Source organism: Mobula hypostoma, chromosome 3 (genome assembly GCF_963921235.1).
Source record: "Mobula hypostoma chromosome 3, sMobHyp1.1, whole genome shotgun sequence".
Classification (NCBI taxonomy): domain Eukaryota; kingdom Metazoa; phylum Chordata; class Chondrichthyes; order Myliobatiformes; family Myliobatidae; genus Mobula; species Mobula hypostoma.
Genome location: NC_086099.1, coordinates 229,674,964 through 229,942,546, shown reverse-complemented (window position 1 = coordinate 229,942,546; position 267,583 = coordinate 229,674,964). Strand labels below are relative to the sequence as shown.

At 44.7% G+C, this 267,583-nt stretch overlaps 3 protein-coding genes across 11 annotated transcripts; 2 read left to right on the top strand and 1 right to left on the bottom strand.

The window, feature by feature from the left end:
• Positions 1-28,521: 28,521 nt before the first annotated feature.
• LOC134344607 (protein rapunzel-like) lies at positions 28,522-40,802 on the bottom strand. 6 transcript variants are annotated; one of them, XM_063044716.1, is made up of 2 exons: positions 40,431-40,802; positions 28,522-30,246 (listed from the first exon to the last, which is right to left on the bottom strand). In XM_063044716.1, exon 2 carries the CDS (start codon positions 30,187-30,189, stop codon positions 29,017-29,019), a length of 1,173 nt encoding a protein of 390 aa, XP_062900786.1. In that variant the 5' UTR covers positions 30,190-30,246; positions 40,431-40,802; the 3' UTR covers positions 28,522-29,016. The 6 variants fall into 6 exon arrangements, with proteins under 6 accessions (XP_062900786.1, XP_062900782.1, XP_062900781.1 ...); XM_063044712.1 differs by having other exon boundaries at positions 28,522-30,243; positions 40,459-40,614; XM_063044711.1 differs by having other exon boundaries at positions 40,459-40,599.
• LOC134344609 (fucolectin-4-like) lies at positions 30,253-154,183 on the top strand. 3 transcript variants are annotated; one of them, XM_063044719.1, is made up of 5 exons: positions 30,253-30,916; positions 66,638-66,989; positions 137,422-137,539; positions 149,058-149,334; positions 154,022-154,183. In XM_063044719.1, exons 3-5 carry the CDS (start codon positions 137,479-137,481, stop codon positions 154,167-154,169), a joined length of 486 nt encoding a protein of 161 aa, XP_062900789.1. In that variant the 5' UTR covers positions 30,253-30,916; positions 66,638-66,989; positions 137,422-137,478; the 3' UTR covers positions 154,170-154,183. The 3 variants fall into 3 exon arrangements, with proteins under 3 accessions (XP_062900789.1, XP_062900792.1, XP_062900790.1); XM_063044722.1 differs by lacking the exons at positions 30,253-30,916; positions 66,638-66,989 and adding an exon at positions 134,384-134,416; XM_063044720.1 differs by lacking the exons at positions 30,253-30,916; positions 66,638-66,989 and adding an exon at positions 134,473-134,510.
• A 77,256-nt stretch (positions 154,184-231,439) lies between these two features.
• Positions 231,440-245,483, top strand: LOC134344608 (protein rapunzel-like). 2 transcript variants are annotated; one of them, XM_063044718.1, is made up of 3 exons: positions 231,483-231,568; positions 242,215-242,381; positions 243,317-245,483. In XM_063044718.1, the coding sequence occupies exon 3, from the start codon at positions 243,363-243,365 to the stop codon at positions 244,527-244,529; it is 1,167 nt and encodes a 388-aa protein (XP_062900788.1). In that variant the 5' UTR covers positions 231,483-231,568; positions 242,215-242,381; positions 243,317-243,362; the 3' UTR covers positions 244,530-245,483. The 2 variants fall into 2 exon arrangements, with proteins under 2 accessions (XP_062900787.1, XP_062900788.1); XM_063044717.1 differs by lacking the exon at positions 242,215-242,381 and having other exon boundaries at positions 231,440-231,568.
• Positions 245,484-267,583: the final 22,100 nt, after the last annotated feature.

The window sequence follows — 267,583 nt, the reverse complement described above, 5'->3', positions numbered from 1 at the left end:
TAATAATGGATCAGTCACCATATAATTTGTCAGGCTCTGACTCTAAAACTGAATCAGGCTTGTATTGATAGCATGGTATGGTGTATTTTACCAGTTTATATTTTAAAGCAAGATTTTGGTGGATGATGCTTGCCACTTGATTGTATCTGAGTAAGTAATCAGATTGAGTTAAACTGCTGCAGGATCCTGCGATGTGCTGGATTGTTTCTGTTTTCTATTGGCATTTTCTACATTTATCCTGTAGAATTTGTTGGTCTTTTATGAAGTATTTTTGATACTTATTGTGTTAACTACCTGGTCCTGTATTGCCACAAGGATCAAGTAGTTTCTGAAAAGAGGTCTCCAACTCTGAGCCAGGCATTCGACATTGTCTTGTTGACATCCGGTCTGCTCAGATCATGGGGATATTTTCCATGGAGGGGGCATACCCTTGCATTGGTTAACTTTTACTTTGATCATGATAATTTCTTCATTTTATTCTGGGTTGTGCATATTTAAGACCATGAGTCATAAGCTATTTGTCCCATTGAGTCTGCTCCACCATTCCATCATGACTTTTCCATTTCCCTCTCAACTTCAAACACCTGCCTTCTCCCTGTAACCTTGCACACCCTGACTAATCGAGAACCCTTCAACCTCTTCTCCCTGTAACCTTGCACACCCTGACTAATCGAGAACCCGTCAACCTCTTCTCCCTGTAACCTTGCACATCCTGACTAATCGAGAACCCTTCAACCTCTTCTCCCTGTAACCTTGCACACCCTGACTAATTGAGAACCCGTCAACCTCTGCCTGAAATGCACCCAGTCAGCTGGCCTTTCAATCTTTCTTTTTCTCAAGGTTTTAGATTTGATCAGAAAGTCTTTCTTTCTCTTTTTTTTTTGGTCATATCCTCAAAATGCCCAGTCCCTTTTCTTTTGTTTTTTTTTTTCTGTTTTTTTTATATAGTGTAGTGTTTTTTTTTCTCTTCATTTAAAACTCAATGTTTTTTCTTTTCTCTTCATAAACTAATAAGAGGAGAATTGCTATTTTCATTTTTATTATATATTTTATACTAGTTTAATAATATCTATGATTTTGACAATGTCTATCTTAATCTCGGTTTATATTATTACTGATACAAATACTTGAGATAATTCTCCTCTTGATTGTATTTATGATCCTTTTAAATCAGTAAAAAGATTAATAAAGAAATTCTTCCTAATCACTGTTATAAAGGGACTCTATTCTGGGGCTGTACCCTCTGGTCATAGACTCCCCAACTATACGAAACATCACCTCCATGTCCACTCGATCTTGGCCTTTCAATATTCAGTAGTTTTCAATGAGATCCCATCCCTCATTCTTCTGAACAAAAGCGAGTACAGGCCCACCCAGATTATGGTGAGGTAGCGCCCACACTCCCTGTATGTCAGTGCCAGTGAGAGACATAGAAACATAGAAAATAGGTGCAGGAGTAGGCCATTCGGCCCTTCGAGCCTGCACCGCCATTTATTATGATCATGGCTGATCATCCAACTCAGAACCCCGCCCCAGCCTTCCCTCCATACCCCCTGACCCCCGTCGCCACAAGGGCCATATCTAACTCCCTCTTAAATATAGCCAATGAACTGGCCTCAACTGTTTCCTGTGGCAGAGAATTCCACAGATTCACCACTCTCTGTGTGAAGAAGTTTTTCCTAATCTCGGTCCTAAAAGGCTTCCCCTCTATCCTCAAACTGTGGCCCCTCGTTCTGGACTTCCCCAACATCGGGAACAATCTTCCTGCATCTAGCCTGTCCAATCCATTTAGGATCTTATACGTTTCAATCAGATCCCCCCTCAATCTTCTAAATTCCAACGAGTACAAGCCCAGTTCATCCAGTCTTTCTTCATATGAAAGTCCTGCCATCCCAGGAATCAATCTGGTGAACCTTCTTTGTACTCCCTCTATGGCAAGGATGTCTTTCCTCAGATTAGGGGACCAAAACTGCACACAATACTCCAGGTGTGGTCTCACCAAGGCCTTGTACAACTGCAGTAGTACCTCCCTGCTCCTGTACTCGAATCCTTTCACTATAAATGCCAGCATACCATTCGCCTTTTTCACCGCCTGCTGTACCTGCATGCCCACTTTCAATGACTGGTGTATAATGACACCCAGGTCTCATTGCACCTCTCCTTTTCCTAATCGGCCACCATTCAGATAATAATCTGTTTTCCTATTTTTGCCACCAAAGTGGATAACTTCACATTTATCCACATTAAATTGCATCTGCCATGAATTTGCCCACTCACCCAACCTATCCCAGTCACTCTGCATCCTCTTAGCATCCTCCTCACAGCTAACACTGCAGGAAGAGAGGGTGAGTGGTGTCTGCAGCATGGAGACTGTGACAGAAGGTCTCTTGTCTTATCGTCCAGCTGAGGCTGTGATGACTCACCGTGATCAGCAGGGCAGGTGAGGGAGGGTGGAGGCGGCAATGAGGTGCTGACACAGCAAGAAGGAAGATGGGTGGAGGCACTGTGAATCAGACTCATAAACAGATCAGAGTGCGGGTCACAGCAGTGTACGTGTCTGTGTATAGCTTTTAAGTAGCCTCATGTGTGGCACCCTGTCAAAGGAGTTTGGAAAATCCAAGTACACAACTTCTACTGATTCTCCTATGTCTGTGTTGCCTGTTATCTCTGCAAAGAATTCCAATAGATCTTTCCGGCAAGATTGTCCCTGAAGGAAACTATGCTGACTTTGGCCTATTTTGTCATGCGTCTCCAGTGCCCCGAAACCACTTCCTTAACAATTGATTCCGAACTCTTCCCAACCACTGAGGTCAGGCTAACTGATCTACAATTTCCTTCCTTCCATCAAAGGTCATTTGATTCCAAACAATTGATTTATTGATCATTACAGAATGTCTTTCTGGTTCCTCTCGCTCTGCCACTCTGCTTTTCCTTTCTCCCAACGATGACTCCCCTCTCCCTGCCCCCTTCCCTCTCACAGTTCACAATCGAGACCCATATCAGAAACAGGGTTAACGTCACTCATATATCTCATGATTTTTATTTTTGCAGCAGCAGTAGACTGCATTAAGTAAAAATACTACAGTACTGTGCAAAGGTCTTTGGCCCCCTAGCTATATATATGCATCCAAGGTTTTGCACAGTCCTGTATATATTTAGCAGGCTGGGTTGCCAGGATGGGCACCGAGATGGTTTCGGGTGGGATTTCGGACGACTGGGGGCTGCTCTCCATGGTTAGGGGCCGACACCCTAATTGTACCACAGGCCGAGAGGCCACCTCTCTGTCGGGCCGCGGTCCTCATACGATTTGCTCCCAGGCGACAGGCTGTTCTGCCAGGCCAGTGGTCAGCTATTGTCCATGCCCGCCTCGTTGAAAATATGCAAGCAGGAATTTAAAATTGGGTTGGGAATCCCTGAGGCTACCTACCTTGAGGGTGGGTATCACTGGAGCCCCCAAGCCTTAGGGTGGGAATTCCCGACGAGCTATACCGCGATAGTAGAGAATTGTTGAGACCCCCTGAACCTGGGGTGGAAAACACCAGTAAACCCCAATCCTAGGGCAGGAAATTCCCATGAACCCCTACCCCAGGGCTGGGGAATCCCTGGGATCTCCTGTCACTGGGATGACGGAGAATGAATAATGGAGGCAGATTGATGTTTGAATGAGGCCAGTGGGGAACTGGGGCAGAGGAGTAAGTGAGACCTGGAGTGGGTCATCCATGAATAACGGTGTACGGTGTGTCAGTTCTGTCGTGCCGGGTGGCCTACCCTGCTCGTGTTTCCGATTTTTCCATTCCAGGCTGGAGAGAACAAATCCCAATCTGCAACTTAAAAAAATGACTGGGAGCCCCGCATGGGGGGTCAGCAGGAAGAATGTGGCAGCAATGTGGGAGATTCAGTGGATGTCTCCTGGAAAGGTGCTCTGAGTTTAGCAGGAGGGAGTGGAGAGACCGTGCTTTTTTGCCTCTCTTTGGAAGGGAGGAGACTGAGACCTTATAAAAATTTATAAAATTTTCAGGGTCTTTTATTGCACGCTAGGTGAGTCTAGAACTAGAGAGGATGACATTAAAGTAAGAGGGGAGAAATCTGGGAGATCTAAGGGTTGTGTTTGTTCACAGATAGTGGTGGGTATTCGGAATGAGCTGCCAGAGAAAGTGATAGACGCAGACACAATTACAAAGATTGACCACATTTGAATTGGGTTCTCGGACATGAAAAGGGCAGAGAGATACTAGCCCACTGCAAGAGAGTAGGATTAGAGGAGATGGACATCACCATCCAGTATGGACGAGATGGGCCGAAAGGCCCGTGTCCGCCGTGTATTCCACCTGGTTTGCAGGATGTTTATGGTGCAACACTGGCACTCGCTGGAAGGAAGAAGTACAGTATAACTCACCTGAGTCCTTCGTGCCACGGCTGTTCTCAGTGAGTGACACATGCAGTGCCTCCCCTCAGTTGCACAAGTCTGTGGAGAGTTACCTGTCTGCCCTACTCAGTCACCCCCTCCGGACTGATGGCGGTTCACCGCTTCTTGGTTTTGAGGAGACAGCTGAGATAAATGTGGAAACCACTGACTCTAGTCGGGCTGGTAAATTGTGAATCTGGAGGGCAGAGCTTAGTCACGATGGCACTAAACGGCGACTCCTTTGCTCGCATCTTCAGAAACAGCTCTATTTCCATCTTTAATGTCTCTATTTCCCCCTATCAGGGATCTTTTGAAGACCCTGACCTGGAGTTACACGCTGACTTCGGTTCTTTGCAGGAGTGGGACCCGCTGTTGGGGTTTCACGACTGGCCACTATTCAATATGCTAAGGACGCAGCCTAAGAGTTTAGCTCGCCTTCGGAGGTCCGAGATCTCGTGGCTCTGGAGAGGGTGGATCGAAGGTCGGTGTCCCAGCAGAAGATCGGCGTGTCATGGGAATCGGAAGATCTGTGGCTGTGTCCCCAGAGACCTGAGATCTTTGGGCACAGAGCTCGGAAAAGGTGACGCAACAGACGTTTAACATTGTAAACCAGCGAGTTGTTTGTTATATCTGCCCTCTCGCTGTGAAACAGAGACACCTCCTTCTCCTTTATTAGGGAGAGAGTGAGAGCCTGTGGTATGTTGAACGAGTTATATACCGGGTGAACGAGTTGTCTTTTGGGGTACAGCAAGTCTGTGTCTTTGCTGTTGCTTTGCTCACGCTTGAGTGCTCGGTGGTGGGTGCTGATGCTTTTATTTTGCTGGTGGCGGGGGAGACTGTTGCTTGCTGCCGCTTACACGCGGGAGGGGGAGCTGAGGGGGGACCTTGGATTTCTAACATTTAACTGTCATTCATTCTTTGGGGGCACACCTCTGTTTTCATTGATGGTTGCGAAGAAAAAGCATTTCAGGATGTGTATTGTATACATTTCTGACATTAAATGTAAACACAAAATAATCTGCAGATGCTGTTGTCAAAGGAACACTCACAATGCGCTGGAGGAACTCAGCAGGTCAGTCAGCATCAGTTGAAAAGATTAGTCGACGTTTTGGGCTGAAACCCTTCGTCAGGACTGAAGGAAGAACTTTGGGGAGGGTTTGAAGAATGCTGGTAGTTGAAAAAAGCAGTAATTTGAAAGACAAAGGGGTGGGGGAGGGGAAGCAGGGAGGTGATTGGCAGGAGAACAATGCGCAGTAGTAGAACGAGCCGGAACTATGAGGGAGGTGATGTGAAATAGGGATAGAGGAAGGGAGGGGGAGGGAATTACCGGAAGTTGGAGAATTCTATATTCATACCAAGGGGCTGGAGATTACCTAGACGGTATATGAGGTGTTGCTCCTCCGACCTGAGTTTAGCCTCATCATGGCAGTAGAGGAGGCCATGTATGGACATATCCGAATGGGAGTGGGAAGCAGAGTTGAAGTGGGTGGCTACCGGGAGATCCTGTCTGTTGTGGCGGACGGAGCGGAGGTGCTCGACGAAACGGTCCCTCAATCTGCGTCGGGTTTCACCGATGTAGAGGAGGCCGCACCGGGAGCACCGGATGCAATAGATGACCCCTACAGACTCACAAGTGAAGTGTTGCCTCACCTGGATGGACTGTTTGGGGCCCTGAATGGTGGCAAGAGAGGAGGTGTAGGGACAGGTGTAGCACTTATGCTTACAGGGTCCTTCTGCCCCTGAGACATCCAAATCTCTGTAATATCCACAGTATCATAGTTCCACATATTGATCCACGCTTAAAAGTTCACCTGTCTTGTTTATGATGCTCCTTGCAATAAAATGGACCTCGGCACAGGCTCAAAGGTGGCGCATCTCGATGCTCCTGGTGCAGATGTGGCTATCGTAAAGGCTGGAAATCCGGAAATCCCACATCTGACACCCAGAACAGAACATTGGCTCTGTAGACGTATCTCCTATTCTCTCAAGAGTTAAATAAGAAAAATCAAATAAGAAATAAGGAATGAACTTACCTAATTACCTTGCCTCCACCTGATCTTGGTGAAGCCCTGTTGAGCCAAAGCCTTACCACGCCGACTCAGACCTCTCCCATGATGACAGCTCCACTGGACAGTACCCCTCTTTTGGAGACGGGTCTTTAAAGTTCTTTAACAGACTTGGGTGGGAATGCTTCTACTGTGCCTGCACTGTACTCTAATCACGGACTGGAGCATTTAGCAGCTTTGGGCCAGTACTCACTGGAATTTAGAAGAATGCAGGAGATATTATTGAAAACTTGAAAAGACTAGATAAGGTGGATGTGGAGAGGATGTTCCCTATGGCAGGCGTATCCAGAACTAGAAGGCACGGATTCAAAATTGAGGAGTGACCTTTCAGAACAGTGGTAAGGAGGAATTTTTTTAGCCAGAGAGTGGTGAATCTGTGGAATGCTCTGCCACAGACTGCGCTGGAGGCCAAGTCCATGTGTATATTTAAAGCGGAAGTTGATTTTTTTCCTGATTGGTCAGGGCATCAAAGAATATAGCAAGAAGGCAGTTTTATGGGGTTGAATGGAATCAGGGATCACCCATGACTTGATGGGCTGAATGGCCTAATTCTGCTCCTATGGCCTTATGGTAATTGATTTACTTACTTATTTTTCTTCTATTTTATCATGTGTTGCATTGAACTGCTGCTAAGTTAACAAATTTCACGACACATGCCAGTGATAATAAACCTGATTCTAAGGTTGTTGTAGCAGGTGATTTTAACTTTCCTCATATTGACTGGGGATCCAATACCAGATGGGATAGAGTTTCCCAAATGTACTCAGGAAAGTTTCCTTCATCAGTATGTAGAAGTCCTAATGAGAGAGCACACGATACTGGATCTGCTTTGAGGAAATGAGTCAGGGCAGGTGACAGAAGTTTGCGTCCAGTGACCACATTGCCATTCGATCAAAGTAAACATGCAAAAAAGATAGGTCTGGTCCACGGGTTGAGGTTCTAAAGTAGAGAAAAGACCAATTTTGATGGTATCAGAAATGATCTGGTAACTTTAAATTGGGACAGGCTGTTTTCTGGCAAAAGTGCAGTTGGAAAGTGGGAGGCCTTCAACAGCGAACGTTTGGGAGTGACAAGCTTATATGTGCTTGTCAGAATAAAAGGTAAAGCTAACAAGAGTAGGTATTCTTGGTTTTCAAGAGATATTGAGGTCCTGCTTAACAGAAAAAGGAGGTGCATAGTGGGTAAAGGTAAGTAGAAACAAATGAGGAACTTATGAAGTACAAGAAATGCAAGAGAACACTTAAGAAAGAAATCAGGAAGGCTGAAAGAAGGCTTGAAGTTGCTCTGGCAGACAAGGTGAAGGAGAATCCTAAGGGGGTCTACAGGTATATTAAGAGCAAAAGGATTGCAAGTCATAAAATTGGTCTCTGGAAGACCAGGATGGTAATCTATGTGTGGAGCCAAAACAGATGGGGAAGATCTTAAATGCATTCTTTGCATCTGTATTTATTCCGGAGACTGATACAGAGCCTATAGAAGTGAGGCAAAGTGGCATCAACTTCATGGACTCTGTACATTTTACAGAGGAGGTCTTTGCTACCCTGAGGTAAATCAGGGTGGATAAATCTCCAGGGCCTGACATGGTGTTCCGTCAGACCCTACGGGAGGCAAGTGCAGAAATTGTTGGGGTCCTAGCAGAGATATTTAAATCATCCTTAGCGACAGGAGAAGTATCAGAGGATTGGAGGATAGCCAATATTGTTGACTGGTTTGAAAAAGGCTCCAGACATAAACGAGTCAAGAAGGTTCTGTCACTCGGTATTCAGGACGAGGTAGAAAATTGGATGGACATTGGCTTTGTGGAAGAAGCCAGAAATGGTCGTTGGGGATTGTCGCACTGACTGGAGGCCTGTGACTAGTACTGTGCTGCAGGGATCGGTGCTGGGTCCTTTGTTGACTGTCATCTATATCAATGATTTGGATGATAATGTGCTTAGCTGGATCAGCAAATTTGTGGATGACACCAAGATTGGGGGTGTAGTGGACAGTGAAGATAGCTAGCACGGCTTGAAGAGGAATCTATGTCAGCTGGAAAAATAGGCTTGGAGGGGAGGAGAAGATGGCGGCGTGACGCAGCGCGCGCAGCCACTCCGAAATGATATTGGATTTGTAAGTAGGTACCGTGCACAATCCTGATTTGATGAAGACAGATGTGAGAAGCACGGAGGAACATCTAGAGAAACTTCTGAAATGCCCGCTTCGCGGCCGCTGCTACTGTGCAATCGAGAATCTCCGGAGGGGAAGGCCCCAAATCCTCGGCTTTGCCTATTCCCTGTTGCTGGGGCCGGGGTCAAAGCGCTCGGCAGAGATGGTGCTTGGTGCTCGGTGCTTGGTGTCGGAGAGCTGGTCGGAGGCTCGAAGTTTTCAGACGGACTCGAGAGTCGTCTGTGGTTGGGTGCTTCCAGGGTGCTGCATCGGCAAGTTTGCAGCGCTGAAAGCTCATGGCAGCAAGAGAGTTTCTCTTCCTTCTACTGTCTGCGTGAGATGATAGGACTTTCGAGAGACTTTGAGACTTTTTTTTACTGTGCCCATGGTTTGTTCTTTATCAAATTATGGTATTGCTTTGCACTGTTGTAACTATATGTTATAATTACGTGGTTTTTTGTCAGTTTTTTTAGTCTTGATTTGTCTTGTGTTTCTGTGATATCATTCTGGAGGAACATTGTATCATTTCTTAATGCATGCATTACTAAATGACAATAAAAGAGGACTGTGTGTCCTCATAATCTGAATGCAGACAAGATTGAGGTTTTGCACTTCAGTAGTTCTTACACAGGGCACTGAGGGGTATGGTAGAACAAAGGGATCTGGGAATACAGATACATAATTAATTGAAAGTAGTGTCACATGTAGATAGAGTCATAAAGAAAGCTTTGAGCATATTGGCCTTCATAAGTCAAAGTACTGAGGAAAGCAGATGGGATGTTATGTTAAAGTTGTATAAGACATCGGTGAGGCCTGATTTGGAGAATTGTGTGCTGTTTTGGACAGCCACCTAAAAGAAAGATGCAAACAAGGTTGAAAGAGTGCAGAGAAAATTTACAAGGATATTGCCGGGTCAGGAAGACTTGAGTTATAAGTGAAAGATTGAATAGGTTGGAACTATATTCTTTAGAACTTGGCAGATTGAGAGGATATTTGACAGGTATACAAAATTATGAAGGGTATAGATAGGATAAATGCAAGCAACTTGTTCCACTGAGGTTGGGTAGGGCTACAACCAGAGATTATGACTTGAGGGTGAAAAGTGAAAAGTTTAAGGGGAACATGAGGGGAAGCTTCTTCAGTCAGAGGATTATGAGAGTGTGGAATGAGCTGCTAGCACAACAGGGCCTGGCGACTTGATTTTGATGTTTAAGAGAAGTTTTGGATAGGTACATAGATTACAGGGATATGAAGACCTATGGTCCAGGTGCAGGTCTTAGTAACTAGGAAGTAGGCATGAACTAGATGGGCCAAATGGCCTCTTTTTGTTTCTAGGCTCATATGACTCCCTGGCTTTTAGCTCTAGTCTCACGCAACCTCAGTGGGGAAAAAATCCTGCTTGCAGTAACCCTATCTATATGCCTCATAATTTTCTTGCTTTTCTTTTCAGATCTTTTTATTGTTATATTATACAGAAAAAATAACAAGTACATTGAAGTAACAACACTTACAATGTCTCAAAAAAGACATTATCTTAAAGACTGAAAAAAAATTTTGTGATAACAAAAAAAACCTACTAAGCAGAAAAGTGAGGGAAAAAAGGAACCCATTAGGTGTACAACCCCGGAGCCATGTGTCATACAAAAAGCTTCTAAAAATAAACATCAAACCACCAGCAAGAAAAGAAAATATACTAAAAAATTTGCAATTAGATCATGGAAAAATTATATCAATTAACTCAAATGGTATTAACGAGCAAATGAGTCCCATCTTTTCTCAAAATCAAATAAAGATTCAAAGGTTCGACTTCTAATTTTCTCCAAACTAAGACATAGCATCACTTGAGAGAGCCATTGTGACAAAGTGGGAGCTGATGTATCCTTCCACTTCAACAAAATGGCCCTCCTAGCTATCAATGTAACAAATGCAATAACAACAGGAATTTTGCAGATGCTGGAAATTCCTTACTCACTCTTCCTTCAGTTAGTCCTGACGAAGGGTCTCGGCCCGAAACGTCGACTGCATCTCTTCCTAGAGATGCTGCCTGGCCTGCTGCGTTCACCAGCAACTTTAATGTGTGTTGCTTAAATGCAATAACATGTTGGTCAGACACAGAAATACGATGAATATTTTGAGGAATTATTCCAAAAAGCACAGTTAATTTATTAGGTTGTAGATTAATTTTAAGTGCTTTAGAAATTGTTGAAAAAACCAACTTCCAGAACTGTTCCATATAGAACAAGACCAAAACATATGTGTCAGTGTAGCTATTTCAATTTTACATTTATCACAATGACTATCAACATCAGAAAAGATTTTAGAAAGTTTCTCCTTCGTCAAATGATAACGATGTACAATTTTAAATTGAATCAATGAATGGCTAGCACAAATTGAAGAAGAGTTAACCAACTTCAAAATTCGCATCCAATCCTCCGTCATAAAAGTCACTTTAAGTTCTTTTTCCCAATCCTGTTTAATCTTAGATAAAGGACGCTTATCCCATTGTAATAATAAATTATAAATTTTTCCAATAGAACCATTGATCAAAGGATTCATACTCATAATAGTATCTAACAGGTCAGCCTCCAATATGTAAGGAAAATTACTTAAATAATTTTGTAAAAAATGTCTAACTTGAAGGTATTACAGAAAGTGTGAGTATGAAGGAGAATATTTATCAATTAATTGTTCAAAAGACATCAATCTATCTTCTTTAAATAAATCCAAACAAGAATTAATACTTTTATTTTTCCAAAGTAAAAAAAATTGGATCACTCAAAGAAGGCTTAAAAAAGTAATTTCGATAAATTAAGCTACAAAGTTTAAATTTTTTAAGATTAAAAAATTGCAGAACTGGAGCCAAATTTGTAAAGAATACTTAATCACAGGATATAGGTTTAAATTAACAACTTTAACTAATTGTATAGGTAAAGCAGCTCCCAATAATGAGGTTAAATAAAACTTTTACAACTTTCAGTTCCATGTCTACCCAAATTGGCCGATCACTCTTATCAACCCAGTATAACCAAAAAGACATGTATCGCACATTAACAGCCCAATAATATATTCTTAGATTAGGCAAAGCAAGACCTCCATCCATTTTCAATTTTTGTAAGTGATATTTACTAATTCTTGGTCTTTTATTATTCCAAATAAAAGATAAAATAGTATAATCAATCCGATCAAAAAACTTCCTAGTGCCTCATAATTTTCTATACCAGTTTCATATCTATTAGATGTGTTCTTCAGAGGAGTCTGAACTGGTCTGGTGCTGAACCTTGCCTCACTTTCTTGCCTTTTCCCACAATTCCCAGCTTATCTATTCCCTGAAAATCCATCAATCTCCTTCTTGAATGTGTTCAGCCAACGAGTACCCTCGGATCCCCATGGAGATGATTTCAAAAATCACCAGTCTTAGAGAACACAGTCGATTTGGAGAGAGTGCAGAAAAGATGCAACAGCTTGCTGTCTGTACTGTGCACATCAGTAATGAGGAGCGATTGGATGGGTTGTGTTTGCTCTCACAGGTCCATAACGACTGAGTGTCAGAGACAACGATTATGTATACATAGGGTTGGAAGAATACAGTGCAGAAAAGGCCTTTCAGTCCATCTAGTCTGTGCTGAACTATTCTGCCTAGACCCATCAACCAACACCCAGACCGTAGCCCTCCCAACCATGTACCTATCCAAATTCATCTTAAATGTTGATATCGAACTGCTTCCACACTCACACCACCCTCTGATTCCCATTAAGTGTTTCACATTTCACCCTTAATCCATCACCTCTAGTTCTAGTCTCACCAAACCTCAGCATTAACTGTATATGTACCACTGATAATTTTGTATACCTAATCTGTACCACTCATAATTTTGGGTACCTTTATCGAGGCTCATACAATCTGAGGGTGCCACAATGTGCAATGGCAATATCGGAACCCAAGTGTAAAGAAAGACAGACTCCAATGTAGAGACGGCAACCGGAGTTTATTCATAAAAATTCCAACAGAACATTGGTGGCCAGATGAGGGAAACCACGCAACTTAGCATTCTCAAAACTCAGACCCCACAATTAGTGCTACTCAGCATCTGCTTAAATAATCCTCAAGCTCATTAAAATAAACAGCATCTTTAAACAGAAAACATCAGTAGGCTACATCACAAAAAGCGAGTCGCTTGAGAGAAAAAAATACACGAGGAACTCTAAACAACTAATATGTTCTGTGCCTGCTTTGAAAGGGAGAACTCAACTACAGCTGTGAAGATCCCTGCTGCACCTGATGACCCTGTGATCTCTGTCTCAGAGGCCGATGTTAGGCTGTCTTTAAAGAGGGTGAACCCTCGCAAGCTGGAAGGTCCAGATGGAGTATCTGGTAAGGCTCTGAAAACTTGTGCCAACCAACTAGCGGGAGTATTCAAGGACATTTTCAACCTTTCACAACCACGGATGAAAAAAGTAGACAGTAGATAATAGGTGCAGGAGTAGGCCATTCAGCCCTTCGAGCCAGCACCGCCATTCACTGTGATTATGGTTGATCATCAAAAAGGCAACAATTATACCAGTGCCTAAGAAGAATAATATGCCTTAATGGCAATCGCCCGGTAGCACTCACAGCTACAGTAATGAAATGCTTTGAGATGTTGGCCATGACTAGGCTGCACTCCTCGCTCAGCAAGAAGATGGACCCACTGCAGTTTGCCTATCGCCACAATAGTCAACAGCAGACACAATCTCAATGGCTCCCCACACAGCTTTAGACCACCTGTACAACACAAACACCTACGTCAGGATGCTGTTCATTGACTATAGCTCAGCATTTGATACCAGCATTCCCACAATCCTGATTGAGAAGTTGCAGAACCTGGGCCTCTGTACCTCCCTCTGCAATTGAATCCTTGACTTCCTAACCAGAAGACCACAATCTGTGCGGATTGGTGATAACATATCCTCCTCGCTGACGATCAACACTGGTGCGCCTCAGGGGTGTGTGCTTAGCCCACTGCTCTACTCTCTATATACACATGACTGTGTGGCTAGGCACAGCTCAAATACCATCTATAAATTTGCTGACATTACAGCCATTGTTGGTAGAATCTCAGGTGGTGACAGGAGGGCGTACAGGAGTGAGATATGACAACTAGTGGAGTGGTGTCGCAGCAACAACCTGGCACTCAACGTCAGTAAGACGAAAGAGCTGATTGTGGACTTCAGGAAGGGTAAGATGAAGGAACACATACCAATCCTCGTAGAGGGATCAGAAGTGGAGAGAGTGAGCAGCTTCAAGTTCTTGAGTGTCAAAATCTCTGAGGACCTAACCTGGTCCCAAAATATCGATGTAGTTATAAAGAAGGCAAGACGGTGGCTATACTTTATTTGGAGTTTGAAGAGATTTGGCATGTCAACAAATACACTCAAAAACTTCTATAGTTGTGTCATGGAGAGCATTCTGACAGGCTGCGTCACTGTCTGGTATGGAGGGGCTATTGCACAGGACTGAAAGAAGCTGCAGATGGTTGTAAATCTAGTCAGCTCCACCTTGGGTACTAGCCTACAAACTACCCAGCACATCTTTAGGGAGTGGTGTCTCAGAAAGGCAGTGTCCATTATTAAGGACCTCCAGCACCCAGGGCATGCCCTTTCCTCACTGTTACAGTCAGGAAGGAGGTACAGAAGCCTCAGTGATTCAGGAACAGCTTCTTCCCCTCTGCCATCTGATTCCTAAATCTTTGGACACTACCTCACTTATTTTTTAATATACAGTATTTCTGTTTTTGCACATTTAAAAAAAATCTATTCAATATATGTAACTAATTTACTTGTTTATTTATTATTACTATTATTATTAATTCTCTCTGCTAGATTACGTATTGCATTTAACTGCTGCTATGTTAACAAATTTCACGTCACATACTGGTGATAAGCCTGATTCTGATTCTCTCATGAAACAACAGTAAATCAATTCAGGTGCTCTAAAAACTTCAGAGTGCAACACACTCCATCTCCCCACACGTTTGAAGAGCTCATTACAGAGGGGTGCAGCTTGGATAGAGAGACTTTTCCCCCTCAGGGTTAGGTGAGTCAAAAGCTGTAGGGTATAGGTTTCAGGTGAGAGGTGAGATGTTTGAAAGACAAAGATGTTTGAGGGACAACATTCACACAGGGGGTGGTGGGTGTGAAGAATGACTTGCCTGAGGAAGTGGTAGCAACGGGTAGAATTACAACATTTGGAGGGGGTTCAGACAGTTCTCTTCGACAGGAAAGCGGTGGACCAGGTGTTCCCAACCTGAGGTCCATGGACCCCTTGGTTAATAGTCATGGTCCAAGACTTCCAAAAGGCTGGGACCTCCTGCTGTAGAGGGATACGGGCCTAATACTGGCAAACAGAATTTGGTTACTTTGGTATTATTGTCTGTATGATCAGAATGGACTGAAAGGCTGAGTCACTGAATTCTTTTCTTATGGCTTATTGTCCCATGTTCTCACAGCTGTGCTGTAAAATGAGAAAGTTGTTCGAGCATTAGTAGGTATAAGGAAAGAGATATCAAACAGGTGCCGGAGAATATAGAACATAGAAATCTACAGCACATTACAGGCCCTTTGGATCACAATGTTGTGCCGACATGTAAAACACTCTAGAAACTGCCTAGAATTTCCCTACTACATGGCCCTCTATTTTTCAAGCTCCATGTACCTATCTAAGAGTCTCTTAAAATACCCTATTGTAACCACCTCTACCACTATCGCTGGCAGTCCATTCAATGCACCCACCGCTCTCTGTGTAAAAAACTTACACCTGACACCCTCTCTGTACCTGCTTCCAAGCACCTTAAAATTATGCCTCCTCATGTTAACCATTTCAGCACCAGGAAAAAGCCTTTGGCCATCCACATGATCAATGCATCTCATCATCTTATACACCTCTATCAAGTCACCTCTCATCCTCCGCTGCTCCAAGGAGAAAAGGCCAAGTTCACTCAACCTAGTTTCATAAGGCACACTCTCCAATCCAGGCAACATCCTTGTAAATCTCCTCTGCACCCTTTCTATAGTTTCCACATCCTTCCTGTAGTGAGGTTCCCAGAAATGAACACAATGTTCCTAGTGAGGTCTAACCAAGGTCTTATAAACCGTAGCATTACCTCACGGATCTTGAAATCAATCCCATGAAGCCCAACACACCATATGCCTTCTGAACAGCACTGTTAACCTGTGCAGAAGTTTGAGTGTCCTAGGGTCATGGACCCAGAGATCTCTCTGATCCTCCACACTGCCAACAGTTTTGCTATTAATATTATATTCTGTCTTCAAATTTGACCATCCAAAATGAACCACTTCATGCTTATCTGAGTTGAAATCCATCTGGCACTTCTCAGCCCAGTTCTGCATCCTACCAATATCCTACTGACAAACTTCGAGAATATCCACAACACCCCCAACTTCTGTGTCATCAGCAAACTTACTAACCCACTCTTCAACTTCTTCATCCAGGTCATTTATAAAAATCACAAAGAGTAGAGGTCCCAGAACAGATCCTTGTGGAACACCACTGGTCACCGAACTCCATGCAGAATATGACCCATCTACGACCACCCTTTGCCTTTTGTGGGCAAGCCAATTCTGAATCCACAAAGCAAGGTCTCCTTAAATCCCATGCCTTCCTACTCTCTGAAGGAACCTTGCATTGGGAACCTTATCAAATGCCTTACTGAATTCCATATACACTACATCTACTGCTCTATCTTCAATGTGTTTTGTAACATCCTCAAAGAATTCAATCAGGCTCGTAAGGCATGAGCTGCTCTTGACAAATCCATGCTGACTATCCCTAATCAGATTATGTCTCTCCAAATGCTCATAAATCTTGTCTCTCAGCATCTTCTCCAACAACTTGCCCACTACTGAAGTAAGACTCACTGGTCTATAATTTCCTGGGTTATCTCTACTTCCTTTCCTGAACAAAGGAACAACATTTGCAACCCTCCAATCCTCTGGTACTTCTCCCAAACCTATTGCTGATGCAAAGATTGTCGCTAGAGGCTCCATAATCTCCTGATTCACTTCCCACATTAGCCTTGGGTATGTCTCATCTGGTCCCTGTGACTCACCTAACTTAATGCTTTTCAAAAGCTCCAGCACATCCACTTTATTAATGTTTCTATATTCAAACATTTCAGTCCACTGTAAGTCATCCCCACAATTGCCAATGTCTTTTTCCCTGGTGAATACTGAAGCAAAGTATTTATTAAGTACCTCCACTACCTCATCCGACTTCATGAACACACTTCCGCTATTGCCCTGATTGGTCCTATTCTCACATGGCTCATCCTCTTGCTTTTCATGTACATGTAGAGTGTCTTAGGGGTGTCCTTAATCCTGTTTGCCAAGGCCTTCTCATGGCCCTTTTAGCTCTACCAATTTCATTCTTAAGCTCCTTCCTGGCAATCCTGTAATTTTCTAGATTTCTATCAGTACATAATGTAAGTGAAGGGTATAACCATATAACAGTTACAGCACGGAAGCAGACCATCTCAGCCCTTCTAGTCCATGCCAAACTCTTACTCTCACCTAGTTCCACCGACCTACACTCAGCCCATAACCGTCCATTCCTTTCCTGTCCATATATCTATCCAATTTAACTTTAAACAATAATATCGAACCTGCCTCAACCACTTCTGCTGGAAGCTCGTTCCACACAGCTACCACTCTCTGAGTAAGGAAGTTCCCCCTCATGTTACCCCTAAACTTTTGCCCTTTAACTCTCAACCATGTCCTCTTGTTTGAATCTCTCCCACTCTCAATGGAAAAAGCCTATCCATGTCAACTGTATCAATCCCCCTCATAATTTTAAACACCTCTATCAAGTCCCCCCTCAAACTTCTACGCTCCAAAGAATAAAGACCTAACTTGTTCAACCTTTCTCTGTAACTTAGGAGATGAAACCCAGGCAATATTTAAGTAAACCTCCTCTGTACTGTCTCAATTTTATTGACATCTCTCCTATAATTCAGTGACCAGAACTGTACACAATACTCCAAAATTGGCCTTACCAATGCCTTATACAATTTCAACATTACATCCCAACTCCTATACTCAATGCACTGATTAATAAAGGCCAGCATACCAAAAGCTTTCTTCACCAGCCTATCCACATGAGATTCCACCTTCAGCGAACTATGCACCTTCATTCCTAGATCCCTCTGTTCTACTGCATTCTTCAATGCCCTACCATTTACCATGTATGTCCTATTTTGATTAGTCCTACCAAAATGTAACACCTCACATTTTTCAGCATTAAACTCCATCTACCATCTTTCAGTCCACTCTTCTAACTGGCCTAAATCTATCTGCAAGCTTTGAAAACCTACTTCATTATCCACAACGCCACCTATCTTAGTATCATCTGCATACTTACTAATCCAATTTACCATCCCATCATCCAGATCATTAATATATATGACAAACAACATTGGACCCAGTACAGATCCCTAAGGCACACCGCTACACGCCGTCCTCCAATCTGACACACAGTTATCCACCACCACTCTCTGGCATCTCCCATCTAGCCACTGCCGAATCTAAAAGGGGTAGGCCATTTAGAACAGAGTTGAGGAAAAACTTTTTCACCCAGAGTGTGGTGGTTATATGGAATGCTTTGCCTCAGAAGGCTGAGGAGGCCAAGTCTCTGGATGCTTCCAAGAAAGAGATGGACAGAGCTCTTAAAGATAGCGGAATCAAAGGTTATGGGGATAATGCAGGAACTGGATACTGATTGTGGATGATCAGCCATGATCACAGTGAATGGCGGTGCTGACTCGGAGGGCCGAATGGCCTACTCCTGCACCTATTGTCTATTGTCATTTTAATACTTCAATATTAATGCCTAACGACTGAACCTTCCTAACTAACCTTCCATGTGGAACCTTATCAAAGGTCCATATGGACTTACTGAAGTCCATATAGACAACATCCACCGCTTTACCCTCGTCAAATTTCTTAGTAACCTCATCAAAAAATTCAATAAGATTGGTCAAACATGACCTTCCACGCACAAATCCATGTTGACTGTTCCGAATCAGGCCCTGTCTATCCAGATAATTATATATACCATCTCTCAGAATACTTTTCATAAATCAAGGAAGGCAGGAGATGAAGGTGACCATTCAGCCTATTGCCTCCACTTTGTATTGGTGGTGCTTGACAGCCTGGGGCTGATAATAAGAGAGAGGAGGAGCAGGTGATAGAGAAGGGATACGCTCAGACTGATGGTTTCAGATGTGTCTATTTTAATTCAAGAAGCATCATGAGCAAAGTTGATGAGTTTAGAGCGTGGGTAACTACTTGGAACTATGATGTTGCAGCCATTACAGAGACTTGGATGGTTCAGGGGAAGGAATGGTTATTTAAAACGGCAGGCTATAGATGTTTAAGAAAGGACAGGGAGGGAGGCAAAAGAGGTGGGGGCACGGCACTGCTGATCAGAGACAGAGACATGGAGGGATTGTCTATGGAGACTTTGTGGGTGGAAATTAGGAACAGGAAGAGGTCAATAACTCTACTGGGTGTTTTTTATAGACCACCCAATAGTAACAGGGACATTGAGGAGCAGATAGGGAGACAGGTTCCGGAAAGATGTAATAATAACAGGGTTGTCGTGGTGGGAGATTTTAATTTCCCAAATATTGATTGGCGTCTCCCTAGAGCAAGGGGTTTAGATGGAGTGGAGTTTGTTAAGTGTTTTCAGGAAGGTTTCTTGACACAATGTGTAGATAAGCCTACAAGAAGAGAGGCTGTACTTGATCTGGTATTGGAAAATGAACCTGGTCAGGTGTTAGATCTCTCAGTGGGAGGACATTTTTGGAGATAGTGATCACAATTCTATCTCCTTTACCATAGCATTGGTGAAGAATAGGAACAGACAAATTAGGAAAGCGTTTAATTGGAGTAAGGGGAAATATGAAGCTATCAGGCAGGAACTTGGAAGCATAAGTTGGGAACAAATGTTCTCAGTGTCATAAGGCGGTGGCTGAGATCGGACCCAAGTGCAAGACACAGACACTGAAGTACTAGGGACAGGACTAGCATACAGGATGAGGGCAAGGACATGGACACGAAAACCAGGAACCCGGAACAGGACTGGACAAGAGAGCTAAGAGCCTGGGTTTGGACTCTGAGCCAGAGACTGGACAAGGACCCAGTACCTGGGTCTTGCCTCTGGCTCAGACCCCAGAACTAGGCAAGAACGACGCTTGGCTGGCAGGCAGGACGAGGCTGGAGTCTTAGAGACTTGAGGCGAGGCTTGGCAGGAGGCAGGAGACTTGAGGTGAGGCTTGGCAGGAGGCAGGAGACCTGAGACGAGGCTAGGCAGGAGGCTGGAGTCCTCAGGCTTCAGGCTAGAGACCAGAGGTGAGGCTTGGCAGGAGGCAGGAGGCTGGAGTCTTCAGACTTGAGGTTAGAGACCAGAGGCGAGGCTTGGCAGGAGGCTAGAGGCTTGGCTGGAGGCCGGAGGCTAGAGGCTCCTCCTGGGCAGGGCGCGGTACTCCTGGGCAGGGCACGGATCACCACCTGACAGAGGCAAGGGACAGGAAGGGACAGAACCAACCCCAGGTAACGGCAAGACAGCCTGGCTTACCCGACGGAGGCAAGGGTTAGGAAGGGACAGAACCAACCGTAGGTGATGGCAATATGGCCTGGCTTACCCGATGGAGGCAAGGGACAGGAAGGGACAGAACCAACCGCAGGTAACAGCAAGATGGCCTGGCTTACCTGGGCGGAGGCAAGGGACAGGAAGGGAGCTAGGTACAGGGTGGCTCCAGGACCAGACTACAGGCGAGACGAGGCCAGAGTTACCGGCAAGACAAGGCAAGGCTTCTGGCAAAGCAAGGCGAGAGGAGAACTTCAGGTGAGGCGAGAGTTACTGGCAAGACAAGGCAGGGTTTCAGGTGAGGAAACAGAAGGCAGAGGAAGGGATACAAGGAGTAAGGACAAAAACAATTCAGCAGCCACACCCTGGTCTCTGAAGGTATTTATGCAGCCAGCTCCAACGAGCATCAGCTGCCTCAATTAGATCTCAACAAGAACAGAAACAGGGTAGACAGGAAAAGCTGGAGCAAGGCTCAATGGACCAGACCGTGAACCAGAATATTGACTTCACGGACCGGACCATGACACTCAGGGAAATGTGCAACAGGAATGTGTCAAATGTTGAGGGGATATTTGCGTGGCATTCTGCATAGATACATTCCAAAGAGTCAGAGAAAGGATGGTAGGGTACAGGAACCATGGTTACAATGGTTGTTGAATATCTAGTCAAGAATAAAAGAAAAGCTTATGAAAGATTCAAAAAACTAGGTAAAGATAGAGATTCAGAAGATTATAAGGCAAGCAGGAAGAGCGTAAGAATGAAATTAGGAGAGCCAGAAGGGGCCATGAGGAGGCCTTGGTGGGCAGGATTAAGGAAAATCCCAAGGCATTCAACAAGTATGTGAAGAGCAAGTGGGTAAGATGTGAGAGAATAGGACCACTCAAGTGTGACAGTGGAAAAGTGTGTTTGGAACCGGAGGAGAAAACAGAGGTATTTAATGAGTACTTTGCTTCAGTATTCACTGAATAAATGGATCTTGGCAATTATAAGGATGACTTACAGTGGACTGAAAAGCTTGAGCATATAGACATTAAGAAAGAGGATGTGCTGGAGCTCTTGGAAAGCATCAAGTTGGATAAGTCTCTGGGACTGGAAGGGATGTAACCCAGGCTGCTGTGGGAGATGAGGGAAGAGATTACTAAGCCTCTGGCCATGATCTTTGCATCATCAATGGGGACGGGAGAGGTTCCAGAGGATTGGAGGGTTGCAGACATGATGTTTTCCCTTATTCAAGAAAGGGAGTAGAGATAGCTCAGGAAATTATAGACCAGTGAGTCTTACTTCAGTGGTTGGTAAGTTGTTGGAGAAGATCCTGAGAGGCAGGATTTATGAACATATGGAGAGGCATAATATGATTAGGAATAGTCAGCATGGCTTTGTCAAAGGCAGGTCATGCCTCACCAGCCTGACTGAATTTTTTGAGTATGTGACTAAACATATTGATGAAGGTAGAGTTGTAGATGTAGTATAGCTGGATTTTAGCAAGGCATTTGATAAAGTACCCCATGCAAGGCTTATTCAGAAAGTAAGGAGGCATAGGATCCAAGGGGACCATCCTTTGTGGATCCAGAATTGGCTTGCTCACTGAGGCAAAGAGTGGATGCAGATGGGTCATATTCTGCATGGAGGTCAGTGACAAATGTGCCTCAGGAATCTGTTCAAACGACCCCTTCTCTTCATGATTTTTATAAATAACCTGGAATGGGGAAGTGAAGGGATGGGTTTGTAAATATACCAAAGACACAAAGGTTGGGGCTGTTGTTGATAGTGTGGAGGGCTGTCCGAGGTCACAGCAGGACATTGATAGGATACAAAACTGGGCTGAAAATTGACAGATGGAGTTCAACCCAGATAAGTGTGAGGTGGTTCAATCTGGCAGGACAAATTTGATGACAGAATACAGTATTAATAGAACATAGAATAGTATACCACAGTACAGGCCCTTCGGCCCACAATGTTGTGCCGACCCTTAAACTCTGCCTCCCATATAAGCCCCCACCTTAAATTCCTCCATATACCTGTCTCTTAAACTTCACTAGTGTATCTGCCTCCACCACTGACTCAGGCAGTGTATTCCACACACCAACCACTCTCTGAGTAAAAAACCTTCCTCTAATATCCCCCGTGAACTTCCCACCCCTTACCTTAAAGCCATGTCCCCTTGTATTGAGCAGTGGTGCCCTGGGGAAGAGGCACTGGCTAACCACTCTATCTATTCCTCTTATTATCTTGTACAGCTCTATCATGTCTCCTCTCATCCTCCTCCTCTCCAAAGAGTAAAGCCCTAGCTCCCTTAATCTCTGATCATAATGCATACTCTCTAAACCAGGCAGCATCCTGGTAAATCTCCTCTGTACGCTTTCCAATGCTTCCACGTCCTTCCTATAGTGAGGCAACCAGAACTAGACACAGTACTCCAAGTGTGGCCTGCCTAGGTTTTTATAGAGCTGCATCATTACCTCGTGACTCTTAAACTCTATCCCTCAACTTATCAAAGCTAATATCCCATAAGCTTTCTTAACTACTCTATCTACCTGTGAGGCAACTTTCAGGGATATGTGGATATGTACTCCCAGATCTCTCTGCTCCTTCACACTACCAAGTATCCTGATATTTACTTTGTACTCTGCCTTGGAGTTTGTCCTTTCAAAGTGTACCACCTCACACTTCTCCGGGTTGAACTCCATCTGCCACTTTTCAGCCCACTTCTGCATCCTATCAATGTCTCTCTGCAATCTTTGACAACCCTCTACACTATCTACAACACCACCAACCTTTGTGTCATCTGCAGACTTGCCAACCTACCTTTTTACCCCCACATCCAAGGTCGTTTATAAAAATCATGAAAAGCAGAGATCCCAGAAGCGATCTTTGTAGGACAACACTAGTCACAACCCTCCAATCCGAATGTACTCCCTCCACCATGACCCTCTGCTTTCCGCAGCCAAGCCAATTCTGAATCCACTTGGCCAATCCCATGCCTTCTGACTTTCTGAATAAGCCTACCATGTGGAACCTTGTCAAATGCCTTACTAAAATCCATATAGATCACATCCACTGCACTACCCTCACCAATATGCCTGGTCACCTCCTCAAAGAACTCTATCAGGCTTGTCAGACATGATCTGCCCTTCACAAAGCCATGCTGACTGTCCCTGATTGGACCATAATTCTCTAAATGTCCATAGATCCCATCTCTAATAATCTTTTCCAACAGCTTTCCCGCCACTGTACGGCTCACTGGTCTATAATTACCCGGACCAACCCTACTACCTTTTTTGAAGAAGGGGACAATATTCGCCTCCCTCCAATCCTCCGGTACCATTCCCGTGGACAACGAGGACATGAAGATCCTAGCCAGAGGTTCAGCAGTCTCTTCCCTCGACTCGTGGAGCAGCCTGGGGAATATTCCATCCGGCCCCGGGGACTTATCCGTCCTAATGCATTTTAACAACTCCAACACCTCCTCTCCCTTAAAATCAACATGCTCCAGAACATCAACCTCACTCATATTGTCCTCACCATCATCAAGTTCCCTCTCATTGGTGAATACCGAAGAGAAGTATTCATTGAGGACCTCGCTCACTTCCACAGCCTCCAGGCACATCTTCCCACCTTTATCTCTAATCGGTCCTACCTTCACTCCTGTCATCCTTTTTTTCTTCACATAATTGAAGAATACCTCGGGGTTTTCCTTTACCCTGCTCATCAAGGCCTTCTCATACCCCCTTCTTGCTCTCCTCAGCCCCTTCTTAAGCTCCTTTCTTGCTTCCCTATATTCCTCAATAGACCCATCTGATCCTTGCTTCCTAAACCTCATGTCTGCTGCCTTCTTCCACCTGACTAGATTTTCCACCTCACTTGTCACCCATGGTTCCTTCACCCTACCATTCTTTATCTTCCTCACCGGGACAAAATTATCCCTAACATCCTGCAGGGCATCCCTAAACATCGACCACAAGTCCATAGTATATTTCCCTGCAAAAACTTCATCCCAATTCACACCCGCAAGTTCTAGCCTTATAGCCTCATAATTTGCTCTTCCCCAGTTAAAATTTTTCTTGTCCTCTCGGATTCTATCCTTTTCCATGATAATGCTAAAGGCCAGGGAGCGGAGGTCACTGTCCCCCAGATGCTCACTCACAGAGAGATCTGTGACCTGACCCGGTTCGTTACCTAATACTAGATCTTGTATGGCATTCCCCCGGTTGGCCTGTCCACATACTGTGACAGGAATCCGTCCTGGACACACTTAACAAACTCTGCCCCATCTAAACCATTGAAACTAATCAGGTGCCAATCAATATTAGGGAAGTTAAAGTCACCCATGATAACAACCCTGTTATTAAAATCTGCCTCCCAATCTGCTCCTCTGTATCTCTGTTGCTGCTGGTGGCTATAGTATACTCCCAAATGAGTAACTGCTACCTTCCTGTTCCTGACTTCCACCCATATTGACTCAAAAGAGGATCCTGCTACATTACCCACCCATTCTGTAGCTGTAATAGTATCCCTGACCAGTAATGCCACCCCTCCTCCCCTTCCCGCCACCCCCCCATCCCTTTTCAAGCACCGAAAACCAGGAATATTGAGAATCCATTCCTGCCCTAGTGCCAGCCAAGTCTATGTAATGGCCACCACATCATAATTCCATGTATGTATCCAAGCTCTCAGTTCATCACCTTTGTTCCTGATGCTCCTTCAATGCAATTTAGCCCTTCTACCTTACTACTTTTACACCCTTTATTCTGCTTTTCTTTCCTCAAAGCCTCTCTGTATGTTAGATCTGGCTTTACTCCATGCACTTCTTTCACTGCTCTGTCACTCTGGGTCCCATCCTCCTTGCAAATTAGTTTAAACCCTCCCGAACCATGCTAGCAAACCTACCTGCAAGGATATTGCTCCCCCTCGAGTTCAGGTGCAACCCATCCAATCTGTACAGGTCCCACCTTCCTCAGAAGAGATCCCAATGATCCAAAAGTCTAAACAATGCTCCCTGCACCAACTCCTCAGCCATGCATTCAACTGCCATCTCCTCCAATTCTTACCATCTCTGTCACGTAGCACTGGCAGCAATCCTGAGAACGCTACCCTTGAGGTCCTGTTCTTCAGCCTTCTGCCTAGGTCCCGAAACTCACACTTCAGGACCTCATCCCTCTTCCTGCCTATGTCGTTGGTACCAACATGTATCACGACTTCTGGTTGCTTTCCCTCTCGTACCAGGATGTCGTGCACCCAGTCAGAGACATGCCAGACCCTGGCATCAGGGAGGCAACAAACCATGCGGGTGTCCTTCTCACGTCCACAAAATCTCCTGTCTGCTCCCCTGACTATAGAGTCTCCAATGACGACAGCTCTCCTCTTCTCCGTCCCACCCTTCTGCACCACAGGGTCAGACTCAGTGCCAGAGGCCCTGTCACTGTGGTTCACACCTGGTCGGTCGTCCCCACCAACAGTATCCAGGATGGTAAACTTATTATTCAGGGGAATGTCTACAGGGGTGCTCTGCACTACCTGTCTGCTCACCTTCGCTTTCCCCCCTCTGACCGTCACCCAATGACCTGCTTCTGACAGCCTAGGTTTAACCACCTCCCTGTAGCTCTCATCTATGACTGCCTTATTCTCCCTTATGAGTCGAAGGTCATCCAGCTGCTGCTCCAGATTCCTTACACGGTCTTCCAGATCGCCCAGCCATGTGCAATTCTGGCAGATGTGACTCTGTGGGAGAGAGGTGTTCACCCAAGACTGTCACATCTCACATGAGAGGCACATCACCGTCTCAGGAGACATTGTAAAAACTAACTGGGACCAAGTTTGTCCTCCGCCTCTTCTCTTCGAAGCCTCTCGAGTTAAAGCCTCAAAGCTCCACTCCTTCACTGGCCCACTCACTCACTGGCCGCTTGTTTAATGGTAAGACTCTTGGCAGTGTGGAGGATCAGAGGGATCTTGGTGTCTGAGTTCATAGGGCACTCACAGCTGCTGCACAAGTTGACTCTGTGGTTAAGAAGGCATATGGTGCATTGGCCTTCACCAACCGTGGGACTGAGTTTATGAGCCAAGAGGTAATGTTACAGATATATAGGACCCTGGTCAGACCCCACTTGGAGTACTGTGCTCAGTTCTGGTCCCCTCACTACAGGAAGGATGTGGAAACTATAGAAAGTGCAGAGGAGATTTACAAGGATGTTGCCTGGATTGGGAAGAATGCCTTATGAGAATAGGTTGAGTGAACTCGGCCTTTTCTCCTTGGAGCGATGGAGGATGAGAGGTGACCTGATAGAGGTGTATAAGATGATGAGAGGCATTGATTATGTGGATAGCCAGAGGCTTTTACCCAGGGCTGAAATGGCTAACATGAAAGGGCACAGTTTTAAGGTGTTTGCAAGTAAGTACAGAGGGGATGTCAGGGGTAAATTTTTATACACAGAGAGTGGTGAATGCATGGAATTGGCTCCCAGCAACTGTGGTGGAGGCGGTTACGATAGGGTCTTTTTAGAGACTTTTGGATAGTAACCTGGAGCTTAGAAAAATAGAGGGCTATGGGTAACCCCAGTAATTTCTAAGGTAGGGACATGTTCTGCACAGCTTTGAGGGCCGAAGGGCTTGTATTGTGCTGTAGGTTATCTGTGTTTCTATGTTTCTAAGTACATGTTATGCACAGCATTGTGGGCCGAAGAGCCAGTATTGTGTTGTAGGTTTTCTATGTGTGACGAGATCTGAAGGACTTTCCTTTAAAAAGGGAGAGAGAGAGCGGAGAGCGTGTGTGAGTGAGCGAGCAATAGAAAGCCCGTGCGTTGCCCTGGAAACAGCAAGGCGGAGCTATATGATGGACAGCTGGTGTTCAGCAGTTGTGCAATATGTACAAGGTCAGCTGGCTTTGTAATCAGACACGCCGGAGACACGGAAGACGCTGACACTGGTTGAGCTTTGCCCACAACAAAGGTGAGGTTTTTGCTCACAGTGTGGCCAAAGGGGTGACCGGTGGAAAGCGATCGCTGTGTTAAACCCTCGTCTGGGTTGATAGCTTTACTACGTGAAAACGGCATTCTCCTTTGTGTGTCAGAGTCGGTGACTTTAATAAGTTTCGGGAGCAGGAGGACGATGTGGAAGATTCGACGGCATCGGTACTGGGAAGACAAAACATCTCTCTCTCTTCACTCTACTCAATTCGATATCCAGAACTGAACTGACTATACCTATACATCGTCAGACTGTGTCATTTATCAACTGGGCTGGGTGAAGTTTGGGAACTTTATTTACTCACTTATATATGCATATATTCAGCTAACCTGTTTCCTTATCTAGTTTTATATTACCTCATCACGTAGTTATTAATAAAATAGTGTTTATAACGGAAGACTCAGACTCCAGGTGTGTCCATTTCTGCTGGTCCTTTCTAACCCGTTACGGGGTACGTAACAGATGTTTCTATGTTTCCGTGCAGCAGGCATTATTTGTCTATTGGAGCGTTAGTAATAGCTATAGACCTGCTGAGCCGGGCAGTGTATGCAGTGAAGTATGTAGTGTACGCAATTTACATCGGCGGTGCGCAAGTGGAACAGGTCAAAAGCTTTAAGTTCCTCGGGGTCAATATCACAAATGACCTGACTTGGTCCAACCAAGCAGAGTTCACTGCCAAGAAGGCCCACCAGCGCCTTTACTTCCTGAGAAAACTAAAGAAATTTGGCCTGTCCCCTAAAACCCTCACTAATTTTTATAGATGCACCGTAGAAAGCATTCTTCTAGAGTGCACCACAACCTGGTACGGAAATTGTTCTGTCCAAGACCGGAAGAAGCTGCAGAAGATCGTGAACACGGCCCAGGACATCACACAAACCAATCTTCCGTCCTTGGACTCACTTTACACCGCACGCCGTCGGAGCAGTGCTGCCAGGATAATCAAGGACACGACCCACCCAGCCAACACACTTTTCATCCCTCTTCCCTCCGGGAGAAGGCTTGAAGACTCGTACGGCCAGATTTGGGAACAGCTTCTTTCCAACTGTGATAAGACTGCTGAACGGATCCTGACCCGGATCTGGGCCGTACCCTCCAAATATCCGGACCTGCCTCTCAGTTTTTTTGCACTACCTTACTTTGCATTTTTCTATTTTCTATTTATGATTTATAATTTAAATTTTTAATATTTACTATCCAGAGAGCATGAAGCGCAGAATAAAATATCGCTGTGATGATTGTACGTTCTAGTATCAATTGTTTGGCGACAATAACGTATAAAGTATTGGCAGCAGCGACACAAACACTGAGCTTTACATCTACGTTTATTCAACAGATTACCGTCTACATCTTGAATTGGTTTTATTTCTGGTTGAATCATAGCCCCGGCAATAACAGCGATTAATATGCAAAAGTAGAATTACTATGCATGTCCATTGCATCCTGTGATATGAAAAGGAGAAACTGCCAACCGCGGCTGTTTGCAGAACCGTTCATCGGAGCATACGTATCAATGCATGATCAGTCAAACCTGCCCGAGGGGGTTAGGGATCTCATGGTTTGATTGGTTGAATTCGATGATATCACAACCTTATTGCGACCTCTGATTGGAATTTGTAATCGGCGAGTTTCTGCGTCAATATATCTGGTTTCATGCTCATTTGATGGGATCTCCATCAGTATGACCCTGTATTCATTGAATTACCCACTCGGTCCTAATTCTACTTCTAAAGATTAATAGATCCCTGCCATTAAACGGTGGCGCCTGCTAAATCCGAAGCCCGGATTGGGGAGCAGGTCCTTTAGGTGGAATGGACGCAGAGGGTGACCCCGCTGTACAGCTCCCAGAAGTGGCAGTTGTTGGGAAAATTCCTGTGGTTCCACAGGTCTTTGTAGCGCCTGACTGCGTGGACCACGAAGGTGGGAGGCAGGTTGCTGGAGATGAATTCGACCACTTCTTTCGCATCACTCCAGCTGTCTTTTCCTTGCATCAGCTGCCCGATGTGGGCCTCATCAATGGGCTTTGGGTCGGTGCTGTAGGAGACAACAACGTTAACATTATTAAGCCTAAAGAAGTGAAAGCGGTTCGGGCCAGTAACGCAATGATTGTCAAACCCCGAGACCGGGTCATAGACTCGCACCGACCAACGGACCCAGTCATACTTGTCCGTTAACGCCTCAATGATAAACGTTGCACACGCTTTGTTATCTCTCTCGCCTTTCTCTTTCACCAGCTTCTCAACATCTATCTCCGCCTGCTGCGCGAACTCATTGATGCAGCTATCTATCATGGCTTTCATCTTGCCCTCGACCTTGACCAATCTCTCGTCCCATTCCCTTTTCAGCGCTTCGACGTCGTTCCCAGTGACGGCGGCGTGTCCCAGCAGGGCGATCAGGCCGATACAGAAGAGCTCCTTCAGGCGGGCGCAGAGACCCTCCATCACACGCCGGTTCCGCTGGTCATAGTTGATGGCGGTGTCCAGGATGGGTTTGCCGAAGACGGCGGAGAAACCCATCACCGCATCATAAAGAGTGTGGAGGTTCTGGTCTCCCTTGGTTACGTTGAAATGCGTCAGGAACTCTTCCTTCTCCTTCTGCTGGTACTCTGGCGCTGAACGGAGGATGTCCATGTACTTCCTGAACTGGTTCTTGAGGTTCTCCTCAATGGGGAAATACTGGTTGTTGATGGTGCTTCTCTCAATCTCCCAGAGCACCTGCTTGACCTGCTCGGAGATGATGTCCAGGTCGTTCCTGACCACCTGGAATTGTTCCTTCATGTAGATCAATTCATCGCTCTCCCGATTGCCTAACACCAGTTTCAGGATGGCTCCGGCTACCTGGAAGATGGGCTTCAGCACGCCAACTACACTTGCGAGTCGGGCCCTGTCCTGGAATACTTTCATCGCAGCCTTTGCATCCTGCATGTTAGCCCTGACCTCCGCAGCAGCGCGCTCCAATTCCTCGCTGGTTCCCATGTTCCGCCTGGATTCCTGGAATAAAGATCTCGGAGTTTGATGTTCACCGCACCACTGCTGAAAATAAACACGACACAAGGACAAATATATTAATCTGTGTCCGAAAATCAGTGGGACATTTCATTGCCAGGGAATGTTTAAGTATAAAATCGGAGCAACAAATAAGGTTCTGGGGGAACTCCAAGGGTCGAAGAGAATTTGTGCGGGAAATGGAACTGTCGAAGCTTCGTTTCGAGAACATGCAGCTGGACTGAGAGATGGACAGTTAAGATCCAATATAAAGGAGGAAAGGGGAGGCGTAAGGAGCTGGCAAGCGGGGGAGTAGTGGTAGTCCTGTGTAGGAGAACAGAGTGGAAATGGCGACAGCAGCAGTGTAAATCAAAGCCAAAGCGAGCGACGAGGAGTAGAACTATACCACAATGAATAGCCAGGTCAGTGAGGGGAGAGGGCTGTTATGGATTTAGGGTCACAGAGCGAGTGACAGGACCGAGAAAGGCCATTTGCTATGGAGTCAGCGCCGACCGCCAACACCCTGTTCAGACAGATACAGCCCGAAATCGTTTTATTAGGCGGCGCAGTGAGTGAAGCCGCCTTCTCACAGCTCCGGAGAGCCAGGCTCAATCTTACTTCCTGATGGTGTCTGTGTAGAATGTTCACGTTCCCCCTGTGACCACCTGCTTTTCCCGAGAGTATCGCGGACCCTTCCTACGTCCTAAAGGCTTGCGGGGTGAGTGGACCGATTGCCCGCCATAATTTGTCCTCGGTGTGTAGAATATTGTACAGAAGACGATAACAGGCATAGGGCGGAAATGATCGCAATATGATTGAGTTCAACTTGAAATTTGACAGGGTGAAAGTAAAGTCGGACGTAGCGGTATTTCAGTGGAGTAAGGGAGATTACAGAGGTGTGACAGAGGAATGGACCAAAATAAATTGGAAGGAGCTGCTGGCAGGGATGTCAGCAGAGCAGCAATGGCGTGCTTTTCTGGGAAAAATGAGGAAGGTGCAGAACATACGTATTCTAAAAATGAAGAAATGCTCAAATGGTAAAATAGTACAAAAATGGCTGACAAGGTTAGTCATAGAAACATACAGGACAAACAGCATAATACATGCCCTTCGGCCCACAATGCTGTACTGAACATGTACTTACTATATAAATTACTCAGGGTTACCCATAGTCCTCTACTTTTCTAAGCTCCCTGTACCTATCCAGGAGTCTCTGAAAGACCCTATCGTATCCGCCTCCACCACCATCGTCGGCAGCTCATTCCACCCACTCACCACTCTCTGTGTAAAAAACGTACCCCTGACATCTCCTCTGTACGTACTTCCAAGCACCTTAAAACTGTATCCTCTCGAGTTAGCCATTTCAGCTCAGAGAAAAAGCCTCTGACTATCCTCACGATCAGTGCCTCTCATTATCTTATACACCTCTATCAGTTCACCTCTCATCCTCCGTTGCTCTAAAGAGAAAAGGCCACGTTCACTCAACCTATTCTCATACGGCATGTTCCCCAGTCCAGGCAATATCCTTGTAAATCTCCTCTGCACCTTTTCTATAGTTTCCACATCATTCCTGTAGTGAGTTGACCAGAACTGAGCACAGTACTCCAAGTGGGAACTGAACAGGGTTCTATAGAGCTGTAACATCACCTCTCGGCTCTTGAACTCAATCCCACGGTTGATGAAGGCCAACATATCATATGCCTTCTTAACCACAGAGTCAACCTGCGCAAAAGCTTTGCGTGTCCTATGGACACGGACCACAAGATCCCTCTGACCCTCCACATTGCCAAGAGTCTTACCATTAATACTATATTTTGCAATCATATTTGACCTACCAAAATGAGCCACCTCACAGTTATCTGGGCTGAACTCCATCTGCCACATCTCAGCCCAGGTTTGCATCTTATCGATGACCCGCTGTAACCTCTGACAGGCCTCCACACTATCCACAATACCCTCAACCTTTGTGTCATCAGCAAATTTACTAACCCATCCCTCCACTTCCTCGTCCAGGTCATTTATAAAAATACCAAAGAGAGGTGGTCCTTGAGGCACACCACTGGTCAACAAACCTTATCTAGAGTATGACCCATCTACAACCACTCTTTACCTTCTGTGAACAAGACAATTCTGGATCCACAAAGCAAAGTCTGCTTGGATTCTATGCCATCCTTACTTTCTCAATAAGCCTTGAATGGGGTACCTTATCAAATGGTGTACCTTGCTGAAATCCATATACACTACACCTACGGCTCTACCTTCATCAATGTGTTTAGTTACATCCTCAAAAAAATCAATCAGGCTCATAAGGCACGACCTGCCTTTGACAAAGCCATGCTGACTATTCCTAATCATACCATGGCTCTCCAAATGTTCATAAATCCTGCCTCTCAGGATCTCCTCCATCTGCTTACCAAACACTGTAGTAAGATTCACAAGTCTATAATTTCCTGGGCTATCTCTACTCCCTTTCTTGAATAAGGGAATAACATCTGCAATCCTCCAATCTTCTGGAACTTCTCCCGTCCCCAGTTAGATCAGTTAGCCTGACCTCTATGGTTGGGAAGATGCTAGGGTCAATTGTTAAGGATGAGATGGAGTACTTGGTGACACAGGAGAAGAAGTAGGATAGATAAAGGGGATGCAGTGGATGTTGTATATTTGGATTTTCAGAAGGTCTTTGACAAGGTACCACACATGAGGCTGCTTACCACGTTAAGAGCCCATGGTATTACAGGAAAGTTACTAACATGGTTGGAGCATTGGCTGATTGGTAGGAGGAAGCGAGTTGGAATAAAATGACCCTTTTGTGGTTGGCTTCCAATAACTAGTGGTGTTCCGTAGGGGTCAGGTGTTGGGACCGCTTCTTTTTATGCTGTATATAAATGATTTCGATGATGGAATAGATGGCTTTGTTTCCAGGTTTACAGATGATACAAAGATTGATGGAGGGGCAGGTAGTGTTGAGGAAGCAGGTTGGATGCAGAAGGACTTAGTCAGATTAGGAAAATTGGCAAGAAAATGGCAAATTAAATACAATGTTGGAAAATGCATGGTCATGCACGTTGGTAGTAGAAATAAATGTGTGGACTATTTTCCAAATGGTTAGAAATACCAGGAATCTGAGATGCAGAGTGAATTGGGAGTCCTTGTGCAGAACACCCTGAAGGTTAACTTGCAGGTTGAGTCGGTAGTGAGGAAGGCAAATGTCATGTTAGCATTCATTTCAAGATGTCTAGAATCTCATTGAAACCTTTGGAATGTTGGAGTACTGTGCTCAGTTCTGGTCGCCTCACTACAGGAAGGATGTGGAAACCACAGAAAGGGTGCAGAGGAGATTTGCAAGAATGCTGCCTGGATTGGGGAGTATGCCTTATGAAAACAAACTAGGTGAAGTCGGCCTTTTCTCCTTGGAGTGACGGAGGATGAGAGGTGACCTGATAGAGGTGTGTAAGATGATGAGAGGCATTGATCGTGTGGATAGTCAGAGGCTTTTTCCCAGGGCTGAAATGGTTGCCACAAGAGGACACAGGTTTAAGGTGCTTGGGAGTAGGTGCAGAGGAGATGTCAGGGGTAAGTTTTTTTACGTAGAGAGTGGTGAGTGTGTGAAATGGGGTGAGGCAATGGTAGTGGAGCGGATACCATAAGACCATAAGACAAAGGAGCAGAAGTCGGCCATTCGGCCCATCGAGTCTGCTCCACCATTTTATCATTCATTCTCCCATTTAGTCCCACTCCCCCGCTTTCTCACCATAACCTTTGATGCCCTGGCTACTCAGATACCTATCAATCTCTGCCTTAAACACACCCAATGACTTGGTCTCCACTGCCGCCCGTGGCAACAAATTCCAAAGATTCACCACCCTCTGGCTAAAAAAAATTCTTCGCATCTCTGTTCTGAATGGGTCCCTTCAATCCTTAAGTCATGCCCTCTTGTACTAGACTTCCCCATCATGGGAAACAACTTTGCCACATCCACTCTGTCCATGCCTTTCAACATTCGAAATGTTTCTATGAGGTCCCCCGTCATTCTTCTAAACTCCAAGGAATACAGTCCAAGAGCGGACAAACGTTCCTCATATGTTAACCCTCTCATTCCCGGAATCATTCTAGTGAATCTTCTCTGTACCCTCTCCAACGTCAGCACATCCTTTCTTAAATAAGGAGACCAAAACTGCCCACGGTACTCCAAGTGAGGTCTCACCAGCGCCTTATAGAGCTTCAACATCACATTCCTGCTCCTATACTCTATTCCTCTAGAAATGAATGCCAACATTGCATTCGCCTTCTTTACTACCGACTCAAACTGGAGGTTAACTTTAAGGGTATCCTGTACAAGGACTCCCAAGTCTCGTTTCATCTCAGAACTTTGAATTCTCTCCCCATTTAAATTATAGTCTGCCAGTTTATTTCTTCTGCCAAAGTGCATAACCATAACTTTCCAACATTGTATTTCATTTGCCACTTCTTTGCCCATTCTTCCAATCTATCCAAGTCTCTCTGCAGACTCTCTGTTTCCTCAGCACTACCAGCCCCACTACCTATCTTCGTATCATCAGCAAACCTAGACACAATGCCATCTATTCCATAATCCAAATCGTTGATGTACAATGTAAAAAGAAGCGGCCCCAACATGGACCCCTGTGGAACACCACTGGTAACCGGCAGCCAACCAGGATAGGATCCCTTTATTCCCTCTCTCTGTTTCCTGCCAATCAGCCAACGCTCTATCCACGTATGTAACTTTCCCGTAATTCCATGGGCTCTTATCTTGTTAAGTAGCCTCATGTGTGGCACCTTGTCAAAGGCCTTCTGAAAATCCAAATGTACAACATCCACTGCATCTCCCTTGTCTAGCCTACTTGTAATTTCCTCAAAAAATTGTAATAGGTTTGTCAGGCAGGATTTTCCTTTAAGGAATCCATGCTGAGTTCTGCTCATCTTGTCATATGCTTTCGAGTACTCCATAACCTCATCCTTGACAATCGACTCCAACAACTTCCCAACCACCGATGTCAGGCTAACAGGTCTATAATTTCCTAATTTCTTAAATAGCGGAGTACATTTGCAATCTTCCAGTCCTCCGGAACCATGCCAGAATCTATCAACTTTTGAAAGATCATCGCTAATGCCTCCGCAATCTCCACAGCTACTTCCTTCAGAACACGAGGGTGCATTCCATCTGGTCCGGGAGATTTATCTACCTTTAGACTATTCAGCTTCCTGAGTACTTTCTCTGTCGTAATTGTGACTGCGCACACTTCTCTTCCCTGCCACCCTTGAGTGTCCGGTATACTGCTGATGTCTTCCTTAGTGAAGACTGATGCAAAATACTCATTCAGTTCCTCCGCCATCTCCTTATCTCCCATTACAATTTCTCCAGCATCATTTTCTATCGGTCCTATATCTACTCTCACCTGTCTTTTACTCTTCATATACTTGAAATAACTATTATTATCCTCTTTGATATTATTTGCCAGCTTCCTTTCATAGTTAATCTTTTCCCTCTTAATGACCTTCTTAGTTTCCTTTTGTAAGCTTTTAAGAACTTCCCAATCCTCTGCCTTCCCACTAATTTTGTTTCCTTGTATGCCCTCTCCTTTGCTTTAACTTTGGCCTTGACTTCTCTTGTCAACCACAGATGCATCCTTTTTCCATTCGAAAATTTCTTTGTTTTTGGAATATACCTGTCTTGCACCTTCCTCACTTCTCGCATAAACTCCAACCACTGCTGCTCTGCCGTCCTTCCCGCCAGTGTCCCTTTCCAGTCAACTTTGGTCAGTTCCTCTCCTCATGCCACTATAATTTCCTTTAGTCCACTGAAATACTGACACATCAAATTTCGGCTTCTCTTTTTCAAATGTCACAGTGAACTCAATCATGTTATGATCACTGCCTCCTAAGGGCTCCTTCACCTCAATCACTCTAATCACCTCCGGTTCATTACACAATACCCAATCCAGTACAGCCGATCCCCTAGTAGGCACAACAACAAGCTGTTCTAAAAAGCCATCTCGCAGACATTCTACAAATTCTCTCTCTTGAGATCCAGTGCTGACCTGATTTTCCCAATCTACTCGCATGTTAATTTGCAGTCCAAATCACTGCAGCTGTTTGGAAGCCTGTATATAACTGCCATCAGGGTCCTTTTACCCCTGCGATTTCTTAGCTCAACGCATAAAGACTCTGCACCTTCCGAACCTATGTCACCTCTTCCTAATGATTTGATATCATTTCTTACCAATATAGCCAATAAAGCTGGGAGGATGTGGAATCGATATGAGTGGAGCTGCATAACACTAAGGGGCAGAAAACGCTGGTGGGAGTTGTGTTCAGGCCACCTAACAGTGGTAGTGAGGTTGGGGATGGTATTAAACAGGAAATTAGAAATGTGTGCAATAAAAGAACAGCAGTTATAATGGGTGACTTCAATCTACATATAGATTGGGTGAACCAAATTGGTAAGGGTGATGAGTAAGAGGATTTCTTGGAATGTATGCGGGATGGTTTTTTGAACCAACATGTCGAGGAACCAACTAGAGAGCAGGCTATTCTAGACTGGGTATTGAGCAATGAGGAAGGGTTAATTAGCAATCTTGTCGTAAGAGGCGCCTTTGGTAACAGTGACCATAATATGGTGGAATTCTTCATTAAGATGGAGAGTGACATAGTTAATTCAGAAACAAAGGTTCTGAACTTAAAGAAGGGTACCTTTGAAGGTATGAGATGTGAATTTGCTAAGATATACTGGCAAATAACACTTAAAGGGTTGACGGTGGATATGCAATGGCAAACATTTAAAGATCGCATGGATGAACTACAACAATTGTTCATCCCAGTCTGGCAAAAGAAAAAATCAAGGAAGGTAGTGCACCCGTGGCTGACAAGGGAAATTAGGGATAGAATCAATTCCAAAGAAGAAGCATATAAATTAGCCAGAAAAAAATGGCTCACCTGAGGACTGGAAGAAATTCAGAATTCAGCAGAGGAGGACAAAGGGCTTAATTAGGAAGGGGAAAAAAGATTATGAGAGAAAACTGGCAGGGAACATAAAAACTGACTGTAAAAGCTTTTATAGATATGTGAAAAGAAAAAGATTGGTTAAGACAAATGTAGGTCTCTTACAGTCAGAAGCAGGTGAATTGATCATGGGGAGCAAGGACATGGCAGATGAATTGAATAATTACTTTGGTTCTGTCTTCACTAAGGAGGACATAAATAATCTTCTGGAAATAGTAGGGGACAGAGGGCCCAGTGAGATGGAGGAACTGAGGGAAATACATGTTAGTAGGGAAATGGTGTTAGGTAAATTGAAGGGATTAAAGGCAGATAAATCCCCAGGGCCAGATGGTCTGCATCCCAGAGTGCTTAAGGAAGTAGCCCAAGAAATAGTGGATGCATTCGTGATAATTTTGCAAAACTCTTTAGATTCTGGACTAGTTCCTGAGGATTGGAGGGTGGCTAATGTAACCCCACTTTTTAGAAAAGGAGGGAGAGAGAAACCGGGGAATTATAGACCGGTTAGCCTAACATCGGTGGTGGGGAAAATGCTAGAGTCAGTTATCAAAGATGTGATAACAGCACATTTGGAAAGCGGTGAAATCATCGGACAAAGTCAGCATGGATTTGTGAAAGGAAAATCATGTCTGACAAATCTCATAGAATTTTTTGAGGATGTAACTAGTGGAGTGGATAGGGGAGAACCAGTGGATGTGGTATATTTGGATTTTCAAAAAGCTTTTGAAAAGGTCCCACACAGGAGATTAGTGTGCAAACTTAAAGCACACGGTATTGGGGATAAGGTATTGATGTGGATAGAGAATTGGTTGGCAGACAGGAAGCAAAGAGTGGAAATAAACGGGACCTTTTCAGAATGGCAGGCAGTGACTAGTGGGGTACCGCAAGGCACAGTGCTGGGACCCCAGTTGTTTACAATATATATTACTGACTTGGATGAGGAAATTAAATGCAGCATCTCCAAGTTTGTGGATGACACGAAGCTGGGCGGCAGTGTTAGCTGTGAGGAGGATGCTAAGAGGATGCAGGGTGACTTGGATAGGTTAGGCGAGTGGGCAAATTCATGGCAGATGCAATTTAATGTGAATAAATGTGAGGTTATCCACTTTGGTGGCAAAAACAGGAAAACAGATTATTATCTGAATGGTGGCCGATTAGGAAAAGGGGAGGTGCAACGAGACCTGGGTGTCATTATACACCAGTCATTGAAAGTGGGCATGCAGGTACAGCAGGCGGTGAAAAAGTCGAATGGTATGCTGGCATTCATAGCAAGAGGATTCGAGTACAGGAGCAGGGAGGTACTACTGCAGTTGTACAAGGCCTAGGTGAGACCACACTTGGAGTATTGCGTGCAGTTTTGGTCCCCTAATCTGAGGAAAGACAACCTTGCCATAGAGGGAGTACAAAGAAGGTTCACCAGATTGATTCCTGGGATCGCAGGACTTTCATATGATGAAAAACTGGATGAACTAGGCTTATACTCATTGGAATTTAGAAGATTGAGGGGGGATCTTATTGAAACGTATAAAATCCTAAAGGGATTGGATAGGCTAGATGCAGGAAGATTGTTCCCGATGTTGGGGAAGTCCAGAACGAGGGGTCACAGTTTGAGGATAAAGGGGAAGCCTTTTAGGACCGAGATTAGGAAAAACTTCTTCACACAGAGAGTGGTGAATCTGTGGAATTCTCTGCCACAGGAAACAGTTGAGGCCAGTTCATTGGTTATATTTAAGAGAGAGTTAGATATGGCCCTTGTGGCTAAAGGGATCGGGGTTATGGAGGGAAGGCTGGTACAGGGTTCGGAGTTTGATGATCAGCCATGATCATACTGAATGGCGGTGCAGGCTCGAAGGGCCGAATGGCCTACTCCTGCACCTATTTTCTATGTTTTTCTATGTTTTGTAAGCCACGGCACCCCCTCTGCCTACCTTCCTATCCTTCCGATACACCGTGTATCCTTGGACGTTCAGCTCCCAGAGACAGGCATCCTTTAGCCAGGTCTCTGTGATGGCCACAATATCATACCTGCCAATCTGTGGCTGTACGACAAGATCATCCACCTTATTCCTTATGCTGCGTGAATTTAAGTATAACACCTTAAGACCAGTATTTGGTACTTTTCGCTTTGATTGCACTGCAACTCATCCCAATGGCTATGATAGGGTCTTTTAAGAGCTACGATAGGGTCTTTTAATGGCTACGATATGATAGAGTCTTTTAAGAGAGTTTTGGATAGGTACATGGAGCTTTAAAAAATAGAGGGCTATGGGTAACCCCAATAATTTCTAAGGTAGGGACACTTTCAGCACAACTTTGTGGGATGAAGGGCCTGTATTGTGCTGTAGGTTTTCTATGTTTCTATGTTGAAAGGCCTGGACAGAGTAGATGTGGAAAGGATGTTCCCCATGGTGCGTAAGTCTTGGGTAAGAGGGCACAGCCTCAGGGGAGAGGGGCACCCTTTCAAAACAGAGTTACGGAGATATTTCTTTATCCAAAGGGTGGTAAATTTGTGGAATTTGTTGTCACATGCAGCTGTGGAGGCCAGGTCATTGGGTGTTTTTAAGGCAGAGATTTATAGGTTCTTGATTGTTCATGGCATCAAAGACTACAGGCAGAAGGCCGTGAACTGACGTTGAGGAGGAGATAGAAAAAAATAGAATCAGCCATGATTGACTGGTGGAGCAGACTCCATTGTCCAGATGGCCTAATTCTACTCCTACGGCTTATGGTCTTATGTCGTATAACTTTAAGTTGATTGGAGGAATGTATAGGGCGGGGGGACGTCAGAGGAATGGTGGATGTGTTTAACGCCCTGTCAGGGATGATGATACAGACAGATACATTAGAGACATTCAAGAAACACTTGGATAGGTTGATAGACACAGTAAATGGAAGAGGCTGAGTGATAGATAACTGCAGAAGGGGCTGAGTGAGTTGTGAGTAGCGAGTGGTGAAACCGTGATACCTTTGCCTCAGCTACCATCCCCACCCATCTGCCTTTCCCAAACCAGGAGGCAGCAAAACTATACTGGTACACTGATAGAATCGTCACGGGACACCGGTCTTGCCTAGGCTTGCCACTCTAGATCCAATAGCTTACTCCCATCCAGCAGTCCTTCTCCTCTCCTCTCAATTAAACCCCCTCCAGTGCCGATCCGAACCGCAGCAAAAGCCCCAAGTGTCACCAGAAGCTCAGCGCTCTTGTTATCACACACCTCATCCACGGTAACCCACCGTACGTACGTTGCGTTGTCTTGGTGGATCCTGAATGTCAGCTCTAGGCTGCTCCTTCTGCCGCCCCTTTCCTGATCCTTCAAGAACTCTGCCCTCCCCAGTTCCTCCGAAAGCTTAAGTACGCTTGCTCCACCCTGTTGGTGCGATACAGATGAGACAGTGACCTTTACTCCTGATTCCTCCAGCCCGGCCACGTCCTGTCCCAGGCCCGGCAGTACAAACTGGGCGGAGTGTTTATGGCAGCGCTGTAAACAATTGCAACGAAATGCGCGTTGACACGGAGACCTGGCGATACTGCCCAAACCGTTCTCATCTCCTGCTCCCTCTCTTCCAGGAACTTGTGACTGGATTGTAGTAGCTCAGCAAACCTTAGAGGGCACCTCCTTAGAGCGTATCTTCCGAACCGCTGATGTCTACAAGTCACCACAAAGTGCAGGATGAACCTAACGGATCAGGCATTAGGGTTAGTGAGGGGGAATAAACAGTGGGCGTTTCGGGCCGAGACCCTTCATCGAGACTGGAAAGGAAGGGGAAGATGTCAGAATAAGAAGGTGTGGGGTGAGAGGGTCGGGAAGAAGTACAAGTTGGCAGCTGATAGGCGAGACCTGCGAGGGGGAGTTTGGGTAGGTGGGAGAGCAGGATAAAATGAGAAACTGGCAGGTGATAGCTGGGAAAGGTAAAGGACAGGAGAAAGAATTTGATGGGAGAGGAAAGTAGACCATGTAGGAATGGGAAGGAGACCATCAGGGTGAGGTGATGGGCAATAAGCAATAGGGAAAGGGTGAGAGGAGAGCCAGAATTGAAAAATTGAAGTGGGAGGGGGAAAAGTTACTGCAAGTTAGAGAATTCAATGTTCATATCGTCAAGGTGAAGGCTATCTCTATGGAATATCAGATGCTGTTCCTCTTTGGTGTGTACTCATTCCACACCCTCACGTTCTCATTCTGGCTCTTGTGTTGTTCTGGGCTTCCAGCATTTCTAGAATCTCATGTATTGACGCATACCAGCAAGAGGGACATGGAAACACGAGCAAGGGTCCACCACCAAGCCACACGCCATCCTGACCTGAAAATGTATCGCTGTTTCTTCACGGTTCTAGGTCATCCGCCCCATCGATATTATAGGACCACACCACAACAACTGTAACAATTGAATAAGTTAGCACACCAACAATCTCTCAAGGGCAAGTAGAGTTGTGTAATTAAGTACAATCTTTGCTTGTGAAGACCGCATCCCCTGAATAAATACTACAGAATATATATATATATCTCAAGAGTGGTTGGCAAGTGTTAATAAGGAAGGCGCTTGGAGACTGGGTGAAGGAGAAGTGAACACGAGGGGGGAGGAGTGAATCTGTCCCACCAGATGTTAACCTTTGGCATCACTGGTGGTGAAGGATACCAGCAAAACAGATGAGCTTCCGAGGATGTGTGACAACCTCGAGATGCGGGAAGAAGAACAGTGTAATGGAGTGTTTCAGCTGCAGTGCAAATATGAATTGTTGATGTAGAGTGGGATTTGAGAGCGTGTTACTGAAGGTGCTTGTGCGGACAGGCGGTTAGAGAGTTAATGGCCTGTTGATCTTTTTGTTGTCGGAAAAAAGTGAGAAGTCCTGTCAGCTAGCAAGCTTATACACAAGCTCTCACCCGCATCTCTCTCTGTAACATGTCTATTCGTGTTCTATGGGCTATAAAGTCATAAAGTCAGAGAACAATAAATCACGAGTACAAGCTCTTCAGCCCAACCAACACATGCCGATCACGGTGCACACACAATTATTTCCAATTTCCTGTGTTAGACCCATATATATCAAATCCCCGTCCCTCAAAGACCTTCTGAAATTATACTATTGTATTATTGTACCTGCCCCGAACACTTCCTCAGGCACTCTTTCCATTTATTCACCAACCTCTATGTGAAAAGTTGCCCTTCAGATCCCTGTTAGATCTTCTACCCTTCATCTTAAATCCATGTCTCCAAATTTTGGATGCCCCTTCCCAGAGGAAGAGACTATTACCATCACCTTATCGATGCCTCTCATGGATATAAACACTTCGGGTAAGGTCTTCTTAATTCTTTACTTTTCAAGGAATAAATACTTCCCCGGTTAACATCTTCTCTGCACAATGTCATGTTCAAGTATATCCGTTCTCAAAGACGGTGACCAAACCAGCCCACAGTACTCCCAGTGTAGCTTTGGCGATAGCTCATACAAATATTTCTAATGATTACAGGGCCATAAGACCATAAGATATAGAGCAGAATTAGGTTATTTGGCCCATCGAGTCTGCTCCGCCATTTCATCATGTCTGATTTAACTTTCCTCTCAGCCCCAATCTCCTGCCATGCCCTGACCAGTCAAGAATCTATCAGCCTCTGGCTTAAAAATACATAAAGACTTGGTCTCCACAACTGCATATGGTAAAGAATTCTATAGAATCACCACCCACTGGCTGAAGAAATTTCACCTCATCTCCATTCTGAAAAGACACGCCACTATTCTGAAGCTGTGCCCTCTGGTCCTAGACTCTCCCACTGTAGGAAACATGCTCTCCACATCTACTCTATCAAGGCCTTTTAACATTTGATAGGTTTCAATGAAGTCACCCTCGTTCTTCTGAATTCGAGTGAATACAGGTCCACAGACGCTCTTCATATGACAAATCATTCAACCCTGGAATTATTTCCGTGAAACTCCTTTGAACCCTCTCCAGTTTCAGCACATCCTTTCCTAGATAACGGACCCAAACCTGCTCAGAATACTCCAGGTGAGGCCTCACCGGTGCTTTATAAAGTTTAAAGATTACACCCTTGCTTTTATATTCTAGTCCTCTTGAAACGAATGCTAACATTGTACTTGCGTTCCTTCCCGTTGACTGATCACACATATTAACCTTTAGAACAAGGACTCCCATGTACATCTCAGGTTTTTGTATTTTCTCTCCATTTAGAAAATAATCAACCCTTTTACTTCTTTGACCGAAGCGCATGACCATATGCTTCCTGACAGTGTATTCCATCTGCCATTTCTTTGCACATTCTCCTCATCTGTCTAAGTCCTTCTGTAGCCTCTCTTATTTCTCAAAACTACCTGCCCTTCCACCTGTCTTCATATTGTCTGCAAACTTTGCAACAATGTCATCAATTTCATCATCCAAATCATTGACATACAATGTAAAAAGAATCGGTCCCAACACAGACCCCTGTGGAAGACCACTAGCCACAGGCAGTCAGTCAGAAGGGCCCCTTTTATTCCCACTCTTTGCCTCCTGCCAATCAGCCACTGCTTTATCCATGCTAGAACCTTCCCTGTAATACCATGGGCTCCTAGCTTGTTAAGCAGCCTCATGTGTGGCACCTTGTGAAAGGCCTTCTGAACATCCAAGTACAGAACATTAGTAGATTCTCCTTTGTTATATCCTGCTTGTTGCCTATTCAACGAATTCAAACAGATTTTTCTGGCAAGATTTTCCCTTGAGGAAAGCAAGTTGACTACGTCCTATTTTGTGTTGTGCCTCCAAGTACCCTGAGAACTGATCCTTAATAGTCGACTCCAAGAACTTCTCAACCACTGAGGTCGGACTAACTGTCCTATAGTTTCCTTTCTTTTGCCTCTCACTCTTCTTGAAGGGCGGAGTGACATTTACAATTTTCTGAAACCATTCTGGAATCAAGTGATTCTTGAAATATCATTCTAATACCTCCAAGATCTCTTCAGCCACCTCTTTGAGAACTATGGATGCACATTATCTGGTTCAGGTGACTTATCTACCTCCAGACCTTTCATTTTCCCTATAACCTTCTCTTTAGTTATGGTAACTTAACACACTTCATGCCCACTGACACCTGGAACTTCCACCATATTGCTAGTGTTTTCCTCAGTGAAGACTGATGCAAAATACTTGTTCAGTTCACTCGCTATTTCACTGTCCCCGATTAGTCCCTCTCCAGTATCATTTTCCAGCTGTCCAATATCCCTTCTCACCTTTCTTTTACACTATGTATCTGAAGAAACTTTTGGCACCCTCTTCAATATTATGGCTAGCTTCCTTTCCTATTCCCTCTTTATCTTCTTGATGACTTCTCACTTGCCTTTTGGTTTTTAAAAACTTCCCAATCCTCTGACTTCCCACTATTTTTTGCTTTATTATTTGCCTCTCTTCGGCTTTTATTTTTGCTTTGACTTCACTTGTGAGCCATGGTTGTGTCATTTTTCCTTTAGAATTCGTCCTCCTCTTTGGGATGTATATATCCTGCACCTTGCTAATTGCTTCCAGAAATTCCAGCTATTGCTGATCTGTCGTCATTCCTGCCAGTGTTCCTTTCCATTCAATTCTGGCTACTAACTCTCATGCCTCTGTAATTTCATTTGCTCCACTGTAATACTGATATATCTGACCTTAGCTTCTTTTACTTAACTTTCAGCGTGAATTCAATCACATTATGATCACTTGCTCTTGAGGTTTCTTTAATGTTAAGTTCGCTAATCAATTCCGGTTCATTGCCCAATGCCCATCACAGAATAGCTGATCAGTTGGGCTCAAACTTGAGCTGATCTAAAGAGCCATCTTGTAGGCACTCTAGAAATTCCCCCTCTTCTAATCCAGCAGCAACCTGATTTTCCTAAACTACCTGCATATTGAAGTTCGTCATGATAATTGTAGCATTGCCTTTTGGCATGCAAATTCTATCTCCTGTTGTAATTTGAGGCAGCATCCTTACTACTGTTTGGTGGTCTGTCTACAACTCCCATTATTACTCCCATTTTTACCCTTGCAGTTCCCTAGCTTAATCCCCAATGATTCAACACCTTCTGACTCTATATCACCTCTTTCTATTGATTTGATTTCATATTTTACCAACAGAGCAATGCCATCTCCTTGTCTTCTTGCCTGTCCTTTCGATACAGCGTGTATCCTGGGACATTATCGTCTCAGTTATACTCTTTCAGCCATGATTCTGTGATGCCTATAACATAATACCTGCTAATCTGTAACAGTACTGCAAGTTCATCTATGTTAGGATCTTTTAAGAGACTGCAGGATAGGTACATGGAGCTTCAAAAAATAGAGGGCTATGGGTATACCTAGGTAATTTCTAAGCTAAGGACATGTTCAGCAGAGCTTTGTGGGCCGAAGGGCCTGTATTGTGCTGTAGGTTTTCTATGTTTCTATCTTATTCCGTATACTGTGCACATTCAGATACAACTCCTTCAGTCCTGTATTCACCCTTTTCAATTTTGTTGCACCTTGCTCAATCTTTTGATTCCTAACTTTGTCTGAGGTCTTACTAACATCTGTCTCCATGACCTCTCTACTAATGTTCAGGCATTCTAGTTCCCATCTCCCTGCAACTCTAATTTAAACTTCACTGTGCAGTATTGACAAACCTCCAGTTCAGGTGCAAACCATCCCTTCTGTACAGGTCCCACCTTCACTGGAAGGGAGACCAATGATCCAACAATCTTATTCCCTCCCTCCTACACCAACTCCTTAGCAACGTATGAAACTGTATAATCTTCCTAATTCTAGCCTTACTAGCACGTAACAGGGTAACAATCCTGAGATCACAATCCTGGATGCCCTGTTCTTTAAGTTAACACCCAACTGCCTAAGCACCCTATGCAGAACCTCATCACTCATCCTACCCTCCCTACCATCCCATTGTTACCTACATGGACCACAAATTCTGGCTGTTCACCCTCCCACTTAAGAATGCAGCGGGCTCGATCCGGGAGGCAACATACCATCATACCATCCATGAATCTTGTTCTCGCCCACAGAACCTCCTGACCATTCCCCTCATCAACGAATCCCCCATCGCTACAACCTGCCTCTTTCTCCCCCTTCCCGTCTGAGTCACAGAGGCAGACTTAGTGTCAGAGACCTGACCACTACGACTTTCCTCTTTTAGGTCATCCGGGGGCGGGGGGTGGGATGAGCTGCCAGAGCTGGTGTTGGAGATGGGTACAGTAACAACATTGATGAGGCACCTGGAGCCAGACATAGAGGGATATGGAATTAATGCAGTAAGTAGGGTTTGCGTGTGTAGGCAGCATGGTTGGTATGGACATTTTGGGGCGAAGAGACGGTTTTGATGTAGAACATTCCTATGGCTCTAATTCAGCAGATCTGATGGAATATAAATTGTCAGTAACTTCTGGCAGGATGGAATAGAGATCCAGACCTCTCCCTCCTACCTGATCTTTGGTTCTGGGCGGTTATAGTGTATGACATTGAACTGAGTCAGCTGGACATCTGAATGTCAAAGGCATTTGTTATCTTACTTGCCCTTTAGTCTGATTGTCTTTATCATCAGCAAGCATGAATAACGTGACTATATGACTGTTCCACCGGAGCGAGTTCGGTAAATAAGCTGGAGAAGTTGCCGTTGTTGCAAATTACTCCATAGCGAATGTGGTCATTACAAGAGACCGTCAGAGCAAATAGGCATGTGCGTGGCTATGTGTTTTGTATTGAGCACATAAATATGTATGTCTGGGTGTCTGGCAGAATCAGAATCGGGTTTGATATTGACATATGTCATGGAAATTCTTGTTCTGCAGCAACGATACAGTGCAATAGATTAGTAAAAATATATAAATTACAATTAGATATACATTATAAATAAAATAAAATTAACATATTAAATGTCATGCAAAACGAGAGCCAAAAATAGTGAGGTACTGTTCATAGGTTGGTTCATTTGTGTGTGTGTGTGTGTGTGTGTGTGTGTGTGTGTGTGTGTGTGTGTGTGTGTGTGAGAGAGAGAGAGAGAATGTGTGTTGGTCTATTTTCCCTGGAACTAAGAAAAATAAGAATTATGCATACTTGTGTAACATTTAAAACTGTGCTTCTTGAGAGTTATTGGAGTGTGTTGTATTACACTATCGATGGTGGACAGACTTTGGATGATGCCCAGTCTTTGGGTTTCCAGTGTCTGGGGTTCCCCATGGTGTTAATGGTGATGATACCGGGTGGTGGTTAGACTCCCTCTTGTAAGTATTCATTATCTGACACATAAGGTGCGAATCGTCCTTGCCATGTTCACCCCAAGTCTGAATGTTTTCCCAGTCATGTTCCATGCGGGGTTTAGCTGCTTCATTTGCCGAGGAGTTCTGACTAGGACTGGACGTTGTATTAGCAGAGAACATCCAACTTCCGTAGTTGTAGACAGTCCTTCTTCTGACTGGAGTCTGGTGCCTTGTGCTGTGCTGCAGCGATCGGTACTGGACGTTTCGTTATTTGTCATCTACGTCAATGATCCAAATGATAATGCGGCCTTTGATGAGGTGCCACACGAGGCTGTTTAACAAGGTATGAGCCCATGCTATTACAGGAAAGATTCTAGCATGGATAAAGTAGTGGCTGACTGGCAGAAGCAAAGTGTGGGAACAAAGGTAGCCTTTTCTAGTTGGCTGTCGATGAGTAATGGTGTTCCACGGTGGTATGTGAGACCAATTCTTTTTACGTTGTATGTCAATGATTTAGATGATGGAATTGATGACTTTGTTGCAAAGTTTGCAGACAGTAAGACAGGTGGAGGAGCAGATTGTTTTGCGAAAGTAGAGAGGCTACAGAAGGACTTAGACTGATTAGGAGAATGGGCAACAAAATGACAAATGGAGTGCACTGTCGGGAAGTGTATGTTCGTGCATTTTGGTAGAAGAAATGAAAAGGTTGACTATTATTAAATGGAGAGAAAATAGTAAAAAGAGGAGGTGCAATGGGACTTGGGTGTCAGTGCAGGTTTTCCTAAAGATTAATTTGCAGGTTGAGTCAGTGGTGAAGAAGGCAAATGCAATGTTAGCATTCAATTCAAGAGGATTAGAATATAAAAGCAAGCATGTAATGTTGAGACTTTATAAAGCACTGGTGAGGCCTCATGTGGAGTATTGTGAGTAGTTTTTGGCCTTTATCTGAGAAAGGATGCGCAAAAACTAGAGAGGTTCATGAAAATGATTTCAATATTGAAAGGCTCGTCATATGAAGAGCGGTTGATATCCCTGGGCCTGTATTCATTAGAATTCTGAAGAATGAAGGGTGACCTCATTGAAACCTATCGAAAAGTAAAAGGCCTTGATTGAGTGGATGTGGCAAGGTTGTTTCCTATAGTGGGAGAGTCTAAGAACAGGGGACATAGCCTCAGAATAGAGTGGTGCCCTTTACAACGGAGATAAACAGGAATTTCTTTAGCTAGAGAGTGGTGAATCTGTGTAATTTGTTCCCACACGTAGATGTGGAGGCCAAGTCTTTATGTATATTTTAAGCAGTGTATATTTTAAGTAATTGCAACTCTGATAAAGAAGAAGAGAGAGTTGTATGACATGTATAGGAAACAGGGAGTAAATAAGGTGCTTGAGGAGTATAAAAGGTGCAAGAAAATACTTAAGAAGGAAATCAGGAGGGCTAAAAGAAGACATGAGGTTGCCTTGGCAGTCAAAGTGAAGGATAATCCAAAGAGCTTTTACAGGTATATTAAGAGTAAAAGGATTGTAAGGGATAAAATTGGTCCTCTTGAAGATCAGAGTGGTTGGCTATGTGCGGAACCAAAAGAAATGTGGGAGATCTTAAATGGGTTTTCTTGCATCTGTATTGACTAAGGAAACTGGCATGAAGTCTATGGAATTAAGGGAAACAAGTAGTGAGATCATGGAAACTGTACAGATTGAAAAGGAGGAGGTGCTTGCTATCTTGAGGCAAATTAAAGTGGATAAATCCCCAGGACCTGACAGGGTATTCCCTCGGACCTTGAAGGAGACTAGTGTTGAAATTGCAGGGGCCCTGGCAGATATATTTAAAATGTTGGTGTCTACGGGTGAGGTGCAGGAGGACTGGAGAATGGCTCATGTTGTTCCGTTGTTTAAAATAGGATCAAAAAGTAATCCAGGAAATTATAGGCCAGTAAGTTTAACGTTGGTAGGACGTAAGTTATTGGAGGGAGTACTAAGAGACAGAATCTGCAAGCATTTTGATAGACAGAGACTTATTAGGGAGAGTCAACACGGCTTTGTGCATGGTAGGTCATGTTTGACCAATCTATTGGAGTTTTTTGAGGAGGTTACCAGGAAAATGGATGAAGTGAAGGCAGTGGATATTGTCTACATGGACTTCAGTAAGGCCTTTGACAAGGTCCCGCATGGGGTGTTAGTTAGGAAAATTCAGTCGCTAGGTATACATGGAGAGGTGCTAAATTGGATTAGACATTGGCTCAATGGAAGAAGCCAAATAATGGTAGTAGAGAACTGCTTCTCAGAGTGGAGGCCTGTGACTAGTGGTGTGCCACAGGGATCAGTGCTGGGTCCATTGTTATTTGACATCTATATCAATGATCTGGATGATAATGTGGTAAATTGGATCAGCAAGTTTGCTGATGATACAAAGATTGGAGGTGTAGTAGACAGTGAGGAAGGTTTTCAGAGCCTGCAGAGGGACTTGAACCAACTGGAAAAATGGGCTGAAAAATGGCAGCTGGAGTTCAATACAGACAAGTGTGGGGTATTGCACTTTGGAAGGACAAACCAACGTAGAACATACAGGGTAAATGGTAAGGCACTGAGGAGTGCAGTAGAACAGAGGGATCTGGGAATACAGAGACAAAATTCCCTAAAAGTGGCATCACAGGTAGATAGGGTCGTAAAGAGAGCTTTTGGTACATTGGCCTTTATTAATCAAACTACTGAGTATAAGAGCTGGAATGTTATGATGAGGTTGTATAAGGCATTGGTGAGACCGAATCTGGAGTATTGTGTTCAGTTTTGGTCACCAAATTACAGGAAGGATATTAATAAGGTTGAAAGAGTGCAGAGAAGGTTTACAAGGATGTTGCCGGGACTTGAGAAACTCAGTTACAGAGAAAGGTTGAATAGGTTGGAACCTTATTCTCTGGAGCATAGAAGAATGAGGGGAGATTTGATAGAGGTATATAAAATTATGATGGGTATAGATAGAGTGAATGCAAGCAGGCTTTTTCCACTGAGGCAAGGGGAGAAAAAAACCAGAGGACATGGGTTAAGGGTGAGGCGGGGGGGGGTAGTTTAAAGGGAACATTGGGGGGGTGGTCTTCTTGACACTGAGAGTGGTGGGAGTGTGGAACGAGCTGCCAGATGAGGCGGTAAATGTGGGCTCTTTTTTAACGTTTAAGAATAAATTGGACAGATACATGGATGGGAGGTGTATGGAGGGATGTGGTCCGTGTGCAGGTCAGTGGGACTTGGCAGAAAATGGTTTGGCACAGCCAAGAAGGGTCAAAAGGCCTGTTTCTGTGCTGTAGTTTTTCTATGGTTTCTATGGTTTCAGTGGTTGATAGGTTCTTGACTAGTCAGGACGTGAAAGGATACCGGGACAAGGCAGGAGATTGGGGCTGAGGAAAACTGGATCAGCTTTGTTGAAATGGTGCAGCAGACTCGATGGGCCATATAGCCTAATTCTGCTCCTATATGCTATTAGATTAGATTATGAGGACACTCAGTCCTCGTATATTGTCATTTAGAAATGTATGCATTAAAAAATGATACAACGTTCCTCCAGAATGATATCACAGAAACACAGGACAAACCAAGACTAAAACTGACAAAACCAGATAGTTACAACATATGGTTACCACAGTGCAAAGCAATACTATAATTTGATAAAGAGCAGACCATGGGCACGGTAAAAAAAGTCTCAAAGTCCTGATAGACTCATCATCCCACTCAGGCGGCGGAAGGGAAGAACTCTCCCTGCCATGAACCTCCAAGTGCCGCCAACTCGCCGATGCAGCACCATTGGAAGCACCCGACCGCAGCGGACTCTGAGTCCGTCCAAAAACTTTGAGCCTCTGACCAGCCCCTCCGACACAGTCTCTCAGAGCACCATCCTCTGCCGAGCGCTTCGACCCCTCCCCGGCCGCCGAGCAACAAGCAAAGGTGAGGACTCAGGGCCTTCCCCTCCAGAGATTCTGGATCACACAGTAGCAGCAGGAGCGAAGCAGGCATTTCAGAAGTTTCACCAGATGTTCCTCCGTACTCTCATGTCTGTCTCCAGCAAATCAGGATTGCGCACGGCACCCTACTTGAGAAATAACAGACATCACCACCGGAGTGGCTGCTGTGAGCTGCGTCGCGCCGTCATCTTCTCCTCCCTCCTTTTATGGTTTTATGCTCTAAAATTGATTAACAAATTTGCAGTTGGCACCAAGATTGACCATTGTGTATAGGGAGGAGGCGATCATGGTTTGCAGCTGTACCTGGACAAGCTCGGGATAAAATGTGTTGACAAATAGCAGGTGGAACATAATGTCAACAAATGTTGCAGTTTGGGAGGACAAACCTGGATAGGACTTGGAATGAATGGTGGGGCACTGAGCTAAGGCATAGAACAGATATATCTGGGAATACAGACCCATAATTCATTGAAAGTAGGTTCACAAGTAGGCAGGTTCATAAAGGGAGCTTTTGGAACATTTGTCTTCATAACTCAAAGTATTGAGTACAATGGATGGGATGCCATGTTGGAAGGTGTAAAAAACGTTGGTGAGGCCTTATTTGGAGTATTGTGCACAACCCAGGCCACCCACCTACATGAAAGATACCATGGTTCAAGGTGAAAGGTGAAAATTTTGAGGGGAACATGAGAGGGGAGAATTTTTCAATCAGAAGGTCGTGGGACTGTGGAACAAAGTGTCAGCGGAAGTAGTAGTCAATTCTTTGACAGTATAATGAAAGGGAATTCATTGACGATGTAGCCAAAGATGTTTGTGGAGAGGTCACTGCACTGAGGAACTCCTGAAGTGATGTGGGGATGGGATTGGTCTCATTGTAAAGATCCAAATCTCAGAGAGCTTGACACCATTTGATCCGAGGAGTGAAAAGGTTACCATATGAGGAACGTCTGGCAGCTCTTGGGCTGTATTCCCTGGAATTCAGGAGAATGAGGGGGGATCTCATAGAAACATTCGAATGTTAAAAAGCCTGAACAGATTAGATATGGCAAAATAATTTCCCATGTTGTGGGAGTCCAGGATAAGGGGGCATGACATCAGGATTGAAGGACATCCATTTAGAACAGAGATGCGGAGAAATTACTTTAGTCAGAGGGTGATAAATCTGTGGAATTTGTTGCCACGAGCGACTGTGGAGGCCAAGTTATTAGGTGCATTTAAGGCAGAGATAGATAGGTTCTTGATTAGCTAAGGCATCAAAGGGTATGGGGAGAAGGCAGGAGAGTGGGGATGACTGCAAGAATTGGATTAGCATGATTGAATGGCGGAGCAGACTTGATGGGCTGAATGGCCTACTTCTGCTCTTATGGACTTAAACTGTTTCAAAAAGCCATCTCATAGGCATTCAACAAATTCATGCTCTTGATATCCATTACCAACCTGATTTTCCCAATCTACCTGCTTGCTAAAATCTCCAATGACTATCATAAAATTGCCTTTTTGACACATCATTTCTATTTCTGGTTGTAATCTGCAGTCCACTCTTTGTAGGCTTGTATATAGCTAGCATAAGGGTCCTTTCGCCCTTGCAGTCCCTTAACTCAGCCTTCAAGGATTTTAAATAATCCTATGTCACGGCTTTTAAATAATTTGATGCTATTCTTTACCAGCAGAGCCACATCACCCCCTCTGCCTACTTTCCTATCCCTCGGATTCAATGTGTAATCTTGGACATTCAGCTCCCAACTACACCATCCTTCAGCCATAATTCAGTGATGGCCACAACATCATACCTGACAAGCTGTAATAGTGCAACACGATCATCTACTGTATTTGCTACCCTTTTGATTTTGCTTCCCTAATGCACTGATACTCACCTTGCTGGCTACAATTTTTTTCTGTCATCTCCACGTCTTTCTTGACAGTGACTGCACATTTCCTTTCGTTTTTACCATCTGTCCTATGCTGAGCCCTTTCACTCTGGTTCCAACCCCCCGCCAAATTAATTTAAGCCCCTCCTAACAGCTTTGGTATAAGAGCTAAGAGTGTTGTAAAAGAGCGCCTGAAGGCTTTGTGTGTCAATGCAAGGAGCATTTGTAACAAGGTGGATGAATTGAAAGTGCAGGTTGTTATTAATGATTATGATATAGTTGGGATCACAGAGACATGGCTCCAGGGTGACCACGGATGGGAGCTCAACGTTCAGGGATATTCAATATTCAGGAGGGATAGACATGAAAGAAAAGGAGGTGGGGTAGCATTGCTGGTTAGAGAGGAGATTAACGCGATAGACAGGAGGGACATCAGCCGGGAGGATGTGGAATCGATACGGGTAGAACTGCATAACACTGAGGGGCAAAAATCGCTGGTGGGAGTTGTGTACAGACCACCTAACAGTAGTAGTGAGGTTGGGGATGGCATTAAACAGGAAATTAGAAATACGTGCAATAAAGGAACAGCAGTTATAATGGGTGGCTTCAATCTACATATAGATTGGGTGAATCAGATTGGTAAGGGTGCTGAGGAAGAGGATTTCTTGGAATGTATGTGGGATGGTTTTTTGAACCAACATGTCGAGGAACCAACTAGAGAGCAGGCCATTCTCGACTGGGTATTGAGAAATGAGGAAGGGTTAATTAGTAATCTTGTTGTGAGCGGCCCCTTGGGTAAGAGTGACGATAATATGGTGGAATTCTTCATTAAGATGAGAGTGAAATAGTTAATTCAGAAACAAAGGTTCTGAACTTAAAGAAGGGTAACTTTGAAGGTATGAGACGTGAATTAGCTAAGATAGACTGGCAAATGATACTTAAAGGATTGACGGTGGATATGCAATGGCAAGCATTTAAAGATTGCATGGATGAACTACAACAATTGTTCATCCCAGTTTGGCAAAAGAATAAATCAGGGAAGGTAGTGCACCCGTGGCCGACAAGGGAAATAAGGGATAGTATCAATTCCAAAGAAGAAACATACAAATTAGCCAGAAAAAGCGGCTCACCTGAGGACTGGGAGAAATTCAGAGTCCAGCAGAGGTGGACAAAGGGCTTAATTAGGAAAGGGAAAAGAGATTATGAGAGAAAACTGGCAGGGAACATAAAAACTGACTGTAAAAGCTTTTATAGATATGTGAAAAGAAAAAGATTGGTTAAGACAAATGTAGGTCCCTTACAGTCAGAAACAGGTGAATTGATTATGGGGAACAAGGACATGGTAGACCAACTAAATAACTACTTTGGTTCTGTCTTCACTAAGGAGGACATAAATAATCTTCTGGAAATAGTAGGGGACAGAGGGTCTAGTGAGATGGAGAAACTGAGGGAAATACATGTTAGTAGGGAAGTGGTGTTAGGTAAATTGAAGGGATTAAAGGCAGATAAATCCCCAGGGCCAGGCGGTCTGCACCCCAGAGTGCTTAAGGAAGTAGCCCAAGAAACAGTGGATGCATTAGTGATAATTTTTCAAAACCCTTTAGATTCTGGACTAGTTCCTGAGGATTGGAGGGTGGCTAATGTAACCCCGCTTTTTAAAAAAGGAGGGAGAGAGAAATGGGGAATTATAGACTGGTTAGCCTAACATCGGTGGTGGGGAAAATGCTGGAGTCAGTTATCAAAGATGTGATAACAGCACATTTGGAAAGCGGTGAAATCATCGGACAACGTCAGCATGGACCTGTGAAAGGAAAATCATAGAAACATAGAAAATAGGTGTAGGAGTAGGCCATTCGGCCCTTCGAGCCTGCACCACCATTCAGTATGATCATGGCTGATCCTCCAACTCAGAACCCTGTACCAGCCTTCCCTCCATACCCCCTGATCCCTTTAGCCACAAGGGCCATATCTAACTCCCTCTCAAATATAGCCAATGAACTGGCCTCAACTGTTTCCTGTGGCAGAGAATTCCACAGATTCACTACTCTCTGTGTGAAGAAGTTTTTCCTAATCTCGGTCCTAAAAGGCTTCCCCTTTATCCTCAAACTGTGACCCCTTGTTCTGGACTTCCCCAACATCGGGAACAATCTTCCTGCATCCAGCTTGTCCAATCCTTTTAGGATTTTATACATTTCAATAAGATCCCCCCGCAATCTTCTAAATTCCAGAGAGTATAATCCTTGTCGATCCAGTCTTTCATCATATGAAAGTCCTGCCAACCCAGAAAACATGTCTGACGAATCTCATCGAATTTTTTGAGGATGTAACTAGTAGTGTGGATAGGGGAGAACCAGTGGATGTGGTATATTTGGATTTTCAAAAGGCTTTTGACAAGGTCCCACACAGGAGATTAGAGTGCAAACTTACAGCACACCGTATTGGGGGTATGGTATTGATATGGATAGAGAATTGGTTGGCAGACAGGACGCAAAAAGTGGGAATAAATGGGACCTTTTCAGAATGGCAGGCAGTGACTAGTGGGGTACCGCAAGTCTCAGTGCTGGGACCCCAGTTGTTTACAATATATATTAATGACTAAGACAAGGGAATTAAATGCAGCATCTCCAAGTTTGCAGATGACACGAAGCTGGGCGGCAGTGTTAGCTGTGAGGAGGATGCTAAGAGGATGCAGGGTGACTTGGATAGGTTAGGTGAGTGGGCAAATTCATGGCAGATGCAATTTAATGTGGATAAACATGAGATTATCCACTTTGGTGGCAAAAACAGGAAAACAGTTTATTATCTGAATGGTGGCCGGTTAGGAAAAGGGGAGTTGCTACGAGACCTGGGTGTCATTATACACCAGTCATTGAAAGTGGGCATGCAGGTACAGCAGGCGGTGAAAAAGGCGAATGGTATGCTGGCATTTATAGCAAGAGGATTCGAGTACAGGAGCAGGGAGGTACTACTGCAGTTGTACAAGGCCTTGGTGAGACCACACTGGAGTATTGTGTGCAGTTTTGGTCCCCTTATCTGAGGAAGACAGTCTTGCCATAGAGGGAGTATAAAGAAGGTTCACCAGGTTGATTCCTGGGATGGCAGGACTTTCATATGATGAAAGACTGGATCAACTAGGCTTGTTGGAATTTAGAAGATTGAGGGGGATCTTATTGAAACATATAAAATCCTAAAGGGATTGGACAGGCTAGATGCAGGAAGATTGTTCCCGATGTTGGGGAAGTCCAGAACGAGGGGTCACAGTTTGAGGATAAAGGGGAAGCCTTTTAGGAACAAGATTAGGAAAAACTTCTTCACATAGAGAGTGGAGAATCTGTGGAATTCTCTGCCACAGGAAACAGTTGAGGCCAGTTCATTGGCTATGTTTAAGAGGGAGTTAGATATGGCCCTTGTGGCTACGGGGGTCAGGGGGTATGGAGGGAAGGCTGGGGCGGGGTTCTGAGTTGGATGATCAGCCATGATCATAATAAATGGCGGTGCAGGCTCAAAGGGCCGAATGGCCTACTCCTGCACCTATTTTCTATGTTTCTATGTTTAACAAACTTGCCCATGAGAATATTAGTCCCCCTCGGGTTCAGGTGCAACCCGTTCCTTTTCTACCTCACAAGAGATCCCGATGATCCAAGAACCTGAAGCCCCGCCCCCTGCACTGACTGCGCAGCCGCGCATTCATTTGCCAAATGATCCTGTTTGGACCTTCACTGGCGCGTGCATTTACTACATATCAAAAACAAAGCTCCTTTTGCCAAATGTTTGTGGATGTCACATGCCAGACGTATCCTAACGGCGAGTAATTCAACTCCTAACTTCACAAAAGCAATCCATGTTAAAGCCTCTCAAGTCAGGACTGCGACGAAACGCCCCGCTGGCCTGTACGAGTGCACATCAGCAATGTCCAAGAAGTTCGACACTGCACAGGACATAGCAATCCAATCTGATCGGTATCGCTATCCCCAACAGTTCACTGAGTATAATGCCGACTCGCAATTGCAGGATGCACTGTGAAAACGCACCAACACTGCCTCGGTCGGGCGAACTGGAAGGACAAGGGCAGCGAATGTATTGTGGACACCAAGACGGCGCTCGCAATGTACGGTGATTTAAAACTCACAAAACTGCCATATATACTATATATCTCCTGACCGTAAATCGTATTTTCATAATAAATTTACTTTGACTTTGACCTGGAAGTTGTCCTTCAAAACATTCACTATTCTAACGTGAAATTAGATCGCAGTTCCTTTAAAGCCGCTTGGCCAAAATTCCAGAACCTTGGCCCGATCTGCATCGTGGGCATACTTACGCCTCACTATCTGCAGCGGTTCGAGAACCTGCTCAGCACCATCTTCACAAAAAGGGATCGGACTTGCTAGTTGAGTCTGAGACACTCGTACTCCTCAACAAAAAAGGTCGCAGTTTCGGGGTTTGTGGTTTGTTAATGAGATGAAGAAAATATCTTCACGCATGGAGAGAAATTCCGTTGGGAGGATGCGGAGGCTCAGCCATGGGGTGAAACCGTGGTTGTTTGATAATGAGGGCATCAGGGTTGTAGAGATCAAGGAGCAACACGGGGCTGAAGTCAAAATGCAAAGAGTTTATCCAATATCAAAGAAACAAAGGGAAGCAAACATTGGGATGAACAGATGAATGTGGGTGGGGACGGGCTGTGTGGGGAAGTATCACATCTTTTGTAGCTGCATTCCCGATTAAAGGACAGAGCGACAAGGCAGCAGGGATACCACGGTCAGAGACAACGTGAAGCTCTCTCTCTACACCGTCCCGCCACATACTCCGAGGGTAGGACAGACACTCAGTCTCCCTCTGTGCCATTACGGGACACACTCCCAGGGTAAAACGCAGACTGAAGCTCCGTCTAGAATCTCCCGTCACACACACCCGGGACTCAGGATAGGACAGAGTTTCAGACGGAAACAGTAACGAATTCTCTCGCTCCCGACCTGCTGAATATTTCCTGTATTGTCTTTTTGATTTTAGGTTTGCCGTTTCTGGATAGTCTTGGGTTTGATTGGCTTTTTTCTGTCGTGTGTCGCCAGGATGAAAGGAACAGTGTGGATTGTTTTGGCTGCTTGCTGTGCCTCCGGTGCGCTGGCCTGTGCTGGGAAATTATCCCTTCAATTTCCGTGTCACTCTCCGTCCCTTAGTATGTAGCCAGCTTTATTCAGGTCCACTAGCTCTGCGTGTGCCCGGATCACTGCAGTACACCGAGAGTTTCTGTGCGCTATTAGCAGAGCCGTAACCACGATGTAGCTTAGCCACAGCGGAATGTTTCCTCCTTTCCGTACAGCTGAGAACGCTCCGGCGAACAAACACCACTCTCTCAAACACACAGCAACACACACACAGACAGTCACACACACACACACACACACACACACACACACACACACACACACACAATCTAACACACATAAAATCTAACACACTCACCACACACATGCACACACATACACACACAATTTAACACACACACACTCACACACACACATAATACAGACACACATACAGACACTTACACACACACACACAGTATCACACACACACACAGAAACTCACACGCACACACAGACACTCACACACATACATACAGACATGCACACACACACTCTATCACACACCCACACAGACACACACACACACACACACACTCACACTCAGATACACAGATACTCACACTCACACACACACGGACACACACACGGACACACTCACACACGCTTTCCTCTCCTTGGTTGTCCATTGAAATCCGATGACGACGTCCACTCCTTTAACGCTGAGATCTTTGATGACCGTACAGTCCCATCCTGGACCCACAAGCTCTATTGCAGGTGGGACGTGTATATGTGGTAGTGGTGGCAACCATGGCTGCATTTCTCCTGGCTCTCTTCTGCTGTCTTCTGGTTGTTCTTTCCATCTCCAGAATATGAACTCCGGCCCTACACAGCTGTCGCCAAGTGGTACGGTCAGCAGCAACCTCCTCCAGGTCCTCGGGTCTGATCTTGCACTTCCTTAAAACATTCTTCATCTGATCCTTATAGCGCTTCTTCAGCCCTCCAGCTGAGGGCTGACCATGATGTAGCTGGCCGTATAACACTCTGCGGGGTAGCTGACATGGGGGCATCCTTATCACGTGCCCCAGCCACTGCAGCTGGCGCTGGGTGATCATGGCCTCAATACTCCTGCAGTTGGTCTTTACAAGTATCTCAGTGTGAGGCACCTGCTCACGCCAGGTAATTCCCAGGATGCGCTGGAGGCAGCTTATGTGAAAGCGCTCCAAGGACTTGATGTGACAGCTGTAGGTTACCCAAGCTTCACAGCTACAAAGGAGGGTGCTGACACAGACCGCTTGGTATACGGTGACCTTTATGGAGGGATGGAGGCTCCTGTTCTGAAATACTCCACGCTGAAGTTCCCAAAGGCAACTGATGCCTGTTTAATGCGGCTCTGGATGTCTTTGTCAATGGCGCTATCCTCAGAGAGAATGCTCCCCAGATATTTGAAAGATGGCACTACTGACAGCTTTTCATCACCAACAGTGAAGGCAGGTAGAGTGGGTGGGACATAGAAACATAGAAACATAGAACATAGGTGCAGGAGTAGGCCATTCGGCCCTTCAAGCCTGCACCGCCATTCAGTATGATCATGGCTGATCATCCAACTCAGAACCCTGTACAAGCCTTCCCTCCATACCCCCTGATCCCTTTAGCCACAAGGGCCATATCTAACTCCCTCTTAAATATAGCCAATGAACTGGCCTCAACTGTTTCCTGTGGCAGAGAATTCCACAGATTCACCACTCTCTGTGTGAAGAAGTTTTTCCTAATCTCGGTCCTAAAAGGCTTCCCCTTTATCCTTAAACTGTGACCCCTCGTTCTGGACTTCCCCAACATTGGGAACAATCTTCCTGCATCTAGCCTGTCCAATCCCTTTAGGATTTTATACATTTCAATCAGATCCCCCCTCAATCTTCTAAATTCCAACGAGTATAAGCCTAGTTCATCCAGTCTTTCATCATATGAAAGTCCTGCCATCCCAGGAATCAATCTGGTGAACCTTCTTTGTACTCCCTCTATGGCAAGGATGTCTTTCCTCAGATTAGGGGACCAAAACTGCACACAATACTCCAGGTGTGGTCTCACCAAGGCCTTGTACAACTGCAGTAGTTCCTCCCTGCTCCTGTACTCGAATCCTCTTGCTATAAATGCCAGTATACCATTCGCCTTTTCACCGCCTGCTGTACCTGCATGCCCACTTTCAATGACTGGTGTATAATGACACCCAGGTCTCGTTGCACCTCCCCTTTTCCTAATCGGCCACCATTCAGATAATAATCTGTTTTCCTGTTTTTGCCACCAAAGTGGATAACCTCACATTTATCCACATTAAATTGCATCTGCCATGAATTTGCCCACTCACCCAACCTATCCAAGTCACCCTGCATCCTGTGTGGGACCTTGTCAAAAGCCTTTTGAAAATCCAAATATACCACATCCACTGGTTCTCCCCTATCCACTCTACTAGTTACATCCTCTTTTTTTTAGTTATAATTTTTATTGAGTTTTCAAAAAGAATACGTGAAAAGATAGTATCTACCCTCCCCCCTCCCCTTAACCCTCCCCCCCCCATATAAAGTCCTACCTAAAAAAGAAAAGAAGAAAAAAAAAGAAGAAGAGCCGCCTGGGTATTGGAAGGTTTCCACATGCTCCATGGAATTCAAAATAAATCTGGTATACTTATTCGTTACTTTCCCCAAGGGACCAAGATCTTTATCGGAGCACTTAAATATGCCATCCTATCTTTTGTAAATAAGGGTGCCAAATATTCAAAAATGTTACATATTTATCTCTTAAATTATAAGTAATTTTTTCGAGTGGGATAGAACTAGCCATTTCATTATTCCAACGATTCATACTTAAATACGAATCAGATTTCCAAGTAACTGCTATAGTCTTCTTAACTACTGCCAATGCAATTTTTATAAATTCTTTCTGATACTTATTCAATTTAAGTTTTGGCTTTATCCCTTCAATATCACCTAATAGAAATAATACAGTGTTATGTGGAAGTTGAGTTCCAGTAATTTGTTCCAATAAGACTCTTAAATTTATCCAAAAGGGTTTAATTTTAAAACAAGACCAAGTAGAATGTAAGAAAGTACCAATTTCTTGATTACACCGAAAGCATTTATCCAATAGATTTGAATTTAATCTATTTATTTTTTGTGGTGTAATATATAATTGGTGTAAAAAATTTTATTGTACTAATCTAAGTCGAACATTAGCCACCCTCCAATCCTCAGGAACTAGTCCAGAATCTAAAGAGTTTTGAAAAATTATCACGAATGCATCCACTGTTTCTTGGGCTACTTCCTCAAGCACTCTGGGATGCAGACCATCTGGCCCTGGGGATTTATCTGCCTTTAATCCCTTCAATTTACCTAACACCACTTCCCTCCTAACATGTATTTCCCTCAGTTCCTCCATCTCACTGGACACTGGTACTCCATTGGCAAACCACTTCTGTCTTGGTGGTATTGACAGTCAGCCCCATCCTGCTGTACGCTCTCACTGCCACAGCAAGGACAGTCTGAAGATCCTCCGGACTATGGGCCACAAGAGCACAGTCGTCTGCATACTGCAGCTCCAGGACCTGCTCTCTACAGAGTTTGATGGTTGCGTGAAGCCTCCTGATGTCAAAGAGGTTGCCAACTAATCTGACATCCACTGCCACACCACTGCTGTCTTCAATCTCGTTGTAGAGAAGGTTGGTAACACACAAGATGTTAAAGAGTACTGGCACTAGCACACACCCCTGCCTCACCCCTGTGCATACAAGGAAGGGCTCGGACTCTTTTCCTCCTATGGTTACCCGAGCAGTCATCCCATCGTGGAACTGGAAGAGGATGTTAACAAATTTATTGGGACAACCAAACCTGAGGAGGACATCCCATAAGAGCTCTCTCTGCACAGTGTCGAATGCTTTGGAGAGGTCGACAAAGGTCATAAACAGGTCCTGATGTTGCTCCTGGCACTTTTCCTGAAGCTGCCGGGCTGTAAAGATCATGTTGATCGTACTCCTGTTCTTCCTAAATCCACACTGCGATTCAGGCAGCATTGACTCGGTGATGTTGCTAATGAGTCTCTGAAGCATCACCTTAGCCAGGACCTTTCCAGCAACAGAAAGGAGTGATATGCCCCTACTATTGCCGCAGATGGCCTTGTCACCCTTGTTCTTATTAATGGCAACGATGTTTGTATTTCTTCATTGCTGTGGGATGCTCTCATCAGTCCCGGCCTTGGTGATGTACTAGTAGAAGGTGCGCATACACGTGTACCCTCCGTTCTTCAGTAACTCAGTGTCATGGTCCGGATCGGGGTCCCTTTAAATTTACTTTGTTTATGTTACGATCTGGACCGTTGACTCCCTGTTTCCCTTTGGTTCCCTGTTTTCCCGTATCCCTCGGGCTTGGAGATTGGAGGCAATTTACTCTCGGCTGAACCGGCAGTTTATAGTCTCCGGCTTTCAGCCAATCGGCCTGAGAGCGTCTGCAAAATCACCAAAGGTACTGCGAGCCAATGCATCTGGCCGGAGCAAACCTAGTCTCCGACCCAAGCGAGTGCCAGTAAGTCGCCATTCCTCACCAGAGCAACCCTGTCAAGTTACCTCACCAAAACCAGCCAGCAAAGTTTCCCCGACGAAGCGGGTCCGTCAGTTAACCCGCTGGAGGGAATCAAGAGCCGCCGTCTACTGTTCCCGGGCCGAGTCTAGAGCTGGCCACTACCCGGCGGCATCCAGGTCGTGCACCAGGTCCTGGTCCCGGCGGCATCCAGGTCGTGCACCAGGTCCTGGCCCCGGCGGTCCGTGATTCCGAGTCCTAGCCTAGACTCTTAGTCCCAGCCCAGTCCTAGGCCTGCGTCCTTGTCCAGTACGCTATTCCTGCTTCTGCCTTGCTCTCCCTTTACTGAGCAATTAACTCAATTAAGTTAACCTCACAAGATGTGACTTGCATTTTGGTCCATCTTTGCTGCCACCATCACCCCCACTCTAACACTTAGCAGGGATATTATCAGTGCCAGGGGACTTAAGGGAATGGCAGCTGATAGAACCTCCTGGAAGGTTGGTGGTAGACTGAGGTCGTGGATAGGAGGAAGTTCAGGCAGTTCGTCCAGGATGGTGATGTCTGAGTCAGAGTCTTGATTAAGCAGGGTGATAAAATGCTCAGCCCACCTCAGCGGAAGGGTATTCTGATGCTTCAGAAGTGTTAGACAATCTGCTGTTTTCAGGGGAGTAACGGAATGATTTATTGGGCCGTAGATGGTTTTGACAGCATTGTGAAAATTATGCATGTCATTATTATCGACAAAGGACTGGATTTCATGTGCCTTTTCAGTCCACCACTCATTTTGTATGTCCCGTATTGCCTTTTGCACTTTCCTCCGAGCTGCCTGCCAATGCTGCCTGATGCTGGTGGATGATGGGTCGTCTAAAGTTGCCCGGTGTGCTTTGTGCATGTCATTTAGCAAGTTGTGGATGGTGTCTGAGTTATTGTCAAACCAGTCTTCGTGGTTCCTGCTCTTACGGCCGATGGATTGGGATGCTGCCTCATAGAGCGCTATAGGTCCACTGTTGTTCCATGGTATTTTCTGAGCTCAGACAAGGTTCAAAATCCTTTAGTTTCTCAGCTAGGATGCGTCGAAACTCGTTTCTTCCTTCTGTGTTTCTCAGGCGTTACAATTTAGCCACTTTTTATTGGGTTTTTGCAGCCACAAGGGGGAGGGGAATGCACTTTCATATGGAGCTTGGCCACAATCATACGGTGGTCAGTCCAGCACTCTGCATCTCTGATGAGAACATCCTTGATGTCACTACGTCTCACAGTGATGAAGTCGGTCATGTGCCAATGTTCAGAGCGAGGGTGCATCCACGAGGTCTTATATTTTGCCTTCTGCTGGAAGATGCTGTTGGTTATGGTAAGGTTATGCTCAGAGCAAAGAGTAAGTAGCCTAATGCCATTTGCATTCACCTTGCCAATACCATGTGTACCTAGCACTCCACTCCATATCCTGTTGTTCTGTCCCACCCTAGCGTTGAAGACCCCAAGCAAAAGGATCTTATCATTCTTAGGGTTCCGGCAAAGAGCTTCATCCACGCCTTCCTGGGCCTCATTCTCAGATGGCAAAGTTGGTGCATAGGTACTGAGAAGTGTGGCATAATGTTTCTTTGCCAGGGGGATATGGAGGGTCGTTAGTCTTTCACTAATGCCAACACGTATTTCTGTGAGATTTGGTAGAAAGGTGTTCTTGATGGCCAAGCCTACTCCGTGGAGATGTCGTCCACCTGGGGGGAAACCTTTCCAGAAGAATGTGTAACCCATCCCTTCCTCTGTTCATCAGGAGCCTGGTCTCACTCAGGGCAGCAATGTCAATGTTGTAGCGCCTCAGCTCAGCAGCGATCAAGGCTGTTCTCCGGTGAGGTCTGTCAGAGATGCCACACGAGTCCAGGAGAGTCCTTACGTTCCGTGTTGCCAGTTTTAGGTTGTATTGTTTTTAATTTCGACCGCAGTAGTGGAATAACCCAACAGGCGCCGTAACCTACCCAGGTGAGTCATTGAATGGGCAATTTTTAGGCCACCTTTTCTAGGCCCTTCCCCAATTGGAGTGAGCAGTGCGGTCCCTAAATAGGGCTGCTCAGTCACACAGGGGTCTGCTGAAAACAGCTGCCACTCAGTCCCAGCTGCTAGCAACCAAATACCCTGTGCCGCTGCTGTGCAGGGTTCTGACTAGGAGTTCCCAGTCCATTTGTACCTGCCCCCATTCCCAAACGACCCATCGCCGTCAGACCTCAACCATATGTAAGGTCCAGGTATTGTTCACCGTGGTCAGAGGTGGAGACCTGAGCAAGGAAGATTTTAAAGTGCCACAGGGGGTGCGCCATCCCCAGCAGCACTATCTTCACCATGATGAGGTAAATCCTGGTGGCAAAGGTGATCCCAGAACAACCGGTCCCATATCTTGGTTGCAGGAGTCTGCCAGGTCCTTGGTCTGTTAAGGCCCGCCTATTGCGCGCCACCAGCGCATTGCTTTTCTGTCATGTGTGCTCCCTTAGCCTTGTCTCAGCAGACTTACTACAAGGCAGTGGGGCTATTTGCCCATAGCTGGGACAGTGGTTGACGGGCTCCAGGGCGTGTCCACACAGTGGTGGGCCTGCACGCCACGTCTCTGGGGCCCACTGCTGCTCCGAGATCCCCTACAGTGTAGCCTGGGACCGTAAGATACCCAGTTTCCGTGTGTGGCCCCGAGGAGGCACTGCAGGAGTCTTGGTGGTGGAGAGGCTCTGTACTGGCAGGAGGAGGCTTACACACTCGGCTCCTCTTCTCACCCTCTGTTAAGAAGGCTAGCCAGCGGCAATAGCTGTAAGCAGACAGCACTATGCAGCAGGCACTAACTACAAGCACTACTACAGTGCTGCACCAGACGTTTCACACGCACCCTGTGAGCAAATACTCCTACCCACGCACGCTCGCTATCACACACACACACACACACACACACACACACGCGCGCGCACTCTATCACAAACCCACACAGACACTCACACACACACGATCACACACACAGACACTCTATTACACAGTCACATACAAACACACACTTTATCTCTCTCTCTCACACACACACACACACACACACACACACACACACACACACACACACACACATCGGGCTAACTGGTCTATAACTCCCTTTCTTCGCGCTCCTTCAGTTCTTAAAAAGTGGAATAACACTTAAAAATTTCCAGTGCTCTGTAACCATTACAGAATATAGTGGTTATCAAAGATTATTACTAATGCCTTCAGCTACATCTTCCATAACCCTGGGGTGTAGTCTATCTGGTCCACCTTCACCTTCAGACCGTGCAACTTTTCAAGCACCTTCTCCCCAGTAATAGCAACTACACTCACTTCTGCCCCCTGACACTCTCGAATTTCAGGCACGTTGTTAGTGTATTCACCAGTGAAGAATGATGCAAAATACATATTGCGTCCTTCCGTTATTTATTGAACCTCATTACTGCATCTCTGGCGTCATTTTCCATCGGTCTGATATCCACTCTTTCTTCTAATACGTATAACTGAAATTACATTTGGTATCATCTTTTAAACATCTGGATAACATTCCTTCATATTTCATGATTCCTCTCTATTGTTTAATTGCATTCTGTTGAATTTAAAAAAAAACTTTGCAATGCTCTAGCTTGCCACCATTTTCGATGTACTGTATTGTATGCCCTCTCTTCTGCTTTTACGCTGAACGTGATGAAAGGTCTCGGCCGAAACATTGACTCTTTATTCCCTTCCATAGATACTGCCTCGCCTGCCGAGTACGTCGATCGTTTTTCTGTGATACTCCGCTCTACCAAGATCCGCTTTGTTTTTGCGGGAAACGTCGCGCCGCACGGAACCGGCACACATTCCAGCATGACACGGAGCGGATTGGCAGGCAGAGCCCTCGACGGAAATCGGAACGCCTCGTAGCACAACAAGTCGTGCACTAACACTAAGAGTGAGGAGCAGCCGTGCTGGAGCGTTGACCTGTTCGCCGAAGAGTACGTGCGGGTGGTGAAGATGACAAACACGGCTGACTGATGTTGACATCGCTTCAAGGACGTAGAGGTCCGCATCGGCACTTCCTTCCTCAGCAGCAAGGACCTAGTGTAAGTCTTCCTAGAATATTTCATGTATCACTGGGCAAACAGGAGATGTCAAGGCGGGGGGCGGGGGGGCTGTTTTCTGTTCACGTCGAAAGCAATCACACCAGTCAGTCAGCCATGTTGGGAGCTGGAGGATTTGTGGGACGGGGATCGGAAGGAACAGGAACCGCAGTTAGTAGGTCACTCGGTAATTCAGATGAGCTTAGCTCTAACGTTGTGATAAACGAAATATTCCGAAAGCAGGTCCTTTCCGGATCTTCAGTGAGGTTCCGTGTCTCCCTTATTCTCCCCGTTGCCCGTTCCTCCCCTGACAAAGCGAACATTGCCCTTTCTGTCCAATATTGTGCGATATTCAACAAGTAAGAATGAGAATCAGGTTTAATATCATTGGCAAATGTCATGAAATTTGTTGTTTTGTGGCAGCTGTATGGTGTAATACATCACATTTTTCTTGAAACTACGAATTACAGTAAGAATATTTCTAAATATTGTAATTTGTATTTTTTTTTACGTGGGTTCATTGTTCAGAAAACTGATTGCGGAGGGAAAGTAGCTGTTCTTGAAATATTAAATGCGTGGTCCTGAGGCTCCTTTACCGCCTCTTTGGCAGCAATGTGAAGAGGGCATGTCCTGGCTGATGAGGATAGGTACTGATGGATGCAAACTGTCTGAGGCATCACCTTTTCAAGATGTTCTTGATGCTGGGAGGCTTGTGCCCATAATGGAGCTGGCTGAGTTTACAGTTTTAGAAAACATAGAAACATAGAAAACCTACAGCACAATACAGGCCCTTCAGCCCATAAAGCTATGCCGAACATGTCCTTACCTTAGAACGAGCTAGGCTTACCCATACCCATTTTCCAGCACCGCATCCGGCAGCCCATTCCACACACTCACCACTCTCTCTGAGAAAAAAAAACTTACCCCGACATCTCCTCTGTACCTACTTCCAAGCACCTTTAAAATATGCCCTCTCGTGCTAGCCATTTCAGCCCTGGGACAAAGCTTCTGACCATCTACACGATCAATGCCTCTTATTATCTTGCACACCTCCATCAGGTCACCTCCCATTCTCTGTTGCCCAAGGAGAAAAAGGCCGAGTTCACCCATCCTATTCTCATAAAGCATGCTCCCCAATCCAGGCAACATCCTTGTCAATCTCCTCTGAACTCTTTCCATGACTTCTACATCCTTCCGGTAGTCAGGTGACCAGAATTGAGCACAGTACTCCAAGTGGGTACAGACCAGGGTCTGAAATAGCTGCAACATTACTTCTCGGCTCTTAAGCTTAATCCTAAAATTGATGAAGGCCAATGCATTGTATGCCTTCTTAACCATAGAGTCAGACTGTGAGCAGCTTTGAGTGTCCTATGGACTTGGACCCCATGATCCCTCTGATCCTTCACACTGCCAAGAGTCTTGCCATTAATGCAATCTTCTGCCATCATATTTGACCTACCAAAATGAACCACCTCATGCTTATCTGGGTTGAACTCCATCTGTCACTTCTCAGCCCAGTTTTGCATCCTATCAATGTCCCGCTGTAACCTCTGACAGCCTCCACACTCTCCACAACACCCCAAACCTATGCATCATGGGCAAATTTACTAACCCATCCCTCCACTTCCTCATCCAGGTCATTTATAAAATTCACAAAGAGAAGGGGTCCCAGAACAGATCCCTGAAGTACACTTTTTCAATAAGCCTTGCATGGGGGTACTTTATCAAATGCCTTGCTAAATCCATATACCCTACATCTACGGCTCTACCTTCAACAATGTATTTAGTTACATCCTCAAAAAATTAAATCAGGCTGATAAGGCACAACCTGCCTTTGACAAAGCCATGCTGACTATTCCTAATCATATTCTACCTCTCCAAATGTTCATAAATCCTGCCTCTCAGGATCTTTTCCACTAGCTTACCAACCACTGAAGTAAGACACTGAAGCATGGTTTCATGAAGGGGAGATCCTGCCTCACCAACCTGTTGGAATATTTTGAGATAATCTCAAATAGGATTGACAAGGGAGAGGCTGTGGATGTTGTGTATTTGGATTTTCAAAAGTCCTTCGATAAGGTGCTGCATAAGAGGCTGCCTAAGAAGATGAGAGCCCATGGAATTACAGGAGAGATAATGGAATGGGAGGACCATTGGCTCATAGGCAGAAAGCAAAAGGTGGGAATAAAGTGATCCTATTCTGATTGGTTACCAGTTAATAGTGGTGTTCCGCAGGGGTCAGTGTTGGGGCCGCTTCTTTTTACAATGTATATCGATGATTTAGATTGTGGATTAAATGATTTTGTGGCTAAGTTTGCGGATGACACAAAGATAGGTGGAGGAGCAGGAAGTGTTGAAGATACATAAAGGTTGCAGAGAGTCTTGGTCAGTTTAAGAGAGTGGGCAAAGAAATGGCAGATGAGATACAATGTTGAGAAATTTACAGTTGTACATTTTGGAAGAAGAAAGAATTGGGCAGATTATTATTTGGATGGGGAGAAGATTCAAAAATCGTAAGTGCAAAGGGACTTGGGGGTCCTCGTGCAGGATACCCCAAAGGTTAATCACCAGTTTGGATCGGCAGTAAGGAAAGCGAATGCTATGTTGGCTTTCATTTCAAGAGGAATAGTGTATAAGAGTAAGGAGGTGTTGATGAGGCTCTATGGGGCACTGGTGAGACCCCATTTGGAATACTGTGTGCAGTTTTGGGCCCCCTATCTTAGAAGGATTTACTGATGTTGGAGAGAGTTCAGAGAAGATTTATGAGGATGATTTCTGGAATGCAGGGGCTAACATATGAGGAGCACTTGTCAGCTCTTGGACTGTATTCATTAGAGTATAGAAGAATGAGAGGGGATCTCATAGAAACATTTCGAATGTTGAAAGGGTTGGACAGAGTAGATGTGGAAAGGCTGTTTCCCTTGGGGAGTGAGTCCAGGACAAGAGGCCACAGCCTTAGAATTAGAGGGTACCCAGTTAAAACAGATGAAGAGACATTTTTTGTTAGCCAGAGGGTTGTGGATTTATGGAATTCATTGCCACATACAGCTGTGGAGGCCCGATCATTGAGGGTGTTTAAGGTGGAGATTGATTTCCACTGAGGCAAGGGGAAAAAAAAACCAGAGGACATGGGTTTAGGGTGAGGGGGGAAAAGTTTAAAGGGAACATTAGGGAGGGCTTCACATAGAGAGTGGTGGGAGTATGGAATGAGCTGCCAGACGAGGTGGTAAATGCGGGTTCTTTTTTAACATTTAAGAATAAATTGGACAGATACATGGATGGGAGGTTTATGGAGGGATATGGTCCGTGTGCAGGTCAGTGGGACTAGGCAGAAAATGATTCGGCACAGCCAAGAAGGGCCAAAAGGCCTGTTTCTGTGCTGTGGTTTCCGTGGTTTCTATGGTTTCTATGATAGTTATCTAATTAGTCAGGGTTCAAGGGATATGGGGAAAAAGCCGGAAATTGGAACTAGATGGGAGAATAGTTTAGCTCATGGTAGAGTGGCAGAGCAGACTCAATGGGCCGAATGGCCTACTTCTGCTCCATTGTCTTGTGATCTTGTGACTCACTGGTCTATAATTTCCTGGGATATCCCTACTCCCTTTCTTGAATAAGGGAAAAACATCTGCAATCCTCCAATCCTCCAGAACCTCTCCTGTCCTCATTGATGATGCAAAGATCATCACCAGAACCTCAGCAATCTCCTTCCTCACCTCTCACAGTAGCCTTGGGTACATCCCGTCCGGTCCCGGTGACTTACCAAGCTTGATGCTTTCCAAAGTTCCAGCACATCCTCTTCCTAATATCTACTGCTCAAGCTTTTCAGTCCACTGCAAGGCATCCGTACATTCGCCAAGATCCTTTTCCACAGAGAGTACTGAAGCAAAGTATTCATTAAGTACCTCTGCCATCTCCTCCGGTTCCATACACACTTTTCCATCGTCACACTTGATTGGTCCTATTCTCTCAGGTCTTATCCTTTTGCTCTTCACGTACTTGTAGAAAGCCTTGGATGATGCTGATGATGATATCGACTCAGACCTGAGAGGCCAGCGTCGGGCATTTTCATGCACTCCTCGCACAGACATTTCACAGTATTATTTTATGAGTCCGAGTTGCAAGCTCGACATCAACTCAGCGTGGACGGAGAGCGCGCACGGGGGCAGTCTGTCACTGGATCGGACTCGGGAACCTCCATTCTCGAGGCCAGTGCTGATCTTACTGGCCACCAGCCTTGGGGTTTTCCTTTATCCTGTCCTCCAAGGACTTCTCATGGCCCCTTCTAGCTCTCCTAATTTCATTCTTAAGCTCCCTCCTGCTAGCCTTATAATCTTCGAGATCTCTATCATTACCTAGTTTATTGACCCTTTCTTAAGCTTTTCTTTTCTTCTTGACTTGATTTACAACAGCCTTTGTGCACCACGGTTCCTGTACCCTACCATCCTTTCCCTGTCTGATTGGAACGTATCTCTGCAGAACCTCACGCAAATATCCCCTGAACATTTGTTACATTTCTTCCTTACGTTTCCCTGAGAACATCCGTTTCCAAATAATGCTTCCTAGTTCCTGCTTGAGAGCCTCATAATTCCCCTTACTCCAATTAAATGTTTTGCTAACTTGCCTGTTCCTATCCCTCTCCAATGCTATGGTAAAGGAGATAGAATTGTGATCACTATCTCCAAAATGCTCTCCCACTGAGAGACCTGACACCTGACCAGGTTAATTTCCCAAGACCAGATCAAGTACAGCCTCTCCTTTTGTAGGCTTATCTACATATTGTGTTAAGAAACCTTCCTGAACACACCTAACAAACTCCACCCCATCTAAACCCCTCACTTTAGGGAAATGCCAATCAATATTTGGGAAATTAAAATCTCCCACCACAACAACCCTGTTATTATTACTCCTTTCCAGAATCTGTCTCCCTATCTGTTCTTCGATGTCCCTGTTACTATTGGGTGGTCTATAAAACACACCCAGTAGAGTTATTGACCTCTTCCTATTCCTAACTTCCACTCACAGAGACTTCGTAGACAACCCCTCTGCAGCGTTTTCTGATCCTGTGCAGTGGCCCCTTCATAACCGAAGGGGAGGTATTTCTTCAGCTGGAGGGTATCTTGTCTGTAGAATATGTTGCCACGAGCATCTGTGGAGGCCAGGCCACTGGGTATATTTCAGGCAAAAGCTGATAGATTCTTGATTAGTTAGGGCTGAAGAACATGGAGGGAAGGTGGAAGATTAGGATTGAAAGTGAAATGGGTCAGCCATGATGCAATAGCAGAACAGACTTGATGGGCCAAATGGCGCATCTCTGCTCCTATATCATATGGTCTTATAGTCTTATACAGAGGTTTATAGAACCAGGAGGTGAATCGAATGGGTGAATATGTAGTCTTATTTCCCAGTTTGGAGATTCTAGACATAGTGCACAAAGATTTAATGTGAGAGGGAAAGGATTTTCTAGGAACCCTGGAGCAACTATTTTCCCCAGAAGGTGGTCAGTAAATGGAACTGGCCCTCCACAAACGCCTGTGGCTATGAATTCCACAGACTCGCCTCTCTCTGGCTAAAGAAATTCCTCCTCATCATCCGTCTAAATAGATAGAACATAGAATAGTACAGCACAGTACAGGCCCTTCGGCCCACATTGTTGTGCCGACCCTCAAACCCTGCCTCCCATATAACCCCCCACCTTAAATTCCCTCATATACCTGTCTAGTAGTCTCTTAAATTTCACTAGTGTTTCTGCCTCCACCACTGACTCAGGCAGTGTATTCCATGCACCAACCACTCTCTGAGTAAAAACACCTTCCTGTAATATTCCCCTTGAACTTCCCACTCCTTACCTTAAAGCTATGTCCTCTTGTATTGAGCAGTGGTGCCCTGGTGAATAGGCGCTGGCTGTACACTCTATCTATTCCTCTTAATATCTTGTATACCTCTATCATGTCTCCTCTCATCCTCCTTCTCTCCAAAGAGTTAAACCCTATCTCCCTTAATCTGTGATCATAATCCATACTCTCTAAACCAGGCAGCATCCTGGTAAATCTCCTCTGTACCCTTTCCAATGCTTCCACGTCCTTCCTATAGTGAGGTGACCAGAACTGGACACAGTACTCCAAGTGTGGCCTAACCAGAGTTTTATAGAGCTGCATCATTACATTGCAACTCTTAAACTCTATCCCTCAATTTATGAAAGATAACACTACATAAGCTATCTTAACTACCCTATCTACCTTGAGGCAACTGTGGACATATACCCCCAGATCTCTCTTTTCCTCCACACCACCAAGTATCCTGCCATTTACTCTTCCTTGGAGTTTGTCCGTCCAAAGTTCTCACTCTTCTCAATCCTCACACTTCTCTGGGTTGAACTCCATCTGCAAATTCTCAGCCCATTTCTGCAACCTATCAGTGTCTCTCTGCAATCTTCGACAATCCTCTACACTATCTACAACACCACCAAGCTTTGTGTCATCTGCAAACTTGCCAACCCACCCTTCTACCCCAACATCCAGGTCGTTAATAAAAATCACGAAAAGTAGAGGTTCCAGAACAGATCCTTGTGGGACACCACTAGTCACAACCCTCCAATCTGAATGTACTCCCTCCACCACCACCCTCTGCCTTCTGCAGGCAAGCCAGTTCCGAATCCACCTGACCAAACCTCTCTGGATCCAATGCCTTCTGACTTTCTGAATAAGCCTAACATGTACTATATTTCTAAATTCCCTTGTGGCTACAGGGGTCAGGGGGTATGGAGGGAAGGCTGGGGCGGGGTTCTGAGTTGGATGATCAGCCATGATCATAATAAATGGCGGTGCAGGCTCGAAGGGCCGAATGGCCTACTCCTGCACCTATTTTCTATGTTTCTATGTGGAACCTTGTCAAATGCCTTACTAAAATCCATATAGATCACTTCCACTGCACTACCCTCATCTATATGCCTGGTCACCACCTCAAAGTACTCTATCAGGCTTGTTAGACATGATCTGCCCTTCACAAAGCCATGCTGACTGTCCCTGATCAGACCATGATTCTTTAAATGCCCATGGATCCTATCTCTAAGAATCTTTTCCAACAGTTTTCCCACCACAGATGTAAGGCTCACTGATCTATAATTACCTGGACTGTTTCTACTATCTTTTTTGAACAAGGGGACAACATCCGCCTCCCTCCAGTCCTCCGGTACCATTCTCGTAGACAGCAAGGACATAAAGATCATAACCAGAGGCTCAGAAATCTCTTCCCTGGCCTCGTGGAGCAGCCTGGGGAATATTGCATCAGGGTCTGGGGACTTTTCCGTCCTAATGTATTTTAATAAGTCCAACACCTCCTCTCCCTTAATATCAACATGCTCCAGAACATCAACCTCACTCATATTGTCCTCACTGTCATCAAGTTCCCTCTCATTGAAACATATAAAATTCCCTGTCATTGAAATATATCTGATTGAAACATATAAGATTAAGGGATTGGACATGCTGGAGGCAGGAAGCATGTTCCCGCTGATGGATGAGACCAGAACCAGATGCCACAGTTTAAGAATAAGGGGTAGGCCATTTAGAACGGAGTTGAGGAAAAACTTTTTCACCCAGTGAGTGGTGGATATATGGAATGCTGTGCCCCAAAAGGCAGTGGAAGTCACGTCTTTGGATGTTTTCAAGAAAGAGATGGATAGAACTCTTAAAGATAGCAGAATCAAAGGTTATGGGGATAAGGCAGGAACTGGATACTGATTGTAAATGATCAGCCGTGATCACAGTGAATGGCGGTGCTGGCTCGAAGGGCTGAATGACCTACTCCTGCACCTATTGTCTATTTGTGAATACTGAAGAGAAGTATTCATTGAGGACCTCGCTCACTTCCACAGCCTCCAGGCACATCTTCCCACCTTTATCTCTAATCGGTCCTACCTTCACTCCTGTCATCCTTTTGTTCTTCACATAATTGAAGAATGCCTTGGGATTTTCCTTTGCCTGACTCACCAAGGCCTTCTCATGCCCCCTTCTTGCTCTTCTCAGCCCCTTCTTAAGCTCCTTTCTTGCGACCCTATATTCCTCAATAGACCCATCTGATCCTTGCTTCCTAAACCTCTTGTATGCTGCCTTCTTCCACCTGATTAGATTTTCCACCTCACTTGTCACCCATGGTTCCTTCACCCTACCATTCTTTATCTTCCTAACCGGGACAAATTTATCCCTAACATCCCGCAAGAGATCTCTAAACATCGACCACATGTCCACAGTACATTTCCCTGCAAAAGCATCATCCCAATTCACACCCTCAAGTTCTAGCCTTATAGCTTCATAACTTTCCCTTCCCCAATTAATAATCTTCCTGTCCTCTCGGATTCTATCCTTTTCCATGGTAATGCTCAAGGCCAGGGAGTGGTGGTCACTGGTCACCAGATGCTCACCCACTGAGAGATCTGTGACCTGACCCGGTTCATTATCTGGTACTAGATCTAGTATGGCATTCCCCCTAGTCAGCCTGTCAACATACTGTGACAGGAATCCACCCTGGACACACTTAACAAATTCTGCCCCATCCAAACCTTTGGAACTAATCAGGTGCCAATCAATATTAGGGAAGTTAAAGTCACCCATGATAACAACCCTGTTATTTTTGCACCTTTCCAAAATCTGCCTCCCAATCTGCTCCTCTGTATCTCTGCTGCTACCGGAGGCCTATAGAATACCCCCAATAGAGTAACTGCTCCCTTCCTGTTCCTGACTTCCACCCATATTGACTCAAAAGAGGATCCTGCTACATTACCCACCATTTCTGTAGCTGTAATAATATCCCTGACCAGTAATGCCACTCCTCCTCCCCTTTTTCTGCCCTATCTATCCCTTTTAAAGCACTGAAATCCAGGAATATTGAGAATCCATTCCTGCCCTGGTGCCAGCCAAGTCTCTGTAATGGCCACTACATCATAATTCCATGTATGTATCCAAGCTATGAGTCCATAGTCAATTTAGTCAAAATCTTATTGAATGGCGGAGCAGGCTTGATGGCCCAGATGGGCTACTCCTGCTCCTTTTCTTATGTTCTCATCTGTCCACGTCTTTATGTAGCCGTTCTGTTTCCTCAACACTACCTGCGCCTCCACCCATCTTTATATCGTCTGCAACCTTTGCCACAGAGCCATCAATTCTGTCATCCAAATCATTGCCATATAATGGGAAATGAATCGATCCCAACACTGACACATGAACACCACTAAACCCAGGCAGCAAGCCAGTGAAGATTTACTTTATTCCTATTGTTTGCTTCCTTCCAACAGCCAATATTCTATCCATGATAGCACCTTTCCCCAATAGCATGTGATCTTAACTTGATAAGCAGCCTCATGTGTGGTACCTTGTCAAAGGCCTTCTGAAAATCCAAGTACTGATCCATTGATTCTCCTTTGTCTTTCCTGCTTTTTATTTCTTTAATGAATTCTGACAGATTTGTCAATCAAGATCCCTAAGGAAACTCTGTTGCCTTTGGCCTATTTTTCATAATGTGCCATGTAGTTCCATTGAACAACATCCTTAATAATCGACTCAAACATCCTCCCACCCACTGAGGTAAGACTAAGTTGACTATAATTTCAGTCTTTCTGCCTCTATTGCTTTTTGAAGAGTAGAGTGACATTTGTAATTTCCGAGTCCTGTGGATCCATGCCAGAATCCTTCACAATCTGTTGAGCCACCACTTTCAGCATCTTAGGGTGAAGGCATCTGGTTTAGATGGTGTATCTTTCTTCAGATCTTTCAGTTTCCCAATCACCTTTTCCTAGTAATGGCAAACTTCACTCACTTCTCACCCTTGACACTCGCAAACTTCCAGCGTTCTACTGGGGCCTTCCACAGTGAAGATGGAAGCTCAATGCTTTTTCAGTTCATCTCCTTTCCTTGACCCCATTACTATTCCACCAGCAGGATTTTCCAGCAGCCCGATATCTACTCGGGACTCTTCTTTACACTTTCTATATCTTAAAAAAACTTTTGGTATCCTCTTTAATATTATCGGCTGTCTTACCTTCATATTCTGTCTCTTCCTTTTATTTTAAATTGTTTTTTTTTAGCTGCCTTCTGTTGGTATTTAAATGTTCCCCGGTCTTCTAACTTCACACTAACTTTTTCATTTATTACATGCTTTTATTTTGGGTTGTAAGCCATGGTTACATCATCCTTCTTTTTGAATGCTTCTTCTTTGAGATGCACTTAACTTGTACCTTGCAAATTGCTTCCAGAAACTCCAACCATTGCTGTTCTGCTCTCATCCTGCCAATGTTCCCTTCAATTCAATTCTGGCTGGCTCCTGTCTCGTGCCTCAGTAATTCCCTTTACTCCATTGGAATACTGATTCATCTGATATTAGCTTCACCTTCTCAAATTGCAAGATGAATTCTATCATATTATGATCACAGTTCCTTTATATTAAGCTTTCTAATCAGGTTCGGTTAATTGCACAATACCCAGTCCTGAATAGTTGATCCCCTAGTGGGCTCAACCCTGAGCTGCTGTGAAAAAAACATCTCAAGCAAGGGAGAGTCTGCAGGTGCTGGAAACCCAAGCAACACACACACACAACATGCTGGAGAACCTCAGCAGGCCAGACAATATCTATGGAAAAAGTACAGTCAATGTTTCTGGTCGAGACCCTTCGACAGGGCTGGAGAAAGAAAGATGAATAGTAGATTTAAAAGGTGGGAGGGAGGAAGGGGAAGGAGAGAGAAACAAGGTGGCAGTTAAAACTGGTAGGGGGAATGATGAAGTAAGGAGTTGGGATGTTGATTGGTGAAAGAGATACAGAGCTGGAGAAGGTGGTGGGATTCTGATAGGAAGGGACACAAGACAGAAAAGGGGAAGGTGTCATATGGCGGGGGCTAGGAACGGACCCAAGTGCAAGACACAGACACTGAAGTACCAGGGACAGGACTAGGATACAGGGTGATGGCAAGAACATGGACAGGAAAACCAGGAACCTGGAACTGGACTGGACAAGAGAGCTAGGAGCCCGGGCTTGGACTCCGAACCAGAGACTGGACAAGGACCCAGTACCTGGGTCTTGCCTCTGGCTTGGACCCCAGAACTACACAAGGACGAGGCTTGGCAGGCAGACAGGACAAGGCTGGAATCTGCAAGCTAGAGGCTAGAGACTTGGCTTGGCTTGGCAAGAGGCTAGAGGCTGGAGTCTTCAGGTCTGGGGCTAGGCAGGAGTCTGGAGTCTTCAGGCTAGAGGCTAGGCAAGAGACAAGGCGAGGCTGGGCTGGAGGCAGGAGACTTGAGGCGAGGCTTGGCAGGCTCCTCCTGGGCAGGGCACGGTTCACCACTCGACAGAGGCAAGGGTCAGGAAGGGACAGAACCAACCATAGGTAATGGCAAGATGGCCTGGCTTACCTGGGCGAAGGCAAGGGACAGGAAGGGAGCTAGGTACAGGGTGACTCCAGGACAAGACTGCAGGCGAGACGAGGCGCGAGTTACCGGCAAGACAAGGCAAGGCTTCTGGGAAAGCAGGGTGAGATGAGAACTTCAGGTGAGGTGAGAGTTACTGACAAGACAAGGCAGGGCTACAGGCCAGGAAACAGAAGGCAGGGGAAGGGATACAAGGCGTAAGGACAAGAACAATCCAGCAGCCACGCCTGGTCTCAGCCCCAACAGGCATCAACTGCTTTAATTAGTGCTTAACAGGAACAGAAACGGGGTAGGCAGGAAAACCTGGATCAAGGGTCGATGGACCGGACCATGAACTGGAAAAACTGCCATGACAGAAGACACACCAGAGGGAGGCAATAAGCAGGCAATCAGATAAGGTGACTGAGGGAAAAGGGGATGGGGAATGTTGCGGGGGGGGGGGGCGGGAGCATTACCAGAAATCAATGTTCATGCCATCAGGTTGCAGATTATCCAAATGGAATATAACGTGTTGTTCCTCCAACCAAGTGTGGCCTCACCAGCACAGTAGAGGAGGTCATGGCTTGGCATATTGGAAAGAGAATGGAAAGTAGAATCAAAATGTGTGTTCTTCATGACAGATATTGGAGACCTGGGAGACTCAGAGTCTCTCAGGAAACTACATCTCTGTTAAGCGCATCCAGCTGCAGCTGCTTAAAGATGGTGTTTGGGATATGAAGCAGCAGCTGGCTGATCTTTGGCTTGTATGGAAGAGTGAAGAGGTAATCAACCAGAGTTACAGGGAAGTAGTCACCCCAAGTTACAGGAGGCGAGTAGCTGGGTGACTGTCAGGAGAAATGGAGATGTGAATAGGCAGTTAATGCAAAGCACCCCAGTGGCCCTTTCCCTCAGTAATAAGAATACCATTTTAGATACTGTTGTGGGGGATGACCTCCCAAGGGAATGCCACAGAGACCAGGTTACTGACACTGAGAGTGGGTTGGTGGTGCAGAAGGTAAAGGGGGGAGAAGATGGGAGTGAAATGGAACTCAATAGTCAAATAGAACAGACAGGATATTCTGTGGACATGAACAGGCCTCCTGGATGGTATGTTGTCTGCCAGGTGTCAGAGTCAAGGACATCTTGGATCGGGTCCGCAGCATCTTAGAGAGGGAGGGAGAGCAGGCAGATGTCATATTGATAGCAATGACGTACAAAGGAAAAGAAATGAGATCCTGTAAAGAGATTTTAGAGGGCTAGGCAGAAAGCTGGGACCTCCAGGATAGTAATTTCTGGATTGCTGTACTGTGTCACGGGGTTGTAAGGGTAGAAACCCTCAGAGAGAATTTGTAGAATGTCTGCGAGATGGCACTTTAGAACAGCTTGTTGTTGAGCCCACTAGGGGATCAGCTGTACTGGATTGGGTATTGTGTAATGAACCGGAGGTGATTAGAGAGATTGAGGTGAAGGAACCCTTCGGAGGCAGTGATCATAACATGATTGAATACACTGTGAAATTTGTAAAAGACAAGCCGAAATCTGATGTGTCGGTATTTCAGTGGAGTAAAGGAAATTACAGTGGCATGAGAGAGGAACTGGCCAAAGTTGACTGGAAAGGGACACTGACGGGAAAGATAGCAGAGCAGCAGTGGCTGGAGTTTATACGAGAAGTGAGGAAGGTGCAAGACAGATATATTCCAAAAATGAAGAAATTTTCGAATGGAAAAAAGGATGCAACCGTGGTTGACAAGAGAAGTCAAAGCCAAAGTTAAAGCAAAGGAGAGGGCATAGAAGGAAGCTAAAATTAGTGGGAAGACAGAGGATTGGGAAGTTTTTAAAAGCTTACAAAAGGAAACTAAGAAGGTCATTAAGAGGGAAAAGATTAACTATGAAAGGAAGCTAGCAAATAATATCAAAGAGGATACTAAAAGCTTTATCAAGTATATAAAGAATAAAAGACAGGTGGGAGTAGATATAGGACCGATAGAAAATGATGCTGGAGAAATTGTAATGGGAGATAAGGAGATGGCAGAGGAACAGAACGAGTATTTTGCATCAGTCTTCACTGAGGAAGACATCAGCGATATACCCGACACTCAAGGGTGGCAGGGAAGAGAAGTGTGTGCATTCACAATTACGATAGAGAAAGTACTCAGGAAGCTGAATAGTCTGAAAGTAGGTAAATCTCCCGGACCAGATGGAATGCACCCTCGTGTTCTGAAGGAAGTAGCTGTGGAGATTGCGGAGGCATTAGCGATGATCTTTCAAAATTCGATAGATTCTGGCATGGTTCCGGACGACTGGAAGATTGCAAATGTCACTCTGCTATTTAAGAAAGGGGCAAAGAAGCATAAGGAAATTATAGACCTGTTAGCTTGACATCGGTGGTTGGGAAGTTGTTGGAGTTGATTCTCAAGGATGAGGTTACAGAGTACCTGGAGGCATATGACAAGATAGGCAGAACTCAGCATGGATTCCTTAAAGGAAAATCCTGCCTGACAAACCTATTACAATTTTGTGAGGAAATTACCAGTAGGCTAGACAAGGGAGATGCAGTGGATGTTGTATATTTGGATTTTCAGAAGGCCTTTGACAAGATGCCACACATGAGGCTACTTAACAAGATAAGAGCCCATGGAATTACGGAAAAGTTATATACGTGGATAGAGCATTGACTGATTGGCAGGAAACAGAGTGGGAATAAGGGGATCCTATTCTGGTTGGCTGCTGGTTACCAGTGGTGTTCCACAGGGGTCCATGTTGGGGCCGCTTCTTTTTACATTGTACATCAACGATTTGGATTAAGGAATAGATGGCTTTGTGGCTAAGTTTGCTGATGATACGAAGATAGGTGGAGGGGCTGGTAGTGCTGAGGAAACGGAGAGTCTGCAGAGAGACTTGGATAGATTGGAAGAATGGGCAAAGAAGTGGCAAATGAAATATGATGTTGGAAAGTGTATGGTTACGCACTTTGGCAGAAGAAATAAACAGGCAGACTATTATTTAAATGGGGAAAGAATTCAAAGTTCTGAGATGCAACGGGACTTGGGAGTCCTCGTACAGGATACCCTTAAGGTTAACCTCCAGGTTGAGTCGGTAGTGAAGAAGGCAAATGCAAGGTTGGCATTCATTTCTGGAGGAATAGAGTATAGGAGCAGGGATGTGATGTTGAGGCTCTATAAGGCACTGGTAAGACCTCACTTGGAGTACTGTGGGCAGTTTTGGTCTCCTTATTTAAGAGAGGATGTGCTGATGTTGGAGAAGGTACAGAGAAGATTCACTAGAATGATTCTGGGAATGAGAGGGTTAACATATGAGGAACATTTGTCCGCTCTTGGACTGTATTCCTTGGAGTTTAGAAGAATGAGGGGAGACCTCATAGAAACATTTCGAACGTTGAAAGGCATGGACAGAGTGGATGTGGCAAAGTCGTTTCCCATGATGGGGGAGTATAGTACGAGAGGGCATGACTTAAGGATTGAAGAGCGCCCATTCAGAACAGAAATGCGAAGGAACTTTTTTAGTCAGAGGGTGGTGAATCTATGGAATTTGTTGCCACGGGCAGCAGTGGAGGCCAAGTCATTGGGTGTATTTAAGGCAGAGATTGATAGGTATCTGAGTAGCCAGGGCATCAAAGGTTATGGTGAGAAGACGGGGGAGTGGGACAAAATAGTTGAATGGATCAGCTCATGATGAAATGGTGGAGCAGACTCGATGGACCGAATGGCTGACTGCTGCTCCTTTGTCTTATGGAAACAGGATGATTTGACAGACTAATGTGTGGCTGAGAAGCTGTTGCAAGAGGCAGGGCTTCATGTTCCTGGATTATTGGAATCTCTTCTGCAGGAGGTATGACCTGTACAATAGGGATTGGTTGCACCTGAACCCGAGGGTGACCAATATTCTCCTGGGAATATTTGATAGAGCTGTTGGGGAGGGTTTATGCTAATTGGGTAGGGGGAAGCGACTCAGGATAGGACAGATGGTAAATACCCAAAGATGGTATGCAGACTGCAGACTGTCAGGAAGGGCAAGCAGATGATAGGAAAAAAATTTTAGGCAGCAGTGTGAGTACCAGTGCATTAGAGAAGCAAAATTAATAAGAGTAGCAAACACAGTACTCAATAAGTTATATCTCAATGTACAGAGAAAGAAATAAAGGAAATGAGGTGAGTGATCTTGTTGCATTATTACATATTATCAAGTATGATGTTGTGGCCATCACTGAACTGTGGCTGGAGAATGGTTGTAGTTGAGAGCTGAGTGTCCAAGGTTACATGTTATAGTGGATGGATCGAAAGATAGGCAGGGGAATGGCATGGCTCTGCAAAAAAATGGCATCATAAGAAAGATGTGATAGAGGATCAGAAGTTGTTGAATCCTTGTGGAATTCAAGTGCAAAAGGACCCTGATGGCAGTTATTTTCAGGCCCCCCAATAGTAGCTGGGATGTGGACCATAGATTACAACAGGAAATAGTAAAGGCGTGTCAAAAGAGTCGTGTTATGATAGTCATGGGAGATTTTAGCATACAGGTCGATTGGGAAAATCAAGCTGGAAATGGATCCCAAGAGTCTGAGTTTGTTGAATGCCTATGAAATGGCTTTTAGAGCAGTTGTCCCTGAGTCTTCTAGGGGATCAGCAATACTGGATTGGTAGTATGTAGTGAACTGGAGGCAACAAGGGAGCTTAAGGTAAAAGAGTACTGAGGAACCAGTGAACACAACATGACTGAGATCAAACTGAAATTTGATAAGTAAAGTCTGGCATAGCAGTATTTCAGTGGTATGAGAGAGGAGTTGGCTGAAGTAAATTGGAAAGAGATGTTGGCAGGGATGACAGCTGAGCAGCAATGGCATAAGTTTCTGGGAAAATTGAGGAAGGTGCAGGACAGATGCATTCCGAAAATGAAGAAATACTCAAATGGCAAAATAGTAAAACCGTGGCTGACAAGGGAAGCCAATGCTAATGTAAAAGCAAATACTTTATACTTTATTGTCGCCAAACAATTGATACTAGAACATACAATCATCACAGCAATATTTGATTCTGTGCTTCCAGCTCCTTGGATTACAAATCACTAGTAAATATTAACAATTTAAATTATAAATCATAAATAGAAAATAGAAAAATGGAAAGTAAGGTAGTGCAAAAAAAAACAAACCGAGAAGCAGGTCCGGATATTTGGAGGATACGGCCCAGATCCGGGTCAGGATCCGTTCAGCAGTCTTACCACAGTTGGAAAGGAGCTGTTCCCAAATCTGACCGTATGAGTCTTCAAGCTCCTGAGCCTTCTCCTGGAGGGAAGAGGGACGAAAAGTGTGTTGGCTGGGTGGGTCGTGTCCTTGATTATCCTGGCAGCACTGCTCCAACAGCGTGCGGTGTAAAGTGAGTCCAAGGGTGGAAGATTAGTTTGTGTGATGTGCTGCGCTGTGTTCATGATCTTCTGCAGCATCTTCCGGTCTTGGACAGGACAACTTCCATACCAGGTTGTGATGCACCCTAGAAGAATGCTTTCTACAGTGCATCTATAAAAATTAGTGAGGGTTTTAGGGGACAGGCCAAATTTCTTTAGTTTCTTCAGGAAGTAAAGTTGCTGGTGGGCCAACTTGGCAGTGGACTCTGCTTGGTTGGACCAAGTCAAGTCATTTGTGATATTGACCCCGAGGAACTTAAAGCTTTTGATGAGAGGGCATACAACAAAGCAAAAGCTTAGCTGAAAGTTGGCAGACTGGGAACCTTTAAAAAGCCTACAGCGAGCAACTAAAAGAATCATTGGAAGGGAAAAGATGAAATATGAAAGCAAGTTAGCAAACAATATCAAAGTGGATAGTAAAATCTTTTTCAAGTATGTAAAAATATAAGAGACACGAGAGTGGATATAGGACCACTAGAGAATGATGCTAGAAAATAATGAAAACGCAAACAACAGGAATTCTGCAGATGCTGGAAATTCAAGCAACACACATCAAAGTTGCTGGTGAATGCAGCAGGCCAGGCAGCATCTCTAGGACGAGGTACAGTCGACGTTTCAGGCCGAGACCCTTCGTCAGTTAGTCCTGTTCTTGTGTTCTTGTGGATGAGGGGGGATCTTGAAACCTTTGGAATGCTGAAAGGCCTAGGCAGAGTAGGTGTAGAAAGGATGTTTCCCATGGTGGGAGAGTCTAGGACAAGAGGGCACTACCTTAGGATAGAGGGTTGTCCTTCCAAAATTGAGATGCAGAGAAACCTCTTTAGTCAGAGGTTGCTGAATTTGTGGAAATTGTTACCACATGTAGTTGTGGAGGCCAGGTCATTGGGTGTACTTAAGGTAGAGAGTGATAGATTCTTGATTGGACATGAAAAATGGGGTTGAGGAGGGGGGAAAATCTGCCATGATTGAATAGCAGGTCAGGCTCGATGGACCAAGTGGCCTAATTCTGCTTCTCTATTATATTTTTATGCTTCATTGGTGGCCACTGGGAGATCCTGCTTCTTCTGGCGGATGGAGCGTAGGTGTTCGGAGAAACCGTCTCCCAATCTACGTCGGGTTTCATCGATATACAGAAGGGTACACCGGGAGCACCGGACACAGTATATGACCCCATAGACTCACAGGTTTACTGTCGCCTCACCTGGAAGGATTGTTTAGGGCCCTGAATGGTAGTTATCCTTTTTCAAAGAAAGGGGTTTCCCTTCCTCCACCCTTAACTGCATCCCTTCCATTTTGTGCACATCTGCTCTCACCCCATCCTCCTGCCACCCTACCAGGGAGAAGGTTCTTCTTGTCCTCACTTACCACCCACTGGACTCCACATCCAGCACATAATTCCATGAAACCTCCGCCACCCCCAACAGAGCCCCACCATCAAGCATATCTTTCCCTTCTCCCCCCGCACCCCACTTTCTGCTCCCTTCATGACTCCCTTGTCCATTCATCCATCCCAGCTGATCTCCCTCCTGGCATATATCCTTGCAAGCAGAACAAGTGCTACACATGCCCCTACACCTCATCCGACACTGCCATTCAGGGCCCCAAACAGTCCTTCCAGGTGAGATGACTGATGCAGATTGGGAGACCGTTTCAACAAGCACCTGCGCTCCATCCGCTGCCAGAAGAAGTGGGATCTCCCAGTGGTGACTCATTTTAAATCCACTTCCCATTCCTGCTCCAATATGTCAATCTGCTGTCGTAATGAGGTCACACTCAGGTTGGAGGAACAACACCTTATCTTCCATCTGGGTAACCTCCAATCTGATGGTATGAAAATCGATATCTTGAACTTACAGTAATGCACTCTACTTCACCATTTCCTGTCTCCTTTCCCCTCTCTCACCTTCTCCCCTTTCCTGCCCATCGCCTCCCTCTGGTGCTCCTCCCCGCTTTTCTTTCTTCCATGGCCTTCTGTCCTCTGCTATCAGAATCCCCCTTCTCCAGCCCTGTATCTCTTTCACCAATCAACTACTCAGCCCCTTGCTTCATCACTCCCCCTCCCAGTTTCACCTGTCACCTTTTGTGTCTTCCTCTCCTCCCAACACCTTTCAAATCCTCATCATTTTTCTCTAGTCCTGCTGAAGCGTTTCGACCCAAAATGTCGACTGTACTTTTTTCCCATAGATGCTGCCTGGCCTGCTGAGTTCCTCCAGCATTCTGAATGTGTTGCTAAAAAAACCATTTCATGGGTATTCTAAACATTCCCCTTCTTGGGATCCAACACCAACCTAATTTTCCCAATCTATTTGAATATTGAAATCTCTCGTGACTATCCTAACATTGCCTTTTTTGAGATGCGTTTTCAGTCTCCCATTGTAATTTGTAGACCACAAATTAAGCAAGAGATATAGGGCAGTTAAGCCAGTGTGGGGAGTGGGGAGCTTTGGGTGAATGGTGCAGTGAATGGGGATGGAATCGGGCATGGAGGGGAAAGAAGACGGGTGATGGGGAAGGGGGTGTTGGAGGTGAGGGTTGACCGAAAGGGGACAAAAGTACCACAATTGGATGCAGATTGGATCAGAAAGAGGGGTTATAGGGAAAGAAACTTCAGGATAGGGGAAGAGATTAAAATTTGAAATATTCATGTTTGTGCTGTTGGTTTGAGACTAACAAGTCAGATTATGAGGTGTTGCTCTTGGTCTGAACCTGACAGTGAAGAAGGTTGAGGATGGATGGATTGGTATGATAATGGGAATGGGATTTACAATTATAACATAGATGGTTATTAAGGACTGCGTGTTAGTGTTGCCCGACGAGGTCATGTCCGGGGTACTGGATGCAGTGAACTAGATTGGTAGAGGCATTGTTGAATCAGTGCCTCACCTGGAAGTGCTGTTTAAGTCCATGAATGGTGTTGAGTGAGGCTGTGGAAGAGGAAGTCTTGTACTGCGATTGCAAGGGATATGAACAGGGATTGGAAAGGGACTCATGGAGTGAACTTACCCCGAGGGAGAAAGAAGTAGGTAGAAAGGAAAAGATACGATAGCATATTGAAAGAACCCAATGGACTGGTAATGTAGGGGGTGTTTTCTCTAATGGGAGAGTCTTGGACCAGAGGGCTCAGCCACAGAATAGAAAAATGTCCCTTTAGAACATGGATAAGGAGGACTATCTTTAGCCGTGGGTGCTGATTATATGGAATGCCTTGCCATAGATGGCTGGGGAGGCTGTCATTAGATATATTTAAAACCATAGTTGTTAGGATTAGTAAGGGCTTCAAAGGTTAGGGGAGAAGGCAGGAGAATGGGTTTGAGAGTGATAATAAATCAGCCATGGTGAATTGGCTGCACATTCAATGGGCTGAATGACCTTATTTTGTTCCTATGCCTTATGGACTAATGACAAGTGTTGTGGTGTGATCTCATTTATTAGTATAGATGGGCAAAACTCTAGCCTGGGTGTGGCAAGCCGAGGGGACTGTCACTGTATGGTACAACACAATGACTCAAGCAGAACATCATTGCTTCAAATGTCAAATTCAGAGCTGAATGAGATAAGCTAACTAAATGTTTGCTGAGGGAACCATTATTTATCATATTATCTGTTAATGGGATTGTATAACTCTATGGCTGTAAACTGTATAAAATTGTTTGTATGTCCTTACAGATTACAACATTTTATTGCCCGTTATTAATTGCCCTTCAGAAGATGAAACTTAAGCACAATCTTGAAGGCTGCAGCTTTACTATTGGTGTCAGGGCTCCCACATTTGGGGACGGAGTCCAGGATTTATTTTCGGCAATGATGAAGGGTCCGTATTTCCAAGTTAAACTGGTGTGTGACTTAGAGGGAAAACTACAGGTGATGGTGTTTCCCTGTACCTTTTGCCCTTGTCAATCCTGGTGATTGAAGTCATAGATATTAGGAAGCCAAGCCGGAGTGCCATGGGGCAAGTAACAGCTGAATGTGTAGAGGGTGTACATTGTGCACCAGTAGTGGAGGGAGTGAATGTTTAATGTGGTGGATGGGCTGCCTATCAAATTGGAAGCTTTGACTTGGATGGTGTCAAGGTCTCTGAGATTTGGATCTTTCCAAGGAGACCAATCCCACCCCCATGACATCACTTCCGGAGTTCCTCAGTGCAGTCATCTCTCCACAAACATCTTTGGCTACATAGTGAATGATCTCCCTTTCATTGTAATGTCAAAGAGTCGTAGAGTCATGGAGTTGTAAAATACTACTCGACAGAAATCCAGTATGTGTCAAAATATTATTCTGTCAAATCCCATCGACATATGCCTGGGGCATTGCTCTCCATTCCCTTCCCATTCATACACCTATCCAAATTTCTCTTGAAGGTTGAAATCGAACCCGCATCCACTACTTCCGCTGGCATTTTGTTCCACGATCTCACCACCTTCTGACTGAAAAATTCTCCCCGCTCATGTTCCCCTTAAAATTTTCACCTTTCACCTTGAACCGTGGCACCTCGTTCTAGTCTCACCCAGCCTCAGTGGGGAAAAAACCTGTTTTCATTTTCCTTGTCTATACACCTCGTAATTTTGGATATCGCTATTAAATCACCCCTCATTCTCCCACCCTGCAGGGAATAAAATCCTCAAATATTGAATCTTTCCCTATAAAATAAGTCAAGTCTTGGCAACATCATTGTAATTCTTCTCTGTACTCTTTCCGCCGGCGGGTGGTGTAGTGGCATCAGCGCTGGACTTCGGAGCAAAGCTTCCAAGTTCGAATCCAGCCAACTCCCTTGCATGCTTTCCATTCGTGCCAGCAGCTCAGCCTTGTTAAAATAAGAAAGTCTGTTTTTAAAAAAAAAACACGTCATCATGACGGCGTCCTGATGACTCCACTCGGAGTTAAGGGCTTTCTTCTTCTTCTGTACTCTGTCAATATTATTTACATCTTTCATGTAGGTAGGTGATCTGAACAAGACATCACCAACGTCTTATACACCTTCCAACATGGCATCCCATCCACTGTACTCAATACTTTGATTTATGAATCAATGTTCCTAAAGCTCCCTTTTTTGAACCTACTTGTGAACCTACTTTCAATGAATTATGGGTCGGTGTTCCCAGGTACATCTGTTTTCCGCCATACCTCAGTGCCCTACCAGTCATTCTACGTCCTACCTAAGTTTGTCCTCCCAAACTGCAACACAGAAACATAGAAAAACCACAGCAAAATATAGGCCCTTTGGCCTACAATGCTGTGTCAAAGATGTACTTACTTTAGAAATTACCTAGGGTTACTCACAGCCCTCTATTTTTCAAAGCTCCTTATACCTATCCAGGAGTCTCTTAAAAGACCCTATCATATCTGCCTCTACCTGCATTGGTGGCAATCCATTCCACGCACTCACCACTCTGTGTAAAGAAACAGTTTCTCTGTACCTACCTCCAAGCAGCTTAAAACTGTGTCCTCTCATGTTAGCCATTTCAGCCCTGGGAAAAAACCTCTGAATATCAACACGATCAATGCCTCTCATCATCTTATACACCTCAATCAGGTCACCTCTCATCCTCCGTCGCTCCAAGGAGAAAAGGGCAAGAAAAGGTTGTAAAGAGAGACTTTGGTACATTGGCCTTTATAAATCGAAGTATTGAGTATAAGAGCTGGAATGTTATGATGAGGTTATATAAGGCATTGGTGAGGCAGTCTGGAGTATTGTGTTCAGTTTTGGTCACCAAATTACAGGAAGAATATAAATAAGGTTGAAAGAGTGCAGAGAAGGTTTACAAGAATGTTGCTGGGACTTGAGAAACTCAGTTACAGAGAAAGGTTGAATAGGTTAGGACTTTATTCCCTGGAGTGTAGAAGAATGAGGGGAGATTTGATAGAGGTATATAAAATTATGATGGGTGTAGATAGAGTGAATGCAAGCAGGCTTTTTCCACTGAGGCAAGGGGAGAAAAAAAACCAGAGGACATGGGTTAAGTGTGAAGGGGGTAAAGTTTAAAGGGAACATTGGGGTGGGGGGGGGTTCTTCACACAGTGGTGGGAGTATGAAATGAGCTGCCAGATGAAGTGGTAAATGCTGGCTCATTTTTAACATTTAAGAAAAACATGGACGGGTACGTGGATGAGAGGTGTATGGAGGGATATGATCCAGGTGCAGGTCAGTAGGACTAGGCAGAAAAATGGTTCAGCACAGCCAAGAAGGGCCAAAAGGCCTGTTTCTGTGCTGTAATGTTCTATGGTTCAATGGTTCACTCAACCCATTCCCATGAGGCATGTTTCCCAATCCAGACAACATCCTTGTAAATCTCATCTGCACCCTTTCTACAGTTTCCACATTCTTCCTGTAGTGAGGTGACCAGAACTGAGCACAGTACTCCAAGTGGGGCCTGACCAAGGTCCTATATAGCTGCAACATTACCTCTCGGCTCTTAAACTCAATCCCATGGTTGAGGAAGGCCAATACACCGTATGCCTTCCTAACCACAGAGTCAACCTGCGTAGCAGCTTTGAGTGTCCTATGGACCCAGACCCCAAGATCCCTCTGATCCTCCACACTGCCAAGAATCTTACCATTAATACTATATTCTGCCATCGTATTTGACCTACCAAAATGAACCACCTCACACTTATCTGGGTTTAATTCCATCTGCCACTTCTCGGCCCAGTTTTGTTTTGTCTCAATGTCCGGCTGTAACCTCTGACAGTCCGCCACACTATCCACAACATCACCAACCTTTGTGTCATCAACAAAGTTACTAACTCATCTTTCCACTTCCTCATCTAACACTAGTTGGCATTATGTTCCATCTGCTATTTGTCAACATATTTTTTCCCAAGCTGGTCCAGATATAGCTCCAAGCCGTGATAGCCTCCTAGCTATACAGAATCATCAATTGTGGTGTCACCTGCAAGTTTGTTAATCAATTTTAGACCATAAGACCATAAGATAAAGGAGCCGAATTAAGCCATTTGGCCTATCGAGTCTGCTCCACCATTTCATCAAAGCTGATCCATTTTTCCTCTCCGCCCCAACCTCCTGCCTTATGCCAGTATCCTTTCATTCCCTGACCAATCAAGAATGTATCAACCACTGCCTAAAATATACATAAAGACTTGGCCTCCGCATCTGCTTGTGGTATCGAATTCCACAGATTCACCACTCTCTGGCTAAAGAAATACCTGCTCATCTCCATTCTAAAGGGCACCACTCTATTCTGAGACTATGTCCCCTGGTCTTAGACTCTCCCACTATAGGAAGCAACCTCTCCACATCCACTCTATCAAGGCCTTTCACCATTCAATAGGTTTCAATGAGGTCGCCATTCATTCTTCTGAATTTTGATGAATACAGGCACAGAGCTATCAACCGCTCTTCATATGATAAGCCATTCAATCTTGAAATCATTTTTGTGAACCACTCTAGTTTTAGAGCATCCTTTTTAAGTTAAGGGGCCAAAGACTGTTCACAAAACTCCACATGAATCCTCACCAGTGCTTTATAAAGTCTCAACATTACATCCTTGCTTTTCTAATATACTCCTCTTGAAATAAATGCTAACATTGCATTTGCCGCCTTCACCACTGACTCAACCTACAAATTAACCTTTAGGAAATCCTGCACTGACACCCAAGTTCTATTATGGCTCCTTTTTTGCCCTATTTTCTCTCCATTTAGAAAATAGTCAACTCTTTCATTTCTTCTACCAAAATGCATGGCCATACACATCCAGAATGTTTATTCCATTTGTCATTTGTTGCCCATTCTCCTAATCTAAAACCTTCTGTAGCCTGTCTACTTTTGCAAAAATACCTGCCTATTCACCTGTCTTTATATCATCTGCAAACTTTGCAACAAAGCCATCAATTCCAACAGCTAAATCATTGACATATAACTTAAAAAAAAATTGGTCTCACATACCACTGTGGAACACCATTAGTCATCGACAGCCAACCACAAAAGGCTCCCTTTGTTCCCACACTTTGTTTCTGCCAATCAGCCACTGCTTTATCCATGCTAGAATCTTTCTTGCAATATAATGGGCTCGTATCTTGTTAAGCAGCCTCATGTGTGGCACCTTGTCAAAGGCCACATTATCATTTGGATCATTGACATAGATGACAAATAACAAGACATCCAGCACCGATCGCTGCAGCACAGCACAAGTTATCAGACTCCAGTCAGAGAGGGAACTGTCTACAACTACAGAAGTTGGATGTTCGCTGCTAATACAACGTCCAATGCTGGTCAGAACTCCTCTACAAATGAAGCAGTCAAACCCTGCATGGAGCACGACTGGGAAAGCATTCACTCTTGGGGTGGACATGGTAAGGATGATTCACACCTTGTGTCAGATCATGAATATTTACAAGGTATTTACCCTGTGCATTGAATGAGTTACCATCACCGGGTGCTCACCATTAACACCATGGGGAACCCCAGACACCAGAAACCCAAAGACTGAGCATCATCCAAAGTCTGTCCACCATCAATAATGTAATACAACACACTCCAATAACTCTCAAACTCTCAAGAAGCACAAGTATGCATAATTCTTATTTTTCATAGTTCCAGGGAAAATAGACCAACACACACACACACACACACACGCAACCTATGAAGACTACCTCACTATTTTTGGCTCTCATTTTGCACAACATTAAACACATTTATTTTATTTTATGTATACCCTATATTTAATTGTAATTTATATACTTTTATTAATCCATTGCACTATATTGTTGCTGCAGAATGAGAATTTTCATGACAACTCAGTGTCACAAAAACAAAGGAGCTCGTTGTGGATTACAAGAGGAATGGAAACTGCTAACCTCTATTGACGTCAATGGATCTGGGGATGAGAGGGAAAACAGCTTCAAGTTCCTCGGTATCCACATCACCGAGGACCTCGCGTGGTCTTTATACACCAGCTGTGTGGTGAAAAAGCCAACTCTTTCACCTCAGATAGTGGAAGAAGTTTGGTATGGGCCCCTAAATCCTAAGAACTTTCTACAGGGGCACAATTGAGAGCATTTTGACTGGCTGCATCACTGCCTGGCATGCGAACTGTACCTCCTGTTATTGCAGGACTCTGCAGAGAGTGGTGCAGACAGCCCAGCGCATCTGTAGTTGCGAACTTCCCATGATTCAAGACATTTACAAGGACAGCTGTGTAAAAAGAACCTGTAGGATCATTTGGGACCCAAGCCATCCCAACCACAATCTGTTCCAGCTGCTACCATCCGGGTAGCGGTACCACAGCATGTAAGGCCAGGATCAACAGGCTCTGCGAAAAAGTTCTTCCACCAGGCCATCAGACCGATGAACTCATGTTGCTTTGAGTGTACTCTATATTACATTGACTGTTCTATTTATTATAAATTACTATGATTGCACATGGCACATTTAGATGGAGATGTAACATAAAGATTTTGACTCCTCGTGTATGTGAAGGATGTAAGAAATAAAGTCAATTCAATTACAATCACATACGCCAGACACCCAGACATACACATTTAAGTGCTCAATACAAATCACATAGCTGCACACATGCTCATTTGCTCTTATGGTCTCTCGCAATGACCACATTCGCTATGGAGTAATTTGCAACAACTGAAATTTCTCCAACTTGTTTACATAACTTGCTCCGGTGAAACAATCATATAGTCACGTTCTTCATGCTTGCTGATGATAAAAACAATAAGATTACAAGGAAATTAAGATAACAAATTCCTCTGACATTTAGCTGACATAGTTCAGTGTCATACGCTATAGCCACCCAGAACCAAAGATCAGGTAGGAGGGAGAGGTCTGGATCTCCATTCCATCCTGCCAGAAGTTACTGACAAATTATATTCCGTTGGATCTGCTGAATTAGAGCTGAATTCCTTGGAGCGACGGAAGATGAGAGGTGACCTGATAGAGGTGTGTAAGATGACGAGAGGCACTGATCATGTGGATAGTCAGAGACTTTTCCCCAGGGCTGGAATGGCTAGCATGAGAGGGCAGAGTTTTAAGGTGCTTGGAAGTTGATACAGAGGAGATGTCAGGGGTAAATTTTTTACACACAGAGTGGTGAGTGTGTGGAATGAGCTGCCAGTGATGGTGGAGGAGGCAGATACGATAGGGTCTTTTAAGAAACTTCTGGACAGGTACATGGACTTCAGAAAAATAGATGGCTATTGGTAATCCTAGGTAATTTCTAAGGTTTGACATGTTTGGCCCAGCTTTTTGGGCCGAAGGGCCTGTATTGCACTGTAGGTTTTCTATGTTTCGAAGGTAGAGCAGTGGATGTAGTGTATATGGATTTCAATAAGGCATTGGTTAAGGTTCCCTATGCCAGGCTCACTCAGAAAGTAAGGAGGCATGGGGTCCAAAGAGTCCTTGCTTTGTGGATCCAGAATTGGCTTGCCCACAGAAGGCAAAGGGTGGATGTAGACAGTTTGCATTCTGCATGGAGATCAGTGACATGTGTTGATAAGACCATAAAACCATAAGATATAGGAGCATAAGTAGGCCATTTGGCCCATTGAGTCTGCTGCGCTATTAAATCATGGGCTGGATTGAACTGAATTCTTCCAGTCGTCCCGAATCCCCTGCCTTCTCTCCATACCCTTTGATGCCCTGGCTAATCAAGAACCTATCTATCTCTGCCTTAAATACACCCAGTGACTTAGACATCACAGTTGCTCATGGCAACAAATTCCACAGATTTACCACCCTCTGACTAAAGTAATTTCTCCGCATCTCTTTTTTATATGGATGTCCTTCAATCCTGAAATCATGCCCTCTTGTCCGAGACTCCCCTACCATGGGAAATAACTTTGCCATATTTAATCTGTTCAGGCCTTTTAACATTCAGAACGTTTCTATGAGATCCCCTCTCATTCTCATGAACTTCTGGGAATACAACCCAAGAGCTGCTATATATTCCTCCTGCAGCAATCCTTTCATTCCTGGAATCGTCTTCGTAAACCTTCTCTGAATCCTTTCGAATGTCAACATATCCTTTCTAAAATAAGAGGCCCAAAACTGCACACAATACTCTGCGTGGTCTCACGAGTGCCTTATAGAGCCTCAAAAGCACATCCCTGCTCTTAAATTCAATATCTCTGGAAATGAATGCCAACATTGCATTTGCCTTCTGCACCACCAACTCAATCTGGAGTTTAATCCTTAAGGTATTCTGCAAAAGGACTCCCAAGTCCCTTTGCTTCTCTGCATTTTGAATTGTCTCCCCATCTAAATAATAGTCTGCCCATTTATTTCTTCCACCAGAGTGCATGACCATACACTTTCTAACATTGTATTTCATTTGCCACTTCTTTTTCCATTCCCCTAAACTATCTAAGTCTCTCTGAAGGCTCTCTGTTTCCTCAACACTACCCACTCCTCCACCTATCTTTGTATCATCGGCAAATTTAGCCACAAATCTATTAATACCATAGTCCTAATCATTGACATACTTCATAAAAAGCAGCGGCCCCAACAACAACCCCTGTGGAACTCCACTGGTAACCAGCAACCAGCCAGAATAGGATACCTTTATACGCATTCTCTGTTTTCTGCCGATCAGCCAATGCTCTACCCATGCTCATAACTTCCCTGTAATTCCATGGGCTCTTAACTTGCTAGGCAGCCTCATATGCAGCAGCTTGTTAAAGACCTTTTTAAAATCCAAGTACACCACATCTACTACATCTCTTATGTCCACCTTGCTATCAAATTCTTTAAAAAATTGCAGTAGGTTTGTCGGACAGGATCTTCCTTTCAGGGAACCATGCTGGATTTAGCCTATCTTGTCGTATGCCTCCAGGTACTCCATTATCTCATCCCTAACAATCGATTCCAATAACTTCCCAACCACTGATGTCAGGCTAACAGGTCTATAGTTTCCTTTCTGCAGCCTCTCACCCTTCTTAAATAGCGGAGTAACATTTACAATTTTCCATTCATCCGGTACAATGCCAGAATCTATCGATTCTTGAAAGATCATTGTTAATGCCTCCGTAATCTCTCCAGCTACTTCCTTCAGAAGCGGAAGTTGCATTCCATCACGTCCAAGAGATTTTTTCGCCCTCAGAGCATTAAGCTTCCTGAGCACATACTTTACTTCTTTGACACTCTTGAATGGCCGGTGTACTGCAGATGTCTTCCACTGTGAAGATTGATGCAAATACGCATTCAGTTCCTCTGCCATCTCTGTGTCTCTCATTACGATATCTTCAGCATCATTTTCTATTGTTCCTATATCTACCTTCAACTCTCTTTTACCCTTCTTATACTTAAAAAGATCTTTTAGTATCTTCTTTGATATGAGTCGCCAGCTTCCTTCAGAATTCATCTTTTCCTTCTGAATGACCTCCTTAGTTTCCTTCTGCAAGTTTCTAAAATCTTCCCGATTCTCTATCTTTCACCTATGTTTGGCTTCCTTGTATACCCTCTCATTTGCTTTTACTGTGTCCCTGACTTCACTTGTCAGCCACGGTAGTGTCCTTCTTCCAATCGAAAATTTCTTCTTATTTGGAATATATATGTCTTGCAATTCCCTCATTTTTCACAGAAACTCCAGCCAATGTTGCCCTGCTGTCCTTCCTGCTGGTGTCCCTTTGCAATCAACTTTGGCCAGTTCCCTTCTCATGCCATTGTAATTTCCTTTATTCCACTGAAATACCGACCCATTGGGTTTTATTTTCTCCTTCTCAGATTTCAAAGTGAACTCCATCATATTGTGATCACTGTCCCCTAAGGATTCCTTCAAGTTAAGCTCCCTTATCACCTCCGGATCATTGCTCAACACCCAATACAGCACAGCTGATCCCCTGTTAGACTCAACAACAAGTTGTTCTAAAAAACCACTGCTTAGACATTCTACAAATTCTCTCTTGAGGTCTTGAGTTTGTTGTTGAGCTTACTTGCAGATGAGCTATACTGGACTGCGTATTATGTAATGAACTCAATCACAATATGATTCAGCTCAACTTGAAATTTGATAGGGAGAAAGTAAAGTCTGATCTCGCAGTATTTCAGTGGAGTAAGGGAAATTACAGTAGCATGATAGAGGAGTTGGCCAAAGTAAATTGGACGGAGCTGCTGGCAGGGATGACAACAGAGCTGCGTTGGCGTACATTTCTGAGAAAAATGAGGAAGGTGCAGGACAGATGCATTCCAAAAATGAAGAAATATGAGAAGGATGAGAGGGGATCTGATTGAAACATATAAGATTATTAAGGGATTGGACATGCTAGAGGCACGAAACATGTTCCCGATGTTGGGTGAGTCCAGAACCAGAGGCCACAGTTTAAGAATAAGGGGTAGACCATTTAGAACGGAGTTGAGGAAAAACTTTTTCACACAGAGGGTTGTGGTTCTGTGGAATGCTCTGCCTCAGAAGGCAGTGGAGGTCAATTCTCTGGATTCTATCAAGAAAGAGTTAGATAGAGCTCTTAAAGATAGCGGACTGAAGGGATATGGGGAGCAGGCAGGAACGGGGTACTGATTGTGGATGATCAGCCATGATCACAGTGAATGGTGGTGCTGGCTCAAAGGGCTGAATGGATTACTACTGCCCCTATTGTCTATTGTCTATAAATACTCAAATAACCAAATAGTACAACCGTGGCTGACAAGGGAAGTCAAAGGTAATGTAAAATCAAATGAGAGGGCATACAGCAAAGCAAAAATTAGTGGGAAGATAGGGAAATGGGAAGCTTTTAAGAACCTATAGAAAGCAACTAAAAGAATCATTGGGAGGGAAGGGATAAACCATGAAAGTAAGCTAGTTTACAGTATCAACGTGGATAGAGAAAGTTTTTCAAAGTAGAGAGATGAGCTGGATATAGGTCCGCTAGAAAATGAAGTCACATAAATAATAAAAAGGGGTCAAGGAGAAGGAAGATAAACTAAATGTGCATTTTCAATCAGTCTTCACTGCGGAAGACACTACCAGTGTTCTACGTGTTGAAGTTTGTGAGGGAAGAGAAGATAGTGCAGTTACCTTTACAAAGGATGGGGTGCTCAAAAAGCTGAAAGACTTAAAGGTACGTGAGTCCCCCACCGGATAAACTGCACCTCAGCGTTCTGAAAGAGATCGTGGCAGAGATTGTGGAGGCATTATTAATGATGAGAGGTAAGTGGGAGGAAGAGAGTCCGAGATGAAGTAAAGTAGGAGAAGGAATTAGAGGTAGAAAGAGTGAGAGAAAGAGAGAGAGATAACGCTGAGGGAGAGAAGAAGATAGAAATATAGATAGAATGAAGAGAAAGGTAGCAAGAAGTAGTTGTGGGGAAGTCAGGGGGAGGAAACAATGAAGAGGGATGTTGGGAGCGAAAGAAGCGTACGATTTAGGGAAGAGAGCAGGAGATGGTGAGGAACATAGAACATAGAATAGTACAGCACAGTGCAGGCCCTTCGGCCCACAATATTGTGCCGACCCTCAAACCCTGCCTCCCATATAAGCCCCCACCTTAAATTCCTCCATATACCTGTCTAGTAGTCTCTTAAACTTCACTAGTGTATCTGCCTCCACCACTGACTCAGGCAGTGCATTCCACGCACCAACCATTCTCTGAGTAAAAAACCTTCCTCTAATATCCCCCTCGAACTTTCCACCCCTTACATTAAAGCCATGTCCTCTTGTATTGAGCAGTGGTGCCCTGGGGAAGAGGTGCTGGCTATCCACTCTATCTATTCCTCTTATTATCTTGTACACCTCTATCATGTCTCCTCTCATCCCCCTTCTCTCCAAAGAGTAAAGCCCTAGCTCCCTTAATCTCTGATCATAATGCATACTCTCTAAACCAGGCAGCATCCTGGTAAATCTCCTCTGTACCCTTTTCAATGCTTTCACATCCTTCCTATACTGAGGTGACCAGAACTGGACACAGTACTCCAAGTGTGGCCTAACCAGAGTTTTATAGAGCTGCACCATTACCTCGCGACTCTTATACTCTATCCCCCGACTTATGAAAGCTAACACCCCATAAGCTTTCTTAACTACCCTATCCACCTGTGAGGCAACCTTCAGGGATCTGTGGACCTGCACCCCGAGATCCCTCTGTTCTTCCACACTACCAAGTATCCTGCCATTTACTTTGTACTCTGCGTTGGAGTTTGTCCTTCCAAAGTGTACCGCCTCACACTTCTCCGGGTTGAACTCCATCTACCACTTCTCAGCCCACTTCTGCATCAATGTCTCTCTGCAATCTTTGGCAATCCTCTACACTATCTACAACACCACCAAGCTTTGTGTCGTCTGCAAACTTGCCAACCCACCCTTCTACCCCCACATCCATGTCGTTAATAAAAATCACGAAAAGTAGAGGTCCCAGAACAGATCCTTGTGGAACACCACTAGTCACAATCCTCCAATCTGAATGTACTCCCTCCACGACCACCCTCTGCCTTCTGCAGGCAAACCAATTCTGAATCCACCTGGCCAATCTTCCATGGATCCCATGCCTTCTGACTTTCTGAATAAGCCTACCATGTGGAACCTTGTCGAATGCCTTACTAAAATCCATATAGATCACATCCACTGCACTACCCTTATCTATATGCCTGGTCACCTCCTGAAAGAACTCTATCAGGCTTGTTAGCACGATCTGCCCTTTACAAAGCCATGCTGACTGTCCCTGATCAGACCATGATTCTCTAAAGGAAGAGAAGAAGGAGAGGGAGAAACAAGAGATCGGTTGCACAGAAGAAGTGAAATAGAGGAGAGAGTGGAGACATGTAGAGTCAATCAAAAGGGAACCATTCTGTGTTCTATTTTAATACTAATCGCGCTTCGTAATCAGACCTTCTGCCCCCGGTTGTCCGCGGCATGCCTTGCTGCCTCCGTGGTGTGGCCGCCACCCCCATTATGGTGGAGAAGGCCACGCCATTGCTCTTAGATCATGCCTTCACCGTTCTGACCCGCACTCAATGCTGCCCGACTCAGCAGTAACACAAGGTCACAGTAGGGGTCAGTTCCATCACTGTTTGGTATGGAGTCTCTATAGCAGACAGTGATGGTACTGACCCCTCCTGTGACCCTATGTGATGGAGTCTCCATACCAGGCAGTGATGGAGCTGACCCCTCCTGTGACCATGGAACATAGCACTTTCCCACGGCTCGCTGATCGGTCCATGAAGTGATGTTGCTAGGTAAGCCTAACTTCGTTTTTCAAAGAGCACCAGCCCTAAATCCTTCCGGCCTAACGCCGATCCCCTGTCCTCCGGAACCCCATCATTACCTGAAAGTAGTTGAGATAGACACCCCGCCCTGGCCCGATCTGTTAGATACCCCATCGGATAACCCCGATCGCAATCTCTCTATGGCGGGCTCCTCCTGCAAACCCAATGATCATATGATCCAGGCAGACTATCCGGTCGTCACATTGAGACACTGCAGATAGCAGCCCTTCCGCTAGGGACCCGCTCAGGCAGTTGAGCTAGTCGCGTTAACCCGGGTTTGTATCTTCGCCGCCGGAAAGACGGCTAAGATGTATACTGACTCTCGTTACGCCTGCGGGGTGATACAATATTTCAGGAGCCTGTGGAAAAAGAGGAGATTTATTGCTTCATCTGGAAAGCCTATACAACAGTTTGATCGCTAACCTGTTACAGGTGGTGCAGCTGCCAAATAGTCAACAATCACGTGCGATGCCCACACTGGTGCCAGGGATCCCATAACACAGGGCAACGTGGCTGCAGATACAGCTGCCAAGGAGGCTGCTGCAGGAGACGCGCACCCATAGGCTACTGTCCAAACTGTGTATCAAATCCCACCTCCCACGGGGCCCAAAGATCAGGCAAAATGTAAGAGGAGCAAAGCCAAATGTGCTCCCGGCTCGAACAGTGTGTGGCGCCACCCTTTTGGGCGGCCGGTTTGCTCCCAGAGTCTCCTATACGCCCTTGTTCGCGTAAGTCACGGAAGGGGGCTTGTAGGAAAAGCACTTTACATGAGGCTTCAAAACAATGGCTTGCACCGTGTCAAACGGTAGTGGCTGAGTACACTGTGCAAGGTTGTGAAATTTTGCAAACATAATAGCGGGAATTCACCTGCCACATTTGACCATTTGCTCCCGGCAGAGTCCTTTCGCAAGCTTATTGGAATACTTTATGCACATGCTGGCTACTGGGGCGGTGGGGGGGGGGTGGAGGGGGGAGGGTGGTGGTGATGTTGAATATTCGTTAGCAATAGCTGATATGTCCTGACGAAGGGTCTCGGCCTGAAACGTCGACTGCACCTCTTCCTAGAGATGCTGCCTGGCCTGCTGCTTTCACCAGCAACTTTGATGTGTGTTGCTATGTTTTCTTAGTGGGTGTAGGCATTTCCGACCCGGAAAAATGATAACAGAATGTGGTCAAGACCCTTATGAAGGATATCCTTCCCCGCTTCGGGGTCCCTTAACAAATCAACCGTGTTATCCCACTTTTTAAGAAAGAAGGGAGAGAGAAAACAGGGAATTATAGACCAGTTAGCCTGACATCAGTGGTGAGAATGATGCTGGAGTCGATTATAAAGGATGAAATAGCGGCACATTTGGACAGCAGTAACAGGATCGGTCCGAGTCATGGATTTACGAAGGGGAAATCGTGCTTGACTAATCTTCCGGAATTTTTTGAGGATGTAACTATGAAACTAGACAAGGGGAGCCAGTCGATGTAGTGTACCCGGACTTTCAGAAAGCCTTTGATAAGGTCCCACAGAGGAGATTATTGGGCAAAATTAGAGCACATGCTATTGGGGATAGGATACTGACATGGATCGTAAATTGGTTGGCAGACAGGAAACAAAGAGTAGGGATTAATGGGTCCTTTTCAGAATGGCAGGCGGTGACTAGTGGGATATCACAAAGCTCAGTGCTGGGACCGCAGCTATTTACAATATACATTAATCATTTAGATGAAGGGATTAAAAGTAACATTAGTAAATTTTCAGACGGCACCAAGCTGGGTGGCAGTGTGAAATGTTTGGAGGATGTTGAGGTAATGCAGGATGACTTGGACAGGTCGGATGAGTGGGCAGATCCAGTTTAATGTGGATAAATATGAGGTTATCCACTTTGGTGGCAAGAACAGGAAGGCAGATTATTATCTAAATGGAGTCAAGTTAGGAAAAGGGGAAGTACAACGAGATCTAGGTGATCTTGTAAATCAATCACTGAAAGCAAGCGTGCAAGTATAGCAGGCAGTGAAGAAAGCTAATGGCATGCTGGCCTTCATAACAAGGGGAATTGAGTATAAGAGCAAAGAGGTCCTTCTGCAGCTGTACAGGGCCCTGGTGAGACCACACCTGGAGTATTGTGTTCAGTTTTGGTCTCCAAATTTGAGGAAGGACATTCTTGCTATTGAGGGAGTGCAGCGGAGGTTCCCGAGGTTAATTCCAAGGATGGCGGGACTGTCATATGTTGAAAGATTGGAGCGACTGGGCTTGTATACACTGGAATTTAGAAAGATGAGAGGGGATCTGATTGAAACATATAACATTATTAAGGGATTGGACACGCTAGAGGCAGGAAACATGTTCCCAATGTTGGGGGAGTCCAGAACCAGAGGCCATAATTTGAGAATAAGGGGTAGGCCATTTAGAACGGAGTTGAGGAAAAACTTTTTCACACAGACGGTTGTGGATCTGTGGAATGCTCTGCCTCAGAAGGCAGTGGAGGCCAATTCTCTGGATGCTTTCAAGAAAGAGTTAGACAGAGCTCTTAATGATAATGGAGTCAAGGGATAGAGGGAGAAGTCAGGAACGGGGTACTGATTGCGGATGATTAGCCATGATCACAGTGAATGGCTGTGCAGGCTCGAAGGGCTGAATGGCCTACTCCTGCACCTATTTTCTATTGTCTATCGTCAACAGTAACACGGAAACCACTTTACCGGGAAACAGATTAAGGAATTGAGTCAGGCTTTGGGTTTCGGCTGGGAATACTACATCCCGTATCAAGCTCAGTCCTCGGGACTGGTGGAACGAATGGACGGGGTACTAAAAGATTTTTTTGTGTGTGTGTGCCATACTCTACAGAACCTCGGCGACCACTTTTTCAAGTGATTGTCTTGGAGGAAAGATTCTGTGAGTGGTCCCCCAAGGCGATGGAAAGCGTGCCCGGGTGCGGCTCGACTGGATTCCTACTCGGAAACCTTCGCTCCGGAGTCCGGCGCTGATGTCACTGCGCCACCAGCCGGCTACTAAAAGATACGCTAGCTGAAATATGTCGAGAAAGTGGGTTGAAATGGCCAGAGGCGCTGCTTATCTCCCTGTACACCTTACGAAATCAAGCCAACGAAACCACCAAATTCAGCCCGTTCGAGATCCTAATGCCTACCGGATCCCGTCCCCCACTCGGAGGAGGTAACACCCCTCTGATTTGGACAGATGAAAGACGATTGAAGCAGTGAAGGCATTTGGGGAGGGTGTTTGAATAAACCGAAAACAGGTAAAGGCGGCACTATCTCCACCGGGGGAAGGAAACGCTCATCCATGTACACCAGGTGACATGATATACAGTATTTATATACATTGAAAAGGGACTCTCCCTCTCTCAGGTGCAAAGGACCGTACCAAGTACTGCTCGTCCCGTACACTGCGGTCAGACTCGAAGGGAAGACCGATCGCATCCATGGTACCCCGTGGAAGCCGAAATACCCGTCGACTTCTAACAAGGATGAGGATACTTCTGCTAATATTGACGGGACTGAGGACAGCATTCGCGGGGGGGGGGGTGTTGTGGAGGGGATAGAAGATGATGGTACACCTGCTACCTAATACGTTTATGCGTATGATTTATAAATATACTGGTTGTAGATTGTTAGATTGTTAGATTTGTTGCTAGATTTGCATGACTGTACCCACCCATTCGGACTCAGGCATCCCCTAATGCCTATACCATTTGATAGGAAGGAGACGAAGGATTACAAAACACTATGAAGGGGAGTTTGGGATTTTTTTTTTTGGAAAACGCAGGATCTCCCTCGGGCTTGGGAATTACATACAGCCACCCATATCCCCCGACCGATTGACTGGACCCATTGACGGGCTCATTGCTTCTGGTCGCACCCAATTTCAAGGCGTGGGGTTTCCTAAGTACAACCTGACCAACCCCCGCCCCCCCCCCCCCCCGGCACCATGCGTGGTCCCTCAAGGGGCTATCTGAGTTGATGTAAAACAAATGGAAAGCGGCTCCTGGGTCAGAGCAATTGCATTAAGAAGAGTAGTCGCTGGATTAAGAGGATTCGCACCTCTAGAGGGGCCACGCGGAGCATAAATGGCACTTACCGGATATGTGGCAGCAAGGCCTATCTCTGGCTCCCCCGGAGATGGAAAGGGTGCCGTTTCACTGAGTATGCAGTGTCCCGGTTACATTTAACCAGCTTCCTGGAGCACAAGTTTCACCGATGTGTGGAGCCATGCAAACAGACGCTGGAAAAGGGTCATCTCTGAAGCCAAATGATTTTGGATGAGTGTTTTCCCATGGCCGGGTGTCCCGAGAACTGATTAAAGCGGCCTCAGCCATGGAACGAAAAGCTGATGACACCACGCTAGATTTGGAAGGGCCCAGCAATAAAAGCAAAGAAGCTATCACAGCTGAAGTATTAGTAGCCGTTAGGACCATAGTAATGCAGAATAGAATGGCCTTAGATTATATGCTAGCCGAAAAAGGAGGAGCTTGTACGGTTATAGGACAGGAATGTTTTACCTGTATCCCAGGTGAACCTGAGAATATCACCCACCTTGCTGACCACATGCGGAAAAGCCAAGAGCAGGTTCCATGATTACAACCTAAAAGGAGGGTGGTAGACCTTTAACGGACTCCTGGTTTGGGGTGGGAGCGGCGGTGCGCAACAATTGCCCATTCCGGCCTAATCTTGCTCTAATCTAATAGTTGTGGTGTTTAGTTTATTAAGGGGCACGGCGCCCCTCCAGGAAGGGCATCTTCTCAAAATTAACCAGGGGACTCGAGTTGTCCGGCAAAAGACAAACCAGCAATCTGGCTTATGTCTGACCAGGCGTCCGGCCTCCACCCCAACCCCAACCCCGCTTCATATGAACCCCCGTTTTGCGAGGTGAAGAACTGATCAGAATGATGGAAAAGGAGGGAACTGTGCAGGATTTTGGCCAACAGGGTAGGGTAAGTACCTTTGCGAGACTATCGAATTGTGTGTCTGTATTGCTTAATACCGAGATCAGCAGAGAACCGTGGTGCCGCACTTTCGCCTACTGCTATAATGCAAGACTACGTGGTACTGCTTCAGGCTAGAGGGCAGTACCACGAGGTTACGAGCCTTCAGTGTTTTTCCTGTAGCTTGCTTAGAACAATACCACATATGGAAATGTAGAATAAACGGTACCAGATAGAATAAGCCATAAAGACCATAAGAACATAAAACATCACATTAGATTAGATTATGAGGACATGCAGTCTTCGTTTATTGTCATTTAGTAATGCATGCATTAAGAAATGATACAACGTTCCTCCAGAATGATATCACAAGAAAACACAAGACAAGCCAAGACTAAAACTGACAAAACCACATAATTATAACATATAGTTACAACAGTGCAAAGCAATACCATAATTTGATAAAGAGCAGACCATGGGCACGGTAAAAAAAAGTCTCAAAGTCCCGATAGCCCCATCATCTGATGCAGACGGTAGAAGGGAGGAACTCTCCCGCCATGAACCTCCAAGCGCCGCCAACTTGCCGATGTGGCACCATTGGAAGCACCCGACCGCAGCGGACTCTGAGTCCGTCCGAAAACTTTGAGCCTCTCACCAGCCCCTCCGACACAGTCCCTCCGAGCACCATCCTCTGCCGAGCGCTTCGACCCCGCCCCGGCCACCAAGCAACAAGCAAAGCCGAGGACTCGGGGCCTTCCCCTCCAGAGATTCTGGACCACACAGTAGCAGCAGCAGTGAAGCAGGCATTTCAGAAGTTTTACCAGATGTTCCTCCGTGATCTCACGTCCGTCTCCATCAAATCAGGATTATGCACGGCACCCTACTTGACAAATAACAGACATCACCACCGGAGTGGCGGCTGTGAGATGCATCGCGCCGCCATCCTCTCCTCTCGCTCCTCCCACGAGCAGAATTAGGCCATATGGCCCATCGAGTTTGCTCCGCCATTCAACCATGGACGATCCTTTTTCTTCTTCTTCTCAAACCCAGTTCCCGGCCTTCTCCCCATGACCTTTAATGCCATGTCTAATCAATAACCTATCTGCCTTAAAGACACCCAACGACCTGGCCTTCACAGCTGCACGTGGCAACGAATTCCACAAATTCACCACCCTGAGGCTAAAGAAATTTCTCCGTATTTCTGTTTTGAAAGGCGTCCCTCTATCGTGAAGCTGTGCCCTCTTGTCCTAGTCTCTCCCACCATGGGAAACATCTATGTCTAGGCCTTTCAATATTTGAAGGATCTCAATGAAACCACCACCCCCATCCCCATCCTTCTGAATTCCAGCGAGTACAAACGTTCCTTGTATGATAACCCTTCTATTCCTGAAATCATCCTTGTGAACCTCCTCTGGAATGCCAGCAGATCTTTTCTAAGATGAGGGGCCCAAACCTGTTCACACTACTCAAGGTGAGGCTCCGCCAGTGCCTTATAAACCCTCAGCATCACATAAAAAGGACCCGTGTACTGACAGTAAGCAGGGTCGTTGCTCTCCGGATTGACGGCTCTCTGTCACGGAAATAAAGACTCTCTGAAATAATACTGGGATTTGAGTCTGTATGGAAAAGTAATTTAAAAAAAAGTAAACAGCTATCGAGGAACATTGACGAGTTCAGTCCGACAAATGGCATATGAACAAATCTCCTTTTTATTTTCCTCACAGAGCAAAGGTCATGGGTTTAAGTTCAGAGGAAGAAAATTTAAAGGGGACACGAGGGGCAGGATTTACAACGGGTCGTGGGTATATGGAAGGAGATACCAGAACAAATGGGTGGAGAAAACACAAATCCAACAATTATAAGACAAGTGAGCATGTACATAGCAAAGATCGACGGACAGCGAGGAAGACTAACAATGTTTGCAGCGGCTTCTGGATCAGCTGCAAAATAGGCTGAAAATGTCAGATGGAATTTAAGGCAGACATGTGTGATGAGTTGCACGTGTGTGACACCTTGGGAGGACCAACCAGGGTAGCTCTTACGTAGTGAGCGGTACTGCACCGAGGAGTGCGATGGAACCGAGAATACAGATCTATATTCCATGAGACCATAAGACCATAAGACAAAGGAGCAGAAGTCGGCCATTCGGCCCATCCAGTCTGCTGCACCATTTTATCATGAGCTGATCCATTCTCCCATTTAGTCCCACTCCCCTGCCTTCTCACCATAACCTTTGATGCTCTGGCTACTCAGATACCTTTCAATCTCTGCCTTAAATACACCCAATGACTTGGTCTCCACTGCCGCCCGTGGCAACAAATTCCATAGATTCACCACCCTCTGACTAAAAAAATTTCCTCGCATTTCTGTTCTGAATGGGTCCCTTCAATCCTTAAGTCATGCCCTATCGTACTAGACTCCCCCATCATAGGAAACAACTTTGCCACATCCACTCTGTCCATGCCTTTCAACATTCGAAATGTTTCTATGAGGTCTCCCCTCATTCTTCTAAACTCCAAGGAATACAGTCCAAGAGCGGAAAAACGTTCCTCTTATGTTACCTCTCTCATTCCCGGAATCATTCTAGTGAATCTTCTCTGTACCTTCTCCAACGTCAGCACACCCTTTCTTAAATAAGGAGACCAAAACTGCCCACAGTACTCCAAGTGAAGTCTCACCAGCGCCTTATAGAGCCTCAACATCACATCCCTGCTGTATTCCTCTAGAAATGAATGCCAACATTGCATTCGCCTTCTTCAACACCGACTCAACCTTGAGGTTAACCTTAAGGGTATCTTGTACGAGGACTCCCAAGTCCCGTTGCATGTCAGAACTTTGAGTTCTCTCCCTATTTAAATAATACTCTGCCCGTTTATTTCTTCTGCCAAAGTGCACAACCATACATTTTCCAATATTGTATTTCATTTGCCACTTCTTTCCCCATTCTTTCAATCTATCCAAGTCTCTCTGCAGACTCTCCGTTTCCTCAGCACTAACAGCCCCTCCACCTATCTTCGTATAGTCAGCAAATTTAGCCACAAAGCCATCTATTCCATAATCCAACTCGTTCATGTACAATGTAAAAAGAAGCGGCCCCAGCACGGACCCCTCTGGAACACCACTGGTAACCGGCAGCCAACCAAAATAGTATCCCTTTATTCCCACTCTCTGTTTCCTGCCAATCAGCCAACGCTCTATCCACGTATGTAACTTTCCCGTAATTCCATGGGCTCTTATCTTGTTAAGTAGCCTCATGTGTGGCACCTTGTCAAAGGCCTTCTGAAAATCCAAATATACAACATCCACTGCATCTCCCTTGTTTAGTCTACTTGTAATTTCCTCAAAAAATTGTAATAGGTTTGTCAGGCAGGATTTTGTTTAAGGAATCCATGCTGAGTTCTGCCTATCTTGTCATATGCCTCCAGGTACTCCGTAACCTCATCCTTGACAATCGACTCCCAACAACTTCCCAACCATGGATGTCAAGCTAACAGGTCTATAATTTCCTTTTTGCTTCCTTGCCCCCTTCTTAAATATGAGACTGATAGTTGCAATCTTCCAGTCCTCCGGAACCATGCCAGAATCTAAAGGCTTTTGGAAGATCATCGCTAATACCTCCGCAATCGCCACAGCTACTTCCTTCAGAACACGAGGGTGCATTCCATCTGGTCCAGGAGATTTATCTACCCTTAGACTATTCAGCTTCCTGAGTACTTTCTCTGTCGTAATTGTGACTGTGCACACTTCTCTTCCCTGCCACCCTTGAGTGTCCGGTATATTGCTGATGTCTTCCTCAGTGAAGACTGATGCAAAATACACATTCAGTTGCCCCGCCATCTCCTTATCTCCCATTACAATTTCTCCAGCATCATTTTCTATCGGTCCTATATCTACTCTCACCTGTCTTTTACTCTTTATATACTTGAAAAAGCTTTCAATATCCTCTTTGATATTATTTGCTAGCTTCCTTTCATAGTTAATCTTTTCCCTCTTAATGACGTTCTTAATTTCCTTTAGTAAGCTTTTAAAAACTTCCCAATCCTCTGTCTTCCCACTAATTTTTTGCTTCCTTGTTTGCCCCCTCCTTTGCTTTAACTTTGGCTTTGACTTCTCTTGTCAACCACGGTTGCATCCTTTTTCCATTTGAAAATTTCTTCTGTTTTGGAATATACCTGTCTTTCACCTTCCTCACTTCTCGCATGAACTCCAGCCACTGCTGCTCTGCCGTCTTTCCCGCCAGTGTCCCTTTCCAGTCAACTTTGGCCAGTTCCTCTCTCACGCCACTGTAATTTCCTTTACTCCACTGAAATACCGACACATCAGATTTCGGCTTCTCTTTTTCAAATTTCACAGTGAACTCAATCATGTTATGATCACTGCCTCCGAAGGGTTCCTTCACCTCAATCTCTGCAATTACCTCCTGTTCATTACACAATACCCAATCCAGTACAGCCGATCCCCTAATGGGCTCAACAACAAGCTGTTCTAAAAAGCCATCTCGCAGACATTCTACAAATTCTCTCTCTTGAGATCCAGTGCCGATTTTCCCAATCTACTCGCATGTTAAAGTCCCCCACAATTATCATAACACTGCCCTTCTGACAAGCCTTTTCTATTTCCTGTAGTAATTTGTAGTCCACATCCCTGCAGCTGTTTGGAGGCCTATAAATAACTGCCATCAGGGTCCTTTTACCCTTGCGATTTCTTAGCTCGAAGCATAAAGATTCTGCACCTTCCGATCCTATGTTACCTCTTTCTAATGATTTAATATCATTTCTTACCAATAAAGCCACGCCTTCCCCTCTGCCTACCTTCCTATCCTTCCGATACACCGTGTATCCTTGGACGTTCAGCTCCCAGAGACATGCATCCTTTAGCCACGAATCATTGATGGCCACATTATCATACCTGCCGATCTGTAGCCGTACGACAAGATCATCCACCATATTCCTTATGCTGCGTGCATTTAGGGATAACACCTTAAGACCAGTATTTGGTAATTTTCGCTTTGATTTCACTGCAACTTTATTGCACTGCAACTCATCCAAATGGCTACAAATTTGTCCAATCTCCTGCCTGTCTTTCCTGACATCTTTACTGATCACTATCTTAAATTTATTTCTGTTTTTCCCTTCCTCCGTTCTGTCATTCCGGTTCCCATCCCCCTGCCAAATTAGTTTAAACCCTCCCTAACAGCTCTATTAAACTTTCCCACCAGGATATTGGTCCCCTTCGGGTTCAGGTGTAACCTGTCATTTTTGAACAGGTCATACTTCCCCCAGAAGAGATCCCAATTATCCAAGAATCTGAAGCCCTGCCCCCTACACCAATCTCTCAGCCACGCATTCATCTGCCTGATCCGAGTATTCTTGCCCTCACTAGCACGTGGCACAGGTAGCAATCCCGAGATTACTACCCTGGAGGTCCTGCTTCTCAGCTTCCTTCCTAACTACTGGAAATCTCTCTTCAGGACCTCCTCCTTTGTCCTATCTATGTCATTGGTACCAACATGTACTAAGACAAAGGGCTGCTCACCCTCCCACTTCAGAATATTCAGGACCCGATCCGAGACATCCCGTACCCTGGCACCTGGGAGGCAACACACCATGCGGGTATCTCTCTCGGGCTCACAGAATCTTCTGTCCGTTCCCCTGACTATGAAATCCGCTATGACTACCGCATTCCTCTTCTCCCTCCTTCTCTCCAGCACAACAGCGCCAGGCTCAGTGCCAGAGACCCTGTCACCGTGGGCGTCCCCTGTCAGGTCATCCCCCTCAACAGCATCCAGAGCAAGATATTTGTTGCTGAGGGGGACAGCTACAGGTGTGCTCTCCACTATCCAGTATCAGTAAGATTGAAAGTCTACAGAGAGGATTTAATAGGATGTTGCCGGGTCTTCAGGAGTTGAGTTACAGGGAAAGATTGAACAGGTTAGAACTTTATTCCTTGGAGCGTAGAAGAATGAGGGCAGATTTGATAGAGGTTTACAAAATTATGAGGGGTATAGACAGAGTAAATGCGAGTAGGCTCTTTCCACTTAGATTAGGAGAGATAAATACGAGAGGACATGGCTTTAGGGTGAAAGGGGAAAGGTTTAGGGGAAACTTCTTCACTGAGAGAGTGATGGGAGTGTGGAACGAGCTGCCATCTGACATGGTAAATGTGGGCTCACTCTTAAGTTTTAAGAATAAATTGGATAGGTACATGGATGGGAGAGGTCTGGAGGGTTATGGACTGGATGCAGATCAATGGGACTAGCGGAATAAAGTTTCGGCACAGACTAGAAGGGCCGAATGGCCTGTTTTCTGTGCTGTAGTGTTCTATGGTTCCATTGACCTTCAGAACCAAATGCTCTTGCTGCAACCCCAGGCAAGCACTCTGAACTTTATTATCATAAGCACAGTGTTTGCTTATCTTCCTCCATCTTGTTTTACCACTCATTTCTTCATCTTTTCCGTTAAAGGAGTTCGCTAATCTTCACTGATCACCACGTATGCAAAAATGCAATAAAATGTCGTTATCGTGTTCCCGATTCATTTTTCCATATCAGGACTAAGAATCAACCACAACAAACTGAAACTGGATTAATATCGGATCACTGAACATCAACAGTTCGCTGTATTCCATGATGTTCGCCTCTGTTCCCTCTTATGTCACATGATTCGTCTTTTGACCAAAAGCAAAATGCCGTAAGGTTAGAAACTCGTGAAAATCTGCTGATGCTGGAAATCTAAGGAAAAACACATAAAATGCTGGAGGGACTCAGCAGGTCAGGAACCTTACTGATGAGGGGTCTCAGCCCGAACCCTTGACTGTTTATTCATTTCCATAAATGCAGCCCGAACTGCTGAGTTTTAAGATCGCAAGACAATTAATGGAGAAAGGCAGGCAGGTGAAAATGAGTCCATGGTCAGATCAGCCATGGTCGTATTTAATGGCGGAGCAGGATCGACGGACCGGATGGTCTACTGATACTCCTATTTCATATGTTAAGACACAGGAGCAGAATTAGGCCATTCGGCCCATAGAATCTGCTCTGACATTCCATCACGGCTGATCCCGGATCCCACTCAAACACATACACCTGCCCTCTCGCCATATCCTTTGATGCCCAGACCAATCAGGAAATGATCAACTTCAGCCTTAAATATACTTGTGGATTTGGCCTCCGCTGCAACCTGGTGCAAAGCATTCGACAGATTCACTACTCTCAGGCTAAAATAAATTCTTCTTACCTCAGTTGTAAACGGTCGTCCCTCTGTTTTCAGGCTGTGCCGTTAGTACTGGATACCGACCCCCCCCATAGGAAACAGCATCTCAACATCCACCCCATTTTGTCCTTTTAACAATCTGTTGCTTTCAATGAGATCCCCACGCATTCTTCGAAATTCCAGTGAGTACAGGCATGAAGCTGCCAAACACTCCTCATATGTTAACCCCTTTATTCCCGAAATCATCCACAAGGATTTCCTCTCGAACATTCTCCAATTTTAACACATTCCTTCTGAGATATGGGACCCTAAACTGTCGACAATACTCCAAGTGCGGCTTGACTAGTGTCTAATAAAGGTTCAGTATTATCTCGTTGCTTTTACATTCAATTCTTGAATTAAATGCCAACATTTTAGAAAGGATATACTGACATTGTAGTGGTGTCCAGGTCAATAGACAATAGACAATAGACAATAGGTGCAACAGTAGACCATTCGGCCCTTCGAGTTTGCACCACCATTCTGAAATCATGGCTGATCATCTACTATCAATACCCGGTCCCTGCCTTGTCCCCATAACCCTTGATTCCATAGAAACATAGAAACATAGAAACATAGAAAATAGGTGCAGGAGTAGGCCATTCGGCCCTTCGAGCCTGCACCGCCATTTATTATGATCATGGCTGATCATCCAACTCAGAACCCAGCCTTCCCTCCATACCCCCTGACCCCTGTAGCCACAAGGGCCATATCTAACTTCCTTTTAAACATAGCTAATGAACTGGCCTCAACAGTTTGCTGTGGCAGAGAATTCCACAGATTCACCACTCTCTGTGTGAAGAAGTTTTTCCTAACCTCGGTCCTAAAAGGCATCCCCTCTATCCTCAAACTGTGACCCCTCGTTCTAGACCTCCCCAACATCGGGAACAATCTTCCCGCATCTAGCCTGTCCAATCCCTTTAGGATCTTATACGTTTCAATCAGATCCCCCCTCAATCTTCTAAATTCCAACGAGTACAAGCCCAGTTCATCCAGTCTTTCTTCATATGAAAGACCTGCCATCCCAGGAATCAATCTGGTGAACCTTCTTTGTACTCCCTCTATGGCAAAGATGTCTTTCCTCAGATTAGGGGACCAAAACTGCACAAAATACTCCAGGTGTGGTCTCACCAAGGCCTTGTACAACTGCAGTAGTACCTCCCTGCTCCTGTACTCGAATCCTCTCGCTATAAATGCCAGCATACCGTTCGCCTTTTTCACCGCCTGCTGTACCTGCATGCCCACTTTCAATGACTGGTGTATAATGACACCCAGGTCTCGTTGCACCTCCCCTTTTCCTAATCGGCCACCATTCAGATAATAATCTGTTTTCCTATTTTTGCCACCAAAGTGGATAACTTCACATTTATCCACATTAAATTGCATCTGCCATGAGTTTTCCCACTCACCCAACCTATCCAAGTCACCCTGCATCCTCTTAGCATCCTCCTCACTGCTAACACTGCCACCCAGCTTTGTGTCATCCGCAAACTTGGAGATGCTGCATTTAATTCCCTCATCCAAGTCATTAATATATATTGTAAACAACTGGGGTCCCAGCACTGAGCCTTGCGGTACCCCACTAGTCACCGCCTGCCATTCTGAAAAGGTCCCGTTTATTCCCACTCTTTGCTTCCTGTCTGCTAACCAATTCTCCACCCACACCAATACCTTACCCCCAATACCGTGTGCTTTAAGTTTGCACACTAATCTCCTGTGTGGGACCTTGTCAAAAGACTTTTGAAAATCCAAATATACCACATCCACTGGTTCTCCCCTATCCACTCTACTAGTTACATCCTCAAAAAATTCTATGAGATTCGTCAGACATGATTTTCCTTTCACAAATCCATGCTGACTTTGTCCGATCATTTCACCGCTTTCCAAATGTGCTGTTATCACATCCTTGATAACTGACTCCAGCAGTTTCCCCACCACCGACGTTAGGCTAACCGGCCTATAATTCCCCGGTTTCTCTCTCCCTCCTTTTTTAAAAAGTGGGGTTACATTAGCCACCCTCCAATCCTCAGGAACTAGTCCAGAATCTAACGAGTTTTGAATAATTATCACTAATGCATCCACTATTTCTTGGGCCACTTCCTTAAGCACTCTGGGATGCAGACCATCTGGCCCTGGGGATTTATCTGCCTTCAATCCCTTCAATTTACCTAACACCACTTCCCTACTAACATGTATTTCGCTCAGTTCCTCCATCTCACTGGACCCTCTGTCCCTTACTATTTCTGGAAGATTATTTATGTCCTCCTTAGTGAAGACAGAACCAAAGTAATTATTCAATTGGTCTGCCATGTCCTTGCTCCCCATAATCAATTCACCTGTTTCTGTTTGCAGGGGACCTACATTTGTCTTTATCAGTCTTTTCCTTTTTACATATCTATAAAAGCTTTTACAGTCCGTTTTTATGTTCTCTGCCAGTTTTCTCTCATAATCTTTTTTCCCCTTCCTAATTAAGCCCTTTGTCCTCCTCTGCTGAACTCTGAATTTCTCCCAGTCCTCAGGTGAGCCACTTTCTCTGGCTAATTTGTATGCTACTTCTTTGGAATTGATACTATTCCTAATTTCTCTTGTCAGCCACGGGTGCACTACCTTCCTTGATTTATTCTTTTGCCAAACTGGGATGAACAATTGTTGTAGTTCATCCATGCAACCTTTAAATGCCTGCCATTGCATATCCACCGTCAATCCTTGAAGTGTCATTTGCCAGTCTATCTTAGCTAATTCACGTCTCATACCTTCAAAGTTACCCCTCTTTAAGTTCAGAACTTTTGTTTCTGAATTAACTACGTCACTCTCCATGTTAATGAAGAATTCCACCATATTATGGTCACTCTTACCCAAGGGGCCTCTCACAACAAGATCGCTAATTAACCCTTCCTCATTGCTCAAAACCCAGTCCAGAATAGCCTGCTCTCTAGTCGGTTCCTCGACATGTTGGTTCAAAAAACCATCCCGCATACATTCCAAGAAATCCTCTTCCTCAGCACCTTTACCAATTTGGTTCACCCAGTCTACATGTAGATTGAAGTCACCCATTATAACTGCTGTTCCTTTATTGCACACATTTCTAATTTCCTGTTTAATACCATCTCCGACCTCACTACTACTGTTAGGTGGCCTGTACACAACTCCCACCAGCGTCTTCTGCCCCTTAGTGTTACGCAGCTCTACCCATATCGATTCCACATCTTCCCGGCTTATGTCCTTCCTTTCTATTGCGTTAATCTCTTTTTTAACCAGCAACGCCACCCCACCTCCCCTTCCTTCATGTCTATCCCTCCTGAATATTGAATATCCCTGAACGTTGAGCTCCCATCCCTGGTCACCCTGGAGCCATGTCTCTGTGATCCCAACTATATCATAATCATTAATAACAATCTGCACTTTCAATTCATCCACCTTATTACGAATGCTCCTTGCATTGACACATAAAGCCTTCAGGCGCTCTTTTACAACTCTCTTAGCCCTTTTTAATGCTTGCCCTGGATTTGTCGGCCTGCCACTTTTACTTTTCCCCTTTGTACTTTTTGCTTCTACGCTCACTTTACACCCCTCTGTCTCTCTGCACTGGTTCCCATCCCTCTGTTGTGAACTAACCTCCTCACACCTAGCCGCTTTAATTTGATTCCCCCCCCCCAACCATTCTAGTTTAAAGTCACCTCAGTAGCCCCCGCTAATCTCCCTGCCAGGATATTGGTCCCCCTAGGATTTAAGTGTAACCCGTCCTTTTTGTACAGGTCACACCTGCGCCAAAAGAGGTCCCAATGATCCAAAAACTTGAATCCCTGCCCCCTGCTCCAATCCCTCAGCCACGCATTTATCCTCCACCTCATCGCATTCCTACTCTCACTGTCGCGTGACACAGGCAGTAATCCCGAGATTACTACCTTTGCGGTCCTTTTTCTCAACTCCCTTCCTAGCTCCCTATATTCTTCTTTCAGGACCTCATCCCTTTTCCTACCTATGTCATTGGTACCTATATGTACCAGGACCTCTGGCTCTTCACCCTCCCACTTCAGGATATCTTGGACACGATCAGAAATATCCCGGACCCTGGCACCAGGGAGGCAAACTACCATCCGAGTCTCTGGACTGCGTCCACAGAATCGCCTATCTGACCCCCTTACTATCGAGTCCCCTATCACAACTGCCCTCCTCTTCCTTGCCCTACCCTTCTGAGCTACAGGGCCAGACTCTGTGCCGGAGGCAGGGCCACTGTCGCTTCCCCCGGGTAAGCTGTCCCCCCCAACAGTACTCAAACAGGAGTACCTGTTGTTAAGGGGCACAGCCGCCGGGGTACTCCCCATCACCTGCCTTTTCCCCTTCCCCCTCCTAACTGTGACCCACTTGTCTGCCTCCCGTGGCCCCGGCGTGACCACCTGCCTTCCACTCCTCTCTATCACCTCCTCGCTCTCCCTGACCAGACGAAGGTCATCGAGCTGCAGCTGATTCCCCTATCTATAAGATACCTATCTAGCTCCTTCTTGAAAGCATCCAGAGAATTGGCCTCCACTGCCTTCTGAGGCAGCGCGTTCCACACCTCCACAACTCTCTGGGAGAAGAAGTTCCTCCTCAACTCTGTCCTAAATGACCTACCCCTGTGGCACCCCACTAGTCACCACCTGCCATTCCGAGAAACACCCATTCACTGCTACCCTTTGCTTTCTATCTGCCAACCAGCTTTCTATCCATGTCAATATCCTCCCCCCCAATGCCACGAGCTCTGATTTTACCCACCAATCTCCTATGTGGTACCTTATCAAATGCCTTCTGAAAGTCAAGGTACACCACATCCACTAGATCTCCCGCGTCTATCTTCCTGGTTACATCCTCGAAAAACTCCAATAGATTAGTCAAGAGGACACGACCTCAGGATTGAAGAAGTCCAATGTATTTAAGGCAGAGATAGATAGGTTCTTGATTAGCCAGGGCATCAAAGGGTATGGGGTGAAAATAGGGGAGGGGGGGATGATTGGAAGAATTGGATCAGCCCATGATTGAATGGCGGAGCAGACATTATGGGCCGAATGGCCTACTTTTGCTCCTTATGGTCTTATGGTCTACCATTGCATTTGCATTCTTTACCACAGACTCAGCCTGTGAATTAACCTTCTGGGAGACTTGCCAGAGGACTCACTTGTCCCGTTGCAGCTCTGATGATTGGACCTTCTCCTCAATTAGATAATGCTCTGTACGATTGTTCCTTTGACCAAAATGCATCGCCACACATTTTGCAACACTGTATTCCATCTGCCAGTCTTTTGCCCATTCTTCCAATATGTCTAAATACTTTTAGAAACGCAGTGCTTCCTAAGCACGAACCTACCCCTTCACCTATTTTCGTATCAACCGCAAACTTTGCCAGAAAGCCAAAAATTCCATTATCTCAATGACTGACAAACAAAGTGGAAGGAAGCAGTCCGAAAACTGACCCCTGGGGAACATCACTAGTTCAATGCCTGGGGACATAACCTAATGCAAGTAGCAATCTCATTCATCCTTCCTGCTGGTCTTCTTATAATTGCAAACCTAAGGCTGATGGAAATCCGAATCATAACGATCCCACATTTGAGGCTGAACACTGTCCTTGTTAAAGGTTTGCTAATGTTGCTGCTCCGGGAGTGGTGGTTAAACTAGTGTTGCAGGGCCGGGGCGTGGGGTGGGCTGCAGGTGAGGGGGGCACGAACGACGTGCTTGAACAGGAGATGCAGGGGAATGGGAGCAACAGAGCGCCGGGATTACTCGTCGAGTGATTGTGAGGAAAGCAGACAGAAACATAGAAACAGGGAAAGCTGCAGCACAATACAGGCCCTTCAGCCCACAATGCTATGCTGAGCATGTACAAACGTTAGAAATTACCTCGGGTTACCCATAGCCCTCTCATTTTCTAAGCTCCCTGTAGCCACCCAGAAGTCTCTAAAAAGACCCTAATGTTTCCGCCTCCACCACCGTTGCTGTCAGTCCATTCCATGCACTCGCCACTCTCTGCGTACAAAAACTTACCACTGACATCTCCTCTGTACCCACTTCCAGGTACCTAGACCCATCTCCAGCCGTCTAGACTCTGTCTTGCCACTGGATCCAGATGGGAATTGGGAAGAGAGAGTGAGGCTGACGCTGTGCAACTCTCCCTCACTTAAATCCAAATCAAGCGCTAGTGTCGACGCCATCATATAATGGTGTCAAGGTCTTCATCGACGTCGATGGACGAACCAGCTACTTCCAAACACCTTGAAACTGTGCCCTCTCCTGTTAACCATTTCATCCCTGGGAAAAGGCCTCTGACGATCCACACAATCAATGCCTCTCATCATCTTATACACCTCTGTCAGGTCACCGCTCATCCTCCGTCGCTCCAAAACAAAAGACCAAGTTCACTCAACCTACTGTCGTAAGGCATGCTCCGCAATCCAGGCACCGTCCTTGTGAAACTCCTCTGCACCCTTTCTAAGATCTTTCCATGCACCCTGTCCACATCCTTCCTGTAGTGAGGTGACCAGAACTGAGCACAGTACTCCAAGTGGGGCCTGACCAGGGTCATTTTCAGTTGCAACATTACTTTTCGACACTTGAACTCAATCCTACCGTTGATGAAGGCGAATGCCCCGTATACCTTCTTAACCAAACTGTCAACCAGTGCAGACGCTTGGTGCGTCCTATGAATAAGGACCCCAAGATCACTCTCATCCACCCCACTGCCAAGAGTCTTACTTGTAATACTATATTCTGCCATCATATTTGACATACTAAAATGAAGCACCTCACAATTGTCAAGGTTGAACTCCATCTGCCACTTCTCAGTCCAGTTTTGCATCCTATCGATGTCCCGCTGTAATCTCTGACAGCCCTCCACACTATCCACAACACCCCCAACCTTTGTGTCATGACAGACATCTTTAAAGCATGGACCAGCATGTGTAATTATGACGAGTGAGATGGTAGCAGGGGAAGAACTGGCAGCTTAACTCTTTCGGTATTCCTTGGTGTCAGACGTGATATGGGGAGAGTTATTAGAGTGAAAGTAGGTAGAAGTTCTCAACAGGAAAAATATCATGACATTACTGAGACAGGACAGACTGGGGAGCTTGCCTGCTGAAGCTATGTGGGTGGAATTGAGGAATACGAAAAGGATGAACATGTTAATGGGATTGTATCATGGACCACCCGATAGTCAGCTGAATATAGAAAATCCAGCAGACAGGTTTAAAGAAAATAAGGTTGATGTAGTGGGTGATTTTAATTTTCGACTGGGACTTCTATACCGCATAACGGTCTTTTAAGGTAGTTTGTCAAATGTGTTCAGGAAAGTTTCCTGAATCAATATATAGAGGTCTCAATAGAGAGTATGCGATAATCGATCTCCTATTAGGGAGAGATACAATGCAGGTGACATACGTCTGTGCGGGGAACAGTTCGGATTTAGTATTTATATTGCATGTGGATTCGGATATGTTGTTTTCCCGCAAAGGTGAAATATGAAGGTATAGAGTTTGCATTATCTTGTTAGACTAAAAGGTAAAGTTAACAGGTTTGGGACCCTTGCTTTTGAGAGATATTGAGGCCCTGTTTAAGATGAAGACGGAGGCACATAGCAGGTATCGGCAAAAAGGATCAGTAGCGGTACTCGAGGACTGTAAGAAATGCAAAAAAAAACTTAAAAGGGTGAAATCAGAAGGGCTAAAGAAGGCATTACACTGCTCCAGCAGAAAAAGTGGCGGTGAATCTTAAGGGCTTCGACAGATATATGAGTAACAAAAGAATAAGAAGGGTCAAAACTAGTTCCCTTGAAGATCAGTGTAGTCACCTATCCATGAAGCCGAAGGAGTTAGAAGTCTCAAATGGACTTTTAGCATCTGTGTCTACTCAGGAGTAGGACACAGAGTCTAGACAAGTGAGACAAAACAGCAGTGAGGTCATGGACCGTAAACAGATTGCAGATGATCCCCCCCCCCCCATCCCTCCCCACTGATCTCCCTCCTGGCACTTATCCATGTAAGTGGAACAAGTGCTACACATGCCCTTACACTTCCTCCCTTACCACCATTCAGGGCCCCAAACAGTCCTTCCAGGTGAGGCATCACTTCACCTGTGAGTCGGCTGGGGTGATATACTGCGTCCGGTGCTCTCGATGTGGCCTTTTATATATTGGCGAGACCCGACGCAGACTGGAAGACCGCTTTGCTGAACACCTACGCCCTGACCGCCAGAGAAAGCAGGATCTCCCAGTGGCCACACATTTTAATTCCACATCCCATTCCCATTCTGGCATGTCTATCCACGGCCTCCTCTACTATAAAGATGAAGCCACACTCAGGTTGGAGGAACAACACCTGATATTCCGTTTGGGTAGCCTCCAACCTGATGGCATGAACATCGACTTCTCTAACTTCCGCTAATGCCCCACCTCCCCCTCATACCCCATCTGTTATTTATTTTTATACACACATTCTTTCACTCACTCTCCTTTTTCTCCCTCTGTCCCTCTGAATATACCCCTTGCCCATCCAGTGGGTTCCCCCCCCCCACACCTTGTCTTTCTTCCCGGACCCCCTGTTCCATGATCCTCTCGTATCCCTTTTGCCAATCACCTGTCCAGTTCTTGGCTCCATCCCTCCCCCTCCTGTCTTCTCCTATCATTTTGGATCTCCCCCTCCCCGTCCCACTTTCAAATCTCTTACTCACTGTTCCTTCAGTTAGTCCTGACGAAGGGTCTCGGCCTGAAACGTCGACTGTACCTCTTCCTAGAGATGCTGCCTGGCCTGCTGCGTTCACCAGCAACTTTGATGTGTGTTGCTTGAATTTCCAGCATCTGCAGAATTCCTGTTGTTTGCAGATGAGGAGTTTTTTACACTCTGAGTCAAATTAGGGTGGACAAATCCCAGGGCCTGAGAAGGTGTCACCTCGGATCTTGTGGGAGGCTAGTGCAGAATCTGCTGGGGCCCTAGTGGGGATATTTAAAACGTCGTTAGCCACCTGTAAGGATCCGAGGACTGAAGGAAAGCTAATCTTGTCTTATTATTTAGGAAAGACTCTAACAATACAAGAGAAATTATAGGCCGGTGAGCCTGAAGTCAATAGTTGGTACATCTCTGGAGGGTACTCCAAGGGACCAGATAAATAAATATTTGGATTGTCAAAGTCTGAGTGGGTCTAGTTAACATGGCTTTGTGCGTGGTAGCTTATGTATAACCATTTTTGTGCTTTTTTTTTCGAGGGTGTTACTGTGAATGTGGATGAAGAAATGGAAGTGAAATTGTCTACATTGACTCTATAAAAGCCTTTGAAAAAGTCCGCATGGGAGGTTGTTCAAAAAGGTTCAGTCGCTTGGCATACACGATGAGGTATTCAGTTGGTTTTAACATAGTATTAGCGGGAGAAGCCAAAGAGTCTTTGCAGATGGTTGCCTCGCTGACTGAAGGCCAGTGACCAGTGATGTGCTGCAGGGATCAATGCTGCATCAATTGCTGTTTGTCTTATCTGCGAATGTTTGTTGATGAACCATAAATGCATGCCTTCTGGACTTAGAAATTCCAACCCTCAGAAAACGATACAGGCTGCCTACTCATTCAAACCTCTTCTAACATGAAGAAACTGTTAGGGCTCTCCTAAGATTCCTCCACTCCTGAGAAAACCCATGTTTGTTCAACCGCTCTTTAAGGCACATGTCCTCAGATTCAGGCAGCATCCTGGTAAATCTTTTCTGCATCCTCTCCAAAGCCTCGATATGCTTACTATAATGGAGAAACTAGAACTACGTAAACGCAATAAGGCTCGGCCATAAGCCATGAATGGTGCAGAGTGGTAAAACATTGGTCTCACCTCAGCTGAATTATGATGTTAGTCCTGGGCACCGCGTTATAGGAATGATGTGACAGCGCTGGAGGGGATGTAGAACGAATTCAATCGTACGTTGCCTTAGAGGAGACATCGGAGAAGCTGTGTCTACTTTACTTGTATTGGGTCATGTCAGAATATGGCAGAATTAGATAAATTCTGAAGCTGAACATAACTAGTTTATTACAAAAGGTAGAGAGGATCTGAAGGTGGCTGTTCTCACTCAGGGAGTAGTGAGTACCTGAAATACATTTTTCACATAGTCATACTTTATTGATCCCGGGGGAAATTGGTTTTCGTTACAGTTGCTCCAGAAATAATAAATAGTAATAGAACCATAAATAGTTAAATAGTAATATGTAAATTATGCCAGGAAATTATGAAATAAGTCCAGGACCAGCCTATTGGCTCAGGGTGTCTGACCCTCCAAGGGAGGAGTTGTAATATTTGATGGCCACAGGCAGGAATGACTTCCTATGACGCTCTGTGCTGCATCTCGGCGGAATGAGTCTCTGGCTGAATGTACTCCTGTGCCCAACCAGTACATTATGTAGTGGATGGGAGACATTGACCAAGATGGCATGCAACTTAGACAGCATCCTCTTTTCAGACACCACCGTCAGAGAGTCCAGTTCCATCCCCACAACATCACTGGCCTTACGAATGAGTTTGTTGATTCTGTTAGTGTCTGCTACCCTCAGCTTGCTGCCCCAGCACACAACAGCAAACATGATAGCACTGGCCACCACAGACTCGTAGAACATCCTCAGCATCATCCGACAGATGTTAAAGGACCTCAGTCTCCTCAGGAAATAGAGACGGCTCTGACCCTTCTTGTAGACAGCCTCAGTGTTCTTAGCACAGTCCAGTTTATTGTCAGTTCGTATCCCCAGGTATTTGTAATCCTCCACCATGTCCACACTGACCCCCTGGATGGAAACAGGGGTCACCGGTACCTTAGCTCTCCTCAGGTCTACCACCAGCTCCTTAGTCTTTTTCACATTAAGCTGCAGATAATTCTGCTCACACCATGTGACAAAGTTTCCTACCGTAGCTCTGTACTCAGCCTCATCTCCCTTGCTGATAAATCCCACTATGGCAGAGTCATCGGAAAACTTCTGAAGATGACAAGACTCTGTGCAGTAGTTGAAGTCCGAGGTGTAAATGGTGAAGAGAAAGGGAGACAAGACAGTCCCCTTTGGAGCCCCAGTGCTGTTGATCACTCTGTCGGACACACAGTGTTGCAAGCACACGTACTGTGGTCTGCCAGTCAGGTAATCAAGAATCCATGACACCAGGGAAGCATCCACCTGCAACGCTGTCAGCTTCTCCCCCAGCAGAGCAGGGCGGATGGTGTTGAACGGAATAGAGAAGTCAAAAAACATGACCCTCACAGTGCTCGCTGGCTTGTCCAGGTGGGCGTAGACACGGTTCAGCAGGTTGACGATGGCATCCTCAACTCCTAGTCAGGGCTGGTAGGCGAATTGGAGATTAAGAAAGACAGTTACCAAGGCAAATATAGGCTACCAGCAATACCCGGAAAATGGGATCAATAGAGACGAGTCGCCATTCCTTCTTAGCAGCCATCTCTTTCACATCTGGTCAGGTGTCAGGTCTCTCAGTGGGACAGCATTTTGAAGATAGTGATCACAATTCTATCTCCTTCACCATACCATTGGAGGGGGTTAGGAGCAGATAAGTTAGAAAAGGTTTCATTGAAGTAAGGGGGAAAATAGGATTAAGGAAAGTCCCAAGGCACTCTACAGGTATGTGAAGAGCAAGAGGATAAAACGTGAGAGAATAGGACCAATCAAGTGCGACATTGGAAAAGTGTGTATGGAACCGGAGGAGATAGCGGAGGTACTTAATCAATATTTGCTTCAATATTCACTACGGAAAAGGACCTTGGCGATTGTGGGGATGACATACAGAGGACTGAAAAGCTTGAGCATAAAGACATTAACAAAGAGGATGGGCTAGAGCATTTGGAAAGCATCAAGTTGGATAAGTCACCGGAACCGGACGAGATATACCTCAGGGTACTGTGAGAAGAACGGGGGAAGATAGCTGAGCTTCTGGCAATGAACTTTCAAATATCAAATGGGACGGGAGATGTTCTAGAGGATCGCAGGGTTGCAGATGTTGTTCCCTTATTCATTAAAGGGAGTAGAGGTCGCTCAGGAAATTATAGACCAGTGAATCTTACTTCAGTGGTTGGCAAGTGGATGGAGAAGATCCTGGGAGGCAGAATTTATGATCATTTGGAGAGGCATAACATGATTACCAATAGCCACCACGGCTTTGTCAAAGGCAGTTCGTGCCTTGCGAGCCTGACTGAATTTTATGAGGATGTGACTAAACGCATTGATGAAGGTAGAGTAGTAGATGTAGTGTATATGGATTTCTGCAAGGTATTTGATAAAGGTCCTCCATGCAAGGCTTAATGAGAAACTAAGGAGGCATGTGATCCAAGGGGACATTGCTCAGTGGATCCAGAATTGGTTTGCCCACAGAAGGCAAAGAGTGGTTCTACTGGAGGTTGGTGACCAGTGGTGTGCCTCAGGGATCTGCTCCAGGACCCCTTCTCTTCATGATTTTTATAAATGACCTGTACGGGGAAATAGAGGGATGGGTTAGTAAATGTGCTGATGACGCAAAGGTTGGTGGTGTTGTGGATAGATTGGAGGGCTGTCAGAGAATACAGCGGGATATCGATGGGATGCAAAACTGGGCTGAGAAGCGGCAGATGGAATTCAACCCAGATAACTGTAGTGTGGTTCATTTTGGTAGATCAAGTATGATGGCAGAATATAGTATCAACGGTAAGACTCTTGGCAGTGTGAAGGATCAGAGGGATCTTGGTGTCCCAGACCACAGGACACTTACAACTGCTGTGCAAGTTGGCTGAGTAGTTAAGAAGACATACAGAGTATTGGCCTTCATTAACCGTGGGATTGAATTCAAGAGCCTAGAGGTAATGTAACAGCTGTATAGGACCCTAGTCAGACCCCACTTGGAGTACTGTGCTCATTTCTGGTCACCTCCCTACAGGAAGGATGTGGAAACTATAGAAAGTGTTTAGAGGAGATTTACAAGGATATGTTGTCTGTATTGGCGAGCGTGCCTTATGAGAACAGGTTGAGTGAACTTGGCCTTTTCTCCTTGGAGCGACGGAGGATGACAGGTGACCTGACAGAGGTATAAGGTGATAAGAGGCATTGATCATGTGGATAGTCAGAGACTTTATCCCAAGGGTGTAATAAATAGCACAAGAGGGCACAGTTTTAAGGTGCTTGGAAGTAGGTACAGTGGAGATGTCAGGGGTAAGTCTTTTACGCAGAGAGTGGTGAGTGCGTGGAATGGGCTGCTGGCGACGGTGGTGGAGGCGGATACAGTTGGGTCATTTCAGAGACTCCTGGATAGGTACATGGAGCTTAGAAAAATAGAGGGCTGTGGGTAGCCTGAGGTAATTTCTAAATAAAGACATGTTCGGCACAGCATTGCAGGCCGAAGGGCCTGTATTGTGTTGTACGTTTTTCTATGTTTCTATCTGAAACTTCTATTGCCAGAGCGCTAATCTGCAAACCTTGCCCTTCCCTCTGCCATGTTTTCTAATTTTAACAACTCTCAGCTCGTGGACCCTCCCTGTGAGGCTCCGTGCATTTAGTTAATTGCCGGTGAGTATTTGATGGCTGGTATGAGTATGTTGGGCTGAAGGCCTGTTTGATCTGTATGTCTCCACCACTGTTTTGATTAAATTGTTTGTCTCCTTGCAAAGTGTACAATTTCGTTTTCCCACATGGTATCCAATTTGCACGACCGTTGTTTTCTGACTGTACAAATCGATATCCATCCGTACCTTTTCACATCACCAGAGCTCTGCCAGACCAACAACTGTGCCTGCCATGTCTGCTCCTGTGTACAGACACAATTGATGAGTCTCTGTCTTTCGTGTCGCTACAATGCTGTCACTGTTCAATATGCTCTTACCCTCATCACACACACTTCTGCCCGAGATGTGCCAATACGATCCTCCGTTCTGAAGTAGGAGTGTCTCAATCTCGGCAGTCTTCGAGATTAGTACTCCAGCAGAGAACAGCGCCGCCTGGTGGGAATTTGCTGAACCTCATCTTTCCAGTGGCCGTTGCTGACAAGGGAATCCACCAGGGTAGGGTTTGTATAGCGTCACGCTTGTATACATATCCCAGCCAGTGACAGAGCAGGTAATTGAAGTGTAGCTAGACGGATACTGGGCGAAGATTGATCCTAGCTAACTGGGAATGAACCGATTCAATTTTGATAAGCTTTCTTACATCTCTACTCCATCCTCTCTCTCTTGGTTTTCGTCTTCTCACTGCCCTTCCCCATCTCCACTCACAGTTTGCCTCCTTCTTCTTAAATTTGAAGGAGAGAAATCAAAACCGGCTTTGAATTAGAAATCAGAGAGCAGTGAAGTGTACATATTTCAAGTTTTTCAGACTGCTATTTTTCTGCCTAGTGGATCGGTACTGGATCATCCCTGGTTTGATGATTTGGACGGAAGTTGGCATGGTCAGTAGGCAATATACACTTAAGAGGTCCCGCAGCTCCAGGAAATATACATGAAAGGTCGTGGCCCCAAACAACGACTGTTTATTCCTTTCCATAACTGCTGCCTGGCTTGTTGAGTCGCTCCTGCATTTGGTATGGAGAGCGGGTGTGTCGCTGACACCGGAATTTGTGGTATAACGGACATTGGGGTATGTTTTTGTCATGTTCCTATGGGAACTCGATCGAACGAGAATGTGGAACAATGAAAACCAGCTGGAATTTCAAAGTTCAAAGTTCAAAGTAAATTTATTACCTTAGGACATATGTGTCACCATGTACAATCCCAGGATTCATTTTCTTGGACGAATACTCAGTAAATCTACATTGAGAAACCGCACCCAACACGACTGAGAAGCAACCAATGTGCAAAAGACACCAAAAGAAATAATAACGCATGAATAAGCAATGAACTGCGAGAACATGAGTTGACGGTCTGAATAGGTTGTTTGAACAGTTCGGCCAGGAGGCAAGTGAAGTTAAGTGAATTTATCCTCTCTGCTTCAAGAGCCTGATTGTTGTGCAGGTAAAAGCTGTTCGTGAACTCGGTGGCGTGATTCCTGAGGATTCTCTACACTCCTGCTGATGGCAGCAGCGGGAAGAGAGTATGGCCTGGATGGTGGGGATCTTTGATGATGGATGGTGTCTTTCTGCAACAAAGGTTTTTTGTAGATTTAATTCCCAAAAGTGTGAAGTGATGTACTTTGGGAAGTTAAACTGTGAAGAACATTCACAGTAAATACCTGAATAAGGGGGCGTTTTTCAGAACAGAGAAACCTAGGAGTACAAGTACATACCATCCAGAAAGAAGCGACAAAGGTAGAGAAAGCTGTGAAAAAGACCTATGCCTTCATTGATAGAGGTACTGAGTATGACAGAGCTAGATAAAACAGAGAATATACAGCATAGTACAAGTACAACTCAAGTTTTGAATGTCGGCCCACGATGCTGAGAGATTTAATAAACTTATGATCAATCTAATCTTTTCCTTCTATGCAGCTTTCCGTATTTCTGTCATCCTCGAGCCTATCTAACAGACCATTATGACAACATGCCTTATTATTTTTCAGCCGCGCGGGCCAACCTTTGCTCCAAGCAGGAAACGTTTACAGGGATTGAAAACTGCCCGGCACTTTAGATTGTTTTCCTCCTTCAGAAAAAAGTGTTTGGCTAGCTACTCGATCCATGTTTCTTATCTTCTTGTACACCTCTCTGAAGACGTCTCTCATCGTTCTGCGCTTCAAAAAGAAAGCCCATAATTCGCTTAATTCCTCTGACAAGACAGGTGTCATTGTCCGGTCCGTGAAGTCCGGATTCCGGTTCACGGTCCAGTCCATCGTTCGTTATTCCAGGTTTTCTGGTTTTCCATTTTTCTGTTGGGTGCTCTAATTGAGGCAGCTGATTCACATTTTGGGGTGGCTACATAAATAGCTCCTTGGCTCAGCTTCAGTTGCTGGATTGTTCCTGTCCAAACCCCCTGTCTGAATCCATTCTCTGCCCCTTCCTCCTGAAGCCTTGCCCTGCAACCGGTGTCTGAAGCCTTGCCTCGCCTTGCCTCGCCTTGCCTCGCCTTGCCTCGTCTTGCCTCGCATGGAGCCTTTCCTCACCTGTAACCTTTTCCTGAAACCTTTACAGGAAAGGAATGGATGGTTAGGGCCCGAGTGCAGATCGGTGGGAATAGGTGAGAGTGAGTTAGGCACGGACGAGAAGGGTCGAGATGGCCTGTTTCCGTGCTGTAATTGTTATATGGTTATATAGAACATAGAACATAGAATAATACAGCACAGTACATGCCCTTCGGCCCAACATGTTGTGCCGACCCTCAAACCCCGCCTCCCATATAAGCCCCCATCTTAAATTCCTCCATATACCTGTCTAGTAGTCTTTTAAACTTCACTAGTGTATCCGCCTCCACCACTGACTCAGGCAGTGCATTCCACGCACCAACCACTCTCTGAGTAAAAAACCTTCCTCTAATATCCCCCTTGAACTTCCCACCCCTTACCTTAAAGCCATGTCCTCTTGTATTGAGCAGTGGTGCCCTGGGGAAGAGGAGCTGGCTATCCACTCTATCTATTCCCCTTATTATCATGTACACCTCCATCATGTCTCCTCTCATCCTCCTTCTCTCCAAAGAGTAAAGCCCCTAGCTCCCTTAATCTCTGATCATAATGCATACTCTCTAAACCAGGCAGCATCCTGGTAAATCTCCTCTGGACGCTTTCCAATGCTTCCACATCCTTCCTATAATGAGGCGACCAGAACTGGACACAATACTCCAAGTGTGGCCTAACCAGAGTTTTATAGAGCTGCATCATTACATCGCGACTCTTAAACTCTATCCCTCGACTTATGAACGCTAACACACCATAAGCTTTCTTAACTATCCTTTCTTGTCCACCTGTGAGACAACTTTCGGGGATCTGTGGACATGTACCCCCTGATCCCTCTGCTCCTCCACACTACCAAGTATCCTGCCATTTACTTCGTACTCTGCCTTGGAGTTTGTCCTTCCAAAGTGTACCACCTCACATTTCTCCGGGTTGAACTCTATCTGCCACTTCTCAGCCCACTTCTGCATCAATGTCTCTCTGCAATGTTTGACAATCCTCTACACTACCTACAACACCACCAACCTTTGTGTCATCTGCAAACTCGCCAACCCAGCCTTCTAACCCCATATCCAGGTCGTTAATAAAAATCACGAAAAGTAGAGGTCTCAGAACAGATCCTTGTGGGACACCACTAGTCACAGTCCTCCAATCTGAATGTACTCCCTCCACCACCGCCTTCTGCCTTCTGCAGGCAAGCCAATTCTGAATCCACCTGGCCAAACTTCCATGGATCCCATGCCTTCTGACTTTCTGAATAAGCCTACAATGTTGAACGCTGTCGAATGCCTTACTAAAATCCATATAGATCACATCCACTGCACTACCCTCATCTATATGCCTGGTCCCCTCCTCAATGAATTCTACCTGGATTGTTAGACACGATCTGCCCTTCACAAAGCCATGCTGACTGTCCCTGATCAGACCATGATTCTCTAACTGTCCAGAGATCCTATCTCTAAGAATCTTTTCCAACAGCTTTCCCATCACAGACGTGAGGTTCACTGATCTAAAATTACCCGGACTATCCCTACTAACTTTTTTGAACAAGGGGACAACATTTGCCTCCCTCCAATCCTCCGGTACCTTTCCCGTAGACAAGGAGAACATAAAGATCGTAGCCAGAGGCTCAGCAATCTCTTCCCTCGCCTCGTGAAGCGGCCTGGGGAATATTCCGTAAGGCCCCGGGGACTTATCCGTCCTAATGTATTTTAACAACTCCAACACCTCCTCTCCCTTAATATCAACATGCTCCAGAACATCAACCTCACTCATATTGTCCTCACCATCATCAAGTTCCCTCTTATTGGTGAATACCGAAGAGAAGTATTCATTGCGGACCTCGCTCACTTCCACAGCCTCCAGGCACATCTTCCCACCTTTATCTCTAATCAGCCCTACCTTCACTCCTGTCATCCTTTTTTTCTTCACATAATTGAAGAGTGCCTTGGGGTTTTCCTTTACCCTACTCGCCAAGGCTTTCTCATGCCCCCTTCTTGCTCGTCTCAGCCCCTTCTTAAGCACATTTCTTGATTCCCTATATTCCTCAATAGACCCATCTGATCCTTGCTTCCTAAATCTCATATATGCTGCCTTCTTCCACATGACTAGAAAGGCCAGGGAGCGATGGTCACTGTCCCACAGATGCTCACCCACTGAGAGATCTGTGACCTGACCCGGTTCATTACCTAGTACTAGATCTAGTATGGCATTCCCCCTGGTCAGCCTGTCCACATACTGTGACAGGAATCCGTCCTGGACACACTTAACAAACTCTGCCCCATCTAAACCCTTGGAACTAATCAGTTGCCAATCAATATTAGGGAAGTTAAAGTCACCCATGATAACAACCCTGTTATTTTTGCACCTTTCCAAAATCTGCCTCCCAATCTGCTCCTCCGTATCTCTGCTGCTACCGGGGGCCTATAGAATACCCCCAGTAGAGTAACTGCTCCCTTCCAGTTCCTGACTTCCACCCATATTGACTCAAAAGAGGATCCTGCTACATTACCCACCCTTTCTGTAGCTGTAATAGTATCTCTGACCGGTAATGCCACCCTTCCTCCCCCTTTTCCGCTCTCTCTATCCCTTTTAAAGCACCAAAATCCAGGAATATTGAGAATCCATTCCTGCCCTGGTGCCAGCCAAGTCTCTGTAATGGCCACGACATCATAATTCCATGTATGTATCCAAGCTCTCAGTTCATCACCTTTGTTCCTGATACTTCTTGCATTGAGGTACACACATTTCAGCCCTTCTACCTTACTGTCTTTACACCGTTTATTCTGCTTCTCTTTCCTCAAAGCCTTTCTATATGTTAGATATGGCTTTACTCCATGCACTTCTTTCAATGGTCTATCTGGGTCCCATCCCCCTTGCAAATTAGTTTAAACCCTCCCGAACCATGCCAGCGAACCTACCTGCAAGGATATTTCTCCCCTTCGAGTTCAGGTGCAACCCATCCAATCTGTACTGGTCCCACCTTCCCCAGAAGAGATCCCAATGATCTAAAAATTTAAAACCCTGCTCCCTGTACCAACTCCTCAGCCACGCATTCAACTGCCATCTCCTCCAGTTCTTACCATCACTGTCACGTAGCACTGTCAGCAATCCTGAGAACGCCACCCTTGAGGTCCTGTTCTTCAGCCTTCTGCCTAGTTCCCGAAACTCACACTTCAGGACCTCATCCCTCTTCCTGCCTATGTCGTTGGTCCCAACATGTATCACGACTTCTGGTTGCTTTCCCTCTCGTACCAGGATGTCGTGCACCCGGTCAGAGACATCCCGGACCCTGGCACCCGGGAGGCAACAAACCATTCGGGTGTCCTTTTCACGTCCACAAAATATCCTGTCTGCTCCCCTGACTATAGAGTCTCCAATGACAACAGCTCTCCTCTTCTCCGTCCTACCCTCTGCATCACCCGGTCAGACTCAGTGCCGGAGGCCCTGCCACTGTGGCTCACACCTGGTCGGTGGTCCCCGCCAGTAGTATCCAGGACGGTAAACTTATTATTCAGGGGAATAGCTACAGGGGTGCTCTGCACTACCTGTCTGCTCACCTTCGCTTTCCCCACTCTGACTGTCACCAAACGACCTGCTTCCGACAGCCTAGGTGTGACTACCTCCCTGTAGCTCCTATCTATGACTGCCTCATTCTCCCTTATGAGTCGAAGGTCATCCAGCTGCTGCTCCAGATTCCTTACACCGTCTTCCAGATCACCCAGCCGTATGCACTTCTGGCAGGTGTGACTCTGCGGGAGAGGGGAGTTCCCCCAAGACTGCCACATCTCACATGAGAGGCACATCACCGTCTCAAGAGACATTGTAAAAACTAACTGCTAGCTAGCTTGTCCTCCGCCTCTTCTCGTCGAAGCCTCTCGAGTCAAAGCCTCAAAGCTCCACTCCTTCACTGGCCCACTCACTCACTGGCCAGTTTCCACAGGCCGCATCGCTTGAGCTATCCCACTATTTATCTGTTTGAGCTTTTCAAAATGCTTGGTCACCTGACCTCGATTGCCCAATCAGCCGCTTTCTGCTGAGTCTGAGCTATTCAAATCTTGATTGTCTAATCAACGGCTTTCTGCTGATCTATTCAAATCTTGAAGGTTATATGGTTAACCTTCGCCTGCACCGGGGTCAAGTTCAACTACCAGAGCAAGATAAGGAGCTGTCTATTGTTGTTTTGAACTGTCTCTGTGTCCACGCGTTCACTCGGTCGGTCAGGCCGTTTACCGCTACCTAGTGTTGGGATCAGTCTCTGTGTCCACGCCTTCACTGGGTAGGACCATCTGTTTGCCGCTATCTACTGTAGGAAACTGGCTCGTCGTGTCCAGCATTCTGTTTATGAGTCCCGGCCCTACGTCCTGTTCCCAAGGAGGGGTCCCGGCTCTGTGTTCCATGTCCCTGTGTTCCTGCCTCTCAAGTCCAAGCCTCCGTGTTCCTGTGCTCTAGACCAAGGCGCTGTGTTCCTGTCCTCCCCAAGACTAAGCCTCTGATTTCTGTGTTCCTGTCGTCCCAAGTCCAAGGCTCGGCTGTTCCCAAGACCAAGTCAAGGCTTCGGGGTTTCGTCCTGTCCTTGTGCCTCGCACAGCCCAGGAGAAACTCGGCCTGACCAAGCTACGTCCAAGAACCTCGTCCTGTCCAAGTCAAGGTTTTGTGTTCTCATCCTGTCCATGTGCTTCGTCCTGTGCTGGAATTCCCCCGTCTTACTCAGGAGTCTTGCGTTCTGTCCTGCAGCCTTGCCTAGTCCTGTCTCTCAAGACCACCTCATGTCTTCGCCTAGTTCCGAAGTCCAAGTCCGAGTCAAGACCCAGGTTCTGGGTCCTTGTCCAGTGTCTGACTCAGAGTCCGAACCCAAGCCTAGTCATGTCCTCGCCTCGAGGAACCCAAGCCTCGTCACGTCCTCGCCTCGAAGAACCCAAACCATGAACAACCCAAGTCATGTCCAGTCCTGAAGTCACGACATGTCCTCGCCTCGCCGGGGTCCGAGCCAGAGTCAAGAACCAGGGTCCGGGTTCCTGTCCAGTCTCTGGCTCGGAGACGAAGCCCAGACTCCTGGTTCCCAGTTCCTTGTCCTGGTCCCGCTTGCCTAGCCAATGTCCTAGCCCAAGTCTGCGTTCTTGTCCCAGCTCTCTAGTCATGTGTCTTGCATATGGGTCCGCCCCCTAGCACCCCTTTATGACAACATGCTTGTTAATCCAGGAGGTATCCTGGAAAATTTCCTCTGCATCGTGTCCAAATTTCCTCATTCTTCCAATAATGAGGCGACCAGAACTGAAAACTACATTCCTAGGTGATCTAACAACTGTTTTATAGAGATGCAAAAAAGACTCAATCTCCGACTAACGTTGTACAGTATCGTAGCAATGCTGCAGAAATAATGTGGTAAGGCTACACAGAATGCAGGAAAAAAAACCCTCAAAAGGACGTTCCTTATTGGAGTAAATAAGTTATAAAGAGAGTGAAACATGTTATGAGTACATTTATAAAATCATGAAGTGCATAGATTGCCGCCGTTATTTTCCCGGGAAATTGAATTCTTGAAGTAGGTATAGGTTCAAATGGAGAAAGGAAAGATTTAAAAGTCACCTGAAAAGGAACGATTTCAGCCAGATCAAAACTCCCTCTCTCTCACACACTCCCCCCCCTCTCTCCCCCCTCTTTCTTTCTCTGTCGCTCTCTCTACCTCTCTCTCTCGCCCTCCTCTCTTCTCACCTCTCTCTCTTTCTCTCTATCACCCTCTGCCCTCTCTCTCTCTTTTCTTCATTCTGAAAAGGGATGGTTTCACTCCGACCACTATGTGCTGCGGTCTGTTTCACATTACAAGTATCCCCCACTCTTTCTCTTCCTCCGTGTCTCCCCTCTCCCACCGCCCGCTCTGCTTCCCTCCCGCTCGCTCGCTGTGTCGCCCACTCACTCGCTCTCCCTTATCCGCCCTCCTCTCAGACACCTATGCCTCCCTGTTCTCATGCAGCAGCCGTTCCCTGTCTCTCCTTCTCCCCTCTCCATCCTCCTCAGTAACTAAGTTTGACAATTCCCTTGGCCTGTGTGTCTCGACGGTTCCCGAGATTCCACTACTTCTATGACCAAAAGTGATGGCTCCTCCCACGGCTCGGCTGACGTCGGACTAGCCAAGAGCTGAAACTGCTGGCAGTGGTCCCCCGTGTTCTGACGAGTGTCTGAACTTCTGTATAAAAGAAGCGACACGCCAGTATTCCGCACTCCTTCAAAGATCCGGTCGGAGGTGAGGAACATTCTCTGTCTTCGTAGGCTGCCTGCTCCGGGAACCTAGGTGTCTGGCTAATGTGTTGGGGTGTGACCCCTGAAATGGATAAAAAGTAGGTGTGTTTGTGCGTGTGTGTGTGTGTGTGAGAGAGAGAGAGAGAGAGGCGGTGTCACCACACAGTAATTTCAATGGTGTCTTGCACAGGAGAGTGGCGGAAATCGAACACTGGTAATTGGAATGGTCATTGAGAAACGAGCAAGAACTGGGAACAGTCAGCATACAGTGAGAACACATTGATTTTCTGATTGTCCGGCTATGTCCAGTGGGTTAACGCCGGAATCGGTGCATGACCCAATTTCACATTTTGCATTAGTAATTTGGCTGAGAGAACAACGAGTCACACAAACTTATCGGGATTGGGAAACAGAGGAAGAAGTTAAAAACCTTGGGGGTAATGTAGATAAATAGTGAGTGTGTAGATTCAATAACACAGAGTTAAATCTGAGACTATCAACCTTGGTACTCCTGAAAGAAACGCAGACTATCTTAGTGAAACGGTTACGATTAATCTGTCTTGATGTTCAAATGGAGCTGGATGTGAGTGCGCACCAGTCAAGGATATGCAGCAAGAGATGTTGTTTCTGCCTCGCAGGGGAGGAACGTAGCTGTAGACGGTAGGTCGGTGGGTACTGTATACACGGCCTAAAGGAAATTTTCACACCTTCCATGTATCCGAAGGAATTCACAAGATTAAGATGCTGGGATCCTTAGAGATGCGGGATATTGGGTTCCAAATCGGCTTGTTCGCAGAAGACAAGGACGATTTATTCTGACTGGAAGTCTGTGACCAGTTGCCTTCCGTCAGGACCAATGCTGCGACCTCCGTTTTTATGACAAATATTGAAACGTACAGTACGCGGGATGATTAGTAACTTGGCAGAAGATAAAGATATTGCTGACATTCTGGATCGTGAAGACGATTGTGAAGTCAATTGGCAGATTATTAAAAAAAAGGTGGACATTTGGGCAGAGAATTGGCAGATTGAGGTTAATCCGGTCAACTGTGAGGAGTTTCTAGCTGGAAAATCAATGGCCAGGTTAAATTAGGTTCAATTGCATTACAGCATTTTCATATATTCCGGACTGGAATGTAACTTCTTTCTTCCACGAAGCTCACAGGGTATGAAGTGTAAATGGCAACAGTAGCTACGACAATCCAAACAACAGCGTGCGCAGGATAGCAGAATGGTGTTAAGATTGTGGTGCAAATTTGAATGAATGCTAAAGTCACAATAATGGAATAATGAGTGAGCAGAGTTGAGAGATACTAGAAACTGGCAGCAATGCTGGGAAGGGGTGTGAAGGGGGTGACTGCTTCAGAAGTGTGATAGCAATTTGAAAAAGCTGTCCTAAACCTGAAGATTTGGGCCTTCAATCTCCTGCATTTGTACCCAGATAGGACTGGAGGCGTCTAGGACAAAATCGTCATGACTGTACGTGAATGGAATTTGCCACCTTATGATAAACTGGGCAGCGTTTGCCATTCTCCACAATTTCCTTTCAGGTTAAGGTTTAACCAGGATCGGAGGGATCATTGAAGTATAGAAGGATCCCAGAGAACGTCCATAGCTGTCAGAAACTGGCAACAGCTGTACATACTGTGGCCGACAATGTGTACGACACACCCACACACGGGCTTTTATCGGTTAAGTGCCTTGAACATGATAGCCGGTAATTCATGTTGTGTAGAACATTGGATAGGCGTTAATTGGAGTATTGTGTTTGCCGCATTCTGCTTGCCGCATTTCTGGAATGGAGGTTGTTGACAGGGTGCGGTAGAAGTTCACCTGGGGTTTGCCTGGATTGGCGGATTTTAGCCATAAGGAGAGGTTGGACAAATGTTCATTGTTATCTCTGGAGTGTCAGAGGGTAAATGGACGATCTGACAGGTATATAAAATTAGGTAATGTATAGATATGGTCGAGAATCAGAACCATTTCCCGAAGTGCAAGTGTTAAGCAGCAGCCGACTTCGTTTTAAGGTACGAAGCGTCAAAGCTAAAGGGGATATAGGAGGCAATTTTATTTTAAAGAAGAGAGTGGTAGGCGTTTGCAATGCCCTGCCTGGGAAAATGGGGAGTGGGGTGAAGATAATGCTGAACAGTAGCTAGCCGATTCGGTGTAGATAGTAGGATGAGAACTCTCCACCTCTGTCACGGCCTTTCCACAACCCAGTCACTTCCCTCCTATACCCTTTCCTCAAACCCTATCAAACGACACACTCCAGCCGTGTTGAAAATTTCTACGATTCAGCCGGACTCTTTGTGACCACCTGTGTTCTGTCGGTCCGAATCTTTCCCCCTGCTGCCCTGCGAGGTTCCGTGCATTCTCGCCAGAGGTTCGCAAACATCTACCTGAAACTAAATCAATTCCCAAAACAGAATCATGCTGCACGTGGTGCGGACGGCCAAGCCTGGTTGTGGCAGAAAGGGTGGGAGAAAATGAAAAGCGTCGGTTAATATAAATGGTTTTGTGGACGGTTGAAATTATTGGCGTAAAATCACAATTGAGCTTGGATGGAAGGAGAGTGGCTGGAAAATAGTGGCACTAAATAAGGAGCAGGGCGATCGGGGAGACCACACAGGAATATATGAGCAGCGGGCGCGGCGGTTCAATTCTGAATGGGTTGGGCTACCCGCAACAAGCGGAGGAATTGTGATTTCAGCATATAGAGTTCGGGTTAGACGTAGAACTGAACTTCCCTTTACACCGACCCGTCATGTTCCCAGTGCAACAGTTAAAAAACAGAGTGAGGTTACGTCTGCACAGCCCAGTCAAACACTCCCAGTTATGCGCAGGGAGAAGCCGCCTCAGTGCTGTTCCATCAGACTGCCGGGACACGGGATAGATACGGAATGACGTTCCCACAACACTGCGGGTCTGTCACAGAATCTCGGACAGAAACGTTAACGCATTCTTCGTTCAGATATCCTGAAAATTTTCAGTTTTCCCGTTTGATTTCAGGTTTCCGCTTCTACCGGACTTTAGCTTCGACTGGCCACCAATTTGCTGCTGGTCGTCATGAAGACGGCGGTGTGGATTATTTTGGCTGTTTGCTGGATCGCAGGCGCGCAGAAATGTGGTAAAACAACCCGTCTTCTTCCTTTGTGTGCTCAGTGTCCCTCACCGTGCGACCTATTTCATTTGGGTTCATTCCCCCGGAGCGTCCCGGATCACTTCCGCACACACAGAGAAATCCCAGAATCAGGCCTGGACTGTGTGTGATGTTTACACTACCGCACTTCCATGAAGATGGAGCGTCGATCCGATAACCAGTCCAGCGAAGCCACCCACTCACACAAACACATGCAGACCCATTCAACAACCACCCAATAACATTGACCCATCCCGGGAGGTTCCAACAGTTGTAAGGATAGTATCATGAAGCTTTGTGTCAACGTCGGCGAGCCTCTGGTCCTGAGCTCTGCGAGGTGCGGCGGCAGCGCCCCATGTTCCAGGATCAGACTCTGCCGGAGGGGAAGGCCAGTTGTCACCAGGCGTTAGAAACATAGAAAACCTACAGCACAATACAGGCCCTTCGGCCCACAAAGCTGCGCCGAATATGTCCTTGCCTATTACCTAGGGTTACCCATAGCTCTCTATTTTTCTAAGTTACATGTACCTACTCAGGAGTCTCTTAAAAGACCCCATCGTATCCACCACCACCACAGTCGCCGGCAGCCCATTCCACGCAGTCACCACTCTCTGCGTAAAAAAACTTACCCCTGACATCTCCTCTGTACCTACTTCCAGGCACCTTAAAACTATGCCCTCTCGTGATAGCCATTTCAGACCTGGGAAAAAGACTTTGGCAATTGTGTGGATGACTTACAGCGGACTGTACCGCTTGAATATATTGAGATTAAGGAAGAGGAAATGCTGGAGCTTTTGAAAAGTGTTAAGTTTGTTAAGTCACCCGGACTGGACGGGATGTACCCCAGGCTACTGTGGGAAGCGAGGGAGGAGATTGCTGAGCCTCTGTCGATGATCGTTACGTCATCAATAGAGACGGGAGAAGTGCTGGAGGATTACATAGAAACATATCTACGCAGAAACCCACGCAAATATACCCTGAAAATTTTCTACATTTCTTCTGTACGTTTCTCTGAGAAAATTTGTTTCCAATTTACGCTTCCAAGTTCCTGCCTGATAGCTTCATATTTTCCGTTACTCCAATTAAACGCATTCTGTACCTATCCCTCTCCAATGCTATGGTAAAGGAGATAGAATTGTGATCACTGTCTCCAAAATGCTCTCCCACTGAGAGACCTGACACCTGACCAGGTTCATTTAGAAACATAGAAAACCTACAGCATAATACGGGCCCTTTGGCCCACAAAGTTGTGCCGAACATGTCCCTACCTTAGAAATTACTAGACTTCCCCATAGCCCTCTATTTTTCTGAGCTCCATGTACCTATCCAGAAGTCTCTTAAAAACCCTAACGTTCCTCTTCCAACACCATTGCCGGCAGGGCATTCCACGCACTCACCACTCTCTGAGTAAAAAACTTGCCCATGACATCACCTCTGTACCTACTCCCCAGCACCTTAAGCCCATGTCCTCTTGTGGCAATCATTTCAGCCCTGGGAAAAAGCCTCTGACACGATTAATGCCTCTCATCATCTTATACACCTCGATTAGGTCACCTCTCATCCTCCATCGCTCCAAGGAGAAAAGGCCGAGTTCACTCAACCTGTCTTCATAAGGCATGCTCCCCAATCCAGACAACATTCTTGTAAATCTCCTCTGCACCCTTTCTATGGCTTCCACATCCTTCCTGTAGTGACTCGACCAGAACTGAGCACAGTACTCTAACATTACTTATCGGCTCCTAAATTCAATTCCACGATTAATGAAGGCCAATGCACTGTATGCCTTCTTAACCACAGAGTCAACCTGGGCAGCTGCTTTGAGCGTCCTATGGACTCGGACCCCAAGATCCCTCTGATCCTCCACACTGCCAAGAGTATTAGCATTAATACTATATTCTACTAACATACCAAAATAAACCACTTCATACTTATCTGGGTTGAAGTCCATCTGCCACTTCTCAGCCTAGTTTTGTCCTACCAATGTCCAGCTGTAACCTATGACCTACCAATGTCCCGCTGTAACCTATGACAGCCATCCACACTATCCACAACACCTCCAACCTTTGTGTCATGAACAAACTTACTAACCCATCCCTCCACTTCCTCATCCAGGTCATTTATAAAAATCACGAAGAGTAAAGGTCCCAGAACAGATCCCTGAATCACAGCACTGGTCATCGAACTCCGTGCAGAATATGACCCGTCTACAACCATACTTTGCCTTCTGTGGGCAAGCCATTTCTTGATCCACAAAGCAATGTCCCATTGGATCCCATGCCTCCTTACTTTCTCAATAAGCCTCGCATGGGGTACCTTATCAAATGTCTTGCTGACTACATCTACTGCTCTTCCTTCATCAATGTGTTTTGTCATATCCTCAAAAAAATCAATCAAGCTCGTAAGGCAAGACCACCCCTTGACAAAGCCATGCTGACTATTCCTAATCATATTATATCTCTCCAAATGTTCATAAATTCTGCCTCTCAGGATCTTCTCGATCAACTTACTAACCACTGAAGTAAGACTCACTGGTCTATATTTTCCCGGGCTATCTCTACTCACTTTGTGAATAATGGAACAACATCTGCAATCCTCCAGTCCTCCAGAACCTCTCCCGTCCTCATTGATGACTCAAAGATCTTTGCTAGAGGCTCAGCAATCTCCTCCCTCGCCTCCCACATTAGCCTGGGGTACATCTCATCCGGTCCCGGGGACTTATGCAACTTGATGCTTTCCAAAAGCTGCAGCACATCCTATTTGTTAATATCTACATCTTCAAGCTTTTCAGTCTGCTGCAAGCATGCTCTACAATCACCAAAAGCCTTTTCCATAGTGAATACTGAAGTAAAGTATTCATTAAGTACCTCTGCTATTCCCTTCGGTTCCATACACACTTTCGCACTGTCACATTTGTAGGTCCTATTCTTTCACGTCTTATCCTCTTGCTCTTCACATACTTGTAGAGAGCCATGGGGTTTTCCTTAACCCTGCCCACCAAGGCCTTCTCATGGCTCCTTCTGGCTCTCCTAATTTCCTTCTTAAGCTTCTTCCTGCTAGCCTTATAATCTTCTAGATCTCTAACATTACCTAGCTCTCTGAACCTTTTGTAAGCTTTTCTTTTCTTCTTGACTAGATTTATTACAGCTTTTGTACAGCACGGTTCCTGTACCCAGCATAAGTTCCCTGTCTCATTGGAACATACCTATGGAGAGCTTCACACAAATATCCCCTGAACGGCCTGAAACGTCGACTGCACCTCTTCCTACAGATGCTGCCTGGCCTGCTGCGTTCACCAGCAACTTTGATGTGTGTCCCCTGAACTTTTGCCGCTTTTCTTCCGTACGTGTCCCTGAGAACATCTGTTCCCAATTTCTTCCAATTTCATGCCTGATAGCCTCATGATTCCCCTGTTCCAATTAAACGCTTTCCTAACTTTTCTGTTCCTATCTCTCTCCAACGCTATGGTAAAGAAGATAGAATTGTGATCTCTATCTCCAAAATGCTCTCCCACTGAGAGACCTAACACCTAACTAGGACAACAGGAATTCTGCAGATGCTGGAAATTCAAGCATACGCCAGACTACAACAGCACCCCCCTTATCGGCGGGTTTAATAATAAGTTTAGGATTAGTGCGGAGGGAGTGGAGAGCAGAGCGTTCCGAAGGGGTGAGGTTGGAATGGGGACAAGGTGCGGTGAAGTCGAGACGGTTGATGTCCCGTCGGCAGTTAGCGATATATGCTGCGTTCACCAGCAACTTTTATGTGTGTGACCTAACCAGGTTCATTTTCCAATACCAGATCAAGTACAACCTCTCCTTTTGTAGGCTTATCTACATATTGTGTCAAGAAACCTTCCGGAACACACCTAACAAACTCCACCCTATCTAAACCTCTTGCTCTAGGGGGATGCCAATTAATATTTGGGAAATTAAAATCTCCCACCACAGCAACCATGTTATTATTACTCCTTTCCAGAATCTGTCTCCCTATCTGCTGCTCGATGTCCCTGTTACCAATGGGTGCTCCCAGTAGAGTTATTGCCCCTAACTTCCACCCACAAAGACTCCGTAAAATGAAAATCCATGACGTCCACTTTTTCGGCAGCTGTGACACTCTCTCTGATCAACAGTGCCATGCCCCCACCCTTTTTGCCTCCCTCCCTGTCCTTTCTGGAACATCTAAAGCCTGGCACTTGAAGTAGCCATCCCGCCCCTGCACCATCCAAGTCTCTGTAATGGCCAGAACATCATAGCTCCAAGTGCTGAACCACGCTCTAAGCTCATCCGCTTTGTTCATAACACTACTCGCATTAAAATAGACACATCTCAAGCCATAGGTCTGAGTGCGTAACTTCTCAATCACCTGCCTATCCTCCCTTCAGCACTGTCTCCAAGCTTTCTCTATTTGTGAGCCAACTTCCCTTTCCTCCGTCACTTCAGTTCGGTTCCCACCCACCAACGATTCTAGTTTAAACTCTCTCCAATAGCCTTTGCAAACATCCCGCCAGGGTACTGTTCTCCTTGGGATTAACTTCCAAACCATAGAAACTACAGCACAGAAACAGGCCTTTTGGCCCTTCTTGTCTGTGCCGAACCATTTTCTGCCTAGTCCCACTGACCTGCACATGGACCATATCCCTCCATACACCTCCCATCCACGTATCTGTCCAATTTATTCTTAAATGTTAAAAAAGAACCCGCATTTACCACCTCGTCTGGCAGCTCATTCCATACTCCCACCACTCTCTGTGTGAAGAATCCCCCCCTAATGTTCCCTTTAAACTTTTCCCCCCTCACCCTTAACCCATGTCCTCTGGTTTTTTTTCCCCTTGCCTCAGTGGAAAAAGCCTGCTTGCATTCACTCTATCTATACCCATCACAATTTTATATACCTCTATCAAATCTCCCCTCATTCTTCTATGCTCCAGGGAATAAAGTCCTAACCTATTCAACCTTTCTCTGTAACTGAGTTTCCCAAGACCCGGCAACATCCTTGTAAACCTTCTCTGCACTCTTTCAACCTTATTTATATTCTTCCTGTAATTTGGTGACCAAAACTGAACACAATACTCCAGATTCGGCCTCACCAATGCCTCATACAACCTCATCATAACATTCCAGCTCTTATACTCAATACTTCGATTAATAAAGGCCAATGTACCAAACGCTCTCTTTACGACCCTATCTACCTGTGACGACACTTTTAGGGAATTTTGCATCTGTGTTCCCAGATCCTTCTGTTCCACTGCACTCCTCAGTGCCTTACCATTAATCCTGTATGTTCTACGTTGGTTTGTCCTTCCAACGTGCAATACCTTACACTTGTCGGTATTAAACTCCATCTGCCATTTTTCAGCCCATTTTTCCAGCTGGTCTAAGTCCCTCTGCAGGCTCTGAAAACCTTCCTCACTGTCTACTACACCTCCAATTTTTGTATCATCAGCAAACTTGCTGATCCAATTTACCACATTATCATCCAGATCATTGATATACATGACAAATAACAATGGACCCAGCACTGATCCCTGTGGCACACCACTAGTCACAGGCCTCCACTCAGAGAGGCAATTCTCTACCACCACTCTCTGGCTTCTTCCATCGAGACATTGGCTTCTTCCAATGTCTAATCCAATTTACCACCTCTCCATGTATACCTAGCGACTGAATTTTCCTAACTAACCTCCCATGCGGGACCTTGTCAAAGGCCTTACTGAAGTCCATGTAGACAATATCCACTGCCTTCCCTTCATCCACTTTCCTGGTAACCTCCTCGAAAACTCCAATAGATTGGTCAAACATAACCTACCACGCACAAAGCCATGTTGACACTCCCTAATAAGCCCCTGTCTATCCAAATGCTTGTCGATTCTGTCTCTTAGTACTCCCTCCAATAACTTACCTACTACTCACGTTAAACTCACCAGCCTATAATTTCCCGGATTACTTTTCGATCCTTTTTCAAACAACGGAACAACATGACCCACTCTCCAATCCTCCGGCACTTCACCCGTAGACAGCGACATTTTAAATATTTCTGCTAGGGCCCCCGCAATTTCAACACTAGTCTCCTTCAAGGTCGGAGGGAACACTCTGTCAGGTCCCGGGTATTTATCCACTTTAATTTTCTTCAAGACAGCAAGGACCTCCTCCTTTTCGATCTGTACAGTTTCCATGATCTCACTACTTGTTTCCCTTAATTCCATAGACTTCATGCCAGTTTCCTTAGTAAATACAGACGCAAAAAACCTATTTAAGATCTCCCCCATTTCCTTTGGTTCTACTCAAGGCCAACCACTCTGATCTTCAAGAGGACCAATTTTATCCCTTACAATCCTTTTGCTCTTAATATACTTGTAAAAGCTCTTTGGATTATCCTTCACTTTGACTGCCAAGGCAACCTCATGTCTTCTTTTAGCCCTCCTGATTTCTTTCTTAAGTATTTTCTTGCACTTCTTATACTCCTCAAGCACCTGATTTACTCCCTGTTTCCTATACATTTCATACAACTCCCTCTTCTTCTTGATCAGAGTTGCAATATCCATTGAGAACCAAGGTTCCTTATTCCTATTCAATTTGCCTTTAATCCTGACAGGAACATACAAACTCTGCACTCTCAAAATTTCCCCTTTGAAAGCTTCCCACCTACCAATCACATCTTTGCCAGGGAACAACCTATCCCAATCCACGCTTTTTAGATCCTTTCTCATTTCTTCAAATTTGGCCTTCTTCCAGTTCAGAACCTCAACCCCAGGACCAGATCTATCCTTGTCCATGATCAAATTGAAACTAATGGTGTTATGATCACTGGAACCAAAGTGCTCCCCTGCACAGACTTCTGTCACTTGCCCTAATTCGTTTCCTAACAGGAGATCCAATATTGCATCCCCTCTAGTTGGTCCCTCTATATATTGAGTTAGAAAACTTTCCTGAACACATTTTACAAACTCTAAACCATCTAGACCCCTAACAGTATGGGAGTCAATGTATGGAAAATTAATATCCCCTACCACCACAACTTTATGTTTCCTGCAGTTGCCTGCTATCTCTCTGCAGATTTGCTCTTCCAAGTCTCGATGACTATTGGGTGGTCTGTAATACAATCCCACTAATATAGGCCATACCTTTCCTGTTTCTTTTGGTACAAGTCCTTTTGGTACAAGTCACGTCTGCCCCAAAAGGGTCCCAATGATCCAGAAATCTGAATTCCTACCTCCTGCTCCAATCCCTCAGCCACGCACTTATCCTCCACCTCACTCTATTCCTATACTCACTGTCGCGTGGCACAGGCTGTAATCCTGAGATTACTACCTTTGTGGTCCTGCTTCTCAACTCCCGTCCTAACTCCCTGTAGTCTGCTTTCAGGACCTCCTCACTTTACCTGCCTATGTCGTTGGTACCAATATGTACCAAGATCTCTGGCTGTTCTCCTTCCCACCTCAGGATATCTTGGACGCGATTAGAAGCATCCCAGATCCTGGCACCTAGAAGACAAGCTACCATCCGCGTTTCTTTCCTGTCTGACCCTCTAGCTGTAGAATCCCCTATCACTGCTGCCTTCCACTTCCTTTCCCTACGCTTCTGAGCCGCAGGACCAGACTCTGTGGGTAGGTTGCAAATGTTGTTCACTCGTTCAAGAAAGGGAGTAGATATAACCCAGGAAATTATAGACCAGCGAGTCTGACTTCAGTAGCTGGGGGGGGGGGGGGTGGCGCAAGTTGATGGAGAAGATCCCGAGAGGCAGGATTTTGGATAGAAATAATCTATCTAGTGATAACCAGCATGAGTTTCAGAAGGGCAGAAGGGAAGGTCGTTCCTTAATTGGCCTTCATCAATCTTGGGATTGAGTTTAACAGCTGAGAAGTAATGTTGCAGCTATATCGGACCTTGGTCAGACCCCACTTGGAGTACTGCGCTCAGTTCTGGTCGCTCACTACAGGAAGGATGTGGAAACTATAGAAAGGCTGCAGAGGAGATTTACAAGGATGTTGCCTGGATTGGGAAGCATGCCTCATGAAAGTAGGTTGAGTGAAATTGGTCTTTTCTCCTTGGCGCAACGGGCGATGAGAGGTGACCTGATAGAGCTGGAAGTGATGATGAGAGGCATTGTAGATAGTCAGAGGCTTTTCCCCAGGGCTTTTATGGTGGTCACAAGAGGACACAGGTTTAAGGTGCTGGGGAGTAGGTACAGAGGAGATGTCAGGAGTAAGTTTTTTACGCAGAGAGGTGAGTACGTGGAATAGGCTGCCGGCAATGGTGGTGGAGGCGGATACTATAGGGTCTTTTAAAAGACTTTTGGATAGGTACATGGAGCTTAGAAAAATTGAGGGCTATGGGTCAGGCTAGTCATTTCTAAGGTCGGGACATGTCAGGCACAGCTTTGTGGGCCGAAGGGCCTGTATTGTGCCGTAGGTTTTCTATGTTTCTATGAGCCTGATTGAGTACTTTGTGGGTGTAACAAAACACATTGATGAAGGTAGAGCAGTGGATGTAGTGTATATGGATTTCAGTAAAGTATTTGATGAGGCTCATACACAAAGTAAGGAGGCATGGGATCCAAGGAGACCTTGCTTTGTGGATCCAGAATTGGCTTGTTCACAGCAGGGAAAGTGTGGTTGAATATGGTTCGTATTCTACATGGAGGTCGGCGATCAGTGGTGTTCTGCAGGGATCTGTTCTGGGACCCTTTTTAGAAACATAGAAAATAGGTGCAGGAGTAGGCCATTCGGCCCTTCGAGCCTGCACCGCCATTTATTATGATCATGGCTGATCATCCAACTCAGAACCCAGCCTTCCCTCCATACCCCCTGACCCCTGTAGCCACAAGGGCCATATCTAACTTCCTTTTAAACATAGCTAATGAACTGGCCTCAACAGTTTGCTGTGGCAGAGAATTCCACAGATTCACCACTCTCTGTGTGAAGAAGTTTTTCCTAACCTCGGTCCTAAAAGGCTTCCCCTCTATCCTCAAACTGTGACCCCTCGTTCTAGACCTCCCCAACATCGGGAACAATCTTCCTGCATCTAGCCTGTCCAATCCCTTTAGGATCTTATACGTTTCAATCAGATCCCCCCTCAATCTTCTAAATTCCAACGAGTACAAGCCCAGTTCATCCAGTCTTTCTTCATATGAAAGACCTGCCATCCCAGGAATCAATCTGGTGAACCTTCTTTGTACTCCCTCTATGGCAAAGATGTCTTTCCTCAGATTAGGGGACCAAAACTGCACACAATACTCCAGGTGTGGTCTCACCAAGGCCTTGTACAACTGCAGTAGTACCTCCCTGCTCCTGTACTCGAATCCTCTCGCTATAAATGCCAGCATACCGTTCGCCTTTTTCACCGCCTGCTGTACCTGCATGCCCACTTTCAATGACTGGTGTATAATGACACCCAGGTCTCGTTGCACCTCCCCTTTTCCTAATCGGCCACCATTCAGATAATAATCTGTTTTCCTATTTTTGCCACCAAAGTGGATAACTTCACATTTATCCACATTAAATTGCATCTGCCATGAGTTTGCCCACTCACCCAACCTATCCAAGTCACCCTGCATCCTCTTAGCATCCTCCTCACTGCTAACACTGCCACCCAGCTTCGTGTCATCCGCAAACTTGGAGATGCTGCATTTAATTCCCTCATCCAAGTCATTAATATATATTGTAAACAACTGGGGTCCCAGCACTGAGCCTTGCGGTACCCCACTAGTCACCGCCTGCCATTCTGAAAAGGTCCCGTTTATTCCCACTCTTTGCTTCCTGTCTGCTAACCAATTCTCCACCCACACCAATACCTTACCCCCAATACCGTGTGCTTTAAGTTTGCACACTAATCTCCTATGTGGGACCTTGTCAAAAGCCTTTTGAAAATCCAAATATACCACATCCACTGGTTCTCCCCTATCCACTCTACTAGTTACATCCTCAAAAAATTCTATGAGATTCGTCAGACATGATTTTCCTTTCACAAATCCATGCTGACTTTGTCCGATCATTTCACCGCTTTCCAAATGTGCTGTTATCACATCCTTGATAACTGACTCCAGCAGTTTCCCCACCACCGACGTTAGGCTAACCGGCCTATAATTCCCCGGTTTCTCTCTCCCTCCTTTTTTAAAAAGTGGGGTTACATTAGCCACCCTCCAATCCTCAGGAACTAGTCCAGAATCTAACGAGTTTTGAAAAATTATCACTAATGCATCCACTATTTCTTGGGCCACTTCCTTAAGCACTCTGGGATGCAGACCATCTGGCCCTGGGGATTTATCTGCCTTCAATCCCTTCAATTTACCTAACACCACTTCCCTACTAACATGTATTTCGCTCAGTTCCTCCATCTCACTGGACCCTCTGTCCCTTACTATTTCTGGAAGATTATTTATGTCCTCCTTAGTGAAGACAGAACCAAAGTAATTATTCAATTGGTCTGCCATGTCCTTGCTCCCCATAATCAATTCACCTGTTTCTGTTTGCAGGGGACCTACATTTGTCTTTATCAGTCTTTGTGATTTTTATTAAAAAAATCTGGATAAAGTAGTAGAAGCATGGGGTAGTTAGTTTGCTGATGAAACAAAGGTTGAGAGTATTGTAAATAGTCTGGAGGGTTGTCAGAGGTTACAGCGGGACGTCGATACGATGCAGATGTGGGCTGAGAACTGCCAGATGGACATCAACCCAGATAAGTGCGAAGTGGTTTCTTTTGGTAGTTCAAATTTGAAGACAGAATATAATATTAATGGTAAGATCCTTTGGGAGTGTAGCTTTTCTGCGGGATCTTGGGGTCCGTGTCCATAAGACACTCAAATCTGTTGCGCAGGTTGATAGTGTTGTTAAGAAGGTGTATGGTGCATTGGCCTTCATAAACCGTGGAATTGAGTTCAAGAGCCGTAAGGTAATGTTACAGCTATATGAGAGCTTGGTCAGACCCCATTTGGAGTGCTGTGTTCAGTTCTGGTCACCTCAGTACAGGAAGGACGTGGAAGCCATAGAAAGGGTGCAGAGGAGATTTACAAGGATGTTGCCTGGATTGGGGAGCATGCCTTCTGAAAGTAGGTTGAGTGAACTCGGCCTTTTCTCCTTGGAGCGACCGGGGATGAGAGGTGACCTGATAGAGGTGTGTAAGATGGTGAGAGGCATTGATCGTGTGGATAGTCAGAGGCTTTTTCCCAGGGTTGAAATGACTAACACAAGGGAGCATAGTTTTAAGGTGCTTGGAAATAGGTACCGACAGGGATGTCAGGGGTAAGTTTTTCACACAGAGAGTGTTGAGTGTGTGGAATGCGCTGCCAGTGGCAGTGGTGGAAGTGGATACAATAGGCTCTTTTAAGAGCCTCTTAGATTGGTATATAGTGCTTAGAAAAATAGACGGCTATGTCTCGAGAGCAGGTTGCGTGGTCGGCACAACATTGTGGATTTCTGTGTTTTATGTTCCGTGTTTTCTGAATCTCCGTCAGTTGTGGAACGAGTTTCCGTTCTAGTACGACACGCACTGGTGGCGTTTTGTGTTTGTAGGGAATGTGGCGCTCCGAGGAAAGGCCACCCAGTCCAGCACTGGACATGGCGGAGTGGCGGACAGAGCCATCGACGGGAATAGAGATACTAACTACCACAGACATTCGTGCACTCACACATTGCATCAAGCACGGCCGTGGTGGAGTGTTGACCTTTTCGACGAGGTTGCTGTGTTTGTGGTGAAGATCACGAATAGGGGCGACTGCTGCTGGGATCGCTTCAGAAACGCAACGGTCATTATCGGCAATTCTCCGCATCAGCACAGCAGTGGCAAAGTGTAAGTGCGCCGGGGGTCGGAATTTCTTGATATACAGGGGATACCGGGGAAAGCCCCAGCTGGATCTGTAAGCCGGAGGTTGGTACAGTGTAATGTAGTCGTAGAGTCACCACGGACCAGGTGATTCGGTCCTTGCCGTCTGTACTCATCCAGGTCACCAGAACTTGCCCCATACCCTTCGCGACACTTTAGGTGAATATCCAGATACTTATTCAGCGCCGTGAGAAACTCTACCTCCACCATCCCCTTAGATAACAGCCTCTCTCTGGGGAGGTGTATCTGTCCCTGAGATTTCCGCACACATTTACCCACCCCCGATACTCTTACCTTCTCCACCTTTCTGGAGAAGGGTTCCCTCATATCGACACTGCCTCTGCCCCTCATAATTGTACTTCATTAAGAGATTCAACACGGAATAGGCCCCTGATACCAAATGATCAGCACTGCCCAGTTATCCACCTATTTAACACTAGCCCAAGGCAATTTACAATGACCAAGTAACCTATTAACCGACACGTCTTTGGACTCTGGGAGCAAAGTGTTGCTCCCGCTTGAATCACTCGCGGTTCACTGAGAGAACTTACGAAGGCCTTACTGACGACATCGGCAATAAATTCCGAACTGCGGAACGCCGCAAGCGGCAACAGCGTCGCTCTAACCATTACAGTACTACTGAGGCCACTTTGTATTTCTCAATAAATTCCATCATCAGCCTCCCCCCGCCCAAAGAAACAAGTCTAGTCTTCCCAGTAGCTCTGCATAATTGAAACGGTCCATCCCGGGAAAAATCCTGGACAATCTCCTCTGCCGTCTACCCCCACGAGTTACAATCACGTCAGTCAGTCTCAATTTGGTAGGGTGAATATTGGGAGGATAGTTGGGTGGCAGGACGTAGTTTAAAAGGAATATCTGGCAGTGCAGGTCTTCTCCAGATGTTCTGTGAGGTTCCTCATTTTCCTTATACTCATTGTTTGCCTTCTCCGCCTTTAAGGCGTGACGTGTACTTCCTCATTTTAGTGGGTCACTGAGCTTGACGACTGAATTGCCAGACTGTAACACACACACACACACACACACACACACACAGAAAGACAGCTGACACAGACGCAGACACACACACAGCTGACACAGGCAAAGAAAAAAAAAGTCTAGAACCAAAGGTCACAGAACTCCAGAATATTCTGCACTTACAAATACCATCTGTCTTCTGGGTTCGTCAATCCTGCATCCACGCAATCTAGATTCCGTCGATCCCATGACTCATGACTCTCAAGATGAGACTTCCATGAAACCTTGTTCTACACCTCACTAAATTCCACGTACAGTTGAAGTCAGAAGTTTACATACACCTTGGCCAAATATATTTAAACTTAATTTTTCACAATTCCTGACATTTAATCGTAGAAAATATTCCCTGTCTTAGATCAGTTAGGATCACTACTTTATTTCAAGAATGTGAAATGTCAGAATAATAGTAGAGAGAATTATTTATTGCAGCATTTAGTCCTCTCATCAGTTTCTCAGTGGGTCAGACGTTTACATACACTTTGTTAGTATTTGGTAGCGTTGCCTTTAAATTGTTTAACTTGGGTCAAACGTTTTGGGTAGCCTTCCACAAGCTTCTCACGGTAAGTTGCTGTAATTTTGTTCCATTCCTCCAGACAGAGCTGGTTAACTGAGTCAGGTTTGTAGGCCTCCTTGCTTGCACACACTTTTTCAGTTCTGCCCTCAAATTTTCTACGGGATTGAGGTCAGAAAATTATGTCAAGTCCGGTTCATCCTTGGGAGCAATTTCTAACCGCCTGAAGGTACCACGTTCATCTGTACAAACAATAGTACACAAGTATAAACACCATGGGACCACGCAGCCGTCATACTGCTCAGGAAGGAGACACATTCTGTCTCCTAGAGATGAACGTACTTTGGTGCAAAAAGTGCAAATCAATCCCAGAACAACGGCAAAGGACCTTGTGAAGATGCTGGAGGAAACAGGTAGACAGGTATTTTATCCACAGTAAAACGAGTCCTATATCAACGTAACCTGAAAGGCTGCTCAGCAAGGAAGAAGCCATTGCTCCAAAATCACCATAAAAAAGCCAGACTACAGTTTGCAAGTGCACATGGGGACAAAGATCTTACTTTTTGGAGGAATGTCCTCTGGTCTGATGAAACAAAAATTGATCTGTTTGGCCATAATGACCATCGTTATGTTTGGAGTGAAAAGGGTGAGGCTTGCAAGCCGAAGAACACCATCCCAACCGTGAAGCATGGGGGTGGCAGCATCATGTTGTGGGGGTGCTTTGTTGCAGGAGGGACTGGTGCACTTCACAAAATAGATGGCATCATGAGGAAGGAAAATTATGTGGATATATTGAAGCAACATCTCAAGACATCAGCCAGGAAGTTAAAGACCGGTCGCAAATGGGTCTTCCAAATAGACAATAACCCCAAACGTACCTCCAAAGTTGTGGCAAAATTGCTTAAGGACAACAAAGTAAAGGTATTGGAGAGGCCATCACAAAGCCCTGACCTCAATCTGATAGAAAATGTGTGGGCAGAACAGAAAAGGTGCGTGCGAGCAAGGAGGCCTACAAACCTGACGCAGTTAACCAGCTCTGTCTGAAGGAATGAAACAAGATTCCAGTAACTTACTGTGAAAAGCTTGTGGAAGGCGAACACAAAAGGATGGACCCACGTTAAACAATTTAAAGGCAATGCTATCAGATGCTAACAAAGTGTATGCAAACTTCTGACCTACTGGGAAAGTGATGAAAAAAATAAAAGCCGAAATAAATCATTCTCTCTACTATTATTCTGACACTTCACATTCTTAAAATAAAGTAGTGATCCTAACTGACCTGAGACAGGGAACGTTTTCTAGGAGTAAAAGTCAGGAATTGTGAAAAACTGAGTTTAAATGTATTTTGCTCAGGTGTATGTAAGCTTCTGACTTCAGCTGTATAAACATCCACCGCTCTGCATTCATCAGTTTGTTTTGTCTCTTCCTCGAAGAAAAAAACCTGGCTTGTTAACCATTCTTCAAATGCTCGTCAGTCCCGTCACAAAGAATCCTCTCCACCAGTTTGCTCACAAATGACTGAAAGACGCTCTGGTCTATAATTCCCAGGATTTTCTCTCTTACCCTTTTTGATCAAAGGTATGTCCTCGAATCCTCTGACACGAACTCTGCAGTTAAATAAGCCGCAAAAGTCATCGCCAACGCCGCAGCAACCTCTTCCCTCGCTGCTCCTAGAAACTTGGGATATTTCGTTTTCAGGCCAGAGTCTTATTTATCCTAATGTATCTCCAGTGCTGCAACATTGTATCTTTTCTAACCTCAGCATACTCCAGCACATTAGGCTATGCTAGGCTGACCACACATTGTTCATGTCGCGTCTCACAGGTGAATACTGAAGCAAGATATTCATTAAGGTCCTCCCTTAGACCCTTTGACTGCAGCACATGTCTACCAGTTTTTCCTTGAGTGGTCCTACCCTGATTATATTCATCTTCCTGTGCTTTACACATATGTGTGACATCTTAGGCTTTTCCTTAATCCTACTCGCCAAGGCCTTCTCATGTTCTAGTCTTGCTCTCCTAAGTCTGTTACTGAACTTTTTGCAGGCCACCTTTCCTAGGACCAGTTTGTGAAAACTATGCTTCTGAAATGAATCGATTTCAACCCAAGAAAATGAATGCCTCCAAATGTAAGAAGCTGAAAACACAGCAAAACACTTACTGTTTTCCTCCGAATGGCAGCTACTCTGCTTTCACAGAAATCCAGAACTGGTACAGGGACGGGTCAGGAAATATCATCATCAGACTGCTGCTCGCAAAGTTCTTCTCTTCTCTCATAGTCAAGTTGTGAGGCTTAGTGGAAGGTTTAGAGAAAGAGTCACACATTTATTCACTGGTGTTGAAAGGGAGGGAAATATTGCTCAATTTTGTTCTGCAGTTCTTGCAGGTTGTTTTCAATAATACTGGAGACTTTCTGATATCCTTCCTCACTCTTAAGTTCAAGAAGCAGTGGAAACATTTTAAGATTTCCGCTTATTCACTCCTCATCAGCCTACCGTCCTCCCCTCCGTGCAATATAGCTCTCACCAATTATCAATGGCCTTCCCCCATCTCCCGTTAAAAATTGAGAATGTACTCAAACAAATAAACACGGCCCTACTGCGCATTGCCATACTGGATGAGAGATCTCTAATGAGATTGCTAACGGGGCTGCTAGGTCATTTGTCACCGCTACGAGTTCAAAAAGCAATGCTTTAAAAAAATGATGCTCTTTCGCTGAACCCCTCGCGACCTCACGCGGAAACTCAGTTGAGAAGCGCTATGGAGTGAAGGTTATCAGTGGGTGGGGTCGATTCGATTGCAGAGGTCTCAGTGGGCGGATGCCGCTCGTGGGGCTTGTGCATGTGTGAAATCTCTCTGGACGTGGACTCTGGTCCGTTTCTGTAGCCTGCGGCTGGATTCCTGCGTTGGGTGTCACTTTGCACTGTGTCTATGGGCGGGTGGTCTGTGTGTCAGTCTCTACGGTTAACTCAAAGGGAGGGCTGTTGCTGTAGTATCCTGCACGTACGTCCGCCAATTCCCTGCAGCCGAACCGCGGCCTTTGGACCGAGGGCGAGAGTGTACCTACTGCCGTTTACAGAACACTGCGTTACTTTTTTTTTCCTTCCAGTTGTGGGGTGATCAGTGCGCTGGGAGCCGGAGACACCGCTGTTCTAAAATGCAATTGCATGAAAGGTCGGTTTGTCACCGTTCTCCTGGGTGGCACCGGCATCCTGACCATGTGCGAGGTTGAGGTGTACGTGAACGAATCCGGCTGAATAAATCTGTGAAACATGCACTTCCCAGTGTCCCAATCTTCATTTCGAGCTCGGTGTCTTCGCTGGGTGACCAGCACATCTGGTATTGCAGGTCCGGTAGGAGGTGTTTGGGGTGTCATAAGGTGGGAGTAGCAGTAAAGGGGAAGGGGAGTTGAGCCCTTGTTAAACGTGATCCCCGTGCTCGATAGCGCTCCCGCTGAGGAGGCGAAGTTTCCAACACGTTATAACAAGAAAGATGCTTGCATGGATAGAAGATCCTCTGATAAAAGATTTGTCAGAAGGCAAACACTGGAATAAAGGGAATGTTTTTCTGGTTGACTGCTGGTCACTCGTGCCATTCCACAAGGGTCAGCGTTGCGAGCGCTTCTCTTTACAGTGTATGTCAATAATTTGGAAGACGAAATTGAGGGCTTTGTGGCCAATACAGAGAGCGACAGGTAGTGCAGAGGGAGCAGGAAATCTGCAGATGGGCTGAGCTTTATCAGGAGAATAGCAAAGAAATGACTGATGGAATATAGCGTAGGGAAATGCATGATCATGCACTTTGGTAGAAGGAATAATAGCGTACACCTTTTTGCTCAACGAGGATAAAATCCAGAAATCAAAGGTGTTAAATGAATTTGGAGCCCTCATGCACTATTCACTAAATGTTAACTTGCATGTTGAGTCGGAGGTAAGGAACACAAATGTCCCTCTTAGCACTTATTTCGAGAGGACAGTAAGATATGAGCAAGGAGGTAATGCCCAGGCTTTACAGCCACTTATCAGACCACACTTGGAATATTCTGAACAAGAGAATCTCTACAGATTCTACAGATCCTCCCACCCTGTTACTTGTAAAAACGCCATTCCCTTCTCTCAATTTCTCCGTCTTGCCGCAACTGCTCTCAGGAAGATTATTTTCATTCCAGAACGAAGGAGATATTTCCCTTTTTCAAAGAAGGGGTGTTCCCTTCCTCCACCATCAACGCTGCCCTCGACTGCATCTCTTCCATTTTGCGCACGTATGCCCTCACCCCATCCTCCCGTCACCCCACCAGGGATAGGGTTCCTCTTGTCCTCACCTACAACCCCGCCAGCCTCCGCATCCAGCACATGAATATCCGCAACGTCAGCCATCTTCCAACGGGAACCCACCAGCAAGCACATTTTTCCCTCCCTGAACCCCCACTTTCTGCTTTCCACAAGAATCGCTCCCTATGCAACTCCCTTGTCTATTCGTCCCTCGCTACTGATCTTCCTCCTGATACTTACCCTTGCAAACGGAACAGGTGCTACACCTGCCCCCGCACCTCCTCCCTCACTGCTATTCAGGGTCCCAAGTAGTCCTTGCAGTTGAGCGACACTTCACCTTTGAGTATGTCGGGGTCATATACTGTGTCCAGTGCTCCCGGCATGGTCTTCTGTATATCAGCGAGACCCGACGTAGAATGGGAGACCGCTACGTGGAGCACCTGCGTTCCGTCTGACAGAAAAAGTGAGATCTCCCAGTGGCCGCCCATTTTAATTCCACTTCCCGTTCCCATTCTGATATGTCTGTCCATGGCCTCATCTAGTGTCGTGGCGAGGCCATACTCAGGCTGGAGGAACAACCCTTTACATTCCATCAGCCTCCAACCTGATGGTATTACTGGATTTCTCGAACTTCCGGTAATGCCCCCCTCCCCCCACGTCCTTCACTATCCGTATCCCATTTTCCGCCTCTCAGCTCATCCCCTTGCCCGCCCATCGCATCCCTCTGGTTCCTCGCCCCCATTTCTTTCTTCCAATTGCCTTCTGTCCTCTCCTATCTCTTCCCCTTTCTCCCGCAGCTCTTTCACCAATCAACTTCCTGGCTCTTTACTTCATACCTCCCACTTCAGGTTTCACCGATCACCCATGTGTTTTCTCTCCGCTTCCCCTACATTTTAAATCTACTGCTCGGCTTTCTTTCTCCAGTCGTTAGAGTTTAGAAGAATTGGAGGGAGGGGAAATTCTCATTAAAACCTGTCGAATATTCAAAGGGCAAGTGAGATTCGACGTGAAGAGGATGTCTTCCATACTGGGGGAGTCGAGGACCAGGGGATGCAGCCTTTACAATGCTGATGAGGGCAAATTATTTGAGCAGGAGGGTGGTGAATATGCGGAACTCATTGTCACAGTCGGCTATGGAGGGCAAGTCATTGGGTATATTTCTAACGGAGGTTGATTTAAGTTCTTGATTAGTCGGGGGTTCAAACGCAGGAGAATTGATTGAGAAGGAGAATAATCAGTCAGATTCGATGGAATGGAGGAACAGACTCGATGGGCCAAATGGTCCAATTCTGCTCCTTTGTCTTACAATCACAGCGTCTGATTCTGCTCACGGTCTGATCAACGGGTTTAGCGCCGGGCCTGTGGTCAAAACTGGTCGAGCTGGTGAGGCTGGGAGCTATGCCTTCCTCCCCGGTGCGACGCACACCATACCAGCCAGGATCACGGTACCAAATGCAGAAATGCAGCACAGTGACAGAAAACAGAACCACACAATTTTCATTTCCAAAACATCGACGGGTACTGCCGTTGTTTTAAACTCGTGCGTGGGGAGTAACTTGTTAAATATACAAAGGAAAACTTTCCAATCGGTATCTACATGACCCTGTTAATGAATTATTCTATTCTCCACACACCATGTCCATATGCTATTTCCTGCACGTTCATGTTCCAATGTAAAATTCTCGTGAACGCATCTGTAATACTTGCCTCAAAAAACCCAGGCATCGCATTCCAGCTAGCGACCACTCACTGCATTAAACTTTCCCTCCAACCTCCAGTACCTGGCCCGAAATTAAAGACTCGTGTTCATCGAGCCTCCGACTGCCAGACATAGCGACGTAGGGACTTCGATCATCGGGCTCAGACCTTTAGGCTTAGCGACTCGTCTCTGGTATTCAGGCTTCACCGTTCCACATTGACCCCTGATCACCTGTTTCTAATTCCGGACAAGTTCCGGGCCTTCCGACCCGGGACTCGCCCTCCTGTGGTGGAGAGTGTCACTGCCCCCACCCCCGTCGTCAGCTCGCAACCACAAGCCTCCCCTCCGAACACGGCACACGTTGACCTGAGGGATATCGTGAAATTTCTTCCTAACTCCCATCCTTCAGTAACTTCTCCAGTAACTTTACTACCGTTGACCAGAGAGAAACCGGGATTCTCCAGGATTCTTCCTATTTCCCTTTTTAAACAATGACACAGCATTAACGACTGATCAGTCCTCCATAACCTCACCTGTTGCTAGGGATGACACAAAGATATTGGTCAAGGCACGAGAAACCTCAGCTCCTGGTTTTGCAATAACCTCGGGTACTGCTTATCCCTTCGAGGCCCTGGACCCATCCACTCTACCGTTTCCAGGGTTATACCAATTTGAAATATAGGAATGGGGAAGACTAATGCAGATATTAAATTTCTGAAGTAGGTCAAGGCCGACTTTGATGGGTTTTAGACAGAGAATAGTCTATAGGGAATATAGTTTATTGAGAATGACTCCAGAGAGAGTGTTCGGTACGGTGTGTTGGATATGGGAAGTCTGCGATACCTCCAGTCTCTCGGATAAACACATCTGGACCAGATGCACCGATCTGCAGCTCCTGATGGAACGTAGTAAGGAAATGCAGCAATACATACAAATCACTGGAGCAAGAGTATAGTTGACTTTTAGGGCTGTGACAACTCAGCAGGACTGGAGAAAAAAATGAGGAGTCAGCGTTAGAAGATGGAGGAAGGGTAGGAAGAAAGTCAAAGTGATAGGATAAATTGGGAGAGGGAGGAGGAGCGAAATAAAGAGCTGGAAAATTGATTGGTGGAAGTTATGCAGGGTTGGAGAAGGGGAATTCAATAGGAAAGAACAGAAGACCATAGAAGAGAGAAAATGGGGGAGGGGCACCAGAGGTTGGCGATGGGCAGGCAAGGATATAAGGTGACAAAGGGAGAAGGAACCGTAGCCGCAGCTCAATGACCTTCGACTCAGATAGGAGAATTAGGAGATGATAGATAGGAACTACAGGGAGGTAGTCAGCCCAAGATTGCAGGCGATAGGTGACTGGGTGACTGTCAAAATAAGGAGGGGAAAACACAGCCTGTGCAACGTAAGTCTGTGGCCATATCCCTCAATTAGAAGCATTCAAGTCCAGTTTGGCACCAATGACATAAGTAGACAAGGAGCTCGGTACCAGGCAGAGAACCAGGACCTCCAGGGCAGTAATCCCTAAACTGCTGCTTGTGTCAGCTTCCAGTGAGGGTAAGCATAGGATGAGTTGGCATGTGAATGCGTGATTGAGGAACTGGCGAAGGGAGCATGGAATAAGATATTTGGATCGTTGGGGTCTCTTCTGCGGAACGTACGACCTGTACAAATGGAGACGGCTAACACTTGTATACAGTGATGTACTGGTTACGATTTTTACTGCTGTGCCATAGGTGTTTCAATTTAGCTGCTCTGTAAGAGCAGTCTGTCCTGCTTTCTGCTTGTTTGGATTTGAGCTAAGATAAGAGGCTTGTTATTCAACTTAGGAATGTGCTGTCAGCCAATCGCGACAGGGGATATGGGAGAATAACCATATAACCATATAACAATTTGAGCACGGAAACAGGACATTTTGGCCTTTCTAGTCCGTGCCGAACGTTTACTCTCACCTAGTCCCACCGACCTGCACTCAGTCCATAACCCTCCACATTCCTTTCCTGTCCGTATAGCTATCCAATTTAACTTTAAATAACAACATCGAACCTGCCTCAACCACTTCTGCTGGAAGCTCGTTCCACACAGCTACCACTCTCTGAGTAAAGAAGTTCCCCCTCATGTTACCCCTAAACTTTTGCCCTTTAACTCTCAACTCATGTCCTCTTGTTTGAATCTCCCCCACTCTCAATGGAAAACGCCTATCCACGTCAACTCTATCTATTCCTCTCATAATTTTAAGTACCTCTATCAACTCCCTCCTCAACCTACTACGCTCCAAAGAATTAATTTGTTCAACCTTTCTATGTAACTTAGGTGATGAAACTCACGTAACATTCCAGTAAATCTTCTCTGTATTCCCTCTATTTTCTTGACATCTTTCCTATAATTCGTTGAACATAACTGTACACAGTACTCAAATTTGGCCTAACCAACGCCTTGTACAATTTCAACATTACATCCTGACTCCTATACTCAATGCTCTGATTTATAAACACCAGCATACCAAAAGCTTTCTTCACCACCCCATGCACATGAGATTCCACCTTCAGGGATCTATGCAGCATTATTCCTCGATCCTTCTGTTCTATCTCATTCTTCAATACCCTACCATTTACCATGTATGTCCTATTTTGATTAGTCCTACCAAAATGTAGCACCTTACATTTATCAGCATTAAACTCCATCTGCCATATATCAGCCCACTCTTCTAACTGGCCTAAATCTCTCTGCAAGCTTTGAAAACCTACTTCATTATCCATAATTCCACCTATCTTAGTATCATCTGCATGCTTACTAATCCAATTTACCACCCCGTCATGCAGATCATTAATGTATATGACAAACAACATTGGACCCAGTACAGATCCCTGAGGCACACCACTAGTCACCGGCCTCTAATCTGACAAACAGTTATCCACCACTACTCTCTGGCGTCTCCCATCCAGCCACTACTGAAACCATTTAACTACTTCAATATTAGTACCTAACAATTGAAACTTCCTAACCAACCATCCGTGTGGAACTTCGCCAAAGTCTTACTGAAGTCCATGTAGACAACATCCACCGCTTTACCCTCGTCAACTTTCCCAGTAACCTCTTCAAAAAATTCAATAAGATTTGTCAAACATACCCTTCCATGCAAAAATCCATGTTGGCTGCTCCTAATCAGACCCTGTCTATCCAGATCCTTATATATACCACCTCTAAGAATACTTTCCATCAATTCACCCACCACTGATGTCAAACTCACAGGCCGATAATGGCTAGGTTTACTCTTACAACTCTTTTTAAACAATGGAACCACATGAGCAATACACGAATCCTCCGGCACCATCCCCGTTTCTAATAACATTTGAAATATTTCTGTCAGAGCCCCTGCTATTTACACACTAACTTCCCTCAAGATCCTTGAGAATATCCTGTCAGGACCCAGAGACTTATCCACTTTTGTATTCCTTAAAAGCGCCATTACTTCCTCTTCCTTAATCATCATAGTTTCCATAACTTACCTACCTGTTTCCCTTACCTTACACAATTCAATATCCTTCTCCTTAGTGAATATTGAAGAAAAGAAATTGTTCAGAACCTCTCCCATAATTTTTGGCTCCACACATAGCTCCACTCTGATTCTCTAAGGCACGAATTTTATCCCTCACTATCCTTTTGCTATTAATATAACTGTAGAAACCCTTTGTATTTCTTTTCACCTTACTTGCCTAAGCAACCTCATATCTTCTTTGAGCTTTTCCAATTTCTTTCTTAAGATTCTTTTTACATTCTTTATATTCCTCAAGCACCTCATTTACTCCATGCTGCCTATATTTATTGTAGATATCTCTCTTTTTCCAAACCAAGTTTCCGATATCTTGAAAACCATGGCTCTCTCAAACTTTTAACCTTTCCTTTCAACCTAACAGGAACATAAAGATTCTGTACGCTCAAAATTTCACCTTTAACTGACCTCCATTTCTCTATTGCATCCTTCCCATAAAACAAATTGTTGCAATCCAGTTCTCCTAAATCCTTTAGCATTTCCTTAAAGTGAGCTTTTCTCCAATCAAAAATCTCAACCCTGGGTCCAGACTTATCCTTCTCCTTAAATATATTGAAACTAATGGCATTTTGATCACTGGACCAGAAGTGCTCCCCAGCACCCATCTCCGTCACCTGACCTATCTCATTTCCTAACAGGAGATCCAACACTGCCCCTTCTCTAGTGGGTACCTCTATGTATTGCTGCAAAATCTATCCTGCACACATTTTACAAACTCCAAACCATCCAGCCCTTTTACAGTATGGGCTTCCCAATCTATGTGTGATAAATTAAAATCTCCCACAATCAGAGCCTTGTGCTTACTACAAGTATCTGCTATCTCCTTACAAATTTGCCTCTCCAATTCTCGCTCCCCATTTGGTGGCCTATAATACACCCGTAGAAGTGTTCCTACACTTTTCCCATTCCTCAATTCCACCCATATAGCCTCCCTAGACAAGCCATCTATTCTATCCTGCCAGAGCACCGCTGTAATATTTTCTCTGACAAGCAATGCCACACCTCCCCCTCTTGTCCCATCGATTCTTGAAGCAATGAAATCCCCCTCTTGTCCCATCGACACTTGAAGCAATGAAATCCAGGAATATTTATTTGCCTGTCACACCCCTGCTGTAACCATGTTTCACTAATAGCTAGAACACCATACTTCCAGGTATCAATCCATGCTTTAAGTTCATCCACCTTTCTTATAACGCTCCTAGCATTAAAATAAATGCATTGAAGAAATTTTCCACCTCTTACTCTCTGTTTATCACTGACGGTGCAAACAACTTTACTATTTTCTTTTTCTTCCTTCTTCCCTACATCTGTTCGTACACTCTGGTTCCTCTCTCCCATTGTAACTAGTTTATATCCACTGAATGTTCTGGAAAACGCTGTGTCTTTGTCTTTGTGGGCGGAAGCTGGATGAAGAAAGGGGGAAACGATGGCTGAGGGTGCCGCCCCTGTTGCACACGGTGCTTTGTGCAGCTGAATGGCTTCGAAAAGGAAGAACCAATACTCCCCTGGGACGTCCGTTTTGTTCGATATGGATTTCGATGGACTTTCGGAAGGTGATATGTGCTTTCATGAAGACTGAGGGTCCAGCGTGTGAGTGACAGACAATCAAGATGAGCCCCAACTTGAGTGAACATTTGACTGTTTTAGAGTAATTAGCCCCTTTTAAAAAAATCTTTCTTTTAATAACTGTTTGTTGAAATTAACATTCTTAAGTATACCAGGGATGATTGATAAGTTCGTGACCTAAGGTAGAAGGAGGTGAGGTATACAGCTCTCCTTACGTGCTCGTGCAGATCGACTCTTTGAGTGAATATGCAGAAAGTTTGAAGTTAATAACTCAATTCCTTCTACCTTAGGCCACCAACGTATCAATCCCCCATGCTGTGGACCAAGCCGCCGACTTCCACAAAGAAGCGAACTGTATGCTTCAGGACCGCCGGACGAAGTGTGTCAATGTAGGAGGGAACTATGTTGGAAACTATGCTGGTTTTTTTTTTAATTGACTCCTTCTACCTTAGGCCACGAACATATCAATCACCCCTCGTACTTCATAAATTGTATTCAGTGTATGATGTGCTATTTCTTGCCGGGGGCAGTAAATGACACAGCATTCAAACAGACCGGGGTTTGGGTTGGAGAGACATCTCAGCCTCACGGATTTGGCAGGACCAAAGTACATCCTGACGTACGAAGCCGGAGAAAGATGGGTTTATCACCTCTGTTAATGAGCTGGGTTTCCTTGATGTCCGAGAAAAAGTGGGGAGGGGTGTCTATTTGAACAAGAGGGGATTCAATATTCTAGTGGACAGGTTGACTAGATTTGTTCGGGATGGTTTAAAATAATTTTGGCAGGTGTATGGAAACCGGTGTGATAGTGCTGAAGATAAGGTGGCTAGTGATGAGAGGCTGTTGATAATACAAAATTGACATCAACGGATGAGTTGCAATGTAACAGGCGAACAAAACAGAAAAGGTTGAATACCGGCCTGAAGGTGTTATATTTGAATGCTTGCAGTATACGGAATGAGGTAAGTGAATTTCAGTGCCGTTACCGTTTGGCACGTATGATGTCGTAGGCAGCACTGACACATAGCTGAAAAGATTATAACTGGGAACTTAAACACGCAAACACGAGGTGTGCCACTGGGAACTTAATGTCCAAGGATACACATTGTATGGAAAGGACGGGCAGTAAGGCAGAGGGAGCGGAGTTGCTCTGTTGGGAAAAACTGAAATCAATTCATCAGAAAGAGGTGATATAGGGTCAGGAGGTGTTGAATCATTGTGAAAAGAGCTACAGAACTGCAAGGGTAAAAAGACCCTAATGTGAGTTGTATGCAGACCTCCGAACAATCGTAAGAGGGTGGTCTACAAATTACAACAGGAGATAGAAAATGCAATCTAAAACGTAGATGATACAATAGTCATGGGGTATTTCAATATGCAGATAGATTGGCATTGGAAGAGGGAGATTCCCTGGAATGACGACAGAATGGCTTATCAGAGCAGTTCCTGGTTGAGCCCACTAGGGGGTTTAATAGGTACATTTAATGTCAGAGAGGTATACAATATACACTCTGAAATTCTTTTCGTTCGCAAGTATCCAGGAAAAGCGCGTGGATCATATAATGTTGTGGCCATTACAGAGATTTAGATTGTTCAGGGGCAGAAATGGCTACATTGAGTCCCAGGCTTTAGATGTTTCAGAACGTTCAGGGAGGGAGGCAAAAGAGGTGGGGGCGTGGCACTGCTGATCAGAGATAGTGTCACGGCTGTAGAAAAGGAGGAAGTCATGGAGGAATTGTCTATGGCATCTCAGTGGGTGGAAGTTAGGAACAGGAAGAGGTCAATAACTCTACTGGGTGTTTTTATAGACCACCCAATAGTAACAGGGGCATCGAGGAGCAGATAGGGAAACAGATTCTGGAATGGTGTAATAATAACAGGCTTGTTGTGGTGGGGGATTTTAACTTCCCAAATATTGATTGGCCTCTCCCAAGAGCAAGGGATTTACATGGGGTGGAGTTTGCTAAGTGTGGTCAGGAAGATTTCCTGACACAATATATATATATATATATAAGCCTACAAGACAGGAGGCTGTACTTGATCTGGTATTGGGAAATGAACCTGGTCAGGTGTCAGGTCTCTCAGTGGCAGAGAATTTTGGAGATAGTGATCACAATTCTATCTCCTTTCCCATAGTACTGGAGAGGGATAGGATCAGACAAGTTAGGAAAGCGTTTAATTACATTAAGAGGAAATATGAGGCTAACAGGCAGGAACTTGGAAGCATAAATTGGGAACAGACGTTCCCAGTGAAATGTATGGCAGAAATGTGGCAAATGTTCGGCGATATTTGCGTGGAGTTTCTCATAGGTACGTTTCAATGAGACATGGAAAGGATGATAGGGTACAGAGACCGTGGTGTTCATAGGCTCTTGCAAATCTAGTCAAGAATATAAGAAGATCTCACGAAAGGTAAAAAAAAATAGGTAATTGGAGATCTAGCAGATTATAAGGCTAGCAGGAAGGAGCTTAAGAATGCAATGAGGAGAGCCAGAAGGGGCCATGAGAAGGACTTGGCGGACAGAATAAAGGAAAACTCCAAGATATTCTACAAGTATGTGAAGAACAAGAGGATAAGATGTGAGAGAGTAGGACCAATCAAGTGTGACAGTGGAAAAGTGTGTATGGAACAGGAGGAGATAGCAGAGATACGTAATGAATGCTTTACTTCAGTATTCACTGTGGATAAAGTTCTCGGTGTTTGTAGTGATGACTTGCAGCAGACTCAAAAGCTTGAGCATGCAGATATTAATATAGAGAATGCGCTGGAGCTTCTGGAAAGCATCAATTTGGATAAGCCACCGGGAACACACGAGGTGTACCCCAGGCTATTGTGGGAGCCGAGGGAGGAGATTTCAGAACCTTTGGCGATTACCTTTACATCATCAATGGGGATGGGAGAGGTTCTGGAGGGTTGGAGGGTTGCAGATGTTGTTCCGTTATTCAAGAGAGGGATTTGCGGTAGCCCAGGCATTTATAAACCAGTGGGTCTTACTTAAGTGGTTGGTACGTTGATGGAAAAGATCCTGAGAGGCAGGATTTATGAGCATTTGGAGAGGCATAATAGGATCAGGAATAGTCAACATGGCTTTGTCAAAGGCTGGTCGTGTCTTACGAGCCTGACTGAATTTTTCGAGTATGTGACGAAACATATTAATGAGGGAGAGCTGTAGATGTAGTGTATATGGGTAGCTCCAACCTGACGGCATGATCATTGATTTCTCGAACTTCGGGTAATGCCCCACACTATTTCCCATCCCATTTTCCTTCTCACCTTTCCTCCTTGCCCGGCCATCGACCCCCTCTGGTGCTCCTCCCCCCTTTCTTTCCCCCATGGCCTTCTGTCTCTTACACCAATTTACTTCCCAACTCTTTACTACATACTCCCCTTCAGCTTTGAGTTTCGCCCCGTTCTCGGTCACCAGTGCACCACATCATTATCATCAATTTATAATGCAGTTTACATGATTTCTTCAGATGCACTCATCCTCTCACATTAAAGAAACACAGCCTATAAAATAAAGGATTATATGAGCAGCGGATCAGCTCTCAACTCTCAACATCAACTCTCTATTCTCGTCAACTCGAGATGAAAATGCCCTGCATTCACTGGATTAAAACAGTTCAGGGGAATGATATGCACTGCATGGATTGCATTAACTTATCAGCGAGAACGATGGATGGGTGGTAATAAGCACTGATATTACCCAAAATGCTCATTTGCTGTATATTAAAACAGATGCAGACACGGTTAATTTAAACAGTAAATTCTATTACTTGACAACTGCACGTTTAACTTTAAATATACAAGACGGGCAAAGTTTTACAGACTGCTTAACACGAACACTCACAGAATGCAAAGAAACTTTGCGAGAGAGTTGGCAGGATTCAAGGGCCACACCCATTGAAGGGGCTTTCGTTCCTTAGACCACAGGATACTGGGGTTGAAAGGTTGCCCTTACACAGTTGTATAAATCATCAAGTTAATATAAAATAGTCATAGTCATAGTCATAGCCATACTTTATTGATGCCAGGGGGAAATTGGTTTTCGTTACAGTTGCACCATAAATAATAAATAGTAATAGAACCATAAATAGTTAAATAGTAATATGTAAATTATGCCAGGAAATTATGAAATAAGTCCAGGACCAGCCTATTGGCTCAGGGTGTCTGACCTTCCAAGGGAGGAGTTGTAAAGTTTGATGGCCACAGGCAGGAATGACTTCCTATGACGCTCTGTGTTGCATCTCAGTGGAATGAGTCTCTGGCTGAATGTACTCCTGTGCCCAACCAGTACATTATGTAGTGGATGGGATACATTGTCCAAGATGGCATACAACTTGGACAACATCCTCTTTTCAGACACCACCGTGAGAGAGTCCAGTTCCATCCCCACAACATCACTGGCCTTACGAATGAGTTTGTTGATTCTAGTGGTGTCTGCTACCCTTAGCCTGCTGCCCCAGCACACAACAGCAAACATGATAGCACTGGCCACCACAGACTTGTAGAACATCCTCAGCATCGTCCGGCAGATGTTAAAGGATCTCAGTCTCCTCAGGAAATAGAGACGGCTCTGACCCTTCTTGTAGACAGCTCAGTGTTCTTTGACCAGTCCAGTTTATTGTCAATTCGTATCCCCAGGTATTTGTAATCCTCCACCATGTCCACACTGACCCCCTGGATGGAAACAGGGGTCACCGGTACCTTAGCTCTGCTCAGGTCTACCACCAGCTCCTTAGTCTTTTTCACATTAAGCTGCAGATAATTCTGCTCACACCATGTGACAAAGTTTCCTACCGTAGCCCTGTGCTCAGCCTCATCTCCCTTGCTGATGTATCCAACTATGGCAGAGTCATCCGAAAACTTCTGAAGATGAGAAGACTCTGTGTAGTAGTTGAAATCCGAGGTGCAAATGTTGAAGAGAAAGGGAGACAAGACAGTCCCCTGTGGAGCCTCAGTGCTGCTGATCACTCTGTCGGACACACAGTTTTGCAAGCACACGTACTGTGGTGAAGCAAAGCTCGAGGGCTTTGGTTTACTGTCAGACGGGGAAATTTTCAAATAGATTTCTTCAAGCAGATGGTGGTTAGCATATGGGATTTGTTGCCAGGATAAGCAGCTGTGGATGGAACAATAACAACATTGAAAGGACATTTGGGTAAGTACAGAGATAGGGAATACTAAGAGGGCTTTCAGCCAAAAGTGGGCAAAGAGGAACAGCTCAGTTGAGCAGAACAATCGGGTTCGCCCGAATGACCTATTTCTGTGCTGTATTACTCTGTGAATCCATGACTTAATAATCTACAATATTTGCGAATGAATTTGGTTTAATAAGACAACGCATGCAGGGCGAATAACTGATGACCTTTACCAACATAAACTAACTCATAGAACAATTTACAGAAGAAAAATCAACTTGAAGCAATTAAATCAACTTATCTGTATCTAAGGAGTTTGTTTTAGAAACATAGAAACATAGAAACCCTACAGCACAATACAGGCCCTTCGGCCCACAAAGTTGTGCCGAACATGTCCCTACCTTAGAAATTACTAGGCTTACCTAGAGCCTGCTATTTTTCTGAGCTCCATGTACCTATCCAAAAGTCTCTTAAAAGACCCTATCGTATCTGCCTCCACCACCGTTGCCGGCAGTCCATTCCACGCACTCACCACTCTCTGAGTAAAATACTTACCCCTGACATCTCCTCTGTACCTACTCCCTAGCACCTTAAACCTGTGTCACCTTGTGGCAACCATTTCAGCCCTCGTAAAAAGCCTCTGACTATCCACACGATCAATGCCTCTCATCATTTTATACACCTCTATCAGGTCACCTTTCATCTTACGTCGCGCCCAGGGGAAAAGGCCGAGTTCACTCAACCTATTTTCATCAGGCATGCTCCCCAATCCAGGCAACATCCTTGTAAATCTCCTCTGCACCCCCTCTATGGCTTCCACATCCTTCCTGTAATGAGGCGACCGGAACTGAGCACAGTACTCCAAGTGAGGTCTGACCAGGGTCCTGTATAGCTGCAACATTACCTCTTGTCTCCTAAATTCAATTACACGATTAATGAAGGCCAATACACCGTACGCCTTCTCTGTTTTATTTTCCAAAAGAGCAATAACAGAAATAAATCAAAGATAGTGTGCAGCAGAGATTATAGAAAGAACAGGCAGGAGATGAAACTTAATCTCAGCAGGTTGATGAGTTACGGGGCAATAGAGGCATGGTGCAGTTAAATCAGAGAGCAACAAATACTGGACTGGGAGCGTTGTATTTGAATGCCGGCAGAATAAGGAATAAAATAGAAATTTAGCTACAGATTGGCAAATATGACGCTGTGGCCATCTCTGAAACTTGGCTAACGGATGGCTGCCATTGGGAGCTGAAAGTCCAATGATATACGGTGTATTGGAAAGATAGGTTAGTAGGCAGTGGGGTTGGTGCGGCTCTGTGTATAAGGAATAATATTAAATCATTGGAACGAGATGACATAGGATTGGAAGGTGTAGAGTCTCTATGGGTTGAGTTAAGAAATGGCAAGGGTAAAAGGACCCTAATGGCAGTTGTATACAGGCCTCCAAACAGCAGCCGGGATGTGGATTGCAAATTACAGCAGGAGATAGAAAAGGCATGTCAGAAAGGCAACGTCATGATAATCGCTGGGGATTTTAGCATGAAAGTGGATTGGGCAAATTAGGTCAGTACTGGACCTCAAGAGAAAGATAATTTGTAGAATGTCTAAGGGATGGCTTTTCAGAACAGCTTGTTGTTGAGCCCACTAGGGGATCAGCTGTACTGGATTGGATGTGGTGCAATGATGCAGAGGTGATAAGAGAGCTTAAGGTTAAGCAACCAATAGGGAACAGTGAACACAATATGATCGAGTTTACTTTGAAAATTGAGAGGGGAAAAATAAAATACGATGTGTCGGTATTTCAGTGGAATAAAGGAAATTATAATACCATGAGAGGGGAACTGGCTGAAGTTGACTAGAAAGGGACATTTCCAGGAAGGACAGCACAGCTGGAGTTTCTGCGAAAAATGAGGGAAGTGCAAGACAGCTCTATTCCAAATAAGAAGAAATTGTCAAAGGGGATAAGCTAACTACCGTGGCTGACAAGTGAAGTCAGAGCCAAAGTAAAAGCAAAAGAGAGGGCATACAAGGAAGCCAGAGCTAGTTGGAAGATAGAGCTTTTAAAAACTTGCAGAAGGATATTAAGAAGGTCAGTCAGAAGGAAAAGATGAATGATCAGAGGGAGCAGGCGACTAATATCAAAGAAGATACTAAAAGCTTTTAAACGTAGATAAAGTGTAAAAGAGAGTCAAGGGTAGATATAGGACCAATACAAAATGACACTGGAGATATTGTAATGAGGTTTGCAGAGACGGCAGAGGAATTAAATACGTATTTTGCATCAGTCTTCACTCTGGAAGACGCCTGCAGTATACCGGACATACAAGAATGTCAGGGAAGTGAAGTTTGCGCGGTGAGAATAACAACTGAGAAAGTGCTCAGGAAGCGTAATGGTCTGAGGGTGGATAAATCTCCTGGATCTGATGGAATGCACACTCGAATTCTAAAGGAAGTAGCTGGAGAGATTGCGGAGGCATTAGTGATGATCTTTCAAGAACCGATAGATTCTGGCATTATACCGGATGACAGGAAAATTGCAAAATTTACTCCACTATTTAAGAAGGGTGGGAGGCAGCAGAAAGGAAATTATAGACCTGTTAGCCTGTCATCAGTGGTTGGGAAGTTGTTGGAATCGATTGTTAGAGATGAGGTTACGGAGTACCTGGAGGCACATGACAAGATAGGCCAAAGCCAGCATGGCTTCCTGGAAGGAAAATCCTGTGTGATAAACCTACTGCAATTCTTTGAGAAAACTGCAAGAAGGGTAGACAAAGGAGATGCAGTAGACATGGTGTACTTGGATTTTCAGAAGGCCTTTGACAAGGTGCCGCACATGAGGCTGCTTAGCAAGATAAGAGCCCATGGAATTACAGGGAAGTTACTAGAGTGGATGGAGAATTGGCTGATTGGCAGAAAACAGAGAGTGGGAATAAAGGGATCCTCTTCTGGCTGGCTGCCGTTTACCAGTGGAGTTCCACAGGGGTCGGTGTTGGGACCGCGGCTTATTACGATGTATGTCAATAATTCAGACTACGGTATTAATGGATTTGTGGCTAAATTTGCCAATGAAACAAAAATAGGTGGAGGACTGGGTAGTATTGAGGAAACAGAGAGCCTGCAGTGAGACTTAGATAGTTTAGGGGAATGAGCAACGAAATGGCAAATGAAACACAATGTTGGAAAGTGTATGGTCGTGCACTTGGTGAAAGAATTAAATGGGCAGACTATTATTTAGACGGGGATAGGATTGAAAATTCAGAGATACAAAGAGACTTGGGAGTCCTTGTGCAAGATACACTAAAGGTTAACCTCCAGGTTGAGTAAGATGTGAATTCATTGTTGGCATTCATTTCTAGAGGTATAGAATATAAGAACAGGGATCTGATGTTGAGGCACTATAAGGCACTCGTGAGACCACACTTGGAGAATTGTGTGCAATTTTGGGCTCCTTATTTTAGAAAGCATATACTGACATTAGAGAAGGTTCGGATAGGATTAACGAGAATGAATCCAGGAATGAAAGAATTACCATATGAGGAACGTCTGGCAGCTCCTGGGCTGTATTCCCTGGAGTTCAGGAGAATGAGGGGGGATATCATAAAAACATTCAGCATGTTAAAAGGCCTGAAAAGATTAGATATGGCAAAGTTATTTCTCATGGTAGGGGATTCTAGGACAAGATGCCACGACTTCAGGATTGAAGGTCGCCTTTATAGAACTTAGATGCGGAGAAATTACTTTAGTCGGAGGGTGGTTAATATGTGCAATTTGTTGCCACGAGTTGCTGTGGAGGCCAAGTCATTGGGTGTATTTGAGGCAGAGATAGAGAGGTTCTTGATTAGTCAGGGCATCAAAGGGTATGGGGTGAAAGCAGGGGAGTGAGGATGACTGGAAGAATTCGATTAGACCATGAATGAATGGTGCAGCAGACTCGATGGGCTGAATGATCTACATATGCTCCTATATCTTATGATTTCATGGTCTTAATAACTCCGTAATTGTTACACCACAGATTCTTCTGTACTCAGTCAGTCATCAAAAATTTAAGAGTATCATGACTGATTGACTTTCAAATAATCCATTGATCACACTCCATCGGACAACATCACATTGCTATACCAAGTCGTTCATAGATATATATAAAGGTATTTTGGTGACAAAGTCCACAACGGAATAAACTGCAAAGTGCCAGAATTTCAAGACCCTTTGAAAGACCGAATACATTTATCGTTGCTCCACACGAGGGAGCTCCACACACATAGTCGTAGTCATAGTCATAGTCACAGTCATAGTCATAGTCATAGTCATAGTCATAGTCACAGTCATAGTCACAGTCATAGTCACAGTCACAGTCACAGTCATAGTCACAGTCACAGTCATAGTCATAGTCACAGTCACAGTCACAGTCACAGTCATAGTCACAGTCATAGTCACAGTCACAGTCATAGTCATAGTCATAGTCATAGTCACAGTCATAGTCATAGTCATAGTCATAGTCATAGTCACAGTCATAGTCACAGTCATAGTCATAGTCATACTTTATTGATCCCGGGAGAAATTGGTTTAACACATTGCTGTATCCAATAGTAATTGAGATTATCAAACAGTTCTGACAAATTCGATGGATAAAGAGTCGCGTTTATTGTCACATTGAAAAGTATACTTACGCACAGATGTAAGTGAAAATGTTCCCTACGCGTGCATCAATAAAACATTTTGACTGGAGTCTTGTGACAAGTGGTGTGTCACGGGGCTCGACCTGAGTCTGTTGTCGTTTGAAATCTATAGCAACGACCTGGATGATTGTGATAAACTGTATCAGCAAATCTGCAAGTGGCACAAAATTTGCCTTGGGGGTGGGGAGGCGTAGCGAACTCCGAGGAAGGTTACTAAAGCTTGCAGTTGAAAAATTGCAGATGGAATTAAATGAAGGCAATACTCCAAATTAGGCCTCACGAACTTGTTATGCAACATTCAAACTCCTTACATAATACTTAGATTTATGAAAGCAATGCACTGTCTTTACGACCCTATCACTTTGGAAGAACAAACCAGGCCTGGTTACACAGTGACTGGTAGCACATTGAGGAGTGCGACTTAACAGATAGATGCAGATCCATAATTCCTTGAAAGAGGCGTCACTGGTGGATAGGGGCGTAAAGAGAGGCTTTGCTGAATTAACCTTCGTAAATCTAAGTTTTGTGTACAGGAATTTGAATGTCGCATAACACGTTAGTGAGGCCTAATTTGGAGTATTGTGTGCAGTTCTGGTCACCCACCAGCATATATTAATATATTAATAAGCTTGAAAGAGTACAATAAAAAGATACAAGAATGTTACCTGCTCTTGAGAGAACCTGAGTTATAGGGAAAAGCTGAGAAGGTTAGGACATTATTCCTTGGAGTGTAGGAGAATGAGAGGATTTAATACATAATTATGATATGCATGGATGGGATAAATGTAAGCAGGCTTTTTTTGACCCAGTTGGGCAAAACTAGACCTAGACGTCATAGGTTAAGGATGCAAGCTGAAATGTTTAAGGGCAACATGAGAGGGTACTTCTTCATTCAGAGCATGGTGAGATCTGGTAGCGGAAATGGTGAATGCGGGTTCGATTTCAACATTGATGAGAAGTTTGGATAGGTACATGAATGACAGGGCTATGGAAGGCTATGGACCTGGTGCAGCTGGACAGACGAGGCAGAATAATGGATCGGCACGAACTAGATGGACCAAAGGGCCTGTTTCTCTGTCGTAGTTCTTGATGACTATGATGTAGTATCATATCTGCAGTATTCACAAGAAAAACACGTGTGAAATATGAATCATTACCAGAATGAAAACAAAAACACGAAGTTGATTTTAGTGCAAAGTTATTAATGTGTTACTGAGCTGTAGTGCGTCGGGAGTTTGCCCGTTCAATGATAGCAACGAAAAATGGCTCACCAGGTTCCGGTGATCTTTGATGCACATGGCTTCAGAGCAGGAAACTGATTAACTTCTCAAACATTAGTAAGGCTAATGGCCGAAGAAATCGAGTCAGACAGAGGAGCGTAGCCCATGGCAGAAACAGAGGTAAGTGAAAGGCAGCTAAGGAGAAGAGAAGCGGTAAAAGGGGAGCCACTCTTGGGAATGGAAAAAGAGAATAAGGGGAGGTGTGAAACATTATCGGAAGTCGGAAAAATTGTTGTTTTTTGCCGTCAGCTTGGAGGCCACCCAGACGGAATATGAGGTGTTACTTCTCCAACCTCATCGTGACCTCGTCATTGCAGTGGAGAAGTTCATGGACCAACATTCAGTGTTAGTTGACACTAAAATTAATTAAAAGCAACAAGAGAGGAAAGCCAGTAATATAAAAGAGGATACTTTTTTTTCAGATATATAAGCAGTAAGAGAGGTAATCGTGGATATCTATCCACTGGAAAATTTATACCGGAGAGGTAGCATTGGAGGGTAAAGATATGGCGGTGAAACACAATAAATAATTTTCATCAGTCTTTACTATTGATGACTCTGGCAGTATGCCAGGAATTCGAGAGTGTCAGGGGTCAGAAGTTGCTACAACTAAGGATACGATATTTGAAGGCAGATGAGTCACTTGAACCCCAAGGTTCTGAAAAAAGAAGCCAAAGAGAATTTAGAGGTGTTAGAAATGATCATTCCATAACCACTAGATTCTGTAATGGTTGCAGAGGACTAGAAAATTTGACATGTCACTCTACTCCTTAAGTAGGGAAGGAGGCAATGAAAAAATAAATAATAGGACAGTTAGCCCGACATAAGTGGTTGGGAAGCTGTTGGAATCCATTATAAAGGATAAGGCTTCTGGGCTCATGGAGGCCCTTGAAAGTAAAAAGTCAACGTTTCCTTCAGGGAAATCTTGTCTGACAAATCTGTTAGAATTCTTTGAGGAAAGAACAGGTAGGGTATACAAAGTAAAGTCAGTAGGAGTTGCTTTTCTCGGTTTTCAGAAGGCCTTTGAGAAGTTCCGCACAGTAAGCTTCTAATTAAGGTAAGTGACTGTGATATTGCAGGAAAGACACTAGTATGATTGCCGGCTGCTGGCGTGGTGGCATCAGCGCTGGACTTTGGGGCGGAAGGTCCAATCCGGCCGGCCCCCATGCACGCTTTCCATCCGTGCTGGGTTGAGCGTCAAGCTAGCAACTAGACCTCGTAAAAAATAAATTGCCTGCTACAGAAACATCAACAGCAAAAAGATGATGGACAATGCTCTCTCGTGACTTGTGGAGAGGATGTTTCCTATAGCGGGCGAGTCTAGGAGCAAGGGGCACAACCTCAGAATAGAGGGTTACCCATTTAGAACAGGGATGAGGAGGAATTTTTTAGGCAGAGTGTGGTGAATCTGTGGAATTCATTGATACAAACTACTGTGGAGACCAAGTCACTGTGTATATTTAAAGCGGGTATGTTTATGCTCATGATCAGTAAGAGCGTCAAAGGTTATCAGATGAATGCGTGAGAATGGGGTTAGAGGGATAGTACATCAGCCATGGTAGAAGGACAGAATAGATTTGAACGGCCGAATTGCCTAGTTCTGCTCCTACGGTTTATTGTGTTTTGGTAAAATGGAGAACAGTTACTATTTATTCCATCTAGAGCTGCACTCTTTATTCTGCATTGTTATGGTTTTACCAGTATCTCAAAGCACTGTGTAATGATTTGATCCGTCAGAATAGTATCCATGATCAATGTTTATCGGTACACGTGACAATAATAAACTAATTCCAACTCTAATTCATATTATCTTAATCTGTATCCCAACGCTTGTAGCTATTCTCAGCCCCAAACTAATCTCACGAAGGATATCTTATAGAGTAGTTAGAGTTTAGCAAAAACAGCAAATTACTGTCTTGAAAATAAACCTTAAAGTAATTTTAAATTAACAGGAATGGTCCGCTGTATAAAATGCTGCTGATGTTTTCTCTCATGGTTTATGTCATAGCTCACTTGAACATGTGATAAAACAGTCGTTATCTATTGACATTTTGAACCAAACGCTCTTGTTGCAACCCCAAGCAAAAACTTTGAACTTTATTATCTTAAACTTTATCTTCCTCTATCTTCTTTCCCCTCTCATTTGTTCCTCTTTCCCGTTAAAGGAGTTCGCTAATCTTCACTGATCTCAACATGTGCAAAAATGGAGTAAAATATGGTTTTTGTGTCCCCAATTAACTTTTCCATATCAAGACCAAGAAGCAACCACAACAAACTTAAATTGAATTAATATCAGATCAATTAACATCAACAGTTTAATGTATTTCATGACCTTAACCTTTGTTGCCCCTTACATCACATGATCAAAATTTGGAAGTGACTTTTGACCAAAAACAAAATAGCATAAGGTTCGAAACTCCTGGAAATCTGCACGTGCTGGAAATCCAAGGCAAACACACACAAAATACTGAAGGAATTCAGGATGTCAAGCACCTTCCTGATGAAGGGTCTCGGCCCAGAACGCTGACTGTTTTATTCATTTCCATAGATGCTGCCTGACCTGTTGAGTTTTAAGACCATAAGACCATAATGCATACGAGGCCATTCAAACCATCGAGTCTTCTCTGACATTCCATCATTACAAATCCCAGATTCCAATAAACACCGTACACCTGCATTCTCACCATATCCTTTGATGCCCTGACGGATGTAAACGATCAACTTCTGCCTGAAATATACCCACGGACGTGGCCTGCACTGCAGTCTGTGGCAGAGCATTCCACAGATTCTCTACTCTCTGGCTAAAATAAATTCTCCTTACCTCAGTTCTAAAAGGGCGTCCCTCAATTTTCAGGCTGTGCCCTCTAGGTCTGGATACCCCAACCATAGGAAATATTCTCTCCACATCTACCCTATCTAGTCTTTTCAGCAATTGGTAGATTTCAATGAGATCCCCACTGTTACGTACACGCAGCCCGGTAATCAGCAGCAATAGAGCACACCTGGAGTCCAGTATTTCTGTTAACAAAGCAGTATTTTATTAGTAACTACTCACATAGTAACTTAAACCAAGAAAATCAAGAGTTAACGGTGTTATGCATATATAGAGGTAAGTATATAAATCCCCAAACTTCTTCAGACTTCGGTGGTAAGTGATACAGTCTTACGCTGGTGTGGTAAGGAAGTACAGGTCAGTCCACGGGATTGAAGTAGGGGACAGAGAGAGAGAGAGAGAGAGAGAGAGAGAGATTTGTAATCCAAGTAAACAGGTGTCCTCGATCCTTCTCGATGTCCTCTAAATTTCCAAGTTAGGCAAACTTGACCAACTTAAGAGGGCCGGCTTCTAGTGATAATCTACCAACCCAGGCAAGGGTTAGGCACACCGGTAGATTCCACAAGGTCTCCCTTACACGCACTGATAGTCATGGTTCGGTTCCTCTTAATCGATTCCCAGCCCCACCTTTGTGGGCACTTAAAAGTTCAGTGTCATCTGCATGTCCTGCGAAAGGGACAGTTATGCTTGTTTAAATACCGGTGTGCTGAACACCAGTTGTCCATCATGTAGCTCCTCCCCTCTATATCTCTCTCTCTGAAACCAGCTGCTTGCGCTGTACGGCTCTCTCTCTCTCTCTCTCTCTCTCTCTCTCTCTCGCTATCTCTGATAGGCATGGTTCTTAAAGGCACAGTGCATAATGAATAAAACTTAAGATTCCATCACACCTCCCTCCTTTTCGGGAAACATTTTGATCAAGAAGCAATTTTTTTTCATCTGAAGATTACAAAGCGTAAGGCATCAGTTAATTACTAGGTAACACGTTACAAAGGCGTACGCAGTCTTTAACTTAACATCTGGACAAACAATCTGCTATAATGTTATCAGTACCTTTTACATGTTTTATTTCCATGTCCCATTCTTGCAAGATCAGACTCCAGTTCAATAACCTTCTATTTTTATCCTTCCTCTTACTCAGAAATACTAATGGATTATGATCAGTGTAATTCACAAGTTGTTTCTGCGCTGGACAAATGTAGACATCAAAATGTTGTAAGGCTAAAATGAGTAATAACAATTCATTTTCAACAGTGGAATAGTTCTTCTGATGCTCATAAATTTCTTTGAAAAGTAAGCCACAGGATGTTTAATATCATCGTCACTGTTTTGTAACAATACTGCCCCGGCAGATTCATCACTGGCATCTACAGCTATAGAAAATGGTTTTTATAAAATGAAGTGTTTTGAACACAGGTTGATAACTTAGAATAGTTTTCAATCATTAACATGTTTCTTGACAGGATCCATTCCAAACAAACCCTCCACCTTTCTTTAGCAGGTTCATTAAGGGGAGAGCGATATCATCAAAGTTTTTCCAAAACCATACCAAAAGGCCTTCTTAGAGTTTTCTTTCCCGTCGGAACAGGAACCCCAGCGATGGCCTGAACCTTGGCTTGAACAGGTACCAAGATAAGTAACAGTGGCATGACCAAATTCACTTTTAGCGAGGTTACCAGTAGGGTTGGCCTTGGAAAGCCTGTCAAACAGCTTCTCTACTGCCGAGATATGCTCTTCTTGCGTGTCACTCCATACAACCAAATCATCAATATAAGACTCTCTATATTCTAATCCTCGAATCACAGAATTAATCATTCTATAGAATGTCCCTGGAACCTTTTTCATTCCAAAGGGTAAAACATTATATTCATACAATCCAGAGACTGTTACAAATGCAGAAATTTCTCTGGCCCTCTCTGTCAAGGGTACACACCAGTATCTTTTCAACAAATCAATCTTCGTAAGGAATTTAGCCTTCCCAATCCTATCAATACAATCATCTACCAAAGACAAGAGACAGTAGACAATAGGTGCAGGAGTAGGCCGTTCGGCCTTTCGAGCCAGCATCGCCATTCATGTGATCATGGCTGATCATCCACAATCAGTACCCCGTTCCTTCCTCCTCCCCATAACCCTTGACTCTGCTATAATTAAGAGATATATCTAACTCTTTCTCGAAAGCATCCAGAGAATTGGCCTCCACTGCCTTCTGAGGCAGAGCAAATACACAGATCCACAACTCACTGGGTGAAAAAGTTTTTCCTTAACTCCGTTCTAAATGGCCTACCCCTTATTCTCAAATTGTGGCCTCTGGTTCTGGACAGGGGAAGCAAATGCCTTTGTCACTGCATTTACTTTTCTGTAATCAGTGCACAGTTTCACACTGCCATCGGGCTTTGGCACGATAATGCAGGGCGAAGCCCAATCAGGTGTAGATGGCCTAATGATACCACTTTTTCAGCATGTAATCAATCTCTTGGTCAGCCAATTTACTCTTTTCTAACTTAATTCTGTAAGGGTGCTGCTTAAATAGGTCAGATTGACCTACATTTACGTCATGTACAGCTATTGTACTTTGTTTAGGTATATCGGGAAACAAATTCTCATACTTAAAAATTAGTCTCTTCAATTGTTGTTGCTGCCCCGACTCCAAATGTTTAACTTTATCGCTAATATTTTCCAAAACAACAGACTTCATCACCAGGTAGGAACAATATTCGGCTTGTTAAAATTATCTGGTACCACGTTCCCACGGCCCCATTTGTTTCCATAACAATACCCACAGGTGCTGTTTCTGGGCCTTGATAACTTTTTATCATGTTGACGTGAATCACTTGAGTGGCATTCCTACGATCGGGTGTTCAAATAACATAATTCCGAGAGTCAATTTTCTTAACCATCTGGTTTGGTCTACTAAGCTTCGATTGCAGCGGAGCGGGTTGATTAAAATTGGAAACAACACCAAGACTTTACCTCCTACATGATATGTCTGTTCGCGAGCTGGTTTATCATACCAGATTTTGATCCGACCCCAAGAACTCTGCAAGTTCTCCTTTGCAAGGTCACAAACATTTTTAAGTTTATATTTGAATTCCAAAACATAACTCAACAAACTGACTTGTACCTTCCCATCAGACCTGATAACAACCCACAATTTAAAACCACCTTATGCAAAGACATGGACATAGTCCCCTTTCCAATAACTATAACAATATTTACTTAGTCAGTTTTTGTCTCGTCACCAAATTTCAAAACACTTTCCAATATCAGTGACTGAAAAGCCCCAGTATCTCGCCAGATCCTCACTGGGGCCAGGCTCGGCCCTTCCTTTATGACACAAACCCATCTGAGACAAACCGACCGACTCCCTCCTCTGTTATGTAAGACCCCGCTTCCTTGGCGGTGTCCCAGCCGTCTAAACACAAGCATTTGGGTTTGCCTCCTTTTCTTTTCCTTTCTCCTTCTTCAGAGGAAAACAATTAATCGCCACATGACCAAGCCCGTCGCCACATAACAAAACTTGCAAGTGAGACCGGAAAATTTTCCCCTCGACTGCTTCCCTTCATCTCTACTTTTGTCATCAGTCCCCGGCTTACTTTCTGGTTTAGCCTGCGGGTTATCCCTGCTACTCTTTTGGTAGCTCTTATTCGGGGAAAAAAAACTTAACCTTGTGGGTTAAAGCAAACTCGTCTGCTGACTTAACAGACTCTGAAAGGGTCGCAGCCTCTTTTTTATCTAAGTACGTCCTTATTTCAACAGGGACGCAGCTTTTTAATTATTTAACCATAATCAACACTCTCAAGTTGTCAATGTCCTCATCCGCCCCTTTTGAGGTACACCAACGATTGGAGTACACACGTATCTCATGTGCAAACTCCACATAGGCTTTGTTCCTAGACTTCCTCAAGCCTCTGGACATTTGTCGGTACGCCTCCGGAACCAACTCGTAAACCTTAAGCACTGCACTTTTCCCCGTGTCATAATCAGTTGCCTCTTCAAGTGTCAGGGCAGAATACACTTGCTGGGCCTTCCCTTTTATTACACTTTGTAATAAAGCAGTCCACTGGTCCCTCGGCTACCGCCGATTCTGGGACACTTTTTCAAAATGCAGGAAGTGCTTATCAATTCCTGCTTCAACAAATAGAGGTACCATCTTAATTTGTCGACTGACACTAAACCCATCCTAAGGTCTGGCATTTGACCTCCTTGCTGCCACCTCTCCGTCTCGAACTGTGTTTTTCTGTTTCCTCTCTCTCTTTGTTGGCCTCTCCAGCCTCGAGCTGTTTTAGTTGCAACTTATGCTGTCTTCGCCTATCCTCAGCCTCCATCTTGAACATTTTTACCTGAAGCTGAACTCTGTCTCAGTAGGGTTACCTTCAGCAAACATTTCCAACACATCCTCATTAAATCTTCCCTTGGATATATAACACTATGCTATTAACATCTGTATCTGAGCCTTCCTCATTCGAGTGTTCAGCTTAAGCTTTAATCTTTGAGCAATTTCTAACAACACAGCCCTCTTAGCATCATCCAATGCTTCAGGGGTTGGTTCTGTCAGAAACCCACCAACCTCATCTCCATTGCTGTTGATTTCCCACTCAAGCAAATCAGAAGAGATTTTCCCCAATCAGATCGACCGTTAATCAATCAATTAAGCCCCAAACAATTTGTTCAGACCCGGACGAGCCCCCAGTTAATGTTACGTACACTCAACCCTGTAAAAGCAACAGCAGCAATAGAACACATCTGGAGTCCGGTTTTGCTGTTAAAAAAACACTATTTATTCGTAAATACTCAAATAGTAACTTAAACCAGGGAAATCAAGAGTTAACGGTGTTATGCATATATCGGGGTAAATATATAAATCCTCAAACTTCTCCAGACTTAGGCCATAACTGATACAGTCTTACGATGGTGTGTTAAGGAGGTTCAGTTCAGTCCACAGGATTGAAGTGAGAAAGAGAGAGATTTGTAATCCAGGGAAACAGGTTTCGTCGATCCTCCTCTTTCTTACTCTCTCTCTAAAGCAAGCTGTTTGCGCTGTACGTCTCTCTCTCTCTCCCTCTCTCTCTTCTCTCTCTCTCACTCTCTCTCTCTCTCTTACAGGCATGGTTCTTAAAGACACAGTACATAATGAATAAAACTTAAGATCCATCACACCCACGCATTCTTCTCAATTCCAGTGAGTACAGGCCCAAAGCTGCCAAACATTCCTCAAATGTTAACCCCTCCATGCGTGGAATCGTCTTCATGAATCTCCTTTGGACTTTAGACTCTCTCCAATGGTAACACATTCTTTCTGAGACATGAGGCACAATACTCCAAGTACGACATAATTAACATCTTTTAAAGGTTCAGCATTATCTCCTTGGTACTATTTTCTCTTCCCTGTGAAATAAAAGTCAGCATTGCATTTGCGTTATTTACCACAGACCTAAACTGTAAATTAATATTCTGGGTGCGTTGAACGAGGACTCCTAAGTCCCTCTGCATCTCAGCTGTTTGAACCTTCTCCCCATTTAAAGATTTTCCTGCAATATTGTTCCTTTTAACAAAATGTATTGCCATATGTTTCCCAAACCTGTGTTCTATCTGTCACTTTTTTCCCAGTTCTTCCAATACAGAATATCGAAGTTGCGCTGGAAAAACATTGATTCCTAATCACTACCTACCCCTCCAACTACCTTTGCATCATCCTCAAATTTTAACAGAAAGCCATCAACTTCCATAATCTAAATTATTGACAAGTTATTTGAAAAGCTGTACCCATTACTGACCACTGTAGAACACCACTAGATACTGACAGCCAACCAGAAAAGACCTCTTGTATTCACACTTGCTGCCTCCAGCCTGTCAGCCATTCCTCTACCCATGCCAGTATCTTTCCTGTAACACCACAGGAGTTTATCTTGTCCAGCAGCCTCATGTGAGGCAGCTCATCAAAAGCCTTTGGAAATTCCAAGTCAATGACATTCACTCCTTTGTCCATTCTGCTTATCACGTCTCAAAGAACTCTAAGATTTGTCAGGCAAGATTTCTCTTTACAGAAACCATGCTGACCTTGACTTATTGTATCATTAGTATCCAATTACCCTGAAACCTCATCCTTAATTCACCATTTGTTTTTCGATTAGGAAGAAGGGAAGTGGCATTTCAGGGCACACTGAAGCTACCGCAGTCAACAACAGTACTGGAATTACTGCAGCATTCTGAACTACAAATGTCTATTCACGAATAGCCGAACCGCTATTTTATTTCATCTATAGCTATAGGACTGGACTTGGAATGGGGCCAGGAGTCGAAGCCGCTCGGGGGAAATCGATGGGATTTCGGACGGGAAAACCGTGAGCTCCAACGTGCGCATTAGACTTTCCATTAAAATGGGCCCTTTTGTTTTCTTTACTAACCGTCTAGTCAAATTAAGAATTATAAAGCTAAATAGTTTAATTGCATATGGGGTACTGTTTGTTATTTTGTGGTAGAACATAAAATAGAACACAGAACATAGGATAGTACAGCACAGTACAGGCCCTTCGCCACACAATGTTGTGCCGACCATCAAACCCTGCCTCCCATATAACCCCCCACCATAAATTCCTCCATATACCTGTCTAGTATGTTACGTAACCGGCAACAATGAATATCAATGGGTACAAGTTATATAAAAATAACCAAACATTTATTAAACACCGATAAACGATAAGGGAAAAAAACAAACGAAAACTTTTCTCCCGGTAAAATTTTTAAAAGGAAAAATAGCACAGAGAGTCAAGGTAAACCAGAAATTAAATCCGAAGTTAGTGAGAAAAGTAAGGATGAAGGGAGACATGTGAAGGAAAGACATTTTGGTATTATTTGTAATTATTGTAAGAAACCTGGACATTTAGTAGCTAATTGCTTCCGATTGAAACAGAAAGAGAAAGAAGTGGTCCCAGATGCTTGTGTGCAGCATATGGAGAAACCTTTAAAGCCACAGGGTTTAGAAAATATTGATGAAAATGTGTCAGAGTCTGACCACGTTAAGAAGGGGTATGAACATTTTATAACAGAAGGATTTGTATCCTTGAAAGGAGGATCCAATTCAGTACCAATAAGGATAACTTAGAGATACTGGAGCTTCTCAATCACTAATACTAGACAGTGTGCTAAGGTTTAGTGATGAGACTGACATGGTGAGGTAAATTATATAAGAGGAGTAGGGAGTGCCCTTATGCCAGTACATTTACATAGAGTAAATTTAAGGTCAGGATTAGTTACAGGGGCTGTTAAAGTAGCACTACAATCCAATTTACCTGTGAATGACGTTCCTCTTTTGTTGGGGAATGATTTAGCAGGTGGATAAGTTTTTCCTGAAGTGCATTTGTCAATCAATTCAAATTCTGGGGAACCACAGAGGGATTCTAACACAGATTCTTCCTGTGTTGTAACAAGAGCTATGGCTGAAAAGACTGATGTAAAGGATGAGGTTGTTACCCCTGACAGTTCAAATCAAGATTCGAATTTTGAGGATGTGTCAGAAACTTTCTTGCCTACCTTACTTGATCAGGATTTTGGTGGTAAGTCTGATTAGGAAGATTTGTCTTTATCTCAGAAGGAGATGATAGCAGAGCAGGGTAGGGATCCTGAGATAGTTAAATTAAAAGAACAAGCTCTTCCAGATAGTGAAATTGAAAAAGTACCAGTTGGATATTATTTTGAAAACGGGGTATTAATGAGAACGTGGAGATCGCCTACAATTCTTGCTAGTGAGGAATGGGAAGTTAATCATCAGGTAGTAGTTCCTAAAATTTACCGAAATGAGATTTTGACTATGGCTCATAGTATTCCTTTGGGTGGTCATTTAGGTGTAAAGAAAACTACGAACAAAGTTTCTAAACATTTTTATTGGCCTAGTTTAAGACAAGATGTGGCAACATTTTGTAGAACGTGTCATACGTGTCAAATTGTTGGTAAACCTAATCAGGTTACTCCAGTGGCCCCACTTCAACCAATTCCAGTTTTTGGAGAGCCGTTCTCAAAATTCATTGTAGACTGTGTAAGGTCCTTTGCCAAAAACTAAAACTGGACATCAATATTTATTAACTATTATGTGCACAGCGTCTAGGTTTCCAGAGGCAGTACCTCTTAGGAATATAACAGTCAAAACTGTGACAAAGGTTCTTATAAAATTCTTCACTTATTTTGGGTTGCCTCAGGAAATACAATCAGATCAGGGTAGTAATTTTATGTCTGGGTTGTTTCAGCAGATAGTTTATAAACTGGGAGCAAAGCAGATTATTTCCTCAGCCTATCATCCAGAATCACAGGGAGCCTTGGAGAGATTTCATTCTACACTAAAAACTATGATTAGGACATATTGTGTAGAAAATGAAAAAGGACTGGGTGTCATGGTCCGGATCGGGGTCCCTTTCAATTTAGCTTGTTTATGTTACGATCCGAACAGTTGATTCCCTGCTTTCCCGTGTCCCTCGACTTTGGTGATTAGAGGTAATTAACACTCGGCTGAACCGGTAGTTTATAGTCTCCGGCTTTCAGCCGTGCAGTGCGGGAGCATTTGCAAAGTCACGGCGTGCTAATGTCATCTGGTCGGAGCAAGCCTTGTCTCCGCCCGAAGCGAGTGCCGGTAATTCGCCTTTCCTCACCGGAGCAACCCTGTCCAGTTACCTCGCCGAAGCGAGCCTGCAAAGTTTCCTCATCAAGCTGCGCCCGACAGTTAACCTGCTAGAGAGAATCAAGAGCCGCCGTCTACTGTTCCCGGGCCGAGTCGAGAGCTCGGCACTACCCGGAGGTTCCAAGCACCACGTCCTGGATCCGGCGGCATCCAAGTACCACGTCCAAGTCGTGGATCCGGCGGCGTCCAAGAACCACGTCCACTTCCTGGCCCTGGCGGTGTTTAAGTACCATGTCAAGTCCTGGCACTGGCGGCTTCCAGTTCTGAGTCGAGTCCTGGCCCTGGCGGTCTGTGATTCTTGTCCTACCACCTTGTCTGAATCCCTTCTCTGCCCCTGTCGGCTCTAGCCCTCGTCTGCAGCCTCTGCCTGCACTTCGGTTTAGTTCCATCACTGAAGCTAGATAGGTACTGTCTGGAGTTCATTCGTCTTGGTCTTGTCTTGTGTTGTCCTCGCCTCCGTGGGGTAAGTCTGGCCTTATTGCTGTTGCTCCGTGGGGAGTCATGTCTTGTCTTGTCCTGCCCTCGCCTCCGTGGGGTAAGTCAGGCCGTCTTGCCATTGCCCTGTGGAGGGTCATGAGTCCCGGCCCTATGTCCTGTTCCCAAGGGGGGGGGGGTCCCGACTCTGTGTTCTTGCCCAGTCTCGGGCTCGGAGTCCATACCCTAGCCTCTTCATGTCTCCTCTAGTTCTGGGAGCCGATTCCGAGTCCAAGCCCAGACCCTTGTCCCAGCCCAGTCGTAGTCCTGAGTCCCTGTCCCGTTTGCTATTCCTGCTCCTGCCTTGCTCTCCTGGTATCAAACAATAAACTAAATCTAAGTAACCTCACAAGATGTGTCTTGCATTTGGGTCCACTCTTGCTCCCTATGCCCCCGCCATTGTGACACTGGGATGAAGATGTACATTTACTACTTTTTGCAGTAAGGGAGGCAGTGCAGGAATCATTAGGTTTTCGTCCTTTTGAACTTGTGTTTGGACGTAGAGTTCCAGGACCTTTGGCTTTGTTGAAGGAACAGTGGATTAATAAAGAAGTACACACTAATTTGTTAGATTATGTTTTGAAATTTAAAGACAGATTGTATAAAGCTTATAGCTTGGCCAAGGAAAATTTAAAGTTAGCTCAAGAGAAAATGAAGACTTGGTATGATAAGGAAGCTAGGATGAGGTCATTTAGGCCTGGAGATAAGGTGTTGGTTCTCTTCCTAGTGCAAACGAACCCATTGCAAGCCAAATTCCATGGTATTTATGAGAGTGAATCTAAGGTAAATGATGTGGATTATGTGGTAAAAACCCCATATTGGAGAAAGACAACATACTGTATCATATAAATATGATAAAACCGTATTATGAGAGAAGTTGCTACTATGACTGTTGTGATCGATAATGAATCATTCTGGAAAATATTGATGAAAAATTAGCTCATTTACAGACAGAGCAGAAAAAGCAGATGAAACAGTTAATTTTTAAGTATAGAGATTTATTTCCAGACGTCCCTAGAAGAACCACAATAGCTACACATGATGTAGATGTTGGAGATGCAAATCCCATAAAACAACATCCATATCGAATGAACAGGGAAAATGTGAACTTGCTGAACAAGAAATTAAGTATATGTTAGAGAATGATATTATAAGACATTCTAATTCTAATTGGACTTCACTATGTGTTATGGTGCCTAAGCCAGATAATAGTATAAGTTTTTGTACGGATTACAGAAAGATGAATGCTGTGACAAAGACCGATGCATATCCAATCCCTAGGGTAGATGACCATGTGGATAAAGTTGGACAGGCCAAATTCCTTACAAAGATTGATTTGTTAAAAGGTTATTGGTGTGTTACATTGACGGATAGAGGTAGAGAGATTTCAGCATTTGTCACCCTATCTGGGTTATATGAATATAATGTTCTTTCATTTGGGATGAAGAATGCACCAAGTACTTTTCAGAGGATGATTAATGGCGTGATTCAAGGTTTATAAGATACAGATGCCTATATTGATGATTTGGTTACAGGGAATAGTACGTGGAGAGCACATATTACGGCGGTGGAGAAATTATTTGAGAGACTTTCAGAAGCTAACTTAACTATTAACTTAGCTAAAAGTGAATTTGGTCATGTCACAGTGACTTACCTTGGTTATGTTGTGGGTCGGGGAACATTAACACCTGTTCAAGCAAAAGTTCAGGCAATTTTAGAAGTCCCCACTGCAACTGGTAGAAAAACTCTCAGAAGATTCTTTGATACGGTACGATATTACAGAAAATTTAGTAAGGATTTTGCAAACATTGTTCTTCCACTAACCAATCTCTTGAAGAAAAATGAAGTTTGTTCGGACAGAGTTTTGTCAGGAGGCATTTGATAAATTGAAAGCTATAATATGTAGTCAACCTTTACTTGTATCTCCCGACTTTGAAACACCAATATTGTTAGCTGTAGATGCTAGTGATGAAGCTGCAGGAGCAGTGTTACTTCAAAACGATGATGGTGGTGAAGTTGATCGTCCGGTAGCTTATTTTTCTAAGAAATTTAATGCTCAATAAAGAAATTATTGAACAATAGAAAAAGAATTGTTATCTCTTGTTTTGGCTTTACAACATTTTGAAGTGTATGTTGGTACTGCTCATAAACTACTCACAGTTTATACAAATCACAATCCAGTGGTGGTTTTGAGTAAGATGAAAAACAAAAATAGAAGATTACTGTATTAAATTGGAGTCTAATGTTACAGGAGTACAATATTTTGATCACTCACATTAAGGGTAAAGACAATGTGATCGCTGATTGTTTGTCTCGATGTTAAATGTACAATGAAAATTTGGTTTTTTTGGAGTGATATTTTAACATCTGTAACACTCCTACTGTACATTAGTTTCTAAAGGGCTGAAAGATTACATTTTATGTATTGTGTATTTCGCAAATTTTATACCTTTGTATTTTTTTGTATAAATTGTTAAAATTTTGTTCTTCAAGAGACCAATTTTTTTTGAGGGAGGTGTTACATGCTCAAGGAGATCTGTGCTTTTTTTGTGAGAATGATGTAATGGTCTTTTGGAGGTCACCTGATGTGATTTTCCCACCGATGTGAGGTCACGTGATGACATGTACACCATGACTATATAAAGGTCGACCCAGCTAACGTAGTTGGTTTTTTAGTTTGTAGATTTCCACGTAGAACGTGCAGTACTCCGTTTCTGTTACGTGTTTGTTTTTGCGACGCAGTTTCATTTTTAAAACGGAGTGTGCGTTCTATTGCAAGATCCCATATTATTGGTCTGGAAATTTTTGGATAGATAGAAACATAGAAACATAGAAAATAGGTGCAGGAGTAGGACATTCGGCCCTTCGAGCCTGCACCGCTATTCAGTACGATCATGGCTGATCATCCAACTCAGAACCCTGTACCAGCCTTCCCTCCATACCCCCGATCCCTTTAGCCACAAGGACCATATCTAACTCCCTCTTAAATATAGCCAATGAACTGGCCTCAACTGTTTCCTGTGGCAGAGAATTCCACAGATTTACCACTCTCTGTGTGAAGAAGTTTTTCCTAATCTCGGTCCTAAAAGGCTTCCCCTTTATCCTCAAGCTGTGACCCCTCGTTCTGGATGTGTTGATTTACCCAATTCCAACAGTAGAAGGGAGAGTGGAAAATTTATCGAAGTACAGGACCGAAGGATCGAGAGAAGTTGGCATCGTTTGGCAGTTTTAATAAAGGATCGACCTTATTGAGGCTTCATTGGAGGAGTAGCTACCTGCATCGGAGATAACTCTTGCCAAAAAGAGCTAGGAGTTCATGCAGCGGTTTGCTCTCTCGAAAAGAAATTAAGGTCAGCTGTTTAAACTGTTTATTTTCGGCATCGTGAATCCTGTGGACAGAACCAGCAGGAAAGTTGCGTCTGTGAAGGAATCCTTCCACAGAGAAGTTTCTCCCAGTTTAACGTGTAAATCTGTTGGACTTTTGAAGTTATCGCTTTAAGAACTAAATTTGCCTTTATCACTTTAAGAACTGTTTTCGCATTTAATGCTTTAAGAACCAGTGCCATGTGACGAGGTGTTGAACGGCTGCATAACGGTTAACTTCCGGTTAAAGTTTTCGTTTGTTTTTTTCCTTATCAATTATCCGTGTTTAATAAATGTTTGGTTGTTTTTATAAAACCTGTCTCGGTTGATATTTATTCTTGCCGTTTACGTAACATACCAATGTTGTATTTCATCTGCCAGACCTTGGCCCACTCACTTGACCTATCTATATCCCTCTGCAAACTCTCCACATCCTCTGTAGAATTTGCTTTTTCACTCAGTTTAGTGTCATCAGCAAATTTTGCGACGCCAGACTCAGTCCCTCTTCCAAATCATCAATGTAAATGGTAAACAGGTGCGGGCCCAGCACCGACCCCTGCCGCACCCCACTCACCACTGACTGCCAGCCGGAAGAACACCCATTTATACCAACTCTCTGCTTCTATTGGTTAACCAATCTACTATCCATGCCAATACACTTCCTCCGACTCCATGCATCCATATCTTATTTATAAGTCTCTTGTGCGGCATCTTATCAAACGCTTTCTGGAAATCCAAGTATACAACATCCATCTGTTCCCCTCTATCCACTGCACTCATTATGTCCTCAAAGAACTCCAGTAAGTTTGTCAAACAGGACCTGCCCTTTCTGAATCCATGCTGCTTCTGTCTAATGGAACGAATTCAATATTCAGGAGGGATAGACATGAAAGAAAAGGAGGTGGGGTGGCGTTGATGGTTAAAGATGAGATTAACACAATAGAAAGGAAGGACATAAGACGGGAAGATGTGGAATCGATATGGGTAGAGCTGCGTAACACTAAGGGGCAGAAAACGCTGGTGGGAGTTGTGTACAGGCCACCTAACAGTAGTAGTGAGGTCGGGGATGGTATTAAACAGGAAATTAGAAATGTGTGCAATAAAGGAACAGCAGTTATAATGGGTGACTTCAATCTACATGTAGATTGGGTGAACCAAATTGGTAAAGGTGCTGAGGAAGAGGATTTCTTAGAATGTATGCGGAATGGTTTTTTGAACCAACATGTAGAGGAACCAACTAGAAAGCAGGCTATTCTAGACTGGGTTTTGAGCAATGAGGAAGGGTTAATAAGCAATCTTGTCGTAAGAGGCCCCTTGGGTAAGAGTGACCATAATATGGTGGAATTCTTCATTAAGATGGAGAGTGAAACAGTTAATTCAGAAACAAAGGTTCTGAACTTAAAGAGTGGTAACTTTGTAGGTATGAGACGTGAACTAACTAAGATAGACTTGCAAATGACACTTAAAGGATTGACGGTGGATATGCAATGGCAAGCATTTAAAGATTGCATGGATGAACTACAACAATTGTTCATCCCAGTTTGGCAAAAGAATAAATCAAGGAAGGTAGTGCACCCGTGGCTGACAAGAGAAATTAGGGATAGTATCAATTCCAAAGAAGAAGCATACAGGTTGGCCAGGGGAAGTGGCTTACCTGAGGACTGGGAGAAATTCAAAGTCCAGCAGAGGAGGACAAAGGGCTTAATTAGGAAGGGGAAAAAAGATTATGAGAGAAAACTGGCAGAGATCATAAAAACTGACTGTAAAAGCTTTTACAGATATGTAAAAAGGAAAAGACTGGTAAAGACAAATGTAGGTCCGCTACAGACAAAAACAGGTGAATTGATTATGGGGAGCAAGGACATGGCAGACCAATTGAATAATTACTTTGGTTCTGTCTTCACTAAGGAGGACATAAATAATCTTCCAGAAATAGGAGGGGACAGAGGGTGCAGTGAGATGGAGGAACTGAGCGAAATACATATTAGTAGGGAAGTGATGTTAGGTAAATTGAAGGGATTAAAGGCAGATAAATCCCCAGGGCGAGATGGTCTGCATCCCAGAGTGCTTAAGGAAGTAGCCCAAGAAATAGTGGATGCATTAGTGATAATTTTTCAAAACTCGTTAGATTCTGGACTAGTTCCTGAGGATTGGAGGATGGCTAATGTAACCCCACTTTCTAAAAAAGGACGGAGAGAGAAACCGGGGAATTATAGACCAGTTAGCCTAACGTCGGTGGTGGGGAAACTGCTGGAGTCAGTTATCAATGATGTGATAACAGCACATTTGGAAAGCAGTGAAATCAGCGGACAAAGTCAGCATTGATTTGTGAAAGGAAAATCATGTCTGACGAATCTCATAGAATTTTTTGAGGATGTAACTAGTAGAGTGGACAGGGGAGAACCAGTGGATGTGGTATATTTGGATTTTCAGAAGGTTTTTGACAAGGTCCCACACAGGAGATTAGTGTGCAAACTTAAAGCACACGGTATTGGGGGTAAGGTATTGATGTGGATAGAGAATTGGTTAGCAGACAGGAAGCAAAGAGTGGGAATAAATGGGACCTTTTCAGAATGGCAGGCAGTGACTAGTGGGGTACCGGAAGGCTCAGTGCTGGGACCCCAGTTGTTTACAATATATATTAATGACTTGGATGAGGGAATTAAATGCAGCATCTCCAAGTTTGCGGATGACACGAAACTGAGCGTCAGTGTTGGCTGTGAGGAGGATGCTAAGAGGATGCAGGGTGACTTGGATAGGTTGGGTGAGTGGGCAAATTCATGGCAGATGCAATTTAATGTGGATAAATGTGAGGTTATCCACTTTGGTGGCAAAAATAGGAAAACAGATTATTATCTGAATGGTGACCTATTAGGAAAAGGGGAGGTGCAACGAGACCTGGGTGTCATTATACACCAGTCATTGAAAGTGGGCATGCAGGTACAGCAGGCGGTGAAAAAGGCGAATGGTATGCTGGCATTTATAGCAAGAGGATTCGAGTACAGGAGCAGGGAGGTACTACTGCAGTTGTGCAAGGCCTTGGTGAGACCACACCTGGAGTATTGTGTGCAGTTTTGGTCCCCTATTCTGAGGAAAGACATCGTTGCCATAGAGGGAGTACAAAGAAGGTTCACCAGATTGATTCCCGGGATGGCAGGACTTTCATATGAAGAAAGACTGGATGAACTAGGCTTGTACTCATTGGAATTTAGAAGATTGAGGGAGGATCTGATTGAAACGTATAAAATCGTAAAGGGATTGGACAGGCTAGATGCAGGAAGATTGTTCCCGATGTTGGGAAAGTCCAGAACGAGGGGTCACAGTTTGAGGATAAAGGCGAAGCCTTTTAGGACTGAGATTAGGAAAAACTTCTTCACACAGAGAGTGGTGAATCTGTGGAATTCTCTGCCACAGGAAACAGTTGAGGCCAGTTCATTGGCTATATTTAAGAGGGAGTTAGTTTTTAAGAGGCCGTTGTGGCTCGGGGGATCAGAGGGTATGGAGGGAAGGCTGGGGCAGGGTTCTGAGTTGGATGATGAGCCATGATCATAATAAATGGCGGTGCAGGCTCGAAGGACCTAATGGCCTACTCCTGCACCTATTTTCTATGTTGCTATGTTTCTGTGAATCATTTCTAAATGTTCCGCTATTTCTTCCTTAATGACAGCTTCAAGCATTTCCCCCGACTGCATTAGTTAAGCTAACTGGCCTATAGTCGCCCGTCTTTTGCCTACATCCTTTTAAAAAAAAGTGGCATAACATTTGCTGTCTTCAAATCCGCCCGGACCTACCCAGAGTCTAGAGAATTTTGGTAAATGATTACCAGCGCATCTACTATAACGTCTGCCAATTGCCTCAGCACCCAGCGAAGCATCCCATCAGGACCAGGGGACTTATGTAACTTCAGGCCCTCTAGTTTGCTCATCAATATCTCTTTAGTGACAGTGATTTTATCGAGGTCCTCACCTCCCATTTCTCTTCTGAAGAAGCTTAATCAGTCTGGGACATTATTCCATGAAGCGCGGAACAATGAGGGGTGAGCATGCAGTTGCGTAAGACTCTAAAACTCTGCATGCTCTTTTATGCATTGGAATATGTGCAGATCAGCAGTTTGCAGAGGTCGCGAGTTACCGTTTTGAATGTTAGCTATCAGAAAATTTCTAGGTTCTACCGTATTAGAGTCCCCTCACACACAATCAGCTCCCAGTTGATCAAGGAAACACGCCGTTAGTCGTGTGGCCTTCCAGGCAGAGAGTCAACGAAAGGTCAATGCTTCCTCATTCAACGGAATATCATTATTAGTTCGCCATTGTTTACATAATCTGTTGTTTATTAGTACAATTAAGACAGACCCATTCTACTTCTTATTACAGTCCTCTGTGATTTTTTAACCTTTATCCCGCCTGTTTAATTTTCTTCCAGATAGATAAGGCAGTGTCACAACAACTTGAATAACTGAGGCATAGAACAGTTCCTGCGCGTTATCTGAAAGGAATGTAAATGATTATAGATCTGTACACCTACAGGCATAAGGCAATAAATTCACAGACAGGACCATGCCGATTAAGATCACGTCTTAGCCAAACGTATTTGCCTATATTTGGCCTAAATCTTTCCAGATATTTACTATCAATGTGTCTGTGTAAACGACTTCTAAATGTTTTTAATATACCTGCTTCCACAACTTCCACTGGAAGCTTAGTTCCTCTGATCATCCTCTGGGTGAAAATGTAACCATGTGGATTCCTCTAAAATCTCTCCCCTATCGCCTCAAACCTATGTCCTCTCTCACACATGGGGAAAGGACTGCAGGGATTCGCTACTCATACGCATCTGTATGATCAGCACTCTCTGCCTTACACATCCACTGAATACAGTTCCAGACTGATGAGGCTACCTCCGTCAGTGAATCTTCTCTCGAGTCCCGATAACAGAGTGACCGGATCTGATAATAATTTTCCAAATGCGGAGTTAGTATCGGTTTGTACAAATGCAACAGAACATGTCAACTTCTAAACTCAGTCACCTGACCGATGAAGGTCAGCGTGCCAAAAGACAAGAAAATGAGGAGAGACGTTATAGCCGTATAGAAATTTAAAGAGGGTATTGGTAGAATAACTAAATACACGATATCCCACTCAGGTTAAATGGAAGTAAAACTAGAGGTCATTCGGCTGCAAGTTAAAATATTTCAGGGGAGTCTGTGGGACCATTTCTTCACTTTGTGAGTGTGGAACGAGCTGCCAGATAGGTGATGTATGCGAGTCAACTGCATTAATTTAGAGAAGTTTAGTTAGATACATGAATGACAGAGTCATTGACAGTTATGGTCCGGGTTCGGCAGGAAAACAGACCGGCACGGACTAAATCTGTCGAAGCGTCTGCTTCTAAGCTGTAATGTTCTATGACACTAAGACCCTGTGAATAAATACTATACAACGACAAGACAGAGCAGCAGATTGACAATTCGGCCTTTTAAGGCTGTTCTGCAACTCCTTTAAGCATGATTTATTGCCCCACTCATCACCATTCTGCTGTCTTCTCCGTGTAACCTCTGGTTAGTCAAACGCTGATCAACCTCCCCTCAAAGATTTGGCCTCTACAGTCGTCTGTGGCAATGGATCTCACAGATTCTCTATCCTCTGTCTGCAGAAATTCTTTTTCATCTCTGTTTTAATTGGGCACCATATAATCTGCACATAATCCAAGAACTGCACAAGAGTATGGATGAGGGTTCCCGAAAAACACAATCTAGGGGACGAATGCAACAGAACTTCAAAAGCTCTAAATATCACTTGGAGTACCGTTAAGTCAATCATCGAGAAACTTTAAAAAATGGCCCAGCTGTAAATCAACCGAGAGCAGGCTGTCCGCAAGCTCCGGAATGTGACTTGAAACTTATTAACATAGAATAGTACAGCACAGTACAGGCCCTTCGGCCCACAATATTGTGCCGACCCTCAAACCCTGCCTCCCATATAAGCCCCACCTTGAATTCCTCCATATACCTGTCTAGTAGTCTCTTAAACTTCACTAGTGTATCTGCCTCCAACACTGACTCAGGCAGTGAATTCCACGCACCAACCACTCTCTGAGTAAAAACCCTTCCTCTAATCTCCCCCTTGAACTTCCCACCCCTTACCTTAAAGCCATGTCCTCTTGTATTGAGCATTGGTGCCCTGGGGAAGAGGCGCTGGCTATCCACTCTATCTATTCCTCTCATTATCTTGTACACCTCTATCATGTCTCCTCTCATCCTCCTTCTATCCAAAGAGTAAAGCCCTAGCTCCCTTAATCTCTGATCATAATGCATACTTTCCAAACCAGGCAACAACCTGGTAAATCTCCTCTGTACCCTTTCCAATGCTTCCACATCCTTCCTATAGTGAGGTGACCAGAGCTGGACACAGTACTCCAAGTGTGGCCTAACCAGAGTTTTATAGAGCTGCATCATTACATCGCGACTCTCAAACTCTATCCCTCGACTTATGAAAGCTAACACCCCATAAGCTTTCTTAACTACCCTATCCACCTGTGAGGCAACTTTCAGGGATCTGTAGACATGTACCCCGAGATCCCTCTGCTCCTCCACACTACCAAGTATCCTGCCATTTACTTTGTACTCTGCCTTGGAGTTTGCCCTTCGAAAGTGTAGCACCTCACACTTCTCCGGGTTGAACTCTATCTGCCACTTCTCAGCCCACTTCTGCATCCTATCAATGTCTCTCTGCAATCTTTGACAATCCTCTACACTATCTACAACACCACCAACCTTTGTGTCGTCTGCAAACTTGCCAACCCACCCTTCTACCCCCACATCCAGGTCGTTAATAAAAATCACGAAAAGTAGAGGTCTCAGAACAGATTTTTGTGGGACACCACTAGTCACAATCCTCCAATCTGAATGTACGGCCTCCACCACCACCCTCTGCCTTCTGCAGGCAAGCCAATTCTGAATCCACCTGGCCAAACTTCCCTGGATCCCATGCCTTCTAACTTTCTGAATAAGCCTACCGTGTGGAACCTTGTCAAATGCCTTACTAAAATCCATATAGATCACATCCACTGCACTACCCTCAAAGAACTCTATCAAGCTTGTTAGACACGATCTGCCCTTCACAAAGCCATGCTGACTGTCCCTGATCAGACCATGATTCTCTAAATGCCTATAGATCCTATCTCGAAGAATCTTTTCCAACAGCTTTCCCAGCACACACGTAAGGCTCACTGGTCTATAATTACGCGGACTATCCCTAAAATAATCTCTCTGCAGATTTGCTCCTCAATTCTCACTGACTGGCAGCTTAATATTCCAGGGTTCCGATGTTTCAGATGTGATCGAGGCAGAGGAATGAAAGGTGGGGGAGTGGCATTGCTTGTTGGGGAAAATATTACAGCAGTGCTCAGGCAGGAGTGATTAGAGGGCTTGTCTACTGAGTCCTTGTGGGTGGAGCTGAGAAACAGGAAAGGAGTGGCCACATTAGTGGGATTGTATTACAGACCACCCAATAGTCAAAGAGAATTGGAAGTGCAAATCTGCAGAGAGATAGCAGGCAACTGCAGGAAACATAAAGTTGTGGTGATAGGGGATTTTAATTTTCCATATATTGATTGGGTCTCCCAACCTGTTAGGGGTCTAGATGGTTTAGAGTTTGTAAAATGTGTTCTGGAAAGTTTTCTAAATCAATATATAGAGGGATCAACTAGAGGGGATGCAATATTGGATCTCCTGTTAGTAAACGAGTTAGGACAAGTGACAGAAGTCTGTGTAGGGGAGCACTTTGGTTCCAGTGATCATAACACCATTAGTTTCAACTTCATCATGGACAAGGATAGATCTGGTCCTAGGGTTGAGGTTCTTAACTGGACGAAGGCCAAATTTGAAGAAATTAGAAAGGATCTAAAAAGCGTGGATTGCGACAGGTTGTTCTCTGGCATGGATGTGATCGGTAGGTGGGAAGACTTCAAAGCAAAAATTTTGAGAGTGCAGAATTTGTATGTGCCTGTCAGGATTAAAGGCAAAGTGAATAGGGATAAGGAACCTTGGTTCTCAAGGGATATTGCAACTCTGATAAAGAAGAAGAGGGAGTTGTATGACGTGTATAGGAAGCAGGGAGTAAATAAGGTGCTTGAGGAGTATAAGAAGTCCAAGAAAATACTTAAGAAAGAAATCAGGAGAGCTAAAAGAAGACATGAGGTTGCCTTGGCAGTCAAAGTGAAGGATAATCCAAAGAGCTTTTACAGGAATATTAAGAGCAAAAGGATTGCAAAAGTGGTGGTAGATAATTGCTTCTCTGAGTGGAGGCCTGTGACTAGTGGTGTGCCACAGGGATCAGTGCTGGGTCCATTGTTATTTCTCATCTATATCAATGATATGGATGATAATGTGGTAAATTGGATCAGCAAGTTTTCTGATGATACAAAGATTGGAGGTGTAGTAGACAGTGAGGAAGGTTTTCAGAGCCTGCAGAGGGACTTGGACCAGCTGGAAAAATGGGCTGAAAAATGGCAGATGGAGTTTAATACTGACAAGTGTGAGGTATTGCACGTTGGAAGGACAAACCAGCGTAGAACATACAGGGTTAATGATAAGGCACTGAGGAGTGCAGTGGAACAGAGGGGTCTGGGAATACAGATACAAAATTCCCTAAAAGTGGCGTCACAGGTAGATAGGATCGTAAAGAGAGCTTTTGGTACATTGGCCTTTATTAATCAAAGTATTGAGTATAAGAGCTGGAATGTTATGATGAGGTTGTATAAGGCATTGGTGAGGCCGAATCTGGACTATTGTGTTCAGTTTTGGTCACCAAATTACAGGAAGGATATAAGTAAGGTTGAAATAGTGCAGAGAAGGTTTACAAGGATGTTGCCGGGACTTGAGAAACGCAGTTACAGAGAAAGGTTGAATAGGACTTTATTCCCTGGAGCGTAGAAGAATGCGGGGAGATTTGATCTAGGTATATAAAATTATGATGGGTATAGATAGAGTGAATGCAAGCCGGCTTTTTCCATTGAGGCAAGGGGAGAAAAAAAACAGAGGACATGGGTTTAGGGTGAGGGGGGAAACGTTTAAAGGGAACATGGGGGGGGCTTCTTCACACAGAGAGTGGTGGGAGTATGGAATGAGCTGCCAGACGAGGTGGAAAATGCGGGTTCTTTTTTAACATTTAAGAATAAATTGGACATATACATGGATGAGATGTGTATTGAGGGATATGGTCCGTGTGCAGGTCAGTGGGACTAGGCAGAAAATGGTTCGGCACAGCCAAGAAGGGCCAAAAGGCCTTTTTCTGTGCTGTAGTTTCTATGGTTTCTATGGACTATTGGATGGTCTATAATACAACCCCATTAACGTGGTCATACCTTTCCTGAATCTCAGCTCCACCCATATGGCTTTGGTAGACAAGCCCTCTAATCTGTCCTGCCTGAGCACTGTTGTAACATTTTCCCTGACTAGAAATGCCACCACCCCACCCTTCATTCCTCTACCTCTATCACGTCTGAAACATCGGAACCCTGGAACATTAAGATGCCAGTCCTACCCCTTCTACAGTAAAGTTTATCTAATGGCTATAATGTCGTAATTGCATGTGTCAATCCACGCCCTCAGCTCGTCAGCCGTCCCCACAATACTCCTAGCATTGAAATAGACACACCTCAGAATGTTATTACCACCACACACGACCCTTCTGTCTGTGACTTTGCATGAACCATTTTCTAGTTAAATTTGAAGTTAAAATAAATGACGTAAAAGTTTCTAATGCATTGAACTGCTGCTGCTAAGCTAATAAATTTCAAGTCACACTGTGGGGACTGAGGACAGCCTGCTGCAGGCTGATTTACAGCAGTGCTGTGGCGGCCGGCACACGCGGGACTCCATCCGCCATCGGGAGCCCCGGGCTGACACGCGGTAGGAGGTTTGGAACTACCCGCTCGGGGCGGACCTTCCGGGGACATTTTAACGTCACGTCCGCCCCGCGGGTCGCAGGGGCCCATTGGAGGGGAGATTGAAGCGCGCGATTTTGAATCAGTAAAGGCAATCTGAGTTCAGCTCTCTCTGCCTCCGTGTGTTTCTTTCGTTGCGCGTTTGCGCGCGACTGTATTGGTGACCCCGACGTTCCAGACGGTATCTGGTGCCGGCGACACAGCGAGCAGACATGAGTTCGAGCAACTGTCACGGCGCGGTCTCTCTGAAGCTCCCGACTTTCTGGGCCACTCAGCCCCACGTTTGGTTCGAGCAGGCTGAGGCCCAGTTCAATATCAGGGACATTACAGCCGACGCCACGCGGTATTACTACGTGGTCAGCACGCTCGACCAGGAGACGGCAGACCGCATCATCGACTTCCTAGACACAGCCCCCAAGGGCAACCTGGAAATCTCTTTGGCGGAATTGGTCTACGGCGCCCCACTGACGGTCCAGGCGAGTTCGTACCAGAGGAAGAGGTTCGGAAGAAAGTCCAGCAGCAGTGCTAAGGAGGCTGCAGGACAAGGTAGGGACCCTGGCACCAGTCCCGACCTCCAGGCATGGTTCCACGCCATCCTTCACCCTTTATTCAGTGGAGTGTGAGGCAGTGAGTGGTGATCATACAGATGCGTATGACTGGCGAATCCCTGCAATCCTTTGCCCATGTGAGAGAGAGGACATAGGTTTGAGGCGATAGGGAAGAGATTTTTGAGGAATCCACATGGTTATATTTTCACCCAGAGGGTGACCAGAGGAACTAAGCTTCCAGCGGAAGTTGAGGAAGCAGGTATATTAAAAAACATTTAGAAGTCGTTTACACAGACAAGTTGATAGTAAATATCTGGAAAGATATAGGCCAAATATAGGCAAATATGTTTGGCTAAGACGTGCTCTTAGTCGGCATGGTCCTGTATGTGAATTTATTGCCTTATGCTTGTAGGTGTACAGATCTATAATCATTTACATTCCTTTCAGATAACGCGCAGGAACTGTTCTATGCCTCAGTTATTCAAGTTGTTGTCACACTGCCTTATCTATCTGGAAGAAAATTAAACAGGCGGGATAAAGGTTAACAGAATCACGGAGAGCGTGTAATTATAAGTAGAATATGAACTCGGGACCTCTGCAAGCTGCTGTTCTGCACGTATTCTAATGCATAAAAGAGCATGCAGAGTTTTAGAGTCTTACGCAACTGCATGCTCACCCCTCATTTTTCTGCACTTCATGGAATAATCTCCCAGACTGATTAAGCTCCTTCAGAAGTGAAATGGGAGGTGAGGACCTCGAAAAAATCACTGTCACTAAAGAGATAGTGATGAGCAAACTAGAGGGCCTGAAGTTACATAAGTCCCCTGGTCCTGATGGGATGCTTCGCTGGGTGCTGAGGCAATTGGTAGATGTTATAGTAGATGCGTTGGTAATTATTTACCAAAATTGTCTGGAATCTGGGTAGGTCCCTGTGGATTTGAAGACAGCAAATGTTATGCCATTTTTTAAAAAGGTATGTAGGCAAAAGACGGACGACTATAGGCCAGTTAGCTTAACTAATGCAGTCGGGGGAAATGCTTTAAGTTGACAGTAAGGAAGAAATAGCGACACATTTGGAAAGGATTCGTTCCATTAGACAGACGCAGCATGGATTCAGAAATGGCAGGTCCTGTTTGACAAACTTACTGGAATTCTTTGAGGACATAATGAGTGCAGTGGATAGAGGGGAACTGGTGGATGTTGTATACTTGGCTCTGTATACATTTCGTGGAAAAATGAATCTTAACAAATGACCGTCGGAGTTTTCGAGTACGTCTAGAAATCCAGTCACTGTTGAACGTAATGATAATGTTTTAGCGATCAGCACAGACACGAGCACCGGAGGGTGCGAATGCTTTTCACTCAGACTGAGACGTCAGTCCGTGCTGCATTCGTGCGTCAACTCGTGTTCCTCGGTTGTTTAAACTGTTCCAGTTTTGGGATGTGCTTGGCAATGTGGTGGAGATGGGGCTGGCGTAGCACTGCGCTTGCCATCGGAATCTCGGATCTGTTATTTAAGATCTCATTGCACTCTAAGAGTGGAGGGAGACTGATGACGACTTTGCCATCCAGCGACTCGAGCTGGAAGCCTTCTGCCTTCCGGCCATCTGTTTCTGCGATGCCAGAGCAGCTTCTGAGGTAGTATGGAAATGGACTACCCTTTACGCTGAACAAGTCGAAGAACTCTGGTCTCACTAGTGAGCGGTTGCTCCGGTCGTCCAGAATTACACGGGCTTTGATGGCCTTTTCTTTAGCTCCCTTAGGGTATAACTTAGTGAGGCAGATCTTTGAGCACGAACGGCTCGACTGACCTGGATTGCAAACTTCTTAAGGGCAACACAATAGATAACAAATAACAATGGACCCAGCACTGATCCCTGTGGCACACTACTAGTCACAGGCCTCCACTCTGAGAAGCAATTCTCTACCACCACTCTCTGGCTTCTTCCATTGAGCCAATGTCTAATCCAATTTACTTCCTCTCCCTGTATACCGAGCGACTGAATCTTCCTAACCAACCTCCCATGCGGGACCTTGTCAAAGGCCTTAGTGAAGTCCATGTAGACAATATCCACTGCCTTCCCTTCATCCACTCTCCTAGTAACCGCCTCTAAAAACTCTATTAGATTTGTTAAACATAACCTACCACGCACAAAGCTATGTTGACTCTCCCTAATAAGGCCCTGTCTATCCAAATACTTACAGATCCTATCCCTTAGTACTCCCTCCAATAATTTACACTTCACCCGGAGTGTATAGGTTCCATGACCTCCCTACTTGCTTGCCTGATTTCTATTGCCTAAACGCCAGTTTTCTTAGTAAACACAGACGCAAAAAACCTTTGTAAGATCTCCCCCATTTCTTTGGTTCCATACATAGCCGACTACTCTGAATTTCAAGAGGACCAATTTTATTCCTATACTATCCTTTTGCTCTTAATATACCTGTAAAAGCTCTTTGGATTATCCTTCTCCTTGACTGCCAAAGCAACCTCATGACTTCGTTTAGTCCTCCTGATTTCGTTCTTAAGTATTTTTTGCACTTTTTATATACCACAAGCACCTTATTTGCTCACCGTTTCCTATACATGTTGTACATCTCTTACTTCATGTTTATCAGAGTTCCAATATCCCTCGAGAACTAAGGTTCCTTCTTCTTACTCACTTTGCCTTTAATCCTCACAGGAACATACAAACTCTGCACTCTCAAAATTTCGTCTTTTAAGGCTGCCCATTTATCAATCACATCCTTGCCAGAGAAAAACCTGTCCCAATCCACGCTTTTTAATTCCTTGCTCATTTCTTCAAATTCGGTCTTTTTCCAGTTTAGAAACTCAACACGATGAGCAACTCTATCTTTATCCATGATCAAGTTGAAACTAATGGTGTTATGATCACTGGAATCAGAGTGTTCCCCATACACATACTTCCGTCACCTGTCCGAACTCGTTTCCTAATAGGAGATCTAATATTGCATCCTCTCCAGTTGGTAACTCTGTATATCTTGATTTAGTAAACTTTCCTGAACACATTTTACAAACTCTAACCTGTCCAGACCTTTAACAGTATGGGAGTCCCAATCAATATGTGGGAAAAAAATCCCCTACTATCACAACTTTATGTTTCGTGCAGTTGTCTGTTATCTCTCTGCAGATTTCCTCTTCCAATTCTCGCTGACTATTGGGTGGTCTATAATACAACCCCATTAATGTGGTCATACCATTCCTGTTTCTCAGCTCCACCCATATGGACTCGGTAGACAAGCCCTCTAACCTGTGCTGCCTGAGCACTGCTGTAACGTTTTCCTTGACTAGCAATGCCACCTCCCATCCTCCTGCATCGCAGTCTTCATCCCTCTGCCTCTATCACTGTTCAAACATCGGAACCCTGGAACGTTAAGCTGCCAGTCCTGCCCGTAATGTAGCCAAGTTTCAATAATGGCTAGAATGTCGTAATTCCACGTGTAAATCCACGCCCTCAGCTCGTCAGCCTTCCCCACAATACCCCTCATATTGAAATAGACACACTTCAGAAGATTATTACCACCACACACAACCCTTCTGTTTGTGACTTTGCATGAACTTTTTATGTTTTTTATTTTCACACCCGCTCCACTGTCAGCTCTGGCCCTCTGGTTCCCATTCCTCTGCAGTTCTAGTTTAAACCCTCCCCAACAGCAGTAACAAACCTCCCTGCAAGGATACTGGTCCCGTTGTAGTTCAGGTGTAAGCCATCTCTGTTGTACAGGTCCCACCTGCCCCAGAAGAGGTCTCAATGAGGCTGAAATCTAAAACCCTACCCTCTACACCAGTTCCTCAGCCACGTGTTCATCCGCCGCAGCATCCTATTCTTACCGTCACTGCCACGTGGCGCAAGTAGCAATCCTGAGATTACCAAGGTCTCTATACTCACTCTGCAGGACCTCCTCACTCGTCCTTCCTACGTCATTGATATCGATGTGTATCACGACATCTGGCTGATCACCCTCCCACCTCAGAATGCTGTGCACGCGATCAGAGACATCCCTGACCCTGGCGCCCGCGAGGCAACAAACCATCCGGGAGTCTCTGTCACGACCACAGAACCTCCTTTCTGTAATTCTAACTATCGAGTCCCCTATCATTACTGCCCTCCTCTTCTTCCACCCTCCGTTCTGCACTGCAAAACCAGACACAGTGCCAGAGATCTGGCTGCCGCAGCTGGTCCCAGGTAGGTCATCCCTCCCCACCCCCCAACACTATCCAAATAGGTATACTTATTGTTGAGGGGAATGGCCACAGAGGATCCCTGCTCTGCCTGCCCTTTCCTCTTCCCTCTGCTGACGGTAGCCCAAATACTTGTGTGCTGCTCCTTTCGCGTAACTACCTCCCTGTGGCTACTATCTATAACCTAACCAGTCCACTAATTCAAAGCAATAGTTGTATCATCGGCGCTCCTGTACACGCTCCTGGGCTTCCCTTATCCATACCTTCTTGCTCCTCACCACTGGGGCTGCAGTATTTATTTTCTGCCTGTACTCGGGGAGCAGAGTACAGCCAGGGAATCAGACTTTCCGAAGTGAAGGCGTGGAATCGCATGGTACGCATTCTTGATGTGGTGTAACGAAGGTCTAGTGCTTTGTTTTCTCTGGTTTTGCAAGTTATTTCTTCATCATACACAAAGGTATTTGTTGTTGATTAAAGAAAAATGTGCTAGGCAAACGCAAAGGGCCTGAGGTGGATAAGTCACCTGGGCCAGATGGACTACATCCAGAATCCTGAGAGCGCTTGCAAAAGAGATAATGGATGCATTCGTAATAATCTTTCAAGGATCTTTTTTGAGGATGTGACTAAAGACATTGATGAAGGTAGAGCAGTAGAGGTAGTGTATGTGGATTTCAACAAGGCATTTACTAAAGTACCCTGTGAAAAGCTTATTGCGAAAGTAAGGAGGCATGGGATCCAAGGGGACATTGCTTTGAGGATCCAGAATTGGCTTGTCCGCAGAAGGCAAAGACTCGTTGTAGATGTGTCATATTCTGCATTGAGGTCCGTGACCAGCAGTGTGCGGCCGGATCTTCGCTGGGACCTCTTCTCTTCGTGATTTTGTTAAATGACCTGGATGAGGAAGTAGAGGGATGGGTTAGCAATTTTGCTGATGAGTCAGAGGTTGGGGGCGTTGTTGGCAACGTGGAGGGTTGCCAGAGTTTACAGCGGGACATTGATAGCTGCAAATCTGAGCTGAGAAGTGGCAGACGGATTTCAATCCTGACAAGTCTGACGTGGTTCATTTTGGTAGGGTAAATATGATGGCAGAACATAGTATTGATGGTAAGACTTTTGGCAGTGTGAGGATCAGAGCATCTTCTGGTCCGTGTGCATTGGAAACTCAGAGAAGCTGCGCAGTTGACTCTGTGGTTAAGAAGACAGACGTTGCATTGGCCTTCATCAATCGTGGGAGTGAGTTTAAGAACCGAGAGGTAATGTTGTAGCTGTATAGGACCCTGCTCAGATCCCACTTGGAGTACCGCGCTCAGTTCAGGTCACCTCACTACAGAGAGGTTATGAAAACTATAGAAAGGGTGCAGAGGCGATTTATAAGGATATTGCCTGGATTGGCGAATGCATGCATTATGAGAATTGGTTGAGTGAAATCGGCCTTTTCTCCTTTGAACGGCGGAGCATGAGAGGCGACCTGACAGTGGTGTATAAGATGATGAGAGCTATTAATCATGTAGATAGTCAGCGGCTTTCCCCACAGCTGAAATGGCTAACATGGGAGGGCACAGTTTTAAGGTGCTTGGAAGTAGGTACAGTGATGTCATGGATTTTTTTTTTACGTAGATACTGGTGAATGAGTGGAATGCGCTTCCAGCGACTGCGGTGGAAATGGATACGATAGGGTCTTTCAGGAGACTCCTGGATATGTACATGGAACTTCGAAAAATACAGGGCTAGGTAATTTGTAACGTAACTATATGTAGGACACAGCGTTGTGGACCGAAAGGTCTGTATTCTGCTGAAGGGTTTCCATATTTCTATACTGTCTAACGTAAATAGAATCGGCAACAACACAGTCTCCTGTGGAACACCACTAATCACTGGCAACCTGCCATAAAAGGCCACTTCGTTCCCAGCCTTTGCCTCCAGCGAATCAGGAACTGTTTTATCCCTGCGACAATCCTTCCTGTAATACAAAATACTCTTAGCTTGCTAAGCAGCCTCACATGTGGCAACTTGTCACATGACTTCTGAAAATACAAGTAACAACATCAAGCAATTCTTCTTTGTCTATCCAGCTTGTTATTTCTTCAAAATATTCTGTCAAATTTGTCAAGGAAGACTTTTCCTTGAGAATAGCATACTGATTACAGCTTATTTTATAATGTGCCTCCACGTACACCAAGACAGAATCCTTAATTATCGACTCTAACATCTTCCCAACCACTGATATCAGACTATCTGACCTATAGTTTCATTTTCTCTACCTCTCTTCCTTCTTGAAGAGTGGGGTGATAATTGCAATTTTCCAGACTTCGGAAAGCATCGCAGAATCTAGTGATTTTTGAAAGATCATTGCTAATGTTTACAGGAGCACCTATGCTCCGTCTGCCAGAAAATGCAGCTACCCAATGCAATTTCACTTCGAATTCCCCTTCCGAAATGTCAATCCATCGCCTCCTCTACTGTCGCGTTGAGGCACACCAGTGTGGAGTAGCAACACTTTAGGAACCGTCTGGTTAGCCTCCAACCTGATAGTATGAACATCGACTTCTCGAATTTCCAGCAATGCCACTTTCACCATTCCTTCCCCTTTTCCCTCTTTCACTTTATCTCCTTTCCTGCCCATCACTTCCCTCTGTTGCTCTTTCCTCTTCTTCCTTTCATGGCCTTCTGTCCTCTCCTATTAGATTATCCCTTCTCCTACCCAGTACCAATCGACTTCCAGATCTTTACTTCACCCCTTCCCCTTCCGCTCCAGGTTTCACCTATCACCTTCGTTCTCCTTCCTTCCGCAGCACGACTTCTAACACTGACTCCTCATCTTTTTTTCTGCAGTTCCGCTGAAGGGTGTTGGGCCAAAACATTGACTGTGCACTTTTCCATAAATGCTGCCTGGCCTCCTGAGTTCCTCCAGCATTTTGTGTGTGTTGCTAAGATTTACAGCATCTGCAGATTTTCCCTTGTTTGTGCTGATAGCAGGGACTATTCTTCGGGTGTTCTTGATTTGCTATGTAGATGGTTTGGCAAAACATTGTGGGCTGTACTGTTCTATGTTCTATGCTAATTCAGCCTGCTCTCTGCCACGTCACGCTCCTTGGGATGCCATTGCTAACACAGCTTCCATTTTGCGTGTGTGCATATAGAATTAGCCATTCCTAACTCTGGTGTAGCAAGGGGGCGTTTTGTTGACGAAAGCATTCGATCCCACAATAATGAAGTTTATCTTGAAATGTATGTGAACATTGTTATTCCAGTGGGTTGGGAATGAATGCTATCATAAACCTTACTTTAGGGATCGGCTTCCGGACGATAAATGATATAGGAGGCGATAAAATCAAAGGCGAAGTCCAGACCAACACTGGTAGGGGTAATAGAGGAATTAAGAAAAGAAGCAAAACCAGAACTGTGGCTTCTTTGGACTGATGATTTATTGTAAGTCAGCAAATACAATCTGTTGATTCAGAGGGCGGAATGCGTTGAGGTGTACACCTGGGAAATTCTAAGAAATCAGCTAATGTTTGCACGAGTGGGCGTTCTACGGTTGAACAAACAAAGTACAAACTCATTTCAGCAGGATAATCCGCTGTGTTGGTTGTACCATCACGTGGAACAGTTTAAACAACCGAGGGACCCTAGTTGAGAATGCAGTACGGACTGACGTCTCAGTCTGAGTGAAAAGCATTCAGACCCTCCGGTGCTCGTGTCTGTGCTGATCGCTAAAACATTATCATTACTTTCAACAGTGACTGGATTTCTAGACGTATTCGAAAACTCCGACGGTCATTTCTTAAGATTCATTTTTTCACGAAATATTTCCAGAGCCTATCCCTTGTCTCAGCATAATGGCTCATCCCCAAACCAGACGATGTTGTCCCATAGAGTTTTCCCAACAATTTATTTAAGCCAATGAGACATTAACAAAGACTTAGACCCTGCAGTCTGTTTAATTCCTTCATTATGTGATCACGAAATATCAACTCTGCTGCTGACACAGCTGATAAAAATGTCAGTAAGTTGGCAAAAGTTTACAGGGTATTTTCAATGATGTTGGTGGGACTCAGGAGCACTTTCACTTCTGAAGGAGCTTAATCAGTCTTGACTTTATTCCATGGAGTGCAGAACAATGAGGGGTGAGCATGCAGTTGCGTACGAGTATACAAATCTGCGTGCTCTTTTATGCATTAGAATACGTGCCGATCAGTAGTTTGCAGAGGTCGCGAGTTCCCGTTTTGAATGTTAGCTGGAGGAAATTTCTAGGTTCTACAGTATCAGAGAGCCCCCGCACCGACAATCAGCTCCCAGTTGACCAAGGAAACACGCCGTTAGTCGTCTGGCCTTCCAGGCAGAGGACAACGAAAGGTCAATGTTTCCTCATTCAACAGAATATCATTATTAGTTCCTCATTGTTTACATGATCTATTGTTTATTAGTGCAATTAAGACAGACCCATTGTACTTCTTTTTACAATCTCTATCTGTTTTTTAACCTTTATCCCGTCTGTTTAATTTTCTTAGAGATAGATAAGGCAGTGTGATAACAACTTGAATAACTAAGGGATAGAACAGTTCCTGCGCGTTATCTGAAAGGAATGAAAATGATTATAGATCTGTACACCTACAGGCATAAGGCAATAAATTAACAGACAGGACCATGCCGACTAAGATCACGTCTTAGCCAAACGTATTTGCCTATATTTGGCCTATATCTTTCCAGATATTTACTATCAATGTGTCTGTGTAAACGACTTCTAATTTGTTTTTTAATATACCTGCTTCCTCAACTTCCGCTGGAAGCTTAGTTCCTCTGGTCACCCTCTGGGTGAAAATGTAACCATGTGGATTCCTCAAAAATCTCTTCCCTATCGCCTCAAACCTATGTCCTCTCTCTCACATGGGCAAAGGATTGCAGGGATTCGCCAGTCATACGCATCTGTATGATCACCACTCACTGCCTCACACTCCACTGAATAAAGGGTGAAGGATGGCGTGGAACCATGCCTGGAGGTCGGGACTGGTGCCAGGGTCCCTACCTTGTCCTGCAGCCTCCTTAGCACTGCTGCTGGACTTTCTTCCGAACCTCTTCCTCTGGTACGAACTCGCCTGGACCGTCAGTGGGGCGCCGTAGACCAATTCCGCCAAAGAGATTTCCAGGTTGCCCTTGGGGGCTGTGTCTAGGAAGTCGATGATGCGGTCTGCCGTCTCCTGGTCGAGCGTGCTGACCACGTAGTAATACCACGTGGCGTCGGCTGTAATGTCCCTGATATTGAACTGGGCCTCAGCCTGCTCGAACCAAACGTGGGGCTGAGTGGCCCAGAAAGTCGGGAGCTTCAGAGAGACCGCGCCGTGACAGTTGCTCGAACTCATGTCTGCTCGCTGTGTCGCCGGCACCAGATACCGTCTGGAAAGTCGGGGTCACCAATACAGTCGCGCGCAAACGCGCAACGAAAGAAACACACGGAGGCAGAGAGAGCTGAACTCAGATTGCCTTTACTGATTCAAAATCGCGCGCTTCAATCTCCCCTCCCATGGGCCCCTGCGACCCGCGGGGCGGACGTGACGTTAAAATGTCCCCGGAAGGTCCGCCCCGAGCGGGTAGTTCCAAACCTCCTACCGCGTGTCAGCCCGGGGCTCCCGATGGCGGATGGAGTCCCGCGTGTGCCGGCCGCCACAGCACTGCTGTAAATCAGCCTGCAGCAGGCTGTCCTCAGTCCCCACAGTGTGACTTGAAATTTATTAGCTTAGCAGCAGCAGTTCAATGCTTTACATGATATAGAAGCAAACTGTTATTGGGTTTCGCTTTGTAGGAAGTGAATTCTTGCAAACCCCGCAGAGTTCTCATGCATCCGATGTCGCCTCCAACTACGCTCAGAATTGTTTCTTCGATTAGTAATAGGTCTCAGCAAATCATAACTGGTTCTCGGGTACAGGCTTGGGGCGCCAGACTTGAATAGCTCAACTCTAACATTCAGCAGACGACGTACCACCTGATTCGTCCACGGCCTCTGGTTTGGGAATGTGCAGCACGTTTACAGAGGCACACCGTCATCCACGCAGGTTTTAATGAAGTCAGGAGCAACTGCGGCATACTCATCCAGATTCGAAGAGTAATCCCTCAATACAGTGCAGTCCACTAATTCAAAGCAATAGTCATATCATCGGCGCTCCTGTACACCTCCTGGGCTTCCCTTGTCCATACCTTCTTGATCCTCATCACTGGGGCTGCAGTATTCATCATCCGTCTCTATCCGGGGAGTAGAGTACAGCCAGGTGATCAGACTTTCCGAAGTGAAGGCGTGGAATCGCATGGTAGGCATTCCTGATGTTGGTGTAACGAAGGTCCAGTACGTCGTTTTCGCTGGTATTGCAAGGTATTTCTTCATGATACACGAAGTTATTTGTGTATCCTGGATAGGTACACGGAACTTTGAAAAATAGAGGGCTATGGGTAAACCTAGTTCATTTCTAACGTAACCATATGTTCAGCACAGCATTGTGGACCGAAAGGTCTGCATTCTGCTGCAGGTTTTCTATGTTTCTATACTGTATAACGTAAATAGAATCGGTCACAACACAGTCTCCTGTGGAACACCACTAGTCACCGGTAGGCAGCCATAAAAGGCTCACTGCCTTTCCAGTCTTTGCCTCTTGCAAATTCAGGCACTGCTTTATCCGTGCCAGAATCCTTCCTGTAAAACCAGATTCTCTTAGATTCCTAAGCAGCCTAACATAGAAACCATAGAATCATTACAGAACAGAAACAGACCTTTTGGCCCTTCTTGGCTGTACCGAACTATTTTTCAGTCTCGTCCCACTGATCTGCACCTGGACCACATCCCTCCATACAGCTCTCATGCATGTACCTGTCCAGGTTTTGCTTAAATATTAAAAGTAAGCCCGCATTTGCCACTTTACTTGACAGCTCATTCAACACTCCCACCACTCTGTATAAAGAAGACCCCCGCCCCCAATGTTCCCTTTAAACTCTTCCCCCTTCACCGTTAACCCATGCCCTCTGTTTTTTTCTCCCCTAGTCTCAGTGGAAAAATTCTGCTTTCATTCACTCTGTCTATACCCATCTTAATTTTATATACCTCTATCAAATCTCCCCTCATTCTTCTACGTCCAGGGAATAAAGTCCTAACCTATTCAACCTTTCTCTGTAACTGAGTTTCTCAAGTCCCGGCAACATCCTTGTAAACCTTCTCTGCACTCTTTCAAACTTATTAATATCCTTCCTGTAATTAGGTGACCAAAGCTGCACACAATACTCCAGATTCGGCCTCACCAATGTCTTATACAACCTCATCATAACATTCCAACTCCTATACTCAATACTTTGATTTCTAAAGGCCAATGTACGAAAAGCTCTCCTTACAACCCTATCTACCTGTGACGCCACTTTTAGGGAATTTTGTATCTGTATTCCCAGATCTCTCTGTTCTACTGCACTCCTCAGTGCCCTACCATTTACCTTGTATGTTCTACCTTGGTTTGTCCTTCCCAAATGCAATACCTCACACTTGTTTGTATTAAACCACATCTGCCATTTTGCAGCCCGTTTTTTCAGCTGGTCCAAATGCCTCTGCAAGCTTTGAGAACCTTCCTCACTGTCCACTACTCCTGTAATCTTTGTATCATCAGTAAATTTGCTGATCCAATTTACCACATTATCATCCAGATCATTGATATAAATGTAGTGCTCTCGTGTAGTATTCTCGTGCAGTGTATTGAAACTCTGTCTAAATATCAAACCGGAGCCAATGAAGACAGAGTCGTAGTAAGGTTGACCACTTACTGTTCACTCGTCCACCTTAGCATCGTATGGTGAAAACTGTTGATAAAAAATATACAAACATAGACAGCGTCTGTTTCATTCTAGAGACCACGCGCGCTCTCTTCTTTTAGCGAGTGTCTCCAGCCGCCCCGAGTAGGGAGCGAGGGGATCGCGTCAAACCACCGTCTGGCCCGAGTCCACCCCGCGTTTGAAATTGAAAAGCCGACACGCGCGCCGCTTCCCTTAACAGAAATCGCGTTAATATTTTTACTTCAAATACTTTCTTATGAACTTACGGCGTTGCTTCTATAATGTTTCTTTGTCGGTATACACGGAGCTCTTCACCATCATGCTGCACGCATGGCACCCACGTTTACACCTTCCCGAACCGGAGGTTACACATTAGACGCGGCGAAACTGGAGGTGACGTCATCACATGCCGCGATATACCATTGACAATGAATTTACCTTTGTTCAACTGTAACATAGTTATCTAACTTTAACTTTAACTAGGAATTGGTTACAAACAAATTATTTAAAGCGTAGAACCAACAAAGTCAAATAAATGCCTTAAGGGCAACACACTCCCCGCTTGACCTTTGTGAGGTCACTATAAACATAGTATAGAACGTTAGTGTCCAGATCAGTCTTTAGATGGAAGTAGAACGACCTTTGCAACTGGTCTCACGTAAGTTTTCACATCACCCTGGTCAGTAGTTTTTTACTCAACCTTCCTGACATGCCCATCCCTTCCAGGGAATGTGGCAGTGATTCTGGCCATTGGCCAGCAGTTGCGGGCGATCAGCTTGTCCCAGAGCAGGACTAGATCTCCAACTTGAAGGTTCCTGCGGGGTGCTGTCCACTTCTGTCTGTGTTGCAACATAGGTAGATATTCGTGGCTCCAACGGGTCCAAAAATGATTTCCAAGAGCCTGAACCTGTCTCCATTGCTTCGTGTACAAGTCTTCCAGGTGGAGGGGGAACTCCTGCCTTCTGCGTAAGCAGCATTGCTGGTGAGAGGATGTTAATCGACCTTCAACGCAAATGAGATCGTTCTCTAAGATCGGGCTGAGTTTCCTCGAATGCTGTTCTTGGGCATTGGTTTATTAGTTTGGAGGGCTAAAGGTTCCTTTGCAAACGCTGCCCTTTGAGTTGCTTTAAGGATGACATCATTTGCCTCGGCCAATTCGTCCGGAGTGCGAGGTAAGCCACCTTTCTGCCATCCTTTGCATTTGCTGTTTTGGGGTGGGTGTTGGCTTGTGGTCGGCACAGAGAACGTGAAGGTGCCGGTCGTGATCTCCCAAAGGAGATCCAACCTCGTTTGTGGGGGTATAGTTTCTCCACCTAGATCTAGGTCCTTGATTGCCGGAACACAGTCATCAGGTGGGAAGGCCTCTATGACTGCCTGCTCTTTCTTGTTTGGCAAGTGCTGGCATGGTTCTCTGAACGGTAGCGGGGCGACCCAGTTGTTCGCTTCTTCTCTAAAGACTTTTGTTCCATTATATTTAAGGAGGTGGCGTTTTCCACAGATGGAGCAAGTTTATTATCGTGCTTAGTTTGAGCGAAGACTGACTGTCCCAGTGTCTGCTCAGTTACTTTACTATGCTCGTGCCCTTTCTTGTGCTTCCTTCATACACATAGCACTGGTGGAGGGCTGAGAAATTGAATGACGGCCACTCTCTAGCACGTTAGTCTTGAGCATGTTAACTGTCGGTTTGTGTACGTTGGTAAGGCACACCTCACCTATCAGCACGCAGCCCAGATCTAGACGTTGGGCGAAGGGGACGTTGTGTGGTCCATTGACCTGCTGCCTGACTTTGGGCACCCTAGGAACGTCTCTTCCGAGTAGCAGGAGTATTTCTGCTTCAGGATCCAGTTCTGGGATGTGCTTGGCAATGTGGTGGAGATGGGGCTGGCGTAGCACTGCGCTTGCCATCGGAATCTCGGATCTGTTATTTAAGATCTCATTGCACTCTAAGAGTGGAGGGAGACTGATGACGACTTCGCCATCCAGCGACTCGAGCTGGAAGCCTTCTGCCTTCCGGCCATCTGTTTCTGCGATGCCAGAGCAGCTTCTGAGGTAGTATGGAAATGGACTACCCTTTACGCTGAACAAGTCGAAGAACTCTGGTCTCACTAGTGAGCGGTTGCTCCGGTCGTCCAGAATTACACGGGCTTTGATGGCCTTTTCTTTAGCTCCCTTAGGGTATAACTTAGTGAGGCAGATCTTTGAGCACGAACGGCTCGACTGACCTGGATTGCAAACTTCTTTAGGGCAACACAATAGATAACAAATGACAATGGACCCAGCACTGATCCCTGTGGCACACTACTAGTCATAGCCCTCCACTCAGAGAAACAATCCTCCACCACCACTCTCTGGCTTCTCCCATTGAGCCAATGTCTAATCCAATTTACTTCTTCTCCCTCTATACCTAGCGACTGAATCTTCCTAACTAACCTTCCATGCGGGACCTTGTCAAAGGCCTTACTGAAGTCCATGTAGACAATATCCACTGCCTTCCCTTCATCCACTCTCCTAGTAACCACCTCGAAAAACTCTAATAGATTTGTTAAACTTGACCTACCACGCATAAAGCCATGTTGACTCTCCCTAATAAGTCCCTGTCTATCCGAGTACTTGCAGATCCTACCTCTTAGTACTCCCTCCAATAATTTACCTACTACCGATGTCAAACTTACTGCCTTATAATTTCCCGGAATACTTTTTGAGCCTTTTGTAAACAAGGGAACAACATGAGCAATCTTCCAATCCTCCGGCACTTCACCCGTTTGTACCGATATTTTAAATATATCTGCCAGGGCCGCTGCAATTTCAACTCTAGTCTCCTTCAAGGTCCGAGGGAATACCCTGTCAGGACCTGGGGATTTATCTAGTCTGAATTGCTTCAGAATAGCAAACACCTCCTCTTCTTCAATTTGTATGAACTCCATGACCTCGCTACTTGCTTGCCTGATTTCTATTGCCTACACGCCAGTTTTCTTAGTAAACACAGCCGCAAAAAACCTCTGTAAGATCGCCGCCATTTCTTTGGTTCCATACATAGCCGACCAGTCTGACTTTCAAGAGGACAAATTTTATTCCTTACGATCCTTTTGCTCTTAATATACCTGCAGAAGCTCTTTGGATTATCCTTCACCTTGACTGCCAAAGAAACCTAATGTCTTCGTTTAGCCCCCCTGAATTCGTTCTTAAGTATTTTTTGCACTTTTTATATTCCGCAAGCAACTTATTTGCTCCCTGTTTCCTGTACATGTTACACATCTTTCACTTCATCTTTATCAGATTTCCAATATCCCTCGAGAACTAAGGTTCCTTCTTCTTGCTCACTTTGCCTTTAATCCTCACAGGAACATACAAACTCTGCACTCTCAAAATTTCTTCTTTGAAGGCACCCACTTACCAATCACATCCTTGCCAGAGAACAACCTGTCCCAAACCAGCTTTTTAGTTCCTTTCTCATTTCTTCAAATCTGGCCTTTTTCCAGTTTAGAACCTCAATACGAGGACCAGATCCATCTTTATCCATGATCAAGTTGAAAGTAATGTGTTATGATCACTGGAACCAAAGTGTTCCCCATACACATACTTCCGTCACCTGTCCAAACTCGTTTCCAAATAGAAGATCTAATACTGCATCCTCTCTAGTTGGAAACTCTGTATATCTTGATTTAGAAAACTTTCCTGAACACATTTTACAAACTCTAACCCGTCTAGACCTTTAACAGTATGGGAGCCCCAATCAATATATGGGGAAAAAAATCCCCTATTATGACTACTTTATGTTTCCTGCAGTTGTCTGCTATCTCTCTGCAGATTTGCTCCTCCAATTCTCGCTGACTATTGGGTGGTCTATAATACAACCCCATTAATGTGGTCATACCATTCCTGCTTCTCAGCTCCACCCATATGACCTCGGTAGACAAGCCCTCTAATCTGTCCTGCCTGAGCACTGCTGTAACGTTTTCCTTGACTAGCAATGTCACCTCCCCCGGCACCCCTCCGCCGCCAATCTTCATCCCTCTGCCTCTATCACGGTTCAAACATCGGAACCCTGGAACGTTAAGCTGCTAGTCATGCCCCTCCTGTAGCCAAGTTTCAATAATGTCTAGAATGTCGTAATTCCATTTGTCAATCCAGGCCAGCAGCTCGTCAGCCTTCCCCACAATACCCCTCGTATTGAAATAGACACACTTCAGAAGATTATTACCACCACACACAACCCTTCTGTTTGTACTTTGCATGAACTTTTTACGTCATTTATTTTCACCCCCCGCTCCACTGTCAGCTCTGGCACTCTGGTTCCCATCCTCCTGCAATTCTAGATTAAACCCTCCGCAACAAAAGTAACAAACCTCCCTGCAAGGATACTGGTCCCGTTGTAGTTCAGGTGTAAGCCATCTCTGTTGTACAGGTCCCACCTGCCCCAGAAGAGGTCTCAATGAGGCTGAAATCTAAAACCCTACCCTCTACACCAGTTCCTCAGCCACGTGTTCATCCGCCGCAGCATCCTATTCTTACCGTCACTGCCACGTGGCGCAAGTAGCAATCCTGAGATTACCAAGGTCTCTATACTCACTCTGCAGGACCTCCTCACTCGTCCTTCCTACGTCATTGATATCGATGTGATCACGACATCTGGCTGATCACCCTCCCACCTCAGAATGCTGTGCACGCGATCAGAGACATCCCTGACCCTGGCGCCCGCGAGGCAACAAACCATCCGGGAGTCTCTGTCACGACCACAGAACCTCCTTTCTGTAATTCTAACTATCGAGTCCCCTATCATTACCGCCCTCCTCTTCTTCCACCCTCCGTTCTGCACTGCAAAACCAGACTTAGAGCCAGAGATCTGGCTGCCGCAGCTGGTCCCAGGTAGGTCATCCCTCCCCACCCCCCAACACTATCCAAATAGGTATACTTATTGTTGAGGGGAATGGCCACAGAGGATCCCTGCTCTGCCTGCCCTTTCCTCTTCCCTCTGCTGACGGTAGCCCAAGTACTTGTGTGCTGCTCCTTTCGCGTAACTACCTCCCTGTGGCTTCTATCTATAATCTAACCAGTCCACTAATTCAAAGCAATAGTTGTATCATCGGCGCTCCTGTACACGCTCCTGGGCTTCCCTTATCCATACCTTCTTGCTCCTCACCACTGGGGCTGCAGTATTCATTATCTGCCTGTACTCGGGGAGTAGAGTACAGCCAGGGAATCAGACTTTCCGAAGTGAAGGCGTGGAATCGCATGGTACGCATTCTTGATGTGGTGTAATGAAGGTCTAGTGCTTTGTTTTCTCTGGTTTTGCAAGTTATTTCTTTATGATACACAAAGTTATTTGTTGTTGATTAAAGAAAAAGGTGCTGGGCAAACTCAAAGGGCCTGAGATGGATAAGTCACCTGGGCCAGATGGACTACATCCAGAATCCTGAGAGCGCTTGCAAAAGAGATAATGGATGCATTCGTAATAATCTTTCAAGGATCTTTTTTGAGGATGTGACTAAAGACATTGATGAAGGTAGAGCAGTAGAGGTAGTGTATGTGGATTTCAACAAGGCATTTACTAAAGTACCCTGTGAAAAGCTTATTGCGAAAGTAAGGAGGCATGGGATCCAAGGGGACATTGCTTTGAGGATCCAGAATTGGCTTGTCCGCAGAAGGCAAAGACTCGTTGTAGATGTGTCATATTCTGCATTGAGGTCCGTGACCAGCAGTGTGCGGCCGGATCTTCGCTGGGACCTCTTCTCTTCGTGATTTTGTTAAATGACCTGGATGAGGAAGTAGAGGGATGGGTTAGCAATTTTGCTGATGAGTCAGAGGTTGGGGGCGTTGTTGGCAGCGTGGAGAGTTGCCAGAGGTTACAGCGGGACATTGATTAGGTGCAAAACTGAGCTGAGAAGCGGCAGACGGAGTTCAATCCTGACAAGTGTCAGGTAGTTCATTTTGGTAGGGTAAATATGATGGGAGAACATAGTATTGATGGTAAGACTTTTGGCAGTGTGAGGATCAGAGCATCTTCTGGTCCGTGTGCATTGGAAACTCAGAGAAGCTGCGCAGTTGACTCTGTGGTTAAGAAGACAGACGTTGCATTGGCCTTCATCAATCGTGGGAGTGAGTTTAAGAACCGAGAGGTAATGTTGTAGCTGTATAGGACCCTGGTCAGATCCCACTTGGAGTACCGCGCTCAGTTCAGGTCACCTCACTACAGAGAGGTTATGAAAACTATAGAAAGGGTGCAGAGGCGATTTATAAGGATATTGCCTGGATTGGCGAATGCATGCATTATGAGAATTGGTTGAGTGAAATCGGCCTTTTCTCCTTTGAACGGCGGAGCATGAGAGGCGACCTGACAGTGGTGTATAAGATGATGAGAGCTATTAATCATGTGGATAGTCAGAGGTTTTTCCCACAGCTGAAATGGTTAACTCGAGAGGGCATAGTTTTAAGGTGCTTGGAAGTAGGTACAGTGATGTCATAGATTTTTTTTACGTAGATACTGGTGAATGAGTGGAATGTGCTTCCAGCGACTGTGGTGGAGATGGATACGATAGGGTCTTTTAGGGGACTCCTGGATATGTACATGGAACTTCGAAAAATAGAGGGCTAGATAATTTCTAACGTAACTATATCTACGGCACAGCATTGTGGACCGAAAGGTCTGTATTCTGCTGAAGGGTTTCCATATTTCTATACTGTCTAACGTAAATAGAATCGGCAACAACACAGTCTCCTGTGGAACACCACTAATCACTGGCAACCTGCCATAAAAGGCCACTTCGTTCCCAGCCTTTGCCTCCAGCGAATCAGGAACTGTTTTATCCCTGCGACAATCCTTCCTGTAATACAAAATACTCTTAGCTTGCTAAGCAGCCTCACATGTGGCAATTTGTCACATGACTTCTGAAAATACAAGTAACAACATCAAGCAATTCTTCTTTGTCTATCCAGCTTGTTATTTCTTCAAAATATTCTGTCAAATTTGTCAAGGAAGACTTTTCCTTGAGAATAGCATACTGATTACAGCTTATTTTATAATGTGCCTCCACGTACACCAAGACAGAATCCTTAATTATCGACTCTAACATCTTCCCAACCACTGATATCAGACTATCTGACCTATAGTTTCATTTTCTCTACCTCTCTTCCTTCTTGAAGAGTGGGGTGATAATTGCAATTTTCCAGACTTCGGAAAGCATCGCAGAATCTAGTCATTTTTGAAAGATCATTGCTAATGTTTACAGGAGCACCTATGCTCCGTCTGCCAGAAAATGCAGCTACCCAATGCAATTTCACTTCGAATTCCCCTTCCGAAATGTCAATCCATCGCCTCCTCTACTGTCGCGTTGAGGCACACCAGTGTGGAGTAGCAACACTTTAGGAACCGTCTGGTTAGCCTCCAACCTGATAGTATGAACATCGACTTCTCGAATTTCCAGCAATGCCACTTTCACCATTCCTTCCCCTTTTCCCTCTTTCACTTTATCTCCTTTCCTGCCCATCACCTCCATCTGTTGCTCTTTCCTTTTCTTCCTTTCATGGCCTTCTGTCCTCTCCTATTAGATTATCCTTTCTCCTACCCAGTACCAATCGACTTCCAGATCTTTACTTCACCCCTTCCCCTTCCGCTCCAGGTTTCACCTATCACCTTCGTTCTCCTTCCTTCCGCAGCATGACTTCTAACACTGACTCCTCATCTTTTTTTCTGCAGTTCCGCTGAAGAGTGTTGGGCCAAAACATTGACTGTGCACTTTTCCATAAATGCTGCCTGGCCTCCTGAGTTCCTCCAGCATTTTGTGTGTGTTGCTAAGATTTACAGCATCTGCAGATTTTCCCTTGTTTGTGCTGATAGCAGGGACTATTCTTCGGGTGTTCTTGATTTGCTATGTAGATGGTTTGGCAAAACATTGTGGGCTGTACTGTTCTATGTTCTATGCTAATTCAGCCTGCTCTCTGCCACGTCACGCTCCTTGGGATGCCATTGCTAACACAGCTTCCATTTTGCGTGTGTGCATATAGAATTAGCCATTCCTAACTCTAGTGTAGCAAGGGGGCGTTTTGTTGACGAAAGCATTCGATCCCACAATAATGAAGTTTATCTTGAAATGTATGTGAACATTGTTATTCCAGTGGGTTGGGAATGAATGCTATCATAAACCTTACTTTAGGGATAGGCTTCCGGACGATAAATGATATAGGAGGCGATAAAATCAAAGGCGAAGTCCAGACCAACACTGGTAGGGGTAATAGAGGAATTAAGAAAAGAAGCAAAACCAGAACTGTGGCTTCTTTGGACTGATGATTTATTGTAAGTCAGCAAATACAATCTGTTGATTCAGAGGGCGGAATGCGTTGAGGTGTACACCTGGGAAATTCTAAGAAATCAGCTAATGTTTGCACGAGTGGGCGTTCTACGGTTGAACAAACAAAGTACAAACTCATTTCAGCAGGATAATCCGCTGTGTTGGTTGTACCATCACGTGGAACAGTTTAAACAACCGAGGGACCCTAGTTGAGAATGCAGTACGGACTGACGTCTCAGTCTGAGTGAAAAGCATTCAGACCCTCCGGTGCTCGTGTCTGTGCTGATCGCTAAAACATTATCATTACTTTCAACAGTGACTGGATTTCTAGACGTATTCGAAAACTCCGACGGTCATTTCTTAAGATTCATTTTTTCACGAAATATTTCCAGAGCCTATCCCTTGTCTCAGCATAATGGCTCATCCCCAAACCAGACGATGTTGTCCCATAGAGTTTTCCCAACAATTTATTTAAGCCAATGAGACATTAACAAAGACTTAGACCCTGCAGTCTGTTTAATTCCTTCATTATGTGATCACGAAATATCAACTCTGCTGCTGACACAGCTGATAAAAATGTCAGTAAGTTGGCAAAAGTTTACAGGGTATTTTCAATGATGTTGGTGGGACTCAGGAGCACTTTCACTTCTGAAGGAGCTTAATCAGTCTTGACTTTATTCCATGGAGTGCAGAACAATGAGGGGTGAGCATGCAGTTGCGTACGAGTATACAAATCTGCGTGCTCTTTTATGCATTAGAATACGTGCCGATCAGTAGTTTGCAGAGGTCGCGAGTTCCCGTTTTGAATGTTAGCTGGAGGAAATTTCTAGGTTCTACAGTATCAGAGAGCCCCCGCACCGACAATCAGCTCCCAGTTGACCAAGGAAACACGCCGTTAGTCGTCTGGCCTTCCAGGCAGAGGACAACGAAAGGTCAATGTTTCCTCATTCAACAGAATATCATTATTAGTTCCTCATTGTTTACATGATCTATTGTTTATTAGTGCAATTAAGACAGACCCATTGTACTTCTTTTTACAATCTCTATCTGTTTTTTAACCTTTATCCCGTCTGTTTAATTTTCTTAGAGATAGATAAGGCAGTGTGATAACAACTTGAATAACTAAGGGATAGAACAGTTCCTGCGCGTTATCTGAAAGGAATGAAAATGATTATAGATCTGTACACCTACAGGCATAAGGCAATAAATTAACAGACAGGACCATGCCGACTAAGATCACGTCTTAGCCAAACGTATTTGCCTATATTTGGCCTATATCTTTCCAGATATTTACTATCAATGTGTCTGTGTAAACGACTTCTAATTTGTTTTTTAATATACCTGCTTCCTCAACTTCCGCTGGAAGCTTAGTTCCTCTGGTCACCCTCTGGGTGAAAATGTAACCATGTGGATTCCTCAAAAATCTCTTCCCTATCGCCTCAAACCTATGTCCTCTCTCTCACATGGGCAAAGGATTGCAGGGATTCGCCAGTCATACGCATCTGTATGATCACCACTCACTGCCTCACACTCCACTGAATAAAGGGTGAAGGATGGCGTGGAACCATGCCTGGAGGTCGGGACTGGTGCCAGGGTCCCTACCTTGTCCTGCAGCCTCCTTAGCACTGCTGCTGGACTTTCTTCCGAACCTCTTCCTCTGGTACGAACTCGCCTGGACCGTCAGTGGGGCGCCGTAGACCAATTCCGCCAAAGAGATTTCCAGGTTGCCCTTGGGGGCTGTGTCTAGGAAGTCGATGATGCGGTCTGCCGTCTCCTGGTCGAGCGTGCTGACCACGTAGTAATACCGCGTGGCGTCGGCTGTAATGTCCCTGATATTGAACTGGGCCTCAGCCTGCTCGAACCAAACGTGGGGCTGAGTGGCCCAGAAAGTCGGGAGCTTCAGAGAGACCGCGCCGTGACAGTTGCTCGAACTCATGTCTGCTCGCTGTGTCGCCGGCACCAGATACCGTCTGGAACGTCGGGGTCACCAATACAGTCGCACGCAAACGCGCAACGAAAGAAACACACGGAGGCAGAGAGAGCTGAACTCAGATTGCCTTTACTGATTCAAAATCGCGCGCTTCAATCTCCCCTCCAATGGGCCCCTGCGACCCGCGGGGCGGACGTGACGTTAAAATGTCCCCGGAAGGTCCGCCCCGAGCGGGTAGTTCCAAACCTCCTACCGCGTGTCAGCCCGGGGCTCCCGATGGCAGATGGAGTCCCGCGTGTGCCGGCCGCCACAGCACTGCTGTAAATCAGCCTGCAGCAGGCTGTCCTCAGTCCCCACAGTGTGACTTGAAATTTATTAGCTTAGCAGCAGCAGTTCAATGCTTTACATGATATAGAAGCAAACTGTTATTGGGTTTCGCTTTGTAGGAAGTGAATTCTTGCAAACCCCGCAGAGTTCTCATGCATCCGATGTCGCCTCCAACTACGCTCAGAATTGTTTCTTCGATTAGTAATAGGTCTCAGCAAATCATAACTGGTTCTCGGGTACAGGCTTGGGGCGCCAGACTTGAATAGCTCAACTCTAACATTCAGCAGACGACGTACCACCTGATTCGTCCACGGCCTCTGGTTTGGGAATGTGCAGCACGTTTACAGAGGCACACCGTCATCCACGCAGGTTTTAATGAAGTCAGGAGCAACTGCGGCATACTCATCCAGATTCGAAGAGTAATCCCTCAATACAGTGCAGTCCACTAATTCAAAGCAATAGTTATATCATCGGCGCTCCTGTACACCTCCTGGGCTTCCCTTGTCCATACCTTCTTGATTCTCATCACTGGGGCTGCAGTATTCATCATCCGTCTCTATCCGGGGAGTAGAGTACAGCCAGGTGATCAGACTTTCCGAAGTGAAGGCGTGGAATCGCATGGTAGGCATTCCTGATGTTGGTGTAACGAAGGTCCAGTACGTCGTTTTCACTGGTATTGCAAGGTATTTGTTCATGATACACGAAGTTATTTGTTGTTGATTAAAGAAAAAGGTGCTGGGCAAACTCAAAGGTTCTAAGGTGGATAAGTCACCTGGGCCAGATAGACTACGGCCCTGAATAATAAGAGCGGTTGCAAAAGAGGTAATGGATGCATTCGTAATGATCTTTCAAGAATCTTTTTTGAGGATATGACTAAACACATTGATGAAGGTAGAGTAGTAGATGTAGTGTATATGGATTTCAAACAGGCATTTACTAAGCTACCCCGTGAAAGGTTTATTACGAAAGTAAGGAGGCATGGGATCCAAGGGGACATTACTTTGTGGATCCAGAACTGGCTTGTCCACTGATGGCAAAGTATGGTTGTAGACGGATCATATTCTGCATAGAGGTCGCTGACCAGTGGTGTGCCGAGGGATCTGTTCTAGGACATCTTCTCTTCAAAATTTTGATAAATGACCTGGAAGAGAATGTGGAGGGATGGGTTAGTAAATTAGCTGATGACACAAAGGTTGGGGACGTACTTGACAGTGTGGAGGGCTGTCAGAGGTTACAGCGGGATATTGATTGGGTTCAAAACAGGGCTGTGAAGTGGCAGACGGAGCTGAATCCAGATAAGTGTATGGTGGTTCATTTTGGTAGGTCAAATATGATGGCAGAAAATAGTATTGATGCTAAGACTTTTTAGTATTAATGGCAAGGCTCTTGGCAGTGTGGAGGATTAGAGGGATCTTGGAGTCCGAGTCTATAGGACACTCAAAGCAGCTGCACAGGGTGACTCTGTGGTTAAGAAGGCATACGGTGCATTGGCCTTCATCAATCGTGGGATTGAGTTTACGAGCCGAGAGGTAATGGTGCAGCTATATAGGACCCTGGTCAGACCCCCCTTGGAGTACTGTGCTCAGTTCAGGTCACCTCACTGCAGAAAGGATGTGGAAACTATAGAAAAAGTGCAGAAAGGATTTATAAGGATGTTGCCTGGATCAGCCTGCATGCTTTATGAGAATAGGTTGAGTGAACTCGGCCTTTTCTCCTTGGAGCGGCAGGCGGCCTGATAGAGGTGTATAAGATGATGAGGAATATTGATCGATCCCACAAGAATGACGTTTACTGCGAATATTGTTGCAGTGGCATGCAGAAGTTTAGACACCCCTGGTCCAAATTTCTGTTACTGTGAATAAATAGGTGAGTAGAAGATGACCTCAGCTCCACAAATCATGAAGGTAAAGATGAAACATTCTTTTCAACATTTTAAGCAAGATTAGTGTATTATTATTGTTTTGTTCAATTTTAGAGTGAAAAAAGGATAGGAGCGCTATTGTCACGTACCCCGTGACGGGTTAAAGAACCAGCAGAGATCGAAAACACGTTGGAGTCCAGTATTGCTATTAACTAATAATATTTATTAGTAACTGCACAATACAGTAATATAAATGCAGATAAATCAAACAGGTTAGCAATGATTGTATATAAGTAAGTGTGGAATATATATGAAAACCAAGCTTCTTCAATTCTAGGGGTAAATATATAGTCTTACAATAATGAGTAAATTTCAGTTCAGTTCATGGTATTTAATTGAGTAGTGATGGAGAGAGAGAGAGAGAGAGAGAGAGAGAGAGATTTGAATCTTCAGGTGAGCTGACGCCGTCGATCTTCCCGTTGTCCTCCGAAATCCTTTAAAAGTAACGGACTGTGACTGCAACAAAGGGGACCGTTCTTCTGTGGTGGAATTATCAACCCAGGTAAAGGTTGGACAAACTAACAACTCCCCACCTGTCAATTCCTTTTCACACTGCAAGAGCCACTGATCGATACGCCTGATCGAAGCTCCAAAACCCACTTTTTCTGTGGGCTCAACAAAGCTCAGTCGGTGTCCAAAGTCATGTGTCTCAGGTCTATCATCTGACCTTTTATTTATCTCGCCATACTGAATACTAACTGTCTCTCAAACAGCTCCTCCCTTCTCTGTCTGCGTAACAATGTACAAGCAGGAAATGTCCTTGAAGAAGGTATAAACAACCTGCGAGCAGTCTTCGTCTTTCTCTCTCTCTCTTAAGCAAGGTGTTTGCATTAAATACCTCTCTCTCTCTCTCTCTCTCTCTCTCTCTCTCTCTCTCTCTCTCAAAAGCACAGTTCATAGGGGTAATCGAGCAGAGTTTATAGGGGTAATTCAGGACCCCGGCAAACCATGCAGAAGTTTGGGCACCCCAAGAGATCTGAACTCTCAGACCTTAGTTAGCTTGTTAGGGCTATGGCTTGTTCACAGTCACCGTTAGGAAAGGCCAGGTGATGTAAATTTCAAAGCTTTATAAATACCCTGACTCCTCAAACCTTGTCCCAACAATCAGCAGCCATGGGCTCCTCTGAGCAGCTGCCTAACACTCTGAAAATTAAAGTAAATGGTGCCCACAAAGCAGGAGAAGGCTATAAGAAGGTAGCAAAGCTTTTTCAGGTAGCCGTTTCCTCAGTTCGTATGGAATTAAGAAATGGCAGTTAACAGGAACGGTGGAGGTCAAGTTGAGGTCTGGAAGGCCAAGAAAACTTTCCGAGAGAGCTGCTCGTAGGATCTCTAGAAAGGCAAATCAAAAGCCCGGATTGACTGCAAAGGACCTTCAGGAAGATTTAGCAGACTCTGGAGTGGTGGTGCGCTGCTCTACTGTGCAGCGACACCTGCACAAATATGACCTTCATGGAAGTGTCATAGAAGAAAACCTTTTCTGCGCCCTCACCACAACTTTCAGCGTCAGACGTTAGCAAAGAAACATCTAAACCAGCCTGATGCATTTGGAAACACGTCCTGTGGACTAATGTTTGGAGAAAAAAGGGTGCAGAATTTCATGAAAAGAACCCCTCCCCAACTGTTAAGCACGGGGGTGGATCGATCACGCTTTGGGCTTGTTTTGAAGCCAGTGGCACGGGGAACATTTTACTGGTAGAGGGAAGAATAAATTCAATTAATACCAGCAAATTCTGGAAGCAAACATCACACCGTCTGTAAAAAAGCTGAAGATGAAAAAGGATGGCATAATGATACTAAACACCCCTCAACGGTATAATCATCCTAAACACACCTCAAAATCCACAATGGACTACCTCAAGAGGCGCAGGCTGAAGGTTTTGCCATGGCCCTCACAGTCCCCCGACCTAAACATCATCGAGAATCTGTGGATAGACCTCAAAAGAGCAGTGCATGAAAGACGGCCCAAACATCTCACAGAGCTAGAAGCCTTTAGTAACGAGGAATGGGTGAAATCCCACAAAGAAGAATTGAAAGACTCTCAGAAAGCGGTTACAAGCTGTGATACTTGCCAAAGGGGGTGTTACTAAGTACTGACCATGCAGGGTGCCCAATCCTTTGCTTCGGGCCCTTTTCCTTTTCTTTTTTGTTATTTTGAAACTGTAAACGATGGAAATTTAAAAAGTAATCTTGCTTAAAGTATTAAAGAAAAGTGTCATCTTTAACTTTATGCCTTTTGGAAATCAGGTCATCTTTTACTCGCTTAGCTATTACAGAGATTTTGACCGGGGTGCCCAAACCTTTGCATGCTGCTGTATTCCAGTGGGTTGGGAATGAATGTTATTATAAAACTTTCTTTACTGATCGGGTTCAGTTCAATAGATGTAGTAGGAGGCGTTAAAATTAAAGGCGATGTCCAGACCAACACTGATAAGGGTAATGAAGGAATTAAGAAAAGCAGCAAAACCAGGATTGTGGCTTCTTTTGACTGATGGTTTGTTGTAATTGCCCAAATACAGTCTATTGATTCACAGGACGGAACGCGTTGAGGTATACGCCTGAGAAATACTGGGAAAACAGCGAATGTTTACACATTGGGTGACTATGACAACTCTGGAGGAGCTACAACTTTCAAAAGCTGAGACACTGTGCATACAGCTCTGGTCCGGGTGATTCACCAGTCGCAGCTTCATGGGAGAGTGGCAAAGGGAAAGCCACTGTTGAAAGAAACTCACAATAAATCTCGGTTAGAGTTTGCCGGAAGGAAACTGGGAGACTTGGAATTCAGCTGAAAGAAGGTTTTGTAGTCTGGTGAAACCAAAATTGACCGTTTTGGCCATCAGTCTAAACGTTTTGTTCGACATAAGTCAAACATCACACTTCATCAGAAAGACACCATCCCTACCGTGAAGCATGGTGGTGGCTATATCATGCTGTGAGGTGCTTCACTGCGGCAGGCCCTGGAAGGCTTGTGAAGGTAGAAGGTAAAATGAATGCAGCAAAATACAGGGAACTCCTGGAGGAAAACCAGATGTAGTGTGCAAGAGTACTGTGTCTTGAGAGAAGCTTTGTTTTTCAGCAAGCCAGTGGCCCCAAGTATAATCCCAAAGCTGCACAGGAATGCTTTGAAACAACAAAGATAATGTTCTGGAGTGGCCATGTCAGAGTCCATACCTCAGTACAATTGAGCATTTGTGGCTGTACCTGAAAAGGGCTGTTCACTCACGACCCCATGCAATCTGACAGAGGTTGAGCAGTTTTGTAAAGAATAATGGTGATAAATTGAAGTGCCCAGATGTGCGAGCCTTACAGAGACCTATCCGGACAGACTGCAATTGCTGCCAAATGTGCATCTACTAAATTCTGACGTGTAGGAGTGAATACTTATGCAATCAATTATTTTGTGCTTTGTACTTGTAGGTAATTTAGATCAGTTTGTAGGGATCTGTTTTTACTTTCACACGAAAGAGGTATTTTTTTCTGTTATTCGATGTCCAAAAAAAGAAAAGCCAAATTAAACCCACTGTGATTCAATGTTGTAAAACAATAAAACATGAAAACTTCTAAGGTGGCGGGTGAATGCTTTTCATAGGCATTGTATGTGCTATGATTCCAAGTGAAATGCAATGTTTCTGTGCTATATGATGTGTTACGGACCTTTCCAGCGCCTCCCCAAGAGCTCTGCCTATTTTTCAGATCAGCCTTGGAGAGGTTCCGGATTATTCCAGCGCTGCCTCGAGCTGTAGGTTAGCTTGTGGCTTTTTTCAGACCTGCTTTAGGAGAATCAGAGCTGTTCTGGATTTTCCAACGCTGCCTCGAGCTCCAAGTCCGCATTGTAGTTTTTCAGACCTGCATCGAGTGCTCCTGAGCCGTCAGTGCCGGCGTTCGGTAGGGTGGGGTAAGGTACTGTCATGGGCCGTGTAGCTTGCCCTAGAACATTGAGAGTCGCTGGTTTTCGAGCACTGTATTTACTATCAATACCTTAAATAAAGTTGTTAAGCCCTTGTATTTTCGGCTTAATCTTGTCAAGTTAATTGAGACTGGCACATGCTTTCCGTATTATTTGATTATTTAAAAGGAACGCTCATAAAATGCCTTAGTGGGCTCATTATGTGGGAGAGAATGAATTATCTCGTGGTGTCACTCAGTAGCTCCTCCAAGCCTGTGTTGGTATTCTGATGTCAAACCTCTTGTTTCCGTCTTTTTCTGGGGATCCTGTCGTTCCTCCGCACCTGGGTCCAGTCTTCCGAGAGTGCACCACATCAAAGTAACATTTAGGGAATCCTGCACCAGGACTCCCAAATCCCTGTGCACCTCAGATTTTTAGAACATAGAACATAGAAATTTCCAGCACATTACAGACCATGAAACCTATTCTAGAATCTGCCTAGAATTAGTCTGCCGCATTGCCATCTATTTTTCTAAGCTCCATGTACATAGAACACAGAAGATAGAAATTTAAGGCACATTACAGACCCTTTGGCCCACAATATAGTGTCGACCATATAGCTTACTTTAGAGATTGCCTGGAATTTCCTTAGCACATAGCCGTTGTTTTTCTAAGCTCCATTCCATATACCTACTTAAGAGGATCTTAAAAGCCCTTATTGTATCCGCCTCAACCATCGTCGCCGGCAGTATATTGCAGGCACTCACCACTCTCTGTGGGGGGGGGAGAACTAATACCTGACTTCCCCTCTATACCTACTTCCAAGCATCTTAAAACTATATATACACCCTCGTGTTAGTCACTTGAGCCCTGGGAAAAAGACTCTGACTATCGACATGATCAATGCCTCTCATCATCTAATACACCTCTATCAGGTCACCTCTCATCCTCCGTCGCTTCAAGAAGAAAACGCCAAGTTCCCTGAACTAGTCTCATAATGCAGCGGTCCCCAACTACCGGGCCGCGGACCGGTACCTGCTCGCAAAGCATGTGCTACCGGGCCGCGAGAAAACGGTATGATTCGGCGATATGAGTCAGCTGCACCTTTCCTCATTCCCTGTCACGCCCACTGTTGAGCATGAACGCATGCGTCATCCATGTCAGCGCGGGAAGGAGATCAACTCCTCAAGCTTGCAAATGACGGCGGGATGAAGAGTATGTTTGACACAACATCTCTGCTGGCATTTTGGATCAAAGTCAAGGCTGAATATCCTGAGATAGCCACGAAAGCACTGAAAACGTTGCTTCCATTTCCAACATCATATCTCTGCAATCAATGCAACGAAAACGAAATCGCGGAATAGACTGGACATAAGGAACCCCCTTCGAGTATCGCTGTCTCCCATCACCCCTCGATGTTGCAGGGAAACAAGCCCAGGGCTCCCACTGATTCAGCGATATTGGTGTGTTGCAATTATTTTATATGTTCATACGGGGAAAATATGTGCTGTGTGCTTAATATCCAAACGTTACTTAAAATGTTATGATGCTATTAACTTATATAACCATATAACAAATACAGCACGGAAACAGGCCATCTCTGCCCTTCTAGTCCGCACCGAACGCGACTCTCACCTAGTCCCACCGACCTGCACTCAGCCCGTAACCCTCCATTCCTTTCCTGTACATATACCTATCCAATTTTTCTTTACATGATAATATCGAACCTGCCTCTACCACTTCTACTGGAAGTTCGTTCAACATTTATTTCAAGTGCCCCTGTCTTGCCCTGATAATTGACTTATCAGTATATTCATGCGAGGAAAATATGCGCTGTGTGTTTAATATTAAATTCGTTAGATAGACCCTTTTAGAAATGAAATTGAGTGTATTAGCCACTTATCACCTATATTCCGGTCGTGATTAACACCTCCCCTCCCCCGAACAGAATCACTGAAAACGATTGTAAAGAAGAAAATTCGGCAGGTATATGCATGCGCACTGGTGCCGCGCAAGGCTTCATGGTCATTGTAGTCATATGGGGTGAACACAACGTATTTGACTGCTACTCTTGTCCGTTGGCTACCCTACACCACAACCCCCCCCCCCCCCCCCCGCTTCCCAGGTCGACTGGTCCGCGTTACAAAATAGGTTGGGGACCCCTGTCATAAGGCACGCTCTCCAGTCAGACAACACCCTTGAAAATCTCGCCTGCACGCTTCCTTTAGCATGCACGTTTGATGTGACTAGAAATGAACACATTGGTCAGACTCCTAATGGGGTGTGACCATGTCTTATATAGCTGTAACATTACCTCTCTGCCCTAGAACTCAATCTACTGTTAATGAAGGTCAACTCACAATATGCCTTCTGAATAACACTGTCAACCTGCGCAGCAACTTGGAGTGTCCTATGGGCAAGGACATCGCTGATCCTCCACACTGCCAAGAGTCTTACCATTCATATCATATTCTGTCTTCCAATTTGACCTACCAAAATGAGCCACCTCACTATTATCTGGGTTGAACTTCTGCCAATTCTCTGGCCAATTTCGGCATCCTATCGATGTTGCGCTATAACTTCCGACGACCCTCGAGATTATCCACAGCACCCCTAACCTTTGTGTCATCAGCATAATTTATTTATTGATTTATTTGATTGTTTTTTTTTTCATTTATAAAATAGTTCACTGTTTTATTTCTACTACCAAAGTGCTGACCATGCACCTCCGGACACTGTATTCCATCTACCACTTCTTTGCCCATTCTCCTAATCTGTTTAAATCCTTCTGTAGACCCATTGCTTTCTCGACACAACCTGTCTTTCAACCTATCTTCGTATCGCCCGTAAACCTGGGCACAAAGCTAACAATTCCTTCACCCAAATTATTAACATATGTTGTAAAAAGAATCTGTCGAAACACAGATCCCTGTGGAACAACGTTAGTCACCGTTAGCCAACCAGAAAGGGCCGCTTTTTGCCTCTTGCCAATCAGTCAATGCTCTATCCATCCTAGTATCTTTCCTATAATACAATGAGTTCTTAATTTGTTATGCAGCCTCGCGTCTGGCACCTTGTCAGAGATCTTCTGTAAATCGGAGTGTCATTTACAATTTTGCAGTCCTCCGGAACTATGCCTGAACCTATTAATTCGCGAAAGATCATTACTAATGCATTCAAAACTGTTTTCAGACTAGTATATACCTCTGTAATGTATTTTTTTTTTGCAATTTTATATATATATATATACATAAACTTCTGTAATTGTAATTTATCATTTTTATTGCTATATGTGATTCTTCTTTGAATATCATGCTTCATATTTATTCAAAGATTTCTAAACAAAATAATTGACAGGCAAGATTTTCTCTTAAGGCAGCCAGTCTTACTTTGGCCTATTTTGTCAAGTGCCCCAAGTACTCTGAAAACACATTCTTGACAATCAACCCCAACACATTCCCAACCACTGAGGTCATATTAACTGTTCAATAATGTACTTCCTACTGTCTCTCTCCCTACTTGATGGTCGGAGTGTCATTTACAATTTTGCAGTCCTCCGGAACTATGCCTGAACCTATTAATTCGCGAAAGATCATTACTAATGCATTCAAAACTGTTTTCAGACTAATATATACCTCTGTACTGTATTGTTTTTGCAATTTTATGTATATATATATATATATATAAACTTCTGTAATTGTAATTTATCATTGTTATTGCTATATGTTACCCTGTACATATGCCACAAAACAACACATTTTAGGACATATGACAGCGATGTTGACCCTACTTCAGATTCTGATTCTGAATAGAGGGCTTGGCAGGCAGCTGTCGACGTTGTGATAACGACACACCAGTAGATGTGATGGGCTTACGGGAGAGAGATATGTAATGAACGCCAATATGAACAGACGTCCTGGAATTGGAGTGATTTTTTTCAATTTTTTTGTTTTGCAATTAACCTTGTTTTGCATTTATTTCACAAGAAAATGGGTAAGTTCTACAAATGCATGTTAAAGGGATTGAAATGTAAATCGTTAGAATTGTGCCATTTCCTGGAATGTGTTGGAAACATGAGTCATCGCTGGTGGGTCCGAGATATGAGGTTTTTCAAAAAGGTGTGGACTTAAACTTGCCAATTAGATTACTCTTGTCTGTGCTCTAGTATATATATAGGAACCCTTCATGAGCTGTTGAGCTACAGTCCGTGGAAACTCGGAAGGTCCAGTTCGGAGTGCAGGCAAGACAGAAAACCTTGCGATCGCCGAACGTATTTGGGTCCTCCCCTGCACAGGTTGTATGCTGTTTTGTCCCAGATTTATTTCCATATTTTGTGTGACCCCTATCAGATCTCGTGGGAGGAGGATGTTTTAGAAGTGGGCAATTGAACAGACAGAAGGAAATAGGAACGGAACTAAGATCCACGCCTGACCTAGTTTTCAGTTCACTTTCGGGAATTGCTGTCGATCATGCTCCAGACACACGCAGCGTTAGAACGGGTGTCATTAGGGCTGGAGGTCCGCGACCAGTGGTGTTCCGCCGGCATCCATGCTGCGACCACTGAAAATGTAGATGCTGGGTTAATGCGCCTTGCAACTGGCACTAAGATTGGTGGCTTTATGGATAGTGAAGAGTGTCGATAAAAAGAAAGAGCAGAATTATTGTTTATATGCTGATATGCATGCAGGTATGCTGGATGGAATTTAGTCCGGCAACTGAGAAGAGCTGTAATTTGGAATCAGAATCACAGTCAGGTTTAATATCACGGGCATATATTCGGGAGTGGGGAAGACGGGACTGGAAAAATTAGATCAGCCCATAATTTAATGACGGAGCATTGCCGATGGGCCGAATGGCTTACTTCTGCTCCTATATCTTATGGTGTTATGCTATTATGTCGCGAATTGATTTTTATTGCTTGTTTACTTGTTTTGGCAGGTCCAAAATGAAGGGAAATTATGGAATTAAGTGCATGACGCTAAACATAATTAAAGGAAAAGGTCTTGTGTTCAAAGTTCATAAATCACTGAAAGTGTCTCTGCAAGTAGATAGTGTGGTAAAGAAGGCGTGTGGCATTCTTGTCTTCATTAGCCGTGGTAAAGAGTACTGAGTAATAAAGTCAAATTATAGTTACATAATCCGCATTACAGTATTATGTGTGATTCCGGTCTCCTCGTTACTACATGCTTTTACAAAGGTATAGAACAGGCTAACAAAGATATTTCTGCGATCAGACGCACGGGCTATAGGGAGAGGTTGAGCAAGCTTGAGTTATTTTCCCTGAAGCGTCAGAGGGTTTTGTCAGAATTTTATAAAATTTAGGGCTCTGTATTGTTGTACGAACAGTCGCCACGGTACTGTGGCGGTTAGCGCAACGCATTTACAGCTTGGATCGTCGCAATTCCGTCATCCTCGGTAGGGACTTTTGTACTTCCTCCGAGTGGAAGGCATGGTTTTTCCCGGGTGATCCGCTTTCCACCCAAAAGACCGGGAGGATAATTGGTTATTATTAATTGTCCCATCTTCAGCGCTGCGCTCAAGCGCATCTCTTGCATTTCACACACGTCTGCTCTTACCCCATCCTCCAGCTACACTGTCAAGGGTAGGGTTCCTCTTATCCTCGCCTACCACACCACCAGCCTCAAACCTCATATTTTGGGTAGCCTCCAACCAGCCTCCTATCCCTTATCCCTCCCTCACCTCGTCACGCCAATGGATTTCCCAGCTCTTTACTTCATCCACCCTACCCCTTCCAGTTTTCAGCTATCACCTCGTGGTTCTCGCTCTCCTCCTCCCACTTTTAAATTTTCTCCTCATCTTTTTTGAAGAGTTTCGACTCGTTTCCATAGATGCCGCCTGGCCTGCTGAGTTCCTCCAGTATTTGTGTATGTTGCTCGGATTTCCAGCATCTGCAGATTTTCTCCATTTTAACGTACTAAACAACATTGGAATGTCCAGTCAGGGGTAATGGCGGAAGCATAAACAATTATCACATTTCTGGGGCACGTGCACATGTAGCTGATGGGTCGGGGTGGGGGTTCGTATCAACATCAGGGGCCAGAAGAGAGTTTGGCATCGTGTTCAAAACAGGCCAAATTAAAATAAAGGGTCCGTTCCAGATTTGTTTTGTTCTATTATCTACGATCCCTGTCCGACAACGTGTCTCTGGGTCACCGTAGACGGCAAATGCTTTCCCCTTTTCCATCATTTCAAAGAAGTTCGAACAGCAAGCGTCGTTGGTGAATTGAGCAGCAGCTTCCAATAATAATAAAAGATTATAACATAGCACAGTCTAAAGGCCCCCTTTCACTATGAGGCTTCACTGTCAGTGAGGAGAAGAGAACGGATCCTATTCCCAACTGCGGTCCGAGGCCAAGCTGCCTCCGAAACCCGCAGGCACAGCTCTACCCTATCTGCGGTTCAAAGACAGGTCAGTGCAAGTTGGATGAAGACGGGATGGCTTGTCATTGCGAAAGCCGGGTAGTTGTGGCCAGAGTAAGGACCTGTCTACAAGCTCCCCTTCTCTAAATTTTATGTTAGTTTAGAGATACGTCGCGGTAACAGCTCGCGGCTCCAAGTTACATTTATTTTATCAAAAATACATAGCATCCAATAGTGGTAGAAAACCGGAGTACTCGGGGAAACCAGAGCGCAATGGGGAGAACGTAAAGACTCCTTACATTCAGCGGAGGAAGTGAAATCCATTCTGTGATCTGTGGTGCTATAGGAGCTTTGCACGAACTGCTACGCTGCCGTGGCTCTCCTGTTGCCACAAGAGTAATTGGCCTGTTTCTAAGAGGGAGGGAGAGAAAGAAAGAAAGACAATGATAGTGGATGACAGCACTAGTTAAGTGCAGGATGGATTGACAGATAGTGGCTGCTGATTGATAAGGGGATGCAAATGAATATTAGCGGTAGGTGAAAGCGGGTTGGGGAAATAGATCGTCGTTGTCTCCGCTTGAGAGAAGAGACCAGAAGGCCATAAGAGATAGGAACAGAATTAGGCCATTCGACCCATCGAACCTGCTCCGCCATTCCATCATGGCAGATTTATTATCCCTCTCCTACCCTCTCCCTGTACTCTTCAACGCCCTGACTAATCAGAAACCTATGAATCTATGCTTCAAATATACAAGATGATTGAACTCCACAGCCATCCGTGGCCATAAATTCCACAGATTCATCGCCCTTAAACTAAAGAAATCCCTCTTCATCTCTGTTCTAAATGGACGTCCCTCTGTTCTGATTCTGAACGTTCTAGCCTTAGATCAGCCCAATATCGGAAATATGCTCTCCACATCCACTGTCTCTAGACCTTTCAATAGTCGATAAATTTAAATGAAACATCCATTCATTCTTCCAAACTCCGCGAGTACAGGTGCAGAGCCGTCAAACCTCCCTCTTTCTTAAACCAATTCATTCCCAAAATCATTCTCGAAAAATTCTGGTGGACGCTTCCGAATGCCAGCACACCCTTTCTTAAATAAGGGCCCCAAATCTTCACATAATACTCCACGAGTGGTCTCACAAATGCGTCATAAATCACATTCTTTCTCGCATATCCTCGTCCTCTCGAAATGTTATGCTAAATACGCCTTTATTACTTCAGTCGAAGTTCATATCTTCCCTACAATATATTCCACCTGTCACATCTTTTCCATTCTCCTAATCTATTTGTCATTCTGCAGACTCCCTGCTTTCTCAAAACTAGCTGTCCCTTCATCTATCTTTATATCGAATGCAAACGTGGCCACAACGCCATCAGTTCCGTCGGCTCTTATCAAGTCCATCGGCTCTTTTCTTGTCAAGCAGCCTGCAGAGCGATATCTTGTCAAAAGTCAGGTTAACTGACCTATAGTTTCCTTTCTTCTGCATTTCTCCCTTCTTAAGCTGTGGAGTGATGTTTGCAGTTTTCCAGTCCTAAAGAACCATTCCAGAATATAGTTATTCTTAATGGATCGTTGCTATTGCCTCCACAAAACTTTTCAGTTTCCTCTTTCAGAACCATAGGACGTAGTCTATAAATATAACTATATATATACAATGCCTATAAAATTATTCACACCGCTTAGAAATTCTCATGTTTTATTGTTGACTACATTTAACACAGTGAATTTAACTTGGCTGTTTTTACACTGATCAACTCTTTCATGTCGAAGTGAAAACAGATCTCTACAACATGATCTAAATTAATTACAAATATATATAAAACTAATTAGTAGCATAAGTATTCACCCCCTTCATATCAGTAATTAGTAGATGCACTTCTGGCGGCAATTACAGCCTTGAGTCTGTGTGGATAGGTCTCTATCAGCTTTACGCGTCTGCATACTGCAATTTTTCCCCATTCTTCTTTTCAAGACTGCTCAAGCTCATGTTTGATTGCATGGGAATCGTAATTTAACAATCCTTTTCATGTCCAACCAGATATTCTTAATTCGATTGCGTAACGAACTCTGACTGGCCCACTCCAGGACATTACCTTTGTTGCTTTTAAGGAATTCCTGTGTAGCTTTGGATTTGTGATTCGGTTATTGTCTTGATGGAAGGTAAATCTGCCAATTCGCAGTTCTCTTGGTAATTGTATCAGGTTTTCCTCCAGGATCTCTCTATATGTTGCTGCATTCATTTCACCCTCTACCTTCATAAGCCTTCCCGAGCTGAGGCAGTGACGCAAACCCACCGCATAATTCAGCCACCACCATGTTTCAGGGTAGGGATGATGTGTTTTTGATGATGTGCCGTGTTTGTCTTACATCAAAAATAGCGTTTAGTCTGATGGTCAACAATCTCAATTTGGGTTTCATCAAGAGTTTCAATGGGTATATTTAATGTCAGAGAAACGTATATACTGTACATCCTGAAATTCCTTCTCTTTGCAAATAGGCACGACAACAAAGAAGTACCCCAAAGAACGAATGGCCGATAAAGGTAGTAATCTCGGGATTACTGCCTGTGCCGCGCGATAGTGAGTATAGGACTAGAATGAGGTGGAGGATCAATGCGTGGTTGAGCGATTGGAGCAGGAGATAGGGATTCCGATTTCTGGATCATTGGGACCTTCTTTGGAGCTGGTGTGCCCTGTTCAAAAAGGGGGAGTTGCACTTGAATCCCACGGGCACCTGGCGGGAACGTTTGCGAAGGCTACTGCTGAGAGTTTCAACTGGAACTGATGGGGGTCGTGGGGGTGGGAAACGAACTGAAGAGACTGGAGAAGAAGCGGTAACTCACAAATAGAGAAAGTTTGGAGAGAGTGTGAGAGGGCGGATAGGCAGGTGATAGAGAAGGGACACGCTCAGATGGACGGTTTGAGATGTATCTATTTGAACGCAAGGAGTATTGTGAACAAAGCGAATGAGCTTAGAGCGTGGTTCAGGACTTGGAGCTACGATGTGGTGGCCATTACAGAGACTTGGATGGCTCAGCGTCAGGGAAGGTTATTTCAGGTGCCGGGTTTTAGATGTTTCAGAAAGGACAGGGAGGGAGGCTTTGGAAGCATGGCGGCGCGACGCAGCTTGCAACGGCCACTCCAGTGAATGATATCTGTTATTTGTCAAGTAAGATGCCGTGCACAATCCTGATTTGATGAAGAGAGACGTGAGAGTAGGGAGGAACATCTGGTTAAACTTCTGAAATGCCTGTTTCGCCGCCGCTGCTACTGTGTGATCTAGAATCTCCGGAGGGGAAGGCCCAGAGTCCTCGGTTTTGCTTGTTGTTCGGCGGCCGGGGCCGTGTCGAAGCGCTCGGCAGAGATGATGCTCGGTGCTCGGTGTCAGAGGCTCGAAGTTTTCGGATGGACTCAGAGTCGGCTGCGGCCGGGTGCTCCAATGCATCGGCAAGTTTGCGGCGCTTCCGTCTGCATGAGATGATGGGGCTCTCAGGACTTGAGACTTTTTTTACCGTGCTCATGGTCTGCTCTTTATCAAATTACGGTATTGATTTGCACTCTTCTAACTATGTGTTATAATTATGTGGTTTTGTCAGTTTGTCTTGGTTCGTCCTGTGTTTCGGTGATATCTTTCTGGAGGAACATTGTATCATTTTTAATGCATGCATTTCTAAATTAGAATAAACGACGACTGAGTGTCCTCATAATCTAAAAGAGGTCGGGGTTTGGCACTGTTCATCAGAGATAGTATCAAGGCTGCAGAAAAGGTGGATGTCATGGAGGGATTGTCTATGGAGTCTCTGTAGGTGAAGGTTAGGAACAGGAAGGGTTCAATAACCTTACTGGGTGTTTTTTATCGGCCGCCCGATAATAAACAGTGATATTGAGGAGCAGATAGGGACACAGATCCTGGAAAGGTGTAACAATAACAGAGTTGTCGTGATGGGAGATCTTAATTTCCCAAATATCCATTGGCATCTCCCTAGAGCAAGGGGTTTAGATGGGGTGGAGTTTGTTAGGTGTCTTCAGAAAGGTTTCTTGACACAATATGTAGATAAGCCTACAAGAGGAGAGGCTGTACTTGATCTGGTATTGGGAAATGAACCTGGTCAGGTGTCAGATCTCTCAGTGATAGTGATCATAATTCTATCTCCTTTACAGTAGCACTGGAGAGAAATAGGAACAGACAAGTTAGAAAACCGTTTAATTGGAGTAAGGGGAATTATGAGGCTATCAGGCAGGAAATTGGAAGCTTAAATTAGGAACAGATGTTCTCTGGGAAAGGTAAGGAAGAAATATGACAAATGTTCAGTGGATATTTGTGTGGAGTTCTGCATAGGTACGTTCCAAAGAGACAGGGAAGTTATGGTAGGGTACAGGAACCGTGGTGTATAAAGGCTGTAATAAATCTATTCAAGAAGAAAAGAAATGCTTTCAAAAGGTGCAGAGAGTGAGGCAATGTTAGGGTTCTAGAAGATTATAAGGCTAACAGGAAGAAGCTTAAAAGATAAATTAGGAGAGCCAGAAGTGGCAATGAGAAGGCCTTGGCGGTCATCAATAAGGATAACTCCAAGGCATTCTGCAAATATGTGAAGAGCAAGAGGATAAGACATGAAAGAATAGGACCTATCAAGTGTGACAGTGGGGAAGTGTGTATGGAACCAGCGGAAATAGCAGGGTTACTTAAAGAATACTTTTCTTCAGTATTCAGTATGGAAAAGGATCTTGGTGATTGCAGTGCAGACTCGCAGCAGACTGAAAAGCGTGAGCATGTAGTTGTTAAGAAAGAAGATGTGCTGGAGCTTTTGGAAAGCATCAGGTTGAAAAAGTCGCCGGGACCGGATGAGATATACGCCAGACTACTGTGGGAGGCAAGGGAGGAGATTGCTGAGCCTATGGCGATGATCTTTGCATCATCAATGGGGTTCTAGAGGATTGGAGGTTTGCGGATGCTTTTCTTTTATTCAAGAAAGGGAGTAGAGATAGCTCTGGAAATTATAGACCAGTGAGACTTACCTCAGTGGTTGGTAAGTTGATGGAAAAGATCCTCTGAGGCAGGAATTATGAATATTTGAAGAGGTATAATAAGATTAGGAATAGTCAGCATGGCTTTGTCAAGGTCAGATCGTGCCTTACGAGCCTGATTGAATTTTTCGAGGATGTGACTGAACACATTGATGAAGGAAGAGCATTAGAGGTATTGTATATGGATTTCAGAAAGGCATTTGATAAGTTACACCATACAAAGGTTATTGAGAAAGTAAATGGCATGGGATACAAGGGGACATTGTTTTGTGGATCATGAACTGGTTTGCCCACAGAAGGCAGAGAGTGGTTGTAGACGGGTCGTATTCTGAAAGGAGGTCGTTGACCAGTGGTGTGCCTCAGGGATCTGTTCTGGAACCCTTACTCTTCGTGATTTTTATAAATGACCTGGATAAGGAAGTGGTGGGATGGGTTAATACGGTTGCTGATGACACAAAGGTTGGGGGTGTTGTGGATAGTGTGGAAGGCTGTCAGAGGTTACAGTGGGACATTGATAGGATGCAAAACTGGGCTGAGAAGTGGCAGATGGAGTTCAACCCAGATAAGTGTGAAGTGGTTCATTTCGGTAGGTCAAATATGATGGCAGAATATAGTATTAATGGTAAGACTCTTGGCAGTGCGGAGGATCAGAGGGATATTGGGGTCCGAGTCCATAGGACGCTCAAACCAGATGCGCGGGTTGACTCTGTGGTTAAGAGGACGTACGGTGTATTGGCCTTCATTAATCGTGTAATTGGATTTAGGAGCCGAGAGGTACCGTTGCAGCTATATCGGACCCTGGTCAGAACCCACTCGGAGTACTGTGCTCAGTTCTGATTGCCTCACTACAGGAAGTATATGAAAGCCATAGAAACTATAGAAACCATAGAAACTACAGCACAGAAACAGGCCTTTTGGCCCTTCTTGGCTGTGCCGAACCATTTTCTGCCTAGTACCACTGACCTACACACGGACCATATCCCTCCATACACCTCCCATCCATGTATCTGTCCAATTTATTCTTAAATGTTACAAAAGAAGCCGCATTTACTACCGCGTCTGGCAGCTCATTCCATACTCCCATCACTCTCTGTGTGAAGAAGCCCCCCATAATGTTCCCTTTAAACTTTCCCCCCGCCACCCTTAACCCATGTCCTCTGGTTTTTTTCTCCCCTTGCCTCAGTGGAAAAAGCCTGCTTGCATTCACTCTATCTATACGCATCATAATTTTATATACCTCTATCAAATCTCCCCTCATTCTTCTACGCTCCAGGGAATAAAGTCCTAACCTATTCAACCTTTCTCTGTAACTGAGTTTCTCAAGTCCCGGCAACATCCTTGTAAACCTTCTCTGCACTCTTTCAACCTTATTTATATCCTTCCTGTAATTTGGTGACCAAAACTGAACACAATACTCCAGATTCGGCCTCACCAATGCCTTATATAACCTCATCATAACATTCCAGCTCTTATACTCAATACTTCGATTAATAAAGGCCAATGTACCAAAAGCTCTCTTTACGACCCTATCTACCTGTGACGACACTTTTAGGGAATTTTGTATCTGTATTCCCAGATCCCTCTGTTCCACTGCACTCCTCAGTGCCTTACCATTAACCCTGTATGTTCTACGTTGGTTTGTCCTTCCAACGTGCAATACCTCACACTTGTCAGTATTAAACTCCATCTGCCATTTTTCAGCCCATTTTTCCAGCTGGTCCAAGTCCCTCTGCAGGCTCTGAAAACCTTCCTCACTGTCTACTATACCTCCAATCTTTGTATCATCAGCAAACTTGCTGATCCAATTTACCACATTATCATCCAGATCATTGATATAGATGACAAATAACAATGGACCCAGCACTGATCCCTCTGGCACACCACTAGTCACAGGCCTCCACTCAGAGAAGCAAATCTCTACCACCACTCTCTGGCTTCTTCAATCGAGCCAATGTCTAATCCAATTTACCACCTCTCCATGTATACCTAGCGACATAGAAAGGGTGCTGAGGAGATTTACAAGGATGTTACCTGGATTGGGGACATGCCTTTTGAAAAATGGTTGCGTGAACTCGGCCTTTACTCCTTGGAGCGACGGAGGATGAGAAGTGACCTGACTGAGGTGTATAAGATGATGAGAAGCATTGATCGTCTGGATAGTCAGAGGCTTTTTCCCAGAGCTGAAATGGTTGCCACAAGAGGACATAGGCTTAAGGTGCTGGAAAGTAGGTACAGAGGTGATGTCATGGGCAAGTTTTTTACTCAGAGAGTGGTGAGTGCATGGAATGCCCTGCCGGCAATGGTGTTGGAGGAGGAACGATAGGGTTTTTAAGAGACTTCTGGATGGGTACATGGAGCTTAGAAAAATAGAGGGCTATGGGGAAGTCTAGTAATTTCTAAGGCAGGGACATGATCGGCACAACCTTGTGTGCCGAAGGGCCTGTATTATGCTGTAGGTTTTCTGTGTTCCTATGGTTCTATGTTTCTGGCCGCTAAAACCCCAAAGCCCCTCCAGCTCCCTCCTCCCACAGACAAGCAACAGTAAGGCAACTAGCCCCACCCCCACCGCGACCAGCAAAAACCATTAGCGCCCTTCACCGAGCACTCAAGTGTGCAGCAAGCATCAGTGAAGCCACAGACTTGCGGCATCCCAAAGACTTCTCGTTCACCCGGTAATTCGACAAAGGACAGGCTTTCACTCTCTCCCTGATAAGGGAAAAAAAGAGCTGTCTCGGTTTCACAGCGAGAGGGGTGACATAACAAATAACTCGCTGATTAACAATATTAAAAGTCTGCTGCATCGCTTTTTTCCGAGCTCTGTGCCCAGAGGGTCGGCCCCAGAAAGGACACACACCCTACGGATGCTAAGCTGCTGTTCCGTGTTCTCGCTTGACGCCTCAGTCAAGTGCAGCAGCCATGTGTCCAGAGCCCGAGAGTGTAACTCCAGGTCAGGGTCTTCAAAAAAACTTTGAAAAGGAAAAGAAAAAAGATATATCAAAGATAGTAATAGAGCTGTTTCCGAAGATGCGAGCGAAAGAGTCGCCGTTTAGAGACATTTTTCTCCGCCCCTCCGCCCCTCTCAGACCACAAACCATCTTCTAGCTGACTTCCCAGTCTCGTAAATGCCTCTGGTAAGCTCTAGTTGAGATTTTATGTGAGTTCTTTTTTCAGCAGTGACTTTCTTTCACAAAGCTGCGATTGGTGAAGCACCGGACAACGGTTTTTGTCTGCGCAGCCTCTCCCATCTCAGCCACTGAAGCTTGTAGCTCCTCCAGAGTTGTCATAGGTCTCTTGGTGGCCTCCCTCATTAGTCCCTTTCTCGCACGGTCACTCAGTTTTGAGGACGGCTTGATCTAGACAGATTTACAGCTGTGCCATATTCATTCCATTTCTTGATGATTGACTTAACTGTGCTCCAAGGAAGATTCAGTGACTTGGAAATGCTTTTGTATCCATCTCCTGACTTGTGATTTTCAATAACCTTTTCGCAGAGTTGCTTAGATTGTTCTTTTGTCTTTGTGCTGTAGTTTTTCCCAGGATACGGACTCACCAGCCGATGGAACTTAAAAGTACAGGTGTATTTTTACGACAATTATTTGAAACACCTCGACTGCACACAGATCTCCAAAATCTGATCTCCATTTATCGAATTATCTAAATTCTAAAACCAATTGGCTGCAACAGTGATAATCTGGTGTGTGATATGAAAGAGCATGAATACTTATGCAATCAATTGTTTTGTGTTTTATTTGTGTAGTGAATTTACATCACTTTATACAAATCTGCTTTCACTTTGACACGAAGGAGTCTTTTTCTGTTGATCAGTGTGAAAAAAAAATCCAAATAATATCCATGTGATTCAACGTTGTAAAACAATAAAGCATGAAAACTTCCCGGGAGTGTGGGGTATAGGTATTGAATCTTCAGTACTTTCAGCTTCCCAAGCACCATCACATCACTGGCGGCAACTACACTCACTATTGCTCCTGACACTATCGAATTTCTGGCATACCTCTAATGTCTTCCAGAGTGAAGACTGACACAAAATACTGATTAGATTCATCCGCCATTCCTTCACCTTACATTGCTACGTCCTGAGCGTCATTCCTCAGTGTCCAACATCGACTCTCGCTTCTCTTTTGCAATTTATATATCCGAATTAAACCTTGGTATCGTCTTTTATATTAATGACTGGCTTATTTTCATATTTTATCTTTTCTTTCCTAATGGATTATGTGCAGTAAATGTCATTTTTTGGTTTTAAAAGATTCTCAAGCCTTTAACTTCGCACTATTTTTTCCTATATTATATGTTCTCTCATTTCTTACATAATGTCTTTAACTGTTCTTATCAGCCATGGTTGCCATAGTTGACTCATCCTCCCTTTAGACATCTTCACCTTTGACATACACCTTAGAATTGCCTCCTGAAACACCAGCCATTGCTGATTTGCTGTCATCCCAGATACTGTCCCCTTCCAATATTATCTGTCCCTTTGTCTCAACCGATGCCGCTTGACGGGCTGGACTCGCATGGCAATTTCTGTTTTGAAGGGTTATTTTATACTTGCTTCACACAGAAACGATCCCAAGAAAATGTGGGCATTAAAAATGTTTGCTTTCTGCTTAGATTTCAGACAAGGAACTGATCAGTGTTGGCAAACGGTGACTGAACCATGTCTGAAAAGGCTGAAGCTTCCCTGGAGCTGACGAAGTCTGCTGTTGAGGCTGTACAGGGAGTGATGGCTTTCATCGAATCAGCGGAGAAGCTGGCTTCCACATGCGGGGTGTTCGGTCCCCTCATAAGTTTAGCCGCGGCCATTGTCAAACTAGCCCTAGGCAACGTGGACAGCCCAGAGCTGACCTACATGAAAGAGCAGTTCCAGATCGTCAGGAACAAGCTGGATGTCATTTCTGACCAGATCAACGATGTCATTCGGGAGGTCTGGAAAAACACGATGGACAGCCAGTATTCCCCCATTGAAGAAAACATAAAGAACCAGTTTCGGAAGTACATGGACATCCTCCACGCGAAGCCACAGTACCGGCAGGCTGAGAAGGAAGAGTTTCTCAAACACTTCGACGTGAGCAAGGGGGACCAGAATCTCAACACTCTCTACGATGCTGTGATGGGTTACTCGATCGTCTTCAGCAAACCCATCCTGGACACCGTCATGAAATGTGACCAGAGGAACCGGCGCCAGATGGAGCAGTTCTGTGCCCGTCTGAAGAACCTCTTCTGTATCGGCATGATACCCTTGCTGGCTCATGCGGCCATCTCCGGGAACGACGTAAAGGAGCTGGAGAAACATTGGAACGAGAAATTGTCCAAGGTCGACGAGAAAATGAAATCCATGATAGATCGCTGCATCAATGAGTTTGCGGAGCAGGCGAAGATAGATATAGAGAGATTCGTAAAGGAGAAGGAAGGGAGAGATAATGACCAATGCTCATCCTATGTATTGGAAAAATTAAAAAAAAAGTATGATTGGGTCTGCTGGTCAGTGCGAGTCTATAATCCCGTCGGGGGATTTGATAATCACTGTCTCGTTGCCTGTAACTTCATTTGCTTTTTCAGGCTCAACAATGTTAATATTGTTGTCGCCTACAGCACTGACCCAAAGGCAGTTGATGAGGGCCTCGTCAGGCAGCTAATGGAAGGGAGAGACCACGTCAATGATGCCAGAGAAGTGGCCGTACATGTATGCCATGGTCTCCCCGCTGGGCACGGTGTCCACGCAGTGAGACGGTATAAAGGTCTATGCTGCGCCTCGAGCTTTCCCGCTGGATGTGATTTCTGTCAGGACTATAGTGGTGTTACCCTGTACGTTCACCGAGCATAAACCTATGATTGTATGGGGCACACCATATAACTCCCCACTGCGCCCCAAATCACGCGTATATTACCCTGCTATCCATCACACGCAAAATTCAAAAACAGCATTGTGCCATTTAACCTCAGCGTCACCAACATTCTGTAGTATCTCTCCCCTTCCCGACCTGAGTTCCGACTGCAGGACTCAGGTCACCCCTGACACAGCTCCCAGAACGCTAACTTGAAGTGCTACCGCCAGCAGTGTGATTCACTGAATTATTGAGCCTGACACTGCCCGCTTCCTGACGCCCCTTTATAAAATGCACTGGCACTCTTCCTCACCCTTAACGGTTCTGTCACGACAGGTGCTAAACATATGAGAGCCTTGCAAACTCCTTGCAGTCCTCCTTCCTCACCCGAGGGCCGGAGGTTTTCTTTTTTTGCGATGGGTCAGTGAGGAAGGCATACATGGGGTCAAAAGCAGTCTGAAAGAACAACCGTACTCCCACGGCGACAGGGTGGTGACATCGGAGCGGGTTTGCTATGCCACCGCCGTCAAATGGCGACCAGATAATAACTCGCCCACAGGCTTCTCTCCCCCAGTATTCACCTTTCAGTCTTCAGATCCGTTACCTGAGCCTTTGCCGGGTTGAAGCTGCGGCACGGGCGGGGCAAGGAATACCAAAGACTAACAGTTGATCAGCCGGAACGCCAAGCTGTGGTTCCGTCAGGCCAAAAACCGTGCTTCCCCACAGAGGGGCAATTTCAACTGTACTTTGTTTCTGCGATAATCTGATCTGTGCTGCTTGTGCTGCCTGCAACAATGAAATCGTTCAAATAGATTTACTTTAAACTGTACCAGATTTATGTAATGGCTGGGTTTTACTTATACTGATTTCTTGGAACTAAGAAATAAAACTGATTGTTAGACTGTTTGGGACTGAGCTAAATAAACGGAAATGAAATGCTCAAAATCTGATAACTGTTTCACTCTTCAATTTATGTGGTGCCATCGTCAGTTCTATCGGGAGAAACACTATCCCAACAACAATGCAATGTATGGCCATTGGTATTTGTGATTTGTCGATGAAAATCGACAATGCGGATTAGAAAATTTGCAGGCGACACAAAGTTGGCGCATTCTGAACAGGTAAGGAGGTTGTGAAAAGACACAGCAGAATGTAGATCAGGCGAAGACTGAAGGTGAGAAATAGTGACTGAAATTTAATCCGGACTAGAGTGTCATGTTGCTTTTGACAGGCCACATTAAAGAGGAAGTTACAATTACATGGCAGGACCCTTAGGAACATTCGTGTACAGGGGCATTTGGGGGTCCCACTTCACAATTCCATGAAAAGAGTGACGCAAGTATTTCGGGAATAAAGAAACTGCAGTGCCTTCAATGGTTGGGACACTAAGGATTACAGATAGGATCCCTATTACATCTGGATATGTATTTGTGCCACCTCCAGTCGCCGCATTATAGCGCTGGATTTGGAGTTGCAGAGGAATACAGACGAGGTTGTCCAGGATGCTACCTGGATTATTAGGAATGAGATATAAGGAGAGTTTTGGTGGAATGCCAGCAGTTTTCTGAATATATCTGAAACATATAGAGTAATCCAGCGCCTTTTCCTTCCCCTGGTTTGAAATGTCTAATACTAGAGGGCAGAGATATCAGGTAAGAGGGGGTAAGGTGAAGAGAGATGTATATGGCAAGTTTATTTCACGGAGACTGACAAAGGTATGGAATGTACTTCCAGGAGTGGAGGTAAAAACATATAGAAATAATGGTGCTGTTTTAGAACCATTAAACAGACATTTAAACAAGATGGGAATGGAGGAATATGGATTCTGTGCCTCTGTCATTGGCTACAGCATCATGCTTGCACTCTATTCCAAGCATTAGCTTCATCTGCTTTAGCCAAAATGGTCCTTGCACTAAAATAAATTTTAACATATGAACCTGAAGGAGTCTCTCTCTCTCAACTCTCTCTCTTCTCCATCTTGTTCTCCCTTTTCCCGCCCTCTCCAGTTTTCCCCATCCTTCCTATCTTTTATCCCTCCATAGAACCATAGAACCATAGAACCATAGAAACTACAGCACAGAAGAAGGCCTTTTGGCCCTTGTTGGCTGTGCCGAACCATTTTCTGCCTAGTCCCACTGACCTGCACACGGACCATATGTCTCCATGCACCTCCCATCCATGTATCTGTCCAATTTATTCTTAAATGCTAAAAAAGAACCCGCATTTACCACCTCGTCTGGCAGCTCATTCCATACTCCCACCACTCTCTGTGTTCCCTTTAAACTTTTCCCCCCTCACCCTTAACCCATGTCCTCTGGTTTTTTTCTCCCCTTGCCTCAGTGGAAAAAGCCTGCTTGCATTCACTCTATCTATACCCGTCATAATTTTATATACCTCTATCAAGTCTCCCCTCATTCTTCTACGCTCCAGGGAATAAAGTCCTAACGTATTCAACCTATCTCTGTAACTGAGTTTCTCAAGTCCCGGCAACAACCTTATAAACCTTCTCTGTTCCCTTTCAACCTTATTTATATCCTTCCTGTAATTTGGTGACCAAAACCGAACACAATACTCCAGATTCGGCCTCACCAATACCTTATACAACCTCATCATATATTCCAGCTCTTATACTCAATACTTCGATTATTAAAGGCCAATGTACCAAAAGCTCTCTTTACAACCCTATCTACCTGTGACGCCACTTTTAGGGAATTTTGTATCTGTATTCCCAGATCCCTCTGTTCCACTGCACTCCTCAGTGCCTTACCGTTAACCCTGTATGTTCTACCTTGGTTTGTCCTTCCAACGTACAATACCTCACACTTGTCTGTATTAAACTCCATCTGCCATTTTTCAGCCCATTTTTCCAGCTGGTCCAAGTCCCTCTGCAGGCTCTGTAAACCTTCCTCGCTGTCTACTACACCTCCAATCTTTGTATCATCAGCAAATTTGCTGATCCAATTTATCCTATTATCATCCAGATCATTGATATAGATGAGAAATAACAATGGACCCAGCACTGATCCCTGTGGCACACCACTAGTCACAGGCCTCCACTCAGAGAAGCAATTCTCTACTACCACTCTTTGGCTTCTTCCATTGAGCCAATATCTGATCCAATTTACCACCTCTCCATGTATACCTAGCGACTGAACTTTCCTAACTAACCTCCCATGCGGGACCTTGTCTAAGGCCTTACTGAAGTCCATGTAGACAATATCCACTGCCTTCCCTTCATACACTTTCCTGGTAACCTCCTCGAAAAACTCCAATAGATTGGTCAAACATGACCTGCCACGCACAAAGCCATGATGACTCTCCCTAGTAAGTCCCTGTCTATGCAAATGCTTGTAGATTCTGTCTCTTAGTACTCCCTCTAATAACTTACCTACTACCGACGTTAAATTTACCGGCCTATAATTTCCCGGATTACTTTTCGATCCTTTTTTAAACACCGGAACAACATGAGCCACTCTCCAATCCTTCGGCACCTCACTTGCAGACAGCGACATTTTAAATATTTCTGCCAGGGCCCCTGCAATTTCAACACCAGTCTCCTTCAAGGTCCGAGGGAACACCCTGTCAGGTCCTGGGGAATTATCCACTTTAATTTTCCTCAAGACAGCAAGGACCTCCTCCTTTTCGATCTGTACAATTTCCATGATCTCACTACTTGTTTCCCTTAATTCCATAGACTTCATGCCAGTTTCCTTAGTAAATACAGACTCAAAGAACCTATTTAAGATCTCCCCCATTTCCTTTGGTTCCGCACATAGGCGACCACTCTGATCTTCAAGAAGACCAATTCTATCCCTTACAATCCTTTTGCTCTTAATATACCTGTAAGAGCTCTTTGGATTGTCCTTCACTTTGACTGCCAATGCAACCTCATGTCTTCTTTTAGCCCTCCTGATTTCCTCCTTAAGTATTTTCTTGCACTTCTCATACTCCTCAAGCACCTTACTTACTCCCTGCTTCCTATACATGTCATACAACTCCCTCTTCTTCTTTATCAGAGTTGCAATATCCCTTGAGAACCAAGGTTCCTTATTCCGATTCACTCTGCCTTTAATCCTGACAGGAACATACAAATTCTGCACTCTCAAAATTTCTCCTTTGAAGGCTTCCCACCTACTGATCACATCCTTGCCAGAGAACAACCTGTCCCAATCCACGCCTTTTAGATCCTTTCTCATTTCTTCAAATTTGGCCTTCGTCCAGTTAAGAACCTCAACCCTCGGACCAGATCTATCCTTGTCCATGATCAAGTTGAAAGTAATGGTGTCATAATCACTGGAACCAAAGTGCTCCCCTGCACAGACTTCCGTCACTTGTCCTAACTCGTTTCATAGAAACATAGAAAATAGGTGCAGGAGTAGGCCATCCGGCCCTTCGAGCCTGCACCGCCATTTATTGTGATCATGTCTCATCATCCCACTCAGAACCCTGCACCAGCCTTCCTTCCATACCCTCTGATCCCCCTAGCCACAAGGGCCATGTCTAACTCCCTCTTAAATAGAGCCAATGAACTGGCCTCAACTGTTTCCTGTGGCAGAGAATTCCACAGATTCACCACTCTCTGTGTGAAGAAGTTTTTCCTAATCCCAGTCCTAAAAGGCTTCGCCTTTATCGTCAAACCGTGACTCCTCGTTCTGGACTTCCCCAACACCGGGAACAATCTTCCTGCATCTAGCCTGTCCAATCCCTTTAGGATTTTATACGTTTCAATCAGATCCCCCCTCAATCTTCTAAATTCCAACGAGTAAAAGCCTAGTTCATCCAGTCTTTCTTCATATGAAACTCCTGCCATCCCAGGAAACAATCTGGTGAACCTTCTTTGTACTCCCTCGATGGCAAGGATATCTTTCCTCAGATTAGGGGACCAAAATTGCACACAATACTCCAGGTGTGGTCTCACCAAGGCCTGGTACAACTGCAGTAGTACCTCCCTGCTCCTTTACTCGAATTCTCTTGCTATAAATGCCAGCATACCATTCGCCTTTTTCACCGCCTGCTATACCTGCATGCCCACTTTCAATGACTGGTGTATAATGACACCCAGGTCTCGTTGCACCTCCCCTTTTCCTAATCGGCCACCATTCAGATAATAATCTGTTTTCCTAATTTTGCCACCAAAGTGGATAACTTCACATTTATCCACATTAAATTGCATCTGCCATGAATTTGCCCACTCACCTAACCTATCCAAGTCACCCTGCATCCTCTTAGCATTCTCCTCACAGCTAACACTGCCGCCCAGCTTCGTGTCATCCGCAAACTTGGAGATGCTGCATTTAATTCCCTCATCCAAGTCATTAATATATATTGTAAACAACTGGGGTCCCAGCATTGAGCCTTGCGGTACCCCACTAGTCACTGCCTGCCATTCTGAAAAGGTCCCGTTTATTCCCACTCTTTGCTTCCTGTCTGCTAACCAATTCTCTGTCCACATCAATACCTTACCCCCAATACCGTGTGCTTTAAGTTTGCACACTAATCTCCTGTGTGGGACCTTGTCAAAAGCCTTTTGAAAATCCAAATATACCACATCCACTGGTTCTCCCCTATCCACTCTACTAGCTGCATCCTCAAAAAATTCTATGAGATTCGTCAGACATGATTTTCCTTTCACAAATCCATGCTGACTTTGTCCGATCATTTCACCGCTTTCCAAATGTGCTGTTATCACATCTTTGATAACTGACTCCAGCAGTTTCCCCACCACCGACGTTAGGCTAACCGTTCTATAATTCCCCGGTTTCTCTCTCCCTCCTGTTTTAAAAAGTGGGGTTACATTAGCCACCCTCCAATCCTCAGGAACTAGTCCAGAATCTAACGAGTTTTGAAAAATTATCACTAATGCATCCACTATTTCTTGGGCTAAATCCTTAAGCACTCTGGGATGCAGACCATCTGGCCCTGGGGATTTATCTGCCTTTAATCCCTGCAATTTACCTAACACCACTTCCGTACCAGCATGTATTTCGCTCAGTTCCTCCATCTCACTGGACCCTCTGTCCTCTACTATTTCTGGAAGGTTATTTATGTCCTCCTTAGTGAAGACAGAACCAACGTAATTATTCAATTGGTCTGCCATGTCCTTGCTCCCCATAATCAATTCACCTGTATCTGTTTGTAGGGTACCTACATTTGTCTTTACCAGTCTTTTCCTTTTTACATATCTATAAAAGCTTTTACAGTCCGTTTTTATATTTCCTGCCAGTTTTCTCTCATAATCTTTTTTCTCCTTCCTAATTAAGCCCTTTGTCCTCCTCTGCTGAACTCTGAATTTCTCCCAGTCCTCAGGTGAGCCACTTTTTCTGGCTAATTTGTATGCTTCTTCTTTGCAATTGATACTATCCCTAATTTCTCTTGTCAGCCACGGGTGCACTACCTTCCTTGATTTATTCTTTTGCCAAACTGGGATGAACAATTGTTGTAGTTCATCCATGCAATCTTTAAATGCTTGCCATTGCATATCCACCGTCAATCCTTTAAGTGTCATTTGCCAGTCTATCTTAGCTAATTCACGTCTCATACCTTCAAAGTTACCCCTCTTTAAGTTCAGAACCTTTGTCTCTGAATTAACTATGTCACTCTCCATCTTAATGAAGAATTCCACCATATTATGGTGCCTCTTACCCAAGGGGCCTCTCACGACAAGATTGCTAATTAACCCTTTCTCATTGCTCAAATCACAGTCTAGAATAGCCTGCTCTCTAGTTGGTTCCTCGACACGTTGTTTCAAAAAATCATCCCGCATACATTCCAAGAAATCCTCTTCCTCAGCACCTTTACCAATTTGGTTCACCCAATCTACATGTAGATTGAAGTCGCCCATTATAACTGTTGTTCCTTTATTGCACACATTTCTAATTTCCTGTTTAGTACCATCCCCGACCTCACTACTACTGTTAGGTGGCCTGTACACAACTCCTACCAGCGTTTTCAGCCCCTTAGTGTTATGCAACTCTACCCATATCGATTCTACATCTTCCCGGCTTATGTTCTTCCTTTCTATTGCGTTAATCTCCTCTTTCACCAGCAACGCCACCCCACCTCCTTTTCTTTCATGTCTATTCCTCCTGAATATTGAATATCCCTGAACGTTGAGCTCCCATCCTTGGTCACCCTGGAGCCATGTCTCTGTGATCCCAACTATATCATAATCATTAATAACAATCTGCACTTTCAATTCATCCACCTTGTTACAAATGCTCTTGGCATTGACACACAAAGCCGTCAGGCGCTCTTTTACAACTCTCTGAGCCCTTATACAATTATATTGAAAAGTGGCCCTTTTTGATGCTTGCTCTGGATTTGTCGGCCTGCCACTTTTACTTTTCTCCTTACTAGTTTTTGCTTCTACCCTCACTAGCAGGAGATCCAATACTGCATCCCCTCTAGTTGGTCCCTCTATATATTGATTTAGAAAACTTTCCTGAACACATTTTACAAACTCTAAACCATCTAGACCCCTAACAGTATGGGAGTCCCAATCAATATATGGAAAATTAAAATCCCCTACCACCACAACTTTATGTTTCCTGCAGTTGCTTGCTATTTCCCTGCAGATTTGCTCTTCCAATTCTCGTTGACTATTGGGTGGTCTGTAATACAATCCCACTAATGTGGCCATACCTTTCCTGTTTCTCAGCTCCACCCATAAGGACTCAGTAGACAAGCCCTCTAATCTGTCCTGCCTGAGCACTGCTGTAATATTTTCCCTAACAAACAATGCTACTCCCCGACCGTTCATTCCTCTGCCTCGATCACATCTGAAACATCGTAACTCTGGAATATTAAGCTGCCAGTCCTGCCCCTCCTGTAGCCAAGTTTCACTAATTGTTGTAACGTCATAATTCCACGTGTGATTCCACGCCCTCAACTCATCCGCCTTCCCCGCAATACTCCTAGCATTGAAATATAAACACCTCAGAAGATTTTTACCACTATTCACAACCTTTCTATCAGCGGATTTGCTTGAACTTTTAACAACATTTATTTTCACCCCAGCCACACTGTCAGTTCTGGCACTCTGGTTACCATCTCCCTGCATATCTATTTTAAAGCCTCCCCAATAGCACTAACAAACCTCCCTGAAAGGATATTGGTCCCCCTGTAGCTCAAGTGTAACCCGTCTCTCTTGAACAGGTCCCACCTGCCCCAGGTCCCTCACGTTTTTTTCTACCCTCTCTGGTTCTCACCCCTCCATCCCTTAGTCACCTGTCTTCCCCACCTCTCTCTCTTACTCTCCCTCACACTTCAGCAGATACGGTAACTCGCTACCACACTCCCCTCTCTCTCACATACACTTGTTGATATGTGAGCTGCAGTTAAAATACAAGCACAAAATTGACAAGCAATGGTTCTATTTAAGAGAAACACCAAGAGCAGGACAAATGTTCAATACTCTCTGAATTACTATCAGCGCTGACATATGTTCAGAAATTAATTGATTTTCTACAGCAGTATAGAGCAATATACAAACAAATTTTCGGTTACGACACGTAATGCATAAAAATAAGTGTAACCCCCGGGCAAGCCTCAGGGTCGCTCAGCTCGCTGTCGTCTCGGGAAATAGCCCTCGGCCCCGCCAAACTGGGTAATTAGTTTGTGTGGATGCTGTGTGATGTACCCCACCCCGCCCAAATAACAGACAATACACCAGATACGATTAAATGATTTACAGTGTACAGATATTAGTGGAACTATATGATTAATAGAGATAAAATATAAAAGGAAAATAAAAGGTGCCACACTTAACAAAGTTCAATCTCTTCGTGCACTTACAGTTGGAGCTCGAGACCCTCCTTCTTCACCCTGCGATCCCCTCGGTCCACCTCGACCTGCAGCCTGGGACCAACAACGGTGGTCGACCAGACGCTCCACGCGAGTCCGTCTCCGTCTCCTCTCCTCGCCGAACACCACGGACCTCGGACTCCTTTTCGGGCTCCGACCCCGTTAACCGACACACAGCACCTTGTCCATCCTCCTTCTCTCTCGCGCGCCTTTTGCCCAAAAACCCGCGCATCACAATAACTTACAGACACGCAGAAAGAATAACATCTATCCGAATTTGTTCGTTCAGCCTCTTATCAATAACATATTCTAAACAAACCGCCAGCGGGAGGACTTTCGCAGCAGTTAACATAACAAGGAATCCATTTCAATTATAACATGACAAAGAAGCCATTTTAATTAGCCTACACAGTAACATAAAAGATGAAACCCCTTACATAAGCAAGTCGTGTGATGTGAGAGCAGAAAGCGCCGTAGTGTACATAAGTTCATGGCCCATTCAGAAACCTCACGGTGGAGAGGAAAACGCGTTCGTAAAACGTTGAGGGTGGGTTTTCTGTTTCCTGACCTCCTCCCTGATTATAGTGATGACGAGAGGGCATGTCCTGGATACTGGGAGCATTTCAACATGGATGCCGCTTTCTTGAGGCACCTCATTTTGGAAATGTCCTCCGTGGTGTGGAGGCTATTGTTCATGATGGACGGTCTGATTCGACATCCGCCTGGAGATTTCTTCATTTCTGAATCTGTGCATTGGCGCCCCAGTCCTCAACCCTGAAGATTCAACATAATCATGACATTGTCCCCCTCCCCCACAAGATTCTCAATAGCAGCCAGCCTTCACTAGCTCCGCAGCCAAGTATGAAGTCACTTGAGATTGTGCTCTCAGCTATACTTACTTCCTGCGCTGCTCCCAAGGCTGCGAAACCCCGGTTCGCTCGACCTGAAACTGCCATCTACATCGGCACGTTACTGATGCTCGCTCAATGTCATACTGAAAGGGTAGGTCAGAGCGACACGTGCATTGGTGCGGGATGCGAAATGTATTCTGCCCTATTACAGCAGATGCATCTTAAACCCTCACGTTTTCTGGGAATAACGTTGTGCAATGACAGAGGAAGGCAGATAGTTAATGGATATACTGGAACTCGAGGTTTTAATTTAGGCACATAGAATATTTAACATATAAATCTATAGCACATTACAGACGCTCCGTCCAGCAATGTTGTGGCGCCATGAAACCTACTCTAGAAATTGTCTAGAATTTCCCGACAGCATAGCCCTCGATTTTTCTGAGCTCCATGTACCTTAGGGTCTCTTACAAGACCCCATTGTATCCTCCTGCACTACCATTCCTGGCGGTGCATTCTACCCACGCACAACTCTCCGTGTGTAAAATGTACCCCTGACATCCCCTCTGTAGCTATTTCCAAGCACCTTAAAACTATTCCCTATTGTGTTAACCACCACCTCTGGTAAACATTCTCAGGCTATCCACGCGATCAATGCCTCTCATCATCTTATACACCTCTATCAGGTCACATCTGATTCCCTGTCGCTCCAAGGAGAAGAGGCCAAGTTCACTCAACTTATTGTCATACGGCACGCTCTCCATTCCAGGATACGTCCTTGTATATCTCATCTTCACTCTCTCTAGAGTATCACATCCTTCCATTGGGGTCTGATACAGCCGTAACATTACCTCACGGTTCTTGAAATCAATCCCCTGATGAAGACCAACACACCGTACGCCTTCTTAACAACACTGTCAACCTGCTCAGCAGCTTTCAGTGTCCTATGGATACAGACTCCAGGTTTTCTCTGATACTCCATACTGCCGAGTCTTAACATTACTGTAATACTGTATCTTATCTTCAAATTTGACCTGCCTAAATGAAACACTTCATATTCATTTGGCTCCATTTTCCAGTTCTGCATAGTAGCGATGTCCTGCTGTATGCTCTGTCTATCCTCCAAACTATCCACAACACCACCAACCTTTCCGTCATCAGCAAACTAACTAACCCACCCTTCTACTTCCTCAGCCAGGTCATTGATAAAAATCACAAAGAGAAGGGGTCCCAGAACAGATCCCTGCAGACCACCACTGGTCAGCGTACTCCGTGCACAATACGAACCATCTACAACCACCCTCTGCCTTTTGTGGGCAAGCCAATCCTGGATCTACAAAGCAAGGTCTCCTAGGATCCCATGCCTCCCTATTTTCTGAATGAACTTTGTATGAGGATTCTTATCAAATGCGTTGCTGAAAACCATATATACTACATCTACTGCTCTACTGCGCTACCTTCATCAATGTGTTTAGCCACATCCTGAAATAAATTCGATCAGGCTCGGAAGACATGATCTGCCCTTGACGGACCCTAATCAGATTATGTCTCTCCCAATGTACCTAAGTCCTGTCTGTCAGGATCTTCTCCAACAACTTGCTCACCACTGAAGTAAGACTCACTGGTCTATAATCTTCCGGGTTATCTCTACTCCCTTGTTTGAGCAAGGGAACAACGTTGGCAACACGCTAGTCCTCCGGTCGTTCTCCCGTCCCTATTGATGATGCAAAGATCATCGTCAAAGGCTCAGAAACAGTACACAGACTTAGATTAGATTATGAGAACACTCAGTCCTCTTTTATTGTCATTTAGAAATGCATACATACAATAAGAAATGATACAATGTTTCTCCGGAGTGATATCACAGAAAACAGGACAAACCAAAGACTAACACTGAAACAACCGCATAATTATCACATATAGTTACAGCAGTGCAAAGGAATACCATAATTTGATGAAGAACAAACCATGGGCACGGTAAATAAAGTCTCAACAGTCCCCGAGTCGATTGACTCCCGAGTCCCCGATAGCAGGCGGCAAAAGGGAGAAACTCCCTGCCATAAACCTCCAGGCACCGTCAAATTGCCGATGCCTTGGAAGTAGCCGACCCCAGCCGACCCTGAGTCCATCTGTCCGAATACACCGAGCTTCCGAGCAGCCTCTCCCATACAGCCTCCCGAGCGGCATCCTCTACCGAGCGCCGTCGAACTCACCCCGGCCGCTGAAACACGCAAAGCCGAGGATTTCGGGGCCTTCTGCTCCGGAGATTCCGGTTACCACACAGTAGCAGCGGCAGCGAAGCGGGCATCTCAGAAGTTTTCCAGATGTTCCTCTGTACTCTCACGTCCGTCTCCATCAAATCAGAATTGTGTACGGTCCCCTACTCGACTTGGCGCCCTATCTAACTTATTGCTTTTCAAAAGGTCCAGCACATCCTCTTTCTTAATGCCTACACACTCAAGCTTTTCAGTCCGCTGCAATTCATCCTCACAATTGCCGAGGTCCTTTTCTCTGGTGAATACTGAAACAAAGAATTCATTAAATACCTCCGTTACCTTCTCTGACCCCATCAACACTATGCACTATCGCGCCTGAATGGTGCTATTCTCACACCGCTCATCCACTTACTCTTCACACACTTGCAGAATGGCTCCGGGGTTCCCCCCAATCCTGCTCACTATTGCCTTCTAATGGCCCCTTCTAGCTCTCTTAATTTTATTCTTAAACTCCTTCCTGACAACCTTCTAATTTTCTAGAACACTTTTCATGAACACTTCGTAAGCTTTTTCTTTTAGCCTTAACTGAGTTTTCCATATCCTTTGTACACCATGGTTCTTTTAGCCTGGCGTTCTTTCCCTGCCTCAATGGAACATATTTAAAAAGAACACCATGAAAATGTTCTCTGAACATTTGCCACGTTTCTACTATGCATATCCCTGAGAAGACCTGCTCCCATTTTATGCTCCCAGGTTCATGCCTAATAGCATCGTATTTCCCCCTATCCCATTTAAATACTTTCGCGAATTGTCTGTTCTTATTCCTCTTAAGGCTATAGTAGAGTTCGATAGAATTGTGATCACTGCCTCCAAAATTCTCTCCCACCGAGAGATCTGACACCTGACCAGGGTCATTTCCCAATACCAGATCAAGTACAGCTTCTCCTCTGGTTTACATATCTACAAATTGTGTCAGGGAAAAAAAAATCTTGAATGCACCTAACAAGCTTCACCCCATCTAAGCCACTACCTCTAATGAGATGCCAGTCAATACTAGGGAAGTTAAAATCTCCCACCACAACAACCCTATTACTATTGCACCGTTCCAGAATCTGCCTCCCTATCTGCTCCTCGATGTCCCTGTTTTATTAGGGTGCAGGATCGATAAAAACCACACAGTAGTTATTGCCCCCTTCCTGTTTCTGACTTCCACCCACACTGACTCAGTCGATAATCCCTTCATGACTTCCTCCTTTTCTGAAGCCGGGACAGTATCCCTAATTAACAATGCCACGTCACCACTTCTTTTCCCTCCCTCCCTGTCCTTTTTGAAGGATCTAAACACTGGCACACTCAGAGGACACGCTCTAAGTTCATTTGCCTTATTTATAATACGCATTGCATTAAAATAGACACATCTGAAACCATCAGACTGAGTGCATCTTTGCTCTAACATCTATCTATCCTTCCTGACAAACTCCCTATAAGCTCTCTCTACTTGTGCCGCAACCTCCCCATCCTCGGCCACTTCAGTACCGTTCTCAACCCCTGAAAATCTAGTTTGAACTCTCCCCAATAGCAATAGCAAACCTCCCCACCAGGATATTGGGAGTCTGGGACGACCACAATCGGATGTCCTGTACTCTTCACAAACGCAAGAGGGTCTGCAGATGCTGAAAATACAGGCAACACATACAAATGTCCGGAGGAACTCAGCAGGACAGGCATCCTCTATGGAAAAGAGTAAACAGCCGACTTTCCGGACGAGACCTTTAATTTAGGACGCTTTGCCGGTAACTGATATGATCCCTGCATCTTTCCCCAGCTGGGTATGAAATTAAAGCTGCTTTAATGATCCGATGAGGAAAGCATTCCCAATGGAGCATTTCGGGAGTACATGAAGCCACAAGTCGTCGCAGAACTGGAAGTCTCCACATTCGAGACTTGGAGATTACATCAGGACAAAGACGAACATCTTGCCATCGTAGACTCCTTTTGCGGGTGTTGTTTTACTATTCTTTGACTGTTCATGGAGGCTCTGGGAAATAGGTCAGGTTTTCTTTCTTTCTTTTCAAATCTTTTTATTATTATTATCCAAAATTAACACAAGTACATCAAGGTAAGCAACACTTACAATGTGTCAAGAAAAAAAAACATTATTTTAAAGATTGAAAAAAAATTGGTAATAGAAAACACTACTAAGCAAGAAAATGTGGGGGAGGGGGGAACCCATTAGGTGTTCAACCCCGGAGCCATTCGTCATGCAAAATGCTTCTAAAGATAAATATCAAACCGTCAGCAAGAAAAAAAAAGTACCAAAAATGTACAATTAGATCGTGGAGGAAATCTATCAATTAACTCAAATAATAATAACGAGCAAATGAACCCTATCTTTTCTCAAAATCAAACATAGGTTCAAAGGTTCGACTTCTAATTTTCTCCAAACTAAGACATTGCATCACTTGAGAGAGCCATTGTGACAAAGTGGGAGCTGATGTATCCTTCCACTTCAACAAAATGGCCCTCCTGGCTATCAATGTAACAAATGCAATAACATGTTGGTCAGACACAGAGATACCACGGATATTTTGAGGAATTATTCCAAAAAGTACAGTTAATTTGTCGGGTTGTAAGTTAATTTTAAGTGCTTTAGAAATTGTCGTAAAAGCTGACTTCCAGAGCTGTTCCAGTATCGAACAAGACCAAAACATATGTGTCAGCAAAGCTGTCTCAGTTTTACATCTATCACAATAACTATCGACATTGGGAAATATTTTAGACAGTCTCTCCTTCATCACATAGTAACGATGTACAATTTAAAATTGAATCAGTGAATGACTAGCACAGATCGAAGAAGAGTTAACCAGTTTTAGAATCCACATCCAATCCTCCGTCGTAAAAGTCAAATTGAGTTCCTTTTCCCAATCTTGTTTAATCTTAAATAAAGGACACTTATCTCATTGTAATAGTAAATTATAAATTATTCCAATAGAACCCTTCATCAAAGGGTTCATACTCGTAATAGTATCTAACAGGTCAGCCTCCAATATATAAGGAAGATTACTTAAATATTTTTGTCAGAAATGTCTAACTTGAAGGTATTGTTCTACAAGTGAGTATGAAAGAGAATATTTATCAACTAATTGTTCAAAAGACATCAGTCTATCTTCTTCAAATAAATACAAAAAAAGAATTAATACCTATATTTTTTTCCAAAGTAAAATAATTGGATCACTCAAAGAAGGCTTAAAAAGTAATTTCGATAAATTAAACAACGAAGTTTAATTCTTCAAGATTAAAAAAAATTGCGGAACTGGAGCCAAGTTTGTAAAGAAAGCTTAATCACAGGGTATAAGTTTAAATTAGCAACTTTAGCTAATTGTACAGGTAAAGCAGCTCCCAATAACGAGGTAAATAAAACTGTTTCACAGCTTTGAATTCCAAGTCTACCCGAATTGGCCGATCGTTCTTATCAACCCAATATAACCAAAAGGACATGTATCACACATTAACAGCCCAGTAATAAATTCTTAAATTAGGCAAAGCGAGACCTCCATCCTTTTTCAAATTTTGTAAGTGACATTTACTAATCCTTGGACTTTTATTATTCCAAAATAAAAGATAAAACAATAGAATCAATGTCATCAAAAAAAACTTTTTAGTTAAAAAACAGGAATATTCTGAAATAAATATAAAAATTTTGGTTAAATCATCATTTTGACTATATGGATGCGACCGACAGGTGAAAATGTAAGTGGCATACATCAAAGTTGCTGGTGAACGCAGCAGGCCAAGCAGCATCTATAGGAAGAGGCGCAGTCGACGTTTCAGGCCGAGACCGGGACTCAATCTACTAAATAAATACTTCATAGAGTCTACCAAGGAACCAAAATTGACTTTATAAACATCCTTATAGTTTTTAGTGATTATAACACCTAAATATCTAAAAGAATCCGTGACTTTGAAAGGCGTATTATCATATATAGAAACAGATCCATTTAAAGGAAACAATTCACTTTTACTAAAATTTACTTTATAACCTGTGTTACATGCTCAAGGAGATCTGCTTTTTTTGTGTGAGAATGCTGTAATGGTCTTTTGGAGGTCACCTGATGTGATTTTCCCGCCGATGTGAGGTCACGTGATGACATGTGCCCCTCCCCCCCGTGACTATATAAGGGTCGACCCAGGTGACGCAGAAGGTTTTTTGAGTTTGTAGATTTCCGGTTAGAACGTGTTGTGCCTCCGTTTCTGTTGCGTGTTTGATTTTGTGACGCAGTTTCATTTTTAAAACGGAAGGTGCGTTCTCTTACAAGGTATTGTATTTGAACTGGAAATTTGTGGCTGGAAGTGCCAATTTACTCAATTCCGACAGTTTTGAAGGGAGAGTGAAGAATTTATCGAAGGATCGAGAGAAGTCGGCATCGTTTGGCAGTTTAATAAAGAATCGACCTTATTGAGTCTTCGTTGAAGAGAACCTGCATTAAGATAACTCTTGCAATAGCGCAATGAGTTAATGCACAAAGGCTCTCTCTCTCTAAAAGGAATTTAACGTCAGTCGATTTAAACTGTTTATTTTCGGCATCGGGAATCCTGTGGACAGAACCAGCAGTAACGGTGCGTCGGTGAAGGAATCGTACTCCAGAGAAGTCTCTCCCGATTGAATGTGTAAAACTGTTGGACTTTCGAAGTTATCGCTTTAAGAACTATATCTGACTGTATCGCATTAAGAACTGTTTTCGCATTTAACGCTTTAAGAACCAGAGCCGAGTGGAGTTGGTGAACGGCTGCGTACCTGTTTAACCTCCGGTTAAAGTTTTCCTTTTTGTTTTTTTCTTCCCCTTAACACTTGTATGTGTTTAATAAATGTTTGCTTGTTTTCATAAAACCTGTCTCCATTAATAATCATTGTTGTCGGTTACGTAACACCTGAAAAATCTCCAAATTATTTAAATAATGTTAGCAAGGCAGGAATAGATTTCTCGGGATTAGATATATAAACCAGTAAATCGTCAGCATAAAGAGAAATCTTATGAATGGTCTGATTCACAAAAATCCCACAAGTATTTTAGCTCCACGAAGAGCAATAGCAAGGGGCTCTAATATTAAATTAAATAACAAAGGACTTAATGCACAACCTTGACTTGCCCCCCCACTTGAAAACTGAAAGAAGGCATACAGTTATTAGTAACAGTAGCAATAGGAGCTTTATATATAATTTTAATCCAATTATTAAAATTAACACCAAAGCCAAATTTCTCTGAAACATCACCTAAATATTTCCATTCGACTCGATCGAACGCTTTTTCAGCATCCAAAGAGACGACGCATTGTGGAGTTTTAAAAGAGGACGAATACATAATGTTAAACAGTCTCCGGACATTTGAAAAAGAATAACGACCCTTATAAAGCCTGTTTGATCTTAAACATAATTTTACCCAAAATATTCTCCAACCCACTGGCCATTATCTTTGACAGAATCTGAGCATCGACATTAAATAATGTAATAGGTCTATATGAGGCACAATCAGTAGGATCTTTATCCTTTTTAAGAATCAAAGAAATAAAAGACTCACAGAAAGTAGGGGTAAATCGCCTTTCACAAAAGAATCCTTAAACATTTCCAACATATACGGAGAAAGCAATTTCCCAAATTTTTATAAAATTCTATAGGATAGCCATCAAGTCCAGGGGCCTTACCAGATTGCATTGAAAAAAATAGCTTTATGAGTTTCGGCTTCAGTAATCTGGGCATCGAGTTTTTTTTTGATCCTCAACAGAAGGTTTAGGAAAAACAATCTTTCGTAAGAAAGCATTCATTTTAGAAGAATCTACTGGACATTGAGATTTATAAAGTTCAGTACAAAAATCTTGAAAAATCTTATTGATTTCTTCATATTCCCAAGCCGGGGTAACATCTTTCCAACGAATTTTCAAAATTTGCCTGTCTGCAAAAGGAGTAGCAGCAGTTTTGTGCTGCACTTAGTTTTGTTCCTCTCCCCCTAGTTTAAACTTCGAATTTAATTTTTTTATTTGCTGATTCATGAGGGGGAACAATATGTCTATGTCGACGAGGAGTGCAAAGAACTTGTCCGACCCTAATGACAAAGATAATAGGAAAGGAAAGATGCAAAAGGAAAGATCTGATGAAATGCCACCATGGGCTGAAGATATGGTTCGGACACTGAATTCCGTTAAAGATCAGAATAGATCAATTAAAGACCAACTGGAAAAGAATAGTAATGAAATGAAGTCATTTCTGGGAAAACTTAAAGAGTTGGAAACTCAAGTTATTACACACGAAGAGGAATTGAAGATAACTACGCAAAATTTGTTTGAAGTTACAACTCTTTTGGAAAGATATCAAAATAAGATTATAGACCTGGAAACTAGGTCTCGCCGAAGGAATATACGAATTGTTGGGCTGCAAGAAAGAGCTGTAGATGGAAATTTAACTCCTTACTTTGGTAAGCTTTATCATACCTTATTTCCTACCGTATTATCACAGCTGCGTACTATAGAAAGAGCGCACAGAGCTTTTACTTCGAAATTTAAAGATTCAAATAAACCAAGGTCTGTTTTGGTTTGTTTTCATCACTTTAAAATTAAAGATCAAATAATGCGACAGGCAAGAAAACAGAGAGTTTTTAGATTTAGAGATTCTGAGCTCCGTTCTTATGAGGATTATCCGAACGAGGTAATGGAACAAAGATCAAGATTTGCTCTGGCAATGAAACAGGCATATGATAAGAAACGGTTTCCTTCTTTGCGTTACCCGACAAGAGGTAAGGTTTTTCCATTTAACTCTCCACCTCGTACAGTTTTTGATCCAAAAGCTGCAGTGGAGTTCGTTCAAACTATACCTGCCGCCGCTACCGAATGAACTGTCTGAAAGGTTGTTTGGTTATCTGTATATTATTGGTATTTTGGAAAGAAGATTTAAGAAGGTTACTTGGATATTCCATTGAGAGACTAATAAAACATAGAAAACATAGAAAATATGTGCAGGAGTAGGCCATTCGGCCCTTCGAGCCTGCACCGCCATTCAGTATGATCATGGCTGATCATCCAACTCAGAACCCTCTAACCTGCCTTCTCTCCTTACCCCCGATCCCTTTAGCCACAAGGGCCATATCTAACTCCCTCTTAAATATAGCCAATGAACTGGCCTCAACTGTTTCCTGTGGCAGAGAATTCCACAGATTCACCACTCTCTGTGTGAAGAAGTTTTTCCTAATCTCAGTCCTAAAAGGCCTCCCCTTTATCCTCAAACTGTGACCCCTCGTTCTGGACTTCCCCAACATCGGCAACAATCTTCCTGCATCTAGCCTGTCCCTTTAGGATTTTATACGTTTCAATCAGATCCCCCCTCAATCTTCTAAATTCCAACGAGTATAAGCCTAGTTCATCCAGTCTTTCACCATATGAAAGTCCTGCCATCCCAGGAATCAGACAAAGATAAGAAAGAAGATAAGGAGTTTGTTCATTATTGCATACTATTGTTTTTATTTCGGAAAGAAGGTCAAAGGTTCCAGTATGACTGTTTAAATGGTTACTCGGACGTTCGACAGAGAAAAAGAAGATAAAGGGACTTGTTGCTTTAACCTAATATCTGGTTTGATGTTTTCTTTTGTTTCTTTCTTCATTAATTAATTGGTAGTTTTTCCTACTAATGGGGCTTCTATATATATATAGGGGAGGGTTCAATTACTTACAATATTATTAATTGTTATTTTCGAAAATTTAGATGGGTTAAGTATGCTATTAACTTTTCTTCTGCTTTATTATAGCGTCTTATAGCCGAATTTAAATTTTTTTTTAGGGATTTAATGTTAAATTTTAAAATGGCGCTGGTTTTTCTTTTTAAGAGATAACTATTTTGGTTCTTTCTTGTTTAGAAAAAAGAATCAATATAAATATGGGATAGCTTGTGGATGCTTAAATGTCAGCACTTTCGTTTGTTGAGACTTTATCGTTCCTCTTACCATATAACCATATATGTTATATAAACATATGACAATTACAGCGCGGAAACAGGCCATATCGGCCCTTCTAGTCCCTTCCGAAAGCTTACTCTCACCTAGTCCCACCGACCTGCACTCAGCCCATAACCCTCCATTCCTTTCCTGTCCATATATCTATCCAATTTAACTTTAAATGACAACATCGAACCTGCCTCAACCACTTCTGCTGGAAGCTCGCTCCACACAGCTACCACTCTCTAGTAAAGAACCCCTAAACTTACCCCTAAACTTTTGTCCTTTAACTCTCAACTCATGTCCCCTTGTTTGAATCTCCCCTACTCTCAATGGAAAAAGCCTATCCACGTCAACTCCATCTATCCCCTTCATAATTTTAAATACCTCTATCAAGTCCTCCCTCAACCTTCTACACTCCAAAGAATAAAGACCCAACTTGTTCTACCTTTGTCTGTAACTTAGCAGATGAAACCCAGGTAACATTCTAGTAAATCTTCTCTGTACTCTCTCTATTTTGTTGATATCTTTCCTATAATTTGGTGATCAGAACTGTACAGAATACTCCAAATTTGGTCTTACCAATGCCTTGCACAATTTCAACATTACACCCCAACTGCTATACTCAATGCCCTGATTTATAAAAGCCAGCATACCAAAAGCTTTCTTCACCACCCTATCCACATGAGATTCCACATTCAGGGAACTATGCACCATTATTCCTAGATCCCTCTGTTCTGCTGCATTCTTCAATGCCCTACCATTTACCATGTATGTCCTATTTCGATTAGTCCTACCAAAATTTAGCACCTCACATTTATCAGCATTAAACTCCGTTTGCCATCTTTCAGCCCACTCTTCTAACTGGCCTCAATCTCTCTGCAAACTTTGAAAACGTACTTCATTATCCACAACTCCACCTATCTTGGTATCATCTGCATACTTACTAATCCAATTTACCACCCCATCATCCAGATCATTAATGTATATGACAGACAACATTGGACAGATCCCTGAGGCACACCACTAGACACCGTACTCCAACCTGACAAATAGTTATCCACTACCACTCCCTGGCGTCTCCCATCCAGCCACTGCTGAAACCATTTTACTACTTCAATATTCATACCTAACGATTGACCCTTCCTAACTAACCTACTGTGTGGAAATTTTTCAAAGACCTTACTGAAGTCCATATACACAACATCCACCGCTTTACCCTCCTCAAATTTCCTTGTAACCTCTTCAAACAAATTCAGTAAGATTTATCAAACCTGACCTTCCACGCACAAATCCATGTTGACTTTTCCTAATCAGACCCTGTCTATCCAGATAATTATATATACCATCTCTAAGTGAACTTCCTATCAATTTACCCAGCACTGACGTCAAACTCACAGGCCGATAATTGCTAGGTTTACTCTTAGAACCCTTTTTAAACAATGGGACAACATGAGGAATACACCAATCCTCCGGCACCATCCCCGTTTCTAATGACATTTGAAATATTTCTGTCAGAGCCCCTGCTATTTCCACACGAACTTCCTTCAGTGTCCTAGGGAATATCCTGTCAGGACCCGGAGACCTATCTATTTTTATATTCCTTAAATGCGCCAGTACTTCCTCTTCTTTAATCATCATAGTTTCCATAACTTCCCTACTTGTTTCCCTTACCTTACACAATTCAATATCCTTCTCCTTAGTGAATACAGAAGAAAAGAAATTATTCAGAATCTCCCCCATCTCTTTTGGCTCCACACATAGTTGTCCACTCTGATTCTCTAAGGGACCAATTTTATCCCTCACTATCCTTTTGCTATTCATTTAATTGTAGAAACACTTTGGATTTATTTTTACCTTACTTGCCAAAGCAACCTCATATCTTCTTCTAGCTTTTCTAATTTCTTACTTAAGATTCTTTTCACATTCTTTATATTCCTCGAGCACCTCATTTACTCCATGCTGCCTATATTTTCTGTAGATATCTCTCCTTTTCCGAAACAAGTTTCCAATATGCCTTGAAAACCATGGCTCTCTCAAACTTTTAACCTTTCCTTTCAACCTAACAGGAACATAAAGATTCTGTACCCTCAAATTTTTACCTTTTAATGACCTTCATTTCTCTATTACATCTTCCCCATAAAACAAACTTTCCCAGTCCACTCCTTCTAAATCCTTTCGCATCTCCTCAAAGTTGGCCTTTCTCCAATCAAAAATCTCAACCCTGTGTCCAGTCCTATCCTTCTCAATAATTATATTGAAACTAATAGCATTGTGATCACTGGACCCGAAGTGCTCCCCAACCCAAACCTCCGTCACCTGACCTATCTCATTCCCTAACAGGAGATCCAACACTGCCCCTTCCCTAGTTGGTACATCTATGTATTGCTGCAAAAAAATCTATCCTGCACACATTTCACAAACTCCAAATCATCCAGCCCTTTTACAGTATGGGCTTTGCAGTCTATGTGTGGGAAATTACACACATCTGCTATCTCCTTACAAATTTGCTCCTCCAAATCTCGCTTCCCATTTGTCGTCTGTAATACACCCCTAGAACTGTTGCTACACCTGTCCCATTACGCAATTCCACCCAAATAGCCTCCCTAGACGAGTCCTCTAATCTATCCTGCCAGAGCACCGCTGTAATATTTTCTCAGACAAGCAATGCAACACCGTCCCCTCTTGTCCCTCCGATTCTATTACACCTGAAGCAATGAAATCCAGGAATATTTATTTGCCAGTCACACCCTTCCTGTATCCATGTTTCACTAATTGCTAACGGATCATACTTCCAGGTATCAATCCATGCTTTAAGTTGAGTCGTTTTTTTTAACTGGGGGAGGGAGAGAGAATCTTTTAAAAATATTTCTGTACAGACAGAGCTGTCCCTTCCTTCGTATTCTATCATAGGGTTCCTGCCTTTTTTCGGGCTTTGGACGGAGGAGGCTGGGGTTAGAATTAGGAGTTTTTTCCCATTGTGTAGTTCCGGAGCATGCATGTTTTCTATGTGGTTGTATATATATATATTTGGGAGGGTTTATGATATTATTAATTAGGATTTTGAACATTCAGCTGAGTCAAATATACTACTTTTTTCTGTTTTATTATAACATTTTATAATTGAATTTAAAGTTTTTTAGGGAGTTAATGTTAAATTTAAGGATGGCGCTGGTTTCTCTCTCAAAGAGATAACATTATTTTGGTT

Excerpts from the sequence above, each read along its gene's own strand:
- LOC134344607 (XM_063044716.1), bottom strand. The coding sequence starts at position 30,189 with ATGGGAACCAGCGAGGAATTGGAGCGCGCTGCTGCGGAGGTCAGGGCT.
- LOC134344609 (XM_063044719.1), top strand. The coding sequence starts at position 137,479 with ATGAAGACGGCGGTGTGGATTATTTTGGCTGTTTGCTGGATCGCAGGC. Across the intron at positions 137,540-149,057 it reads CGCAGGCGCGCAGAAATGTG|GGAATGTGGCGCTCCGAGGA; the intron begins GTAAAACAACCC and ends TTGTGTTTGTAG. Across the intron at positions 149,335-154,021 it reads CAGCACAGCAGTGGCAAAGT|TTGTGGGGTGATCAGTGCGC; the intron begins GTAAGTGCGCCG and ends TTTTCCTTCCAG.
- LOC134344608 (XM_063044717.1), top strand. The coding sequence starts at position 243,363 with ATGTCTGAAAAGGCTGAAGCTTCCCTGGAGCTGACGAAGTCTGCTGTT.